At 40.7% G+C, this 288,358-nt stretch overlaps 4 protein-coding genes across 21 annotated transcripts; all 4 read right to left on the reverse strand.

Moving 5' to 3' along the window:
* Window positions 1–41,910: 41,910 nt before the first annotated feature.
* DUSP6 (dual specificity phosphatase 6) lies at window positions 41,911–45,130 on the reverse strand. 2 transcript variants are annotated; one of them, XM_075725501.1, is made up of 3 exons: window positions 44,728–45,130; window positions 43,641–44,078; window positions 41,911–42,218 (listed from the first exon to the last, which is right to left on the reverse strand). In XM_075725501.1, the coding sequence occupies exons 1-3, from the start codon at window positions 45,128–45,130 to the stop codon at window positions 41,911–41,913; spliced, it is 1,149 nt and encodes a 382-aa protein (XP_075581616.1). The 2 variants fall into 2 exon arrangements, with proteins under 2 accessions (XP_075581616.1, XP_075581617.1); XM_075725502.1 differs by lacking the exon at window positions 43,641–44,078.
* A 38,370-nt stretch (window positions 45,131–83,500) lies between these two features.
* On the reverse strand, window positions 83,501–141,950 carry POC1B (POC1 centriolar protein B). 2 transcript variants are annotated; one of them, XM_075727987.1, is made up of 13 exons: window positions 141,921–141,950; window positions 141,540–141,624; window positions 131,679–131,850; window positions 130,712–130,891; window positions 129,297–129,404; window positions 128,264–128,379; window positions 127,757–127,890; window positions 126,924–126,992; window positions 121,861–122,013; window positions 111,883–111,976; window positions 108,965–108,971; window positions 84,821–84,989; window positions 83,501–83,607 (listed from the first exon to the last, which is right to left on the reverse strand). In XM_075727987.1, the coding sequence occupies exons 1-13, from the start codon at window positions 141,933–141,935 to the stop codon at window positions 83,503–83,505; spliced, it is 1,407 nt and encodes a 468-aa protein (XP_075584102.1). In that variant the 5' UTR covers window positions 141,936–141,950; the 3' UTR covers window positions 83,501–83,502. The 2 variants fall into 2 exon arrangements, with proteins under 2 accessions (XP_075584102.1, XP_075584101.1); XM_075727986.1 differs by lacking the exon at window positions 108,965–108,971 and having other exon boundaries at window positions 84,821–85,003; window positions 111,890–111,976.
* Window positions 139,286–141,037, reverse strand: GALNT4 (polypeptide N-acetylgalactosaminyltransferase 4). The gene has a single exon (XM_009488936.2). The coding sequence runs from the start codon at window positions 141,035–141,037 to the stop codon at window positions 139,286–139,288; it is 1,752 nt and encodes a 583-aa protein (XP_009487211.2).
* Window positions 141,951–163,684: 21,734 nt separating the features above from the next.
* On the reverse strand, window positions 163,685–198,220 carry ATP2B1 (ATPase plasma membrane Ca2+ transporting 1). Of its 16 annotated transcripts, none has more exons than XM_075727125.1 (21): window positions 197,917–198,220; window positions 192,793–192,990; window positions 191,665–191,919; window positions 191,459–191,584; window positions 190,947–191,090; window positions 187,397–187,435; window positions 185,637–185,798; window positions 184,682–184,896; window positions 183,251–183,493; window positions 180,624–180,865; window positions 177,569–177,806; window positions 176,454–176,633; window positions 176,283–176,370; window positions 175,879–175,985; window positions 173,619–173,810; window positions 173,204–173,417; window positions 172,862–173,073; window positions 170,869–170,976; window positions 168,799–168,981; window positions 168,376–168,462; window positions 163,685–164,100 (listed from the first exon to the last, which is right to left on the reverse strand). In XM_075727125.1, exons 1-21 carry the CDS (start codon window positions 198,119–198,121, stop codon window positions 163,789–163,791), a joined length of 3,750 nt encoding a protein of 1,249 aa, XP_075583240.1. In that variant the 5' UTR covers window positions 198,122–198,220; the 3' UTR covers window positions 163,685–163,788. The 16 variants fall into 16 exon arrangements, with proteins under 16 accessions (XP_075583240.1, XP_075583233.1, XP_075583254.1 ...); XM_075727118.1 differs by having other exon boundaries at window positions 168,349–168,462; XM_075727162.1 differs by having other exon boundaries at window positions 164,075–164,100; window positions 168,309–168,462.
* Between the last annotated feature and the right edge of the window lie 90,138 nt (window positions 198,221–288,358).

Below are 288,358 nucleotides of genomic sequence, written 5' to 3' on the forward strand. Positions count from 1 at the left end.
TGGTGGACACTGAGCCCAGCAGGGGAGTGGGAGTGAGCCCTGCATTTTTGGGCTGTGCCCTGAACTTCTCAGCGAGAAGGAGCTATGCCCAGAGCTCCATCCAAGCTGTATTCAGTGCTGTGCCCCAGCTGGACAGCCATGACATGGTTCTGCTCAAAATTCTCTTGGGGGCAAGTGGCAGCCCATGTTGAGAGGAAAGCAAAAAATTCACTCTTTGTTTGACAAAAATCTTAACCATTGAGAATTAGGAGGGTGGTTAATCCAGAATTATTCCTGGAGGAACTTGACCCATGGAGTCCTGGGCATGTGTCGGTCACTGCCACCTCACTGGAACATGGGCATCCCCCAGGGATCCTCACTGGGACATGAGCACCCTGTTGTGATGTGGGCTGCTCCTCTTGAGACATAGGCACCCACAGTGTACCTCACAGCCATGACCCAGCCAGGGTGGCTTTGAAGAGCAGTGTCAGAAGCCTGGTGCTCTGAGCCAGTGGGCAATTGCATCAGGCCCTGTGAACTGTGCCCCTTACTCCTAACTCTTAGCATGCCATATTGTGGGGCAGGTGGCCCTTAGATGTGGGCAAGCTTGTTATGTACCCACTTTTCCTTTAAAGGGGTCCTGGGTGCCTGGGAACTTAAATGGGACTTAGACCAGAGCTGCTGCTGCTGGATGGCAGGCCTGCAATCCCCCAGTGCTTGGTGTCACCTCCACCATAGGCTGCTTCCTCTGAGGCTTGAGTGAGTTTGTGCTGGTTTTGGCTGAGGTAGAGTTAGTTTTCTTCACAGTAGCTAGCATGGGACTATGTTTTGGATTTGTGCTGCAGTGTTGATAACACAGGGATATTTTCTGTGTTATTGCTGAGCAGTGCTTACACAGAGTCAAGATCTTTTCTGCTCCTCACATCACCCCACCAGCAAGAAGGCTGGGGGTGCACAAGAAGTTGGGAGGGGACACAGCTGGGACAGCTGACCCCAACTCACCAAAGCGATATTCCGCATATGATGTCATGCTCAGCATATAAAGCCGGGGAAAGAAGAAAGAAGGGGGGAAGTTCAGAGTGATGGTGTTTTGTCTTCCCAAGCAACCGTTATGCATGATGGAGCCCTGCTTTCCTGGAGATGGCTGAACACCTGTCTGTCGATGGGAAGTACTGAATGAATTCCTTATTTTGCTTGCATGTGCGGCTTTTGCTTTACCTATTAAACTGTCTTTATCTCAACCCAGGAGTTTTCTCACTTTTACTCTTCTGATTCTGTCCCCCACCCCACCAGGGAGAAGTGAGCAAACATCTGTGTGGTGCTTAGTTGCTGGCTGGGATTAAACCATGAAAAATGTGTACTCTGAGCTTAAGTTATGGTTAATTTGTTAAAATGACCTGATCTGCAGAGGATTTCTGATACTAGTTTTATAAAAAGACCCAATCTGCAGAGGGTCCAGGTTAAAACAAAGTTTTGATTGTAACAACAACTTTTTGTGTCATTGTTCTACTGAAGATCCCTAATAAATCTGCCTGTTCCCATAGTGCTGGGTGACAGAATTAATTGGTGTAGTCAGGAAGATCCTTGGGTTAGAATGATGACTGATTTCCCTGATAAATGGTATCTATTGCAAAAGGGGTTTATGGAAAATTGATGGCAAGATCCTAAGTGGGATAAGGAGTGACTAAAGGCAATAAGCCATGATCTGAAAGCTGTATGGAATTAATTCAATAACTGGAAGGATATGTGCAAAATAAAGAAAGACAGAGGGAAGGAAGGGATATGCTGGCTGTTAGCTGCAATATGGAAATTTGAGAAATAATGGGCTGAGAAGTTAAAAGACAAAATTAGAAAGTGGAAGAGTGAATTTTCAACAAAAGATTAAGAATTAAAACTAAATTAAGCTGGCAGTGAGTCTGGGAAAAGGGCACATCTTGAAAAAACAGTTAATGCCACAGGGTATAGAGAAAGCAAGAAAACACTGTGAAACGCTATTACAAGATAGCAATCTAGACCCCATAAAAGTCTGCACAGCTATGTATGATAGCAAATGGAATGGAGACGTTTGGACTAGGCCAGATGGGTCTGATGAGGAAGTAAGTAAAGTGACTGTACCAACACGGCCCCTGATTAAACAAGAAATCACTACTGATGACCCACTTGGAGATGAACTGCAGAGATGGGATACCACTAAAGTTCATGGTTTTAATACAGGTTACCTGTGAAAAATTCAGATAACGTGTCAAGAACAACCTGGAGAATCAATAGTTGAATGGTTGTACCAACTTTGGTATGACAGGGCAGACAGAACATCTGTTTGCAAGAGAGGTAGAAGATTTAGACCTAGACCCTGGCATTTTCCTCACCCTCTGAGGAGGTGCCGCTCAGACCTTATGGGCTCTGTCTATTAGGTGTGCAAGAGGGGTCCATTATCAAGACTGGGGTGAGGAATCCATGTTCTCTTGGAGGGCCCAGATGAATCGCAAGGAGTGTTGTACAAGCTACTTCTGTAACATTGCATTGAGCCAAAACCCAAGATGATGAACCTAGTTCTTGGGACATTCCTGCTACATCCCCTGATTTGAGATCTGTTGGGAAGGGGGCCATGGGGACAGGAAAATTAGGTTTTATGCAGATAACATCACAGGCTATCTGTGGAAATCTCCTTTCTACAAGTGCTCCAAAAGACCATTTTGCAAATGCAAGAACTAAGCCCTGACAATTAAGGCCCTGAATGGCATCAGGTCTTAACCATTTTGGCCTGACCCGGAAGTTGAATGAGTGCTCCATGAGACCAATGGACTAATCCAATCAAACAAAACGAGACTGTTAGTGGATTTACCAAACAAACTGTGAGCGAGTGAGCCACGCGAAATGAGTGGTGGCACACCTGTCTAGATCAGGGTACACTCGCAACTTACTTCATGTTTATAAATGACAGGATGAGAGGAAAAGGCCTCAAGTTGCATCAGGGGAGGTTTAGATAGGATACTAGGAAAAATTTCTTCACCAAAAGGGTTGTCAAGCATTGGAACAGGCTGCCCAGAGAAGTGGTTGAGTCCTCATCCCTAAAGGTATTTAAAAGACATGTAGACGTGGCACCTAGGGACACTGTTTAGTGGTGGACTTGGCAATGTTAGGTTAATGGTTGGACTCGATGATCTTAAGGGTCTTTTCCAACCTAAATGATTCTATGATTCTATGGATAAAAGTACAGAAGAGTCTTTGGGTCAAATTCTGGTTTTAATTGCATCTGTGTAAAACTATTACAAGTTCTGCCTGCAAGCTAGCTGAATCAGAAGGTCGTGTTTGGCCTGTGGGAAAGGGAATTTAGAGCCATCATCCCCCTGGAAGATTACTGTGAAGCCTGCTACAAGTTCTGTTGGTGCTTTTGCAGTCCCCAAGGGACTGCATTTTTTCTGGAGTCTGATAAAGACTTGGCTCCTATCACCGTTTTAATGAGCAGTCCTTTCCTGTATGTAATGACTCTTGGAGCAGCTAGAATAGAAACTTTGTTTGTTAACCACACTGAACAGCTTTATGAATGAACACAGCAAGAAGGAGCTGTGGTACCACTTCTATTCTGCTGTTTCTCAAAACAGCATTGCCCTTTACAAAGGGGGAAGGTTGGAGGCAAAATGTGAGGTACAGATCAGGTTTGCAAGTTGACACAGTATCTGGGATTGTTCAAAGATGAGGTTTTCTTTCAGATGCCTCTAGATAAGGAATTATCTTGTTTACTTTCATCATGCCAGATGTCACCAAAGTAATTTTGATGTTCAGTGGCTAACATGAAAGATTTATGATGTAAAGCTGTGCCAATAAAACATTTGAAGAGCACAAGGGCCGCTTCAAAAATAGATACGGATCAATAGCAGCAGAGTTCATTAAGATGACAATTTCTTTATTATGTTAGGAAAAGACATGATAGTTTCATTAGTAATAAAAGGACGACTTCCTAAGAGTTTAAAGCTTACTGTATTAGTATTTATATTACTTGTAAGGAATTGATATTTAGGCCTTTTTCTTGGCTTTATCCTAGTTGCTAGGTAACAGAGATGCCTGTGACATGCTAATCTTTAAGGATTGAGATGTAAGAAAATTATATCCAACAAAGATATGTGTGAATGATTGCTCTTTTTTCAACCCCACTCTAGAGAAGCTGGGAGAACACACTTTTAACAGTTCTCAGAAGAACTCTGTTGAGGTTACGGAGACCTCTGCTTGCTCCCCTCCGATGAAGTTTTAACATCACATAACTGGAAGAATAAAGTTCTTTTCCCTGAAAGTGACTGAAACCAGCACAAAGGCAAATGACCACCCCGTTTGCTCCTCTGTGGTGGGTGCTGGGCTCCTGGCATCCTGCCGTTCTCCCAGCCGCCTTTCCAACCCCAAGCGCCTTGTCCCACCTGTCCCCAGTGATTCCCACAGGCTTGGTCCTGCCACCCGCTTGACCCAGGGAGCAGAAGAGATCACCACGGTCAGGCAGCACTGCTGCAATTTTGCTCCCTGATATCCAGCTGCCAGAGTTCAACTTTGAGATTCACGGGTGAGGCAGGCTGCAGTGGGTTTTTCTTTTTCCCCCATGCTCTGGTGGGCTGTCAGTCACTTGTCAAAGCAGACGAAACAGTGGCAGAAGCAGGTTTTAATGTCATCAAGCACAAGTCATTAACCTTAACTAGACAAGAGGAACAGCCTTCAGGCATCCATTGTTATCTCTAAAGGAGACTGAGGAAATGAAAATGTGACGTGTCTCTGTGGGGTCTGTAGATCTCCAAGTTCATTTCTTTTAGTGCCTTAGGAAAGGAAAACAAAGATGGATTTCAGCTTTTAGTGCTTTGCTACTAAGATTAATGGTTTGTAGCACTCATAACAACTATATTATTCTTGTAACAATAAGAATTATTATCTAATGGTTTTTGCATTGTGCTCCCCTTGTGCTCACAGCTTTGGTGTATCTGTCACAGGCCTGCTTGGTTGGAACAAGGATAATGAATAGTTTACTTGACAAATTCCAACTTTCTACTGGCAAAGAGCAAATGTCTTTCTCAGGTGAAGGGATCAGCACAGTATTTTGAGGGCTAGCTCTTCATCTGTTGATTGCTGGGACCTCATTCTGCCCCTTGTTCATGTTGTTTACAAAGGTTTCCACAAAGAAAGGTAAACTGACTTCAGCAGACATTTCACCACTTAACTTGCAAAGAGACAACAGGAAAGGCACCAGACTAAGGCAGTTTCTGAACAGTTTCTTGAAAATACTGAAATGTGAACTCCATTGTGTCCTTGTAATTGGTTACAGAAGTCATGCATGTAACTTTTGTTCCACAGACATAGTGGTGTAACTCTAAGAATTATGCTACAGTTACCAAGATATTTCTAATTCAAAAAGAATTAAAAGAATTTGATTGTTATTTTTTAGAACATCCTGTATGTGAGGATCCATACCCATTTACAAGTAAACAAAAGAAATGGGGCAGGCGGGACTGAAGCCAGATCTTTTATATTTGTATTTATATAATATTTGCAGAGATCCTTAGCTAAATACCTAGAGGATGTAACTCATAAAGTGCCAAGGCACATTAAGTCGGGTATTGCAATGCCTGTGCTGTGTTTTACATGCCTGGTTCCCAGAGGGAAATCCCAAACCCAGAGTTAGCCATTTACCTCTCCTAAGCAGCTGACATTCATTAAGATAAATCCAAGCTCTGATTAGGCAGTTACATAAATACAACCAATAGAAATTGCACAGAAAAGTGTCTCAACTCACTCCCTTTTCAGAAGCTGAGTTCCCACTTCAGAGCTAACAACAAGCACCTCCAGCCCCTTGGGATCTGGAGCCCACATCTTTTCTCCTACAGCTCCCTTTTCAAGAGCTGGGGGAAAAATTACTCTTTTTGTCTGTCTTCCTGCAAGAGTGTGAGATGAAGATTCTTCATCCTACAGGCTCTTGCCTAGGAAGTGGGAAGCTGGGACATTGGTATCTCCTACTCTGCCACAGCCAAAACCTCACCACTATCCTCAGCTCCTTTTTCTCCTCTACACCCCCAAAAGGTTATCTAAAACATGAAAACAGCTGTGACACTTGTGCATGGCTGGGGCTGTGTCTCCAAGGCTGGATGGTCCAGGTGCCTGGAGAAGAAAGTGGGTTTAGGGCTGCTCCTGCCACGGCTGCTGCAGACAGCCCTGTGGGGACCAAAGGACCTTCAAAGTCACAAAATTCAAGGGTTTTTCCCTATTAGTGTTAACCCAGGTCACTTGACCTCCTGACAGCAGGATGGCAATCTGGGGTTTTAATTAACATCCTCCTACACTATAACTAGTCAGAGGGTAACCACTGAATTTGGCTCTTTGTTTTGCATCTAATAGGTACTACTGGCAGGTTTTGGAGGATTTATTCAAGTTGTCATAAAATCTAAGTACTGCAAGAAATTAGGAATACATCTTTATTGCTTCCAGATCAGGCTAAAAATACACAAAATCTTCCCAGTTTATAAAAAAATTATTGCAGGTTTTTCATTTCTTCCTAGCTTAACATAAAAGGAAACTCAGTATAAAATCTCTTATGTGCATCATTTTATACTGTATCATTAAAAAAGACTGAGCAGATTCTGCTCTATTTGAATTAGACTTCATTTTTATGCATATATTGTCCAAGCAGATAGATGAATAAATATACACAGAGTGAATCACACATGCACAAGCCACTACTTTTTTCTGGTCTTCCTACTGGGACTATTATTTTCTTTTATATAAATCTAGTCCCCCAAAATATACACATTTTCTTTAGGTAATCAGAATGACATGGAGAGAAATCCTGAATGATTTAACAAACCGCATAAAGCCATTCAGTCTGATTCTCCATTATACACTGCAAACGATGTAAAAGGAAGGTGAGTGAAATCATAGCCTGAGTTCTTCACACTTGGCTTGCACAGAATCATTGCTCAAAATGAAAAGTCAAAGACATCGGGCTTTTGGCAGAATGAGGAACGTGGAAAGGATTTTGCCTGTTATGCCCATTATGATATCAGTAAACATATACAATCTCCATGACTGCAGCTGCTGATTGGACAAGAGTTGCAATGAACAAAAAAGAGGTCATTTTGCACTACCTAGGTCTGCAAGAAATTGCCCATTTAAGGGTCTCGTGTTTTTTAAGTACGGAGTAAGAGAAGTTATACTCCTGTAACATGTTTCAAGAGGTGACTTATGCACTACATTTCTCTTGTTTCAATGATGATTTCCTATTTAGATCTGCAATATATTTGAGTAATACAGCCACTGTAGTCCTTTAAATTTATAAATATGTACACTTACCTATGTGCCTGCCCAAATATATAAATATCTCTGTCTATCTATCTAGAAGTATCTATCTGTGCATAGATAGATAGCCACAGCATTTACAGGTTGGCATGTACACATGTATCTATCACCAGGCAGGCCTGAACCACACACATCATCTCAAACATTCAGAGTAAACATCAGAAACCTTGTAGCCTGGAATCTATGGGAACACTCATCATTTCAAGCTTACCATGACACCAAAGCTTACTTTTTATTTGAAATTATTTATTTTTATCACAAAATATTTGCCACTTTTTAACAATAGACATGACACAGTTGCTTTATTGTTATTAATAATTATTCATACTACCTGGTGCCAATACACACAGCGATACTAACCACAGATTGGCCTGCTTACACCTTACTTTCATCTTGCAAGAGACTGGTCACTTCTTACCCTAATGAAGCTGTTATACAATTCTGTATTTCTCACAGATTTATAGAAGCCCAGTAGTACTAGCTGATGGCATCATCCTAAGGGCCTGCTGAACCAACTTAATCAAACCCTCATTCACAGTAGTTATTATTAAAAATGCAGTAATTCATCATCTTTTTTTAATAATTAGGAAACCTTCTGCACCCTTTTTCCTGGGTCTAAATTTTGTTTTCCAGTTTTGCACTTTCGTGAGCATTCAATATTTGTCCTCGTTTTTCCTCTAGACCAAAGAAAACAACAATGATAAATTGGATTTAGGGTTTGCTCTTAAAATCTAAACATCTCCTTTTCCTGGGCCTAGGAGGGTCCCAGTGTAGCTTAGGTTGTCACAATGGAGTTACAATGGGGACCTGAGCGAAATAAAGACATTTTATAGAAGGCAGTGATTCTTGAAGCAGCACAGGAGTCGGTTGGTGAGCATCATGCTGACCAACATGCTGAGTGATGTTCATCCCAGAGGAGCTCTCTTAGGCCCAGTTAGTTCCTGCATTGTAGATTAGTGGATCATAGCAGAAATGGTAGGTGATGCACTCCAATCAGTGCCAATAATTTGCCACAACTTGAAAAGACTAGATTCTTTCCTAAATGAATCAGGAAAGGCTTTTGCTGTGACCCAAAATGCTTCTGTGCAACCATAAGCCACCTTTTTCATGACCTGGAAACAGCCTCTATCACAGAGACTTTTCAGAAGATGCGGTCATTCACAATGCACTCTGTACTGTCAAAGGCACCAAATCAGTCCTGAATGACCAACTGCAGGCCAAAACATGAGCTGCACAGTGCCTTGATTGTAACCTAGAAATTTGTGTCAATCACCATGGAGGGTTTTGTTGATTACCACTGAAGAAACCTGTCACCTACTCCACCACACTCAGTCAAGCTGCTCTGTCAGCTCTCAGGTTGCTAGTTCAATTAGGAAAGAAAGGAGGGCAAAAGCAGTTAAACTTTACTCATGTGGCTTCAGCCAGAAGGACTGAAAATATTTTTATTTTGCAGGCACCACTTGTAAGTGCATGCTTTGGCAGCCCTTTGGTTCAGAAGACAGGTCTGTAGCAGAGAGACATCAGATGACTGTGTACTGTTACACCAGGGACTCAGAAGAAACACATAATTCTTATGTACCCGCCCCCAAAAATAAAATCCTCCCCAAAAAGCCCTTTGCAAGCACAGAACTTAGAGCTACAATAGATACCATCACAAGGCAAACTACAACCACCGTTCGGTGCCACAAGAGCAAAGCCAGGTCTGTGACTACCAGATCTCATCTTTACAGACCTCTGTTCTCCTTGTATAACTCTTCTATCCATTGTGTCCCTTCTCTGTTGCCTACCCACTGTCCCCTTTTCCCAGTCTGATTCTTGAGGGTTCTCCACCAATCTCTCTCCTCAATTTCAACTTCAATGCAATTTTCTGTAATTTCTTCATTTCCTCTCTTGGGTCACCTGACAACAGCAGAGACACCAGACTTGTGAATCATTGTGGAGACGTGCGGAGTGCTATATACCTGCTTTGCTAATGTACTTCTTTCTAAAAGCTGGCTGAGATAGTGATACTAATAAGGATTTGAACATCTGAATCATTTGAAGATTAGAAGCTGTGCATAATTCATTGTTCAGCTCTGAAGAAAGATGAAGGGAATTGCAGGGTTATGTCCTGACATGCACATTCACACCCACACATCACACATCTCATCAGTTTAATTTCAGATTTAAGAGATTAAAAGGGCAGTCTTTATTTGAGAGGTGCAAAATTGGCCTCTATGTCTAGTACCTGCACAAGGTATTGCAAAAATTAATGAGTGTAATTGGGATGGAGGAGCTTTTCCTCTAAGAGAATATGCTTGTGTTATTGTTTTTCTATGATTAATGACAAACCTGTCAACTTGACTTCTTAAGCACCTAGTAACAAGAAGTCAGCAGGCATATGTGATACTGGACAAAATAAAATTCTGCGAGGAACCAGAGGATTTTTCATGTTCTTAAGGAGAAAATTATTTTAAACATTCTGGAAAGTACTTTAACCTTTTCCTTTTCATTTGCTTTGACTGATTTTGAGGCTTTCATTCTCCTAATGATGACCAGAGGCAAAAGCAGATGACAGAAGATTCTCATGTCAGGCAGAGCAGGTTCTGCTGATCACAGAAGAGAGACTTAATTAAAGCCCTGTCACTAGAATGGTGTGGTTATTTGTCACACAGGAGAGATTCTTCGACACAGAAATATTTGTACAGCCCGTTGGTGGAAGCTCAGGGACAAACACCCAGCTCCGCATCTGCAGGCAGTTTTCACAGCCAGTGTTGATGTCAGTTCATTGTGAAATTTGAATGCACCAATCACTGAAGTAACAAATTTAAGTCAGACTATTGTTCCCAGCAGAGTGAATTTTCTGGCTTGAAGGGAAATAAATATTATAAATCCAAGATAATCTGATCTTCAAAATATTTTTATAACATGCCTGTGAGGCTTTTAACTCAGGTTATAATTTTTTGATGAAGAATGAGATAGTTCCCACTCTCTGAAGTGTGAATTTTAAATTGATTCTTGAACTTAAGTAATCCTGCAACTACTTTTAACTCTTCTTTGCATTTTAAAAGTTTATTCCCAGTGACATATTTGACACCAATTTTGAATAGCCAGTTCAGAACCTGGAACAGTCAAAAGTTTCTGCCTTTGGAGCGGTAGAATACTACATTTATAAGAATTGCATATTAAGTCTGTGTAATACATTGTTCTAGTTACCATGACTACCTCTAATAAATGTTTGTATACCTCAGCAGTGTCTACATCCAGTTAAAAACCCTTTATTGACATTCACTTCCTGCTGCATTTGGCACAATAAACTGAAGCCAGGAACAATTATGATTTTAAAGGAAACAGATATCGCATGTTCACACTTTCAAACCTGTTTTTTCAAAATCCCAGGTGGTTAGAGTAGCACATACACAATTAGAGCATGCACAATGATTTCACTCATTTATGGAGCAGCCAGTAGGAGGGCTGATGCCTGATTTGTGCACACAAACACATGCTCAGGAGAGCTTTAGTAGCTGGCTTGGTAATGTTAGTTGTGTTAACGTACAGATTCCTATGCAACCTGGAGCACAAAAGGTTTTACAAGTCCTACTTCATGTCTAATTACTTTGCCTGAAAATATCACAGGCAATGGATACCAGTTGAGACTGGACTTTAGGAAAAACTCTACTCTGCCCCTCTGCTCTGCTCTGGTGAGACCTCACCTGGAGCACTGCGTCCAGCTCTGGGGCCCTCAGCACAAGAAGGACATGGACCTGCTGGAGCGGGTCCAGAGGAGGGCCACAAAAATGATCCGAGGGCTGGAGCACCTCTCCTACGAGGCCAGGCTGAGAGAGTTGGGGTTGTTCAGCCTGCAGAAGAGGAGGCTGCGGGGAGACCTTATTGCAGCCTTCCAGTACTTAAAGGGGGCCTATAGGAAGGATGGGGACAATCTTTTTAGCAAGGCCTGTTGTGACAGGACAAGGAGTAATGGATTTAAACTAAAGAAGAATAGATTTAGACTGGGTATAAGGAAGACTTTTTTTTACAATGAGGGTGGTGAAGCACTGGAACGGGTTGCCCAGAGACGCAGTGGAGGCCCCATCCCTGGAAACATTCAAGGTGAGGTTGGACGGGGCTCTGAGCAACCTGATGGAGTTAAAGCTGTCCCTGCTCACTGCAGGGGGTTGGGCTGGATGGCCTCTAAAGGTCCCTTCCAACCCAAAGGATTCTATGATTCTAGGATTCTATGATTCATAAGAAGGGCAGTGCAGCACCAGAGCGAGGCTGCCCAGAGGAATGTGGGATCTCCATCCCTGGAGGTTTTCAGGACTTGGCTAGAAAAAGTCATGGCTGACCTGATCTGGTGGTGGCAACAGACGATCATTTGGTATGGGAGGCAGTACATATTGACCACCAAAGTCTCTTCTAAGCAACATTTTAATGACTTCTGTCTGGTTTTTAAAGTTAAGAGACCCTATTATATGAAGTGGCTGCTGTCAGTTCAATATTCTCATACATTCACATAGCTATATACATGCACACATGATTACACATACAGAAACTGCAAGTAAGTATACAACCTGTACTTTTAAGAACACTAAATATGCATGCATTTTCATTCATACCTCTGCAGACAAGTTCGTTCCAAAACAGGACTTCAAAATATCCACTTGACATATGTGTGTGTATTATTTTTGCTCACTTGTGGTTGTGGCCTCTGTTGGGGTTTGCAAGATGATTCAGAGAAGGAAGGGTTGCAAAACGTAGAGTGCAGCTGTCAGCAGCAGCTCAGGTCCTCCAGGGTGGAGGCATGAGTGTGAACAGCTGCTGCAGACATTTTAGCTGGTTCTTACTCTCCTGCCCAGGAGGAACTGAACATCTGCTTGCTCAGGAGACAGCACAAAGATAAGACAACAGTGTGTCATAATTTCTAGGGGTTTGAGAAGTACTGATGTTATCTGCCTCTTGCAGTGCAAAACTTCTGAGTTTTAAGGTTAGATGCATTGATAGGTTTATTAGCATAGGACTCCAAGCCTCCATAAGGGTAGGCTGGTTTTGACAGCTAGACCAGGCTGTGAGTAAGGCGTGTTCAAAGAGGAGCACCTCTTTGAGCAACCTCAATAAATCTTTGGGTATCTGGAATGCCATGAGAAGGGGGGTACACCTCTGTGGAACAAGGCCAATCTTCCATTAAGTGAATTTTACTGTGCTGGATTGATGTTAATTTGTAGTGCACATTTTGATGGGAAGAAATCATAATTTTAATTGAAGAGTTGGTTTCACTCTGTCTCTCAGGCACTGCAATGCCACTTGCAGAAAAGCTAGCCTTTGGGCCACAATTTCTTGTTCTTTAGTGAAAAGCAAATAATTATTCTAGAAGTTTGATAAAGTCTACTTTAAGAAGCACATACAACAGGCATTTTATCTGCTTTCAGAAATATTTGCTAGCCTCAAAAAACTCTTAGATTGTAGATTTAATCACCTGTGTATAAAGTTTACAGAAAAAGAAACAAATCTTGCAGTTCTGATACGTTTAGCACACTCACTACCCACAAGACTGGTGTCCAATGTGTCTCTTTAAGGATCTGTTTTAGGGTTTCCTTATGTAGAAATCTTCCAGCAGCCAAGTAAGCAGCAGTGGCAATGCAGCATAAAAGTTGTTCAAATGCTAACTAGCATTTACTCTTATGACTGAACTGCAGCACTAGATAGAAAGGTATTGTTACTATATTTTTAAAATTCAAAATTCACTTAATATTAGTGGTGGTGTTCTAAATACTGTTTGCTCCCATCTCTAAATCCTTCTTCACAAATCCTTCTGTTTCTTGTCCTCTATTCTCAGCCAAGATACCCCTTGCAAAAGTGAGCTTGGACTCTTCTGATGCACACCAAATCACACACCTTTTCATTCACCTCTCCCTGATCCCTGATATTTCTGTCTCAGCACAGCTCTTCCTCTTTCCCAGACCTCAGTTTTCCAATACATCGCACCTACCTCAGCTGGTTCTTGGCAGAGGGGGGACAGTGGGAACTGGCAGCTGGCAAGCAGCAGCTCCCAGCAGATGCGCAGCACAGGGAAGGAAGGAAATTCTGCAGCAAATGGTGCAGATGGAGCCTGACCCTATTGTGTTCACTTGGCCCTGCCATTCAATGAACAAATCCTTTCCTCAGCTCTGAGCCGCTCTTTCTGTGGCCACAGCAAACCCAAGGCTAGTCAACAACTCATTACACAACTGGACACTAAGAGTTTGCTTTCTTAAATGTCAGACTTGCCATAGGCTTAGTCTGTCACGAGGAACAATAGCTTCTGCACGTATGAAGTAGTAACCCTTAGAAACAGTAAAATAATGGGAAATTACTAAGAGTTACTTTAACAAGGTGTTAGGTAGGAGGCATTCCAGATGAAAATGTCTGAACATTTTTTTTTTTTTTTTGATAAACACAGCTATCTTATTGCCGCAGATTCCTGGCAAGCAAGGCACACAAGCGTATATTATACATAATATGCAACAAGCTGTGCTAGCAAGCAAAAAAAACCCCAAAAAGTCTGAAATCTATCTTCAAAAAACATCAGAAGACAGCTTTTATATTAAATCGTGTGTTACATGCTCATAAAATTTCCTCTAAGACAATTCATTAAATGATGTTTTTCTATTCAGCCTTAACCTACAACTTCCTGTTTACTTGGAATTTTGGTATGTGGTTTATTTTCAGTCTTGTGTTTGTTTTCTTTTCTTTTATTTTTTTTTCTTTTTCAAATTATTTCAATGACTTGTAAAAGCTGATAGGGAAGTTTGTTCCAGGAACGAAGTTAATGAAGGCAACAGATCTTGATTCCTTACAGAATTAGAAAACTGTGTCCATGGAAACAAAAAGAGAAGTAAAACCTGAGATTCCCCTTTTCTTCTCTGCTGTATGACGTGACAAGAAATAATCGGTGCAGTGATATCTGAGGACAAATATTTTGTTGTAGCAGTTCCAAGGCATGAGGTTCCAGGAAACTAGCATCAGACAAGCTCCAAATGATGACACATACTAAAAGGTAACACCTGCCATTTCCCCAACTACTGTGTCTTGGCATGCAGCTTTGTGACAAGTATCCCTAAGCTATTGTTCTGTGGGATTGTATTGGTTTTGTAACTATTGGTTCTGTATAAAAACAGAAATTAGTTGTGGTACTGACTTGTGGAAATACGTCACAATAGCTCTTCAAACCATGAGTTAATGCATTACTATAACTTTAATGTTGCTAATGTCCCAGACATGGTTTGGGAGGTTATCTCCCTCCCACAGCTACTTATATTTTATTTGTTATTGTAATCTAGAAGGTTACAGCATGTTTTGTGACAATATGTCAGCAAGCCTGATCTGGGGTGGGTTTTTTCTCCAACTATTTCTTTTATCTTCCCAGATTTTTTCATTTTCTATTGACAACTGTGTGCACATATTAGTTCTCTCTCTCAGAAGGATGCTATATTTATAGTATATATTTTTTAAATCTTTGTTTAAAGAAACACCATCTTAACAGCTTAACTTTCCTCTCTTGTTTCCCCGACAGGACTCCCAACAGCCTTTTAATATCTTCCTTACTCTTCATTTAGAAACATTGGCCTCCCATCCTTTTAGTTTCCCAGAGAATACAGACCTGCCTTCCCTACTCTTTTTTAATAGGTTGTTTCTGTATCACTCTTATCTTCTCTGTTGTCACAGATATAAGTTAACTGCCTCTACTTTAATAACTTGTGGCAGCCCTTTCATTTTAAACCTATGAAGGTTTATATCCATTTGGGAAATTTGGAGGAACAATTTAGCAAACATAGTCACAACTATGACACATGAGTCACACTGAGGTAAAATAGACACCACACAAACACACACATGCATACTGGTCATGAAGAGAGCAGTTTGATTTAATTGTAGTGGCCAAAAGCTAAGCCTCATCACCTACTCCAGGTAGGGTTTTGCTCTCAAAACTTTCACTTCTTCCAAACCAGGACTGCAGGGACAAAAGGCCCAAACTTCATTTGACCACTAGCAAGAAACTAAATGCTCAGACTCAGCAAGACTACTACACAGCTAGTGTTTTTCTTTTCACTTTTTCAGCTAGTCAACCCAGTCCAGCTATTTCTTCCTTCCTTCAACTGTCTTGGTACCTCCTATAACAGTAGCCCTGCTCGTTTAAAATGCAGTGCCCGTTTACCCAGCTGTACTCCCTGATTGCCACACCAGTAGTGATCTGAAGCCTGACCCTATCTCAGAATAATCTGACTAACTAGATGAAGTACAAGTCCAGCACAAGGTCAGCACAGGAACATCAGTAAGGTCTTCTCTGGTTTAAAAATCAGTCTTTTCTTATTTATCTGACCAATTGACTAGAACTGAGCCAGAGATACTGAGCTATAGCAAAAGTGATGGCAGTTTTCCATTAAATTATGCTGGGTATCTTGAGCTAACTTAGTTGGAAAAATGCCCTATTACTTTTTCCTAGTCTGAAAAGATCCCTAAAGCTGACTCTACAATTGGCAAGGCTTCAGAAGTATCTCCTAAGTGCACCAAAAAGACCTGTCTACCCCATGGCAGTGATTAATTTTCTTTACATAGATTTCAACATACATCTTCTCCTGAAAGAAACAAATGAGACAGATACTTATGCAGCAGCAAGAACATATCTGGCTAGAAATGCTCCATAATCATACCTTTTTCAACTCTAAGTGACTTAATCTTTTAGATATCTTTGGGATATCTTCTACAGGAAGGTTGCTATCTGTCCTTTAATAGACATTATCCAAACACTTCTTCACACTATTTGAACATATTTCACTTCTAACCTCAGAGGGTCATTGACTTCACTGCAGTATCAGAGATGCCCAGAGTGGCTGCTAAACAACATATCTCCCAAACTGGAAGCAAGAATAGCTATGCTACTGCAATGCTCTCCTTGGACTAATTAGCCCTGATTCAGGGGCACAACACTGTGCTAACAGCTGTGCTGCTGCCAAGGTCTCCAGATAACTCACATGCAGAGCTACCCCATGTACCTGTGCTGTCTAGACTTATCTATAGTGTAGTTTTTTTCACTTGCACTCCACAGAAAACTTTTTAGTCCAGGATTATGAAGTCCTTGGCTTCCCTTTAAAATTCTCTCTGGCAATTCCTCCAATTAGTCATGTGTGACTTCATATTTAATAGCTATAATTAAATCATAATTTATCCTGTGCTTTAACTGTGATCTACATGAACAGCTTTGCTTTCCCTAACAGGATAGTTACTCAAGTCAATAGTTTCCTGGCTATTCCATGGAAGCGACTCACATGGTAAAAGCAAGATTAACTTCTGGAGAGTGCTGAAACATCCAAAGGACGGTTAAAGTATTTGAACTCATTTCTTTGCCTGGGGACAACAACAAGAATTCTTCCTGGTACAAAAGCTTTATTATTTCTCCTAGTGCTTGCTTTTTTCACCTTGCTGCTGGTAACATCTCAATTTCTTTGAGTAATTCTGCTTCCTATGGAAGAAAAAAATATTTCCTGTATCATCTACTTTTCTTTACCTTATATGGTGAGAATTACTGTAATGTTTTAGCAATGTCTTTACAAACAAATTGCCACCTTTTGGAAGTCTGATAGCCTCTTTCAGATGCTTTCTGCTTTTCCTGTAATAAAAATGACTGCTGAGTTATTGATTTCTGTGCAGTCTTGCTTTCTGTTAGTACCACCTGGTTTACAGCCATGCCACCATGTCACTGCTAAAGTGACACTCTGCTTAGGCTGACTGCTGGAAGGAGAGACTGATCCTGCCTCAAGAAGTACAAACAGACCACACACATGGGGTACTGAAGGCCAAACACACTACGAACTCGACTGTGACTACTCAGGAAAGCCTACTCAGAGCAAAGGGAGTGGAGCCATGTCTCAAAGCATACCCAATACCTTGATCCATAGATCATTCTTTCATTATGCTGTTGCGCTTTTTTTCCCCATTTTTCTATCTTTAAGGTACTTCCAGACAAGTTCCAATGTTTCCCTTTATCCTTTGATATTTTGGCCCTGAATCATGATTACAGCAACCTGAAAACCAACTTTCAAATTTATTATTAATAATAATTTTCAGCAAAGGTACCAAGCACATGGAACATGGAGTAAAAACAATAAAAGATGAGTATTCTTGGCCTTTATTCTTGACTTTTTTTTTTTTTAATCTTGCTACCTTTTCAAAATTAATCTCAAAGTACTCATCCTTCTCTCCTCTGGCTTCTGGAAATGCGTCCTCTCCTAATTTTTTTCCCTCCCTGGCCAGTTCTGCTGCTTTTAGAATTCTCTTTCATCTTTATTTCTCCATCCTTGAACAAAATAGTTAACACTATTAAGTTACAGATTTGCTTAGGCATAATTATCCACTGTAATCTTGGTTTACAGGGATACTCTTGATCAAGGTTCGTATTTTAACTTTTCTGCTGACTTCCCTAATATCCCTTTATCTATCTAACCATTTAGCAAAATTCACCATGATGAAAAATTTATCAGTTCAAATGACATTTATTTCCTAGTTTGTCATAAGCTATTTCTTTATTTTGAGACTGCACATCTTTCACTTTTCAGTCTGCCATTTTTCTACATTTTCTTTGCTAGCTATAAAAACATTATCTGGTTGATGTTGTTTCTTTGGCAGGCAAGGAGCAGAACATTAAAGTATAAGAACTGACATACTTTGGTTGATCAAAAGTCTATCTAGCCCAATCTACTGATCTTGATAATGGCTAGCAAAAGGAATAGCAGAAGTGTATGCAATTAGTTTGGTGATCTTCCCCCAAGGCATCCAACCTGCTCCTGACAGTCAGCTTACAGACATCCTGATCCAGAGATTCCATCCAAAATAGTGGGAAGGGCTGTTCTTGCAAGAATTTCTCTGATCCCTTTTTGAACACATGTAAAATTTTGGTTTCCAGAATATCCTGTGGCAATGAGTTCCACTATGTATGTATGTGCTGTGTGAAAACAATTCCTTTTGTGTGTGTGTTTTAAACAAAATCACTTCATTGGGTATGCTCTCATTTCCAAATTGCTACAAATAGTGAATCACAGTTCCAAATTTTCCTTCCCTTCACCATATATGATATTAGAATAGGCCCCAGCTCCTTTTTAAGATCAAATCCTCATTTATTTAATCGTTCTTTATCTGGAAGGAGGTGAATAATCATTTCAAAAAGGCATCCAGGAACACCTTGATCAGACCCACAAAGTATTTGATTTGGGGACCAACGGTCAGGTTCCAAGCACAGCCTCTCAGTTGTAAGACAAGTGGTGGTGCTCTACATCACTCTCCAGACATCTGTGTGGCTCACTTTTGAAGTTAATAAAACATCTTTAAAGTCTGAAAAGTGTGGGGTTGCTTTGCAGCTAGCCCTGTCAGAGGAGACTTACAGCTGTAAGATGTGCATCAGAGTCATTTTGTGAAAATTCGTAAAGGGAGAGAACAGCGCAGCACAGCAAGATCCTTCAGATCCAGCACATCTGGAGCTGAACTGAGCTTTTGGAACATGCGGGTAAGCAGCCAGGCAAGCACCTACTTAATACTCAGCCATCTCTCTGTTACCACATTGCTTAAGAAAAATGTGTAATTAGTCCAGGAAGCAGTTTTACATGATATGTAGGCAAACTGTCTGTGCTACACTTTAACAGCCTCTAGCTATAAATAACATTATTAGGAAAGCACATTGCCTTAGATGGAGAGAACAGAGATAATCACCTTTCTGACTGTCTAGAAATATATTTAGATTTCATGTTTAAAGATTAAAAATAGACTCAACAAATGCATTCAGTTTTAGACATTGGGTTAAGCTTCTTACCCAAATGATACAATTGACACAATAATGCCAACAGTTTATTAAAAAGTTTTAAAACTCATTAAAATGCTGGTCAAAAATCTGAGACCTTAAAAGGCCCTCTAATTAAAAGGTGAAAATTAGGGCTGTGACAGATTAGTTCCAGGAGGTAAAACACAGGTGGCTGAGACAGCTACTCCCCAGCTGTGCCTATGTACCTCCCTCCTGATGGGCACCACTGCCCTGAACCTGGGACGGCTGAACCACCACAGATTTCAGCCTGGGTTTCCACCCAATATTGGGGCTGGTTTATGTAAAATGTCAACCTGCAAATTCTGGCTAATTTTGAGGGGGCCATTCTGCGTGCTATGTCAGGGGTGTTATGGGCTAAAGCCATGTCCCTGCTGTCCCTGTCCCAAGACTAGATGGTGGGGCTACTTGGCATGTCCTGCACTGTCCTCTTCCTGGATCAAATAGAAAAGCAGTGGCTGCAGCCTATCGCTCGCATCTGTCTTGCTCTCATGCCTTCAACTCCTCCTTTGTCTCATGGTGGGAAGAAAGACCCTGAGCTACATGCCTCTGTTTCTGCTTTTGCACCACTGTGCCCATTCCCTGCTTGAAGACCTATGGACATGCTGACCTGTTGAAAAGGCCAAGTGTCCCACCTGGCAGAGCCTAACCTGGAAAGCCTGAGAGCTATTTGCTCAGTAAGGATCTTCCCAGGAAGCTGTGTAACCACACAGCATGCAGCTCCCTATGGGTAGCCACTTTAGCATACCTTCTGACCCAAGAAAGAGGATACAGCTTTGTGGTAAGCTAAATGAGTAAGTTTTCACTTAAACCAGATTAACCCAACTGCCCTGCCCTCTTGCAGTGTGTGGATGTTGATGCCACAGCTTTCACAAGCATTGTTAGGATGCACAGAAGGGTCTGTGTTGGGTGTCTGTGGTGGACAGCATCAGGAACATTAAAGCCCTTTACATTGTTTCAGTTTGGTCCATTGAAGGTCCAAGCAGCCTCAGAAACAGCAGCATTGCTCCGAAGCCTGCCAGCCTGACCTGTGACCAGCTGTAATCAGCAGCAGGTGGTCAGGTGGAATTTCACCAAGCAGATATGCATATCTCTGTGGAAAAAATTAGTTGGCCAGGCTTATCGAACTAGTGAACTACCTACTAAACTAGGCCAGCTAGGTTGGACTTCCACTTTCTGTTTGTAGACATGCAAAATAAATACATGCATACACAGAACCACAACACCTTAGCAAATAATGAGCAGAGGATGTAATTGGCCTGCAGCTCATACAGGATATTCATTCACACAGGATACCTGCTCCAAACACTCCTTGCTATAAATTATGGTTTGGTTGTTTTCTTGACAGAAGGGTAACCCTACACCCAGGCACTCCCCATATGTTCTCAGCAAAGTGGTAAAACCAGCTCTCTGAGTCAGGAGTTACGCATTGTGGGTAAATACACCTGATAACGACCCACAGCCTCCCCAGAGGCCTATGTTCTACAATTGGCATGCATAGTCCTGTGTATGTGCCAAATATGGATGAGATCTCCAATGTGGGATAAATTGTTTTTATAGTTTATGAAGAGTATAAATAAGGTTAAAAAAAACCCTGTATATTTGTCTTCATCATTTGGTTCACCTGAAATCAAATATTTGCACCTTCTGTTGATTATCACATACTTGCCTCTGCTCATTGTCTCTTTACCCAGCCAGAACAACTGGTCCTTGATCTTCATGCCTTTCCAAACTTCATAGTAGCTGGCTCTTATTATGGTTGGTCATCTCACTTATTTCTCGAGAAGGAGAGAATGACCACAAATAGAGATGTGTCTAAACATAGAAACACCAAAGATGTAAAAACCACTTTTATATTAATGGTTATATTACATGTATACAATATTAACTGAGTAGCTGACAATACAAGTGACATCCAAGTTAAAAACAAACAGCTTCATTATAAGCCAGGCAGTAAATAGACAGCTGGCTTCTAAAGGATATTCTACTTCCTGCTGCTTTCCACATATGTAATGTTTATTTTAAATTTCAGTGGGCTTATGCAAACTGGACAGCTCTACAAACTTCTGATTAGATTGTTTAACTTTCTAGTAAATGTGTGGTACAAATCCCTCTTTGTGACAAAACCCAGAAGTCAAATGTATTGCAGACTCTTGCCATAGAGATTTGACTCCTTAATTTGAACTGTTGCAGCTCAAGCTCGTGGTGTGATGGTGAAGAAAGGACCGTCATCCTTGCCTACACACAACATCCAGCCAGTGGATAATATTTGATATGTGCAATTTCTGTTTGTTTGATTCTCAAAACATCCACTTTGTGTTTGCTAAACAGGGAAATTAGAAACTTCTTAATAAGGTCTTTTGTTAGTTAAACCATTTTTTCCCCAGATGATGAGGTTGTTACCACAGACTTCGATCAAACACAGTGCCTCTAAAGCAAGGTGAGTTACTTGGTCTTTTTGCATAAGCATTTCTTATAGAATTTTTTTAGATTAGTTTTAGTTGCTATTAATTCCCATGAATATTCCTGACCTAAAATCCTTCCTCACTAGGGGCATGACCCAGCTCACAGCAAAATAGATGGGAACCTTTCCATTAATTTCAGTGGGAACTAAAGTGATCCCTAAAGATCAATTAGCAGATCATTGTTTAGTTATGTATAAAGCTCTGCTAGGGACGATTTTACAACTATTTTGTAAAGGAGCCATCCAGAAACTGGAAGTTTGTTTCCTGTACTTCATTGCCCCATCGGGTAATGCAGTGCAATGCATTACGAGTGCTAATCTGAGCACCAATATCTAGAAAAATATCTTGTTTATTCACTGACATCAGGGCTCTTGAAAAGAACGCCCCATAAATTCTTAATGATGAGTACCTAAAGTGTCACTGAGACACACTGGATCAGAGCAGTATTCTGAGATCTTTTTAGTAGTGTTTAATTATTACACCTGAAGAGAGTACTGTCCTTCTTTTTGAAAGAAGTATTTTTCTAAAGGTGACATTTACATAGTTCATAAAATAAGGTCTCCCAATTAGAGTAGATGTGGGGAAATCAATGAAGAAAAAAGGTTGCCTCACTGTTTTGTACTGACTCCCAGCTTAGAGAGTTAAAAACAGATTCCATTTCCAGATAATCTATTTTTGTCCAGAAGCAAATTCCAACACTTCTTGTGGTTTTTGTTAAATCAGTAATAGTATCTAAATAGTATTTTGAAGAAATATTAGTTGGAGATGTGGAAAAAAATTAAAAAATTAAATAAAACACAACATGTGGTTACCATGCCAGGCTATCCAGATATCTTTCCATGATAACTGTCTTTCAGGATGAATAAAAAGTGGGTAAGACATTTGAGGAGTGTCACTGGGAAATTATTAATTCAACAGAGAGGTTTACTGCAAATATAGGTGAATAACAAAGAGAAGACAACAGGTAGTGTTGAAAGAGGAACTTCTGGTAGAGGAAGACTGGCAAAGGATTTTCTAAAAGATCAGTCAGGGCCCATCTTGTTCAATGCTGTCATCAGAGAATTTGGCACAGAAACAGAAATGAGCTAATGAAAGCTGGTGACAATTCTTACTTGAAAGTGTTTGTCATCACAGCGAGGAAGCAGGCTATTTTAAAGGAAGAACTGGACAACTTTGAGGTCTAGAGTAACAGAAATGCCACAAAATACAACATTATGATTGCAAAGTCTTTCAATTACTAATAAGAAGATTTTTTTTTTTTTTTCCCAGAACACACTGGTTGGAAATAAATGAGGGAGAAATAACTGAGAGCATCAGTTGCACACAGGGTGATTATGATCCATCAATGTGATCTGACTGTGAAGAAGGCAAGTGTAATCCCCATAAATCCTTTTTCCAGGAGAGATAAGAAATTATTAATATCATTGTACTTGTGAAACCTCCTCTATATATAGTTCTGATTGCTTGTGTTCAAAAAAGATGAATGCAAGCTGAAATAAATACAGTGAACAAAGTAATGACAAGCAACTGAAAGCGCTTAACTTGTCTAGCAAAACAAAAACTGTGAGGTGATATGTTTGCTGCACCTCAGGGGTAAAACAGAGGAGAGAGAAAAAATAGTAGAGCTAGAAGACAGTGTCAGGATGATTAAGGCCAAGTATATACTGGCCATGAGTGAACATAGCCTAGAAATTAGGAAAAAATTTGCGACCATCAGAATGTTATGACCTGGAACAGCTTTTCTTCTGGGTATGGGGCCACACTTTTGCAGTGGAGCTTCATGAGTTTGTAAAGAAAATATAATGTGGCCACCTGAGAGCACAGATTTGCACTTCCATGCTAAAGTTTTATACACATTGATTTCAGTCTTCACTTCACTTAAAATCTCCCAGGGTGTTTTTGATGAGTAGATAGGTGAATCTGGGTCATTCAGGGGCCCATCTGTAGTTTTGCCACCAGCCCTTGAGGCTGATGACCGGTTGCAGCAAGTTCAAGAACAGATTAGCAATCAGACTGTGAGCCAGAGGTAGGATGGATGTAATCTTTGCCAGGATATTTTCCCTTGCTGTGACACCACACAGTATGAAGTGCACTGAAGAGATGGAACAAATTCTTTTTTCGTTCCTTTCCCCTTCACCCCATATTTACCTTCATAAAAGTAGCCCATTACATTGACTGATGCATAAGTATTCCCAAAGCACGGTAATTCATATCCTTGACTTATCCCTAACAGTAATGCTAACAGTTGAACCTAGGATTATTTTCTGTGAACATTAAAAAAGCTTTCCATAGGTAGAAACTATAGTGATAACAGTGTTTCTTCAATAAACAATTCTTGGTATCACTAAGATTTCTGTTCAGATCTATAGTTCTTCTAGGCATCTGTGTGGCTTAATTGTAAAAACAAGAACTGTTACAGGATGTTGGGAGGATTCAGATACCAGCAGTAATTTTTGTATGGTCTACTTTCATTAGCAGTCTTCCCTTTTGCTGAAGGAATGTCATGTGCTAACCTTCACGGTGTTGTGTGAAGTGCTGTTACCTTTCTTTTACACATGGGGACCTGAAAGACTATATGAATCACTGAAAAAAAAGTATAGAAATACTGTGAAGAGATCACAAGAAAGATCTCTCAAGGCCTGGAGTAGCATTCCAGCCACTGAATAACCCTTCTCTTTCACCCTAGAAAACTTCAGCTGAGGTTACTAGGGGTTCCTGCATGTGAAAGGCCAATGAGATTCATGCCTGGAATAGAAAGTGCACAGTGAAGCCACATATATTTCTAGTCTGTGCAGCTGAAATGACAAACAAAAAGCCATCAATACTTCCTACGACATAGAAGAGATGTGGCTACAGAAGGACTCTTGGCACTCAAGCCCGTTAATTTTGGCTCTCTGAATAAAGGGTTGTGCTGTCCTGCAAAAAAAGGCATTCTGTTCCTGTTGTAAAAGGGGCCGTGTAAGAACAGAGACAGGCAAATACACAAGAGAGCTTAAAGAAGGAAACCTCTGATGCACTATGTGTTTCAGATCTTTATCATTGATTTAACTTGTCCGTGGCAAGGAACTGTTGTTTATAGACCTCATGTTCCCCTCTGATGAGTGATATGGGCTGCGTTGATTTATAGAGTGAATGGTCTGACTACGTTTTTGAGTTATCTGCTTTGCCTACTTGCCCTGTAGAAGCCACCAAGAAGTTTTTCCAGTGAGATACTCCCTGTGGCTTCTCAAATTTTGGCTTATATTCTCTGTTGAGGCTTAAGCACCTATTAGAAATGCGGGATAAAGTTATACTCACAGTACTTTACTTTTAGGGACATGAGTCTGTCAGACACCGGAACATCCAATACCGGCTGCTAGAGTTATGCACCTCAGACAGGTAATCTAAACAACCCACTTACTGAGGCAGTAATTTAGAGTTAGTCAATAAGAAACACCAATATTTGGGTTGTGTTTGAAATCACTTTTTCTCTGAGAGTTAAGGTCTCTCAGGGACACCTGTAAGGAAAGATCTCTCAATATCTTTGAGGTCCAAATCCCCAGATTCTTACCCCTGTACAGGGTGAATCTGCACTTTTTCTTTACATGGTATCCCTGGAGAAGGAGCCTACCTATTCTATTATGGCCTAGGGTTGTAGGGTTTTTTTTTTTGCCTGCAGAGGATTAAAGCCACATCTCCCTTGTAAAGTGGGATTACATGGATAGGCAGGTTATTGATTAGCTTGGAACTGAGAAGACTCTTCTATGCCTCTGCTAAAGCCAGGCCAGTAAGAAGCAAAGAGGTAAAGACTGGTGAGAAAGAGAAGGAATGACTCCATGGTCCTGCTAGTCAGCCTGTTGCTTATAGGAGAGCTCTGCAAAATGACTGGTACTAAGGCATTGCAGTCCTGGTCCCTTGCTGAACACTGGCATAACTGACAAAACAGATGCGTCTTCCTGTGAGTTGGGTTTGAAGTCTCTCATGCTGAAAAGGGCTCCAGATCTAGAGAAGAAATATAAGCCATTAAGCAAAAGCTGTACTCCTAAATCCCTAGGTTTTCAAAAGAAAGTGGCCAGCAATGCTTTTCTGAGAGGCTTTATGCTACCAACATATATTAAGGATGCTCTGAGCAAGAGATGTCTCCCAAGGGACTTAGATGATGGAACAGCTACTGCTGGTCTCAGATGAGACCTGCATGTCTATTTGCTCAAAAGAGATCTTTGCGACAAAGCACAGTCATGTAACTCTAGGCACCGTCATATAACTCTAGGCACCAGGAAAATTTCAGGTTAAAGACGTAAGCACATACTGGGGTCAGCAGCTTTTTCTACCAACAAGGTTGTCTATCATGATTTTAGGTTTAGGCTCCTCAGAAACACTTTGTTCCTGTTTTAGGATTAAAATCCTCTGCAGTATATATCCCTTGGTCCAGTCACATGCATTAGCTGTAAAGTCCAAAAGCAAAAATAAGCATGAATTTGCAGCTTTGTCCACACAAAAATACTCATCAAAAGTGCAAATGCAAAAGGTGTCTGGATTCTGTTACTCTGGATATGCACTGTGTCAGATTTTGGACTCTGCTGACTTCAGAGGCATGCAGCTGAGAACAGATCTTCACCGTGTGTGTCCATTAAATGGTTTTGCTTTATATGCATTATCATCAGTTAACTCACCGTAGGTGGCTTAAATATTGAAGATGTAAGTGAAGCAAAAATGGTAAATAATGTGTAACACTGCATGGCTATTTACATAAAGAGCCTCTTGGCTTAATTGTTTGAACTCTGCCCATTGGTACTGGTGATATTGTGGTATCAGTGTCTCCCAGACACTGCAGTGACATTCCTTGTGAATATACCAACCTGGCAAGGAGGCATAAAGAAATCGCATTTAGAGGAACTTCCTTTTCACCCTGGTCACATTACATTTTGAGAAAAACTGGCAGAAACCAGCTTTGAGGAACAGCTTTGCCCTGCTTGGCAGCTGCGTTCTCTGTGCCGGCTGCCGGCGGAGCTCCAAGGTGATCTCACCATCACCTTCTCTTTAGCCTCATTTCCTGAGGAACTTGAGCTTCTTTATTCATGTTGTCTTTCCATTTGTATCTGTTTGTCTGTTATTTGCCTCCTACCCTGGTAGCTTTTAAATCTGACAGCTGCTGACAATCACGTCTGACAAAAAGGAAGAATTTCCGATGGGAGATGAGTTCCTACAAGCCTTGTGAAAATCAACAGGTGGGTAGAGGAAAGCAACTAATGCAAATCAGAGAAAAGAGAAACAGAGAAAAGTTTCAATATGAGCTCCACAAGACCTTCTGGCTGTACAATAACCATGCATGTGTTTGCTTTCTGATCAGCATGCATACAGGCCACAGCATCTGCAGCACTGTGCTACCTCAGCCTGTAGTTAAGGGACATGGGGTGAAATGAGGTGATGAAAAAATAGGAAAATAGAGGAAATAGGTGTAAGTTAGGATTAATGTGAGGATGTGTAGCAGACATGAGGGGACTGGGGAAGTCTTACGGACTTTTGAGAGAAACTGTGATTAACATGGGAAGATCAGATGAAAATCCATAGGAAGTTGGGCTTCCTTGTTCTGCTTCTCATGAAACAGGATACGTGACATATTTACAACCAAACCAGCTCAAAGTGTAGTGGCAAAAATGCAGACCTTCAGAGTACAACCAAGCTACAATTTTGTTAGATACTGTCTTCATTCTAGATTAGGCCAAATTTGACAACAGATGTAGCTGCGCCTGTGCTGTAACCATATGCAGAGTGAAAAGGGACTTGAAACTAAGCTTTCAATAAAGGCCCTTGCTGAGTAGCTTCACTGCTGAAAACTGAGTATCTGAGTTCAAACTAAGGAAACATTGGCTGCATCAACTACTGAATGTGGGTTATTTTCAAGCATAAACGATACCCTTGCCATGGATGAAACAGGCCCCCGTCAAAGATCAACAGACGTCTCCACTGTCACATACTTCAGCTTCCTGTTTGCTGCCAGCATCTGATCCTCTCATCATTTATGCTGCATATATGCTCGCTCACTCCCAGGCTCCCTTCTGAAGCGAAATGACTAGTTTCCTTGGAGAGGAAGCCTGGACGCAGTTGACAGAATAGTTTGCTCCAGGCTCTGCTCCAGGCAGACAAAATGGACTTGGACTGCAGCAAGTTTAACTCCCTCAGCCCATGACAGTTGTCTGATGTTATTCCAATAGGCCTTGTGTCCTCAAATCCCTTATGTGCTGCCACGGCACGCCACAAGCCAGCAATACATACTTTGAATTAGTAAATCACAAATGCTTAATAATAAGCTCTCAGAGCTATACGGGGCCAGAGGAGACCTGGGAGACCTGGGTCAAGGACTATCCCAAATCTGGCCATGCTGCCCTAAAGAGAGTAGTTGCTCCTGAGCAATGTGAATGGGAGTCATCTTGGACAACTTGGGCTGGGGTGAGAGACTACCCTTGGGGCAGCTGCCCTGGTAGCATAGACACGGCTCTGGAGAAGCCAGGGCAGACACTGGAGCTCCCAACAGAAGGACTTTGCTTCCAGGCTTACGTCTGGAATTTGAACTATTCACACCGATAGGTGCCACCCCTCACCATCAGCTTTCACTGGGGAGACTCGGGTGGCCCCTCCAGCCCTTCTCCTCAGAGGCCAGTTAAAGTATTGTCTCAAAATAGATAATGAGGTAATAATTTTATTTTCCTAGTTGCTTAAGAAGAGTGTTAGAAGAGTTAATCCAGGGATCAAAGGTCTTTGTTAGCAGAGAGTCTTTTGAATCCCATGTGTGCTGGTCACAAAAATAACACAGAAAGTGTACAGAACTGAAAATGACAGCCAGGATGGAAACCAAATCAGCCACTACCTTCAAATAGCATTTAGTGTCTTTTAAATGTTTGGGTCAAGTTTGATTTCACTGATTTATGTAATTTGTTGTGGGATTTAGCCAGCTGCTGAATCTTTTCATGCAAGTAAAACTTTCCAAAGGGGCCTTAAACTCCAGTGACGACTACAGTTATTTGTATGTCAACTGCAGCTTCTATTTATAGGATGATGAAAATATCCCCCAATCAGCAACTCTGTAAGAGACAGGCATTTCATAAAAATAGATTATAAAAAACAAACAAAGAAGCAGGCATGTTTTAGGTTAACAAAAACATTGATATTCCAAACTCTGCTCGTAACCCTTATATTTAAGACATTGGTAAATTCAAATAGTAAACCCATTCAGACACAAACACACTGACTTTACATAGGATAAGGAATTTGGGTATTCAGGGAAAAGGAATATTAATATATCCTATGGTGAATGAACACAAAAATAAGTGGAGGTTTTTAATGACTCACATAAAATTAAATTAACCACTTTCTGTGATACCCAGTAGAGCTTGCATGAAGGCACTTACCAGAGGTGTACGTGCTTTTAAAGGGTGTTGATTTAAGACCTGATTTGTTTGAAGGTTGACTTGAAAGAATTTCAAAGGATGTAGCTTAATTAAAAATATTCCAAACTTTGCATTCCTCGCAAAACCTTTTGACCTCTCACGACATTTAATGCTTGAAGGTGAGGAGCTGACTGACTGCTTCTCACTTCACCAAAGGCACTCCTGATCCTTCCCCCCATGCAACAACCATCATTAATTGTTGATAGGTGCTCATTACACCAACCTAAACCAAGCATCTAGAGAAGTGGCAGGTTAGTATGTTGCAGGCACCTACTGCACCGGGGGGACTTTTTCCAGCTGTGCATCAAGCGCAGCTGATCCTTTCAAAGATCCAAAGAACAGAGCACACACGCGAAGGTCTGCGCGTTGTAGCCATTGCAAAGCCTGGCATTCCCACAGACAGAGGAATCAAATGGAGCTACCCATTAACAGGCCAGCGAGGAGTCATTAGAGGGACTCCTCCAACCCCCGCTGCCTCCTGTGACGGATGGCCTGCTGTCACCCCCTCCGAGGGGGCCTCTCACCATGCAGGCTGTTTGCATTCAGTCAACACTTTGCTTTTATAGGCCTGTGGAGCCAAAGATTGCTAGACTTTTGAACCCCAGGCTAACTTCTGTCTGGCTACAGCCTCATTTTCTGGAGCCAAAATCTTTTTTAACAACTACACAATAACAAGTAATTAGGGTAAAGTCTGCTAATCTTCTCCTTTGGGCCTGGAGGTTGTGTATTCAGAATCCATTGGGGTGAAGGTAGAATTACTGCCATCAAAGCCTGAGGTTACTTTGTAAAAGGGGTTGAACTCTAGGTCAAGGAAATGTTAACTGGACAAAGAGAGATCAGGGCAGATAGCGTTAAAATTAAAACTGTCCTACTGAGATAATGCAGAATTGACTGCTTTTGCTCTGGAAACTAGCTGAATGCAAGATGTGAAGGGAAGGCTAGAGCATTTCTTTCAAAAGGTGAAAACATAGTTAGCAATAAAGGATCTATTGACTTACTTTCATTTGGGAATGTATTTTTAGTCTCTTTATTCAGTAAGACAAAGTAAAAGATCTTATTTTTTATGTCATCTTGTATTTGGGCCACCCTGTTTCCTAAAGCTGTTTGATTTACTAAATTAAATAAGCTATTTCTTAAATATCTTCCCTCTCTCTCTCTCTCCCCCCCTCAAAAGCCCCAGTGCAAAATTCATTAGAAATTGAGAGGTTTCTGCTCTTGACTTAAGAGTCCTGAGGACAAATGGGACTTGCTGGGTGGCCGGAAGGATAAACAAGCCCCGACTTACACGTACAGTGGAGGAAACATGCTCCAGAAGAGACTGGTGCCCGTGCAGTGTCCTGTATATAGCACGAGGTTGCTTTTTGTGTCTCTGTTGCTTGCACATAGCATAGGTCAAGGAGAGATTCCAGTTTTTCAAGGGATTAGAGCCCGACCACTGAAAATCTTTAAGCATTCAAAAAAAGATCACAGATTTTGCCTGGAAATCCATCACAGAGCAGGGCAGCCCTCATTCCACAGTGTGGAGTCACTCCAAAATTAATTCTGCTCGCTGCCGTCAAGGATAACAAATACACCGCTACCCCATCGCCAGTATCAAAGCTGACAGCTCCGACAGGATCGGCGGCACTTTGTTCTCTCCTGTCGCTGCGAGCTGGCCTTTGCCTGCTGCTGCCAGTGGATTTTGAGTCCCTATATGGGAGTGGAAGAGTGGAAATGTTGAGGCCTGCTATTTCCCATGCCAGGTCCCGCTGGGCTCTGCCACGGCACCCTGGCTGCCTCCCTCGCTTTTGGGAAATGGATGGAAATGCTTTGGCTGACACAGGCTAGGGGTATCTTTGGAAATCCTCAGTATGTGATGGCAATTAGCACAGCAGTGGAATTACCTGACAGTTCAATTCTCAGGGCAAAGATGTATTTAATGGTGCTGCAATTGCCAGCTGGATTAAGCCAAGCACAGTAAAGCAGATACGGCTTTCTGCTTCCAAGCTGAGCTATCAGAAGGATCCTCTTGTGGGTCCTCTGCAAAGTTGAAGGCTCCCAGAGTAGCTGGTACAGGTACCATCACAGCAGAAATAGTGTTTTGTACAAGACCAATGGTAGCAAAACCAACTCTCAGCTCTGTGGTGGGACACTTGAGTGCACAGGGAAAGACATCTCCAGCCCCACATCTTCCTCCCAAGAAGATGGCATCCTAGAGCTCTCCCCCGGGGCTGTGGACAGAAAGAGACTTTCCAGTCTCTCCAGAAAAAAAGGCAATAGCCAGTCTTCTTTCATTCCCTGTCATTTTGTTGGCATTTCCCAGGGGTTTTAGGAACCCCAGGCTGGCATTACCTTCATGAAAATGTAAACTTTCTCCATACATGAGCTAAATGAAACAGGTCTCATCAGTAATAGCTTTCTTTTGTGATGAGTAGGTTTTGCATATATTTTCTTTTAATTATATCAGGGTAAAATAAATTAGTGGTGATGACTAATCATGGACACAAAGCATTTTTTTTTTCTTTTGAAGCATTCTTCTGACATGGAGATAGAAAAAGACAAGTGCATTTTTATGTTAATTATGGCCATGTGAATTACCCCAGATAGATGGCACAACAACAAAGCTAAAATCCATGAAAGTGAAGGGAGCCTTTTTTTTTTGAAACCTAGCACAGGAGCAGTGTCCATGGTGCAACAGACATTGGGATATGTTTCTTCAAGGTTCATATTAGAAATAACTGCTCTCTGCTGCACTAGCAGCAACACCAAAACTAGTTAACTTTTGCCTGGTTTAAATGCCTCACAGACTGAACTAACCAGTGTAACTGTACCGTGAAGCAATTCTGTATTTATGTGAATATAACAAATTGGTCTTTAGTCAGATACCTCTCAGACTGAAATGCAAACCTGTCTCCTAATTCGAATGCCTCCATCCATACTCTTCTCTGTTTTAACTCTGAAAAATGGCATTTTGCAGCTACTGGTAAAAACTGCCCATCAAAACACCACACAACACTTCTTCAATTAGGAGAGCTTTTGTTTTCAAATATGATTTATAAGCACATTGTGGCTGTTAGAAAAAGGTCTGTTCAAAATGGGAAGAAAAAGTAGACAGAAGATGATGCAGAGTAAAAAACTGGCTGCCTTCTGTGAGGAACTTGTAGTTTCACATGTGGGTGTTTCCCTGTTGGGCAGCTAGCAAGCCAGTTTGGGGTCTTGCAGGCTTGTTTCCTTTAGGAAGGAAATCAAGTGTGCGAGACTGGTGTGCCCTCTGCTACCATCCCATTTTAACTCTTGAAGATTTTTTTCCATGAACCCAACAGAAGCAGACGTCAGGAAGCACCTTCCTTGCCCAGAAACCCCCCAGCCTGTCTTTCCAATTAATTGCATGCTCAGACACTGGGGCCATAGCTGGATTTTATAGCTAAGCCAATCTCAGCTCAAGCTAATGCCAAAAGATTCAGTTCTGTCCGTCCCGCTATTGCCACTGATTGCACCCTCCTACTCCTGGCATTGCACTGCGTCTGATGCTTTTCTGACCTCGTGGTGTGCTACATCAGGGCTGGATCACCAGAAGAAATATTGATAAGTTTTGCAGAGCTTTGCAGACAGTCAAGTGTTTATAACAGCAAAGGAAGAAATAAGAGGACACAACTGAAAACTCAGAAGGACAAAGGGAATAGACTGCCTTTTCAGAGGCATCTGATCATCTGATTGCCTTGCCTAGCATCAGACTGTACCCTGCACCCTGACTGTCTGCTCCATCTCAGTGTGATGACCATGACTGTTTCTCTTATAGTCTCGTGACGTTTTTCTTTTCTGTACAAATAACAGCTTGCCCATCATATTCTTGTTCTTGCATGCACAGACCAAGTATTTTAGTACTGCTCAAGCTTTGTCACGCACTCCTTGCCTTGGGCCATAACCCATGTCTGCTTCCTACCATCTTTGTATAAAAGCGTGTTTATTAAATTTGCTGGTACTGAGTCCAAAAGAAGCAAACCCACTGTCTTTATCCAGGTCTGTGATTACCAACAGATCAAAGACCTGTCTGACAAAAATTGTGACTTCTAGGCAGACACCCAAGATATGAAAACAGCTAGGAACTTCTACTGGGAATGAATCAATCCTCATCATTATCGTAGGTAGAAGACGCAAGGAACAGAATCATCTGACATTCACTTTGGAACAATAAAGGTTCCTTTCCATGTTTCTTGAATAACAGTAACTCACATTTGCAAGAATACATTAGAAAGTCTATTTTTCCTTTTTTCTCCCAAGTAATGGCACTCACACTCACGGCTCTTGGGCCTGATTCATCACTGTGTTACTTCAGCTTTATTTCAGGGACTCCATTTATAGTGCTGCAACAACATGAACTAGGAGTCCTGTCTGTGATGCTCTCAAAAGCAAAAGGGTAGGATGGACTTTTAAGTGGCTCATGACTTAACACTGAGTTGCCTAAGTTCCCTGTTTGATGGTTCTCTGTGGGACCAGCTCCCCAGGGTGTGTGGGCTCTGTACTTCCCAAACAAACTACTTCTTCCTCCCTTATGCTGAGCAGCCAAAACACAAGGGCATTTAGCTTATTAGATAATTCAGAAAATTCTAGTAATGTGAGAAATTGTCCTGCCCAAGAATTTCTAACTTCTTCAATCATTAGTTGATATTATAAATTACTATGCAGCCTGCAGTGTGCAATGTGTTTTCACAGCCAAAAGAATGCCCCAGTGTCTGATTTTGCCAATAGTTAAGCATGTGAATTATTTTACTGACAGGAATAAGCTCATTGAACTCTGCAATAAGACTCAGCAATCCAAGGATGTAGATAAGAACTGTCATTCCGGAATACAGCAACATGCACATTATTTAAGTCAAACTACACACTGTACCTGGCTGTGCAGGACTCAGAAAAAAGGGAAATTTTCTTTTGACCTCAGATAATTATCATATTTATTATTAACATCACAATAACATCCCATAGCTCTAACCAGCTTTCATTAGCCAAGGTACTGTATAAACATACCAGATGATTAAATCCCTGCCAAAGGAAGCCTACATACACTTTGAAGCATAAAAACCAAGAATCCTGTTAATTTTATTCCACCGTAATCGACAGGGTCTTTTAAAACCTTAATACTGTAATAACAAACTGTGGGTTTGAGTGTGATCTCTGCTAGTCTTGTGTAAAGCCATAGGAATGCCATTCATTTAGACCTTAACAGAGAGGTTGAAATATGTATTGCTGGCATGAAGTAAAAACACCATTAGAAGAATATTATTAAGGTTGCAATGTCAAGCACTTTGAAGCTTACAGAAGAACTTGTGCACCTAGCTGCCACCTGAGACACCTCAAAATGTACAAATTTAACTGCCGATGTACCCCAGAAACAGCTACGTTTTCACATCTCTTACCTTTCCAGCAACATCACCAAAGTACCCTGCTTTCTGTCAGCTGATGGGCATTTTTTCCTCTGCCTAACACCAAAACCATTCTTAGATGACTGGCCTCATCCATATTTTGCCCAGGGAAAACAGTATAGCTGTGCAACCAAACTGACCGATTTTGGGGCAGACTTACTGCACAATTCTCTACCTCGCTGACATAACATCACACATCCCCTCCCTCCTCCCAGGGTGCCGTGTCATGGCCGCTCGGTGGGGCTGGCAGCTCAACACCAGGAGCCAGCCCAGCTAAATTTTATTGCTGCTAACTTACAAAGAAAGTCCAAGATGCAGTTGCTTGGCATGTGCATATCACCATCTTCCAACTGCTCAAATCTTGGGCAAAAGGAGCTTTTCAGGGAAACAGTGCCAGGCGCATTCCCGACACACCCTGCCAGATTTCTTGTCCCTTCCTCCAGGCACAGAGCGCCGAAGATGTTTGAGGAAACAGTAACAGATTTTGTTACACAGACAAAAAACAAGGCATTTTCTTCAGAAAAAAGGGCCAAGGCTTTTAGGATGACATTTTCAGAGTGATATTCATTTCTTTTCGTCTTTATAGATCAGCCTGAGGCATTTATATTCGAGTCCAAACAAAGTCTAGCAAAGCTGTAAACATCTGAAAAGTCCTCTTTTAAGAGGAAACATTGGTCCACGTTAATAATAGATATTGTCTACTGTCTGCTCTGACAGTAATTTGCAAATATAAAAAAGCTTTTGTTCATATACCATAGTCTGCAAAATTTCACTTAAAACAAAAAACCTGGGTGAGGGATTGTAGAGGTGTGTGTGAAAGACTAATTCATTGTTCCTGTTTTGTATTTCCAGAAATCAGACACATTTTTTTCTTTATTTATAACAAAAAAAACCTGCACAGGGTCTGAGCGTTACTCAATTCCTAATGCTTAAACTGAATATCAGCTCAACGCTGGGCTTCAGCATGGGCTGAATTTCAGCCCAGATGAGAGGTGCTGCGCTACATTTCTTCACAGAGAGCAGGGTTGGCCTAGAAACCCCTCAAACAAATGAATGTGGTAGAAAAACTGACACAGAAAATGCAATTTAGTTCACTGATACCACAGGATATCCTAATCAATCGAGCAATAGATGAAGTCTCACTGATCCTGATTTTTTTTTTTAATGTGTTAGTAGGTCCCCAGGACAGTAAGATTATCATTTTTTAAAATAAGGAGAGAATTTATCTCTCACTGCATTGAGACATTTTGATTTTCTAGCTCTATGTCTAGTTCAGAATTCTATAATATTACTGTGTGCAGGGAAAAGGATCTACAAAAATCACTGATGTCCCTAATTATCTCTATATAGAGGCAGATAACATCTTCAGGGGGTTCAAGAGCGTTACAATGACCAGTCTGCAGCTTGGAGCCTCCACTGGTAGACTCTGCTGCTATGCTGATTTACATCATTTGAGTGTCCAACCTACCAAATGAACAGCTAATGTGTTTTCACAAATACTGAATACTAGTGCTTCCAGTCTGTTTTTGTAAGGACATCATTTCCCAGCAAAGGGAGATACACCACCTTTAAACTATAAAGAACTTTTGCCCTGAGTAAACCAAGTGTCAGCCATCAATATGTTTTTCAGATGGCTTCACTTGCAGATGGGAATTTATTTCCTACCGAGTCGAGGTCAGCAGGAAAAAAAGATGAAAAAAAAGAGACTTCCGTAATGCCCCAAAACATGGCTCTAACAGAAAAACAGAGAAGTTCATTAAAATAAAACTCTTGGAGTTAAGCAAGGACATTGCCCATTTGTGAGGTGGAAGATCTCAGTAGCAGGACTTTCCAAAACACTTGTGCCTCTGGCAAAATGAGCAAAGTGCTTCACCATGGTCTCCACGTTATGGTAAACAGACCTCCCACGTAGTAACATTTTATGTCGCTGGTATCTGCAGTGCTGGAACAGCCTAGGGATGGGAGAGCGCCAGCATTTCTGCGTGCTTCCTGCATCCTGGGGATCGCAGCTGTGAAGTAGAGCAGGGCGCACTTTCTGTTGCATCTCTCAAATATAGTCCTGAATGCAACTTCTGTCATTAAGAAATATTTCCTAAACAGACTCCATACCCCCACTTTCCATCTGATAATTATCTCCTTGTGTTTGTGGTAAGTCAACATCCTTCATCTTTGCCTTATGAGGAAAAGCTATGGCTGTGAGCACTCCAAAATTCCCTCAGCGCTTGCAGATCCCTACGATAACAAACAACAGAAAGCATCTAACACACTTTTTTCCTTTCCTTACAGAGACAAGCACTTTGCTCAAAAGAGAGCAGCTCCCATCCCAGCTTTCTGTCTGTGCTATCTACTGAGTTACAGCACATGCTTATCTCAAATTCGGCAACAAAGGAAGGAGACACATGATGCAGCACCATCCGTTTGTGGCTGTTGAGGGGAGTGGGAGGAGGGCAGATTTCGTATACCCCAATGTCACCACACATCATGAGAAAACATCAGCGGGCAGCCTTTATTTCCCTTTGTCTATGAGGTGTTTGGAGCAAACTCAGCCACCTTCCTTGAATGCAGCATCTTGCTGGCGTCCCAGGAGTCACTCGTATGCGCTACTGTGTGACGGAGGGGTCTGGACCCATACTTGTGTTCCTGGGGTAACTGAGCAATGCTGAACACGCACACTCAAGGTCTAGGGGGGCACTGAACTGAGCTTAGCAATTTGTTCCACCATCTTCACTCAGGCAAAGCTTTCAGTGATTTATAGCCGTGTGGAGAGAGGGCCTAAGCTGTAGCCTCGTTTAAATGTTCATATGCAATTGTTTTTCCTGGAGCTCTGAATAAAGTGTCATCACGCTTCTCAACAGGGAAAAGTTTTTGGATAAGCTTTTCAGAGAAGCTGAAGAAATGCTCTCCAGACATAACTGTTAAGCCTGGCTTCAGTTTTGCTAGCAGAACCACCATTGGCGGCTACTTTTTCGGTCTCTTCCCGCTTTCCTCACCACTCCCCGCTCCTCAGAAGGGAGTCAGTGCCCTGTGAGGCTGGATGGGCCCCGAGGAAAGGCTGCTTCCTCATGCCTGCCTTCCCTGCTAGCAGCAGCGGAGTGCTGGGCGCTATATAGAGAGGACCCAGGGAAGCCATGCGGAGGCAAATCTACACAGTGACAAGGAATGGAAATGCAGAATAAGGTCATCTGCTAAAAAGTGGCAAGAGGACAGCAGTGGTATTTTCTTACTTCTTCCTCTCATATACACCTTCCCTATAGCTCACTACAACTGACCAAGTCCATGAGACTTACCCTGTTTTCACTGTGAAAACAGAGGAGAAGGGAGGCTTAAGGCTGGGAGAAAGTGGAGTTGATTTCGGAAACCTAAGACAAACAGCAAAAGTAACAGGGAAAAGAGAGAGGGTAAGAAAACAAAAGAAAAGTAAGAAAGGACCATGGATCTTAGGAAAAGGCCTGTGGAAGACCAGAAAGCATGGGGGAAGAGCAGCATTAAAAAAGGGGAAGAAAGAGAAAATTATGGCAACAACAAAAAATAGAAGGAGTTGGAAGACATTTTGAAGGTGGCCATAGAGTCATTTGAAAGGGTGTGAGCGGGAAAGAGGAAATGCAAGAAGGGGAACCAGCGCAATGAGCTACACGATGTTATTGCACAGAAAATGGAAAGCAAAGTGCTAATCTGAAGCCAAACACTGAGGGGAACCTTGGCCTTACCAGAGCAAAGGGGACATGGATGCCATGGGACACAATTTCACCCTTTGTGTTAAAGGCACAGATGGGTTGTGTGAAAAGTTCTGATCACTCCTGAGGGTACAGTTTTCCTTGCTAATATCTCCATAGCTTCTGAAGGAATTCCGTACCTCACACTCCTACATTATAATATGAAGCAGGTTGCAGTTTTTTTAGCTGCAAAGGAGGGATATTCCCCCCCTTTCCCCTATACACATCAGGCCTGTCCCTACAGGCACAAAGGATTTATTCTTCCCTTTACAAATTACTTTACCAGCAAGGAACTGTAATAGCTGCCAACCCTCCCAGAAGGCTGAGACCTCTGCCCTATCCCAGCAAGGGCTGAAATGAGGGAGAGGAGAGAAGCAGCAAGTTATTTTGAAACAAGTGCTGGGGGGGGACTGCAGGAGCAAGCAGAGCCCAGCTTCAGAAAAGCTGGCAAGTGCTCACGTAGCATAAGCCATTCCTTTCACTATGCTGGGGCAGAGTTACCTGGGAACCTGTGTGGGGAGATTGAGCGTTGCTGGTGAGAGCCCTCACCGCTTTTCCCTCCAAACCGTTTGTAATTAAGAGCCAGCCCATGAATCAGTGTGAACACCCCCAGCAAAATCGGAGGTTGAACTAGGTTTTGGTTTGGCTCCAGTTCTGGTTTGGGTTTGCCTGTGACCAAAGCTGTTCTCGCCCAGTCCTGGTTCAAGTTCAGCCAAGGTTTCTGACTAACAGCCCTGGTTCAGCCCTCGCTCAAGGAAAAATCTGGAACAAGTTCTCTTCCCAACTGATGTATGTGTGTGTGTTTGAGCAAAACTGGTCATCTTTGCCTGGTTGTCCCCAAAAATGATGAATTGCAGAAGTACCCATTTGGTGTTAGCCATTCGGTGAAGCAGGAAGGAAGCAGGAAGCCCTTGTGAGCACTAACTTTTCAAAGCAGCTTGCAAAGAAAGCCAATTCCCTCCTCCCCTAGGCTACATAGCTGCACACTGCTCTTTACCTCCTCACCTGAATGGGCACCTAGTCACAATTAACATTTGCAACTCATTCAGCCGGAAATATTTGCCCGGTGCAAACAGCTGAGGCATTCGGCATCAGCCCCTTCTCTGTTGCAAGGCGTATTAAAAAGGGGGAGGGAAGAGAAGCCCTACACTTGCGGGACGGGAGAGGCCCGATTGCACTCAACAGGTTCAGTTCACGCTGTGACCCTGCCCGGCTTCCTGCTATTCAGATGTGTTACTTCCCCTTTGTGGTAATGGCCTGTGGCAGCCGGCCAGAAAACACTATTAATTTCAGAAGTGGCCTGACAACAAACCCACAGCGAAACGAGAGGAAGTGGCAGGGAGGCCATCTGTTGACTTCAGCAGAACAGTAGGGACGCAGCTATGTAGGTTCTACAAGGAAAGCAGATTAATAATCCACAAAGAGGAAACTGGCTAAAATTATCCGCAGACTGTATTAAAAAAAAAAAAAAGAAAGAGAAAGAAAAAAAACAAGGGAGTCACTTGAGCTGCAGCTGGACAGGAAATTGCTAGAGCTGCTTGCAAATCTCCACTTTGAACAGAGTAGCATAGGGAATGCCAAGAGCGGAAACCATTCAAAACTGGATTAGCACAAGCCAAGTTTAACTGCAACCCACTTCTGCTTTCACAGTTTATGCACTCAATCTAGGCCACTACTGCATGAGACACTGACTCACTTTTTTTCCCATGTTTTGTTTGCTTTTCATTTCACACACTTGCAGTTTCTAAAATTACTTGAAATGGGCTCCGGCTGCCAGTTCTGCAGAACCTCAGGCGACAGCCCCAGCTGCAGCATCAGCCCGTCACCGTGGTACTGCACACAGATTTTGGCACCACCCTACCTTGGGCCACTTCTCATCAGGAAGGATGTCAATGAAAATAAGTTGCAGCAGGAAGTTTGCAATGGCTATAATCCCCCTTTTTCCTTCTGCAGAGACAGGACTACTTGAAGGGTCCAAAGAGGATATGAGGTGACTAAGGGTATATAGAGACTTTTCCTCCTTGCCTTCACCTGCTAAGTTGCAACGTGGCTGAACAGCAACAGAAAAATCATTTACAGGCTGCAGACTGTTGATGGATCTCTGTGAAATGAGTTCCTGTCAGACAGATAAGGAGAGCGTGAACCCATCTCCTGGCATCTGTAATAGAGTGGCCAAAACTAGTAAACAAACCCAGAAAACAGCAGCTCTTTACACTAAAAAAAACCCCCACAAAACCAAACCCAACAAAAACCCAACAAAAATCCTTATGGCCCAGGGTCTAGTGCATCCCTGGGGTAGCAAAGAGATGCCAGAATATTTTGCAAATAACCTGAAGGCCTTCAAAAGCATTCCCTTCACCAAAGCAAGACAAGAGTCCAGCACGTGCACTGTTTATTCATTTAGGCACCAGTGGACCAAAGGGGAAATCAAGGCTTATTGTCTTAGGGGCTGTACAAAAGCTATTGATAGCAACAATTACCTTTAAATATAACCATATGTATATGTGCAATTAACCACACCCACACAGAGGGAAAAGGGGGAATAAACCAGCCAGGTTCTCAATAGCCAAAAATAGTTATTTATTTATTAATAATTTAAGGTTTTACATTCTTATAATAAATTCCATCTTAAAACTTTTACACCGTGAATTAGACTCTCCCTTATTGGCAACCATGTGCAGGTTCACTGTGCGTACACACAGGTACAAATGCTCGCACATACTTCCAGTTTTATACAAAAAAAAGAAAAAAAGAAAGACGCAAAATATTGCATTTGAGGTGAAGCTCCCTGAAGAATTTGTACAGAGGTAATGTACTGTTTAGCACATCTGAAAGTTTTAAAAAGTGATCAAAAATCTTTCGCATTCAAAGACAAACCTCCTCCCAGATGATCTATTTACAAAAGGTAAGGCAAAAAATTAATTTAATTTAAAAAAAAATATATATATCATGTGGAAACTACATCAAGAGCGTGAGAAAAAAAAAATCACCACAAGGAAAAGAAAGATATATGAAAGAAGAGACTGTATTTGCTCACAAAACATGATTTGCAAACTTCTCACCATTGCCACTTCTCCCTCATGGAAAGCTTGCTTCAGTTGAACAATAAAATTAAGCATGCTGCAAATATATTCTTTGCAATTAAAAAAAAAAAAGAACAAACAAACAAAGCAGAATTTATGAAGAGAACAAAAACACAGATGTCCCTTGGATTGATTTCTTGAATACATGTGAATTCCAAAAAAATTGCAAATCCAATTAAGGTTAAATATTTACATTGATCAAGTAGAATACTACCGAGCTCCCGGCAAACAAGTACTCCAAATACACTAAGCTGAAATCTCTTTCTTTGGCTCCTCTAAACAAAACAAACAAACAAACAAAAATAACCAGTCTTCACTGAAGACAGAGATGTGTGTCACAGATCCGAAAGCAGAGAGGGAAGCAGGACAGTTCCAGTCTCTAGAGAACACGTGCTCAGCCTGTCCAGCCTTACCCTAACTCCCTGGAAGTCCTCGGACCCAAGCCGCTGTGCAAGCAGGGATGAGCGTGCTGCCCACCTGCTGCCTGGTCACCGCGGTCCTTCCCAAAGAGCTCACCGTGTTCCCTCCCTTCGCAATAGCCGATTCCATACTGTGTAACCTTTCCTAGCCTGCGCTGGCAGCCGCTTTTCGATCGCAGAGGCCAGAAAAAGAGAAAGCTGCGTTTTCCTTATCACTGCCAAAGAGAAACCATTGAGGAGTGATCCCATGAAACAGACAGGAGAAGGGAGGCAGTGGGAGCTCACGTGGACTGCAGGGAATCCACCTGGAAGACGTTCTGGTTGGAAGGGGTGGTGAAGTACAGCTGCTGGTTCGGCACTCGATTGTCACAGGGGCTGCTCAGCCCCAGAGTCCGCTCAAAGTCCAGCAGCTGACCCATGAAGTTGAAGTTGGGTGAAATGTTGGACTTCTTCATCTTGACGATATCGTAGGCATCGTTCATGGACAAGTTGAGCTTCTGCATGAGGTAGGCCACCGTCACTGTGACCGAGCGGCTGATCCCTGCTAAGCAATGCACTAGGACACCACAGTTCTTCCCCCGTGCTTCATCTGTACAGAGACAAAGAGGCGGAGAGGGACACATAAGACCGGGGGTTGGTAACTGATCTCTCAACACAAGTGAGATTAGTACACAAGTAGGAAGAAAGGACGATTCTGATCCCAGTGGCCAGCAGTGCAACGCAAGAGTTAACTTCACTGGCTTAAAACCAGGACAAGAGGAGAATCCACCCCCCTACATATATGCACCCGAGTCCAAGAGCTGAGAAAACCAAGAGTGAGACAAAGGGAGCAGGGTACGCTGCATGACACCGTTTTAAAAGTCAGTTTTAAAAGACACGCTTTTGCCTGGAGATTTGCCTCAAATTCTTCCAGTCCCCTTGCCCCAGCATGGAAATCCCGCAATATGTCACTGAATGCCTTTTATACAGACCAGCAGACTGCAAAGGTCTATTAAATTATTCTCCAACTGTTGTGCAGCTAACAATGGAGGTATTCAGGCATTTTAAAAGAATGAGGGAAGTCACAGGGGACAGCCCATTAGGAGGAACAGGATGTCAACATTGGTTGAAAATGGGTTCCTTTGTAATAGGAAATGCATTACAATGCCTGGAGATTAGTTTCTTTGTGGCTTCCAGCCCACATTTCTTCCTGCTGGGTTCAGATTACCTACACTCTCCACTATTACCGGTATCATTCAACCGGATTACAGCACAGCTTCCCAACAGATAATGCGATGCCCACCCCACCGCACCCCGATGGGGTGATTTGAGTTCTCCCCGAAACGAAGGAGACTGCAAATTTTAACCAGAACTCCTTGAGCCCAAAGGGACGTGTTTCCAAAGCTGACGGATAACGTCTGAGGGCTGGCTAACCGAGGCACCGAGCCCGAGAGGTATATCATTATTACCCCGAGATTTAATTAAAGCTCTGACTATACATTTGCCAGGGATACCGCTTATGAATAACTTGTATTTAAAAGCTAAAGTTAGCTTCCCAGATCATTTCTTTTTATTATACTGCACTTCAGTAACCTCAAGAAGTAAAAAAAAACCAAAACCCAAACCAACAAAAAAAAAAAAAAGGACGAATAAGCCATCAACGCCGGGCTCATTTACCTCCCCCCCCGCCCCCCGCCAGTAAGAGATTTAAAAAGATCCCCCATCCTGCGCACTGCTCAGTCCCCAGCTCTGACACAAACGGCTCTGGGAGGAATCCCACAGCCGGCCACACTAGGTATGCCTTTGCAACCTGCAAACGTCGCTTACAATTCACCGGGGCTCCTCAATAACCCCCCAAACAGTCCCCACCCGCCCCTCAACTGAAGCCGGCTTTAAAACCAGAAAGCGGAGCATCCCCCAGAGACTGCCAGAAACGCTGCTACCGCTTGTTACCCGAAGTCTCCTGAATTCTGCAGATGAAACTGAATTCTGCCGCTTGACATATAGCTGTTAGCAAATAACCGGGTCTCACCTATAAATGAGATGGCCTCAGGAAAGAACTGAGACAGATTTTGGCTCCAGTGGTCAGAGATCGGGATCTGCTTGTACTTGAATTCGCCGGCGTTTTCAAAGAGATTAGGCAGGTTAGGGGTAACATTCAAGATGTATTTAATGCCAAACTCTTCTAAAACGTCCAGGTTAGTGGAGTCCTTGGCACAGCCTAAGTAGAGGTAGGGTAAAATCTCCACCGGGAAGGAAGGCTGGTTGTTGGAGAGAGGGCTGCCATCGGAATCGGTGGCACTATTGGGGTCTCTGTCAATGTCAGATTCAATGTCTGATGAGGAATCGGAGCTGATTCGGAGGCCTCCCAAACCCAGGACTGGCAAAGGAGGAGAGCTGCTGCTACACGAACTGTCTAGGTTAGTTTCGCAGTGCAGGGCGAACTCGGCCTGGAACTTGCTGAAACCACCTGGGGAGAAAAGGAAAGGGGGAGGAAAAAAAAAAAAAATATGCAACCTGATGTAAGACGGCAAGCCGACTGACTTCCCTGGTACAGCCCTGTCCGCACAGGGGCATCTGTTTCCCACCCTCTCGAGCCCCGGGAAAGAGAGAGGGGGGGTGGGGGGGGGGGGGGAAAAGTCCCACTCTCACGCAGGCGGACTAACCTAAAAGAAGGTTTAAGAAAATCGCCCGCTGCGGCGGAGGGCTCAGCACATTCAAGATTAAAGCTCCGTGCCGCTTCGCCCTGCGGGGACCTCTGGAGAGATGGCTCGGCGGCAGTTCCTTCTGCCCCCCCGGCTCCTGCCGGGATCCCCGTTAGCCCTGTCCCCCCCCACGCTGCTACGGCGATCCCAGCCCTCAGGGTGTCTCTTCACAAAGCGAGGACAGGGATGCTGGCGGGGGGAGAGGGCAGGGGGAAGAGCCCCCCGCCCAGGCCGGTGTCCTCCCGGAGCGCCGGTATGCAATGCCCCGGGGACGCTGCGGCAGCCCCCCCCGCCCTTCCCCGGGCAGAGCCGCACCGCCGAGCCGCGGGGCTCGCCTCCCCGTCACCCGCAGCCCCGGGGCCCCAGGCGGGCAGGCAGCGATCTCTCCCCGCAAGCCCGGGCGGCCCTTCTCACCTTCCAGATAAAACGCCTTGCAGCCTTCGTCTTTGAGCCGCTTGAGGAGCAGCCCCAGCACGGACTCGCCGCCCGTGTTCTCGTTCCAGTCGCGGCTGTGCTCGTCGTACAGCACCACCGTGTCGGTGCCGCACCGGCGGGCAAAGCGCTCCCGGTCCTCCTCGCTGCTAGCGACGAGGGAGCGCAGGGGCAGGTTGCCCTTCTGCAGCCGCCGCAGCATGATGCCGGGGATGGCCACGTTGATGGCCGACTCGATGTGGGACGACTCGTACAACTCCTGCGGCCGACAGTCCATCAGCAGCAGCCGCTCGTTGCCCATCTCCAGCTGCTCGTTCAGCCACGCCACGGATTTACTAATCGCCATTTCCGACGCGAAAGGGACGGGTCTGAACGTATCTAGCATGAGGAAGGACGGGGGGAGCGGAGCGTGCTCTGGAAGCGCCCGTCTCTCTCACAGAGGCATGCGGCGGGCTCGGCGGGCGGGCTGCACCCCTCCAACTCCGCACAACTTATCTCCCTCCGCCCCAGGAAAATGAATCACGCAGCCCCCCCGCGCCGCCTCCCCCGCGCCGGGCGGCGGTGGAGTCACGGGGAGGGAGAAGCAGCCTTGGGGCCCCGGCGTGTGTGTGTAAGTGCGAGCGTGTGTGTAAGTGCGTGTGTGCGTGTGTGTGTGTGCCTGCGTGCGCGCAGCCAGCCTGCCCGGTCTCCTCTTTTTTTTTTTTTCTTTTTTTTTTTGTCAATGAATCCCTGAATGAACCTGCCTAATCGCCGCCGCAGCCCGAGCCCTTGGGGCTTTTCCTCCGCCCCGAGTGAATGAAATCCAATTAACGCGCCGCCGAGCGGGGCTGCCCCGCTCAGCGCGGAAACACCGCGGCGGTGCCGGTGCCGCTGCCGGTGCCGCTGCCGGTGCCGGTGCCGCCGCCGCCCCGTCCCCGCCCGCAGCGCCCCGCGGCCGCGGCCCCGCGCAGCCCGGCGGCTCCTCAATGGGTACGGCCGCGGGACGCCTCAATGGGGACATTCTGCGGCGCAGCCAATGGGGGCGCGCGGAAGGGGCTGTTGCCGCGGCGACGGGCCGGCTGGAACAGGTTGCGTTGATGAATCGTTAATGAGTTTGTCATTCACAAAAACGGAAAGGAATTTCCGCTCCGGATAAGCCGAGTGCAAACAAGCGGCAGCCGCGGCGCGGCGGGCGGGGGCGGCGGGGGCAGGTGAGGGGGCGCGGCACCCCCCCCCCCGCCCCCCCCGCCCTCCCCTCCCCGGGCGCTGCCGCCGCCACCAGCCGCGGGGCGGCCGCCGCCGGCGGAACAAAAGGCACCTTTCCTCTCCCTCCATGTTTTCTCTCCCTAAATCCGACGCCCGCGGGGGGCCGGCCGCGTCCCCCCGCTAAATCCCCAGCGCTGATCCCGGCCCGGTTTTTCATTAGGGCGTTCCGGGAATCCCATTTTTAGGGAGGCGGGTGGCCTCTGTCCTCAGCTGATCCCTACGCGGGCGAAGGGTAAACCCCGCGCTAATCTCTCCCTACGCGGCCCGGCTTTATTCGCCGCACGAAGCGCAGCCGGGGAGCCGGCGCCGCCTGGGGAGCAGCCAGCGGGCGCTGCTAAAGCCCGGGGGGGTCACCCCGAAAACGTGACCGGGGAAAGCGGCCCGCCCGGGCGCGGCCGGCCCCTCTAGGTAGCCGGTAATTGAACGGCGCTCGCCCGGCTGCGGCGCGGGGTCGCCGCCAGCGCGGAGCCCGCAGCCACCCCCGGCGGCGCGGGGAGCGCCCGGCCCGGCCCGGCCCCTCGGGGCCCCTCGCACCTGGCGGCCCCCGCACCGGCTCCTCCCGCGGGTGCGGCCCCGCCGCCGCCGCCGCCGTCCAGCGCTTCCCTCCGGCCCCGGCCGGGCGGAAGGGCACTGCGGGCCCCGCCGCACCGGGAGGCGGGGAGGGGGGGGCTGCGGGGCCCGGCGGAGCGGCGCCGGGGTAGCTGGGGCCGGGGGGGGACCGGGCGGAGCGGCGGCGGGGGCGGTGGAGCGGGGCCGCAGGCTGAGCCGGGCGGGGTTGTTCCGAGGTGCGGGTTAGCAAATGGGTGAGTGAAAAGCGAGGAGCGAAAATAAATCGGGAGAAGCCTGGCCTAAATGCTAATCCCGTCGCCAGCATCTGCTTGGGAGTAAAATTGTTCTGAAGAGGCTAATCTCGTTTACGCTGCTATTGTGCTTCAGGGCTCATTATTTTTAACCCCAGCTGAAGGAGGTTCCTTAGGTAGCGAGGGGCCGGAGAGCGTCGACCCTGGGAGCAGATAGTGGCATAGACAGTCCTGTGCGTTCTGCGCAGAAAACATCCGTGATGTTAATTAAAGTTGGCACATCAGTCGCTGCAGTTTCAAGCAAGGCTGACGCCCAGATGGCATTAACGACATCCTCCCCAGCAGCGATTTGGAGAGGATCCCTGCTTGCTACCTTTTTCAAAGGCTTGGAAGTGGGACTGAAGTGTTACACGAACCTCGCCCTGCCCGTAAGCAGGGGGATTTGGCCAGCCTGATGCGCGAGTCGCTGGCCACGCACCACATACCTTGGCCCACTGCTCAGTGGGGGCAAATTATCCAGCCCACCTTGCCCACCATGGTCCTGCCCTCTCTCTTTAAATAGTTTCCAGGTGCTTCACTTGCTGTTCAGCTCTGTGTGTTCAGGGTACGGTGTTTAAATGTTCAGAGCAGTGACGGATCAAAGCGGTAGCCTTTGATTTTTATTTATTTATTTGTTGATATTTCTCCCCCCGCCCCGGCACTATATATAAGTCTTTTGTTTTCACTCATGTCGGGGCTCAGGCAGGACAGCAAATTCTTTGGGGCTGGCACTGTTGGTTACTCTGCATTAGTATGACAAACAACACAGTCCTGGTAAAATGATTAATCAGGTCATAATTTAAGTACTACTGTCGCCCCCCCCCCCCCCTTAAAATTGGCACCATGTTTATTCTTTATCCTTCTCAAGTGTATCAGATCAACTTTTGTTCAGATTTTACAAACTAATATAACCCAAACCTCAACCTTACTAACCATGGATTTCAGGCTTAAGAAATGAAAGTTCTGGAAATGGAAGTTCTGCAAAGCATGAGCAATTGAAATAGAAATTCTCAAATCACCTCAGCTGTAGTTATCTCTTAAGGCACAGTCTAATGCGATGCTTGTCTTACAACCATCTCAAACGTTTATTACTCATTTGTTCTAATAATAAGCTGTATATTCTCTGTTAACCTTCATCCCAACGGGAGCCACAGCCAGAAGAATCCTCAAATGATCAATTGTCACCTAAGGGCTCAACTTAGAAAACAAGCAGAAGGACTCATATTAAACTATCGTGAATGTAACCTGAAAGTTAAAGACAGGGACAATTTCAATATGACATCGTGACAATTCCTAGCAAGCTTGACACAATGATAAATACAATTTGTTCCCTGTAATCTGTGTTGTTATTAATTAACATGGTTCTTTGGCGTTACATTGTACTTTGATTACATTTTTAAAAACGAAGATGCACAGAAAAAACATCAGCACATTGAAGAGTTGGGATTCGAAGAAAACAGAAGCAGCCCCAGATTACTTCCATCAAGCGCTTCCATATTCATATAAGGTAAACTTGCCTCTCTGATGACTAAAATATTTTAGGAAGAAAATATGGTCTGATTATCATCTTCAGGGCATTTTCAGTGACGTTTTATGGCAGTGGTTTAAAATAAAAATCTTAGTCATTCAACATTTTAACTGAAAGCTACATATTATGCAAGCAGTTTATCAAACCCATTAGGATACCTGCCTAGTAGTAATGCAACAATAAATAATGATGGCATTTAAAGAGATTTTTATCATTAGTACTGTCAGATCTGATTGAAAAGTTATGAGCATTAACGTTAAGTATATGAAGGCAATAAAATGTTAGATGAAGTGTGCTCAAGAGAGTTGTATTTCCCAAGTGGAGCTGGGGGCAGAGACTTGTAATGATGATGGCTACAGCCAGCTCACTGCATGGCAGCAGTCTGAGGGTGGCATTTGGCAAGTTGGGAGCCAGGCACGAGATTTTGCACTGCAGCAGAGTTAAGCAAGTAAAGTACAAATGACACCATTTGAATTTGTAATGTCCCTCAGCACGCACCAGCTGAAGAACTCTACAGGAGAATGAAAACTACGTGGCACATTGTTATCTTTCTGTTTGCATGCACGTATGCATTCACTTTTCCTCTCTCTGTCTGAACCACAGTGTCCTGTCAGTCACTGAGGGATGCAGGAGTGGACTCAGTTAACCACACTACCATTTGATGCTTTTGTCAGAGATCTACAAACCAAGCCTCACCAGAAAGTCACTTATCGTTCAACTTCCAGAAGTTTGTACAGTACCTAGACAGTAAGAAGAGACTGTTCCTGTTAACCATGATCCCCTCATTCATACAGTCGCTGGCAGAGTTAGCTTTTAAACCCTGAAATGTTTATTTCTGGATGTTTTTTTTATTATTATTTTGGTTTGGTTTTATATCTCCCTGGCTGCAAATGAAACCTCTTCAGCCCAGCTCAAGGCTTATTCGTCACAAAAAGCCTATTCTGCTGGCTTTGGACCATCAACCTTTTGCTCATTCTTAGCACATTTAGAGGCCTGAAGAGATCTCCATGAGTGCTTATAACCTGAGCTTGTCTTGGCCAGAGATGCAGACACAGAGGACAAGAGCCTCACATGGATGATAGAGATTAGTTCAGTGGTGCTTTGCCCAATTCCTTCGTGTCTCTCCCTGTAATAGAAGCCCTGGCCCTGAATTAGGCAGACAGGCTACCTACAGAGTGTAATGGCAGAGAGAACTACCAAAAAGGCAGGTATCTATGACATTTTGAAACCAGGCCAACGGGGCCACTGTGAGACGCTTCGCAGCCTGGGATACTGAGGCAGCGATGCAGAGGCATCCTCAGGAGGCTAAGTACTGATGAAGTTTCTTCTTGCATTAGACATCAGGGATGGGAAAGTTTTTTCCTTATATAAGTGCTTTCTTCCTCTAAAGATGCAGGTTCATGCCTCTCTCCTACTTGATTTGGAGCAGAATTCTATGAGACGATGGGGCCTAAAATAGGAAAGGTTTTTCTGCTTTTTTGGTCAGACCTTTCCCATGTTGCATCAATCAATATTTACGAGAGCAGGGACTCCAGCCTTGGTTTTCCACATCCCGCTGATGACCTGAATTAAAGTGGCAGAGACACCTTCTGTCTCTGCACTGTTTAAATGTTGGGTGAGTGAAGTACGCTCTGGGACTGCCTGGTGGAGAAGGCCAAGGAGCATGAAACATACTGGTACCAGGATTTTGGTTGAGATGCCAACTCAACTCAACTCAACTCTAGAAATGCAAGAGCTTGGAAAATGTAGCGGAGACAGGTTTCTCCACTGACAGGTCACACTTAGGCATGAATTTTGAGGATCTTGACTGCCAGCTTTGACTGAACCAGCAGATGTCTGTGATTCAGCTAGGTAGTCATTCAGCTCTAGATGTCAGAAGTTACATGTTCACATTTTGGCTAGTTATTTCTCTTAATAATCACTTTCAGGGGGTCTTCAGAGAGGACAAACTGCACTCTGGAGCCACTCAGTTTCCTTCACTGTCTCTAAATGGTGCCTAATGTAACCAGCCCTTACTTTTAGGTGCTTACCTTACAGTTTGTGATTCTCACCTCTAGGCTTACCTGTAAGTCCCTCTCACAGTTCCTGTATTTCAGTAAAAGTGAGAATGAATGGTCTGCCTGTGTTGGTTTGTGTGAATGATCTATTTGAAAATAGAAATACACAAATCATCCCAGCCCAAACTGGCCATAAAGTACAGTGTCTTTGTGCAAAACTAGTTAATGCAGGGTGCCTCAAAGGGAGAACAAAAGTGCCCTATAAAGCATTTTACTTGTTTTATGTAAAGCACAAACAATTTATGGAAATGGCATGTAACTGATTATTCAATGTCCAATTATTCACATCTAAAATAATTCCTGAAGTTGGAGAAATAAACCACCGAATGACTCCATTTAGGAAATCCTTTTGACTCAAGTGCTTTCCTTGAAACAGCAAATAGCTGGATGACCTCAAGCACATATTTAATTGTGCCTTGTAATAAAGTAATGTAATTAGCAATTACTTAGGAATGATGCTTTAAAATACTTAACAGCTACTACAGGCATGCATTTATTCAAGAGGCTTTGTTTTCTTTTGACTTCTTGTAGTATAAACTAAGTTTCCTTCTGAAAGTAGCTCATACCTGAGTTCTCCAAATGGTTTCTCAGGGTGTGCAAAGGGGAGCAGTTTTGTTTGACTGCAGATCACTAATAGCTGTAGGCTTCTTCTTTCTTAGAGGATAAAACTAAGCGTGCAGGAGGACAGTGCAAGGCACGCATTTAGCCAGGCTCACAGTGTATTGGCCAAGCACACAGGCCAGCACTCTAATGGGTTTTTTTCTTCTTTTTTTTTCCTTTTTTTTTTTCCCCCACCAGGTACTGCCATTGGTAGTGGCAGTTTTGGTGGCATTGACCCATGTATCACTTCACAGTGGTTTACATTCTGCTGGCAACAGAAACATAGCACGGGTGGGCAGCACTGTCATAAAAATAATAAACATGAAGAGAACAGAAGGCTATGTGTGTGCATACTTTTCTTATAATTAATTACATGTTATTTTTAAAGCTTTCAAATAAAAAATGGACTGTATAATAGAGGCAAAAAAAAGAAGCAGGCTAAATTTTAAAAGTGTGCTGAGACTGTGATTGCATAAAAATACTGATACACCCTTAAATTTGGTAGCAGAGATTAAATTAATATATTAGCTTACTAGTTGGAATCCAGATTCATATGGTTTTCTTACCTTAGCTGAGGAAAGTAGCAACTCCTATTCAAAAGTCCTGATCCATGGTGCAGGAATATCATGCTATTTGTATAGGGACAGCACTGTGCTTATATTATTTCTTTGCCAATACCAAAGAGTTTAGTAGCGCCCAAAGTGTGTTCTCATGTTTTGCGTGCTGGTGTGTTTCTCTCTGCTGTTGCCTGCTGTTCAGGGACAGCCTGTATCACGCTATACTGGGCACATACATCACACCAGATGAGGCTGCTGAGAAAATGCTATAATCTCTTTAGTGCTGCCCATTTTGATGTGCTTGGAAGGGCTTACTAGGCACTAACATGTGGGCTTACCTGGGGAGGTATTAGCGCTATCGGTAATGTATGTTCCTTCAATAGCACTGTCCCATTTTCATCCCGTTCACTCATTCTACAAGGGAGCAAACCTGACAGCATCAAGCAAGTACAGAAAGCACTGAACTTTCTGTTCCCAATGCTAAAAAATTATTTTCCTCTGCATTTATGAGGTCCCCTGATCCCAAACGTCTTTCTTGTTCTGACCAGGGAATAAAGCCTGCCCCTGGGATGACTGAAGGCTTGTTCTAAACCATGAAAAGAGTAAACAAGGGCTGCATTTGCACAGTGCAGGGTAAATCAGCTGTGCAGAGAGCAGAGCGGGGACAGCAAATTACGTAAGAAAAAGATCCTCATCCTGGGACAGGCATATTCAGGCAAAGAAATGCTGGGCAGCTATCTTATGTTCTAGTTCCAAAGAGAGGCAATTAGGAGTCCAACCCAGGCATGAACAATTCAATTTCCGCTGTCTGTTTTTTATATGTCCACTGGAATGTGTCCTGGGGACCTGAGGGAGCCGAGCACACAGTTTGGCTCCAGGATGTCACAGGGGGAGAGACATGGACAGAGATACGTCCTGGCACCTGCAACTCCCATTTAGCACATCTGCTTCACTTTTCACAGATGTTACCCGCATGAGGACCTCTCCTGGGCCAGGCAGGACCTGCACCAAAAGGGCTAAACCCACTGACAGGGGCAAGTGTCCTTATCGCTGGGGCTGGTGACCTGCTGCTGTCAAACAGAGTTGGGTAAAAGCTTATTGAGGGCGAAGCACCGAACTGATGGGCCGGCCCAGGTGCTAAAATGTCCTACTCTGTGAAAAAACAGAGCTCCACTCACATGCTGAATTTGAGGCACCAGCAGCGTTGCTGGCTTCCAGGGGACAGCACGTGACATAAGTCTTTGTGTCCTGCCATGCGAGGGCCTAGCTTTCTGGTTTAGTTTACTACATTTTGCACCTACCCCCTCTCCCCCCACCCCACCCCCCCAAAAAAAAAAAGGAACATGAGATAAAAAGAAAACTGCCAAACTACAGTGGTCTCAAGGGGTCAGTCACCCCAACTCCTAATTCCCACAGATCAACCTAGTAATTTCTCTTCATCTGGAAGCTCAAGGGACATTAGTCAGTTGGGAGAGGGAAGACAGTAGAAAGAATTTGGTTTAAATAGAACAAATGGGGAAAGGATAATGCCCTAAACATGGAGCAGTACTAAAAATATCCGGGGCAACATTCGGTTGTTCACATTACTAGGAAATTATACATTTAAGGTGTACAGTCCTTTTGGAAAGCATACATCTCAAGGTATAGCCATAAATGGGGATGGTAGTTATTTCTTCATCTTTGATTCAGCATTTAAGAGCTTTGTAATATACAACATACCCTGAAGACTGGGTGTGTACAAGTGTAATCTCTGCAAATGTTGACAAGAGAATTACTGCTGTTAAGTTTATCCCGGCTTTAGTATGCTTAGATATTTATGAGGACTTAATGGTAGAACTGTACCATCCAAATACCAGGTCGTCACTTGGTATGTCAGAGCACAATGGCACGATGATTACAGTACCGTTCATGTTACTCATTTGGTACATTGGTGCCACCAGCATACCGCAAAGGTAAATTATATTAAATTATTACTCTCTCTGAGCAGTTTTGTAGTATAGCTGTAAAGTATAAACCATTTTCACAAACTTTCCTATTCTGGCTAAACTGTGCACTTGAATCTCTGTTCAAGTGTCCACAAGAGGTTGTTGTAGAGATGCCTACACCCCTACACTTTCCAGTGATGTATTCGAGCCTCCCCACTCTTTCTTAGAGGTTTTCTCCAGTAACTTATAAATGTTGGTTTGTTATTTCATTTTTGCTTCCAGTCCCATTTTGCACCGATCTGCTTCATTTCGTGTGGCAGTCCCATCAGATCAGAGAAGTTAAGCATTTCTGGATCATGTCGGAATTTGAATGGGAATAAGACAGAAGTGTGCAGGAAGCCAGGACCAGGATCCAGTGCCCTGCTCCCTTTCCAGTCTGCACCAGGTCAGTGCCTCAGCACAGGGTTAGGATGAGCTGCACGGAGTGGAGCGCTGTCCTGCAGATAAGAAGGTTCATGGCCAGCTGTAATACTTGGATTTGGAAAGGCAAACATTACACAGCATGGAGGTCAAAACTGAGTAGGTTGTAGGTACAGTTGCTTCTGTATCTTGTTTCAGCAAGGAGAATCCGGAAGACTACAGCCAGCCACATCTAATCCCAGCCCTGCCCTTATATGGGGCTCAGGCAGGTTTTCAGAGAGCAGACACCCTCCGCAGTGCTGCCATTCTTGGCTGCTTCCTCCGTGATGGGCGGGCAGGATCCTGAAGATACAGATTATCCTTTTTTCTTTTTTCTTGAGTGAAGTGTAACTTTATTGAATCAGGGAAATCACATTAGAATTACGCTATAGATGATGTATCCTAGATGGTTAGGTCTTTAGATACGTAGAGGAACGCTCAGTGAGTCAGCCCTGCAATTTTTGGTGGAGTAGGTCTATTCCGGCGTGTGGGTGTTCACAGAACAATTACGTAAGTGTCAGGGTAGCGAGGAACTTTTGACATTTCTGGCAGCTTAACTGAGTTCTTTTCAGTCAAAAATATACTAATTGTTGTTCTCTTGCATTAAACACACATCATTGCCTTAACTGGATTTGGGGGACATTTTTTTAAGCATCAGTTGTCAGGGCAAGATATTGGAGCGATTTTATTCTTGAGAAAACAGGAGATTTTTCACAGTTACAGTGAGACGAACATTTGTGGGAACCGTTTTAAATCATTTAAGAGGGTGCGAAAGTTGCTATGCCATATGCCTGGAATTTACTATGGTAAAGCTAATTACTGCCACTGAATGCAAGGGCCCATCAGCATTTTCATCATCACACCCACCCTCAACACCTTTTCTCTTTTTTTTTTTTTTTTTTTTTGAGTTTTAGTTTGCCTGACTTTTTTGCTTATATATTTTGGGGGTTAAAGAATGATAATGCAACCTCCAAACTAACCCTTGAAATGCCTTATGTCCTATATTCAAGGTGAGTAGGTTCAGTAACCCACTGAAGTATGGTAGATTAAATTACAAGGCAACTGCTTTTCGACATGTGTTACGCAGGGAAAGAAGGAGAACTGGTTTGTTTCCCAAGAGCAAGATACCAAAATTAATCAGACTAGGTCAGTGTCCAAATGGTAATTTCAGAGATTTCTCTCTAAAGATTAAATATGGAAGGAACAAAAACTGATAACTGTTTTCTTTCTTATTTGATCCAAGTTGTGCCTTTGGTACCAAAAACCTCCAGTCAAACTAGCCAATGGATTTTTTTTTTTTTTTGTCTGGATAAATATGAAAACTTTCAAATGATCATGACCTTGATATACTGTCTCTTCTTCTACGTGGTACAATTAATGAGCCAGGTCACAACTCTCAATAGCACTGGGCATCCAGATGACATGCCTGAGTGATTGTCTAGCAAAACAGCATTTGTCCATGGCTCTTGGAGAGTCAACAAATGGCTGTAGGATGTTTTTCACCTAAAAAAGTATATTATCTAAAGCCAGTCAGAGAGAAGGGCTCTATTATGTGCTCTGCGAGTTCAGAGGGAGAATTGAACCTACCAGCTGTGTGGCTGCTTGTCCACAGCACGTTGGCTGTGTTAGCAAGTCCTTACCAAGACTGGAAGTATGTAAGATGAGGGCTCTACCAGTGACAGTATGTGGTGAGGAATCACTGGGATAACCTGTGTTCTTTGGGCTCCAACCAATATATTTTTGGCCAAGAATTTTCCTAATTAGTGAGGACAACTTCAGCCTGGATGTTCTGGCTTAATGATATGTACATTATGCCAGCTCAGACTCTGAGCATAAGGGGGTACATTTTATCACTTGTCTCTGAAAATAGCAGACTCAAAGTTTGAATCTGAAGTCACTGCAATCATCTGACTGCTACTTCAAAAACTTAGACAGTTCTGGAGATCTGCAGTGTGAATCTGTGGCCTTATATCACTCGCAGCCTGGTAGACTGAAGGGGTTCATTGTTCTGATGTGTGCAGGAGGAATTGCTTAAATCCAATGAGCAAAAACAAAGGGACTCTCAGTGCCTCATATTTCCTCCCCAGGATTTATGCAAAGTAAATAAAGGAGCCAAGTCTCCTGCATTGAGTGCTCAGGATAAGAGCACTCTTCACTCTAGCCCAGTGCTTTCAACCACCACCCGTGTCGATTCATGTAGTTAGTCAGAGAAAACTGAAGGCAAATAAGCATGAGTTCTTGCATACCAAGAGCTCTCTATGCTCACTGATAAAATTAATCTCTCTTAGATTCAGACACAGACTATTTAAAAACATTTGCTGCTACTCCTTTGAGACTCATTAACAACACATGTGATGCCTCTGCTGCGTCAGGTGGACAAGAACTGTTACATACAGGTAGGGAAAGGTCACCTACCTGCATCATTCAGCTTCAGGGCAAATTCAGAAACCTACAACAGGATATTTCCTTTGAAGGGTTTTGTTAGCTGGACTTTTTTTTTTTTTCTGAAAACCTACAAAAGTAAATATATGAATGCTGCATTATTAATTGGTAAAGCTAAGAGACATATTGCTATGGGAAAATACTGATTACAATCTGCTAATTGTCTGATGCACACCTCTCTGTCTCTATTGAGGAAGTATTGCTTGATTCAATCACTTCGATGCTATTTACCTTATCTGAGTAAGATGATCAGTATTCTCAAGCTAGAGGCTGGACTGGAAACAAATAGAGCAGCAGGTATTCTGGTTTTAGTGGCGAGGCAACCGTAGGTAAACTGACCCAATTCTCTTCATCGATATGTTCCACAACAAATAGCAACTGTAACGTTAAAATAGTAGCAAGAAACAATAGGAAAATTCATAGCCATTAGAATAACAGCAGTCTGTGCTGTGAAAACCATTTTAGGTGTAGTGCCTCACCTCCCTGTGTGTGGTGTTACAGCAGTTTTTCAAGCTAGGTTAGCTGACATAGTAAGGCAAAAGCAGTGCCTGGAATAGGACCCATGATGTTGATTGTCTTTTTGCTCTTATAAGCATAGCCCATATTGATTTTGTAACTGATTCCCTGCAAAAAAATATATTGCATATTACTTTAGAAGGCAAATGAGGCCAAAATTGCAGAGAAATTAACCAAGGGCTTTTTATTCTCAGGGCTTGGAATTGATCAGTCACTCTGATCATCTATTAAGTGGGATTCAGCACGTTGCCTTTAGAAAGAAGGGGAAAATGAACTTCTGACCGTAAAGACAGTAGAAGTAAGATGGGAAAAACATGCCAGAGGGATCAGGTCCAGCTGTGGCGAGGCGAGCTCCAAGCCGGGGTTACAAGTAAGGTAAAGGTTACCCCAGACCCTGCCCTACGCCAGCAGCTGCCCTGTGCCCCTTGTCTCCTTTCCTCCCAAATTCCCACCTGACCTTCATACTCGGGCCTCCAAAAATGGGTGAGCTGCCTCCATTCGCTGTGGGTTGAAGAGCTTGCCTGCGAGCAATTCCTGAGCATCTGAGGCGTGTCCTATGTGCGCTGTCGTGAGGCACACTGATGAAAGGGTTACCTGGGCCAGTGAGGAGGGAACTGAGCGTTTGCTGAGGCTCTTTTTGCCTAAGGCCACCCCTTAGAGCAAGAGCCTGTTTGGGAGCAGCCAGAAGACTTTTTGCTCGCTCAGGGTGGGGTTATGAACTGTGGCTGAGGTCAGGGAGGAAGGAGCAAGGTCTAGACAAAATGGGGCCGCTGAACCTGAGGTAAGAGCCCTCCATGAAACGTGGTCTCTCTATCTCTCAGATAGGCTGCCCACCTAGTCCAGTCTCTGTCTGAGCTCTTCTTACCAGCATGAGGAAAAAACATGTTCTTACATAGAGACTGGTTTCTTTAGCTCTTCATAATCTGCCCAGCAAGGGCATTTGTCGAAACTCAAGGTGCCTGTTTTTGTTTCTGCTGCTGGGTGAGAGGGCACCTCACACTGCTCTGTGGGCATGGTCTAGTTCACTTTTGGAGGAAGTACAAAATGCTTCTTGAGATTTGGCAGGGAGGACTTTGTTCTCTGACCCGTTTCCTTCCCTCAGGTACAAAGAAGGGTTTCTAGGAAGAAATTTGTTTTTGTTTCTTTTTTTTTTTTTTGAAGACATAGCATTTCTAGGAACCTACAGTCAGTATGTACTTGGAAGAGATAAGATGTGTGTATAATTTCAGAGGAATCAAAATGAATTCCTGAGATCTGTATGTCAAAGATTTCCTCTAAGGGTTTTCTTAGCACAAGGTCCATGTTCTTCTGAAATTTCCCATATGTTTTCAGGGCTATATGTGAGCTATATTTGCTATGGAGTGGCCCTTGGACCAGGGTGAATTTTACCTTCCAAGCATCAACTTCAGCTGAAGCAACCCAAAGTTCACATCAAAAATTTTCTTTTTGCCCCGCTGTCAGTGACATTTATGAATGATGGAAAACCATCCATATGGCTAAACAGACTATCTCCACTCCCCCACAAGTAGTGACTTAGAGGATGAAAGTAATATTCATCCTGATCATCTGTTTTGTAACAGGATATTTATCATCTCAAGCTTTCAAGAATGTCATTATTATTGGGGGAGGAGGGGAATGGGCAGTAAGACAGGATCTGTAACAGATTATTGATGCTGGGAAGTGGGTAAGCCGGAGGGAAGGAAACCTGCCTGAACTCCACCAGCCCTGCTATTGCCCAGGAAGAAGGGCTGTGGGCCTGTGATAATACGAAGAGGGGGTGGAGGAAGCATTCTCACTGTGGTCAATTAGGAGTCCAAGGAGACTAAGTGGGGTTTGAAAAATGGTAGGACCCTGAAAGGGGGGATGATGATGAGACATCTAATGCATGTGAAGAGAGGACTGGTTAGGACAGGGACTAGGGACAAAGCTGTAAATCCGTTTCTGCGAGCACAGCCTTGAAAGCTAATCCCATTGCACTGCAGGGAGGCTGGCAGTGGAGGAGACTGAATCTCAGCTCCGGGACTCTGGTCCAGATAAGCAAATGGCACGGTTCTGATTGATGCTGGCCCGGAGTATGGCTCGGTGTTTGTGGCTGCCTAAAACCAACCTAATTTAAACTCTGTTTCTGAACTAAGGAGCATGAAAATTTCAAAGCTTTTTGCTTCCAGTCAGGACTTCCAGGGCTGGTATTAATAGCTTTGGTGAACTGTACTCCATTGATTTAAAGCACCTGTGCTTCTGAAAGTCAGGATTTTATCAATTTTTTATCACTTACACAGGAAGCAGTGCTGGGCTTAATGCTATTTATCCAGCTGGACATATTGACTTTGACTTAGGAGATCAAAGCGTTTGGGTTAGGGATTGTGTAACATCTTCCTATAAGAACTGTCAGGGGTAAATTTACCAAAGCCTGAAACTTTGATTGATGATCATTTTGCATGAGTGTTCAGCATCAGGAAGCACACAATAGACCCTTTCTCTCAATGGAGCTGCAGGCCATGGCACCTTTAAACATACATATTTTGAAACACGTTTCATCACCTCCTGGAACATAACAGTACACAAAACCCTGGAGGTACACTTGAAAGTGAGCTTTCCCTGGCCTCCAAGGAGGTAACCCAAGACTCTTTAAGATGCAGCTTGCTGTAGTGCCAAGTGGGAGCCAGTAAGGAGAATAAGTTATTTGTTTTCTGTTTTTTGGTTTTTTTCTTTTGCCATTGTAATAACAGCATTTCCTAACAGGTAAGAAGCTGGAAAGTGCTAGCTCAGGAGCTCAGAAATTCGCTCCTCTGCTCCAGTGAGTCCTCCTTGCAGCACAAGACCTTCCTCTGAGGCTAGATAAAAGAGACTTGACTTCTTGTCCCAGCTTATGGTGAGACATATCACCTTCTGTGAACTGACTTCCCCCATCTATTTATGTGAAGGGTACTAAATATGCTTGTTAAACACTTTGGCATCTTATATCACCAATTATTGAGGGTTTATTCACATCCTCTAATTTTTAAAAGGTAGGACCCTGGCCCCCTTCACTAGGGTAATGAGGAGAGACTCCACAGAGTAGAGCTCAGCAGGGGATCCTAATTTAGGGGCACTAGCTGCCCCCCAACAGAGAATACCTTCTACCAGTGGCTATAAAGGGAGTCATGGAGAGTAATCTGCTGCTGCTGTCTCAAACGAAGCTGTGTAAAGTATCTGTCCCAGCCTCAGTGGAATTAAAACAATAGCGGTCCCCTCATCACAGGAGGTGTTGTCAGCATGGATGTACTTTTTGGATAGTTGCCCTTGCTGCAGTAGTAAGGGGCATGTACAGCATTAAAACAGATGAAATATGACAGATGGTTGTCTGAGTTTTTCTCTCAACATAAAATCAAACCCCAACAAGTTATGTAGCATTATACTGGCCCTATTACTGTCCATCCATGGGTTTGAAAGCCATGCAGAGCTTTGATCTGCTCTGAAAATTATTGCCATTGTACAAGACAGTATTACTCTTCTTTTTTTGGCTAGGTGCTGAGAGTACAGACTATGCCCAAAAGATGGGCCAGCACTACTTTGGTCAGTCCCATCTTTGTAGCTGTGCCCTGCGGGTCTGCCCTCGGGGCTGAGTGTGGCTGCAGGGAGCTGTGCTGGCCAGCACTTACCCAAGACGTGGGCGTCTATGGCCATCCTGCTTCTACCCAGAGCAGCAAGGGCATTTTGAGTGGTGGTAAAGGGGCTTGTCGCCGCTGCCGCCGTTTTGTCTGCTGGTCATAGCCTTTGTCCTGAGTGTGCCACCGCCTGTGCACAGCTGGCCTCTGTTACTGCAGCGGGCAGAGGTCTCCTGTCCTGCAGAAGGGCAGCAGTTTGAAAATGTTCTGGGGGCTTTTCCTTTCTTTTCCTTTCCTTTTTTTTTATCTACAAACAAACAAACAAAACCTAAATATTTGGAGTGCAGATTGCATGGCTCAAGGACTCAGGATGATTAAAAGCAGGAGCCATACAGAGACATCCAGAAATTATTGTTTTTAACAAGACAGGAACTTTGTCTGAAAACAGGATGACCTGCTGCAAAAGACGCCAACAAATCCCCGTAGAGCTTTAGAAAAAACAAGCAGGCGCCTGAGTGTGCTTTAAAAAAAAAAAAATCCTGCCCTGTAATAAAAAGAGACGTAAGGGTAAACAGGAAAAGAGCACTCCACACTGAGAGCAGCCCGGAGGAGGAGAGGCTGGGAAGAGCGCTGATTTGAAAACCTGATATGGAAACGGAAGGGAAAGATTTCTTAATATTCCCTGGGACAAACTCCCTGTGAAAACACAGCCTCAATGCAGCTTTGAGTGGCAGTTGCCTATTAGTTCCCATGTGCCTTTGTACCAGTAGTATGGAGGCTTTGGGAGAGTAGCACAGGCTCTGCGGGTTTTGTTGGCTGGCTTCAGTGGCTGTGAAGAAGTGTTGTTTCAGACTTGCATGAAATACAGGCTTAATAGACATTTCTACTGTATAACTGTTTTTCCCGATGAAGAAGTTACTGCAGTTCTGCACACCTGTGCAGCAGTTATACTGAAGTATTGGCTCACTCTCCCAATTTTAGTGTGACTCTCATGACATATGTTGTGTTTTCTGTTAAGCCCTAGCTCCTCAAGTCTTGTAATTTCATGACAGTCTTGGTTTTCATGTATCTGGAACAAGTCTTTCTACCCTTCATGCCTAAGAAAGAAAATCTTGAAATCATAAAGGCAGCTTACCATAATGCATAGACCAGAAACCCTATCATTGCTGTTTTCTGATGGTGAATTATAAAATCAAATACTATTTTGAGGAATTAGGATATTGTTATTTAGGCTTGATCATACTGACAACTTCTGCTTGTTGGCAGAATTTGCAGCGTCAAATACTAAGCAGATTTCCCATTGCAACCTGTGTATCATCAGTGAGATACCCATAGCAATAAACGTGATGGGAAGTGTATGCAGCATCAGGCCCAGGGACAGAAAATTCCTTTACAGCAGGTTTCTCCTCAGTCCTGCTCCCAAGTCAAACACTTCCTCAGAAGTGAAATAACAACTTATTGCAGCTTGTGTTTGTATGTGGCCAGAAATGGATTCAGCAGGCTGTAAAATCCACTGACAGTAAAAGATTCATGCTCTCAAATACAGGGCCTGGCCTATACCAAAAGGCAGATGCGTGGCTTGGGTTAGTGTCAGTGGTTTGGCTTCATGTTGGGGCTTTCGGCACGGAGGTTGCTCCTCCCTGGGCACCAGACAGCTCTATGCAGTCAGCTCGCCATGGCAGTGATGCTCCTGCACTCACTGAAAGAGCACAGCTTTTCTGTTTTGGTGGGTCCTGCGGAAAACGCTGTAGTTGAGGCAAACATCTATGGCCTTACAGGCACTGATGGGAGTTACAGAGAGGCTTTTGGATCATCTCCCCTGGATGCAGCCCTAAATCTCTGGTGATGCACATCTAGTGCCCCAGTGCTCCTCTGGCTCCCTGTGGGTGTTTACCAGCCATGGCCTGGGAGTGCCTTGTGTCCCTCCATACCAGGCTGCCTTCCAGAGAGGCTCCAGCCTTTCTGGGTCGGAGAAAGAATCATAGAATCATTTAGGTTAGAGAAGAACTTCAAGATTGAGTCCAACTGTAAACTTAACACTGCCACGTCCACCACTAAACCATGTGCCTAGGCACAACATCTGCACGTCTTTTAAATACCTCCAGGGATGGGGACTCAACCACTTCCCTGGGCAGCCTGTTCCAATGCTTGACAACCCTTTCCATGAAGAAATTTTTCCTAGTATCCAATCTAAACCTCCCCTAGTGCAACTTGAAACCATTTCCTCTTGTCCTATCACTAGTTACTTGGGAGAAGAGACCTCCTTTCAGGTAGTTGTAGAGAGTGGTAAGGTCTCCCCTCAGCCTCCTTTTCTCCAGACTAAATAAGCCCAGTTGCCTCAGCTGCTCCTTACAGGACTTGTTCTCTAGACTCTCCACCAGCTTTGTTGTTCTTTGAACATGCCAGCACCTCAATGTCCTTCTTGTAGTGAGAGGCCCAAAACTGAACACAGTATTTGAGGTGCAAAGAGCTCACACCTGTTTGTGAGCTCTTCAGATAATGGAAAAGACGTTAGTCTCCAACCTCTTCTGGGTATTGCTTTAAGGTTGACAAAGAACAGCTTCTTCTCACCCAGGGGGAGGAGGGGCACTGAGAGCGCTGCAGGCGCAGGGCTGCTCTGGAGCTGGGCATCTCAGACTGGGGGCCCAGCTCTGCAGCTGGTCACAGGGGCAATGGCTACCCCTGCATGCCTTTTTGGCCCCTGCATCTGATGCAAAATGCTTCCCGCTGAGGAGCTGCTTAGTTTTGATTTACTGTCAGTTCACTTGCACTGTTTCGTTTTACACCTGTTTTATCAGATAGCCCAGTCCCTTGGGCATGGGTTTTTATTCATTCACTTTTTTATGACGTAACAGACATGGGTTTTTTTTCTTTGCTTTAATATAAATGAAAGGTGATTTGCTACTATTAATGTATGTGACTGACCATAGATCAAATACTTATCCATGGCCTGCAGCATCCTTCAGCACTGCAGTACTTGAGATTAAATATTACTTAGTAGACACTCTGACCAGAGAAATTTCCAATTTCTGAGAAATGAAATTAAAACTGAATTGATTTTTTATCTCATCAAGATAGATAGAAATATCAGTTGTTTAGTCCACCGGTTACCTAATTATCTGATCCTCACATGCACACTTACAGGAACGCAAACAGCTATAGAAGCACGCTTTGGTTTGCCTCTATAACTTCCAAACTCACTATGAACATGAAACACAAGGCCTACTTGCAGGGTGTAGATAAGCATGTCTGTGAAAGGATCTTGAGAATTTTATTCTTACAAGATGTTCTTGTCCTCCTCAGACAAGCAAAGACATGATATCATTTATATTGGTCTAAGAAAAATTAATTGTAAGTAGACATGTCAAGGTGGTGACAGCTTGATTTAAAAAAAGATTGTAAAATAAGTGTGAAAGATACTTAAGTACATCATTGGGGGAAAAAAAAAAAAGTTAATTCCTTCTCCATAAGCAAGAGATGCTTTAAACTCTGCTTTAAAATGAATACAAATTGGGCAAGATGTCCCAGGTCCCAAATTCATCTCACAAATTATCAAAGGAGCACAGCAGAAGCAGCATCACTGGAGATCTAACATGAAAAAAATGTTTCATTTATGTTAAAAAATGGTGAGTTCAGGGTGGCTGCTAAGATTTCTGCAAATATTTTTTTTTTTCTCATAGCTCTGTCTTAAGTAGGAGGTAGTGGCTTCTTTTGTCAGTTTTGATTGGAAAGGTGGATCTTATGAGCCTTTTTTTTTTTTTCATTTGAGGACATTTTAACTCCTGTGAATGAATTGTTCACCTCAGCCACTTGGAAGGGAGTCATGGAGGACTGATGCCATTAGTGCAGGATAACTTTTAGGCCATTCACTCTTTAATGGCTATGAAGTAATTGGCTATTTTGGTTCTGCCCGGCGGGGTCTCCGGCTTGGCCAAGTATTGGTCCCTCAGCGGCAGCCATGCCTGCGCCCTGCAAATGCCTGGAAGCACAGCCCTTCTTCACTGACAAAACAGGCCATTCAAACCAGCTCTTTTGCTGCAAAAAGCTCACTGTTTTGGGTCATGAAAACACAGCCTCTTCACAATACCGCCCTCTCTCCAGGGGGATTTGCAGGGGTCGGCCAGGCAGCGCAAGGGTCGCGCTGGGCACGGAGAGGTGCAGCCCGACACTGGTGTCCCCGGCAGGAGACAGTCATGGCCACCGCTGGCCCCCCAGCTGGCTGCGGGGAGCTGTCTCCTGGAGAGATGACAGCAGGGAAGAAAGCAAAGGGGAGGCAGGCTGCAATTACGGTCTGGGAAAAGTAGCTATTTAAGCAACAGGCCAAGGCTGGCAGGGACCTCTGGAGACCATCCAGTCCAAGCCCCCTGCTCAGAGCAGGGTCTGCCAGAACAGGTTGCCCAGGGCCAGATTCTACACCTCTAGCTGTCAGCGGTGCAGAAGCAAGGCTGGAGTTTGAAGCCTTGAAGCCAGAAGTTTGGCATAGCACAGCGTGTACCAAACTCGTGCTGAGAAGCTCTGAGTTACAAGGGATGATGCTCTGAAAAGATCATTTCAATGAAGCTCTTTTTCTTTGTATTCTAACTAGTCACAGATTTTTTTTTTTTTCCTCGCTCCAGATATTATTTTGCATCATTCTTGCCATATGGAAGAAAGGAAAGATGCTGTTCCGATCTACTGCCATAAAAATATGAAATGTTGTTTGTTTGATCTTCAGAGTAGATTAGAACTGGGAATTTCCGCTTTGGGGGGATTTTTGACATGTTGAAATTGGTTTGTCCTTTCAATCTGGACAAGCTGCAGTAGTGTCAAGTTTTCCTCCAAATTAGAAATCCCCCTCCCCAAATGGATTTGTAAAATATGTAAATGTTTTATTAATCTTTATAAACAGTGCTGCAAAGCAAGATGTTCATTGATAACTTCCTTTTATTATTTTAGATAATTTGATTTTAAAATTATTCCATGGCTGTTCTGGGACTCAGCTCATAGTTTGCCATCTAGATTCTCAAAATATTCCTTGAGGAAGGACTCTCAGAGATGGCCAGCACCAGCATCACTGCTCCCTCTGAAGTGATCATTGAATTCTGGGAACAGAACATGACAAAAACACGAGTGCTTTTGGCAAGCCCAACATAAAAGCATGCTATTTAGCCCAAGGAGTTAAAAAAGAAATACTGTGAAGATGGGAGCTGCGGGGAATGGGTAAGCATCTCTCCAGTGATACATGTCATCTATGATCAGGTATACCTGAGCTGCGAGACATGATGGTGGAGCAGTCAGTGAAGGGGTTACTATGGTAAGTCTGTTTTCCTAACATTATAAAATGACATATAGATTTCCTTTACAGGAGGTTGGCTACTCCTGGTAATGGAAATAATACAGACAACACAGGTATAACCGCTCCTAATTCTCACAGAGGGTTCAGGTATTGCCGTGTTACCTTCCCAGCACTCTGGCTTCTGGAGAGACGCGTTGGCTGTGGTAGCAGCGAGCCAGTGCTCCCCGGGCAGGTTCTCCACTCGAGCTAATAAATCCTCCGGGAGCTGGGCTGGTAGCGCGGAGCGTGGCGCACTGGCATTTCAGTGGCTTGAAGAAAAGCTGGCCTGGGTGTAGGGTTCATCCTCCAACAGAGCCGCACTGGAGACAGCCTGGGTCTCTCTGCCCCACGTCCCAGCCAATTTTCCATGTCGGCAGGTGGTGCAGACAGCTCTGCGTAGAGCTGACGGGTTTGGGCTTAGCCCCGTGGGGACACAGACATCCTATTTCTTGCCTCATCTGGCTCTAGAAGCAGTACAGGCATGTCTGCGTGGTGCTTCCCCTGAGCCAGTAATTTCATCTGGTTTAAGCTATCGTCCCAATGGCATTTTTTGTCCCCAGACACCTCAGCAGCCCAGACACTGGGATAGACACAGGCTCAGGGAGACCAGCTGGCATCATTATACCTCTGTAAGAATTAGGCAAGTTTGTTACTCTTACAAGGGCATTTACAGTACAGGGGAGACTGGACTTTGCATCACTGAGTTTAATAGGCTGTGGCCTCGGCTGTGCCAGGGGATGGCTTCTTACCCCTTCCCATCTTCATTTCCTAATCAGACGTAAGCAATGCAATGCTGAAAGATGCAAAGCAAAATGTAAAATGATTTATTAGGGTAGATTATACCAGTGCTCAAAAACAAGGCAGCAAAAAGAAAAACAACAAACAATTAACATAAGACTGTATCCACGTGCATTTTGGCTAAGTACTTACAATAGCACAGAACCAGTTTCAGAGGCATTTGACATACAAAGTGCACCTTATGGCCTTTCCTGGTATGAAATTCAGAAGATTTTCAAAGTTTTTTGGCACTGCAGACGGCAAGTTACTGTTGACTAGACGAAGTGATGCCACAAGTGGGAAGTGATAGATGAAGAGACAACGACAGCTCTCAGGGCGCAGACGGATGCATCTCCACTGCAGCGCAGGGACAGATGTATCTCGTTCAGTCCAAAATTACTTGCAACTTGTTATTGTCCAGTGTCACTGCTGAGTGAAATAAAGCTGAGCTGATTACTAATAGAGCCTCCAGTCCTTTTCCCGTAGTCTGAATCTATACATCGTAGATCCAGGTTAAATCATATGTATTAGGAGTGACCATAAAATAGCTACAGAGCTCAGAAGTGCAGATGACTGGGGAATCATGTGTTAATGAGATAAAAAATGTATTTTTCCTTCCAAATGCAAACGGACTATTTAAAGAGGAGAATTTTCCTTGGGGGAAAGACCATTTCTGAGGGCTTTTTTTAATTGTTTTTCAGCATCATTCTAGCCCAGCCAAATAAGCCAAGCTAGCAGAAACAGGGCAGTATCACCATGAGTGATGCGTGAGCAGCTGGGGAAGGGGAGGAAGACCATCAGGGATGAGTAGCTGGGGGAGGTACCTGGAGGCTTTGGCAGGGTGTTGAGATATCTCCTGAAGAAAACCAAAGTCTGAAGTTGAGAGCTGTTCCATGAGAGGGAGGAGAAGATGGGGTGGATTCTCTTTCCCCAAAATTATCCCATCAGAAAATGCCAGGCCTTCTCATGGTCCACTGATTCCCTTGCCAAGCAGCTGTGTCCTGCAGCTGATGGATAATCCTGGACAGGGAACAGCCAGTCAGGGAAGGCATTTCATGAGTGGGGTATATACGAGGCAGTACTTCACCTCCAGGCTTCAGTGGAGGAAAGGGAGCAGAGATAATGTCCCGATGGGTAGTAGCAGGCATAGATGTGATGTTCTTTCATCATGTTTGTTTACTGTGTGGCAGCTGTACTGAACACGCTCATTTATATTGCATTGCATGGTGTGTGAGTGCTCAGCAAGCAGAGGCAGGTATCTGAAAACAAGGTGTTAATAAAGGCTACAGATGAAGAGCACAGTGAACTAAACCTGACCACAAATAGGCTTTAGTATTGCATTGCAGGACAGTAACTCCCACACTAAAGTAAAGAAGGGGTTTGAATGTGTGGGCTGCTGGCTCCATGCACCCTGGCAAGGACCACCATGTTGATGTTTATAAACCATCCCAGAAGGTGTCTGAGAATAGCACAGGGGCTCAGAAAGGGCAGACCGGTTCTCCAACAATGCATTGCAGTTGAATTTAGGGGGTGAGGCAACTGAGCTGGGCTTGGGCCAACCAGCAGCAGTCCAAACCCAGCCAGCCATGCTGGGCTACACACCTGTGTGGACCTCGCTTGAGCAAAGTAATCCACTGGGGCTGTCACAGCTTGGGCAGCCTTTTCTGGTGGGACTTTCATGAAGAGAGTAGAAGAAAAATGAGCTGGACAAGCAGGGCAAGCAAGAAGGAGAGATTTCATGCTCCTCTGTAAAGTACCCAAACTATAGCAAAGTGTCTGGAAACATGTTTGCTGAGAGCAAACCACTGCATGTGAAACGCTATTCTATGATAGGGAATTGAAGAAAAGAAGATTGGTGACTTTGCAGATGAATGACCAAAGTGCCGACATGAGAAAATGAGCTCTTGGTTTGCCGTAAAGGTGTGTGTTAAGCTTTCAAGTGTTGAGCAACAGGAATGTCAAACCTCTTTCGGTTTGGTGGCAAGAGGCAGCCGAGAAGGAGGGGTACTTGTCTGAATTAAAAATCAACTTTTGCTAGACTGGTGTTCCTGGCAGGTTACACCTGCTTCCCACCCCGTGCCTTGCTGCCACTCTGTCTGGAGCAACGTGCTTTTAACAATAGCTGGTGGCTGGAAGGTACAGCGTGTGCTACACTGCTCATTTCCCCTTCCTCCCAGCCTGATTGTTATTGCAGCGGTCAGGAGCAAGAAGGGCTCTTTAACACCGTTAAGCTGTGAGAAACTGAGTCTGTGATAGTGAGGGTCTGACTTCATGCAGTACGAAGTTGAAGAAAAATATTTGAAGAGAGAAGATGCCTTCCTGTAAGTACTTTGTACTGTAAAGCATATGTATATACACACACACTCGCATGCACATGCATCCGGGAGGAGGTGTGTGTCCATGGGGGGAAATCCTGCCTGCACCAAAGTCAATGACAAAAATTCTCACTGACCTTGGCAGGGCAGGGCTTCAGTGACCGTCTGTGCATGCAGTGGGATGTTGTGCAAGCGTTCAGGCCACTGTGAGCACATTTACTTAGGGCTGGGGATGGCAGCCTGAGCCATGCTAGCAATGCACTGAAATACAGCTGGGGAGTGAGGGCTCGTCCTCAAGCCAAGCCCCACGTGCCATCACCGTGTTGTCGCGTCTTTCTGCATCACGTCTGAGCTGGAGCAGCTTTGTCTGCCTGTGAGTAACGAGAACGCTCCCAGGCAGTGACCTTGCCTACCTCAAGGGACTGGCGGAGGTCTTTGGTTGCTTGTTTGGTTTTGGCTTGGGGACTTTTTCTCTGTTTGTTCGATTCCTTGTTTGTTTTTTTTTAACATTTGTTTGGATTAGTCTAAAAATTGGTGAACTGCCTTAATTTACTCTGCTCTCAAAATAGGTAGGATAGTTTTCAAGGGTCAGTTAGAAGGGCCAGCTGGCCCTTGGATAACCCTAATCTTATATTCAGTGATTTCATCCAGCTTATTTTACCCTTGGCGCTGCATTTGGTGAGGCAGAAGTTCAAGGAACCTATTTCTACAACTGACTTTAGTGGTTACTGTCTTGAAAACTACTATTTTAAGGTTGATTATAATTCTGTTCCAGTGATTTTTTTCAAATGTTTTGAATTTGTGCAGTTCTAAGCATCTTTCAGTGATAATACAGATGGAAATTTAAGATTCTAGCAAAATGAATATAAATCTTGGTTTCCTTTGGTACCTTTTGGAGATCCATTAAAAGTAATTTAGGAACCTGAGGTTTAAAGACCTGCTCTAGTATGTTTAGCTATAATGTGCCAAAACTTAAGTGGCTATTTTCAGATCAATCCCTGCATGCAGTGGGCCAGCCACCTGATTTTATTAACGTAAAATGCATATTGTATTTATGGATTCCTCCTGTTCATAACTATCATTTTGTAATAGCTGGATTCTCATTTTTTCTGTCCTTCTCCAGCACCACAAGCATCACAAACCAGCATCACCACGTGTGACAGGCACTTACCTGCCACCTTCACCTGACTGTACACCTCCCAGCAGGGACTTCTCTGTGGGGCACAGAATTAGGTGACTCCCAAAATCGGAGCTGTGATGCCTGCAGGAAAGCACTATGTGTGTATGCCGGGGACCAGATTTGGGGCAGTATGCCAAGTTGTTTTGAGAATTTGGCCCTAACTGTAATTACCATAGCTGATGGCTGCCCATTTCTGAAAATCTGCTGCATTGTTACGGGTGCTGAACATTTGGAAAATCTGGTGATAAAGACCATCCTGTCAGTGGAGTGCTGCCTGAGTTCCAGGGAGACGTGAAGGACAGCGGAACAGGGGCCAGAGCTGCTAGTAAAGGAAAGCAGGAATGTGTTCAGAGTAATAGACAGTGTCTGTTCAAGATTCCAATTACCTAGCAAAACCAAACCAAAGCAGGAGTATTACTAGCAAATGTCAAGCAAACCTATTTCTGTGTAACAAGTATAAAACGCTAAAACTCCTCCAGAACAGTCTGAATTACCTTTGCGAAAGACTAGCATGTCCTCAGCTCCTGCAGAAGAGGTCTGAACTAAGATCCTGAATCCAGAGCCTTCCAGTTGCTCTGGGCAAATGCATCCTCACTTCCATGCAGAGCCATGGCCCCTTGGCCATGCTCTGTGTTTCACTGGAAGAGCTGCTAATACTGCAAGCTGCTGAAGAAGAAAAACTGCTGAAGTGCTTTAGAGCTCTGAGAGCTGGGTGGGTGAAACTCATTAAAATTTAATGGAATTTTTTTCATTCATTTTAAAGATGTGTGTGAACTACTTCCAGAATGTTATTATCATCTGTAATTTTTTTTTCAGTGAATCTTTACACCGACTGTTTACATATTCTTTGCACTCTCACTTTCGCCCACCCTGTACATGGAAACCCGTACAGGATAACACATAAGCAATTGTGGTAACCGCTGTATAAAGAGGTAAAGCACAGTCATTGCCACAGTACCTACAAACCAGATTCTATCAAATTTACCTTCAAACAGGGATCTCAGCTGCCCCTGAAAGTATCTGGATGACCCCTGCATGTGTTAGCAATATGCTGCAATGACATACATGTGTTCCCACGTGGCCTATCCCCGCACTGACGGCACAGGTTTCTTTGTTCAGAATCACATTATGCATGTGTTTGTTATTCATGTTTCTGCCTCCCCAACTTTCCTTTGATGTAAATTTAATACAACTTTTTTCATCATTATTTGAAACAGAAACTCTGGGACAAAAGGAGCATCAAATCTAGGATATTCTGAATAACATTAGGCAATGTTTTCTACTTTTTCTGCAAGTCTAAGCCATAATAAAAAATGCATACTACTCAGAAGAAAAATAAAAGTCTCAACTTTTATTCAGGAGCTACAGACTTGGAGTTAAGGTCAGGCTGGGATGCCGTGGCACTGAGCTGACTGAAGTCTACTGCAGAGGGTTTGTGTCAGGGGACGCAGGAGGAGATCCAGATTGGCTTCAGCTGTGCTAGAGACATTTTATTTTAAACGGGCATTAGCTTCTAAGTCCCCTGTAAGCCCTATACTGTGTCATATACAGTTTTGGAAAATGAGTGGAAAGATGCTTATGTGAAGGCTGGGAAAGATACCTGATCTTAAGCTTTACATTCCTCTTTAAATGATTCTGAGCCACACCTTCACCTGTTATTGGCTTGCACAGTGTATGAAGATAACGCTGCTCTGTGCTTAACCTTTAAACAAATTTTCTGTGATTACTGGCCCTGGTTCCCAAAGTGACTGTGAGAAATGAACAGGGCAGATGGGAGCAGGCTTTCCCAGTGGATGATACAGAACATTTCTGTAATGATTTAAAGCCATGTTAAACAATAGCTTGTTCACATTCAAATGCAGAGCATCCCAAGATGCTGCATAAGGCAGGGGAGAGAACTGAAATTACTTTTGCAGAGATGCTAGGCATAATTAAAGGCTTATGTCTGAATCTTACAGCTAACAAACTGCTGTACAACAAGGGAAACAGCTCCCTAAGTAGCTTTTTACAAAACACTAAATATACTATCATAACAATAAAACCTAACTATCCATCTGCCGGTGAACTATGTGCATGTGGTACTGTGGACATCATGTCCCCTCTCTCCCCTTGAATCCATCCCTTTCTGCTGCTGGAAAATAGCAAAGGTCCTCCAAGGAGCAGCTGAAAAGTTTAATAAAAGTAAGTCGGAGCTGCTTAATCTGCTTTTGCAATCTGGCTGCACTTTTTCTGAAAATCATGATTGTTCCTTTGGCAAAGTTCAGGGCGAAGTGAGAGCTGTTAGCATGGCCCCAAAGAGGGGGGAGAAAAAGGCCGCTTGCTGTCTCCCCTTTTGACATGACAAATAAAGGCAAATGCGTGAAGGTATTAGAGCCCCACTGCAGAGCAGGAAGAGGAAAACAAATGGCACCACACCATATGCCCGTAATCCCAATTAAAATGCATTCAAATTCATTTCTCTCCTCCTCAGCTTCCCTTTTCCACCCCAGTGAACAAGCATGTTTGACAACAGAGTGTGGGAATTTCTAGTTCACTGAGCAGGTTTCCTTTCTCTTTGCCCCTGCATCTACCTGAGGCTGCTGCTCCAAACCCTCGCCGTACATCCCAAAGCAAGCCCTGTCTACCCTTGCCATACAGCCAGGAGTTGCACACCATGCCCGGGACTCCAGGAGAAAGCAAACTGGGAAGCAGCAGACACAGCTTGAGGTAAAGCATTCTTAGTGGCAGTGCTGGGCTTTGTAGGAAATCAAACCTTTTAGCCTTAGCTCGCCACCTTTCCCAGGCATGGAGCTTCCCGTGCTTGACGAATGCACACGGGGAAGCATCTAGCAGGCAAGTGGGACATCCTGCCTTCAACAGGCATGGAGTGGCAGGCACGGCAGCCAAGTTGATACCTACTCAGTGCCACCGGCAAGAAGGGAGCAGGGGAAAAATGCCACAGGGTTCTTAGGAGGCTGAAAAATGCCTTGGAGTCAGCAGGATCATGAAGACATGAAAGGAAGGCAGCACGGACTGTTCATTAGAGGCTGAACGGATCGAGAGAGGGAGAGGATGTTCGTGTGGCAAATCAATCTGCAAGCATCAAATTGATTTTAAAAAATGCAAAAGGATGCATTCACCATTATAAAATCGAATAGGAAGAGCAACAAATAAACATGGTCTGTAGCTCATAAAACCACGGTTAGATAGGTAGCAGAACCCTTTTCTTAGGCAGGATACCAAGCAACCTCATCTGCAGCTTTTCACATTTCTACTTTTCGCAATTCTGATGCAGAACTAATTATTTCCCTCTAAAGGCCCTTCCCTCTCCTCTTCATCTTCCTATTGACATGAAAGCTATTGACTGGACCTATAATCACAGCGTTGCTTTTTGCTATTTGTCTCTTGCTTCAAACTCTGTTCCTTCCTCCCTTGTAGCATCTCTTAGATCTCAGCCAAGAATTCAAACACTTCCTTATACCTTCGCAGTCTCCAGGTTTTGGGTTTTACATCCCCCTCCTTGCCAGCCTTTTCACATCTCCATCCCACTGCTTCCTACACAGAGTACAGCTGCCAGGTTGATGATACAGATGCAGAGATAAAATTCAATTCTCAAGAGCTGCCTTAGTAAAATGATTTTAACATACAGTTCCAGATAGTTTTCTCTCTATGTATTTTCTTTATGCTTTTAGGTTAACCACATCAACCGTTGCCTCCTGAGCAGGTGAAGCAACTGAGCTAGTCTCTGTCCCACTGTATATGCTTTTCGTCTGGCCTGGGTCATTCTCTCCGATGGCTTTCAGTGAACTGCCTGCCCGTGTCCTCAGAAGGAATGTCTCCTACACCAGTTCACTCCTATCAGCTGTCCATATGCTTTCCGATGCCAGAAGGTCTCCAGGAAAGGTCCAAAGGGGGGCTCACATAGTATCTCATTCTTCAAAAAGGCTGAAAATTTCTAGAACATTTCATCCTGGAAAGGATACCTAGCATGGAAAATTTCATTCAAATGTTGGGAAATTTGTGGGAATGGCCTCTTACAAAAAGAAATGCAGGAAATGAGGGCTATTAGTGGCACTCCTAGTCTGTGGTTGAAATAATTATAGGAGCTCTTGCCCACCATTTTCCTAAGCAGGAGTAAGGCCTCCCAAATGAGCTAAGTGACTCTGTATGTCAAGCCATACTAGTGCTGTATGAACTGTAATATTTACTTTAAAATCCTCTTGCAGACAATGTACTGATTCAAACTTGATCCCATAGCTGCTGCAAACAATGTCATTATTATACAGCTCATTATCCCATGACAGCTGGCAGAAATGAGCTTGGTAATTCACATGCAACTTTGAAAATGTGCCTGCACTTCTGTGTTACCCACCAGGACTTCTTAATGGCCACTTGGACAGGCAGCTACCAAACAGCGTCCGTACCGGCGCTTCAGGCTGATCAAAAGAAACTAGTGAGCAACACGAGGCAGATTCCTCCCAGCATATGCTGAGGTTATGCCTGTGGTCATTTTTTGCTGTGTGACTGTGGAGACCATGGTATCTCTGTTGTGTGAGGTAACCCACAAGAGAAATCTGCAGGGAGGCACAACATTTTGAGGTTGCCTCACACTATTCAGGGTTTGGCAGACCCATTGTTTATACAACATTAATACCAAATTGATGCTTTTGGGAAACTCCACCCATGAGTGATCCAGAAAACTTCCTGATATGCCCAACAAGACTTCAGCCAAGTGCACTAATTGTAGGCTGCAAAATATTTTTTCAGAGGAAAAGGACGGGAGAGAAGAGAGGGTGAAAGCAGAGAGAGGAAGAGATAAGCAAAGAACTGATGGGCTACAGTAGGACAGACAATATAGGCAGGACAAAGTATTAATGCAGAAGGAGGCAGAGATTGTGGGTATGTTTGGGAAGACCGTTCAACCTGGTTATCAGAGGCTGTACTTAAGCAGAATGGGGTTCATGTTTGTCCTCTCCCTATCTCTGTCTCTGCCTGCATTCAGCTTCTGCTGGTGTTGCCTCTTCCACTCACACCCCTAAAACTTAAAGCCTCTTCTTGGAGGTTTCAGCATCTGGCAGGTCTTACGGCATCGCCTAAAAAATTACACTGGGGCACATCCCTTTCTTTCCCCATTCTTTCTATAGCCCCTGGCCGTGATGTGACAGCAATATAGTCTGATCCTGTTGGTTGCGCTAGCCTCTTGAACAATCCACTTTCAGATGTAATGGGTTCTTGACTGAGAAAATATCATTAAGACTGAGAGGTCTGGAAAAAATGAGATAGTACTCTAAATGCTTAAAATTATGGATCCTGCTGTTTGGTAACACCAAGACCAAATTAATTCCAGAATTTAAATCACCAGATCTTCTCGATGTTGGTCAAATGCTTCTTCTCAGTCAGATGCTTTTCAAAGCCAAGTTAACCAAGTATACAGACACAATTAACATACTGAGGAAACTCATGGGTTGAAGGAAAAAAAAAACACAGGAGATTGCAAAAGGTTGAGAGTCTGGAGTACAAAGGCAGATAAAGTTGACTGCCTACAGTGTGAGCCCTGAAGTGAAAGAGAAGTGTGCCCCCAGGATCCCGGGCACATGCCTGCACAAGGTCCTGCCTTCAGATAACCTCTCATTAAAGAGAAAAAAAGAAACAACCGGCACCCACTGGGTGATTAAGACTGAAGTGCAGAGAAACATCTCTGGCTCCAAGTGAAGATGGAGCAGATAAACCAGGGAGCAGCAGCCAAAGCACAAGCAGCCAGCCACCAAGGTGCCTTTCTAGAGTATATCTCTGTGCTTAATGTCCCAAGAAACCACCTCATGTCCACAATTCCAGCAGCCATGAGTGCCCAGAAGACACTAGAAAAGTTGATGCAGCCTCCGTACCGGAAACTGGCCTGGGAGAAGTGAGTGAAGGAGACGGTGCTGAAGGGCACTGCTACTTCAGAGGGACCACAATGCAATTAGGCATTTTAGAAAAGAGAGAGGAAGAGACAATATTGGCAGTGGAAAGTCTCTTGAAAATGCTTAGAAATAAAGCTCAATGTGGTACGAAAAATGTTTCACTTCCAGGGCAGTTTCACCTGAGCAGCTTCTCTGGAAGGGAGGAAAGCTGCTCTGGGTCTCCCACATAACAAACCAAGAGACTGGGCTGTGCGATGTCCTCGTCATCAAAATACCTAGTTCTGAACAATGAGAAAAAGCCAGGCGGAGCCAATGCATATTTCTCCCAAGACCTTTTCCCTCTAATTTAAAAAAACAAAAATATCAAAAAAAGAAGTCAGGAAGAATCACAGGTTCAGTCCAGAGCCATCCCAGAGACGTGGAGCCTGGAGAGCTGCCAGGCGAGCTGGCAGGAAATCAGGCAGGCTTGTGATGGAAACCTGCCTGTGTTTCATCGGAAGTTCATCCAAACAGAGACGCTTCTGCGAAACATTTTGCTTACGACAAATCGGCATTCTCTGACAAAAACCTGTGCTGTTGGAAACCTCCCAGCCAGTGTTTCTTATGGCATAATCATTCCTTAAATTAAAAAAAAAAGAAACGGGGTGTGTCATAGCTAACATTAACGGGCTACATGATGTATAGTTTTGTAAGTGACTCCTTATATGGGGCAAATCTTGAAAATGAGACCTCAGGCATTTCAGTTTGGTTTTGTTTTCACAATGAGTGCTGAAGGCTCAGCTTTGTTACCCTACAGCTTACACAAATGTAAAAGGAATGGTGAGATGCTTGGTGAGGATAGAGCAGTTTTATTGTATCCATCATTTTTTCGCTCTGAACAGCATTTTTCAAATATTAGATTGTTAGTATTGTATTCCTCCCTGTTCCTCCCAAATCCATTATACAGAAAAATACAGATAATTCCCTCCCAATACTCAGATTATGTAATCGGGGCATAACTCTCTCACTTTGAAATGACTAACTTGATCATTTAGAGAAAAGAGAGAAATGTGAAAAACACATACACAACTTGGAATAGCTGAATAGCTTTCTTTTAAAAGAAAAAAAGACAAAATGAGGGATATTTCTTCTTTTATGGTTTTGAATGATTACTGGAAGCCTCTCTCATTCTCGCATCTCTTCCAAAGGAGTACCCAAAAGGCCACAAGCTAAGGCCTGCATACAAATTGGGGACTTAGTCCTGCATGCTCTTCATTTACCTGAGCTCCAGAGCCAAAAGTGGGAGGCTGTAATTCAGATAGCTGTGAAATAAATAGCAAAGTACCCATTTAAACTAACCAGAAGCTCAAGTTATAATGGCTGTATTTGTTTTGCATGTACCTTTGAAAGAAAACAGCCATCAGCTGCTATTCAAATTGTCTGTCTTTGCCCCCCAGTTATGCGAATACAGTGCACAAGATTAAGACATTTTCAGCATGTAACTTCAATCATGTGAGAAGTCCCGCTGATTTCAGCCAGCGACTTCCTATTGAGTCAGCAAAGTACTTAAGCCTGCGTGTGATTTGGAGATGACTAATCTCCCTGGCCGCGTCTCCGCTGGCGGGTAGGTGCATTGGGCAGGATGTCCTGCGGCCCCGGCCCCCGGCATACGCCCTGGCTGCATCCTGGCTCCGAGCTGGGACAAGATCGGTGTGACCACAAGCTCCTGCATACTGCGCTTTTGTTTGGAAAGAAGTCCCTGTGCCCGGAGCCGGCAAGAAGTGCGGTGTACTTTGTCTGCAGCCGGGGTGATTGAGGGGATGACTGGAGGGGCATCTGCTCTGCTGCATGGCCAAAAGCCCAGCTTCATGCTTAGCGTTGCCCACATGCTGAAACTCTTTGGTAATGGAGTGGTACTATATCAGCCCTGGCTCGAACGAGGCTGTCACAACTTCTGTAATGAACCTCTCACAATCTTTCAATAATGTGGCTATTTATAGGCTAGGTCTATACTGAATAGATTGCAGAAGCTGCACAAAAGCTCACAGTGGTTTAGCAATGAAGCTGTAGACAGGCACCAGTGCAGACCGAAACCACTCAGTGTGGTTACACACAATTAAATATAATAATCTGCTATGCTTTGCCTGATTACGCTCACTGCTTAACTGAAAAGTTAATGGCATCTTACTACATTTATAAAATTTTCCTAGAAGTGAAAGCTGCTCTTGTGAAGTACGAGAATTTTCAGGTCTTACAGATTAAGAACTAAGCTTTGCTTTTACCCGCAACGTCAATTTTTAGGCATAGCATGACTTAATTTTAACAGAATACCCTCAGTAATCAGTGCAAAACTTGGACAGTCAGAAACGATCAGCCAACTGTCTCACCTTTCTCTTTCAAGTTGCTCTTTTTAGGCTCTAGCAAATGTCCTGGGTCTTGTGCTCCCAGCATGTATCATAGTGTGAAGATAATAACAAAAAGAAGAATTAAAAAATGTTTGACAAGTGCTCTCATGAGGAAGAATCGCTGCTGGGAGCGTTCTGTCCTTCTCGCCACCCAAGCGCATTGCATCTTAAACGTTTCTTTTTGAGATGTGCGAGATGAAGGTAGCATGAAGCAGCAGGACCCTTTGCATATGGCTCACCTGAATCTTTCTTAGAAGAAATCAGAGTAAGGACTTTACTGCTTTGACCTTCCCAGACTTCTGTCTCTATGACACTTGTTCATAAAGTCCAAATAAACAGCAGACTGATGCTAACATGCTTTGCTTATGAATCTTATAAATCTTCTTCTGAGTCTTATGAGATAACTGACATTCGATACAGGTGTTGGAGTAAGTGCTGTAAGCCTTTGGCTTCCATCACTGTGGCCAGAAAAGGCTTCAGTGACACCCTATAGCACAGAGACTGGCAGTTCCTGCTACCTTCTCTTTGTACTAACGTTTTATTACTCTAAAAGGAGCAGGGATTTCCTCTGGGGATTAGAAAAAAAACTTGAGACCGAAGTACTATTTCATTACAATACAAAGCAGAAAAGGATGAAAAAGATAGCTAATGGTTGCCTTTTCTTCTTCTCTTCTGGCAATTGCTTCCTCTTTAGCAGCTTTGAAGAGAAGTTGGGTCCCTCTGTTTTATCCTGGTCTGTAAGGGCACAGGCCATAAGGGGACTTACAGACCTAACTGCTAGTCCCAGTTGCAGAATCCTTGATTTAGATGGCACTGAGACCCTCAGCATTTCTTCTCAGCCCACTCCTGCCTCTGCAAGTGCACCGAGTCCGATGCCCAGGTCCGTGCTACAGGCATGGGAAAATGATGTGACCCCAGTTGCCAGCAGACTCAGTACCCCAGCTAATGCCAAAGCTCCCAGGGGATTCTTGAACTAGATGTTGCTGCGCTGGTCTAGACTGTTGCTGCTTCCCAGACAGCCAAATTTTACATTCAGTCCTCCTCAGGTGAGACAGAGTGACTTTTGAAGGGCGAGGTTAGGTTCGGCACATGGATCCAAACCGAAGTCCCTGCTCCACTGGACTCATACCAGTAGCCTAGAAATTCCCAGAGACCCTTGGAATCAAACTATTAAACTATCAGACAGCAGCTCTTCTGACCCTAACACACCCAGATGCTTTTTTTCTACTTAAATTTTGCTGTTGAAGACAGGGAAAATGAAGCAAGGCAAGGTGAAGACCTTAATCTGATTGCTCAGCTTTGTGGCAGGAAACGTGTTAGTGAAAATAAATGATTTTTCTGCTTTAAGTTGCATTTACAAATACACTGGTGGTACCTTGTCTAGAACTGCTGACTCTCTTACAAAAGAAGTATTTTGGAAGGGATGACACATTTTGTTTCGTATAAGGTTCCTTGCTACTCACCAGTAAAATTCTTCAATACCAATAAATAATGAAAGACCTTATTTTCATATTGTTAAGATGTTTAAGTGTAAGTACAATACTAAGTTATAAACATGTTCTGCAACAGGTCATAAATGCAGCTTATTGCTCACTGACTAGTTTAGAAACTATTTTTTTTCTGCTGGATTTAACTTTCTGGTGAAATTGGTGAGGAGTGTATTCAGCACATCCTGTTAGCTGAGTCAATTGAAATTGCACCTGTTCTTGGATGCAAGTCATAACAAATGCAACCCATACATATTGTAAAGAAAAGGACTTGTATGCACTTTTTCCAATTAACATCTGCCTTTTGGCAAGTCATTAACCTATTTTCTCACAAAGAAACGGCTTCAATTGTATTATGCATCCGAAGCGTGCAAAAGTCCCTGAGGGGGCACTCTGACAAAAACATACTGTTCCTGGATCCAATGTGAACATACATATTCATTAATTGTTTGGGGCAAAGAGTACAGAATTTCTGATTTTTACAAGTCTTACAAGGTAAACAGGTTACATAAAGCTATGTCCTTGGAAATACATTTGCAAACCTCTATGTTCAGATCAAAAGAAAAAGTGCCTTAAGGTCCAACATTGCAACATTTAGCCATTTGGTGTCTCCCCCCACAGTGATAATTAGGAACCTCTAAATGTGCTCCCAAAGGAAGCACGTATTGCCATCCGAAATGAAAAACTGAGAAAAATACCTTTATTGCCTCAACGTTATGCTTGTTGTAATGCCCAAGATAAAAATTCCATTAAAATTCCACTAAGCTTTGACAGAATTACAAATAAAATTTAAGACACAGGAGTAACTGACAGCATTTCTTTCAATTTGGAAGAGTGTTTTGGTTTCAAAATGTCTGCAGAAGCATGTACAATGAGTTGCTGAGCCACTGCATAACACTTTGACGCTTCAGGAATTTGAAGTTGGGTTCCTCCAGAGACAGTCACCCAGCGATGCTGGCAGGAGAGGTTATTCCTGCTTGCCACTTTCTCTCTCTCCCCTACAAACCTTGAGGATCTACTGCATGTCATTCAGACACGGGTGTTATTTTTTTTAATAAGTAATTGAGCCATTTTTGCAGTAGCTGGCCTGGATGCTGGAAGCAGTCTTTTTCCAACAGGGTAGCCTATTTACATTTACTATCAGAGGGATAACTTAGCTTGAGGAAAGCTGGACTGCATCAGGTACGTGGTTCAGCTTGTTTAGAACAAGTATGGGTTTTCAGTACTTCACTACAGTCTGCAATACAGATACACTTTTCATAATCATTTAAAGACCCATGCAATTATTTTTTCACATGGTGCAGAAGCACAACTAAGGCTAAACAGCAGTCATTTTCCTCTAGCTCTACAAGATAATTCAAATTAGTCAAGTCGCTGGTTATTTGCCAGAGCACAATCCCTAGAGTAAATGCTTCTGAGAGTTTAACCAGTCTCTTCAGGTGCTTTGAAAGGAAGTTTTCCTATTCCATAGCTTTATTTGAAATTATATGGATCAAGAGAAAGAGATAACTAGTCCACATGGATGTTCCTTTAAAAGAAACATCACGTTGTGGTTGTGTTTTAGGAGAGCCATCGCAGCTTGAAGAAAAAACATCCATCCTGTTCTCAAACAACCATCTCTAGTTATACAGAAATCCCAAGTGTCATGCCTGTTGAATTTCAATATCAAGAGACCACCTGACAGAATGATAAGAACATATCTTAATTTGGAAATTTTATGTTAGTTCACCAGATTCACAAACAGGAGAGCAATAAACTGGATTAAGTAGTAAATGCTCCAGATAATAGGTACTGAAAAGGAAGCAGGATTAGTGATCGGAGCTAAGGCAGGAAGGAAAATTTCAGCAGAGATTTTATTGAAAAAATACAGAGGTAAAAAAAATTACCAAGTCTTGTTGGTAAATAATCTTGAAAAGCTTAATAATAAAAAAAAAATCTACAGATTTACAGCATATATATATAGTCCATTCAGAGAAAACAAGAAACAAGCAAAGGATTTTAATAGCTACATGGTTTTGTGTCTTCTAATGGAGCCAAGAAAAGGCAAAGACCACAAGAGTATTTGCAAATGCATAAAGCAAAGTATATCTGACCTAAAAGACAGTATTTACATAACTATGTGTTATATAGCATTGTAAACAATTGCGTAATCAAAGGTCAGGCTGTTTACATTGGAATATGTAAGGCTATCCTTTCACAAAAAATCTGTGGCTAGGATGTTGCATAGAAATAGTTGCATCTAAAATTTTTTTATAAGAAGAGACTGCTTCTTCGCGATAAACAGTACTACTTAAGACTGAGCTGAAAATATGTAGTATGTAGTATATGTTTAGCTATCTGAAGGTATTTAGTATGAGAGAAAATGAAAAGTTATAAAAGAAAAATTGCTTTGGCTCGAACCGCAATAGCAGATGCACAGTGAGCTTCTGTACTTAAGCTGAACTCTGTTGATGTTAATGAGGTTCAGCCTGGGAAGAGGGCTTTATCTATATACAGTCAGTTGCAGAACTGGATTAAAATGCTTCCCCAATTTCAAGTGTCCTATTTTTCAACATAAAAAATGTGAAGTTGCAGAAATGAATGACTACTTAGTTTTGATTGTGGACTTACAACAGGTGTTTTGCAATTGCCATTTAAAAAAAAAATAGGTAGACATAAAGAAGCATAGATGTTATCTATTAAAAAACAAGACCTATGATCATCTTTCTAAAAATTGCATTTTTTATTAAAAAAAAACCAAAATCATCATGCGTTGCAAAGTCTTCCCTCATTTATGGCTTCATTCATAACATATTGACTGATGGTGGACATTCATAGCATGCAAAGCTTGAGCACCTGTGGAAGTCCTTGGATGATGAGAATCTTTTTTATTTATGATATACATTTCACATAATTTTGTGTTTGGTTCAAATATATTCTTCAGAAGTATGAAGCTGATTTTTATTTTTCTAAATATGAAAAATGAATTTTGATGGGGATGAGATAAGCACAAGTGCTCAACTGCATCAGTCTTGCAGCTGAATTCACACAGGTGCAATTATAGTTTCAAAGTTTAAGTGACTTCATTTTCATATTTGTAACCAAAAGTTTTTACACTAGATCTTCTTGCAATCATCACTAAAATGTTTAGAAGATATAGAGTAAGTGTTGCTACTTTTTGGTAAAATATTGAAGAGTATGTAAGGGACAAAGAAAACCTCTGGCATTTTTGGAGCTAGGGCTAATTAGGTCTTATTTAATTTAGGTGCGTGAGTAATGTTGCCTTAGCACAAAGAGCATTATTTTAACAATCCTTACCTGAGTTAAAAAACCTGCATAGTGCATTTCCATAATAATTGCTATTCATCTAAAAATATGTAGTTTGCTGCTTAGTTGTATTCAAAGATCTTATTAGGTTGAAATAAGAGTCCCATAACATTCAATGGGAATGATTTTAGAAAATATTAGTTTTGGCTGGGCTACACTTTATTAAATAAAAACCAGAATACCTGCTTGCTACCAATGTTTAAAATGTGTTGTATATTTTTTTTCTTCAGTTTTTATTACATGGACTTGTTAGAAAAGGAGGATTTTTTTTTGCTTATAGCAAAATCCAATGAAGTAACATTTATTATTTCCTTGTGAATATATGAAACATTAATCAATACAGTTCATTTTCATCTTTTATTCTTCCTGTCTTCCCTGAAGTAACATTTTTTGCTGATTTTCTAAGCATTCTTTCAATTTATCTTCAGTCAAAGTGAGTCGTTGTTCCAGGATTGATATAGTCTGTATGAAGAGGACAGTAATTTCAATTTGTTTTTATGTTACTCACACGGTATTATAAAAGTGTGCAACATAGTAACAGAAGAAAAATCATTTTAGCTCAACAGGAAAAAATATCCTAAGATGGCTTTTCCTTAGCTATTCCACTATTTACAACTGTATTCAAAAATAATGGCTTTGTATCTATGCAGACTGTCTAAAGGTTTAACATTGTTTTCACAAAATATTTTCTCTGAGAAATATATATGTGCATATATAAATTACTCTGAAATACTATGTTAAAGTTGCATCCATATTTCAATAGAAAAAGAGCCATCACTGGTGACCCCAAATAGTGTCTTCCAAAAACCTAAAAGAAACTTCTAAGGCATCCCCCAAAAAAGGAAGTGAGAAAAAAAATATACTATTAAAACCATTCTTCAAGAGATTACCTTAATCAGAAAAGGTAGGTTACTGGACACAGGCTGGCAGTTTCTTTCTAATCTAAGTTACTACACAAATCATTTTCAACTGATGACTCCATACTTCCCAAAACTTATTTATTGAGTTAACATATATATTGCAAAAGAACGCAGAAAAAAACCCCTTAGCCACTCCCTTTTGATTTGGTTTAATGTTAATATATTACAGACTAGAGTAGTATCTTAAAACATAGATTGGCTAAATCTGGATTACTAAAAAGTATTGAGCACTTGCAAACTAGTGACTCAGAGTCACTGACTGAGACTAGTATTTGTGTAGTTTCACTGACACTAGGAATTATTCCAGTGCTTAGATTCCTGCCTAAGCCAACACCTTGAACACTAAGTTTGAAAAGGGATTTACTGGTACATTGCCAATTTACTTTGTTCATCCCCTGCTAATACATAACTGTTCAAGCTGGAATCCGACAATGTCTGCTAAACAACTGGCTTCTGGCAAATCTATGCTAGATCTCACTATGGAAAAATAGTGACTCTTTTCCTCCAGACTTAAAAATACAACAATAATCTTTATGTAGCAAGAAGCTTTCACTTTAGCAAACACAATACATGCGATCAATATTTGCTGAAAGGAAAAAACCAAAATAGTCACTTGACTATACAACTATTTAGAATAACCCCATAGACTTTAATATTCTGATTTGTGAACATGGTTCCTGGGTGGGTTTTTTTTTTTGCCCATTGACAGCGTTATCATTTTCTACTGCAAGTGTTATCTGTTATTGCATACTTACTAGAGTTAAAACATCCAGCTGCTCCACAATGTGCTCCAAAGCATTACCCAGGGAGGGGGAGATGCCTGTTTGCTTGTCCACATTAGGCACAGCTGATTCGCTCTCATTCTCTGACTTGCTTTTTGAACTTGTTGCCAAGACTGAAGCAGGGGGACACTGCAGATCTTCACTGCTGACATCATCCTTGAATACAGAAACACCATTTGAAGATTCAGTTGCCATTGTCTTCATTTAATGGGAACCATACAAGAAGATAGGCAGAAAAATCTGGCTTTAAATTTTTTTAAAAAAATCTATTTACACATATATGCACACACACAAGGGCCTTCAGATTTGCTTCTTGTACCAGGCCCAATTCATAATACTTCATTCTGACCTAAGAGAGAATTTCACCTGTGATGGATGAGGCAATAAGAGAAATCTCACCAGGCTTTAGGTACATGTTTCAGGTACATATGATTGAGGAACTACATACTGTACTACTGGAGCTTGGATTAAAACTCGAATAAATACTATTGCTGACTGGAGTTTTCTTCAAAAAGATAGCTCTAGTTCACAAAGGAATTCATTCACAGCAGTCATATGGATGAAAAATCCTTATGTGACTAGATGATCACAAGGGTTCCTTCCAAATTCATAGTATGAAATCTTTGTTTAACATGAATTAACCTCTTCTTTCAGAATAAATAAAAGAAAAAAGTAGTTTTTAGTTGTTTATACAGTGGCATTACTTTTTGAGAAAGTGATTCTTTCAGAAAATGGGAGGAGGAATCAACAGAAAAGACCCACACAATGCAAAGTTAAGAGAGAAATAGCTTTGATGTACAAATATTGCTCCAGGGTAAGTGAGAGAGCAGGATCTTCCCAATCCTCAGTTTGTTTGTGCCTTGAAGTTCTTAATGGCACTTTTGAGCAGCAAAAGGTTAAATCATCACTAATTCATTAGAAGGTCCTTCATAACAACTTCACCTGTTTTATTAATCACTTTTTGAGGTTTCCTTGAAGACTTCTTATACCTTCAGATAATTTTAGTTTATTTTTACACTAAAATAAACTGAGGTAGTCAAGTTTTATTATCTCTAATTATATTTGCAATATCCACAACATTTACAAAATAAAACTTTTAAATGGTTACAATTTAACTGTTTCACTGAAATTTATCAACAGCTGATGAAAATATCCATTAGCTATGCAAAGGGGAAATTTTAGTCTTATCTGATATATTTAAAATACACAATATTTACAATGTACCCAAAATATACGTGTTGTAAAGCTGAACAGATTTTCAAAAGAAAGAGTCTTAAAATCATTGTCAGCCATTAAAAAAAAATTCCCGTAGGTCTATAAAATAATCTTGTAGAATGTAAATTGCTAGGCAGAGTTAGTGGCAAACCTCTACAAGATTACCTGGGCATGTTTATGAGTTTCTGTCAAGAAAGATTAATGTGTAGTTGACCTTGCCTTTGAATCAGGTAGGATCAGAGAGTGATGGATGAAATACTACTACTACAATAATGTCATGGTTTTAAATATCAGTAATACTAAATCATATCAATATTATCAGGAGCTTATACTGCTGCATTATCCACAATACTATTCCTGTGTCTTCAGTGCCATCCTGCACAGTCCTGATGAACTAATGTGCTCTGTTCTCTGGACTCACTGTTGCTGATTCTCCAAAATCTTTTCTGTCCTAAGTGCTGGGGCTGTGCTACCTACATCAGTGAGAGAGAACTAAGCAAGAGACAAGTTGTGTCCACTGTCTGTCTGGAAGGCCTTTTCTTTTTACTGGCAAAGCACAAGAGCAGACCAAAAATGCCACACACATGGAGTCAGTAGAAGACCATGGGTCTAGTGAGGGGGATGGCTGAAAGCAGATTCTGGTGGGGTAAGAGGGTTGCGTATCTTAGGAAAAGGAGGACAAAGAAGAAAGTCTCACTACCCTCTCTGGGTTAAAAGCTCCATTGTGCAGTTAAGTTCTGCAAGGACAGGTCCCAGCCCCCAGGCCAAGAACCCATGAAATGCAGAGCATGGGGTTGATAGAGGTAGGGGGAGATACCTATGCATATACTTCAGACCTTAACTTACAACGCTACAAAACCACATGGAACCCTTCTCAAGGTTTGATAGTACCATGGTATTTGGTGATATGTCACTTTCATTGATTTCATTATGATGAAAGAAACAGATAAATGAACTAGAAGATACCTCCAGTTCCCTTTCAGCCCTCTTTTCTGTGCTTGGTGACTGATTTATGGAAATGAACTAAGCATGTCAACTAATAAAGGTCTGATGCAACTAATACTGAAATCCATCAGTGATTTGTATTGATACTGGGTTGTGTCAAAAAATAAAAGTGTGCCAGGCATCAAACTACAGATTTCAAACATTAAACATTCAAGGCTGTTCTATAGAATGTCCTAATGGTTACAACATTTGCATAGGACTACAGAGAACTGGCTAAGGCTATTTAAAATCATGGCTCATAGCTCAATGCTTTGTTAGCCAGGCTGTTGCCTTTTAAAGGCATGAAACTCTGGAAGAAAGGGTACTCTCTCCAGCCATGCTGTTTGAGTTTTGCCACTGGTCAACAGAAAGCAGCTTTAGTCCAGTGGTTAGGATGCTCAGTCAGGAGCAGGTAAGTCCTGTTCCCATGAGAGGCTTTATATTTTATATATAAGGGGATAAAATGAATAAAAAATCCAAAGGAGAAAGGATTTGAACCCAGAACTTCCCCACTCCTAACTAGATGCTTTAATTACATCTTTCTCTCCAGTACTATCAATTTCTTTCTCCATATGAAAAATCTTGTGATGTCATCTTCAAATTATTCTAAAGTATTGTACATTGTGAAGGAGTCACTTGTTAGCACAAAATGAGACAGAATGCAAATGGTTTGATTTTTGGACAAGGTAGGCAGAAAACAAATTTCCCATTTCATTTTACTTTGCTTTAGCTCCTTTCTTTAAAGTGTTAGAAGTCCTCAAAGGACAATGTTCCAAATATCTCAGAATATCCTGGCTCACAATGTATCCCATGTACTTTTAGAAGAGCATGAAGTATATAGGATTATTGCATCTTAAGACTGTCCATATCTTCCCTTTGCAGATTTCATTATATGAGATACCATTAATTTAATCCTAGAAGAGCTCAGATTCACTCTGTTATTTCTGACTTACTAAGTTATAGCTGAGGTCCTTGGGAAACAGGATTAATGGAAGATTTTTGGCACGCTTACTAAATCACAAGATGGAGATAGTCTCAAATGCTGATTAACACAGAAAAGATTAAGCTCAATTTGGCATTCAAACGTTAAAGAAAAAATATTGCCATACCTTAAAGAATTCCTGCCTTACAACCAATCATACTATGAAGAACATCCTTGTGTTTAACTACAACAGGAGAGTCTGTTGGAATAGATTTCTGGGTGAGATTTCTATAGAAAGATAGTGACATTACAGAAACCTTGCTTCTGTCTGTAAATCTTGACTGCTTTCCCAGAAGCTTCCAAACCTCAACCAGAATTAGCTAAATTTGACAGAGAGGTAGAGGGCTCACTGATTAAGTTGCAACAACTTTCAGGAAAATTGGAGGCAGGGTAGAGATGGGACGTGTTGCAGGAAAGACAGGTAGAACCCAAGCATTATATATTCTGCATGGCAGCAGTAAACCTGCCCGGTTATCACATGCCTTATGAAATGCAGGCAGTTGATGAGGGAAGTTGAAAGTGTCAGTGAAAACAGCCAATTGGTGCAGCAACAATTTGTAAAGCTTGTGCAATTATTCTTTGTAGACACCTGTATGTGTCCTCTGAAAATTTTGGCACCTTTTGCTGATTTTAATCAAACTTAATGAAGAGGTAGGGGTCTCAGAAGTAATTCAGTTCCTGAAAGCTTCAGGAAACCATTTGCCAGAGATTCCCACCTGAGGTTAATGCAGCTCTACAAGTTCACATGCCTTAGCTCCGAAGGGGAATAAGGATGTGAGTTCCAGAAGTACAAGAAGGACCCAGGCTGGAATCTGTGTCTTCCCAGACACCAATATCAATAAGCTCATTGGAAATAAACCTAGCATGGTTTGTCTAATGTTAACAAAGCTACTTGTAGTAATGTTTTGAGAAGTACATTCATTTTCTTGCCTTAAATAACACAGCCAAAGCAGATGTAACTGTAAACTTCAACTGATGCTCTCTGACTTTGCTTAAAGGCATACTGCTTTGCAAGTTCAGTGTCCTACGGATAATCTATTAATTCTCAAGTACTTAAAAATAATAAAAAATAGTTTTGACATACAATGGCACTCAAAAATTTGCTGTCTGTGATTTGGAGTATTAGGATTTAAAATTAATTGACAAGTTGTTCTAAAAACAGTTCTAGTCTGAAGTTGGTGTTTCTCAGTTTCTTTCAAACAAGCCTGCTGTACTTCAGACTGAAAGTAGAGATTTCAGTTTAAGCTCCCACAAAGTGATTACAAATTTTGTTATTAAAGCCAACCTAAATAGGTTCTTCTAACCCGAGGAGGAAAGCTGTCAATTCAGGCAAACAGAGCAAATGCTAAGCTACTAAAAATCCACCAAACATTTTCTTCTTACAGGAAAATTGATCCAAAATTCAATGTATCAGACAAATAGGCTGTGAAAAATGCTTTGTAGCTCAGTAAATTGCCACCAACATTGCCAAGCCAGAGTACTGGAAAAGTGTTCTTGTAATTTAGTGGGTTAAGCAGAAAATTGAGATTCTTCTGTTATATACTCAAAACGTATAGGGACAATACAACACGAAAGTGCTTATATAAGAAAGGCAAAGGCCTTGATGTTTATCAAATCTGAAAGGATCAAATACAGATAAGCAAATAATTGAACTTTCAAAATTAGTAAGAGAAATGAAATGAGACCGTTTCAAATTTTCAACTTAGATAAGTTGTGCCAAAATGGTTGTTATTTTCATCATATTCCGGAAATTTGTAGAGATTTTTAAATGTTGTCAGACATCAAGTATGGTGCTATATCCTTGAGATGCCTTCTTTATATTTTAACCCTTCCTAGTATCTAAATTTACAATCTCTTCCAGCTCAGTGAAGGGTCCAAAACTGCTGAAATCTAATGCAACTCTCAAATGCCAAAGCCTTGTTATAAAGGACTGACAATACTCTCAGTAGATATACTTTACTTTTGGATACCGATCAGTTCATGTCCACCACTTTCATTCAGCATAATGTTTTGTAAAAAAGTTCTTTTTAAAGAAACTCTTTCTAACCAACAGCCTATTTTACATAAAGTGTTTCAAGAACTAGATGTTCCCTTTCCTTCAAATTAGCCCCCTTAGTATTTTAAATACTACCAATTCATAAACAATTCTGTATGTTGCCAGCAGTGTAGTAAAAATGCCTTATAATTCAAAAAACCAAACTATTCTGAACGACTTCAGAGCTATAGCTTATTTTGAGAGAATAAATTTGAATAAGGCAATCAATTTCAAATTGTTACTTCTGAGCAAATCTAAAAAGAAAATTAAAATGTGTACAGTGTTTCCATTCACAGCCCGTTAGTAATAAAATGGACTCACATTTGGGCAACTTCGTGCAAGTTACAAATAAGGAGGAGAAGGAACAGATTTAATTAATCAATAGGAAGTTATTACCATGACATTACCAAGCAGATGTTCAGTAGAAAATTAAATTTAGCTTATAAATGATGTCACAAACAGCAAACCATAATTGCTCATCTTTGTTTTCTGTCAAGCAAAATAGCCAAAACTCTGTGTGTGGTACTTAATTTGTGAAAAATCCTTATACATAACCTTATCACCTCTGCCTATTTCTAAATGTTTTCCCAAGAACATTCACAGATCTGATAGAAACAAGGACTGCATCCCAGTCTCCCTTCACTTCATGATGTATAAGAATGGAATCTGAGAAAAATGCATCCATATATAAAGATGCCTGAGCAATTTTATTTATAGAGAAAAAAAATTCCCTCAAGGAAAAAAATATGAAAAAATACAAGTCTCTGTCACTCAACTGAAAATCATTAGTCTTCAATCTCCTAAGAGCTTCGAATTCAGAAGATATAGACAACAGCTTCCAAATGAATATTTTAATGATCTTATAATTAAGATGGGCTTATATGAAAAAGTGACATTGGTAAGCTTCCCAATGAATCACAAAAATTGGCACGGTCTGCTTTTTAAAAATAATCCTTAAATTTTGAACACATGGTACATTTGCCTACTAATACTAAAACATTTCTGATACTGAGATTAAAACAACTACAAACAATTAGTCATAAGTAGGGCATTAAGCTCAAACAGACCAAAGAGCAAAGGCATAACAGAGTAGTCTCCCACCTTACCAGACCTTGATTTCCTGTGTTTTTTGGTTATCTGAAACCGTGGGAACTTTCTTAGCAGATGTAACAGTACTATCATTATCACTGCTTTTTCCTCCATCATGTGAGTCTACCCTTGAACGAAAATGGTTCACTGTAGATAGGCTAAATTGAATCGTTCGGGAGATGTTTTTTTCTCCGTTTTTTTCCCCGTAGGCCGTAATTATTCACAGATCACTTCTATTGTTTTGAAATTATTTTTTTCAGTCAGTAAGTGATCCACATAAAACAGAGTGCTCTGATCTATTAGGCTAACACTTAGTATGTTAAATCACAATCTGTTTTATCAGTTTCTACTGCAGAAAACTTCTCTGTAGTTTCAGCTGATTACAGCACTCTTCATTTCCTTTCCTCTCTCACGCACATGAATCAGCGCAGCAAAAACCTGCCATGTGCCAAACTGCAGCTTTCTGCCCCTTGCTATCTGATGAGGTAGTTCTGGTATAATTTATCTGCAAACTTTAATCGAAGTTTTGCATTCAAGCAGTAAATTACAGATAAACTATGCAGTGCATCTAAAACAAAGTCCTACCAAGCTTTTCTAGCTTGAGTAGACCTCTTTCAGAGCAACTTGTAACACAGAATTTCACACTTAATTCAAAGTCTTTCATGGCTTCTTACACATCTCAGTCTTCTCTAGCTCTTAAAAGAATGTCCAAGCTAATAGCAAATATTGAAAGCATTTAATGTAAGTGCCCCTCATCCAATCAGACAAGGAAATATTCGGTCTCCTCCTCTCTGGCACAGGTATCATCACTGAAGGTAGCACATCCTTCAGTTTAGAACTTGACCACAAGCAGTGGTATCAGGATACTGATACAAACTCACAGCTGACAAATGAAGCCAGACTATCAGACTGTATTCCTTAGCAAAACAGGCATTTTCACCTAAAATGGAATAGCACTTTTTTCAGTCTTGAAAACAACAAATTCAGCCTGAAGCTAACTGAATTTATAGAAGTCACAAGGGCAGTACAGTACAATGAAAACTAGTTGCTAACCTGTTCTTTTGTTTGTTTGTTTTTTAAAACTATCAGTACAAAATTAACTGAAATCCTGATGCACTTACAGCTATGGTCTGATTAATCAGATTTATTTATTTCTATCAGGATTACAGCTATGTTAAATTTAGCATTGCTGTAAGACCATGAAATAATAAACTCTCTTGTTCACAGGCACATCTCAAGATATCCTGAATAGATAGTTTTATGTAAATAAGTTATATCATACTTTACAAGTGTTCTTTCACACACATAATGACAAACTGGCTACGTGGTTTTGTTACGTCAGCTTTTTCTCAGACTGCTGCTGATGGTCTGAGGAAACACTGTAAAACAGTGCACATTCAACGCACTGAGTATTTTGCAATTCCACGTGTACAGAATCTAGTACAGAACAAAAAATTCTTTCCATATTCCATTCAAGACAAGAGAACACAGAAAAAGAACAAAAAATAAGCTTTGTTTTCTCCAAGAAATGTAAGAATTAATTACATTTCCCCCATAAAAAACTCAGAGAAGCCCACAAACATTTGAGTGCATCCAGTTAGGAACAAATAATAGTTCTAAAATATTTTTATAAATTCTTAGATCATCAGTAATACCTAAGCTTTACTTAAAAAAAACAGATAAAAAATTTTAGTTTGCTCATTGATGTTAATTTCTAACATTAATAGTTCCCTGCACAGATTCTGATTCAGTAAAGGGATCCACAAAAACTGAATGGCTATGCTCTGTTTCCACTGGATTTAGATAAACCTAACCCTTAAAATGAAATACAGTACCTAAATACAGTAGCTATACAGCTGGTCAAGGAAGAAAAAAACCCACAGCTCCCTCAAACATGTTCTAATCAAACCACTACATTTTAAGCATTTTAAGCATTAAGAGAAAACTGAGGATTTCCCTCCACAAAACAAGCAATACTGCGGAAAAGTTAAAAAAAAACCAAACCAAACTCATGAACATCCCACACAAACTAGACAGAAATCATTAGAGGTTCAATTTCCAAAGGTGGGAATTTCCCTGCCAGGAAGTCAATTCTAAATATAACAGTTCAGGAAGACCATATTGAAACACTTTCATAAATTATAAGAGCACTTGCACCACAAGCACTAAAAATAGCAATATGTACCTTACAGAATAAAGGTAAAGGAAGGTAATAAATGATCTTCAATATGTATTCATCTTCAGCAAGAAGCTTTGCAAAGCCGAGGACAGATTACATGAAACCATAGAAACATTCCCACTATTCACAATTACAAAATAAAGTTGCCAATTTTAGTTTAGGCAAATTACTTTGGACTGCATGCGTGCACATCTGAGAGAACATCTTATAACTAAAATCAATGCTAAAGTTTCAAGTGATGACTTCTTTTTACCCACATAGAGTCCTAATAAAAATTGTATTACATACTCTGCTTGAACTTCTTATCCATACTAGGCAGGGGAAAGCTGAAGGAGGGCAGGAGGAATACTTGTAACAGAAACTGGAAACATAATGAAATAGATACTAGAAATGAAATAATGACAGCAAATGAACAACCCTATATGGACAAGACCTCCTTTCTAATACTATAAATAGAATATTCTGCTATATTTGATACTACAAATGCTAATGAATAAAAACAGAAGTCAAAAAACCTAAGACTTTCCTAGCATGTGGGCAAACTCCCTATACTCCAAGTAGCAGATTGTGAAGGTTCATAGAGGGCATCAAATACATGGAGGGAGGGAGGCAGGGTTACCTCAGTGTGAGTGAGAGCACAGCATCCTCACCGTGAACACATGTACTTGGAGAAATGACAGCCGTTCTTCTGGATTGCCTGTTCATGACTTCTTTCTGTGCTCTTCCCTCTACTTAAGAAACTGACCGAAAGTCTCTGCTTCAGACCAATAGCTAGCTAAATAAGTCTAACTGAACTTCACAAAGAAACAATAGCTGCTAACAGTATGATTTATTGTGCAGAGTCTTAAAATATATATAAGGGCTAGCACTTCATCTATCTCATTCAAATGGCTGGCAAAGTCACCTAGTATATTCACTGGTATTGTTCAAAATGAATTTACAATGAAAAGAGATCGTTTGGCAAACCCAAGGGAATTTCTCATTCTTGGAGACATGTTTACTCCCAGGAAAACCCGTTACAAAGCCATTTTTCTTAAGTTTAATTTTTCAAACTAAATCATGTACTTTACAGTATGTAATTGATTTCTCTTAGATAAGTGTCTCTTAACCTGTTGAGGCAAAACTAATCTTGATCAAGTTACAGTGTATGTCATTGAGTAGTGCTAAAGGAACGCAATTCTGTCTTAAACTCCACCTTCCAATAAGAACGAACAAACAATTACTGAAGACAAAATCCTGAAAAGACAGACTCTGCCAGGACAAGGAGAAGGATTGAAGTACGTGAGTAACCTCCTCCTAAACCGTGCAGAAAGCTGAGAAGAGCTGCAGTCCCTGTGCTTCAGGCTCCACAGACCAGGGGTCTGGTGCTTCACAAGGGCAGGAGGCTGCTGCACAGAAGAACCAGTGTAGAGCTGTCTATGCTGCAGAGCCTCCTGTCATGCACATACGCATCCTACATTAGCAGAGCCCCCTGCTGTAGAAGGAGCACAGAAGATCTTTCTGCCAGCCCATACATAAGGATATACTCACACATAACTACATACAACCTTCTTTCAAAGTTAGAGGCAAAGCCAACAGAAGCTCCTTTCTGTTGGCACAGCTGCACCTGTACCAATGGTTTTTGTCAGGACATCAGTGCTACGGGATGATTTTTTTTTTCTTTTGGTACTTCATACCAACATAACTTGTGTCAACAAAACTTTGTTGCATAGACAAACTTAGCTTGCCTCCTGTTAGGGGATGCTAGGAGGTGCAGGGTCTCCACATGAAGATTTCAGAAGCAAATCTTCTCTTGTTAGCTGAGATCTGGCAGCTTTGACTTCCCTTCAGAGCAGGGGCAACAACAGGAGGGTATATCACTTGGACCAGGTGGCTGTTGACAACACTATTGGGTTTTTACTTCTACTTCTATGGAGAAAAGAGTCTCTACCAATTCAAATTATTTACAAGAAAATATCAAAGAGTAAAAAGCATTAGAAACTAAGTTAGCAATTCAGCATAGTAGAGTCCAAAGTTAAATCCAACAGGGCCAGCACAATTGCTTCAAGACTTTGCCAAAAAGCCAGATGCTACTACTCGGGGGGGGGGCATGCCAAATATTTCACAGCTTGGAACTGAAATCCCCTGCCTATAGCCAGGAAAAAAATATTTTACTATGTAATAGAGGAACACTGTTCCTCAGCATTTGACCAAGGCTTTTGTTAACAAAATCTTACACCTATAATGGATGATGAAGAAAGGTTTGACAAGGTCATCAAATTCTTTAACAACAGTGTCACAGAAAACTCGCATAAGGATAAAATGAAGCTTCAAAATTTTCCTTGAAAAGTCAAATTTATGTGCTTTTGTTAGGTTTCATTTAATACCTTAATAAAAAGACGCAAAAGTCTACACTGAGCTATTTCAGTCCTCAGCATTAGTAATACACTGAAGGTTTGGACAAGCTGTCCAGTTTGAAATGAAAACAATACTCAGTGCTGCTGAGCTTCGTTTAGAGGTAGGATTTTCAAAAATTGCTTTAGCAGCACTAACATAACTTTGTACTTAAGTCAGTTGAGTTTTACAATTTACTGTGATAGGAATCAAATTAGGAAACTGCAGAAACAGAGAAATTTGAGAATTGCATACAAATATCCAAGAAATGTTAACTTTGGAGTGGTCTGACATGCCTGTTATACTCCTGAAAAATCATTTCTTTTAATTAGTGTTCTATTACAAACTTCTGTCAAAATACATGCATTGTTCAGCACCAATTAAAATGCTAAATGTGTTGGCACATAAGATTGGTAGGTAGATAGGTTCTGTTTGGCTGTATTAAAAAAGGAATTCAACAATGATAAAAATTACAGTTAAAGCATTAACGTTGCCAATAATAGCTTTATTTTGAAATGCTTCAGAATTTTCTCCCACTGTTGGGCTGTGACAGTTGGAACTTTGAGGAAACCAAAATAAACACCTTACTGATTTAAGAATATGTTCTGCAGTTCTGCCAGTTCATTAAAATCAGAATTCAGTTAAAAAAAAAAAATCTCTGTGATAAGCCGAGAGAGTGGGTTTCATTGCTCAAGCAATTCATTAGTTACCAGGCTTTAAAGATTTATCTTCTCCCTGTTTGACACTTGGTATTTTTATTTTAGCCAATTTCTTCCTACCTAAAGTGACAAAAATTAACAAACCATTGGAGGTGACTAACTGTCAGCATGGGATAAATGGCAACACCACTCTGAATTTGGGTGGTTGTGGCAGGGGGAATGGTAGGGATGGTGGCCAACTCAGTGAGTTACAATTCCAAGAACATTTGTTATTCTTAAATTTCACAGGAACATACTACTAGAAGAGGTCTTAATCACTGAATCTGGTCCTCAGGTATGAGAAGGAGTTTGCATCTATACCATTCTCATTGAGCAATCTCTTATTTTGGAACGGATATCATGTCCCATGGTAAATTTCTTTTATGACTATTCATTTATTTATTTTAATTTAAAAAAGCATAAATATGGACAAAACTTAGTTTATACAGATTATGTTCTAGCCAAGTAAAAGCGTAAAACCTTCCCACTTCTGTCCCAACAGATGCTCTTAATATCACAAAGGTCACATCCACAATCCTGTTGACTTTTGTTAAAATAAGTATGGATAAATAAATAAAAAAAGTAGTTAGCTAAAATTTAGGGGTTTGTTCTCCACTTCTGCAAACAACACTGGGAGAAAGCCCCCTTTTTCCTTAGTTCTTTGTGTGAGAACATCTTACAGATTAAGACCCTGATCCGTATTATTAGTGACGTGACGTGGCTGGCTACTTTGCAGTCAGCCAACCCAAAAGAAGGGAGGGGAGGGGGGGAATCTAGTACAAACTCCTACCTCTCTCAGCAGCAAAACGCTACGAGGCCAACAACTTGAGGAAGGTCTGCATCGTGATTCTTATAAGATTCCTTTGCCACCAAGCTGCAGAGAGGCAGTTGGTGAACACAGCAGAAGGGAAGCAGCCTGGTCTAGTATCCATGACAATTCACATCTTTGTGTTCCAGATCCAATCACTGCCACACCTTATTAGTCTTTCTTGGTACAAAAGCAAACTCCACTTATAGTTTCTGTTCTCTGTAGTGATGCTTATATGACCAGAAAAGCTGAGGTACTACAAGCAGATAGACACACAACTCACAAGAAACAAGAGCAGTGCTTACTCCTTCGTTCAGCAAGGTATAGCATCTTTTGCACAGAAAGAGGTTCTGAAGAACAGGCTTACTGTGGATTGGCACATCTCTCCATTTAATGTATATAAGCAGAAAATAATAATGTAATTTATGATTTTTCAAAAAATAGCATAACATCACATAGGGCAGTAAAAAAACTACATACACAAAGAAATTGCTCCTTAGAATATAAGGATATATAAAAAAGGCTATATATATACACATAGTTTTATATATGTATTTTATATATATAATATTTTTCTATGTGTGTTTATATATACATGGAAATATTCTCTCTATATATGCATACACACACTTATATGAAACACCTTAAAAACTCTTATTACCTTAGAATAGAAATAAACTACAACTCTGTCCCCTATACATGCAAAGCTTTAAAACTGTGTATATATACATTGGGAAAATAAATGGAAAACACTAAATAAAGGGTTTACCATTTGAAGATAAATATTAAATTACACTGGTCACAGTGTATTATTTTATTCATATATCAACCCAGGTTTGAATTAATTTGTTAAACACCCATGCAATTCTTCTGCACACATTCCATATTTAATTATGTTTGCTGTTAGATTACTAGTACTTGTGGTGTGTTTGGGGTTTTTTGTTTGTTTTGAACAGCCAAACTTAAAACATTGATTAACATTAGTATTCTCTATGTGTTCAAAATGGGAAAAAATATGACAACACAATTATATATAATAAGTCATTGTTTAACTTACCTTCCTACTGCTCTAGTGTACAAAAAGTGTCTTGAAATTATATTTGTATTAGTGACATCCAGATCAGAACCATCACAGTCTAAAACAGTATTCAATATCAATTGTCTTTATATAAGTCTACACAATTCAGTATATTCTTGTATGAATGCTATATCAAAGTCCCGACAAAAAAAAAATTAATCTACATCATCAACTGTTTATTTTTGTTGTAAAGGAACATCCTTTTAATGTGACTAATCACATTGGCAGCCAAAACAGGAGCGTCAGTATGTTCCACAAGTAGGACTGAAAGCCACAGTCCACGTACAACTTGGGCTGACGCACAAGGGTAGAACTTGCTTGCATCACTATATCTCAATAAACTGCTCTGAAAATCTGGTCCTCTGGTTAGGTTAGTTTAGACCAGGACAAAGAAAAACTGGAAACTTTTATTCTATTCTTGCTTGCCATTTCTTTGGCATTGAGGTCTGATGCTTTACTGAGCAGCAGAACAGAAATTTTGTTAAGAATCCCCATGGCTTCAAATTAAAGACCTTTTGCTTTGTAATGATGACTAAGTTGCAGTCTCTCTACAACTTTTCTGTTTTTTTCTAAAAACTCCCTTATTTGTACTAATGCTGTGATCTTTTAAAACTTCTGAAAGGAAGATTACTTTAGTATTTTATTATCACCAGCAGCAGCCTGGTGATAGCAAGAATTTATGGAACTGTGTGTCCATGCAAGGTACAAGAGGATATACGATTATCCCATACTCTAATGAAAACACGTCACTGGCACTCCTTATCATCTATGTCCCTGCATCTTAAGGAAAATAATTTCTAATCATAATAATGAACAACATTAACACAAATCTTTTCTAGACATGAATCAAGTTAAGGGTGTAACACATATATAAGATACTCCTAAGAACAGCAGCTCAGATTCTGAAATGTGCTTGGGTTTCCTTGTGCTCATGGTCACATGGCACTTCCTTTGAAAGTAAACCACATTTCTCTAAATAGTTTGGTTGTACAGGTTAGAGTTGGATTCGGGATATAACTGAATTGAAATAAAAACATATAAATAATATTTAAATACCTCACTAAATTAGCATTAATGAAAAAGTGCATTGAATACTATCCATTGGGGTATAGAAAAGAAATACAAACCCAACTATGTTAAAAGGCATGCAAAACAGAATATCATACTGTTACATCCCCTTTATTAATTTAATTTGATTAAGGCTGACTGTGTGCTTGCAACTGCATAGAAGAGCTAAACAACATGTAATCAATTGTACAGTATCAGTTATGACAGGTAGTGGTCTAGTCAAGATGTAGACATGCCACACTCAGTGGGATATGGAAGAAGGCATAACCCTACTGTGTACCACACTCCATACTTGATGTTAAAATGACAATAAAAACAAAAGCAGTTGGCACTATAATCCCAGATCAACAGCTGGCATTCCAGTCCTAAATGCCAAATTCCTGTTGGGGATTTAGAGCCTTCACAGACAAAATATACTGTTGCTTTTTACAACTGTAAAAGGCAGAATAGTACAAATGACCATAGATTAGAAGTGATGAAACACAGCTGATCAGGATAATTGAAGGCATCAGCAAAAACTCTACAGCCACTAGAATTAGGAGCAAAAAAAATGTCGTTTTAGCCCACTTTCCTAAGGAAACAATGCTGAGACTACCATTTCCATCTGCTTGTCCCCACACCTCACTTTTAAGTTTTGAACTTGTTGCAGATTTAAAAGGGTCTGACAGATATCCTAGATGGAGCTGATTTCATATAAGTTTCCCAAGAATAGATTGCCAGCTAAAGGAGAAAAATCAGTAAGTACTCCCACGGGGAGAAAGGCTCTGGCATAAGTTTACACATTATTGGAGACCAGAGAATGCATATGAGAGAAACAGAACTTATAATTACCTCAAAGCAAGGGAAAAAGCTTCAAATAAAACCTTACAGTCAGCTATGAGACACAGATTTGTAGGAAGCCGGGCTACATAATTTCTTTCACTCAAGGATTATTTGTACTTTACAAATATCAGGAACAAAATAAGTCCTAGCAATGGCATACTTATTAGCTAGAGGTGTTAAAAGAGTGACGCAGAAATTTTTTACAGTGGTTAATGAAGTATTTTTATCTTCCATTTCGGAAGATAATAAATGCTATAATTGTATTTTTGGCAAAATACTTTCTATTCCAACCGTAACAAAAAAGACTGTTAAACAATTTACACTCTATGTAAATGTTTTTAAATCCTGGGTTACATAGTTTAAACTCAACGGTTTTGAAATAACTTAACAAGTAAGGTAATGATGTTGATTTTTAATATATCCTAGAATAATGGAGAAATACCAGGGTAGTGAGAAAGCTGACATTCCATCAGTAGTTAGAAAGAATAAACAGGATAACTCTGTGGTCACAGGTCACAGTCAGCTTGAGAAATGAGTCAGGGAAAAACACTGAAAAGTTGATTTAGGACATTTATAGCAAAGATTTAAGGCGTAACGTCTAGCAAATCAATACAGTTTGAGAAAGAAATGGTCTGTCAAACTGAAGACCTCTCCAGTGAAGTATTTAGTCAAACTGTTCCTGATAAAAGTACTTTTTTTAAAAAAAAAAATCCATAATATACACACTACAATTTTAGTTAACACATTTTAGGTTGTAATGCAGTATGAAGTTAATTATCTAACCAGTGTTTCTTCAAAAACAGGTAAATCAGAAGGTTACTACAGAATTATGCTGGTTTTGGTGGTTCCACTGAAACCTGTTCTTGTTTCAGTCCCATGCAAAATGTACCAGTGATCTGGAAAGTGAAGTTTACAGATGACACAAAAAAGCATAGTGGAAGCTACTGAAATGGTCAGTGGCAATCTGACTTCATTCAGCTGTCTAAATGCAACCTTATGTACACATGTAAGATCTTAGAGATGAAGACACTCTAGAATAATACACTATAGAAAGCAGAAGCGTTGAAAAGAATTACACAATGACATAATATATAACTGAGTGAAATGATAAAACTTTGATGTGATAAGGTTCTTGAGTCAAGAATTACAGTAACTTCTTACATGTAGTTATAACTAGCTGAAAGTACAGAGCAAGAGGTAGTATTGTACTGTTACACTACACTGGCAAAAACTGGCAAGTATGGGCACAGAATTCCTGTCCTAAGAGATATGTAAGAAATGAGGAAACACCTATAAGAACAAATCATGGCTTCAAAGAGTAATCTTTTCAATGAGAAACATTTGATACTGGTTTATCTAAGAATAGGTTAAGGATAAAGTAAATTATTCTCTTAAATCTCTGTGTCAAGATAGGGGTCGTCCTCTACAATAACAAATACAATAAAATACAATAACCTCTACAATACAATACAAATACAATAACTGCAATAGTCAGCTCAGAGTTCATAGAATCATAGAATGCTTGGGGTTGGAAGGGACCTTTAGAGATCATCTAGCCCAACCACCATGGCTGATGTCCTGAGCAGGGAGATCTTTAACTAGGATCAGGTTGCTCAGAGCCCCGTCCAACCTCACCTTGAATGTTTCTAGGGATGGGGCCTCCACCACCTCTCTGGGCAACCTGTTCCAGTGCTTCACCACCCTCATTGTAAAAAAATGTCTTCCTTATACCCAGTCTAAATCTATTCTTCTTTAGTATAAATCCATTATTCCTTGTCCTGTCACAACAGGCCTTGCTAAAAAGATTCTCCCCATCCTTCCTGTAGCCCCCCTTTCAGTACTGAAAGGCCGCAATAAGGTGTCCCAGCAGCCTCCTCTTCTCCAGGCTGAACAATCCCAACTCTCAGCCTGGCCTCGTAGGAGAGGTGCTCCAGCCCTCGGATCATTTTGGTGGTCCTCCTCTGGACCCACTCCAACAGCTCCATGTCCTTCTTGTGCTGAGGGCTCCAGAGCTGGACGCAGTACTCCAGGTGAGGTCTCACCAGAGCAGAGTAGAGGGGCATTGCAATGCCTATGCTTCAGGTATCTGATGTGCAGTGTGGAACTGACATCTTGGCACTCAGGAAGTAGTACATCCTCCACACAGTTAGAACACGCCAGAGGACAGCATCTACCCATCCTTCCCTCCCTCCCTAGCACCAAGCCAAGCTGGTACAACCAGAGTACCATACAGTGAGGGGATACCAAAAGGAAAAAAAAAGGTACAGCTTTTCAGAACAGTGATGCCATGTATCATGTATCTCCACTTATTGTGTCAGCCACACAGCTCCTACATTTTTTTTTTCCAAATAGTGTTTATTGCAAAATAAGGGCCACGGAATCCAGTGTTTCTCTTCCAGAAGAGCACCCTAGAGAATATATATCTCATTTTTTGTTCAAGGTTCTGCCACACAGTTGCAAGCATGCTGTGCTAAACTTGTATTAGTTGTATTAGTATTGTAGTATTTAAGAACAAAGGGTAATTCAAGGGCAGTATTTTAGCTTTAGCATCTTGTTTTCTGACATGCTTGATCTGTAGCTCAGCTTTATTAGCCTACTTAAGATAAATAAAACCTTGCAACCTTCTCTAGGAGAGTCACTCACTAAGAACTAATCTAACATTCCCTTGTTTCTCAGTCCCACAAAATGTGTGATCTCAGAATTATTAAAGTCCCGTGAATACCACAAAGTTCAAAACTTAACTTGTGCTACTGCATGAGAAAAAAATTAAAACAGGTGTTTACACAGTAACAGAGCTACTGAATGCTAACTTCATTAACTTCCATTAAGCTAAATGACTCGCAAATGGCATTTAGATCAGTAGTAAATCATCATCTAGGTCAGCAGGAAGCTCATTACAGACTGACAATCCAAGTGACAGAAACACTTTTCTACAAGTGCTATAGTAGTAATTTCCTGTGTGAAAGGCTTGCTGCTGTTCCTGCATTCCTCAGGGGACGCTTCTTCTCAGAGGATGTTACTCTTCCCCAGGAAGAGGAAGGAACCAGTTGTTATTGGATGTGTGGGCTGATAGCTGTCGGGCATTTTCTGCATGCCGCAGAATCAGCTGTGAGAACTGTGAATACAGCTTAGATTCCCAGCCGAAGCGGGGGGAAAACACTGCTTGGGCAGACAAGGTCAGAGTGTACATGTACAGTAACTCAGGAAGTTGAAACAGAAATAATACCTGGAACTTCCATCCCTCTAGTTCCCAGAAATGTGCTGATTTGCTAAAGGAACAATATACAGACGTGGGTCAACTTGAAAAGCATTCCTGAAGCGTTGCACTCTTGCCATGAGCAAGACCCTATACAAAGTAAAATATTGCCTGTTCTAAGTCATCTACAGCAAGCCAGTTATCTTACAAAACAGTACCAATAGTCCAGCAATAGCATCTGTTAATACTGTCGCTATGGGCAAAGGCAACATAATAAAGGCAATATTCCTTGTGAGGAAATGAAATATTGAAGCTTAATCTTTTATATGGCAGGGGTTGTAGATATTTTTCCTGTTAGGTCCCTTTCCTGAGCTTCCTGTCCTACAGTAACTCAAGCCCCCTCGTTGTGCTGTGACACTCTTACAGGGCAGGTCCCCAGTAGCTAGTCTCTGTCTATTCCAGTATCAGTGAATTCAGTGTCACATCCCACTGGCTTTTTCTTTAGTGGCAGCACTAACATGTTTCCTTATTTTAGTAACTGCTTATTTCCAAACTTGATTAAAAAACCCCCAGCAACTATTTGATTCAAAAATTATTAGGAAGATAGGACAGAGACAGACAAATAAACAGTACAATCTCATAAGGTACATTTCCTCAGGAAAGCAGGCTAAAAATAGTATGGGAAATATATTCTTGCACTCTCTAGTGCCCAAATTCAGAATTCTGTCTCCAATGAAAACTTGACTTTCTCTCAAGCTCCAGTTCACTCAAGGAATATAATGAAGCCTATTAAGGAACATCAAGACATGTATTATTACCTAATTATGTAGCGGCACAACACATTTCCTGTTCTCTCTCTGTAAACCAGCGGTTACATGCTGTGTTAGAATAGCATCACTGCAAAATGCAAGGGCCATTTGGATCATATTCTTCTTTTATTACAAATGTTGACTTCACCTTCATGTATCTGATCCTTAAGCGTTATTTGATGCTAGTGGTACCAAAGCATATTGCTTTTAAGATGAAGCACACAAATCTTTTTAAACATGCCTACGCCTCTACAGAGGCTCAAAATGCAAGTTTAGAAATTCACTGTTCAATATGCCCAGTGCTTCATCCTTTTGGCACTTGTGACAGAAGCTGAGCCATTTTGTTCATATACACCATACGTTCTTTGGAAGGCCCCTAGAAGAGGCTGTCTCTACTGCCTCATGGTTGTTCCAGATGGATTAGGTGTAACCTTTGGGAAGAATGGGAGACTTTCCTTCCCTGAGAGCACCTGAACATGTTTAGCTGCAGAGCTGTGGGGAGAAGGCAGTCTATCCTCTTCACCCAGCCCCACACGCTGTACCTGCATAGCATGCAAAGGGTAGAAGGGTCTGTCTGGAGTGTGCTGTAAGCCAAGATGAAACTAAAAATTGCTTGTCTAAGAGCGAGATTGGACAGGATTCATTTGCAAAGACACAAGAGTGGAGTTTACAAATTCTTATTTTTATTCTGCCACACTGAACACTTCCAAGTTCCTCTATCTACAGCATTTATTCTATGTTTTTATAAGACCTAGCATCAGAGATTCAGAGCCTGTTTGAGAGTTTTTGGTTTGCTCATCCATGGAAAAGGCACAGACAGTTTTACCTCAAAACTTTGGAGAAACATGATCTCTTCACATTATTCCCTAATTTCATTCCATGTTTGTGATTTGGATCATGTTCAGATCATGGATTTGGCAGTTCATTCAAATATGCATTTACTGGTAATCAGAAGAATGGCAGTATATGAAAAAAATCCATAGCTATTCAGGGAGCAGCCTTTCTTATTTCTCTGTCTGGGAGCAAGGACCGGAGCAAGGAAGGTTAGGTGATGGGAGACGCTGGGAAATGTCAATTTTCATCAAAGCCCTTCTGCTGGTGGGATCACTCCTCAATGCAGAGCTCAGGCTAATTGGCAACTGAGTTTTAGACAAGGAACGCAAGCAGGACATTTTTCTCTTTCGTAGAGGACAATGATTCCAGTCTTCCTTTCAAAGGGATAGTGCCAGAACTTCCCTTTTGTAGAGAAAAAAAATGTATGAATATCATGCAATGATCAGAGTTTAAGTGAAAGGCTAAATGTCTGAGGTCCCAAGAAAACTTGATATCCATGAACTACAGAAAGCTGTTGTGCTTTCAGATGAACTATAACAAGTAGTAAGGGCAACCACTGTGCACAGTGAAGTGCCATATGAGTTTTGCTCTACTGGCTGAGGTGCTGGAGCATGTTCAGAGAAAGGCAACAAAGCTGGTGAAGCCTTATGAGGAGCAGCTGAGGGAACTGGGGTGGTTTAGTCTGGAGAAGAGGAGGCTGAGGGGAGACCTTATCGCTCTCTACAACTACCTGAAAGGAGGTTGTAGTGAGGTGGGTGTTGGTCTCTTCTCCCAAGTAGATAACAATAGAACAAGAGGAAGTGGGCTCAGGCTGTGCCAGGGGAGGTTTAGATTGGATATTAGAAAAAATTTCTTCATGGAAAGGGTAGTCAAGCATTGGAACAGGCTGCCCAGAGAGGTGGTGGAGTCACCATCCCTGGAAGAGTTCAAAAAACATGTAGATGTGGCACTTGGGGACATGGTTTAGTGGGCATGGTGGTGTTGGGTTGATGATGGGAATAATGATCTTAGAGGTCCTTTCCAATCTTAATGATTCCTAGCTTTTACTTTCATTTTAAATGATCCAGCCACCAAGCCAGGAGGCATGGGATTGCTACTCTACCCTTAATTGGTTTAGTGGTGGACTTGGTAATGTTAGGTTAATGGTTGGACTGGATGATCTTAAATGTCTTTTCCAACCTAAACGATTCTATGATTCTATGAATTGGACGTGGGCCCCAGAGGAGAAGACCTATGTATAAAATTCCTACTCTTTCCTTTCTTCCTTTCCCCCTCCTCTTAACCTCACTGAAGACAGTTGGTGTTTATTTCCATGTAAGGCTGGAACCAGGAAAGGATGTAAATCGGAATAAATTTGAAGTTGCATGGTAAGGAAAATATACAGTGTTTTTAGCTTTTAAAATAAAATTTCTTTTGTCATCCTCTTCTACAGGATTCTGGAGTTGTGTTAAGCCATGCAAGGAAGAGACATTACTCCAAGATGTTTTCAAAATAAGCTCCTGTGACAAGGAATAGTTGTGTAAACCTTCATGTACACAGATATGGAAGAATAGATGAAAGTTTTGCACTCATAATTGCTGTCTTTGCAAAATATATGGGGTGTTTTTTAGGATTTTGTTGTTGTTGTTGTTGTAGTACTCGAAATAAAGGCAGAAAAATATTGTGTCAAAAATACCTAAACCCTGAAATACATACTGGGGAAGCAATGCGTATAGGATAAATTGAGAGTACAGATACTTCTACTTTTTGCATTGAGACACCTACTACAAATGCAGTACAGATAAATTAACAACGTCTTACCTTGAGGAATAAAAGTTGCACATGCTCTTACTTGTTTTCACGTATTTTACAAGTCAGGGGGGAGTGGGGGTGGGGAAGAATTTATTTGATCACTTTCCATTTTAAAACATAGTATGTTCCTTTTGCTCCAAACAGGAACAATCCTTATCTTTCCCCTACCAATAATGAATCCAGTCTTAACTTTGTAGAAATCGTACTGTAAATGAACAATAAACATGTCTTGTTTTCAGCGTTAACCAGCACTGGAAGAGAAAGAACAGCAAACATCTCCCAGCCAGCGCAGACATTCTGACTTCCAGATTACAGTACATTGCTTTGCTTCCTCCAAATCCTGTTTACATGAGCAAGGTCAGGGGATGGAACATTAGAGAGCCTCTACAGTGATTTCCTGCTGCTGTCAGTAAAAACTACCGAGACATCATCAACTTTCCCTTGTTCCAAACAGCTTATCAGGGACCAAAGGTTACCAATGTATTGCCTTACAGACTTGAAAAACCCAACCTCCCTCAAAACTAAAAGTAAAATCAGAGGATGAAACAGGAGGAAATAGTCCCAAAGGGAAACAAGGCTTCCAATTTTTCCTTTTCAATAGTTCAGAAAACAAAGGCAATATTAAGCTGCTTGACACACAGAGAAGAAGGGGTGGGAGAGAGACAGTAATGTGTTCAGAGTCTTAAATGAGATAGAAAGGAGAAAGAAACACCACCCCCAGCTGCTAAACCTTGACCCCAATTTAGTGAATATTTTCTGAGTGTAGAAGGCTAGAACACACCTCATTTTTAATAACTGCAACATATGAAGGCTCTTACCATTGGAAAAGTCAGGGCATTACGCAAATACCAGTTAGTTAAGCATATATAGCTTGTTTTTATAGTGGTTTCAGCAATATGCAGGAGATCTGAATAAATGAATCATCAAATTCAAAGCTATTTTCCTGACAATAATAATACACAGACAGGAATTGTTAGTGTTTTTGTAATTACAGTTCAAAAGAAAGCAGCTCCATACTGAAGATTACACTGAAGTTTTTCCACCAACACAATGACCACATCCCCTTCACTAGGTTAACAAAGTTGCATCAATGTGAATCTCAGATGAAAACAGGTTTTTCACCATGTTCAAAAAAGAACCGGCCTTACAGCTTTAAGTTAGAACACAAACTGAAAAGATAAGGTGTTTAGAGCTCAGAGAATTTAATAATTTAGGTGTTTTCTAGCAAAATCCCTACAAGAACATTCATACCTGCACATCTTGGCTTAATCTTTGAAGTGAGAAAATAAAAGTAAATTTAAAAACCCCACATAAGTAGGCATTTTAAGTGTGGAAGTTGTTACGGATTGTTGGCTTTGATGAAGCAACAAATTAAAATTCCTTGAAAAGAGGAGGAGGAGTGGGAGGAAGAGATAACACCAGTATTTCCTCATACAGATAAAGCTCAAAATATAAATGGATTGCTAAGAAAATATCTGAACACATATTTTAAATTCACAATAAAGAATCAAGAGTGTTCAATTTTTAAATTTTTGTTTTTCAAATCTTCTCCAGGCAGACTGTTGTCAGGAATAGATGACAGTGATACTTGGCTGCACCTTAATTATCTGGAGTTTTGTGTCCTGTTTTGGGCTTCTCAGTACAAGACAGACATTGGCATCCTGGAGCAAGTCCAGTGGAGGGCATGCAAGATGGTGAGGGGGCTGGAACATGATATACAAGAAAAGACAAAGAACCAGGTTTGTTCAGCCTTAAGGAAGGATACAGGAAGATCTTACTGCCATTTCAAATATCTAATGGGTGGATAGAGAGAAGACAGAGCCAGACACTTATTAGAGGATCATTGTGATAGAATTAGAGGCAACAGACATGTTGGAACATAGGAAATTCTAGCTACTATCATGAAAAAAAAAAAACCAAACCCAACCATATTTTCACCAGTCAAACACTAGAGCAAGCTGCCCACAGACGTGGTAGAATCTCCATTCTTACACATATTAACAAATAAACTGGACAAGACCTTTAGGAACCTGATCCCAGTTGGCCTTGCTTTAAGGTGGAGGTTAGATGAAATGACTCCAGACATCCCCCTCTCAACCTATACTGCTCTATCATTTTTGTTAAAGAATCTTTAGAGAAGGGAAGAAAAGGAATACCTTTTTGCTCTGCCACAAGTCATCTTAGGGGCAGTAATAGCGTATTTCCTATGACCAGTAGGGCAGGACACAGTTCCAATAGCTGAAGAAGAGATTCTCAACAGGGAGAACACTTTCTCCTATCTCCTGGAGTAGCTTGAGATCTATGGGAGTTTGCCCACTTACAGTTAGGAATTTTAATAGTCATTCAACAAAACATTATGAGGTTTTGTAGACTTCCAATCTCCCTGAAGATATTTCAGGGAGCTTTAGGGAACTCATCACATTTCCTACAAAAGCGTCAATGTTGTTATTTGTCCCAGAGAAGCCGGTCTTTAAATACTTGAGACAGTAATCCAAGAAAGGCTGTATCTCTCTCCTTCAGTAGAAAAATTAAATATATTGATTAGCTACTTCCAGTGGTCCAGGGACTTGCCAAGGTGTTTTGTAGGGCCCTGCTGTGTTGTATGCATGATAGATAAGGACATTGAACAAGAACCCTTAAAGATGTGTAAGTGCAGAGTGCATTTTTCTCTCTACACATATCTGAAGGGCAGAAGAACTGCTTAAGGTAGAGCAAAACACTTCAAAAAGAATAAGTAGGTTTAGACAGGACATTTGTAAATCAACCTGGCAACCTGATCAAAGATGTTTAGTCATTTGAACAGCATTCTTCCAGTAGAAGTAGGACCAAAAAGCCATAAGCAGCTTTAAGATGAGTCTTGAGAAGTTTGCAGAAAAAAAATAAGACGCAAGCGTACAGTGATATTGTCCTTGATAACCACTAGAAAAAGAGCAACCCAGGGGGGCTGGAATCAGGGAGAGGGATGGGAGAGGAGGATGAATTAGACTTGAGGTTGGTAACCTCAAGTTAGAGGGGGATTTAAAAAAAAGAAAAAAGAAAAAATACATAAATAATGCACAAACACAGTATAATTCAAGTGAGGACAAACAGTATCAAGAAGTAGTCTGGCAGTGAAGGTGGGATGGGAAGAAATTCAGCATCTACCCTTCCCCCTTTGATTTTTATGAAGAATACACGAATCCCCTAGAGACAGGACGTCTATACATTAGGGAAATTGAGCCAGCTTCAGATGAAAAAGTTCGAGACACTGAGATCCAGAACCCTTTTGGAACAAGACACAAAGAGACTGGATGACTGGTCCGATTAAGAAACAGGTGATAATTCCACAACCAACAGAAGCTGGTAAATGCAGCAGACAGACACTGAACAGGATGATGACACTAAAAGATGAGTTGACATTAGAAAGTAGGGAGGACCAGATAGGTTGGCAAAGTTGGGGAAAGGGTTACTATGGGGGAGGAAGGATGCTAGTGGCAGAGAAAACATGCAAATGGTTTCTGGATTTGTGTGAATAGTGGTGTGTTACACAGAGCAGTTGTCCTTAAGGCTGTAGTCCGAGTAACAATAAATGTTGCTAGATGGAAAAAAGATGCAGATGGTGAATGCCAAGATGCAGAAAGGTGAGAATCAATGGTGAACAGGAGATTAAGGTCATGGAAAAAAAAAAAAAAGTAGTGATTACTGACATAGTCAAAAGACATGAATTTTGAAGCAACATTTTTGTAATGAAGAAGACTGTAAAGCCAGCCAGCCAGCAATCAAAAGGATGCTGTCTCGTGGGTCAACTTATTCCTACTATGAGTTCTGTGCATGAAGTTTTATAAACTACTCTCATATCAAAAGAATTAACAAAGGAGATTAAATAATTGGCAGATTTGTAGGTTTGTAACAAAGAATTACAGTGTAACCATACATTTGAATTCTGTGATCAGTATTAAGATCAGGAAGTAATGAACACAGAGTATTTTAAAGTGATAGGTAGCCAATAAATTATATCCATCACAATCCACTATCTGTGAAGCCTGCTAAAGAGATTTCTGTAAGTCTGCAAATTACTTTTGATAGAAGTTATCCTAAAGGACCATATTTCCGTTGTGAAAACATAACATAACAACTGCTAAACTTTAAAATATATGAAATTATGATCTCTCAAATAAAAATTATATGATTATTTGCTTTGAAGAAAAGGTTTCTCTTGGACATCAAGTTCTGTATCATGATCTTCAATAAATGATCTTAAAGAATTTTATGAAGTACTTTCACAACATACCTTTCCTTAAAGCATTCGTGACAAAATAGAACAGCAGAAACCACGCCTGCCGCCTATTGATATGTATTAACCCTTCAGCCACACAAACTCTTGTCATGGTAACTAAAATTGCTCAAGATACCATTTATGCCTTCACAGGAACAGATTCAGAGCTAAAAGAGAAATTCTCATTTTAACCTAATTCTAGAACAGTATGTCTTTTAGATTTCATACCAGGAGAGCATATTTCTCCTCCTACGAAACTACCGTTAAAACATTGCCTTCCTTTCCTCCCACATGCCATACCAATGTCATATGAAACGCTAACACTAGAAGGATCTGATCCTATGATTCTGTCTTAAAATGTGTTACATTTTTTTTCTCCCACAGAACTACTAGATGCCTTAAAAGGACAAAAATTAAAACATCACTTTTGGAATTTTATCAATGAGGAAAATACTTTTTAGGTTTCCCATTATTTGTGGATAAAGACAGAGTTACGAAAAGTGTTTGAGAATAAGCCCAAATTTTAACAGTAATATTTAGATATAATTAGCATGGGCGTATAATTAGAATTTCTGCTTAGTATATGGGTAAAGTTATTAGTATAATATGAAAGCTTAGCTATTACACCATCTTCTGGCTAGCCTTGGGAACTGTGAAAGAAAGCTTAAGCTGAGAAGTTAGGATATTGAACTCTGAGCAGTCGACAATTGTTAAAAAATATATTTCATTCATCTAGACAGAAAGAGCACATTTCTGATAACTTGTGAGTTTAAGCTATACCCTTTTTTCTTTTCCCTTTTCTCTACCCTCTCAGAAGGCAACTTACCGGAGTACTGAAAGATGAAGAGGAATTAATCTCTATGACAGGTGGGTCAAGTGTTTGTGTATTAGTCACATCAAAGGTAGGGTTGACCTGTTGAAAATTAATTATATTATTATTATTTCAGCACCAGTAGAGAAAGGGAAAAAGGACTGAAATAAAAAGGACCACTTGCTACATTAAGGCACCACTATTCACTAAGGAGTGGAAACAGGCTTTAAAATTTGTAAAAGTAAAGGTAGGAGTTACCCTCCAACCATGTAAAATGCAGTCATATAATAGAGAAAGAGAATCCAAATACGCATTTATTACAGAAATATAATTTATACTTCATAAACATCCATCACCCAAAACTAACTCGGGGGATTCCTACCACAAGAGGTAAAAATATTAAGAAGTTCAGTTGTATGACAAATCAATAAAAATTAAGTTACAAATACTAGTTTGAAATGGATTTACTAAGACAGCTAACTCAAAACCTGCCGAAGGCTGAAGCCATGCAATTAACAGAGTGGCCAATGATGCTGCTGATATACTGAACAGTAGGAAGTATTCAAACGACTTCCCAACTCTATAACTGTCACTTGCAGGTGCTTTTGAAAGTTTTTGCATGTGCACAACCACTATAAGGGCTCCTGCAAGTCACCTTTGAGTTTTACTTTCTAGTGTCTTGTGGGTGCAGTTGTAGGCCGTCTTTCCTATTCCTCCTTCCACCAGGAGGACTGTCTGTGGCAGAAGTGGTGTACAGCCCTGGATAACTCCAGACTTGAGAGCTGCCTTTTAGCAATGATTCTCAATTAGCTTGTTACAGTCCAAGGACAGCAGTAGCCCTCCAGTTGTGGAGGTTTCCATATACAACTATGCAGCACTCCATTCTTTATGTTACACTGGTCCCCTTGCCTGCTGTAGTTTACTTAGGGTACATCCTCACTCACAGTCTCATACCGCAGCTTATAAGTCCCACTACCATTCAGTTTGAGCTAGGATCACTGTAGTTAAGCCACTCTGGCTCAGCAATGCATAGGAAGGTGTGCACCAAGCCAGTCCCTAAGCCCAAGTTGCCTTACTGACGTGGGTACATCATTAGCACCAGAGCTGAAAGTGAGCACACACTTAGCAGCCCAGATCGATCAGTTCCCAACGCACACTCAAGTTCCTCAAGTCATCCGTCGCAACCAAACAGACAGACTGTCGACATGCTTGCTTCTTACGTGCCAACTCTGATTGTCAAAATTACTTGAAAAACACTGTTGTGGAAAATGGGTAGGAGGTAACACTGAAATCTGTGATAAGTTAACCAGCCAAACACAAACCATGCTGTTCCTAAAAACACAGGAAAAACCGCTTTATCCTGTGATAATGTCAGAGGCTGATTGATCAAGATATGTCATCACAACATCTGTGATTTTGACATCAATATCACAGTTGGACTACTCATTTGTTGTTGGTTGTAGGAGTTAATCTATAACTTTAGCAATATTTTGCTAATGTCTTTTCCTGGAACTGAAGCATTAACAAAATATAAGAGAATACTAAGTTTGAGAAAGCTGCGGCTTATGGTTTCACCTAAGGATCAGAATATCCTCCCTATAAAAATCTGTGCGCGTATTTTCCCTACCATTGTATTATCTACGTGTATTACAGCCTAACAGAAAGGGTAGTCAAACATTGGAACAGGCTGCCCAGAGAGGTGGTGGAGTCACCATCCCTGGAAGTGTTCAAAAAACGGGTAGATGTGGCACTTCGGGACATGGTTTAGTCTAGTCTACCCTTGACTTGTTTAGTGTGGACTTGGTAGTGTAGGTTAATGGTTGGACTGGATGATCTTAAAGGTCTTTTCCAACCTAAACGATTCTATGATTCTATGTTTGCCCTCTCAGCGTGATGTATGGAAATACTATTCTTATTATTTTACGAACTGACAAAATTCACAGAAAGACTAGATGACTTTCAAATCACCAAGAAGTCTGGTGTAGTAAAGAGAAATTAACTTTCCTCTTTTCAACTTTTTATCAGTAATCCAACAGCGGCCTTATCAGAGACAGCATTAATTCCAACCATCTTACTTGAAAGTGGAAAAAAATAAAGAAAAAACCCCAAACTCACACCTGCCTACTGACAGGGTTATATTTTCATTGCTGAAAGTATACTAGATACAAGGGTCATTTTATTTTGCCTTTTCAAGGAGAATGAGCCTACCATTTCACCTGAAGACTGTCAAAACTCTGGTTCAGCCAGAGCTGCTCACTCAACAACAGCTTCAGTGCTATTTCCACAAGCAAAAATCCCCAATGCTAGGGTCCATACATTGGTATATAGACTTTTAGGTCAGAGATCCATTTGTTAAGTAGCTAGAATGAGATCTTAAAACTGGAATCAGTAGACAGGGAAGGCAGGCAATAGGATCTTGTACAGCCTGAAGCCTTTTCATTCAGTTCATCTGGATTTCCATAACTTACATGCAGAAATTTAGGTTAAAACTAATAGAAGTAACATCTTCCTTGGTAAATGCCAGGGAGGGGGGCAGAGGAAGAAGATGTACAAAGTTTACTAACAAGCTAGAAGGTAAAAAGACACTCAAATGTAGATGTTACCTGATTATTCAAGCTGAAAGTGATCCTTATACTCTGCAGCACTTACAAATCAGAGATGACAAGCCTTCCTTAAGGAGAGATCTTAATTCTGGTTTTAAGCTAGTTCACCTTCCTGACTAACAGTGCTTAGCTCTTTCTTGGATTCAGTTTCAACAAGCCATCCTTCATCCACAAGCTTTTTTTTGTAGGTGTTCTGTCTTTTAATTCAGATTATAGTTGCATCAGTTGAGAATGAGCTACCCAGAGACAATCAGGAAAACCCATCCTGCTACAGGGCCATCAGAGCTGATAACTTAAAATTCTCCCTCAATTTGTAGATATTACGATCAACTCTTGCTTTCTTCCAATTTTGTCAAAGGGAAGGAGGAAAGAAAGGGAATGTCATCTATCTGGACTTCTGTAAAGCCTTCGACACGGTCCCCACAACATCCTTCTCTCTAAATTGCGGAGATACAAATTTGACTGTTCGGTGGATAAGGAATTGGTTGGATGGTCACATCCAGAGGGTAGTGGTCAATGGCTCAATGTCCAAATGGAGACCGGTGACAAGTGGTGTCCCTCAGGAGTCTGTACTGGGACTGGTGCTCTTTAACATCTTCATCAGTGACATAGACAGTGGGATTGAGCGCACCCTCAGCAAGTTTGCAGATGACACCAATCTGAGTGGTGTGGTTGACACACCAGAAGGACAAGATGTCATCCAGACGGACGTGGACAAGCTGGAGAGGTGCGTTGTGCAAACCTCATGAGGTTCAACAAGGCCAAGTCCAAGGTCCTGCACCTGGGATGGGGCAATCCCCAATATCAGTACAGGCTGGGGGATGAAGGCATTGAGAGCAGCCCTGCGCAGAAGGACTTGGGGGTACTGGTGGGTGAAAAGCTGGACATGAGCCGGCAATGTGTGCTTGCAGCCCAGAAAGCCAACCGTATCCTGGGCTGCGTCAAAAGAAGTGCGGCCAGCAGGTCGAGGGAGGTGATTCTGCCCCTCTGCTCTGCTCTGGTGAGACCTCACCTGGAGTACTGCGTCCAGCTCTGGAGCCCTCAGCACAAGAAGGACATGGACCTGCTGGAGTGGGTCCAGAGGAGGGCCACAAAAATGATCCGAGGGCTGGAGCACCTCTCCTGTGAGGACAGGCTGAGAGAGTTGGGGTTGTTCAGCCTGGAGAAGAGGAGGCTGCGGGGAGACCTTATTGCGGCCTTTCAGTACTGAAAGGGGGCCTATAGGAAGGATGAGGACAATCTTTTTAGCAAGGCCTGTTGTGACAAGGACAAGGAGTAATGGTTTTAAACTAAAGGAGGGTAGGTTTAGACTGGATATAAAGAAGGCATTTTTTTTACAATGAGGGTGGTGAAGCACTGGAACAGGTTGCCCAGAGAGGTAGTGGAGACCTCATCCCTAGAAACATTCAAGGTGAGGTTGGACAGGGCTCTGAGCAACCTGATGGAGTTAAAGCTGTCCCTGCTCACTGCAGGGGTTTGGGCAGATGACCTCTAAGGGTCCCTTCCAACCCAAACCATTCTATGATTCTATGAAAAAGGAGAAAGCAAGCCAGGTAACATGGTCTAAGTAAAAACTTTCCATTTATGTGAAAGTTCTACCATTTTAACTGGACTTGTCCTTTAGTTTCTCCTCTACAGAAACATGATTAATGAAAGTGTCCTCTGCATATACTATTGCTTACCACTTTATCAGAGTTGAGATGAGGAAGAGGAGAACTGCATATTTTACTTTTTTCCCCCTTTATACATACCCTGTCTATTTAGATTAAACAGAAAACTGTCCTAAAGAACTTACATTTGTTTAGTGCCCAGCATAACCAGGCTCATTTACTTCTGACCTTCAGTCAGTCCTGTAATAAATATAATTAACATATTATCTGAGTGTCAATCATACTATGGGCAGCTAAGCCTAAAGTCTTTTCCTGACTTGCATCATTTGGGTACTGAAGAGAAGAAAGGACAATGCACCTGCAGGACTCTGCAGAAGAGGGACAGCAGGTGCTTATCACCTATGAATATTCTAACATAGGGGAGTTACTCTAGTATTATTACTAATAGCTCTCGAAACGTCTTATTTGAGATAACATCTTGTTATATACATCAGAGATATTGTAGAAGGTATTAAATGCTTTTCTTGATACAGGGTTGCTAAATAAATACGTGGTATGATTAAGTTAAGAAAACATGCTCTTTATGTGGAAGTGTCATATCCTGGAGGTGGAATGAGTCTCCTCTGCATATAGTTCTGCTTACTGCTTTATCAGAGGTAAGGGGAGGATGAGGGCATTGCAAACACTGACTAGGGGTGCAGGAACTGTCATAGGCCATTTTAAAAGATATATATAGATATATAGAATTGTTAAGCAACAAGCCAGAAATAGCAAAGTGTCTAAAGAAAAGAGAAAAAAAAATATTCATCTTTAATATTGCACTAAAAATTAATGAGGTAATGGAATGAAGCTAATTGTAAAAGTTTCAAATGACTTGAGGTTTTCTGTCAAGGTGATGTCATCAGCTGTCAACCTCACTAAACATATTTGGAAAAATTTAACTTTAAAAAACAAGAAAGAAAAACTAGAACACTAAAAAGCAAGGTCGAGAGAACTGTCATGTATTAATGGTTTTCAAAAACACTCTTCCAAAGTTTTCCTTTAGTTACCTGGTAAATTGATATATATGTATTTTCATTGTCTTCCTTCCAATACGATGATACAATTTTGATCCCCAGCACAATAAAATATATTTGAAGGAAGGTTTCTACAGATCCTTTAATGTGAGGAATTACAGATTTCTAAAGACTGGAGTGAAACCAAAATATATTATTTAAAGAAAGGGAGAGGCAGGAATTGGGATCACTGCTTAGGACAGAGAGCTAGGGGAAGAACAAAAGAAGCAGGCTGAATTAAAGTATGTGATTGTCAGCCATATGCTTTAAGTAAATGATTATGCCCCTACAGATATCCCTCTGTTGATTTGAATAAAGCACATCCACACTCAACCCACCCCCCCTTCACTTAATTTTTAGTTTTTTGATATAACACCAATGTCTTATGAAATGCATTATAAAAATAAATAAAATTAAAAGAGGAAGTTTTAAATGACTCAAAGTATTTCCGAGGGAATTGATGTAGCTAGCTGTGAAATAGTCTCTCCAAACATACCGAAAGAAATTTAGCTTTCAATTTGATTAAACACAGTTCTTTGTGCTAGACTGGAGCCCTCAAGCCAAGCAAGCCATATATTCTTATTTCTACTGCCACCTAGCGTATATTTGGATTTCCTTCATCTAAGAAAATATTTACAACTGAAATTACACTGAAAATTTTAAGATGAAACTAAATTAACGGTAGCTTTTCATGATTTATCTCAGCTAAATATAGACATACTGCTAGACAGCTCTATTTGAGCTAGTCACCCAGGATTAACTCTATGGTCAATGGAAAAAAAGTAGGCACCTTCAGAGAACAAGTCACTTACATTTCCAAACTGTCTGAATAATTGTAATGATTATAAGCTTTAAACCTCTACTTGAATATTCAAGAATCACATTGATCAGTTGGAGAACTGTAGTAAAGATTTATAAGTCAAGAACATGAAATTCAACACTGCATTAAAATTCAGGGTACTGCTGGTCTGAAGAGGAGGAGACACAAGTAAGGAATTTCTTGTAAAAGTTAATTATGCTTCAAAAAGTAGGCAGGGAGAGAGAAAAAACTAGAGAACGTATCTTATTACTGGCTCTGTGTATAGCTTTGAAGAATCAATAAGGAAAAGTTCTGAGAAAAGGTGAAAGTACACTCAAGCTTCACATTTCAGTCACTATCCTGAAGGCAAAATACCAGGTGATACGTGCAATTCTTAATGCCCTTGTGCAAGCTGTTTTGTTCAAAACAGCATTTCCAGCTGGTTATGTGTGAAAACACTACAACTGTCTCTCTGATGGGTGAATAAATTCTGAGCAAAGCCAGCTCCTTTTTGTGTGTACTATTTTCCCAGAAACAAGTTCTGGAATAGCAGGGACCTTGCCATATCAAGGTAAGCAGGGACAGAGAAGCAACAACTATCCAAAAGGAGTAAGAAACCTGGAGAGGCATGAACCATTATGAATTAAAAAAGCATAGACAGAATTACTTCCCTCTTGACTTCTACCTGTACATCTGTTGAACTTTTTGTGTTATACCACTTTGAATTTTATCCTAAGGCAATCCATTTTCATTCCTGCTATAGAGGTGACTAAACTTAACCAGCTCAGCATAACTCAGGGCAATGTATTATAACACATCTCAAGTGTCTAAATGACATTGTAGTAGCTTGTAGCAAACCTTAAAAGGTCATCTATACTTTTAAATATCCTGTATTTGAATTGCCTCCTCTGCCTGCCTGTAACTCTTGCATATGTTACCAAGTCTCTTAAAATACTGTTACTTGGTTAAGATTAATCATCTTCCCCTGTTCCTCATGAAAAAGAAAATATACAGAAAGCAAGCAGTTCTGCATTTTATCTGAGGTGCGGATGGGATAGTAGGAAAAACTGTGTCATTACAATCGCTGCGCTGTAGTGGAATAGGTCACCCAGAGAGACTGAGGAATCTCCATTCCTCTTCAAAGCTTCCTAACTAGACAGAGCTATGGCTGACTTGATGTACCATCAGCAACAGGACTAGATGACCTCCAAAAGCTCCCTCTGACCTGTCTGTGATTCAATTCCTCCTTTCCCTGGTATATTAGAAACATGATGAGCCACAGAAAGATGAGGGTGGTGTTGCAGTGGAACTGCTTAGTGTTAAAATTCTCTCTATTGCCTGTTGCTTAGAAAGAGGTTGGGATTTTTTTTTTTTTAAAAGTATGTTTGTTTTAACTGAAGAGGGACAAAAATCTTTTTCTTCTTTATTTCTCCAGAGTAGAGCATAGCACAGTGGGGCTAGAAATGCTGCTTTTTTTCAGGTACAGGAGGAAATATTTAAGAAGATGGAATGGAACAGTGAAAAATTTCAAGCATAGTTAGTGCCATTAAAGCATATTACTGCTGGTAGTAACCTGATACTAGTTTTGTCTGGATAAATTATGTCTCTGTCCAGATGGTGAGGTCCATTCTTTCTCACCACAACCAAAAACCCGTAATTTTTGTTGAGACAGACAAGAGGGGCAGTAAAAAAAGGGAAAAGACGTATTGAGCAACAGAACTTGATAACTTCATTAACTGTCTAAATAACTGTCTAAACTATTATATTATTACATTAATTCTGAAAATAAGCTGTAAAAGAGATCCTTATTATTATTATATTATTTAATTTACAAATATAAAAATATAGTACGTTACAGTAATATCAGTTTTGTTGAAACTATACGACACTGTTCTGTCTCAAACAGTATAGCATACTTCATGTCTATTTATGAGCAAGATATTCTACAGACAAAGTGATGTTAATAGAAAACTAAACACAGCAACCTTATTCTTAAAATCCTGAAATGAGGACAGAAAATATACCACAAGAGTCCAAAACTTTGCTACCACCAATGATAAAGCCATAGAGCCCTTTCACTACTACGGAGCAGCTAACCCAGAAGCCTATAAGCTGCTACAAATGTTACAACCATGAAGAAATGCAGACATCAGGTTAAATGAAATCTGTCAAAGCTAACTGATAAATAATTTCTTGACATTCAACTATCAAATTTCCTTTATGTGCCCTTTCAGTATTGGTAATGAGGTGCTTCCAAGCCTTAGTTTAACTTTAGCTTGAGCTCATTAATGCTTTTCCAGAGCTTCTCAATCACCTGGGACCAGGGACAAAAAAAACCCCAATAAAAACCAAACCAAACCAAAAAAAAAAAATCTGGAAAATTGCTTTAGAGAATATTCATATCTTTGCCAGGCATCTGAGCAGCAGCGGTCTGGAAAAGCTGACCTGAAAAGAAAGCAACTGAACCCTCCAGCTATAAAGCTACTGTATTTAACACGTGTTATAACTGGATGCAATTTGAATGGGTCTTGAAGCAAACTGTTGATGCAGCAAGAGTGGTTTATATCTGCTGGCAAATGCTGTGATTGAGTTTGTTCCAGCACTGACCACCTACACTGAAGGCTGCTACCAGTAAACTTAATTTCATTCATTGACGTTACAATGAATATGAGAGTCTGGCACAGAAGTTTGTTTATGAAGCCTGTCATACATGCAGTTGTCCTGCTTTTGTTCTGACCAAAATGCTAAGCATCAGAAAGCTTCACATACAACTTGACAACAGAACTAGACACGTAAGAATACTTAGTAATGGATTCTGTCAGGGTTCTCCTCCTCCACCAAAATATTTTCAATCTTTACACTGCTCATGTTGCATATATTCATATTGCATACACACACACGCACAAAAAAAGAAAAGCTCAATATCCTCAAATCTCAATGCTTTAAAAGTCTCAGCAGGAAACAAATGCCATGGCAGCAGTATCTGCATTTTATATGAACAAAAACAGGTAACGGTAAATTTCTATAGTACTCTATTAGTATGTGACAGCAACCAAAAAGTTCCTAGATTTATATCAGATACAGCTCTTGAACACTAGAGGCACCTGGAGAATATCAAAGAAGAAATAAAAGTATAGGTAATCACCATGCTAGCCAGATCTACCAAGGACAGTCACAAACATGCCCCTGGGTTTTTAGCACAAAATAATGGTCTTGTCTAAGTCATAGTACTGTTTACCTATTTAGCATAGCTTTCAGACAACCTGGCAAACACAGGATTTTTCAAATACTGACACAGAATATTTGACATTTCACTTTGGTTCCCTAATTCCCAATACTTCCAAAGGGTTGCTGGTAGAAGGTTTGATAGTAAAGCAGCTGAAGAATTACATTAGCAGGAAATCAGACTACTTAGTGACATAATACGTACTACTAGCCTAGAAAGGCTTTCTAAACTTTTAGATAGATATCAAGATCTTCTCACAATACCTAAAGGTCTTGGAAAGAGGGATAACTTGTGACAATGAAGTATTTGCCTTTCAGTAATAATGCCTCCTTGTCCTGCTTGTAATGATGTATTTTGAGTAGTACCCTAAAGCTCACTGAAGATTCAGATATCTTCTGCAACAGTTGCCATGTTACTTCAGAAACCAGATTATCACCTATGTTTTGTTTCAATCAGGTGTAGAGTACCGACTTACACAAGAAGCATGAAGGGAATTCACCAGGATAAATATGACACCATCAGCTAGTCTAATAACCTTAATGTGGATTCCTAAGTAATGGTTGCTTCCAAAGTATTATGCATAACAACAAGAAGTTCTCTGGTATACATAGAACACATTTAACTATAAATGCTAGACAGATAGTATTTACAAAAGCTTCTGCTTTCGTATATTAGAGTACTTATTGCACTCACCTCAACTGACTGAAGTTTTTCATCATGGAGATGAGGTGACCTTGGGTAAATATCAAGAAGATGAGGCGGATCATCAATATGTGTTCTTCTAATATGGTGTTTAAGGACTTCTTTATAATCAAATGAATCAAAGTTGGTTTTCCATAGTAACACCTGTAAGAAGCCATCATATCAGTAACTACTTGAAACCTATTCAGTGGCCAAAACATAACTATTCAGTGAAGTCTGTTATTACTAAAAGATCAGGACGTCAGAATGAGCCTGCTGTCATCACATAGTCTGTTCTCTACTCCAACACAGGCACTTCCCCAGACTATCTTGTACTTCAGGTCTAGTAGCTGTGGTTCAATGAATTTAGAAAACAAAACAAAACACCACCAAAAAAAAAAAAACCCCAAACCACCTCTAAAAGATGTCTCAGTCATAAAACAAAGCAAACTTTTGTCCCACTGGACTGTACTAAGTTATTTTTCTGACAAATCAACAGGTCATATACTATCAAATTTCTGTCCCCTATAAAGGCTTGCACATCAAATGAGAATGTTTGAGGGGATAAGAGAAATGACAGAGTTCCACAGAACTCTAAAGCAGCTGGTTCCAGTGTTTTAGCAACAGGAATGTGTTTTCTGAACCTTGTCCAATTACCAAGGTAGAAACAACATACAACAGTCACACCACCACCAAATGCAGAAATAAGGTAGTAGAATGCAGAGGTAAGATAGCAGAAGGCAGTCTATCAAGCCTTATGGATAGACCAGGAAACCAAATCATAACGCGCAATGTTGCTCTCTTGTGTCACAAAACAATTGTATACCTAAGTTATTTAATTAAATTTACCACAGGTTTACATGATTTGTGTTATCTTTGTTACTTTAAGCACTAAGGAAAAAAAGAAAATAAAAAAGGAAGTTCTTAACACTTAGAAGATGGCAGTTTCCAAAAGTCCAATGTTGATTTTTATAGTTGCTCCCTAAATTAGAGGAAACAAAGATGGGACCATGATCTGACTTAAAATCACTTGCCTGTCCAGCCAAAAATATTTTTGGCAACCATTAGAAGTATTATTCAGAAATTAATAAACTATACTTTTTTATATATATACACATATATAAACTTATATATATTATATAAACAGCACAAATCACAGCTTTGTTCACAGAAATTCCAAGGAGACTAAATCATATTTTTAATATATTCCTAAGTAGTTGCATTGTTACACATTCATTTCAGGTTCAACATCTTTCATGACTCTGTTCAGTGGAAGACCCTAAAAATGCACTGAGAGACGCAGTGCACCAATAAAGATGGACCCAAACTAACCCAGACATTAGTAACAGTGAAAGTGGGATGCATGGATCTTGGTACAAACTATATAAACCTGCCTCAGAACCTGGCACTTGCAGGACAGTTAGGTGTTAGATTAATTGATTCACAGCAGTTCACTGTGCTATAAGAGGAAGGTACAGCTTTCTCTCCCTCTTCTTCTCAGTTGTGTAGTTCCACTACCTCCACCACCCAATCCAGCATAAAGTTATTCTCATTTTTTATGTGACTTTTCCCCATTTTTTCAGGCTAATTTTCTGCTGGTTTAGCAATTCGAACTGGCTCAGCACTGACTGTAAACAAGGGTATAGGCAGGAGGGAGCAGAAGTAGGACCTGCCAGCAGAAGGTTTCAAATGAATACACCCTACATTTACAATAAACCAACTTAATTCTATCACAGTGAGTTGAGAAGAAGTCCCACAACTATTCTCCTGGCAGACCTGGAAGAGGGCAAAAAGGGATGTTTGTGGAGTACCTGTGTGTATGCACCAACTGAAAATGCATGCTGAGGAATAAAGTCCTTATGTTTATCTATAGATAAATATATATACATAGGCAGTTACCACACAATGGTTAGAATCATAGAATGCTTTGGGTTCGAAGGGACCTTTAGAGGTCAACTAGCCCAACCCCCCTGCAGTGAGCAGGGACAGCTTTAACTCCATCAGGTTGCTCAGAGCCCTGTCCAACCTCACCTTGAATGTTGCCAGGAATAGGGCTTCTACCACCTCTCTGGGCAACCTGTTCCAATGCTTCACCACCCTCATTGTAAAAAACTTCTTTCTAATGTCTAGTCTAAATCTATTCTTCTTTAGTTTAAATCCATTATTCCTTGTCCTGTCACAACAGGCCTTGCTAAAAAGATTGTCCTCATCTTTTCTGTAGGCCCCCTTTAAGTATTGGAAGGTCGCAATAAGGTCTCCTCGCAGCCTTCTCTTCTCCAGGCTGAACAATCCCAACTCTTTCAGCCTGGCCTCATAGGAGAGGCATTCCAGCCCTCGGATCATTTTGGTGGCCCTCTTCTGGACTCGCTCCAGCAGGTCCATGTCCTTCTTGTGCTGAGGGCCCCAGAGCTGGACGCAGCACTCCAGGTGAGGTCTCACCAGAGCAGAGCAGAGGGGCAGAATCACCTCCCTCGACCTGCTGGCCACGCTGCTTTTGATGCAGCCCAGGATATGGTTGGCTTTCTGGGCTGCAAGCGCACATTGCCGGCTCATGTCCAGCTTTTCATCCACCAGTACCCCCAAGTCCTTCTCTGCAGGGCTGCTCTCAATCTCTTCATCCCCCAACCTGTACTGATATCGGGGGTTGCCCTGTCCCAGGTGCAGGACCTTGGACTTGGCCTTGTTGGACCTCATGAGGTTCCCACAGGCCCACCTCTCCAGCTTGTCCAGCTCCCTCTGGTGTGTCAGCCACACCACTCAGCTTGGTGTCATCTGCAAACTTGCTGAGGGTGCACTCGATCCCACTGTCTATGTCATTGATGAAGATGTTAAATAGCACTGGTCCCAGTACGGACCCCTGAGGGACCCCACTTGTCACCGGTCTCCATGTGGACATCAAGCCATTGACCACAACCCTCTGGATGTGACCATCCAGCCAATTCCTTATCCATCGAACAGTCCACCCATCAAACCCATATCTCTCCAATTTAGAGAGAAGGATGTTGTGGGGGACTGTGTCAAATGCTTTACAGAAATCCAAGTAGATGACATCCATTGCTTTTCCCTTGTCCACTGATGCAGTCACTCCTTCATAGAAAGCGAATAGTTTGGTCAGGCAGGACTTGCCCTTGGTGAATCCGTGCTGTAGTAGCACTACACATTTTAAAACTTACAATACAAAAGTGAAAATTACAGCAAAATAAGCAGCCCTCTCCCACCAGAACATTCACAAGAAAAAGGGAAAAACTTCAACAGATAAAAATGTGCCTTTCTGTAAGGTAAATAAAACCAAGATTCATTACTAAACCTACTATGACTACTTTTTTAATTCAACATTTACCTAAGAAAGCACTCCGTAATGAAACTGGATCTTCCTTCTCATGCATTCAGCATGAAACCACTATATCAAACTGCTGAGAAACTTGAGTCATCTTATAGATTTTGCACTATAATACCTACTCAATCCATGATCCTATGTGCCACCAGATCTACAGCATGGAGTCAGAGCAGGAGAAAGGCAATAACATGACTGCACTGAACATGCATGTCATTCAGGGCACCCCAAATTCAAAGGAACTTTACAATAAGACAGGCATTCCCAAGGTATGCTGGCATTTATTTGGGAGGTTGAGTTAGGCTTAATGCTGTAGGCCCTTTCCAGCATCATAGCTTCTCAGATGAATCTTCTGTCACGTGACCTAGTTTAATACATGCACTTCACTTCCTCTCAAGTTAAGTATAATATACCAATCATCATAAAACTCACAATAAAGTACTCATGAAAATTAAGGTCAACAATTCAGGATTACTTGGGAATCAAAGTTTCATTTTGGAGCTGAAAAATTCTCATAAAAAAATTTTAGTATGAAAAGGAAAAGGTTAGACTAGTGGCTCAAGGAATAAATATCTTTTCCCCATCCTTGTTTTTTTTTTTTTTCCTTGTAAAATTAATATTGGAAGTTTGCTAACATTTTCACTTTTCCAATAACTGCAAGTCTTGGCACTGCTTCTTACTAACACCTTGTGATACAAAGCAATTTTAATATTTTTTCTTTGAGGGCTTTCAAGTCATTCTAGAAAGTGTGCTACCTGAAGCATCAAGTGAAAACCAGAAACAGACTGTATTCTTTCTAATGATACTGAAGTTTTTAATTGAAAGTATTTATTATTTTCCAAGACTGTCTCTGTTACTAGCTGAGACATATTTTTAACTCCACAAAACAGAATATAAACATGATTTATGGCAAATTCAAAAGATCTGCATTTCTACAGCATAGCTTTCTGTGTCTACATTGACCTTTTAGCTTTTTATAACAGGAAACAATGAAAAAAGACAACTAATATTATGGAGCATTTCAGACTGTGAAACTTTAAAGCTTGGGCTACAAAAGTTCTTTCTTTTTAGAGAATGTAAAGACCTGATAGAGATGATGCCAAGCCTGATAGTATTTTTGTAATTATGAGATTTATCACAGCAGATGAAGATTAATTGTATGATTTGCTGTTTAATTTAAAATAACTTTTTTTGTTTTCAAAGCTCAAACAATTCTTTCCTGTACGAAAACCAGTTCTTTGCTGTTTCACCAATGTAAATTAGGAAAGCTAACACAAGGATTTTTTTCCCCAATTCTAGCCAAAGTTTTCCCAGTAGTACAACTTAATTCTTACAATTGGAGAGCAGTGACTTTAAAAGAAGTGAAAACCTAATGGAGTGTGTAGGCATCAGTACTAGTTGCAACACAACTACTTCGTTGACGCTGAATTGCAACCCTGAAAATATTCCTATTTAAAAATCATTCCTTTATTTTAATACGTAAACCAGAAGTGGCTAGTATTGTGGTCTTCTCCTCATCATAACATCCAATTGAAAGTAGTTAAGATCAAGTTTTTAAATTATGTATTTATTTTTCTCCTCAAATTTAACTTTAGGCTATATAGAGTCTATGTAACACACTACTAGACAGAATGCATGCCAGCATACTGTAATTAGCATGCTACTGTGACATACTATATTTAACTCGCATCCACTGTAACAAACATTAAAACATTTAATTTAAAAAGACAATACCACAAACCTGAGCATCTGCTCCACCTGAGGCAAATTTTTCACCACCTTTTGAAAAAGCCACAGAAAGTACAGGTCCCTGAAAGAAAAAAAATTAGCATACAGTAAAATGATGCTATTACTGTAATTGTGGCATTTAAACGCAAAGAAAAAGAAAAACACACTTATGCCGTTATCAAATATAAACAGACTTTTTCAATTTTAATAAAATAAGGAACAATTTAACTGTAGTGAAATTTTTGCAAAACAACTTGATTGAAAAGTTAATATTGCTGCATTACAATTGCTATGATCAATACTAGGAAAATAGTGGCATTTTCCTCAGATTTTATGCTTTAAATCTGCAATGAAAAATTATCAAATATATATTCGATTACTCAAGACAATGTGTTTGAGTGATTTATAACAAAAAGTAGGTTTTGTTTTGCATTAAGAGGAAACAGAAAAAATGTCTGCCATTCTTCACAAAAGTTATCTTCCACAAGCTTCCCCTTCCTTAGAAAGCTCTGTTTTTCAATAGACAAAAAGACTAATGTGCCTTAGTCAATCAAATTGATTTTGACAATCAAGAGAATGAATTATTAATTAATTCAGACCATGGTCTATTACTTAACATTAAACATGCATACAGTATTGACAGATTAACTGCATGGTCATAGGTGAAATTGATGCATTTCCTTATGCACTTGTGACAAGGTGTATTAATACAACACTTTGCTGTCCACTAAGGTTTATCTGCAAGTTGCAAGATACAAGACACAATGGCATAAATGTTACTTTCCCTTTGAAAAGATACTGAATAATGTGTTAAAGTCTCCATTTAAACAGGATTATTGTGTATACCTTGTGTCCATGAAGAGTGTAAATAAGTCTTCCTTCTAAGAGGTCCAAAATCTTAAGGGTACCATCAGTAGAAGCAGTGATGAGGTAGTTACCAGAAGGATGGAATGATACACAGTTAACCCCTGCTCTGTGAACTAATTTACAGAAGACAATATTCAAAGACTGTAGATATCTACTAACAGGAAATGTACACTTTATTACTTCGCTCTTTTCTACTCCCCAAAGAACCACCTACTTCATTTAAGGGAAGAACAACCAAAGCAGACTCTCCAAAGTATTTGCTTAGTTCTGTTCTAAAAATTAAGAGAAGCATTGCAAAGGAATAATCAGGATTCAGATTGGATTTTTAGGGTTGCTAGACTACAAAAAAATTACTTACAAAATGCCAACATGACCTGTTTGTCCACTTCCCCCAGTAAGGAATGAAATCATATAATCTAAATAAATCACATTTTGTTGCAAAGAGCTCCATTCTAAAGAAAATACAACCAACTACATTGTTTTTACCTTTGTAATGCTGCAGTAGCTTGTTCATTCGAATATCCCACAGTTTCACCACATGATTGGAACCTGCAGAAGCTATACACGTACCACTTGGGTTGAAATCCACAAAATTTGCAAATCTAAATATAATTAATGCAAATAGATTGATTATGTGTTTCCATAGAAATTTTTGGGTGTGTGTATATGTGTGTGTGTGTATATATATATATATATATATAAAAAAATCCCACAATATTAACACCAAGTTGACATAAACTTGTGTGGAATCCACATGTACAGAAACTCAAATAAAGTATTTCAAGCAACTGAAGTAAGTATAAGAAAACAAGATGTGCATAATAAATCAGACTGTATAATCTGGCTTTTGTTAAAAAGACAGTATAATTGTCCCGACTCAAACCTTCACTGATTGTGCCAGAGTACAATGTTCCTAGAAGAAAGTGCAGCAGAGTTTGTAAGCAGCAAGTAAAATAATTTTGTCTAAGAAAAGAATATCTAGCTATAACAATCTTTTAGCTTGGAAAAAGGATAGAGATGGCAGCTATGAAATTAGCAAACCACATACACAAGATTAATATTGCATTGCATTTTTTAATTAAAACTCTGGTTCCAAGATGTTTAAGAAAACTGCAGATAAGTAAAAGCAAGTATTTTCTAAACCTAAATAAGGCAGATCATTGAAGCTAACAGAATACTGTTTTCATCAACAACTAGACAATTCTTAAAATTCTCTTCTTGTTGAAGCATCCAACATCAAATAGCATTATTGAAATGGAGCAAAAACATGAAAGCATTAAAAAATCCAAGAATCTGACTTCTCTCTGGCTTATTTCTTGACTGTTGGAAAACAGGTGGATAAATGCAGCCAGTTAACCTCTTTAGAAAAATATGAAATGAATTATTTCAGTTTACATGGGTGGTAGAAGTTTGATCTATTTTCAGATATAACATATATAGACGTCAATACCACAAAACACGAATTTAATCTCATTAAAATTACACATTTATATTTCTCCTTTTTTCTAGTAACACTTACCCTCCATAATCTAAGAAGCTATCAATACAAGTTTTATTTCTCGTATCCCAGATCTTAACAGATTTATCCTCACTGCAAGATGCTATTAGCCTTCCATCAGGTGAAAATCTGGAACATGCAAGTGTATACATTACTAAACAACTGATACTACCTAGATTAGCATTAAAGACATATGTAGCAAAACACCAGAACCAAGAAAGCCTGTTTGGAATTAAAATGTGTAACATTCAAAGGACATTTGAATTTCTCATATTACTCATAGATTAATAAAACCGAAAAGAAAAGCTTCTCCCCTCAGTCCTCCCCACTCCATTTCACAATCAGCTACAAGTAAAAACAGAGCCATAAGCAAGAGAAAGAGGAGGGGAGTTGGGGGAAGGTAACAGCAGCCTAAGGTGGTCACTTCAGATGCCAAAGAGATTATTATAGAAAACTATAGGCAAAAAGAGAAAGATGACACAGTAGAATCTTGCATTCAATTTTAACCTACATACATATTCTCCTGTGAGTTCTCTCTAGACTTACAAACTCAGCAAAACATTCATGGAATCATAGAATCATGATTATTCCTAGACTAGCAGACTTGGTTTTTTAAACAAGAAAATAGATTTGTCTATAATTTCACCAATCATTATTATTTCTCATATTGAGTAACTGCACAAGGACATTAGAACACTGTACAAGAACTTTCACATACGATTTCCTAGAGCTTTTATTTTTCTTTTCAATGATCAGATACTTTGGAACTTTGCACGGCTCTACACTTCACCAGAGTTAAATTTCTTTCTCAAGAGGTTTAAATCAGGCCTCTCTCAGCTATAGATTTTCCATTAATATGAAAGAAAAAAAATTATCAAAGAATCTTTTCTTGTCTTTGAAAAGCTGCCCTGCCTTTAAATAGAGTGTGAATCTTAACTTGCAATACAAAGGCCATTTCTTTTACCTTTTCCAATTATGTAAGCTTAACTCATTTTGACTCATGACCATTCTTTTATGCCACTTCTGTTCCAAGAATAGTTGAGAAAGCCCGTACCATGCATAATAAATCTAGAAACAAGTGAATGCTGTGAAATAAGTTAATACAGCACAAAAACATACAGGACTGTGGAAACAGACAGGATACTGACTGAAAATAAATACAGATGACCTTATTTGTCCTTTAAAGTAAAAGAATTAACACCTAGCAACAGATTTAACATGCACAAATATTAACACAGAGCAAGCTTTCAGACTTCAACTAGGAGATATATATAAAACCTGTGTGTGTGTAAGACTGATTTATTAAAATTGTATTATTAGTGATAGATCATCATTTATCATTCACAGATTTTTCTTCTCTTAGTTCTGCCCCAAGAAATAAAAACCCTTTGTTAGGAGTTCTGCTTCTTTACAAAGAGAATAAAAACAACACTTACTTGGCATAGCGAACCCAATGAGTGTGTTGGAATAGGGAAAACAAGAGGTGCTGACGGCGAACACTCCATATTTTTATTGATTTATCATTGGAGGCTGAAACTAGAAAGTGGCCATCATGCGAGAAGCTCACGCTACGAACAGATGCTGTATGACCTTTCAGTACTGATGATTCTCCATGACTGGGGAAAAAAAAAAAAAAACAACCCAAAACACCAAAACAAAACACAATTATATTAAACTGAAAGAGTTTAAAACCCCATAAAACTCAAAGTTAACATATTTGGAAACTTATCCAGATGAAAAAGCAATGTATACAGGCTAAATCTTAGTGTTGACAATATTTTTTGCCTTATTTTTATATTAAATATTAGAATAACAGACTTTAAAGTAATTGTATTTAATATGACCAATTTTAGAAAACATTGCAATTAACTGGCAGCATTAGCCTCCATACTGTATTTGAAAAAGAATTTATTATATTTTTGGTATAGTAATCTACAAAATGCTTAAGAGTTAAAGTAACATCAGTCTTTCTAAGATCAGTCTGAATAGCTCATAATCACTACAACTTGAGAACAGTCTAAAAAGACAAGTCAATTCAATTTTTTTTTTTTTTAGAAATGCTGTTTTTTGTTTCCTTTGTCAGTTGTTGCCCCAAAATGAAGTGCAGCCATGTAACCCTTATTAAAAGAAATGCAACATTGAAGCCAGAGAAATACCACCAAACATAGTCCTACATATGTGAAATTATGACCTCTGAATTGCTATATTTTTCTTCGGAAACTGCAGAATATTCAGTAAAGAACAAAGTAACACAGTGAAGTTGCTTGTGCTCCCAGTTTCTGTTTCTGTCAAAGCCAAGTCAGGGATGCGGGAAGGAAAGAGAAACTTTTCTTGGGTAAAGACTCCAAATTTCACATTGCCCGTTAATGAAACACATAGCCAGTATCGCCCAGTTATACTCACATGCAAGGAATCCATAGTCTGACAGTACGATCTTGAGAAGCTGAAGCAAGTAGCTGCCCATCTGGTGAGAACTGTACGCTGGTCACCGCTTCCGCATGGCCTACAAATTTGTAAGCTCTGCATGGTGTCTTCAGCTTCCACACCATAAGAAACCTATCCAGAGAGGAGGTAGCTGGCAAGAAATAGAAGATATTATGAGTCCACTCATTGTTATTAGAAAAATCAGAGCTAATGACTATGGATTTGGATTCACCAGTGAACTTACTGGGTATTAGGGGGAGGGAGCAGTTATTGGGTTTTAATGGATACTTGGCCTGAGCGGAAGCCTGGCAGCCAGCAATGCCAACACCAGGCTTTTGGAAGGACATCAGAAGACTGGGAGGAGTAACTCATAGTTTTTTACAGGTAGCTCTCCCATATATTAAGCAAACTGGCTTACAAGTACTTTAAAGATATGGAACAACAAATCCAAAGCCAAACATCATGCACATGTCATTAAGCATGAATCCAGATTTGGTGTTACTAAATAGTAAGAACAAGAGACAAATTCTTCAGTGATCTCACTTTGATCTCCAAGATAGAATTTGTTTCAAGCATCAAGTGTTCAACTCTGAAAAGACAGGCCAATTTAAACTCAAGATATCATTTCTAACACTTCAGATATCTACACTAAAGTGAATATCCAAATATGAGAATTCTGTAATCCTATTTAAGTACCAACTTTTTAATGCTAACATTTGTCTAGTTCAAAACACAATGTGAAGTTGTCAGCCGGATAATAGAAAAAGATGAATTTTTTTTTTTTCCAGTCATTTTACAGGTGGACCATACTGTTGATGTTTGAGAAGGCAGACATAGCTTTTACCAGAGCTTGAACATTTTCAGGAAACTATAAGCAGCAAAAGCAATGAGCACTTGAATTAAACTGATAAGTGTGATATTCCTACACCCCTATTATTTTCATCTCTGCTAAGTGCTAGCATGCAGGTCATAAATAAAAACAAGGGATTCACACTCCCACCCCTCAATTATAAAATTCCTACCCCTAGTACAGAAAGGGAAGGAGAGGAAGAACAGGGACCTCTTGGAAGTTGAAGAGGACATGAAAAGGATGGCTCTTCCCTTCCCAAACTCTTTCAGGCACCAACATAGCACAGAGGAGTCTGTTTGTTAGCATGTGTATCAAGGCAAGCATCAAACAAAATATTAGACATTAAACTCTCCTTAGGGATTTGGCACAGAGATACTATTTTTACTCCCAAAAGACTGGCTTCTGGTAAAAGATGTGGGACCGGACTATCCCTCTGCCCATATCAATGGGCCTAACTTTGACACAGAAATACCAGATACTTTCCCCCTGTGGTGGTACAGCCCCCTGGGGCACTTTGAGATCCCAGGAGAAGCCCTATTGCGCTGTTATCTTGGTCATAAGTGCAATGACCGGGGTGTCAGACACTCCGTGTCCACACCTGGGCTACCTGCTGCCTGAATTGTATACCAGAATGACTCAGCCTGAATTGTGGCCAGAATGTAAAACACTGACCAAAGCCAATCACCCTGAGATCCTATAAATAGCGATCCAAAAGGGAGATCTTTTGAGCTCTCCAGGACTGCAGCGGGCTGTGTGACCCAGTACCTCCCCGTGAGCTGGGACGCCTCTCAGGGTAGATTTCATGAAGACTCACAGGCCTGAGTTTGCAAGGTTCACCTACTGTCCATTGATGAATGCTGGCACATAAAACTGAGTAATTCATGTAACTCACAAAAAGGCAAATTTTAATCACAGGTTAACCTCGGGGCAGCGGGGTGCATGCACATGCAATTTGACTCAGAATTGTTTGTCTGTCTGTGTGTGAGTGCGCAATTTGATTTAAAGCTGTTTGTCTGTCGGTCTGTCTGTGTGTGATTTGACTTAAACCCCATCTGTGTGTGCAACCCTGCTGTAAGTTTCGGGTGACCTTTGCCATTCTCAAATCTTTAACTAAATCGCTATTTTGATTGTAACAAATTCCACTGAATCTCGCTGTTAAATTAGCCGATGCTTAAGTACTGTTAAGAATTATACAACCTAGTTTTGTGATCTCAAAAATACTAGTATATCCTAAATTGCTGCTAAACCAAAGCTGTGTAAAAAATAATACTCGCGACACCCCCCTTCAACTTTTCAGAACTCTGTTTTACAGCAGGCTCTTTCTAATTGTACTTGAACGATTTCTTTTTTCCCTTTGATTCAGAAAAATGTGACCTAGAGTGGCATAAAACGGAAAGGAAAAAGTGAAATGTGAGCCAGAACAGGATTCGAAGGCATCATGTTGGAAACATTGGACAGACAAGATGGATGGTTTCTAAAACAAATAATGCACGAACTGCCAATTACTTGTGAAACACCAAGGGGTGCCTTATGAACTGCATGAAGGCCATGTAATACCAGCCCTCTTCACTTTCAGTTCTAAAAACCGAAGGAAATATTTTGAAAGATGACAATACAAGAAATTCAAAGCCTGGTTTGTTGTAGCTTGCTCTCTCACAGATGGATTATCCCAAGGTTAATGAGATACAAGCAGTGACCTGAAGTTCTCCTTTCTCTGGGACATCCACAAGCATCTTCCTTGCTCTCCCTCTGGACTCCTTGTTGTCTACTACGCTCACACAGCATCCTCTCTCCATCCTGAGGTAGGTTTCTGTCTTGAAGCCACCCACTCATTACCATGACACTCAAAGGCGATTATTGTTTCTGATACTGCAGTTCCAGCCCAGCTGACACCACCCCAGGGGTGGTAAAGGGCAGAGGTTCAGGACAGGCACGGGAAAGGGAAAGTAACCGAGAGATCCATTGCAGAATTATTTTCCTAAGGCACACAGGCTGATGTGAGCCTATACCTGAACAGTATGTGAGAGGCATAAACTCAGAAAAGGAAACTCTAAGCCACAACTCTGAATCTACATTCAACTTTGGCCCCTATGCTGCCAAGGAAACCATCTTTACCATTAACAAGGCTCAGCCAAGCCTGGCTACTCCCTATTGATTCAGCAGCCAGGCTGAAAACAACTTTGATCCATATGGCTAACACCTAAGCATTTTGCTGTATGGTAAACATTTTATCTTAGCTAACCACAGGCACTAAATACAAGAATTTATAGGGCAACAGTGTTGCCAGCAATAATTTCCATTATCAATACTAATCTTAAAAACAGTTTTATACATGAAGAATCTACTGTATAATTTACCATTATCAAACTTCTCTGTTCTTCTTTTGATTCCATTTTAAGGGATTTTGCCTACTTTATGACAACGCTTCTCCAATTTACTCAAGCACAGTATCTTAAGAACTGCTTTTTTATCCTTTTATGCATTTTCTCCCCTCAAGTTCATGTTGTCTATGCATTTAAGTGTTCAAAAGGAGGAGAGCAAGGACCTTCCAGGACAGATTACACATGGGGTCCTATAGCAATGCAGACCAGACCCAGTTGTTATGTTCTGTCAGCACTTGCTAAGTACACCAGTATGACAGTCTGACTTTCAATTAGCAGGCCACCAGTAAATAGTCTTCAAGAGAGCTCCAAGGCTAATTTAAAGTATTAGAACTGAAACAAAAGGAACACAGAAGGTCCAGAACAATTTTTTAAGATGGACCATACCACAAACAGGTCTGTTGCACATGCCTCTCAGAGGAAACATGACATAACCAGAACCATGTTTAGAGGTGAAAGACAAAATTTGTCCTTGCTGTAGTAATGGAAATATTTGATCAACTGCAAAATATAGCTAGAAAGAAGAAAGCTGAAAATTCATACTGAGCTGACTCCAATATGCAACTTAATCCAGTTTATAACCTCAGTGCCTTTTTTAAATTTTTGTTTGTTTGTTTGTTTTAAACTTCAGTGCTTTCTGTACACACCCAAGTATAGCTGACGCATCTCTAGGTAATTTACTTTTCTGGTGATGAGTCATAACAGAATTTAACACCAAAGAATAAAGACTTGGCCTTACAAAAAGGCCAAGTTTACACACTGCTTTGCTGAGGTTCTCTAAACGGATATCTGGGCTTCCCATATGCCACAAAGAAAATTTTATGGTATTTGCAATGAAACCAAGTTCAATTTATAAGTTGTGAATATTGATGGTATACATTTTCATATATACACATGTATATATGAAGACACAAGTTGCCACAATATGGAATTACCATTACACTCCCATTTCCCACAATACCACAGTAATAGCTATAGGAAAGTTGTTCAAAAGATCAGAAAAGACATACACAGCCAGGCTGTAACACCTCGATGTACCCCTTGGTCACCCTTTTTTCCCCACAAATACCAAATATAATTAACTTGCCCAGTGCAAGAATTACAGGTCAGCTGGAGTACAGGGCTGTGCACATGACATGTGTGTGAATATTCGGACACTACCAAACACCAAAAACCGGCACACTTTACAGGAACCCTACAAATCTCAGTGCAAGAAAGTGCAACATCACAATATAAACATATGTAGCAGTGATTCACAAGACTTCCTACTTGGAGGAAAATAATTCTTAATTAAACCTCTGTGAAGGGAGCTGATCTGGGATGCTAAGCACAGTGGATAAGTTATGAGCAACTTTTAGTAGCTCCCATGAAGTTTGAGTTCATCATGGTTTTTACTGTATACTGTACGTGCTTACACAAGTGGAAGAGAACTGAAAAGAGTCAGCACACTAGCCAACATTTAATTATAATTCCGGATTTTATTTTTTTCAAAAGAAACCCCAAGGCCCTCCCACATTTATTCAGTGTTAAGTTTACATTCAGTTTAAGTCACTCAAAATCAGTAGTTTAAAATATATACAAGTGTTCCCCAAACTTTCAAAGTCTCACAGAATAGAAAATCTTTCAGATTTTCCAGAAATCTGTACACACTGAAAAACAACTGTATTGGATTATTTCTGCAGAATTGCTGCAACTCAATTCAAAACTAGTGGAACTTGAAATAGTAAGTTTGTTTTTTTTTTTCTTTTCTTTCTTTATCCTTCTCTAGCCACCCCCTAACCTTGTTTATTCCCATTGGGAACAAATTTAATTTTATTTATTGTTTTATTTTAGGGCCAAGTTATTTACTTTTGCTTTTTTTTTTCCTTTTATTTTTTAAATAACCACAAAAATAGAATGGGAGGTGGCGGGGAGAAGGAAGAAGAGTTCAGATACAGAGAATAACTTTTCAAACTTTAAGAGGCAGATTCACTTAGACTTATTGCTTAAATACATAAGGACCACTTTGAATGTCAGTTTTAACATGAAGGTAGTTCTTTATATGAAATGTAGTTTTTGCCAAGTCCTAAAAAAGTTAATTGTATAAGAGTTGCATAGTCTATATTCACTCCATTTAATTACTTTCATCTGAGGAAACATGCATTGCACGTACAACTAACTTATGCTCTGCCATGTAGGACAACTCAGGCCTTTTTCCTGTCATTTCTATTGAATGTAACAGTTACAGCAAGCTTTTCACAAAAGCACATACTTTGTATAATTTATTGCCCCAGTGCATAATGACTGGTTGCCTTTTAAAATTTGATAAATGGTTTATAACTTGTAGGTCCACAAAGAATTCCTTGCTGCAGAGTGGAATGGAATTTTTCAGGAATGTCTCCCTTATATAGTAAAGAAGTTCCCTTTAAAAAAAAAAAAAAAAAAAAAAAAAGAAAAAGAAAAAAAAAATCAAATTGCAAGTAACCTCCTAAAAATAAGTTCAAGACTTAAACCAACCCATGCCACACAGTGGCAAGCAATTTTAGCATGATTCAACACTACATCCACAGCTCCAAATTTTCTTCTTCTGCTCCCCTTCTCTCTTAGCCTGCTTCCACCCAGACTTCTCAACTCTTTAAACCCACTAAGATTCAAGAATACATCTTAATTCACTCTTGCTTTATTTTTGGCAAATCTTCACTTATTTCAGGTCTCACTTGCTCCCTTTTAAACCTTCTACCTACTAACACCTGCAGCAAATGCACACCTATTACATTCCTCAAGTATCCAGATTCTTATTGCTCACTATCTCAAGTTCCTACCTACCAGCCCCATGTCAAGAATTACTATGCTGTGGCTACTGAAGAACGTTTATCACTTCAGCGGAAGTGATCAAAAAAAGTGATCAAAAAAGCTGGAATGCCTGAAACGTTAAGTGTTCAACTTAAATCATATAAAGCTAAAAACACAGATACTAACAGAAGATTTTTTTTCCAAGTACACAATATATCTATTACTTCTACTGTCTATAATCACACTCAAAACAGATTAGTGACATGATTCAAGAATCAATATTATTCAAAACTCAGCACAACAGGATACAGAAAACATTCTAAATAAGTTGTTCTGTGAACCACCTAACCAACAAACTTTGTTTCCTCCAAGCTACCCTTCACCTTTTCAACACCCTTCACTTCAGGAACTCCAGCTTCCCAACCTCTACCCCAGGTCTCCTGTGGTACTGTTGTGACTAGAAAGAGGCAGCATATGCTGCATTATTTCAAAATTATACCTAGGGCTGACGTATGCCAGCAGTTGCCAAAATACATGATGCAAAATAAAACAGCCCAAGTTTTCCTCTGTGTCTTTTTCCTCTACCCCGCTGACAGACCAAAAATAAAAAAAAGAAAAAAGGACATACGGTATAGTCACATAAGCTATGTGTCCCTAGGATGCCCTGCTTAACATGCAAAAACTTACACAGAGGCAACGTAAATATTAAATATATAGCTAAGAAAGCGGCGTTGCTAATGCAATTCTGTGCTTTCTTTCCTTCTCCATTACCTTTAAACAGAATTCTTACTTGTAGCCATCCCTATTTCTTCCCATTTGTGGTACCACCAGCATGTCCTTGGTTCCACTGCTACCACACTCTTCTCTGAACACATGAGAGCTCCTTACTCACCCTCATGAGGTAAGTTTTCCAGAATAGACAGAAGACTGCAAAACAGTACCAAAGCCCATCTACTAAAAAAAACACTTCCTTTTCTTCAATGTAACACAGCTAGCTGTCATCCTGAAACCCTTAAGAACATGTAAATTCCAAGAAAACTGCAGAATACGATAAGGCTTAAGATTCAACTTTCCACATCAATGTGAATTCAATCACATGCTACTGTAGCATTACTTAGGGTGTTAGATACATATGTTATAATGTATCTGCAACATAGGTCAGTTAATTCCTCTGCAAGAACCTTAACTTTTATTTCTGTAAGTAAAGATTCTTTACTTACATGTAACATTATCTTGCAGGTTTAACATTTATTATCTTCTTTTTAAAGAAAAACAAAAAAAATCCCTCCTCAGTCTACACAAAACCCTTTGTTTTACCATAATCAAGACAGACCAAAGTAAGAAAATAACAGATCAAATTTTTACAAAAATAAAAGGCATTAGATCTATATTCAATGCTTTAGAAACTAAACCCCAGTATTTACTTTTGCCTTCCATACAGTTCACCACAGCAGATATAGTTTCTACACCACTACAGACGCATCTGAAGATATTCCAAGGTACACAATCAAACATCACTATCTGCTCACGCACGTAAAAACCTTGGAGACCTCAGTCCATTCATTTCGTAGTACCAGCAGTGATTATTTCTCAAATTTCCACATCTGATTTTTATCTGCAGCATCACAAGTTCTCATTTGCACATCAGCACGCCCCTCAGTTGTACGATAAGCAGTAAGGCACTTTGCCGAATGAGGATGATAAATAGTCCCATCTTCTTTGAAATGCCATATAATTGTTTCTGGGATAGGAGATCCGTCTTGGGGGCAGCTCCTCATACCTATGAAATCTTCATGCTCAGGGACTTCAGCACACAGCTCAGTCACAGAGTTAAATCTAATCTCCTTATTTGATGTGTATTCAAAAAATTGATTGCCTCCCTGACCATGACATCCAAAGAGAGAAACGTGAGCCCCCGTAGGATGATGTTCTGGTAAGGCGTAGTCGAGGCATTCCGAAGCTATTCCTACACTGCGGATAGCACCGTGCCAGCCAGGACGATCTTCTGGTACATGCAACTCAGCAAATATGTTTTTTAAATACCAGTTAAAACTCTTGCATTTCAAACGCTCTCTTAGTATCTTTCTTTCAGAAAGATCTCCATAGTTTTCTTTTCTTGCTGAAGGGTTTCTGTTGTAAAAATGCTCTTTGTACTCATCCATCCACACCTCAGCAGCACGTGCCGTGTTCTGAAGGAAATTTGGTCTAGCATAGGGCGCACGCTTTGGAAACACATGGCCTACATGGGAGCACGGATGAATTTCCAACATACCTCCACACTGCCAAACCCTAAACGATAATTCTAAGTTCTCCCCTCCCCAAACATCCATTCCTGTATCGTAGGTACCCAGGTACTCAAAATACTTCTTGCTGACAGCAAACAAGCCACCAGCCATAGTTGGGGATCTGATTGGGTCTGTTTCAGATCTGCGCCTAAGACGTTCGTGTTTAGGCACCGAGTGCCACTGGAATGTCAGCCGCCAGTCAAACCCCCCAATCATGGGCTCTGCCGTTTGCATGTAGTATTCAAATGTTTTCCAGTCAATGGTGTCAATGACAGGACAAACAATAACAGTCTCATTCTCAGCAATCCTCTCGAGCAGTGGTTCCAGCCAGCCAGAAACACATTCACAGTGACAGTCTAGAAATGTGAGGACATCACCAGTAGCAAAGGTAGCGCCAATTAAGCGTGCACGAACCAATCCTTCTCGTTTGTTGGTTCTTATCAAACGAACTCTTTTCAGACTGCTTATGTATCTTTCAAGTTCAGCCTTCAAATACACTTTATCACTTAAATCATCCACCAGTATAATTTCCTTTAGAAGCACTGAAGGTGATGTTTCAAGAACACTATGTATTGTCCGCAGCAACGTCGACCAGGCTTCGTTGTAAAAAGCGATTATAACAGATGTCGTGGGCAATCCTCTGTAGTTGTAAGATTTAGCTTTACAGCCACTCAGTCGATTATCTTCAATGTGCCGGTGGAGAGAGATTTTATCACTCAAATAAATATTAATTGCATACTTCTCAATCAGCTCTTCTTCCTGTTTCTTTTCCTCAGGACTCAGCTGCAGGCGAGAGGGCTTACCCCATTCTCCCGGGGCATAAGGGTCAGGCGGGGATTTGTCATAAACTGGACGAGCCAAATCCACAGCTGCTTCTGCTCTGTCAGAAAAGCGCCTCTCCCATTTCCCTTTGGTGATGCTCTCCCCGGCGAGGGAGGCACCGAAGGAAGAAACAGACAGCTCGACCACAAAGTAAGCGATCATCAAGAAACCGAGAAACACGCAGCTTTTGCGGACCCACGTCCATCTTCTCGCCAGACGGATCCTCATCGTAGGCGACTGAAAGCAGCCCCTAGCAGAGAGGAGCTCCGTGAACTACCGCCGGCTTCCCCCCACGCCCCCAGGACGAAGGGGGCTGCAGGCACTCGAGCTTCGGGCTCGGGCCGCCGGCCGAGTTTGCAGCCAGTCCCTCCGCGGCGGGCCCAGGCGTTTCCAGGGGCCCGCGGGGGGAGCGGGGCAGCAGCGGAGGCACGGAGCAGCCCCCCCGCGCCCCTCCGGGCTCGGCGCTCCCCTCGCTTACTTCCTCCTCCTCCTCCTCTCTCGCCGCGGGACAAACCCCTCCTCCCGCCTTGTGGTTTGCTCAAAAAGTTGTCGCTTAAGGAAGGGGCAGAGACTCCTCGGCCCGCCCGGCCGGCGCGGCAGCCCGCCCCGCCTCCGCTCCCGGAGCTGCGCCCGGACGCCCGGCCAGCTGACAGGGAGGGAGAGAGGGAGCCAGCCGCCCCGCCCGGAAAGCAAACGGCGCCCGGCCCCGCCGCCGGTCCCCCGCACTCACCCAGCCCCGCGGCGTCCGCGTTGAAGGCGACGCCCGTCACCGCCGCTCTGTGGCCTCGGAAAGGCCGGATCAGGACGGGGTCCTCCTGGGGAGAGGGTGCGCACCGTCAGGCTCCGGGTCGGGGCGGCCCCCCCGCCCACCCCCCCCCCAGGAGCCGTTAGCGTCCCGCACGCGGCGGAACCACGGCGGCGAGCGGGCCCTGCACCCTGAGCGCTGCCACCGGCGGGCGCGGCGGCCGCACCGGCTGTAACCGCGCAGCCCGCGGCGCCGGGCGACACCCGCCGGCCGCGGTGCCCGCTTACAAGCCGGCAGCCTCAGCTCGCCTGCCCGCCGGAGCGCCGCCCTGGCTGCCCGGGGCCAGGGCCGGAGCCGAGCCCTTACCAGCGCGGAGGCCATGGGCGGAGCGGGGAGCCGCGGCAACGGCAGCTGCCGGAGCGGCACGGCCGCCCGTCAAACCCCCCGCGCTCCAGGCGCGGCCGGCCGAGCCCCGAATTCATCCGCGGCGCCAAGCCCGCGCCTTTCGATCCGCCCATTCGCCGGCCGGCCTGCGGGGGGGCGGGGCCGCCGGGCCGCCTATCGGTCGTGTAGGTGCTCGACTCCCTCTTAAAGGCACAGAGCCGCGGCGCCCCTCGCGTTGCCTGGGTGCCGCGCGAGCGTTCGCTTGCCTGGCCCTGAGGGCCTTTTCTTTCAGGTTAGCTGAAAGCAAACGTGAAGAAGCAAAATCTTCAAAGCTGGTAGAAGATCTGGCCTGCGTTCCCTCCATTTTGTGACTTACAGATCGATGCAGGATGGCTGTGCGTAACACCTGAGACTGATTTTGTACTAAGCCACCTCAGGTAGTTTGGCCTCTTCGTCTTTTTTCCAGTTGTTTCTTAGCCTGTTGATACTTTCTAGATTTCCAAGTCAGCGCTCGTGTTTGTATTGTACAGAGTTGTCTTTAAACAGTCCTTTAATGCTCTAAAAAAGTACAACTACCTTTTTTTTTTTTAAAAAAAAAAACAAACCAACCACTGAAACGTTGGTGTTAGTAGTGCTGTGAATGTTTATGCAGCTTCGTGGTAAGCTAGATAAGGGAACCAATCTCACTGAAAAGCTACTGCTCCAATAGCCATGCTGGTAAAAAGAGCATTGACATCAATTAACAAAAGGGAGGGCTGTGATAAAACTGTCATTTGATATGCAGGTGTTTGTGAAGAAGTAACTTACACTGCAGTTACCCTTTTTGTTTAAATCCAGTCTGCATTTTACAGGGTTTCATCTGACATTAAACTCTTACATCTACAGAATCGGGTCAGTAATTAGGCCAACATGTAAGATTTGTCAGTTATAGCACATTCCCAAATCAATTCTGTTTAACTGTGAAATGCACATTTAAAATAATAATTTTAAAAGTGCTGAAAGCAGCAGGATTACCACAACAAGTATGTAAGAAGGTTTCCATGAAAATCTGCTAGCTGCTCCTTACATTGATGTTAAGCAGGCTGATAATTTGCATTTACAGCTTCAGAATATAAATGAAGTTTAAAAAAAAAAAGAAGTGGTGGGACAGGACACATTAACTTGCACCTAACTAAAGCTACAGTTTTATGTGAGTATTTGTTCTTGGTTTGGTTTGGGTTTTTTTTCCTACACAGTTCACTCACCCATCCCGTTGTGTTAGCTCCCATGATTTAGTTACCACAAAATAAAATGTAGCATTAAAAAAAAGTTGGTAATGATAAGACTTAAATGCCACACATTCTACCACGTTGCAGGAACAGTGAGTTAACTAGTTAAACTTAAATTCACTTGGCCTCTTCACCACTGTTGAAGTCTTCCAGCCCTTTCCCAACTGTTTTCCCAAGTATCCTCTTTCTCCTGGGGTTTATCAGCTGTGAATGATGCCTCTCAGCAGGGAGACAGCCAAGCTACATTTAGATCCTGTCCCTCTGGGAAGCAGGTTTAGTACCAAACTTTAAGTGATCTTAAGTTATTCCACGTTCTCCTTTCCTTTCGTTTTCGCTTGAATGAGAGAAACTACCCTCTCTGCTGCTGTAATTGTGTATTATGGTATCTCAGTATTTCTGGTACCTTGTGTTCTCAGGTTCACATGTGTTCTGGAAGCCGCTTAAAACCCAGTGGACAGAAGCACATGTTATTGTATTTACAAGCTGAGCTAAATGACAGTTCCCAGTCATACTGAATCTTTTTCCTTTTCCCTTCTTCACAGCTGCTACATTTCCAGCAGCTGAGTACCCTTCACTTATTTTGGGGTGCTAGCAATAAACTGGAATCTGTACCCGCCCACAAAATTCCTGAATTTTGTGCCAGGTGATAGGCATAAAGCAAAGGAGGGACTGCAATTACTGAGAGAAAGAGGGTGGCATCCCTCTTTATGCGAATTTCTGGAAGACTGTTTCTCAAATTGTAGGGCTTACAAATTTAGTTTGTTCCTTGCTGCTTCTCTTCACCTGAGAGTGTTTTGAAGACTCCCAAATGCTTGTAGGAAACAAAGTATTCCCTTGCTGCAGACATATAATTAGCTATAATGACTGCAGTTATAAAGCTGGCAGGTAGTAGTTTTTATGCTGATTATTTTTTCTTATTAGCATCCATAGATTTTATTTTCAGAATGATTTTAAGATTATTGTGACTCCTAATAATTTAATACAACTATGAGTTGGCATTGTCTTTTTAAGGTTGAGAATAACTGTTCTGTGATATACAAGTGCAATCTACTGTATTAAGTTGTTGTGCGCTGTGATGACAATGATAAATGGTGCATCAGAAAATATCTTCCAAGCGTCACGTTTCAGTAGGCTGTTGTTTCAGCAGCTGTGAAGTTTTTTTCTCGGGTGCTGAGTTAAGGTAGTATATGTCCAAACAGAAATCGTGTATACGGAGCAACACTTCGAGATTGTAACTCAAGGTTCATGCAGGCTGCGTAGTCGCTGTAGGAAAGGACCTTGTAAAAGTACGTGTAGAATTCAAGGACACATAGACAAACTTGGCACCCTTTGTGCATGTATGTTGCAATGCACACATAAATTACACTGATCACATATGATTTCATAATAATTGAGGTAATACAATGCATGTGCACAAGGGGCAGATGTAATATACTAGCCCACATAAAATTCTGTCATATCTAAAATGAGGACATTTAACTTAATATTACTTTAAAATAAATCTGAGAACCCCAACTTTACTTACGTGGGATCATATTGGGAGCAGCTGTGTTAGCAGCAGAGCTGTCCAGACCCCCAGAGAGGCCTCTGGCCCTCAGGCTGTTGGCAGACAGGGGACACAAGCAGGCGGTGGTGCGCCGTGGGCGCTAGAGGGGACTGTGAGATACGTTTTGTCTGCATGGTGTCGGTTATTCATCCACCTACATGCAGGAGAAGAATGTAGTCTCAGGGCACAAAGATTTAATTATAGGCTGTCGTGGAGTTGTAGAACCATTATACCTTATGCCCCCAGCATCTTTCCAACCTCTGATCCTACCTTCTTTTTCCTGTACATCAAAATGGTTATGAAAATAAATATTAAGCCTGTAAATTAGCTTGTGGAGTACGGTTGGTTTTTTGGTTTTGTTGAAATTTTCTTACCAAAATCCCACTAAAGTCTGTTTGCCAACAGCAGCAAGAAAACAGAAAAGAAAAGGATATCAAGTAGGTACATACGGATTTGAAATGCAAGGATGATTTGGAATACATATGATGTTACTTTTAGTCTAAGAAACATCCTGGAGTCCTGAGGGAATAGGCAGTTTGTAGCTGCTAAGCCATTCTCCATCATATCTGAAAAGTCATGGCAGTCAGGCGAAGTCCCCAGTGACTGGAGAAAATGGAATATCACACCCAGACCCTGGGAACTACTGAGCAGTCAGCCTCAGCTCTGTGCCTGGTAAGATCATGGAGCAGATCCTCCTGGAAATTATGTTGAAGCATATGGAAGACGCTTCAGTAACGAGTGGGGTCCCTCAAGGGTCTGTTTTGGGGCCAATACTATTTATTCTTCATTAATGACATAGTGGGATTGAGTGCACCTTCAGCAAGTCTGTGGGTGACACCAAGCTGAGTGGTGCAGTTGACATGCCTGAGGGACAGGATGCCATCCAGGGGACCTTGACAGGTTTGAGAAGTGGGCCCGTGCAAACCTCATGAAATTCAGTAAGGCCAAGTGCAAGGTCCTGCACCTGGCTTGGGGGCAATTGCCAGTACCGATACAGACTAGAGGATGAACAAACTGAGAGCAGCCCTGTGGAGAAGGACTTGGGAATACTGGTGGATGAAAAGCTGGACATGAGCCGGCAACGTGCGCTTGCAGCCCAGAAAGCCAACCGAATCCTGGGCTGCATCAAAAGCAGCGTGGCCAGCAGGTCGAGGGAGGTGATTCTGCCCCTCCACTCCGCTCTCATGACCCCACCTGGAGTACTGCGTCCAGCTCTGGAGTCCCCCAGTACGAGAAAGACAGGGACCTGTTGGAGCGGGTCCAGAGGAGGGCCACAGAAATGATCAGAGGGCAGTTGTAGCTGATACATATTTGAGATTTTTCCTTGTTTAGTGTATAGGTTGTATTTGTACTGAAGGATAAATAAGAGAACTTAAAGTGCCTGAAGGGAAACACGTAAAGGAAAACTGCATAATTTAAAATCAGCACTTTAAACGAAATAACTATCTGGATTAGAAGCTGAGTGATGATTACTCTGCCAAAGAACTTGTCTTAAAGTCATTAGAATTTGTATAATTCTAATGTGTGTTATCCAAAGGGGTTTTTCTGTTTGTTCCTTTAATTAGATGCTTTTGTATAAAAGATACATATCTTTCTAATGACTTCAGGGATTAAATTCCCTCATGTTTCTCCCTAAGTACCCAAACAGCACAGTAAATATACTAACATAGTAATATGCAGCTGAAGGGTACTACATGCAGCACTGCTGCTTGTAAACCTCTCCTAGTGTTACCTTCAATGTCCGATTATAACTCATACTCTCTATAATGTATGTGCGTTATTTGAATCTGAGAATGTTTGCAGCCACTGATTGTTTTCTGATAATGGGACTGGTTTGACTATGGAATTTTCTGGGATAATCCTATTATGGTGTTTTATAGCAGTGACTACCTGGCTGGATACCCACATGAAATTCCAAAGTTAAAGAACATCTTTCTCTTTCTTTTTTTTTTTTTGGTAATATTTTAATGGATGATCAATACCAGTAATGTTTGCTGTGTTGCCAGTAACATGGGTATGTTGTTAAATATATTTCTATTTCAATGCGCTTGCATCTAGCTTTTCTAAAAATAAGTAAAGCAGTTGTTTGCTAAATAGATATATGGTATGATGGCTCTTTGCCATTGTATACAATGCCTGAGAAACTCGCATTGCAAAATTCAATGTGTCGGAGTCAAGTTACTTTAGCAAACTGTTTGGTAATTTGTGTTTAAAATCGAGACTTATTCATGTGTCTTACCAGGTTCATGAAGGTTAGAACAAATTTGGAAGAATTTAGTCCAATGTAGCAAAGGTTAGAACAAATTTATTAATGCTTCAGCAGATGCTGTATAGAATGGTGTTTCTAGAATATCTTCCATTTAGTATTGCTTAAGAACAGCATCGTCTAGTATAATGTGGATATTAACTGCAAGAGTGAGTCAATGAAAACTGATGAACAGTGAACTGTTGTATGGAGATACCTAGCTTGGTGAAGTACCTGTTTAGGTATGTATCATAAGCAACACTTCACCTAAAGAATCTGGTCAGGTGAATGAACTAGGAACTGGAATAAACAGGACCAAGAGAAACTAAAATAAGAAATTTAACTAGAAAAATAAGCTCTTGATATTGGAGCTCACTTAATTTTAGAAAAAAATGTAGCTTTTATTGAAGTCCAAACTCTGTGAAACCAAATTCTGGCTTAGCTGAAAAATTTATGAATGAAAGGTGGCAGTAAACCTATTTGCTGGGTGTTAATGAGGAACTTGGTATTTGCACATAGCAGAATTCATATTAGTAGGTATTTTATAAGTTCATGTGGTTTGTTTTAAACCAGACTACATTAAAACTGAGGTGAGGTTTTCAACTATTGAACTGAAGATATATAGACTATAAGTCATGATAAAACCTTAATACATCATGCTTGACTCAGCTTTTCAAAAGGAAAACTACTATATGCATTAGCTTTAAACAGAAAATGTAGAGAAGCACCTGTTTTTACCACCTTCACTTACAATTGATCAGTGTATTTCAGGAACCCAAAAAGCTGTTAGAAGCACTCAGAAAAATACAGAAATTTTCCTTGGTACATAGATAGGCAAACAGGGTATGAGATAGAAACATGAACTGAAGGCTGTGTAATAATACAGAGTATATCAGTGAGGTTGGGTAGTTGATGATACACCAGTGAAGACCAAAGGCAAGTATGTGTTTTTTTTCTGTGCTTGAAGGAACAGAGCAGAAAGGGATGCGTAGGTGTTACTGTGAGGCTTTGGGGAACTAGTGGGATTGAATGAAAAATTACAAGATGAGCATATTATAGTAAAAATAATCAGGTACATTAATGTGCTTTTTATTCATAGATTGTGAAGTATTCTAGTTCTATTAGTTGTTCTACGGGTAGGAAGTTGCTTGCTTTCACATTTCTGTAGAAGCATACACGATGGTGAAGGCTATTGGAAGACTGCTGTTGAAAGTGTGCAGTCCAAAGAAACTAATTTTATGGGGGATTATAGTAAAATCAGAAACAGAATTAATGTCTGACTCCCAATTCTGATTTCAGGGCTCCAAGAAATTACTAGTGTGCCTCCAGAAAATACTTACACCCCAAAATTATGTAGAAATAAAATTGAGTTGTCAGAGTTGGTTTTTAAGTAAGGCCAGTTGCTAAAATTACCTATAAATGAGCATAACACAGTCCCACTTGGCTAATGACATTTTCTGTTCAATAGTTCTGATATTATTCCAGATTTGGCCAATGTTTTGTGTCATGTCTTGTTCAGATCCCATTTCTTATTGTACTTTATGTTACGTTAAGACAGAAGTAGTCTCTTCTGTCATCTTAGCGGGTTAAATTCACACCAGTAGTATTGTATTTGAGTATGTAGCTTTTTTTTCCCACTAGCTATTTGTTGGGGATTTTTTTTGTGGTATCATAGTCAGATGGAAGAACAAGGGAATGGTTGTTTCTGTGTTTCTTGCATTGCCTTGGATATGGCGGTTTACAGCAAGAGGTGTATAGGTATGTAGGCAGTACCTGGATTCACAGTGTGGTTTAGGCCTGAGTCAGAACTCAAGGGGTTTTTAAATACCTCTTGCTTATGCTGATAAATCCTAAATTTGGTTTAAGTGTCTCCTAGCTCAGGCCGAAGCTTAATGGGCAGTCCAGTATCAGTAAGGTGTGTCAAGGTTTGTGCACTGAGAGCATGTCTAAATACGCTAGTTTAAGACTAGCTCATTTCAGGTGCTTTTAAAATCAAGTTACTGTGTTAATTTTGAATTTTCTTGCATCCCTGTACTATATTTATACTTAGTTGTAGTACCAAAACAGACATAAATAAATCTAGTGGTTAGCTGCTGCCTAAAGGGGCATTATCACTCCTTTTCATATTGGCATTAGTGGTCATCTGACCTAGGAGTGAAGTGGTTTAGAAAGCTAAACCAACATGAATAGCAGTGTGGTGGTTGCTTATTCATTGTTGTTTTAGTGTTCTGTCAGTTTAGTGCATTGAATTCGTTCTTCTCAGGATCAGATCAATGGTAACTGGCACACATTAAGTGGCTGGAGCTTGCTGCTGCGTGTGGGACTGCTCCTTTTGGCAATATTTAGCCAATAGATTGTCTTAGAGAAGTTGTCAAACTACACCCTTGGACAAGTTATTTTCCTAGTTTCATCAGCATACAGCTCCTACCTCATGCTCAACCAATAACAACAACCATCATGATTCTTATGCTAATTTTTTTTTTCTGCTGCTGATGGGAGGGGAAAATGGAAATTACCTTACTTTCCATCTTTCATAAGCTTGCTTCTCTGCACTTTCCCAAGGAGGACTAGGGGAAAACACACACAAACATATCAAATATGAGTGAACAGTGAAGGTGCAACAGAAAAACTAAAGCAAGTTCTTGAAACCAATGACCGGAACTGCCAGGTACAAAGTACAAAAAATGATAACAAATGTTATTACAGAAACAAGTGAGAAAAACCAATATGCCACTATTATTGGAAAATAAGGAACCAATGGTGCCTGAACACCTTCAGCTACAAGCGGAGAAAGGGAGTACGTAGCTGTTAAAAAGTCACAAGAGGAGGTCAGCAGGCCAGTTGATCTTCTGGGTCCTCCACTATGACTTCCAGTTTAACAAATCTGTTTATAGTGGCAAAGGAGGGGGAACACGGTATCGAGAGAGATGGAGAAGGAAGCAGAAGAGTGCAGTCAGTGGAGCAGGGATGGTCTTCAACTGCACAGCCTGGTGCACATACCACATTTTATCTGTGGCATTAGTTTCTTCTGCTAAATGCTTGCTGAAGGCCAGGGTGACCCATCAGAGACTTCAGTTGCTTAGCACAGGGCTGTGCTATATGCATTTGTTTAGCAATGTCATAATGCTAGTCCCTCAGCTCCACACCACCCATGCATCCTCTAAAAAGGATCTTTGACTCCGTATCTCATGACTGGTCCAGAGATGACTTGGGCACTGAATTAGAAACATCATTGCTCTCTCCTCTGCTGCCCCTTTGTGGCATGTATCTAAGGACTGAACCACCAGTTTATTTTACCAGGGCTGAACTAGATTTTTGTTAGTACACTTAAAAGAACTAGGAGAACTTGATTCCACCCTTCCCTTAGGTTAATTTCCAGAGGGACAAGGGTAAGGCAAGGTGTTTCTGACCAGCTGTGGCAGCTGCTTCAGATCAGGATTGTTACAGGGAAGACTGGCTCACATGAGAGAGAGAGAGAACCTTACAGATTACATATTTGCCACTTCATAGGCAACCCTGAATCCTGATTTGATACCATTCATGACTGCTACACCAGAGCAGGGTAGGGACTTCTTTGTCTGGAGAGGGAAAGCCTGCATCTGTACTTTTTTTTTGTTGTTGTTTTGCTGTTGCAGCACTGGCTGCTTGGGCAGGAAGAGCTTTCCAGCATGACAGTTGGCAAACCCACAACATGACAAAGTACCACAGATGCTTCCTGCTGCTACCATTTAGATTTTCTCTTGAATATTACTTGTGTGGCTGGTGCACACAGAAAGATGAAGGGGATACTAGTAGTTTCAGACTCTCAAAAGTTTTATTATTAAATAAACTGTTCTGTTTGCGTCGAGTATAAGAGCTGCCACAATAAATGAGACAGCTAGACACTGGTCTGATTCAAAGAATAAGTGGTGTAGTTACCTCTTGTCAAATGCTGCTTATGAAATGATAAAAATCTAACCAATGGACCCTATTCCACTGATGAGGCATGCAACTATAGTGGGTGATTTTGGGGGTAGAAAGTCCAAACTGGAAATATCTTCCCCACTCCACGCCTTCTTTTTCTAAAGTCCCTTTCCTCTCCTGCAGAAAGGCTGTATACATGCCTAGCTGGATATGCGTCAGTTTGCTTTAAGACTTCGTGCAGGGGCGCTAATATTATGAAATTTTATGCTTATCAACATAATAGCTGATTTTGTTTCAGAGAGTGATGACTTTTGAATGGCTGAACAACCCATGTACTGTACAGTAGAGAAACAGAAGGTGGCATCTGCTTAATATCACAAAATGAAGCAGTGAAGAATGCCCCTAATTTTCTTGTTAAAACAAGTTTGTGAGAACACCACTCGGGCTCCCTGTAACATTCTATTGCATCACAAAACGTTACTTGTTGTTATAATTTTGCACACTTCTAATCGCAAGGCTGCTGCCTATGGACACACTACCCAGAATCTCCATCACAATGCAGTTGGCATTCTGCAGGGTGTTGTACAGTGGTAGGTAGCATACAGGTACTACGGAGCCTGGCCCCAGCTGTGGGGAGGGTCAGTAGGGCCTCACAGCAGACAAGATACACAGCACATCAGTATCACTGTAATCCCTGAGCGCTGCAGAAAAGAAAACAGAAGTCAAAGCACATTCCCTTTCAAAGTTAGAAGGCGTATCTGGGCACTGCAGCTTTTGCAGATGCAGTGGCAGGAATTGCACAGGAAGCGTGCTCTGATGGATTCTGCTCGTTCACAACTAACCCAGGCAGTTTTCCTTCAGTATGCTGTGAGGCTGCAACCTAACGAGTATTTTCACACCACACAATCTCTCCGACGGAGACAAAATATTAAATTCATGCTAAAATGATCACAAGGCAGCCTGTTACATATGATAGCACCTAACTTACTCTGTGCACTGCTTGCATTTTTTTTTCCCTAATTTTTACTTAGACACTGTTTGCTGGCTACTTTCACTCTAGTTTAAGAGAATTCAGCCTTAACTAGACTGAACAAACACAGCCTGCTGGTAGTATAAACAGCTTGTTCTTGCACCCATAGAACAGACAGGGTGTGCTTTGAATTTCCCAGTTGTTGTCAGAAAAAGGTCCTACATGCTTGCTACAAGAGCTGCTGCCTTCAAGATCACTCCTGCTGCAAGGAAGTTTTCCTGCCATAGTATTGAACATGATCATGAAACTTACTTCTTCATGAAAAGCATATGAACGCTTGCAGATAGGCACATTTTACTGTGACATACCACTTAATTATGTTACCCACGTTTAATTTTGGTATTTTAAATAAAAAGCACTAGATTTTCTTACATCAGTTTACTTAGAACACTCGGTATTCTAGACTTTTTACATTCCCTCCAACCTATCATCACTTAGGCAAAATCATACAATGATCCATAGTGGTTGTAAATTTCAGTATTCACATTCATGGCACAGGTCATAGTAGGTTCTCCTCCAAATCAAAACAAGAAGTAAAGATGACTGAAATGTTCAAGCAAAAGTATGACCAGAGAGAGGACATAGTTTGTAGCACCGCTGACATTAATGCCTTGAGCTGGAGGAGCCTGCTTTAAGATACATGCTTTTCAACTTGTATATTCATTCTTTTTGCTCCTCTCACTCCTATCCCATTATCCTGCTTTGCTTCCCTTGAATCTTTCAGCAACTTCCTCGCTGCTCATGCTTTTCTTTCCACTCCCCCATTTCAACTCCCACTTAACTTCCTTCATCCACAGTATTTTAGCTGTCGCCGCCTCCACCTTTAGTTAGTGGGGTGCGAGGAGCCACAGAGGGGAGCACCTTTCTGCTTGAGTTTTGCTGTTCAGGGAACAGCCCGTGCAGCCGATAGCATCCAACAAGCATAAGCTTACAGCAGCAGTTTACCCTCAAGCAGTTCCGGTGTGGCTCACCACACTGTCACAGAAGCTGTTGAAATGGCACAACTGAGGGGACGCTGCAGGAAGAGAGGAGCGGAGCAGAGGAGGTAACCCCAGCCAGCATCATGGACTATGGTCCTGCTGCGTGGAAGGCTTAGTTGCAACCCAATTGCATCCCCCTGCAACCAGGCAGAGCAGTTGGCTCAGAACAGGTAGCATTTTCAGAGAATTTTGCTGAACAAGGGGCAAGGCTGATATTTAACAGGTTGCAACTTGTCCATGCTTTCCACTGGGATAGCAAAAGAGATCCGCAGCACCAGGAGATCCTCCTTGACAAGCGTGAAAGTTTGTTCAAAAGCTTGGAGGTGGTAGAGTATCAGCAGCAACAAGCATTAACAAAAAAACAACACTTCCCCCTTGAATTCCGTTCTTTGAAATGGCTAAGCCCCTTTATTTCATAACATTACTCTTCCCCCCGCCAAGAGCAAACCTCTTGAGCTGTATAATTTTATTAGGGTGGTTAGTGGTTAAATGTATTTCTCCACGAAGTTTCCTCAAAGGCCTGATTTCTAAGTTACAGTACAACCATCAAGCCTTGCAAGACCGAAACAAGGCAAGAAAGCCACAGGAGCGCTAGTCTTGTTATTTGGCAATATCCCAGACGTAGTCAGTTTGGAAATAACTGTCTACGGCTTAACTGTTGAACTTGGATTGATTCTAAGTGCAACGTTTCAAACTGGGTTTATGATAGCATGCAGGAGCGTGTTTCAGCATTTCAGTCTTTTCGACAATGATTGTCAGCGATCAAGCACGACTTCAGAAAACAAACACTGAAGGGTCTATTGGTTATGCTGATTGCCTTCGGGGACAGTAATGAAGAAAGCGGATGTAAAGTGGTATTCTCAAGTGGTATTTTATCAGCTCGCACTCCTCATCCAGTGATCAAAAAGCCTGTAGCACTGCTTCATTCAAACATATAAAATGCTGATTGTGTTGATTGGTATCAAGCTGACACATGATCATTTAGTTGATATTCAGACTTGGACCGTTTGTGGCCCTTCTTCAAAAGAATGAATTCAGTGAGATTTAAAGCTGTAATAATTGCATTCAAGTATTGACATGCCTGCGGAATGGCTAGGGACCCTTGCTATCCCAAGCTCTTTAAAAATGGCAGTTCAGAATACTTTTAACCTCTTGCTGTAGAGTTTAGTATATCTTCTATTGAAACATTAATGCCTTTGAAATGAAACATGCTGCAATATACTGGCCCTACAGCAGAAAATTCAAATTATTTCTGCGCCTTTAAGGTAGAGCCCCAGAATGCAGCATATTAAGATTTAGTGGTGTAGGCACTCCCCCACATCTTCTAAACATACTTATTTTAAATATATTTTAGTTTCAGAAGCAATGTGTTATTTATAACAAAAAAAAAGGCTATGACAACTGTTTTGCAGAAATCCAGCTATTTTTTCAATAGTTAGAATGTCAAATTTCTATTTGAATCATCTCACATTACATTAACATTTGGTCAGCCAGCCAGCTAGTTTTACTATACAGCTTATACATGGAATATTTAACAGAAGCTTTTTCCTATTACATCTTTTTTAAGACCGGAATGGCAGTTTTGTAATGTCAGGCTTCCTACATTAACATTTAACGTTTTATATGCAATTATCTGAGAACCAGTAAAAGAAGACTCCAAATCTGATATAATACTAAGTTCTCCAAGTGTAACAAAGTATTTCTGTAACTCAAGGCAAAAGAGGGAGCATTTGTGTGTAACAGCAGAACTGATACTGCATTTAATTTAATTTCACTGATACTTTGCTCAATTAGATAAAAGCCTGTAACACCACCACTCTATGAACTGAGGTAAGGAGAAAAGTCAGCTTCTCAATTCCATTTAAATTATAGGCGTCTATGATTGAAAAAATGTTTTTCAGTGCTCTTTATTCTTGATCAGTTAGAACAATAATATAGATTCATTAACTTTATATGCCTGTAAGAGAACTTTCTTTTTCAGAAACTGATCTTAAACACAAACAGGAAAAAAACCCACTGTAGCTTTGAGAAAAAGGAGCAGGTTCTCGCAAGAGAGTCCTAAGTAGAGAGCAGGGCAGTGAAACCATACAAATCTGCCAATAAGTCAGCTTTTCATTTTCTTTAGAAATAGCTAAAATTTTTATTCTTTATACACCTGAAAGATTTGCAAGAGCCAGAGTGAGAAATCCTCTTCTTCCTTGATGAGCAGCTGCTTTCCACAGGTCTGCAGCAGAACTTTCTGGAGATCACGTTACAATCTGTGGGCTTTCCTATGAATTACAGACTGTTACTTTGAAGTGGCTAGGCATGCCTGGCTTGTACTATAAAACACAAATATTAGAAGGCATAAGCAAAGTTTAATACATACCCATTGACGACAGTTTAAAAATAGGATAACAGGATAATTCAGGTTGGAAGGGGCCTTGGGAAGTCACCTAATGCAAAACTCCTGCTCAAAGCAGCAGAATTTCATGAAGTTTCATTCAGATTATTTCATGAAACATCACTCCTTTAATGCCTGCAAAGACTGTGAATTTTCCTCACTAGTTATTTTCTGCTGAATAGTCCCCCATCTCCACAAAAGAGTAACTGAATAAGCTGTTATTTTGAACATTTGAATACTGTACAGTATCCCTCTTGACAGCTTAGAATATCTTCCCAGACAGCTGTCTGCAGAACTGCATTGCACTATGATGGGATAAGCTCAGGAAGCAGGAGAAGGAGCAGGGATTAGAAGCCACACAAAATCTATGCATTTCAGCACTGAACAGTAACAGCTAAGCTCTGTGTTATTTCTCCTGCAGGTTTCTCTCCTAACAGGAGATGAGAAAAGCTTGAGTCCAGTTTAAGCTTCACCAACCTTCACTAAGATTCACAGGGAGTTTAAAAAAAAAAAAAAAAGCCAAGGTATCTGAAGCTTCCTACAAGGAGCTTTTCATTCATGACCAGTAATTTAATTCCCGACTATCTCTGAAATTTAAAAATAGCACCACTGAAGTCTTCAAGATTAGATGTTAGCTTATGTTCAGCTCACTAGAGAACTGTAAAAATACTTAAGTAACATTATTTGCACGAAGCTTCATGGTACTTACGTTAGCCATAGGACAAACTTTTAATTCTTTTTATTCCATTTTCAACTTGTAAGGTGATCTGAGAAAGAGCTGCTAGAAGAAAGAAGAGAAAAATGCATGCTTCTATTTCCTAAAAGATGCCTCTACAAAGGAATGGGAACTGCAAGTTTTCTTTGATGCACATATGCTATCCCCTTTCTTCTGTACCTAATGGCCCCATCTTTCCAAAAAAGATCAAAGTCACTGGTGACATTTTAGAAAACCTGAGTCCCTCTCTTGCAAGAAGTCCTCTGGGATACCTAACAGGTCAGCAACCGTGGGATATCATCTTGCATGCAGTAACTTAAAGCCTGAAAGTTGTAGCATTTCAGATAAAAGCCAAGCAAGGTAGAGTTGCTTATACTTAATCATATCATTTTGGAAGTACTTTTTAAATGGTAGCATCTTTCAGTGCTGTCATCTAGAGCAACTCATAGGAGAGGTCCTTTGACAAGACATATGGAAAGAACTAGCTTTGAAAAATATATTTTTTAAGATAGAGGGACAGCTTGTTTCCCTGTTAGGAAAACAGCAGTATGAGTTTCATTTCAAAGTTTCGAAGCCCAAAAGAGCTATCACCAGAACTGCTTAGCTGGTTACTTAGCAAATCAGGATTCCAGAAGGCCCATTGTGTCTTTACAGAACATAGCTAAAGTTGATGCCATTTTAAGACATTAACTTTTGACTTTCCCAGTCAGTCATCATTCAAAAAGGTTTACCATAGCAGAAGTGATCCAAGCTCCGCTATCACAGTAAATGTTACAGCAGGCAAATATCAGCAAGCCCATTGGTCAGGTCAGTTTAAGAAAAGCAAAAGAGAAGTGTCAGTTCCTTTCTTGCTTTGGCTCAGGTTTGATCACTCCAGTGATGGATTTCTTTGTTGAATTCTATCTATGTGTACAAATAATATCCATGAGGCTAATGGGGAAACCCTGTAGAATTACACCTCCTGCTCAAGAGTTTCAGGGTCACAGAATGGCTGAGGTTGGCAGGAACCTCTGAAGATCACCTAGTTCAACCCCCTGCTCAAAGCAGGATCAGCTACAGCAGGTTGCTCAGGGCTGTGGCTAGCTGGGTTTTGAGCGTCTCCAAGGATGGAGACTCCATAACCTCCCTGGGAAACCTGGTCCAGCATTTGACCACCAGCACAGTAAAAAAAGTGTTTTCTTGTGTTCAGGCAGAATTTCACATGTTGTGACCTGTGCCTGTTGCCTCTTGTCCTGTCAGTAAGCACCACTGAGAAGGGTCTGGCTCCCTCCTTTGATTCCACCCATCACACATGCACAATTGTGGCAAATTAGACCTCTATACAGCTGAAGAGCTTAATGCTTGTTTTTGGGGTTGGGCAGTGGGGAGGAATAGGGGCTGTTAAGCAGGTGTTTGCTACCTGCGGCCAAGGGATCTGTGCAGCACAGCACAGCCTGCGCCTGCCCATGTTAATTGTGTTGTGGATCGATCAGCTCTCCATGTACATGGGTCTGAAGGTCAGGATCACTACACTTGTTCAAGTAAGCAGATGTTTTATTATATAGCTACCTTACATTGCCTTTGCATGTATTTTCCCTATTAAGTCCTCACAGGCCTTTTATGCATATTTTCAAAGCCCTGCCCTTAGGACTTTTCACTAGAAGTGGATCTTCAAGATATACCTGACAGAAGTCTACTGTAAGGCATAACACTTTTGAAGTTCCCTGCCCAAGGCTTAAATTTAAAAGTGTTCTCCTAATTCTCAGCACCTGTACATCTGCACACATGACCAAAGTCCCGCTATGTGTAGAGCTGAATCCTTGTCTGTATACCAAGGTGCTTTCATACAAGCAGGCACAGAGGTATGAACAAACATCAAGGGCTCAGCGAGGTAAGGGGCTTTTATGAACTACCTGGGAGAAACATTTGGTCTTGAATATTCATTCTCTACTGCTCATTCTTATGTTCATTCACTGTTCATGGTTAGTTCAAACCCTAATTCTTCAAGCCTTCACACCAATTAAAAAGTGGAAGGAGCACATGAAGGACCCTTCACTGGAAACACCAACAGCCACATTGCACAGCAGTTTTCCAGTCTGTTTACTGATTGTCAGTGAGATCTTGAAGTAGAAGGCAGAATAGAAGATCATAAGGCAGGGTAGATGGATGATGAAGGATACAAATCCACAATTGCACCTCTTACTCCATCTGTCCTTCACTGATTCCCTATGATAGTCCTTGGCAGACTGGAAGGGGGAAGAGGAGAAAGGGAGAAGACACCAAGTTTTAGGTCATGTCCATACTACTGCTAGATTTATTAGAACAGAGACTAGTGGATTTGTTAAAAGGAGAAAAAGCTAGGAATGACTCATCTTTTTGCAAATTAAAATACGATAGGAAGTACCTTTTGCAGGGTATTTTTTTATTTAAAAACACTAGTTTAATGGAGTGCTTTTTGGATGATGGTCCTCAATGAATTAGACTGTTACACTGATCAGAAAATTAATGACAAATACCTGGCAAGCGAGTAAAGACATACCTTCCCATCTTTAAAGGCAGTGTTCTCAGAAAGCAAATCCTATTGCTTCCTACCAAAAGATCAATTCCAAGAGCTCCCTATTTCATGTAGTCTATGCCTGACCCATGTATTCTTTGACAGGTCCTGTGTCAGGAGTTTTGCAGGTTCTCTCCTAAAATATATAGCACAAAACACTATGCAGTAGCTGCCAGCAGAGTATTCAAATTAAGCTCTGTATTTCCCCACAAACATCAGCCAAGTAGTGGCTTACCTTCAGGAGATCTTACCTTCAGGAGACCTAGCTTAGGTCATAACTGAAAATGCTTCAGAGCAACCAACTTGTGGAAGAGGGAAGATGTCAAGTTAAATCCTGTATTTGTAAAAATGAAATTGTCAAAGATAACAGATGTATCTTCTAAGGTTTATTTGTAGAGGTGTTTTTGTTTTTTCATTGTAGTACCTTAAATCAGAAGTTTTGGGAGGCTATTCACACAAAGTTTAGAAGCATTTGAACTGTACGCTCCAATTCTCTACAGGAGCCTCTGAAAGCTTTTAAGCAGGAAAAGCTGTTCACTTTGTGCCTTGGCAATTGTCATAGAGCAACGCCATGATTGTGCCTTTGCTAAGGAGGAAACCATAAAAAGTTTTCTGTATGATTGTACTTACGGTCTTCCAGCATACTTCAGCTTCATGCCCTGTAAGAGAGGCAGCCTAGGAAAGCAGATGAAGATGTTCAGAATACTGTTAGATACTACTAGTTTTGCAATGAATCAAAGGGATACAGAACGCATACTTGCATTTCAGTGAGCAACTGCTGCTTCATAGTTGGATTGACACTTGTCACTACACCAGAATTTGAAATGCCAGGTGATGTTCCAGTATTCCAGAAGGTACACTTCCATCAACCAAAAGCTATTAATTCCCAAAAATTCCCTTGATAGTCATTTTTCCAAACTTGAATTCCCACCGTCTTCCAGCAGGGGCAAGCCAAGGAACCCTTTTCAGCCTAACAATTTTATAGATTTTTAGAAAACTAGAATATGTCAGGTGTACGTAACAGTAGTAAAGAGTTACAGAGGAATTCACTAAATCCTGAGGATCAGATATGGCTGAAGCAAGCTACTGCCCATCTTCTGCAATGCTAGGCATCCTTATCTATCTTTTAAAGGAATACACCCAGAACATTAACAAGATCTGAAGCGGTAGTGAAGTCGTATGTGGACACAGAACAAAGTCCTCTGCCTGCTCCATACAGGGCAGGAGAAACCTGTTTGCTTCTTTGCAGCTGTTCATGTTTTGGACTTAAACTGTGTCAATCTTCTCCTTTTAAATATAATCTCCTATTAATGCTGCTGAGTTACTATGAAAGCATAAGAGCCACAACCAATTTCTTTCCCCTACTGAGGAACACTCCCTGCTTTGTCAGATTTGCAGTGTAAGCACCAACTCTAGCTTTATGCTTTGTAACTAGAACAGTGCTGCCACTGTCTAGTGAGCTACCTTTTTCATGCTGTCTTCTTTCACCTGTTTAAGCCCATCCCATAGTTTTCTAAGCAAATCCTCATCCTAGACCTCACTTTGAACAAAAAGGACAAGTAGTACCTGTAGGAGGCTTTTGGCTTAGGCACCATGTAAGTCATATCTCCTTGATGGATGCTGCAGTCTCTTGAAGAAGGTGGTTAGGTAGTTCTGTATACAGCCCAGGGGAGAAGATAAGCAGGAACAGCTCTAAGGCTCTTGATTGTGGCCCAGAATTTCTCATGACACGGCCCTGAATAAGCAGGCCAGTTCAGTCTGGAGATGCTGGACCCTCCAATGCTGGCCAGACTCATCCAACAAAGTTAAGGTATTTCAGTGAGGGCTTGAAATCTGTAAGATCAGAAGATATGCACTGCTTGGGGAGAGGGTGGAGGTGGAAAAAAGCAGGAGCTCTTTAGAACCAAGTATTTGCATCAGAAAAGCAGTACGAACATTAAGACATTCTACTTTAATTTATGCAAGGCTTAGTATGATCTGGATTCTTCTAGGGCTCTGCAGAGGCTGACACTACTGGCAGTAGTAACTGAACTTATCAGGCCTTTGGGATAACTTCCCAATACAGTCAGCCATACAAGAATTATATTTCCATGAATATCACATTTGCTTACTTTGAAACACATTGGAAAACTTCCTGTTATTCCAAGAAAGTCTCTTGAGTGTTAGCTCATATTTTTTGACTGCTTACACTTGCTACAGACCCCTGCATTTACCCATTGGTTTGGCATTAAGGCATTTGTTTCCATTATTCTCTCCAGACTACTCCATGATGCAGCATTTTCCTCTTCCTGTTAAGACCAATACAGACAAAAATGAGTCCTCTTATGTAACAATTTTCACTCCTCCCTCAAAACCAAGATTAGGTGTCCTAACATTTGTCTTATACACAAGTATAGTAGACATCCTAACCAGGATACTGAATTTAAGCCACTTCAAACAGTAGTCTGCAACTGCATTTATGTTAAAAACTACTATTGTTTGATTATAATACCATGTACATCATGACCTCTTGAAAGGGAGCGAGCTTAAAGTTGGAGCAAGAGGTATTTTATAGAATTGGCGTGCATTTCAGATTTAAATCAGTACTGTACTGACATTCAAGAATTTCAGTCCCCATACAGACTGAGATGAACAGCACTTTTATTTATTTCAGTTACAAGAAAGACAAGTAAACCTTACAACCAGAAAGGCAACGAAGGCCTCATGAGCTTAGTGATAACCATTTCATAATGTAGGCAACATGTTATGATTTCTTGAGATCACAAAGAAAGCATACCCCCCTTTTAAACAACTTTTCCTTATTTCTGTAAGGAAATTTCCTGTAAGAGCAGCACACTGATGTTAACAGAATCAAGAGGGAACACCGATGTACATTCACCCACCCACCCCCCCTCAAAAGGCTTAAGTGTAGACTTTATTCCAAAAAAGATAAAATGCAGTCATTCACGATCACAGCTAGAAGAGAGGGAAAAATTAAAGTCTGTTTTCAAATGAAGTCAAACTATGATGCGTTGATGAAGTCAAATGAAGATACTTTCTCACATGGCAGCATATTTCATGGGTAAAGAAATTCTCCTCATTTTAAGCCAGTGCTTATCTGACTTTTGTAGTAGGGACAAAACAGCTTACATAAAAACTGATCCCCCCACCAAGCACTCCAGATAAGAACTACGACGTAAGGGAAGTGCTAGAAACATGTGGGAGAAATTTTTATACAAAGTGTCAAGTGCAAGCCCCCTTGCCTAGAATTCAGTGTATTTACTTAAGTACAATAGAAAAGACTGAATTCAGGAGTGGTTGACAGTGGGATACAGTGCTACAGGTTGAACATTAGCCACTAAAAGATGAACCCAAGCATGCATGTATCCCACCACAAGGGAAAGATACGCTTGAGCTTCCTAACCTGCTCATTTCTGCAGTTTGCTCTAGTATTATCTCCTCCCTCATTACCAGCTTAATTCCTGCGCTCCCTTGAAGTTACCCCTTTAAGAATCTCCAAAATTCTGGATTATTTGGCAAAAAAATTCACTTGCTATTTTAAAGAACACAGAGCTGGAAAAAGAAAGGAGAAAAAAAAAAAAAGAGTTTACTACTCATCTCTTCAGCTGGTCTTCTAAGCAGTATTGGACCTAGAAAACATGAGGAAGTACCAGGTCAAGTATGGTTCCATCATCCTTCGCTGTTTGAACAATACAGTTGAGGCAGACCACAACTTCAGTCAACAGCCAGCAGGTCAGTTTTGGTGCAAAAGATATTAATCAGCTGAAAAATGTATTTTCACCTGTGCTATATGCCAGTTCTCAATTTCCCCTCACTTTAGTGCTCAGGGATACATTAATTACACAGTACTCACAGTAACTCTCGGAATTTCAGGCAGACCTATTCATTCCCAAGGAGTATCCTTTTGGCTCAGGTGAAGACTTTTGAGTACCTTAGCTTACATTCATTCTGGAAGCAGCCACCATGATTCCATTTACCCAAAGTACTATTTTTAGTGGGGCTGTTACCATCTTGAAATTGCAGTTTAAAGTTAACCAGTAATATAAAAGAGTACTTTTTAGTGTTTCCAGTGAAGGAGCTGAGAAAAAAAAATCTGTAAGAAACCATTGCTGCAATTTTATTTTAACAAAAGGGCAGATTTATTCATGTTTACAAACAAGTTTCAAAAACAAAAAGGAGAACATGTATGCTACCCACTAACAACCTTTCAAAATGCCAACAGCCCTCATGCTGCATGAAGGATTCTATAGATTAGAAAAAAATCACAGTTCCACTCACAGTTCACCAAGACAGCACTAAACTAACATGTTTAGACAAAAACAAAGGACTAAGATTCTGATGTATTTTGATTTAATCCATTTTGCCCGAGATAACAGAAATATTTCAAGCAAGTTCCATCACATATTGATGTCCTGCATTAAACAATCCTACTAAGTTCTGAACAAAAGTTATTCCGTAAGTTTCTCAAAATTTTTAAAAATTAAACAGTTGTTTCAAAACCATTAAGTAGTAAATGTATTTAAGAAACTAATTAGGACAGAGGCCATAACTTCATTAGAACACCACTGCTCATGTTTTTACAAAGCATTAGTGTTATCTATTTGGCTATTAGTATTAGCAATTTATCTACAATATTTAACAAGGTAAATTGCAGGCAAAATTTAGTACAGTTTCAATAGAAACACCCTTTTCCTGAAAATACAGCAGTATTTGAAGGACTAGTTTTTTTGTTGGTTTTTTTTTTTTTTCTCTGCATCATTTCTAAGGAAGCTTCCCATCTATGAACAGGAACAAAAAAAGTATCTACAAACCTTGTAAACAGATCTGTATCATTTATAAACATAAATAAACCAAATTATTAACAGCCAACAGCAGAAATTAAAGTATCAATTCAATGATCCAGGGCCTCCTTGCCCTTCCCAGCCTTCCCCTCAGAAAAGGATCATGATAAACTAAAGCTCTGCTAACACACTGTTCAGGACCATTCTTAAGTACAACGGATGATCCACAGGTCACTTATGCCGAGTTACTGTTTATCTGTCAGAGTTCATTATTACTCCCACCCCCAGAAAAGCACCCTCCAGTCTGGCAGAAAGCTTTTTTTTAAAAAAATAAATCTACATTCGTACAAGTGTGTCTTCTGTTGAAGTCCAAGACAAGAATATCATCTTGTCCATCGTAATGTGTGAAGAGACCCAGTTTCAATTTCTTTACAATGCAGCTAGTGTGTTAACATTCAGCTTACAATCAGAGTGATGTTTCCAAACTATGTAGCGGGCTCCCTGGGGATGAAGAGGTAGCAGACTTGTTCATGTCTGTTGTAAGGTGAATTCCACTGTCAACCGCATTGTTATTTTTATTGGGAGAGGGTGGGGGAGTAGAGTTGCGTTTTGTTGGAGCATCATCTTCAGCATCAGTATCATCAATAAGAGGAATATGAGGCTCAGAGTCTTCTATTCTAAACTCAGGATGCGTCATAAAATTGTGAATTGAACTTCGTGTCTCAGGTTTCTCTAGCCCCTCATACAAGGAGCTACGAAATGCATTCACCACTCGGATCTGTAAACAAAGAAAAAAAGGTTATTAAAATGCTGCAGATTTACTGGTAATGGCATGGTTCTTATGAGTTTGAATCCACAAACAGCTAGACATGAGTGAATCAAATTTGTATGTGATGCAGTGGAACTTGCAATAAACTGTAAAAAATGAAGAGCATTTCAGTAGAGCACTGCCAGTCTACACAGTAGGAATAAAGATTGTAAAAGTACTGCAAAAAGCTGAAGGGCCTAAAAATTCAGACATGGCACTAGAATTGTTCAATTATTTAACATGGGCTAAGCATTTTTCAGAAGTGAGGCCAACATTTATTTACTTATTCACAAATTAAATAAATCTCAGTGAGCGTTTTATTGAATACTTGGAGGAGGTGGGAAGGGGGGGAAGGAGGGGAGAGGCTGAAAATAAGTTAGAAGATAAAAGGGTTACTAATTCTCATGCTAGGAATTGTCAACTGACTATGAAAAAGCCAAGCAAGTGTAAGCCAATGTCACAATGACTGGACATTTACAAAGAGTCATGCAAAAAAGGATACCACTGTAACAGCTGTAAATATTCGAGTATATACCCATTTACCACACTAGACAAAGTTCCTTACTGAATAGTGCTTTGGAAACTTAAGACCAGAACTAGGAAATTGAATACTGTACTGCACAATTAAGTAGCCACAACAGGTTGTAACTTTGAAGAGACTATTCAAGTAGCACAAAGTATGAGAAAAGCGGGAGATCAGCCTTTGCTTCAGTCTTCAATTTACATTGAATTCATGGACACAATTCCCAGGCTGAGTATTATTTCAAGTCCTTTCATTGTTTAACTAACATTTTTCAAATCAGAAAGCTAAGTTTACAGAATTCATAAACAAACATTTCAGAGTGAAATTAGATAGAATAAAGTACAGCTTCATTTTGCAAATTGTGCATGTCCAGGTTGACTTGAATTTAAGCTTTCCAAGTTGTAATTTGAATGATGAAACCTCCTGCCTGCACACCCCTTCTCCTCCCATGCCCCACACTTTTCCCTGACCAATTACAGGAATTCAGGATTCATTCTTGAACTGATAAAACAAATCAGGTTAGGCAGAAGTCAGTGACCCCTTTGTCCAACACTTTGGTCAAGATAGTTTCCCCCTTCCGTTAGCTCCCTATTTAATTCTCAACATCTCTACTCTGAGTAAGTCTCCAGCAAAGCACAGTTTCAATCCCAAAGCTCCTCTGTTGTATAGTAAGCAGCAGAGCAACTCTGTAGTAAACAAGAACTTACTGTTACAAACACTAAGTCCAATTTTATTGCAACACTTTATTGTTGCATTTTAGCACATCCAAGACGTCTTGTCTCAAGCTGAGAAATACGTCATGACTAGTGCTTCCGTAGAGTTCCTTGATAGTAAAAATAAAGTGACTTCCAGGTGAAGGAATGAAGCTGGAAGGTCAAGCAGATCAAGAGCACAGACTTCAAAACAGCTAAGATACACCAAACAACCTCACTGTAAACACAGAGAAGGGCTCCCCAAAAGCAATGCATTATCAAATTTGTTACCACAAATCACTGCACATGATAAAGTCTTAGGTCCTGACTGTGTTCTTTGACCTCCAGAAATAGTGTTGTTCCCCCACCCTTATCCCCTCAGAGCACTTGCATGAAGAGTTTTACTCAAAAGCTATCATGTCCCCATTTTTATACTACAGGTACACGGCTGAGCCTCATTAACCATGGAAACCAAGAGGGGGGCACGCACGCAAGGGGAAGGACGTGACTACCTATAAAGCGAGAACAGGGAAAAGCGTGAATGTGCTTGAGAAGTAAAAGATTACAACAGCAGCTAGTACTTCACTGTTCATCACATGAAAAAATTGAGCACACCGTTAAGGAGTTGGCATGTTACATGAGCATTAAACAAGTCCAGCAAGCTGCATGAACTGTCGTGGCACTTACCAAGAAAATCAGCAGTGACAGTGCCAGACTGAAAGTTTGCAATGCCTTTATTTGGCATGTTGCATCCCACTGTGCCACTGATTTATGTGGCAAAATGAAATATGACTGCCTCGTGGGACTGGTTTTTCATTGCTTACAGATGGTACTTTAGAACATAAGCAGTAATGGAAAACAATTTTTGGCTTAACAGGACAGCTGTAATTATCATAGGAATATAAGCACACCCACAATAAAGACCTGATTCCCATGCAGAATGCATACCATAGAGGCTTGATTCCCATGCAGAATGCATACTAAACAAGTGGTCTAGACAATCCTATGAACCCAGGACCCTCAAAGATTCCAGCCATGAAGGCAGAAATCAGACTATCAGCATTTTTAGTTATACTTAAAAAGGGAAAAATCTAGTGTTTTGAAGGCTTTATTTTCAACTATTCAAGATAATTACACAAGAGAGGTAACTATAAATAAATTGCATAAGTGAGGAGCAAACAAGACAATTTGTTATGTATCATTTATACTGTCATCAGGCCTTCCTCATGTTAGTACCAGAATAGCAAGAAATGCAGTAAGCACTCCAAATCCTCCTAGCCAGATGGCTGCTTAAAAGTTGCAATCTCACTTCATAGGAACAGCTGAACTATTTTCCACCAAATAGCTCCAAAAGAGAGACACAATGAAACAACACATCTACTTTCCATTAACACATATTAGTTATCAAAAGTTGTTCTCCTTAAGGGTGTAGCAGAGGGCTGTACTACTTAGTGAGGATAAAAACTAGTCCTCTGCTATTGTAGCTCCATATCTGCATTGGTCATTTGATGTAATGAGATGCTGCAGTGCCCATTAGACTCTGCTCAAATGGCAGCATGGCATGAAGTTGCTCTCTAGAGAATTCTGAATGTCTAATTAATGTTCTTGAGTGTAGTTAGGGATACAGGTTACCAATTAGCATTTTAACTAGGAGATGCAATCCTGTGCATCCTTACTGTTAAATCTACTTTTCATTTAATGTTCTTGAGGCATGCGAATTTGTGAGCTGAACGTCTCAATACTACTGCAAGGTAGGGAAATTCCTGTCTCACCAATGGAGAACAAGTACAGAGGTAAATACTTGTGCAAGCTCACACAGGAGTTCTGGGCAAGCCAAAAAAAAAAAAAAATCAGAAGAGAACATTTAATTTAAGACAGCTCCTGAAATTAAGGGTCTTCATCCATCTGGCAATCTGAAAGTTTAAAAAGCACCGGGGGGAAAGACGCCCTCTCACAGTTATTTCAAAACCTAATTACTTAAACAGTCTCTAGGAAGTTAGAGAAGGAAGTTAAACATGTAATATATAATTAAGATGGAAAACTCTTTCAACAATAGATGTTAGCTATCAGTATTCAACTACAACTGTTATGCATCCTCAGGCTCCAGAGTTTAAGCCTACATACATGAGTAATTAAATCTCTAGCCTCTACAGAGAGGAAGGCTGAAACTGAAATGCCACTTAGAGCACAATATAAAGAGGGCAGAATTAAAGGTGAGACAAACTTTACTTTCACTGATGGCTTACGAACTGCTGCCAGAAGAACCTAGAGAGGAAAAAAACCCTTCAGATTTGAGTGAAAGTTTCACCATTCAATGCTTAAACCTTTTTTTCCTTTTTACATTAGCTAATTAAATGTTTCTTCTGACTTGTATGCATTTTAGAAGCCTTGTGTCGCCACCTGAATCCTGATGTTGAGAAAGTCGCGTTATTCAGTAAAAAAGGTCCAACAAAAGCAGAGATTCAGAAGTTCCTTATAGGCTATAAAGAAAATGCATTTAGTGCTCCGTGTTCTAACTACATTCATATTTTTAACATACCATTTGCTTTACCATCAGCTTGTTTACCTTAAGTATCATTTGTGCTGCAGTGCAAGACATCTATTTTTTTTTGACCTGGGTCCATGATTATACGGTTAATTCACTTATTCAATGTAAGTCACCCTAAGAGGCATATACTCGAAAATTTACAACAGTTGTCCCATTTTATCTTAAACATCCCTCTGTACATGAATGGATGAAGGCACAGGATGTGCAGGCTCACAGCTTTCACATTAAAGTCTTTTGTTGAAACTGTTCCACCTGTTCTCAGCCCTCTAAGAAAAAAAAGTCTTGAGGACTCCAATTGTGGAAGAGCTCTATAAAAGCCTGAACGATGATTTTAAGTACTAAGGAGAAAATGAGAAACGTTAGGTACGTGAATTAGGAAATGTTAATTTCATGCACTTTAGGAACACACACTCACACCCCACAGTAGTAGAAGCAGTAGTAGAGGAAAACACTACATGTGTAGGGGTAGAAATATTTGTTACATCATGGTGCTGGCTGGCGATGGAGGGTTGCCGCCTTAGAGCCCCCTGAATGGTACTTCCACTCTGGAAAGCATTCACTACATCCATCTGCAAGGAATCAGAGATTGTGACAGCTTGCTCAGCAAGAGAGAGAGAGAGAGAGAGAGAGAAAGAACAAGAAAAAGGACCATCCCATCTATAACACACAAAAAGTAAAGAAAAAAGGCACTTTTTTTTTTTTTAATAGAGCAGATACACAGGCAAGAGTTGAATTTAGAGCTGAAGAAAACAGAGGACCCTGAGAGATTACACATCCATCCATACCCCCTTTTGACAGTCTCAGTCACACCAGTTAGAACTGCCACCTTAGTCAAAGAACTGGAGAGGGAGAGGAGAGATTGCCCTCATAACACCCACTGCATCCTACCTTTTTCAAGACCATACCTGAGTTTGTATCCTGTTTAGGCCCCTAAACCACAAGATCTGACCACGACGTAATTCTCTCTCAGCATGATCGATCTCCTCTACATCTTCCGCGAGTTCTTCTTCAGGTATCTCTTCCTTTTGTGTTCCATGACCCGCTTCTTTAAGGAATTTCAGACGGCTGGTTGGAATTGTTGAAATCAACTAACAGTGAATGAAAAATATAAATCAGGATTCTTCTTTTTAAAAAAAAAAAGTGTAATACCAGACTTAAGGCTTAACATATTATCCTGCATACAAGTAGCAAAGTTGAAAAAACAAATTAGGTAAGTGGAATGAGTGCATCAATCTAGAGTGATCACTCCAGCTGAATAGCTGCAAAGCTGTGAATATCCTTACCACCTCAATTGAGGTGTGAAATTAAACTTGGACTACAAACGTAGAAAACAAAATATCCTTGCTAGGGACAAAGAAATCCACTTTAACTTGACTTGACTGTGCCAGGAAGGAGCAGTTCATAAGCTACAAGAGCCATTAATTCTGTAGATTGTGCTTGTATCTGGAGCTTTCAGAGCTCTATCAGTTTGATGAGCATGATGTGTTACTCAAGTGAGAACTACATAATTTAAAGTAGCCACAGTTAATTCATAAACACAGAACAGACATGCATTCGTTTGTGACCTGGAAAGTATCAATCCATTTGCAAGGTGAGTGATGTTTCCAAAACCCTTATCCCAAACTGTTACTTTGCTACTCGGTGTACACTAGTTCATCTATCTTAAACTAAACAAAAGCTACATATGGCTGTTCCAGCTTTCCTTTTCATCCCCACCTTCAGGGCTATTCTGGTGAACTATGTAGTTAAGGGGAGTCATCTTTTGATACGTCACATCTAGCAGATCCAGATCAGTTCCAAGACTGCTTTCCTTGATCATCACAAACCTAGAAGACTATTTCAGCAACTGCAGAGGAAAAAGACTGCTCCAAAAGCAAGATAAACAGCCCTTTATGCTGAAATTGCCACTACGAACGCTCCCAGATCACACTTCAGTTTCTACTATTCTCAGAAAGTCAAAAGCTCTTTGACTTTAATGAGATGCTAGAGCAGCATGAACTGCAGCAGGGAAGCTTTGCCCTTGCAAGACACTTTGGGTCAAAGGTATTTCAAGCCATCTTGATTCTCTTCTAGACTACTTTTAAACCTTAGAGTGATTCTATTTGATTTTTTTAAATAATTCATTTTCCAGAAAACCTTATTAAAAAGCTTATACCACTTTTAGAATATGGGTCTATGTATGTATTTACAACTAAAATTCACCCTACCAAGTTTGTACTGGAAGTGTCCTTTACAAAATGGAAGGAAAGAAACTGTAATGGAAAACTCTTCATGTGGTATGAAAAGTTTAGACAACTATGTCATTATATAATGGAAAACTCTGTAGCTCTAAAGTTTCATGTAAATAAGCTTGCTGCTTACAAGCACTGTTGTGCATGCAATAGTAATGAAACTCTAAGGGGGGGGGGGGGGGGGATAAAAATCAAAATGCAATAGGTGGGGGAACTTTCCCATTATTTCATAATTATGCAAATGAATATTAAGGAGAAAGTTGTTTTGAGTTTTGCTGCATTTCTTGCTACTCCAGGAAGTTTTTAAATCAAGAAAATACTAGCAAGTTTAACAATTCTGATTTTTCAAGAAAACCATTCAACACTAAATTAAATATATTTCAACATTAACATGTTCCTTGCATCTGTATTTCTTACAGAACTTCTTCTAGTACTTACCTGGCTAAAGACACAATTTCATATTGAAAAGGTAACCACAGCTGCTTCTAGTTAAAAGTTACTGAACATACACCAGTCACAGCATCTAGTTATGAAATGTAACTAGTTGACCAAATCAGAGTAATATCCAACTACCAATTTTCTAGCTATTGAACTAGTCAATTTTAATCAATATTTACTGTTAATCTCCATATATTCATATAGTCCACTTGAAAGATCTGAATGCTAAAGATAGTGTATTTGTATTTTCCATGTAAAGTATTCTATTGCAAGTAGATATTTGGCATTTTGAAAAAGCTAGTTTACCTGGCCCCAGAGTAGTGTTCCCATGCCCAGGAAAATGGACCACAGCCATTGTTCAATTGAGAGTTCTGAGCAACTGAAAGGCTTCCCACCAAACTGCACAATAATTATCTGTAAAGAGCAACATCATTAAACAACATGTATCAATAACCTGTTACTAGAAAATTCCCTAATGCTTCAAGAGCACTGCAGACAACTCTGCATTAGAACACAGGATTTCCCATCTTATTAAGCATACACTTCCACTGTCTCAGCAGTTCAAGCAAGTTTCCAAACCCAAGCCATCTTATGCTTTTCAGTATTTCAAGAGCTACCCATTTGTTCTTCAAATGTCACACTCAAAGACCTGTTGACTACTTCACTTTGCTTGCAGTTCTTTCCCTTCATTTCACAATTACAGCATGTATTCAATGCTACAAATTTACAGCGATTATTTATCATATGAAAACCCATCTCAGAACCAAGTTGATTAATAAACTTGTATTAATACAAGTCATAGATCTACAGGACATGAAATATTTCAGAAATAATTCAACAAAATATTACTATATCCCCTCAGTGTTAAATGTCAGACTTCAAGTCATCATGGTGTGACATCAATGTAGTAAGTCTTGCGGGGGCAGGGGCAGAGATCTCAAAACCTAAATGAGCTCCTACTGACCTACCTATTACAAGAAGCTGTACAGGCCCTAATGAGCAAGGTATCCCTCTGCACAGGAATTATACGCATGAAAGTCTGCCCTGGAGAATCAACAATTCAAGTAGCAGGGCAGGCATGAAAATGAAACAGTATTGACCATTAAGTAGGACACCCGGCAGCTGAAAAGCCCAAAAGTATCTTCTTTTATTAGCACAGAATAAAACACTGAGACCACAACTCAGGAGTTACTTATCTGGGAAGGCGTTCAGTCTGCCAAGTTTATAAAGGGAACACAGTTGTAGTCAGGTGTAATTTCTACATATCTGGTTTTGTTGCACAACAGTCTGCTGCATATGCAACCCTAAAAATAGGAGCAGCTTCTGAAGAAGCGTCATCTAAAAAAAAACCTAAGCCTGTGAGAATAAGTGAACTAACTTTATGTGAAGCAGAGGTTCATACATTTGCATTGCTTGAACCACTATGAGTTTGGTCAACTTCATGGAATCGCAAGTCTAAGGAGAAGCTTAAGGTGTAGGTTATATCCTAAGTCTGAAATAACTTAAGTCAAAATGAAAAAGCATTCTTAAAAAAAAGTAGTATACTGATTTGTGGGTTATTTCTTCTGATGAATTAAAAGTTAAGGCCATTTAGAAAGTGAAACTATTTCTTATAAACTATTTTTTTTAGATTCAATTTTGACTTGGTGTTTCTCAAGACCAGTGTGTTAACCCAATCAATTTCAGATAATTTCATTTCATTTGGTAGCAGATACTGAGTAAACTAACTAGCTTTTACAAATCTGCCTCGATGCACCAACAGAAGGTCTGTAGACATCAGTGTTTTTCACCTAAAACAGTAGCACCTATACAGATAACTGTAAAATACATACTGATGCAGATAACTGATTTCTGCATCAGGAAGATAAAAACTGATACTTAAGTTTCTAAAGCTTATTCATGTCCTAGTCTTATTAATGTAACTTTTATATAAATTGTTTAAATGGGCTCTTGTTCAGATGCACAGGCAGACACCATGAGGAAGAGTTCTGACTTGGGGGGCGGAACATATAACTTCTTCACATTTTGTCAAGAGCCTAGAACACTAAGATCAAACTGAACGACTGAAAAATTTAAAAGGTAAATACAAGTACTACTCCATTCCAATTTTACCAAAGAGGTCTTACCTGAAAACCCTGTCAAGCAGCACTTCCAAGTGATTTATAGCATGTTTGACACTGAAGGTTTTTCACATTGCAGAAATGAAATACCTGGCACTGGTTGATTAGCATTTCCAAGGTAAGCAAGTACATCAGTGTACTAAGTGCATTTTCCCCCCACCCTCCAAGAATTTACTTACCTGCACAACAAACGTCCCCAGAACAATAGAACAGAAGATAGCGTTGTTAAAGATTCCTTCAAAAACGTTTCTTTCACCATGAATTTTTCGGGCATTAATTTCATTAAAAAGCTGCATCATCACAAATGTATTAAATACAATAGTATAATGCTCTGAAGGAGGAGCATGCAGAGGTGCATTTCTTCCACTATCGATATCAAAAATTTTCTCACCTGTGTATAAAAGGCATTTATCAGCAACTTAATTGGTGTCTTTACGCACACACTACAACATAAAACAAGTCTTAAGATCACATCTCTGTACAACTTTTAGAATAACTTTGTAAAGCCTCAGTATTCTTACCAGCAAACAGGAGTGTGAAGACCACTACGAGTTGGTAGAAAGCATGACCCAAAATGTTCTTCATCATTGTACGAGAAATCAAAGGTTTGTTTCTACCATAAGGCTTTCGCAACAGAAGAGCTTCAGTGGGTGGTTCTGTTGCCAAGGCAAGAGAAGCTAATGTGTCCATTATAAGATTTACCCACAGCATCTGCACAGCTTTAAGCGGAGAATCCTATAAAGATAGATACATAAACCCTCCAATATAAGTGAACAAACTGCAGCTATTAAAGCCATTTATTATACAACATGGGCATGTTCTGAAGAGCATTACGTTCTTTGGTCTAGTATTTAACTGAAAGTTTGAATTCAAGAGTTAATCAGTCATGACATTTTCAACCTTTATTAGCTGAAAGAATCCACCACCAGTACGTACTTGTGTTATGCATGCTCCTGTAAAAGCAACAATTACTGCTACTACATTGACAGTAAGCTGGAACTGAAGAAATTTGGAGATACTGTCATACACGTTTCGTCCCCACATAACTGCTTTAACAATACTTGTGAAGTTGTCGTCTGTAAGGATAATATCAGAAGCTTCTTTAGCTACGTCTGTTCCAGCAATACCCTGGTAGAAAAAGAAAAACACTATGAAATATAACAGGATGCACTGACTTATGTAATAGAAGCTATTATTATATCCTTCGTCAGCATTCACTTTGATGCACCATATCTGAAGGACTGTTTTAATGTAAGCACCTAAAGTTCTACTGAATCAAGTTCTGCTTGCAAGTTCTACTCAAGCGTGGGAAAATGTAAACAACAACAAAAAAGGTAATGTTGTCTTTAAAAAAAGACCTTAATAAAAATCCTCAAGTTGATGATAAAGACACTGTGCAAGTTCTCCCAAAGAAATGTTAATGAACTCTGTTCAAGGTAAAGGCCACCAGATGGTGCAGTACTACAGTTTAGTCCATGTCCTAACGCGTTTGCTACATGGATTTCAGAAGTAGGGCAATGCATGTGTTAATAGAATCATAGAATCATTTAGGTTGGAAAAGACCTTTAAGATCATCCAGTCCATTACAAAGTAGAATGATACACATTACCAAAAGCCTTTTGCAGAAGAGCATTGGCATTAAACAGCAGAGTATGTAATATGACATTCTTAAGTTTTAAGCACTTGTAGTCTCCTACAGTATCCAAACAGTTAAGCTGAGTTCTGTGTAATACCTACTTCAAGGATATTTATTTTGCTTTCAGCATTTCAAAACCACTAACTCAGTAGCAAATTTAATGATCCTTATCCTTGATACATTATTTTGCCAATGAAATGAGTCACCTGCACAGCTATGTGTACACCTCAAAAGGTACCTTTAAATATCATATAGTAGGTGGTATATTTTAAGTGCTGTTTAGGTAAGCAGTTAGAGAAATTAAGTTTCTTACACAGATGAACATAGGCAGCAACTGCAGGAAACATTTAAGTTCTAGAAGATGAAAATAAATCTGCCCCTGACAGTGCCAACTACAGCAGCTATACAATAGCAGAAAACAGATACTCGTTAAAACAAGACTGTTGCAGTCTACAGAACATTTCATGTGTGGCTATCAAATTTGTAAGTTATGATTTTGAAAAATACTCCTTGAGAATGACATGAAAACTTTTCCTTTTCCCATTTTTTTTCCTTCAAATTAGCACATGGGTCAGTGCATCTGCATGTGGTATAGGAGGAGTGTGGTCGTCTTTTTTTTTTCTCTTTCAAATGCTTAATAATGAGTTTTTAAAGACTAAAGTGAACTACTAGCACCAAATTGTACCTTGTCAGCTTCAGACTGAAGAGGAATCTTGAGGCAAGAGGAAGCTTGAGGAATCTATCTTACAGTGTTTTGAAAGAGACAGAAGAAAGCCAAAGCCCACATGCTTAAGGCATGAGTCTATCTAGTATTAGCACTTAAGGCCAAGACTTGGTTTGGCTACCATTTGAAAGGGTAGCTGACAATTTAAATTGAGAAAGCCAAGTAATCTAAGGAACCACACAGACAAATGTAGATCCTAGATTATCATAAAATGCTGTTACTTCAGTTGCACTAGAGATGTCTCTTAGTATAGCCTCCAAAGCCATTTTAAACATCAACTGGCAGTGTCTCTCATTATAGTCTCCCAGCTCCTGTGCGTCATTTCATGGAAAACAGATGAATAAGCTCATTCCATACTGCATATAAGCTTTACTCAAAGTCAACATAGTATGCTGTTTACCACCTAAACTCATTTTGCCTTATGTTGAACAGATCTCATTTCGGAAGTCTTCAATAATATCAGTAATTCTATTCCTACATTTTGCAACAAGCCTTTGTGTAAAAAGGTTTTGATTTGCAAGTGACTGGGGATCTGCATTTTTCAAGTGTTTTTCAATGGCAAATGCCACAAGGATATTTTCCATCAAATAAAAACATGGTTAAGTTGGAAGACTGAGGGAGGGGGAAAATTAAATGTTAGAGATGACGACTCCATTAACTTAGTTGCATATTAGACTCATGAAACAAGCAAGGTTGTTTAATCGTCAAGTGATTTGATAAGTTATTTTATCAAAATAGGTCTTCAATGTACTGAAGATTTAAAAAAACCAAACAAACCCAAAACAAACCAAAAAAACCCCAAAGAAACACCCCCAAAAAACCTCCCCCAAACATACCATAGCAAATCCAACATCTGCCTTCTTCAGGGCTGGACCATCATTGGTACCATCACCAGTTACTGCTACAACTTGCCTCTGTTCAAAGACAGTGCTGTCAATTATACCTAAAATAAAGTGATATTTTGGTGTTACAGTTCAAAACTGACTACACAGCACAGATTAAACCTGAAAGAGAAGCACAGTTTTTGTCTTCCTCAAAGGCATATTAAAAAAAAAAAAAAAAAATCACAACAGATAGTTCTAGTTGGCTCCATTTCTCAAGCAAGGATGGGTGGTGGGGAATCAGCTGGCAAATGAAGACACCCTCATAGGCATTTCCCACTGCTCAGTACTAGATTTTTTTCTAGAAGCAGAAAAAAATCATCTAGCTTTACGTAGAAACTCACATAGTTTTTACTTACCTTTTACTAGAGTGTGTTTGTCAGTGGGAGAAGATCTTGCAAGAACACGAAGCTTTGGCCAAATTTTATCTATTCGCTCTTGCTCTATCTGCAAAAAGAGCATTGGTTATATTCTACAGTTAGGAGACACAGAATATCTGCTGATCTACTTTACATAGTCAGTATGCTTACCTCTCCTTTTTCATTGCGTATTCTCCTGTTAAAATCTTTGCCCTCTAAACACAGGAAGTCTTCACCAGGATTCAGAATACCACATTTTAATGCAATAGCACGAGCTGTGTTAATGTTATCGCCAGTGACCATACGTACAGTTATGCCTGCACGTTGACACTTTTTTATTGCATCAGGTACCTATAAGCAAAAAAAAACCAAAACAAAACACCCCACAGGCTCAGAGACTGTATGTTAGCTGAATAAATCTAGACATGTGAGTGAAAGGAATGTTTTTGGCTTAATCCAGGATAACTCTTACTTTAAAATCAAGACTGTTGTTATGGAACATTTAAAAACACCAAACAAACAAAAAATCAAGTAGCTTACCGCAATTCTTCTCCTGAAAAACACAGGCAATTCTGGCAAAGGGGCTTTGTTGTTATGTCATGTCCCCTCCCTCCTCCCTTCGTTTTTCAAAAACTGCAGTATTCAAAAATACCACAAAAATCCTCATGACATATTAGGCTGTAGTATTCAAAGGTACTGAATACTGGGGTTTCATTTATGATTATGTGAAATAAACTACAGCTCACACTCCACTACTTCACCTATGACTTTTAGTGTGAAGTCAGGATAGCACAGATCAGACTGGAGTTCAACTTATATGTAGCATAAAAGCTTTCACTGTTCAAAAATACTGCCCTCCTTAGACCTCACCCACAAGCCAGACTCCTTACCACAGTTCTCAGGTGACAAACCCTCCTTTCCATCATTCCCCATAAGCAGCTGTCAACAAGCACAATGGCTAATATTATCCTAAACAATACTCCTAATATTCCAAGTGGTAAAAAAATGATGACAAGTTGTTCCATCTACTGAGACCCTGCACAGTAAGCGCCTTAAGTCATTAGTTTGTACAGAGCTTCAGTAACACAGCATAAGTGACATTAAGAAGTTTTAATCTGCTTTTATAGCTCCATTAACTTTCTCCCCAAGAAATTAGATTTTCATTTATCAACTATGCTTAAGGCATACAATAGCAATTCAGTTCCTTGTACTCGCTGCATGACCACCAACAACATGAATCAAGATCTGTTGTAACACAATCACTGCAGTTTAGTCAGTGACCCTACCTCAGGTCTCACAGGATCTTCAATCCCAACAACCGCAATGCACGTCAGACCAGTAACAATGTCATTTTCATTGTCCCATTCTGGCTCAGGTTCCCCTGCTGGGAAGTCTCTGAATGCCAGGCAGATGGTTCTGAGCCCTTCAGAAGCCATTGGCTCAATTACAGTTTTCACAATATCATCACGGTCCCTAGGTCTAAATACCTTTGGTTCTCCATTAGCACTCAGTATTTTGAAGCACCTGAAAAGGAAGGTTTAAAGAGTTATCAAATTTTAACCATAAGTTCAGCCCACTCAATGGCTTATTAGTCAACTCCAATAAGTTTCCACAAGCTTTGTTTTTGCTAGACACACACACAAAGCAGCCAGTAGCAGCGTCACTAAGGTAATCCTCTCCATATGCACTTAATCTCTTCCCAATTGCAAAACATACTAGGTGTAGAAAGTTAACTGAGCCAGTCATCCTAGGATGAAAATAGTGCCCAATGAATTTAGGACACAAATATTAGTTACCTCCCAGAAGCATCCATTTCTCCACTGTAGGTAAACAGACTACTGTCTGTGCTGGTTGAGTCAGTCAATCCAGTTTCAAGTTCAACAAAATAATCCCACCTTGTTAACAGTTATACAAGTCTCAGAAGTACAATGTGTTTCAGAACATGCACGTGGTGCTTAAACAGCTGTAAGCACTAAACTTACAGCACTAAAAGCAAATTGTGGTACTGTGATGAGCCAATGCTATCCTTAAGAGTAGTAAGGTTTGCCTCCTGCCCCCACCCCCCAATCTAAGTGCAGAGAATTCAGAGAGCATCTGGCATAGAGTTCTTAATGTGAAGTATTAAATGAAGAACAAATACTTAAGTCTGATTTAAATATTTGTAAAAGAGACTAGATTCGACACTATGTACTCTAACATTTCAACACATGCTCTTTTAGTTATGTTCCTTCATACCAAAGATGCCACTGCTTTCATAGACAGCATACATACTTTACCAATATTGATGCCATGAACATAACACTACCAAATATTTTGAACAATAAATTTAGTCTTGTTCATCTGCATCTTTAGCAAAGTTTTGCCATAAAGCAACGCCATAAGCATTTGTTCTACAAATTAGTACTAATGTGGCACTGAAAAAAAGATAAGAATTTATGACCTTTTTAAAAATATCAAGTTCACACCTGGAAGATCTGCTAAAATTACTACGATTATATTTAAGTATTTAGTCCAAGGGTTTAGGGAATTCCCAGGTGCAATATGTATAAAAAAAGTTTCCACCTCAGCCAGGAAATGAAAACAAAGCAGTCCCTTAAAGCTTCATAGTATTAATCATAACTGAAATTTGATGTCTATCCGAATTTCCTGATTTTGGTTTTCTGTTCAAATGTCAGCAACCACTAAGGATATCTTGTGTTAGCTGCAATCACAGGGCTTGTGATAAATTCAAAGCATTCCAAGACAATTAAATAGAAGCCAATAAGCTTTATGTAAAGATTTATTTGAAATGCACTTCAAGTATTTGACTTGATGGTAAGGAAAGAAGAAGAAGCTGCTCTGCTTGAAAAAGTTTGCTGCATTTCTTCTACACTTATTAGCGACTCATTTGTGTCATAAATATTCATGTTAAAGCTTTCAGTGATCAAGAAGAGTCATACATGTGAGCACAATTGACAAACCAGGTTACAAGCCCCGAGATTAATTTCTGGCACTGCATAGGTAAGTGGGTAAAGAAAGTGGCTTATGATCCTAAGGCTTTTTGCTAGTCCATACATACTCTGAAATAGTTTTGGAATTACAGCTATTCCAGTAGTAGCCAAATCAGTCTAGGTTTTCTTATTCTTTGCCCAATGTCCTTACTATTTATTTTCTTATCTCAGTTATGAAGCCAAGTGGACCACATGAGTCTGGGCTGAATGAGTTTTAGCAATTTCTACAGTTCAGTTGCTCAATGAGATAATAAGGTACAAAATACTTCTGCAGGTAGAAGGAATGCAAATATAGGCATACTTATTCACTGATGAGACTTGGCTTAAAATCTAGCTATGAAAAAAATTCACATGTAAATCTAAGTTCCATATCAAAAGGAACAAGAGTCCTTTAAAGATTGACCTTTTGTTGTCAGCACTAAATTGAGGAGAAGGAACATTTCATCTTTTTTCTTTACTGCATTAGTACTTTCCTAGATAATGATTTGGGGGGCTAGTAGCAAGCAAAAAGGTAAGCTGAACTGATGAACATAATCTATGCACTCCTCAGACTAGAAATAGTCTGACATCAGAACCAAAGCCAGACTGGCTACAGCTGCTGTTCCTAAAGAACATGATGCATACATGCTTGACTTCTCTCCTCAGAGAGTTAGGAGTTACCATGGTCTTCTTCACATCTAAAGGTTTATGCCAGTGGTGACTAATCTCTCACTAATAGTCTAATCTCATTCTAATAAATCCTCTATAGATGGGCAGATGCATAAGGAAGCAATTTGCTTTGTCACATTAAAAAACCTCAAGTTTCTCTATTGGCCAAGTTCAACCTCCTGGTAAAATGATCAACTTGGACACCAACTTGCACAGTCTTTTGAAGCTGAAAGTAATCTTAAAAGTAATCACTTTTCAAAGGCACAAGTCCTTTCTGGAATTTAGGCATATCAGCTGTTCGGACTTTACTGGAAGATGGGTGAGCATTTTGAACAACCACACCTGAAACTATAATAGGTTAACTAGAGAATAGGTCAATTCATAGACACTTTCCTGTATCAGAGCAGAGTTCACAAGTTAAAATTAATCACGACCAGCTCTTTTTTTTGGGGGGTAGGGTGTGAGAATTGTAGTAACAGAAGTGCTAATTGTCCATCTTACTGTAGAAAGTCAAACAACTGAGGGAGAGAAGCAGGGAAGCTGGCTGCAGTCACAAGGATATAAGACTGCTGCACTTGTTTGTGAATAGGGTGACAAATATTTCTCAGGCTACGGCACAATGTTGTTTAGCACTTCAGTCTCCTCACCTATCACAACATTTAGCCAAATTTAAGTGCTGAAGTACAATAGTAGTTGCTCTTACTTTTTAAGAACTATCTCAGAGGCACCTTTACTGAATATCCGGAAACTGCCATCGGAGTTTTTTAACACAGTACTCATAGATTTTCTAACAGAATTGAAGGTGTACACTTTGTACAAATCCTCTTCTGGTATCTCATTTCTTACATCCTGATAATCACGTTTTAAATCCAAGAGCAATCCCAGCAAGGCACATTCAGTTTTATTTCCAACATGACGTGGTAGGCCACCTTCTTTTTCAGGAGGCTGCAAGAACAACAAGAACCTTTGCTGATTAGAAGGTTAACTTATGAACCACTGAAGTACAGCATTTAGAAAACAAGGAAGCTAAGGCCAAGCTTATCTCTGGGATGGCGGTTTCACTTTTGCAACTATTACTCTATAAACTCCTATGAGTCGTGAGCCAAAGTCATACTGCTGGCTTTCATAAGTAACTTCTGTACCTGTTTAGGGTTTTTAAGTCCCTTTCTCAGACTCAAAAATCACCCATTAAGTTTGTATCAAATCCCAACAAGACCCTCCTAAAAGGCATTTTCCATTGCTTGACATATCTATCTGATCAACTGAGTGTAATCCCTGAAATAATTATTTTGCATTTTAAAAGTACAGATAAGTTTAAGTAAACTGATTTAAGCAAGCTAAATGGCATTATTTCTGCTAAATTAAAGTATCCTCTCCTGTAATAACTCTTCCTCAATGACTTAGACTATGATCACATCACCTGTTAGCCTTCTACTGGATAAACTAAGTCTTTAAGTTTCTTAAGTCTCACTACAAATTCTGTTTTCCAGGCCTATTTAATTGGAAAGAGTTCAGAAACAAGTTTCCAACCCTTTAATACCAGACAAGTTTCTTATCTCAGCAATGTGGACTATGCACGTACTAGCGCTATAAGTAAAGGAGTATTTCTCTCAAGATATTTCTGAGCTTATATAGCTATAACATTGCAGTGTAGTTAGTAGCATAAAAAGGCAGAAGCACTTACTCAGCCTGACATGCCCCAAAGAGCTAGAGCGGAACTATATTAATCATAAGTCAGTGATCCATTTTCATTGTTCAGAGCTGCAAGATCTTGGACTTGCTCACACTTTCAAAATGTTCACTTTAATGTGTACTTTAAGATGTCCAGTTCTGGGCTCCCCAGTACAAGACACATGAACATCCAGCCATGGGCTGCAAAGATGATAAAGGGACTGGGGCGCCTGACATATGAGGAGAGGCTGAGAGAGCTGGGACTGTTCAGCCAGGAGAAGAGAAGGCTCTGGGGAAGAAACTTATCAGTGTTTATTAAAAGACTGAACAGGGCAGGCAGGTAGAGCAATGGTAAAGACTGCCAAGCCAGACTTCTTAGTGGTACCCAGTAAGAGCACAACAGGCAATGGGTACAAACTGGAACTCTGAAATTCCATTTGAACATAAGGAAACACCTTTTTACTCTAAGGGTGATCAAGTACTTGATCAGGTTGCCCAGAAGTTGCAGACTCCCCATCCTTTGAGATTCTCAAAGCCTGGCTGGACATAGGCCTGAGCAGTGTGAGCTGGCTGGCCCTGCTTTGAGCAGGGGAATTGAGCCAGATGATCTCAAGAGGTCCCTTTCAACCTTCTGTAATTTTGTATAACAGACTAACTCTGACTGCATTGGATAAAATTTGATTAAAACTGTAGTAGTAAGGGACCTGCTCAGTTTACCTGCAGCTAATTCCCACCCACCCCACCCCCCCATAAAAAGGTCTTTAGAAAATAGACTGTGAAACTCCTCACAAGCTATAACTCATTAGTAGTATTTCAGTCTTGTTTCAGAGAAATCGGTGCTGATGATCTTGATGTGCTGCCTCAAGTATGGCTATTGAGGAAATTCTTGCAGAGGTACCATCTTTATTGGCTGAAAAGTAGCTTTTGGACTGGGTTTTTACTGCTATTCCTGTACAAAGCATTCATAGTGGAGGCTTCTACTAAATCTTGAAGTGCTAATTTATTTATTTTTTTAAAGCTAAATCCTAATTATTGTTTTTGTTGCCTTAAGGAATATAAGTTATGCAACATGTTGGAATAACTACAGCAGGGAAGTTATGTTCAGAGTTGCAGAAAATGATGCACACAAAAGTGCTAAAATAGTCCAGTATTTATAATGTGTAACAGTCCATTATTCTTTTTAATTCAAAATATTTTGGAAGTCTCAAACAAGGTACGAGCAAAGATGTTATACAATAGTATCTGGAATAAACCCCCGTCAAAATCCTCATCTGTACTTGCATTTTCTCATTACATTCTAGCTAATGTTACGCTACTTTTACATGTTTACTTTGAAGTAGCACTCAAATCAAGCCAAGATGCTCTTCAAGTAAGGTAAACAGCCCCCCCATATAAAACAAATTTAGACACAACTGTGAATTTAAAGGAAGTTATCTTCCTGAGATTGTGTCTTTGAATTATCAGTTCTAACTGAAACAAGCTATTTTTGAAATTTAGTCTCAAATGAACTGTTGAGTAATTTACAGCAGGTACAAAACACCTTACACTGCATTTTGCCACACACTTACACTTAACTGCCTACCATATGGCCACCAGACAATTTGCATCTTTTGAGGAAGTTGTTTAGTTACCTTGATTAGAATGAAGAACTCCACTTACCAGTATTTTGGAAGTATAAGCACAATTAACAGAAATTCCTGTCACAAGGTAAGCCATAGTTTTCTCTGGAATAGTTTCTGGTTCTGGAATTTTTTTATAATGTTTTTCATTGATGTAGGCTTGGACCACTGTCATTCTGTTCATGGTCAATGTTCCCGTTTTATCTGAGCAAATAGCTGTTGCATTGCCCATTGTTTCACATGCATCCAGATGTCTCACCAAGTTATTATCTTTCATCATTTTCTAAGGAAATAAAATAAGTCAACAGCTAGCCATGACCATTACTTCACATTTCAGAAATTCTCATTTAGGGTGTGCAGTCTTACACAGCAGTTTCAGAAGACACTCAGCCTTTAAGTTATCTGGCATCTTACAAAGGAAGAATTTGTAGCTGCCACATTCTGTAAGGATTCCTTTAAGTCTATCATGTCACAGTAAACTTCATTTTGAACAAGGTTCATAAATACAGTCTTAATCTCCTATACCTGCATGCCACACTGACTACTCATACTAGTCAGACTGTTACGAGCAAATAGTTTATGATGCTACTTAGAAATAGAGGAGAGGTACAGACTGAGCTTTACTAGATACAACATTAGAAAAAGTCTTTCTGCTTACAAGAAAGATCAAGTAAGCTATGTTACAGACTCATCCGAACACCAGATGATAGACGTTTCAAAGACACTAGAGTCAGACTTAAAATCAAATACAAACTGGGAGCCTAATGTTTCAGCTATGCTAGTGAGGATTACACAAATTTCATAGGTCAAACATCATTTTAAATTCTCTACTTAACAGGTTTGGATAGTATTTTAACCTTTAAGAGGCAGAGTAACTTCAAATGATACACTACTAACTAGTAGTGGCCTTAGTATTGTAAGTTACTAAGTTTTAGAACGCAGCCTAAACGGCCATTGTCTTTACAATTAGATATTCAGATCAATAACCAGTCCAAGCATGCTGAAGTGATAAGAAAATTAAGAGAACAAAGAGCATGAGTTAAAAACCATGCTGTATAGTAAATAGAAAGCTCTATGTTCTACAATATTCAGTCCTCAAGGAGAATCAATCTGGAATCTTTTGTACTAGCTGCTTAACACATCAGTTAGGTAGAAGTTCAGGTTTACAGAAGAGTTTGGTATTTACAAACTCTAACACATCTATTTTTTTTTTAAGTGCTACAATGTTACGAGCTAAACCCATTCATCTTTAGTCGGTGACAACAGACTGTCATTGGTCACTGTTCATGTTAGTGCATATTCAGAGCTCAAGAAAAATACTGGGGTGGCTTTCTTATGCAGTTCAGGGAAACAAGAACAGTTTCTTCCCAATCTGTTACATATATATGATGCAGCATATCTCAGCTGAGGTTTTACAACTGATGAATACACCCACCCACCTTTGAGATCTGTTCCCTATCTATCCACTTACCTTAACAGAGTAAGCTAGAGATATAGTGACTGCAAGTGGAAGACCTTCTGGTACCGCCACCACCAAGACTGTAACTCCAATAATGAAGAACTTCACAAAATACTGAATATAAATTGGTGTACATTCAGCAAGCCAAGGTCTCTTCTGAACCCAGAAGGTATCAATTACAAAATATAACACAAGGATAATGACTGTGATTGCAGACATCAATAAACCTTGTTAAAAAGAGAATAAACAGTTTTCAGAAATTATTGGCAATACAGACTGTGGATAAACCAAGTGCAAATACTTCTGCCTTTACAGAAGTTAGTTTATAGTTAAGATTTTAAACACACAAGCCAGGAAACATTGATGTAGTTCTCAAAGGTCTTCCAACTTCCAATGCAAGTATTTCCTCATGCATTTCACCTAGAAACTTCTAAAATATTTCCTTTTTTCTTCCCATTTAATTGAAAAGTGTAGATCTAATTATGAACAGGAGAGACCAATACGTAAGGTCAATTGACTAAGCAGAATAAGAACTGAAATAATCCGGTAGGCCTTCAACAATTGTACTGCTGACTTATTCAGTAGAGAAAGCTGCTGCCAGTCTGTACCTTGCTTCCTGCTGAAGGTGGGATTAAATATGGCAGGTAAGCACAATGTTCAATGAACTGGGAGTAACTGGGAAGACGAATCAGAACTGCTGTTAGCAAGCTGTGCAGCACACTCAAGACACCACAGGAAAACAGTGAAGGAAAATGGACGTGGCTCAAATAAAGCAATAGAACTCGCTGAAGTGTCAGCTCTTTATAGGAAGATGCTTCAGTGTGTGGACTGTTCCAAAGTAGCAGGATAGAAAAATATATGCATGAAGTAGATGAGCATTACTTAAGTTATCCCCTCACAAACTATGCACATTCCAGCTTTATTCAAACTGTGACATCAACATAAGGAGGGTACAGATACATCATACCTGCTTTGCCAATCTGAACTGCGAGCTTTGTAAGTTTGCCTTGGAGAACAGACTTTTCTTTCTTTGGCAAATTTGCTCTCTTCTTGTCTTTCTCATCTCCATCCCCACCATCTTCACTCTTCAGTGGTTGCATTTCCATGGCTGCACCATCCTGAGCTTTAGCTAGAAGTTAAAAATAAAATTGAGCCATTCAGGAGTCCCCAGAATCAATGATACTTAAAAAGCTTAGTAACACCAGGCTCCACTAAACACCAGTACCGTGTAGTACCTTGTATCCAGAGATGACATACTGCACATGAATGTTTAAACAAGTGTATTGGGCGTAGGTGCTGGCTGCAGTGGAGCCACAGTGGAACAGATATCCACACTGCAGCCCATGGAGGACCCCATGCCGCAGCAGGCAGATGTGCCCTGAAGGAGGCTGCAGCCTGTGAAGGACACGTGCCAGAGCAGGCTGCTGGCAGGAGCTGTGGTCCATGGAAGACCCACGCTTGTGCAGTCTGTTCCTGAAGCGCTGTGCCCTGGGGGAAGGACCCACACTGGAGAAGTTCATGAAGGACTGAATCCCGTGGGAGGGGCCCCATGATGGAGTAGGGGAAGAGTGTGAGAAGGAAAAAGCAGCAGAGACAAGCATTATGAACTGACCAAAAAAAACCATTCTGCATCCCCCTGCGCTCCTCAGAGGGAGGAGGTAGAGGAGTCAGGAGTGAAGCTGAGCCTAGAAGGGGGGGTGGGGAATCACAGAATCATAGTTTAGGTTGGAAAAGACCTTTAAGATCATCCAGTCCAACCATTAACCTACACTACCAAGTCTACTCTAAACCAATCAAGGGTAGACTAGACTAAACCATGTCCCCAAGTGCCACATCTACCCGTTTTTTGAACACTTCCAGGGATGGGGACTCCACCACCTCTCTGGGCAACCTCTTCCAATGCTTGACAACCCTTTCCATAAAGATATTTTTCCTAATTTCCAACCTAAACCTCCCCTGGCGCAGCTTAAGCCCATTTCCTCTCGTCCTATCGCTAACTACTTGGGAGAAGAGCCCAACACCCACCTCACTACAACCTCCTTTCAGGGAGTTGTAGAGAGCCATAAGGTCTCCCCTCAGCCTCCTCTTCTCTAAGCTAAACAACCCCAGTTCCCTCAGCCGCTCCTCATAAGGCCTGTGCTCCAGACCCTTCACCAGCCTTGTTGCCCTTCTCTGAACACGCTCCAGCACCTCAATGTCTTTCTTGTATTGAGGGGCCCAAAACTGGACACAGTATTCCAGGTGCGGCCTCACCAGGGAAGGTGTTTTTAGTTGTTTTTGTTTCTCACCATCCTCCTCTATTTTTAATTGGCAATAAATTAATCTTCCCCAAGTTGACTCTGTTTTGCCTGTGAAGATAACTGGTAAGTGATCTCCCTGTCCTTATCTCAACCCACAAGCTTTTCATTCTATTTTCTGCCCTGTCCTGCTTAGGAGGGGGAATGAGAGAGAAGCTAGGTGGGCATCTGTCAGCCAGCCAAGGTTAACTCACCTCAACAAGAAAGCTTGAAAATCATTGGTAAAGTTTACTTTTGCAGTATCTAGCTATGTTAAGACTACCAAGTTCATTTAAGCATTTGTTTTGCACAGATTCACTTATACCATCTTTAGCATAAGCACTTCAGATCTAAGTATTCAATATGCATTTTCATGGGAAAGTATGTATTTGCTACATACACTCTCAAAAAATAAGGACTTGCTAGAAAGGATCAGAGAACCTGCATTTACCTTTGTTACGGTTTTCAACAGCTCCATCTTGCTTTTTACCTGTTGGAAAGGGGAACAAGTTGTGTTTTAAATTGGTTGTGCAGAGTTCATTTCAGTGTTTACATTTATACATAACACATACATTACCATATGCTGAAACAAGCAACTGCATTTTTTAAAAAAGTGTAGAACAAACTGGAGACAGAGGGCTGACATAACTGAGGCTTTAAAAGTATAAGTCAACTCACAGAAACAACCCGCATCAGTTTTTTGGACTTTTCTTTTCCCATACAAGACTGCTGCAGTGTTATGCTACCATAGTTAAGTTTGCACAAATTACTGATACAGGCATTTATTACTTGTGAGGAAAGCTTCTTAAAGGCTTGCCTAAACATTTTTCTAGGAAAGAAATTTGTGACATTGAAGTGATTCTGGTGGCCTCAGTCTTGCTCTCTGTTCTTCCAACACTTGGCAACTGTATCTGATTATTACTGTAAATGAACTGTAGGATCTCACTTCCAGAATCAGTGCTTTTGTACATGTCCTGGTTTCAGCTGGGACAGAGTTAATTTTCTTCCTAATAGCTGGCATAGTGCTGTGTTTTGGATTTACGATGAGAATAATGCTGATAACACACTCATGTTTTAGTTGTTGCTAGGTAGTGCTTACACTGGTCAAGGACTTTTCAGCTTCCCATGCTCTGCCAGGTGCACAAGAAGCTGGGAGGGGGCACAGCCAGGACAGCTGACCCAAACTGACCAAAGGGCTATTCCATACCATATGACATCATGCTCAATATAAACTGGGGGGAGATGGCCGGCGGGCAGTGATCCCAGCTCAGGAACTGGCTGGGCATTGGTCAGCGGGTGGTGAGCAATTGCATTGTGCATCACTTCTTTTGTATATTCTTTTATCATTATTATTATTATTACTTTCTCTTCCTTTTCTGTCCTATTAAATTGCCTTTATCTCAACCCACAGGTTTTACTCCCTCCCTCCCCCCCCCCCCATTCTCTCCCCCATCCCACCAGAGCAGGGGAGGGTGAGCGAGCAGCTGTGTGGTGCTTAGTTGCCAACTGGGGTTAAACCACAACAGTACACCACTGCAGAAGCTGCTGTAGTATAAAATACTTATAAATCCACACCAAAGCTTAATGGAGGTACAGTGCTGGATTACTGGATCTATTCTAACCCTATTTACGCAAGCATGACTATAATCTGTTGGCAACATACCAATATTACACCACTAAAAGAATAGTTCAAGTTCATAATAAAATATCGCTCCTACCTCTTTTCAGAAATTTAGTTCAACAAGAGATCATAAAGAAGGACAGTGAAATAATGAAAGAAATTAATGAGTGAAACATTAAAGGTAACTAGAAGACCAACACATTATGTGTAGCTTATTGGGGCCGGGGGGCACACTAACTTTTTTTGTTTGAGTTTTCAGATAAAAAGGTTTAGATGCTACCTTGGCAAGTGATAAACTTTTCTCCTAAGTAGAGAAAGCAAGGGTTATATTACTATTTGCAATAACCTGAAATGAAAGCACAAAATTGAGGAACTTAGAACAAACCCCAGAATTTTTCAGTCTCACTGATAATTCATTAAGTCTTTGGACTTAGGTTATGTAGACTGAAATGTATGAGAGTACTCAGGTAGAAGAAAATCAAATTATCAAGTAGCCTGTCTGGCATGACATTTAACACCTCCACTACATTATTATTGTAGACACAGTCTGGTTTCTATATATAAGATTCCCCCCAGGCATCCTCAGAACACCTGAGGAGAGAAAAAAAAACCCACCATGTTCACCTTTTCCAGAAGTTGACGCTTCAGACTTTTTAAGAACTCATCATTGTCTCCTAATTTAGTATTTGTTCTTTCCTAGTTCTCCTTTCTCTCTTACAAGAGCAAAGTTCTACGTTTGAGTTACTTCTAACTCCTTGCACATACATTTGCTTTCACTCCAAACCAAACCATACACAGCTAACTAAAAATAGCCACTTTAATCTCCTTAACATTCACAGAGATGCTAATTTAGTTTAACCTGAGTTTTACCAAGGAGAATCTTATCAGGCACCTAACTTAAGGGAGAGAGGAAGTTGTCTACCTTGGGAGACAAAAAACCCACAAGTATTCAAAGCCCTAGGATACACCAAAACACTACTTGTCAAAAAGACTTCTGCTCATAGAATAATAGACACTGGCAGAATATGAATAAAAACTATAATCTTCTCCATATCTCCTGGAGCAGCTGGTACTGTTGCTTGCTTCCTCCTCCTTCCTCTGTAAAGGAAAGAGCAAAGGTTGGAAACTGTTCCACACTAATCCCTGGAAGCATTGCAAGTCAACTTTTACTCTTCAGTACCATGCTTGAGCTTGAAACTAATTTTGAACTTTCAATTCTTGTAACAATTCTTGTAACTTACTTCTGAAGAAGCTTACTACTTTAAGTTTCATGAAGGGTCAGAACTGTAAAGTGGATTAGGACAAGATGACAAAAAGAACAGTTCAATCCTAATTCCTACACAGAGCACACATTTCAACAATTGCTTCTTTAGTTTGAAGGCACTGAGATTCCTAAGCACATTTCTGTATGGCTTTCCATTACTGTTTCAGATTCCTCTGATGAAAGAGTATATCTTTCTGCCAAGAATCCTCAGACTCAGTCCCATGCAGTAGACCTCACAACAGTTTCTACAAAAATTTTTACCGTGGTGAAGCTCACTCCTGATCATGCCTTGTAAGAGCTAGTATCAAAACATTACTGGTTAAAATTTCTAAGCTTTGATTCTCAGGATAAAGGCTATGGCTTAGAAAAGTGACCTTAGCATTCCAGCTACTGAGCAAGTCCTTCAGAATAAGGAAGATAGCCCATTTCACACTTCACAGAAGGGCTCCAAAATGCTCTGTGTTACAAGACCCTCATCCCTCCAAAAATAAAGTTTACAGAAAAGTGCCACTAGGGATTTGCCTCATGTATATAGCTGAATATTCCAAGTTTCAGCTCTGGACGAAAAGGAGTGGCAGAACAAGCTGTCTGATCACTTTTATCAAAATCAGTCTTGTATACGTTTAAGATATCCAGAAACTCAGCAATATCAATGATAAAAGCTTTTCCCCTTGAAGTGTCATAGAAGAAATCCCTATACAGGACATTTTCTATCTGTCAAAAGCAGAACTAGATATTTATTAGGTTGAGTTATTGGTAATAACCTGTTTGCCATAAACATATATTTGCTATTAGACATTAATGTACTTTGGAATTACACAAGATGGCATTTTAACAATTTATACATGGTATGGCTGGTTAGGAGTTGTAAACTTTCCAACCTCTAATTGATCAATGAGATCTCAAGTTTAAATTAAAAATCCACGTGATGAGTTAGTAGTAGTGGTGTACTCTCAGGTCACTGGACCTGAGATTTTTTTTTCCTGTGAAACCTACTGAAAGTATGAGTTTTAAAAAAAAAGATTTCTGGCTCCAGATGACTAGAACATGTTTTTATTCAGTAACATTCAGGATCTCACCCCTTCCTCCCCAGGGATTTAAGATTATTATGCCTACTTTTCTTGTCCTTCTTCTCTTTTTCCTTCTCCTTCTCCTCTTCATCTCCTCCAGCCCCAAGTAAGGTAAAGATAATCCCAGTCTGAGAGTTCACACCTACAGCAGTAACTACCATTCTTCCAGAGCCTTCCATCACATGTGTACCTGAAAGATTGAATCAGATTCTCCACTGAGACTTGAGCAGTTATATGGCAGAGCACAAAGGAAATGAGTTCTCAAACTTCACGTTGACGAAACTGTAAGATGTGTATATATAACACTGTGCTCCCCTAGAGCTTTAATTGCCAAAACCATCTGGAAAGTAAAACCATAAGCAACTACACAAAATGTTTGTCAGTTTTAAGTCTTCTGACTTTAACCAAGCGTTGTACTAGCTGCACTGGTTTTGGATACTTTTAGGAGTCAGCCTAGATAAGGTCCAGTTTGCCAGATTTTAACCACAAATATTTTAAATAACCAGTTTACCCCCAGAAACAAACAACTTTCTTCAAGAACTGTCAAATGTTACGCACCTGACAGCAGCATAGGATCTCTGTCCAGAGATTTCTTAACATGATCAGATTCTCCAGTCAGTGAGCTTTCATCAATTTTGAGGTCATTTCCTTGAATGAGTACACCATCAGCTGGTAAAAGATCACCTACGAGAGATCACTAGGTATGTTAACTGCAGTTACTTTTTTAAAAATAAAAGAAAGTTCAACTTCAAAAATATGTTTACCATATTTCACTTGTGCAATATCTCCAACGATTATGTCAGCTACTGGTATTTGGATGACTTGGCCACCTCTGATGACTGTGAATTTCTGTTCTTGTTCAATACGGCTCTGCAGTCCCCGAAATTGTTTCTCTTTACTCCAGTCATTGAAAGCTGTTACTAATACCACACAAACTACAGATAGGAGGATTGCTGCTCCTTCAATCCAACCTGCTTCAGATTCCTCCTCTTCTTCACCAATATTTACTGATCCACATACTGTAGAAAACAGGTTTTAGATTTAAGAAAGTTCACATAGATAGTTATTTCAACAACAGAAAAGTTTTGCCAAACAGAAGAAACTACTAATAGTTGCTAAACATTTTCCATGCTAGCCTTTACAATTTTACATTTATTTTCAGTAAGGGTAACATACGAAGAAAGCTAAAGAATCTGAAAGCTAGAGCAGCTCAAGGAAGTTAAACCACCTAGAATTTACTTCCCTGTTTATCTGAACATGAGATAAGTGGGTATAGAAAGATATTTGTCCTTATTATCTTGTTAAATGATGGCGTAAGAATGCCAGACTAGACAATTCATTAACCACCTTCTGCTTTCTCAACACTTCCCACTTTACCTTTACTTTTACAAGCCAGATATCATTGCAAGAATTCAGTTCAATGAAGGCCAGATCCCTTCATCTTCCATTTAGAAGTATAAATATAGCTTCATTTCTTAAATTAGAACATTACCAGTGTCATATTGCAAATCAAGGAAAATTTAAGACTTGCTGACTTCCCAAAGAAAGCACATGACCGCAAATTATAAATTGCTTAAATATTTGAGGCAAAGCTAAAAAAACCCACTTGCACAGAAACATGACTGGATCTAAGACAAGTCCTTGTTGCTGCTGCTTGCACTTTACCTTTAACATTATTTTGGTCAGAATGATACCAGATCATGACCAGTCAAATCTCATGTTGCCCTTTTAAGGCAAGCGAGAGTTCTAGTAGTGTTGTCTCAATAAGGAACAATAAGCTGCTTTTCCGTTGACTTACTGTCTCCCATCAGATTTACAGTATAGGCATGTTGGACCAAGCAAGTCAGTACTGTAATACAGGTAGATACCTACTTTTTAAAAAGTTTACTTACATGATTCATTTCCTCCTGGAGGCTGGTAAAAAGAAAGGCCCAAGGATACTACGGCTGCAATTTCTAATATAATTAGTGTAACATCCTGTAGTGCTTCCCATACTAACTGAAGAAATGTTTTTGGCTTTTTAGGAGGTATAAAGTTCTTCCCAAAAACTGCTTCTCTCCTTTCTATATCTGCTGGATTTCCACTTAAACCTATTTAATAATAAGACAAAGTTAGTGACACTTATTTGCACTTCACCCTCACAGTAGAAGTGATTGAGGGTTTCCCATTCATGCAGTCAAATCCCACTCCATATTTCAGTAGCAATACTGAAAAGCCATATCTCAAATACAATTACATAAGTATTATCCTTAAATCAGAGTCACTATAGAAAGCCAGATATATTTTATAATTCACACTTTGCCAATATAAAGTAAGCTGATGGTCTACCTACTTGCACTTAATATGACATAACAACAGAGTAACAGTAACAGACAAACCTTTGTACAAAGTAAACAAGTTTGCAAGACAAGATCATTAGTAGAGTTACTGCTATCAAGACTGAGTAGCACCATGCAGCTTTAGCATGACCACAGCCTGTGAAGCCAGTCCTGGTTCCCACTATAGGGATTCTGTATTCAGAGATAACATCCTAGGATCCTACAACTAATGTAACATTTATAATGAAATATTTAATATAATTAATAATATAAACTACTATAAATATTATATTTGTGTATTATTTAATTATGATATAAAATACTGTAAAAACCTGGTGAAGCTCTCCAGGCATCATGTGGAGAGAGGCAGCCACTTGATGCTGCTTCCGCCTGGACAGCAGTTGTTTGCTCTTCTGAAGCTTCACTTTCTTTCTACCTCCTCTCACAGAGAGAGCTCTGTTTAGCACTGTGCAGGGACTGTCACCTCAGTTTTGTACCTATCTTCTTTCTTATATGGCATTTTTCTTTCAGAGTCCTCTTCTCTGTCTCAACTCTTATACCATCCTTAAGGGGCACTAGCAGGCAAGAGTGAGGGGCCTTCATTAAAAGGCACTGCATGCTTCAAGAGTTAGCCAAGTCCTTAAAAATAAAGGAACACCAAGTATGTTCAGTGCAAGGTCATGCACTCAGGGTCTTCCACAAGTACACCTCCTGTTTACTCCTTCAACATTTTCCAGCTGCAACCCGCCATTCAGTATTTAAGCCACTAGCTCATTTTTCAAAGCAAAATTGGCCAAACGTCCAGCCATGTTCAGAGCAAAGGTCTGGATACTTCAACCATATTGCCCCCAAGGTTATGATCTGCACCTGCTTGAAGACAACGATTTTCCTAGTAGCAGTTTTTTTAGTAGTTAACCCAACTGCTCTAGTGATAAAGGCACTGCAAACACACTAGGTAATCAATAAAAACAGCGACCACTGCAACTGGCTTTCATAATAAGTGGGGTATTTAACACCTAACAGACATTTCCTAGAACCAACACATGATATTTCAAGACACTTTGCAAAGACTACTGAACCGCAAAGCTCAGTTTTAAATGCTAACAACTGCTAGTAATCATGTAACTGAAAAGCAAAATCTTACGTGCAGATCTTTTGAAAAAGTGAAACAAATTAAACATACTCGTAGTGTATACAATAAATTAGATTTATTCTAATACTCTTAGATTCACCTTGAATTCACACTGTTGGAGATTTAATACAAAGGAACAATTTTACTGGTTAGCCATAACACCATATTTCTTGAAGTTAAAGCTTTGAGGTGCTTACTTTCACTCTCAACAGCACTGCAAGACCATTTTGAAAAATCAAGCTATATGAGAGGATCTAGAAAAACTCAGGACAGCTCGGCCATTCCAAAAGGCTAGACCACAATCCTATTTTGCAACAGATATTATTTCCCTCTTCCTTTTAGCATGGCAGAATTTGGAAAAGTATTTACATAATGTCAGTGGTACCACTTTCCTCCTCCCTTCACAGGGTACCAAGATGCAGAACCTCAGAAGTATATAGCAATTGTCTTTGAAGAATGAAAAGTGTTTTTCAACAAGGCTATATAAAGTCAAGCTACTCTCAGAACCACTTAGTGAAGATGAGTAAACAAGCCTAGCAAAGACAAAAAGCATTTTTAGTATTTGCCATAATATACCATGCACCATTACTGAACTTGCTACATTTACCACACAGCTGGCAACTTTGTAGTTCATAATCTACAGTCCTGAGGTCAAAACTACTGCCATGATATTGTTCATTATCGATCTTAACTAGGGTAATTTATGTTATTTGGGGTTAAGTTTGAAAAATATTAGGCATGGGACTAGTTAAAGCTTCATATACAAATTTTATTAGAAGTTTAGAAGTAGAAGTTACTAGACAATCAAAATTATGTAGACTTGTGGAAATACCAATGGTGGTCCATCTCTTCAGAATATAGGAAGAACTTTTGCTACTACAGATATGTCAAACATTCATTTATTCACATTTGTATACATCTGTACACATGTAAAGAACATAATAAACATTAAATACTAAGCAGTAAAGTCTGCTCAGTGTCTTCTTTTAGTAATACTGGTAAAGGACAGTTCCCATTTCTCATTTCAAATCAGGTAGGTCTGATCCACATTTCATCTGAAAACAGACATTGCCTTACATTGTCAACAGCTTCAAAGCACGAAATTATACAAGCTGAACTCATCCACTGTGTAGCATTTTGGAACTACCTGTACTCTTGCTGTGAAGCCACTGGTAATTACTCAAGTCAGCATTTCATATCATAAAGAAAGCTTCTGAATAGGAAGAAGTGTCATAGGGCCTTGCAGGAGTACACACGAGATTTTAGAGTGCTAGAACTAGGGTAACATGTAGCAGTTTTCTGCATAGATCTTACCTAGATTTTCTCCATTATAAATGTCTCCATTTCTATACTTACAACTTGAATTTGACAAAAGAGACCTACTTCTACTTTTATAAGAGCTCTCCAGTACTACCTCCGAGAAATTTATAGCAGCTGACCTGACAGAGAGGCTGGTTCTCTAAAGGTTCATATAGTGATTTAGAGCCAAAATGACATCTTGGTAGAGGACACTGCTCGAACTCATCTTACTTAACGTTTTTCGAGATAATTATCATGTTCTACTGTTGAGGCCTTGCTGTGTTTACGAGCTGCTCTCACACTCCCAAAAAAAGACTTTTATCAAGTTAGTGATTGTATTTAACTGACTGCAGAACTACTGTCAAATCTTTTTGAAAGGGAAAGGCCTTGATCACACAGTCCTCAGTACAGCAGAACCAATCTGCAGGAAAGGGCATCTAACCCTTTCTAGTTTTAGTATGCTGACACTCATCATTCCAATGTGTTAACCTGCCTGTTACATTAAGGCACATGACGCGAATCCTGCAGTATAGCAGGTATTTGGTGCTTAGTGCATCATGGCCATCTACAATCGTACACCCACTTAGCTTGGAGTAGTAGTAGGCCTTAAACCTTGCAGATTGCTGTAAAACAGGATTCAACTCAGTTCAGTTCCTGATTGTAGGAAACTACAGCCCTTTTCCCTGAGAATGGAGACTGCCTTTCCATACTACACAACAGGGTAACAAGAGACTGCTGCTGCTATCTAAGAGGTGTTGTACGCAGCAGTGCTTCACATGCATGCACTAAACTTTACAACTCCGTTGATGAAGAGGAATAGAAGTTTGCACTCCTCACGTTTTACTAATTTCTTTTTCAGCCTAAAATTGGTCTACTGTCATTCACTAGCAGGTCAGGCATGAGAGCTGGCTACTTTCAGTTTGGTATGAGGAACCCAGTTCACGTACTGAAATAATTTCAGGAGTCTGGACATCAAGAGTCTGGCTTCAAAAGCAGATCAAGCCAAAACATGCTAAATGCAAATGTACCCAGAGATACCTTATGGCATTTGTAGGCTGTTCTTGATCCAAGGAGACAAACCTTTCCATAGCATTTCTGAAGAACAGAAAGCAACAGCTCTCCAGGATTAAGACAGCAGGTACTTTACTGCTACCAACATGACACCACATTGGTTAAAAAGCTATGTGAGCACTTAAATGCTGAGACACCACAGTTTGCCAAAATCTTGATTTTGGTACTTCTCAATCACTTACCAACAGCAGGATTTCACATTAAGTGTGAGTTAATGTTAGATAAAAATATGTAAACACATTTGTACAGGATACTACAGTTTAGATATCTTAAGTGATATGACTTGCATCTTTATTTCACAAATTAAAGCTTATAGCTTTCATTTACATTGGAAGAGAGTAGTAAGAGAGGGCCAGATCTTAAGGAAAACTTCTGGAAAGCTCTCAGGAAGTAGACTTGATACATTTATTTCCTTCTTCACATTTGTATGGTCCATCTTGGAGTAATAACTCTATAGAGCAAAAGCATCAGGTAGCCACACTTCACAGAACGCCATCAAGTCCAGCATGGCAAAGACTTCTTTAAAGATGCTTATTTCTAGAGAATAAGATTGTGTGATCACTTTGCAAACCTTCTACTAATATAGTGACACTACCTCTTAGTGCCTAAAGCTGTATTGATAGCTTTTTTTTTTTTTTATAAGATAAGTCAAATTAAATCTACAGAAACACTATAGATTTAAAAACTAGATCCTGGTATTAAGAATTCAGTGTAGTACAAATAGAAAACAGATGTCACCAGTTTTAAAAATTGTTGCATTAGGGAATACAACAACTAGCCAGCAACACAGAAGCGTTAATAAGCCTTCCATTAGACTATTAAAACCTTGTGTTCTATGACAGCATGATCTGAATTGTGAACTATAGGTCATATGAGCTATCCACAAAACTTATACTTTCACCAGAAGTTAAACATTGCTATGTTGCATTGCTATTTCATATGTGGATGCCTACGTCAATGAACTTTATTCCAAAGTGCAATTCACCACTAATCCAACACCTCACATGCAGTTAGATCAATTGAAAAAACTCTTGCTTACTTATTACCATTGAATACCTCTCTAAAAGTAAGAAGCAATACTTTATTACAGTAACTGAAGTACTTTCATAAACTTTGTTATATTAAAAAAGAAGTAGTTTGCTTGACTAAAGTTTTTGCTAAATGGAGTTTCCTCAATAGTGTTAAAACTGACTTACCTTCATTTGGGGAAGTTTTCAATTTTGTACAGATGCCATGTACATCTCCATAGCATTCCTGTATTTTATGCAGTGCATCTGTAGCTCGAAGTTCCATAAGAGAACGGAGCTCTGCAAGAGTAACTCCAAAATCTCCATGATTAGCTTCTTTTACAGCATTTTTGACGCCACTATATGCAACCGAGTTGTTTGCCATATCACCCATGATGCTTGCAGTCTTTAGCGTAGACAGTTTCCAGTAAGGAACAAGATTTCAACTTAAAATATTTCCAAAAGGAAAACAAATCCTCTGGGTATGAAGACAGTCAAGGAGAGCAGACACATCACCCAAGTAAGAGACCCCGTCTGGAGAGATATCTTTGAAGTTGTCCCATGGCGCGTTCTGTTCCCCAAGCCAAATGGCATGTACAATCTAGGGAAAGAATAAATATACATTCAGTCACATAACAGCTATACTGAAATATACTGTAAGACAACCCTACTCTTCACATTGAAGTTACAGAACAAGTTTCTGCTTAAGGACATTTTCTTCATATTTCGTATAATATTTTTAGTTAGCATTCAGCTGGCAAGAGTGATGAGGCATAAAATGGATGTTTTCCATCCCAAAATAACCTTGCATTGTTATACTTTCTTAAATCACTAACTTCTTAGAACAGCTGTTGCCTTTAAGTCTTGCATTTTGCTTGGTATATCCATATGGATCATCATCAAGAGGAAACCTTTAAAAACACCTGGAAGTAAATCTGTTTCCAGGGAAATGGGAGTTTGGAGCATCCACCACTGATGTCACATGGGGTAAGAACATGCTCTAGTTAAAAATCCTGACTTTTCACCGAAGCTTTTACCTCAGAGTTTGGGATGAGCAAGCTTTTGTGTGTTCCCATGAATTCATTCGTGCAAACCTCAAGGAAAACAGTTTCAACGCTAAGTTAGCCCACGCGTGAAGTACTTTTGTAGCGTAAGTGGGAGTATATCTTCAGGCAGACCTAGGTCTTAATGCATTTTCATGTCCAAACAGTTTTAGCCCCCTTCCAGCCCATTTCATCACAACTCAAGCCTCCCACAGGATCTGCATTTAATTATTTGAATGGAGGGGAAAATTGCACAATACCACCTTCCGCATAGGGAGGCTAAGAGCAGCTCTTCCGTCTGATATCAGAGCACTGTAGCTGAGAAATTAACATCTACCCACAGCATTCTTAACCTGCACAGGCACTCTATGTTTAATTCCCACTCAGCTGACACATCTTGGATGTACCCATGTATCTGCACAACAGTACAGTGAACGCACAAACACTTCATGTCTATATAAAGATTTGCTGTGTGCAGAAGACAGAAGTCTGATCATGCAAGTCAGCTTTATCGACATAATGGGGCACGGTGAGCACAAGTAACAATATATTCCCCCATGAAACACTATGGCTGCCAGGCTCAGATGAACAATAACTTGGACACTTCCAGGTCAACAAGAGCCTCAGGTGTCATATGCCTAGCAAAGGCAAACAGTTACCACTGACTGCATTGCTTTACGAAGGCAAAGAGTCAAATAGCAAAGAAAAGATTTCTGGCTATTGCCCTGCCACGTTAGAGGACTGTTCGGCTGTCTTGTGTTGAGGTCCAGGCACCTAATTACCAGAAATGTAAGGTCTTGGTTCCAGAAAAGTCTCAGTTCTCTGCTTTGGAAACAGTCAGCTTCAGCTATAGTCAATCTACCATTTTAAGCACCATGCCACAGTACTGCATTCGCACTGAAGACAACCACCGATGCTGAAAGACCCTGAAGTGATGTCACTCGACCACAACTGACAGTCCCATCTCCAGCAAAACTACTTACATCACTAGGAGATTCTGAGAAAAGCACTGGCTATGGCTGTTTTCTGGAGAGCAACAAAAGCATAAAGCAATCAATATTCGTATGCAAAAAACTTCAACATCCTATAACATCAATAAGGTACCTAATTTAAAAATTCATTTTAAATCTTCATTGTTTTCTCTATTACTTGTAAAAAAGTATTACAACAGTTGAAGGCTCCATGACGATGGTGTTAACCTGCATGCTAGGATGCAGTTTTGACTAACACACATTCTTCAGCTTACTATGACAGGTTCTGCTAGAGTATCCTGTAAGTGAAGAATTTCAGGCAAATCACATATAAAAGAGTGCTCTTTAAAGCCACACTGCATCTTTATCTAATGCCCAAAAACTGGATGCTCTTGGCCAGCTAGTAGCCTAGGAGGACTTATCAACTGGCATCTGATCACAAGCTATGACAGTATAACAAGAAGCAGATCAGGCAAGTAAGTTTGTATAGCTATGGAGAAGATGTTGCAGCTGCTAATTAGGCAAAAATAGACCAAGCAGAATGCTCCAGAACTAATTACATCAAACTTGATTCAATTTTAATTAAGAATAGCTCTGTTCAAGCCTCTAGCAGGAGCCCTGCACTTTGAGGCCCAAATACACCCAAATCCAAGTACAGACACAAGGTTAGGAAAAGCTACAGCTCTAGTCACTGCTCACTTGCCATTGAAAAGCTTTCAGACTGAATACTGGGCCAGGGCAAGACTTGCTTTCACGTGCAAATAATCTTAAGAGCAATAACATTGCTTAATCATAGCTCATACTGTGCTTTGCACTCTGGTTCTTATCATCTCTATGCATCTAGATTAATTTTTGTTAAGACATAATAGTCCAGTGATTAGCTATTACTAACAGTTTATACTGAAAGGGGTTCGCAGATGTTCTGAAGTACCTCAGTAGTGTCCTTATATACCAACGGACCCTTAGGGTTCACAGACAAGTTCAATAAGCTTACATTTACACTACAAAAGCAGTGAGGTTCTGCAGAGTGTTAAAGACTATTTAGCACATCCATGTTAGGAAATAGCTCTGGAAAATTGAGAGGAACATTGTGAAGATTCTTCAAATGCTGAATACTGAGCAAGAGCAGTTTTGCTCCAAATCATAAAAACTTGGTTAAACATTAGCAATTGTTACATTAAATCAGACCAGAAAGAATCTGCTCCAGTAGCCCATTTTCACCAGGCATTTCAATGGACAGTACAACAGCCTGTCAGCACACGAGTACAGAATGGACTCAACACAGTTTCTTTGCTGATTCCTACAGAAAAATCTTACTACAAATTTCTTTAAGAAATATCCTTAATACAGTTTGATGTCAAACCTTGCAACACTGAATCGCTTCCTGTTACAGCAAGTTCCAACAGTCCACTTTTGTAACAGTGGCAATGCATAATGCAACTATCAACAGTGAAATTCAACTATCATAAAAGAAAGCATATTTTTAAGCTACATAGATTGTCTTATAATATTTAGCTCTTCAACTAGCAGAATATTTTGTTTTGACCAGTGTGCCAGTTCTCAACTCAATTCTTGCAGCAGCCATTTGAGTAGCATGAGCTCTAAAGCTTTAATAGTTAAAAGCAACTCACCTCAAACTTCCAATCTGCTAATATCTCAAATGTGAAATTCAAGAAACAGTTATCATAACTAAAAGTCACTTATACACATTACTGAAGCTCCAGCTTATTTAAAGTTTAATTCAGTTGAAGTTATGTTAGCGTCCAGCTTAAACAAGCTGCACCCAAGGTGATTAAGAGAAGTCTGTCTTTCATTAGGCACATCAACTTTTGGATAATGCTTTATTTACGTATCACTGAGACTAGGAGCAACTTTAAAGCTATTGTCTGTCACACTCAAGTGACTAAAAGTCCTGTACTGCAGAGGCACCTTACAGCAGCAGCACAAACTCTCATAGGCAGGATTCAGATACTTGTGCAAATCTCTCTGAAAAGACGCTGCTGTTCTATGACTGTAATAGCGTCACTGACATATCACGTCATCGTGGCTGCCTGTGAGGCGTACTGTATCTTAAATTCCTTACCCAAAGCAAATTGGTATTTATTGCTAAGTGAGCATGCTTTGTCACCAAAGACAATAACAATAATTCAAAACCATAACCCATGAAACAAAAGTTAGATAATTTCACCAGTAGCAAAAGTTTGACACCCTCACAAGCCTCTGTAGTTGGACTGGAAAAAGGACAAGCTCTAAACAGTCTACATGTTGAAATGGTTACCAAAGCTTGAAGAGACTATAGATTACAACTCTATTTAGTGCCACCAGAACATACTGTGTTGACCAAGCTAGAAGAAGCTGTAACATGTTTCTTGAAGTGTTCTTGTAACAACACTTAAAATACAAACCCATGTTAATCCCCACCCCACCCCACCCCAGCCCAAAAAGCAGCTACTATTGAGGCAGCCCTGAACATTAAGCATGCTTCGAAAAGGACTGGAGAAATAGTCCTTCTTAGGTGAAAGTATTTAGTAATTAGTAATTTAGTATTTAGTAATTCCCCCTATTTGGAAGAAAGCTATAATATGTGTTCTACATTAATTAAATTTAAGGATATCTCGAAGTGATAATTTGCAGTGGCCATGCACTGACAATCAAATGTGAACAGCAGTACTTAAGTGTGGCATAATTACTATTGCCCAGATGCACAGGACCTAGCATACCTTGGACCCCTATCCAAGCTTTTCCTGTTATTGAATTTGCATTTCATACTTGCTTCACCAAACTACAGGAAATGCATTTTAATATTAAGAAAATTAAATCTTAAAACACTTAAGCAAACTCACACCTCAAGAGTCAGAGCTCCAGCAATTATACATCCTGTGTCATTCAATTTAATTTATACATCTGCTTGAACCCTATACATTCAGATATTAAGCATTAGCTGGTACTAGCATTTGACCTTCAACAACATACTAAAGCTGGTTGCTGTAATATAGGAAAAGGCTTGCAAAGTGATTATCTCAGGAAAGCTTTTGTTTAATCTAATTAGTTCAATGAAGACTGGGCAGATCTACAAACCAAGAGGTTGCAGCGATAAAAACTGTCCCCACCCGTTTCAGTTGTCATGCCGTTTTAATCTGTTTCAAAAAAACCCCAGCTTTTAAGATACTGAAAAAATATAATATGCCTTTGCATACTTTAGTTTGAAACTCACAGCGCTGGCTATATTCCACAGCCTCAAGCCATCATGTGACATTTTTCCTTAGGGGGAAAAAAAAAAAGTTGTCTGTAGTATTATAATGGAACGTAACTGTAACTGAGAAACTGATCTAGAAATCACACTGAAAAAGTCCACAGCATTCTGCTCTGGAGGGTCACTTTTCTTACTTTAAGAGACAGACCCTCATACCTACTTGAAAGGCTACAGAAACCCACCAGCTCTTTCACAAGAAATAAGAATGAATGCTAATAAAACAGAAAGTTCATACAGAACAGTATACATTTATAGATCCCTATACTGTATATTTAAATGTGCCTAACTGAACAACCAGGAGCTAAATCATTTCAGTGGCATGCTGTTGTTTCAGTGCAAGCCTGGCTTACCAACAGACAATTACAAGTAGGTTGAACAGCTAAGAAAGAGGGAGAGGGCACAATCGTGGAAGACGCTCCACAACAGAAGGTTTTTAATACTGCACCTTCAGCCTTAAATGTACCCAACAGCATTGTAATTACAAGTTTCCCTTATTACAACTCCTGTGTTATAAATAGTAAATTCAAAGGTCATGAGTTTTGCTGAGTTTTCAAAGAGAACTTCAACTTCATTCTGAAGCTTAATCTCTTGGGAGGCAGACGTACTCGCCTAACTGAAATAAAAACTGGCTGCTGTTCCTAGACTCTGCAGTGGATGTAAATGCTGGTATTCACCACACTGAATCTAAAGGATTGCTGGTGCCTACCATGATTGCCACTTTTGTAGTAGCAGCTTCATCCAATGGTAATTTCTTTAAGACCCCAAATAATTTCTTATTGAAGTGATGGCTAACAAGTTAGGACTTCAGTAGTCTGAGGTCAATTCAGTAGTACAAGTTAACAATGTTCACGCCAAGGATTCCCACACCATTTCCTTCCTATTTTAGTAGCAGCAAGGGAGAATTGTAACAGTCTTGAAGGTGAGTTATTAGGCAATTAATAACAACAAATTTGGATATATATCAAGCAGCTGAGAAGCTTTCCTTTGAATTACTGGTTATGCACAGCATGAAGAACATGACCTCTTACAAAGCAGCTCACTCCACAGCCTCTGCAAGGAGCCCGGCAAACGATCAGACATTGTCTTATACCATGAACCAGCCACGCAGGCCCGTACTCCTCCGCCTTTCCCAAGCCGTGGCCTTTCCACGCTCACAAAGCAAGTCAACTCTGACTGAAATGACAGCTAGATTAAGAAACAGGATTAGGAGGTGCTGTATAGAATAGTCCGAGTAGAAAAACTATTTATCAAAAGCTTAAACTAATCATTAGCTTTCCAAATTTAAGATATTTTAACCTGAGGATGAGAGAACTAAATAGATACAAGAGACTGATCCAACAAGTAGCGCTTCAGAAAAATAACTATGAACACTTTCAAGGAACATCAGACTTTGAGACATACTGGAAAGCCCAAGAGAGTAAAACCAATGCGATCATCATTACAGAAAGCGTCAGGTGTCCCACATATTTAAAATATTAGGCCTTCATGCCCTCCTGTTTCATATTACAATGCTGAGCTGTCCACAAGAAGCCAAACACTTCAAGACACAAACCCATGCAGAAGAGTTGAGTTTTTAACTACTTAAAACACTTTTCCAGAAGTGGGAGTTACTCATTCCAGATATCCATTAACAGAATACTGTCCTGAAGGGTCTCCTACAGTCCACAGGTCTGACCAGCACTCAGAAAGCTTCTCCCTTCTCCACCCACAGGCCCTCAAGTTTCCTTTCAGTACTTCCTTTTACTAGGCTCATCTACTTTTCCCTCTGCAATGACATCGTAAAATAAAAAGGCTAAATTTGACAGGACTGTTTATAATACCAGGTAATTCCAAACTAAGACTATAATCCCAGAGAAAAAAGTTTTAACCTCTAGATATGACTCTGTCCCATTTGGCATTATTTCTAGCATGTTCAGGTACCTAAGATGCATTTATTGTGTGCATCAGCTTCCTCAGATAACTTGAGATGAGTGGAGCTGCCATAATTTGGACTAAGGCAGCTGATGGCTGAAGGCAAACCTCGGATATCACAAGGTTCCACCTACTGGTGTTTAAAATGCAAGGAAAAAAAAAAAAAAAGAGTTTGCCTAATGCCCATCAGTCTTTTCCTTCACTTCAGATCCATTGGGTCCTAAATAGATGACTGAGGATTTAAAGTCTCTTAATCCTGCACAGTTCAGGCTTTTATCCTGCTCATTCAGGATAATTCTGCTGTAAAGTAAGTTCTATTAACAGGTCTGTCATATTAATAACTTAATATATAACCCTAAAAGTAGATTTTTTTGGGGGGGTGCAGTAAAGTCATCCACTGACAAATATTCTCATTAATAAGTTCAGGAACAACTTACTACACTTTTCTCATCAATATTTATCAAAATAGTACTGGCAAAAGTTACAATACAAAAAGCTGAACTTTTTCAAAAAGAGATGGTAGCATGACATCCTACTTGTTAAAATTATGTATTATTAGACTACAACAGAGTTTGCTTGCATTCCCAGTCACAAAACCAGTCAGGCATGTGTTAAATGAGGCATACGACATTGTTATATGCAGCCAGGTTTCAAGTAAAGGGAAAGTGAGATAGTACCAAATTTCATCCAACAGAGCTGGAATTGGACTCCTGGATTTTAGTCACTTGTTGCATTTAAAGCTTAGTGCATGCCTGTAAGCAATGCATCCAGCTGGTCAGTTCTGACAACAATTATGACGGAGCAAAGCAGCAGCTGACTTCCTCATAACAGTTATTCCCACAGGTATATTACTTGTCTTGAGAAATCTTTACCTTTTTTCGCAAAGCCTCTCACTTTTGCTGCTTTTGCTAACTTAACCCTGCTTCCGATCCGTTTGAGCTAAACAGACATTTCAGATGTTACCTCTATTTTTACCTCTATCTTTCAATTCCCACAAAACTATATACGCATACCACTGTAATTGCTTTAGTTGGTTTGAACAACGGTTTTCTTCCCTTCCCATGTCATTAGACAGTAAGTAGCACTAGCGGAAATACTCCAAGTCCATTTCAGGAGTTCTTAACATCAGAAACCTTGTTTCAGAACATGCTGCACCCATTTAAATTAAAACACGTTCAAGTTCAAATGCATGTAACACTTCAGCTAGAACCAGACATTTACCGTCTCATCCCGATTTGAACACTCCCCCTTTTTTCTTCAAGAATGTACTCTTTCATATCAATATCCATTTAAGCAGAGCGGTGTGCTTTTGACTGTAACCATTCTTCCTGGCATCAGAGGTGCCAAAAGCTCATGAGAGCTAGGAGCCTTCAGGCAAAGGGCAAAAGTCCATCCCTACCTGATTCTTTTTGTATTCAGGAAATCTCAAGATAAATTTAAAATTAGTCTTAAAACTACTAGGAAATATTTATGCCTCATGAGATGAAGCCTAACTTTTCCATAAAGTCACTCTGCATATGACTGACTCCTTTCTACTAGGGCTGTAAAATTAGCTTACTAGGGCAAGTTTTAAGGGGATTTTTTGCTACCTTGGTCTAGCTTACTGCTATGTAGAAACAGAACTATGAAATATTCTATATGCTCATTGCACTGTAAACACATTCTATATAAATAGTAATATTTAGGTGGTAAATCATCCATGTATGATCCTCCAAATCATCCCTGCCAAGCAACGGTTTGGAACATTAAAAAAAACCCACAACAATAAACCCCCCAGCTCTGGTCACCCATCTCTGTGAACACACACTATAATGCTAAGTGGATATCTGTTTTGCTCTTGTGGCCAAAGTTTAAGCAGCTTCCCTCTCATCCCATAACATGCCAGCTTAAGAGCCTTCATCTACAAATTTTTCAAAAGCCTTTTGGAAATACAAGAACACAGTTTATCCTTATTCTCAAACCCTTAAAAAAGGGCCTTACTTCTTGAAAAACACGTAACTTGAAAGCTATGCTAGCTTCCCTTGCATGCTATATTAATCCCTGCATGCCAGACAATACACCAAGTAAACTGGCTAAAGAGTCATTCTGAGACAACCCCTTTCAAAAACTTCAATTATGTTTGCCATCCATTCTTAAGGAGCCAAAGTTTTTCTAATTCAAATATCATAACTAGTCTACACTTGAGTAGCTCTTTCAGAATTACTGAAATTACTGCACATATTTGCTGTTCCTGCTGGTGGGGGGAAGAGGGGGCTCAGGGTTTTTTGTTGGCTTTTTGTGTGTGCGTGTGGGGGGAGGTTTTTTTAACCTTGATACTTGAATTTGAAAATCCACTGTATGGCTTTGCAAGAAACGTAGGTGTGGAATCTCTTGCAAACTTCTTCATTATGACTATACTGAGCATCCCTTTAGCTCTTTTTGACAAATTTTGAGAGCTTAGCTAGCTAATCCATTATAGTGGGCTTCCTCTTTCCAGTACAATGTAAGAAGTATCTTCAGTAAACTGAGCCTCATAGTATCATCTGATATGTTTTACCATTTAGTGAGGCTTTATCCTTCGGCCACATCTCCAGTTTCAAAAACTGGTCCTTCCTCATGATTATACATTTTGATCTTTCTCAAGCCTGACACCCACTTAAAGGCTCAATGTGCCCGCACTGTCCTGCTCTTTTAGCTACTCCTTTTAAAGAACTTCCTCATTTGTGCAGGGTTGGTGCTGGTTTGGATTGTTTTGGGTTTTTTTCATACATTTAAACATTACTGCAATATAGCTATTGGTACTTGCCCACAGAATGATGTTGAATTAAACACTGCGTAATCAGTACGAGTTACATGATAATCCCAGTCCACCATTCAATATAAGGTAATAAATTCTTCTCTTGGCAGTTTGTTTCTTTAACATAGACAGGGAGTGTGTAAGCACAAAGCTGAGATTCCGGTCGTACCACTTCATAAGGTCTAACAATGCAAGCAGCAAGTCTGTCACATTCTCAGGTGACCAAAGGTATGGCTGTGCTACAGCTATGCAAGACTTCCACCCACAGAGGTCCTGAAGCAATTCTCATTATTCGATGCTAAAATCACCACAACTTATACCTGCCACCCTTACCCTTTTGCATTAGGAAAAGCCATCTACATTAATTGGCAGCTGCGCTAATGAAGTAATAAGACTATGTGAAAGCCTGCTGTCACAAGTCACACAGGCAACCCAGGGCTCAGAATGGCAACTTCCTGTGTGCCTTTTTACTCTTCTTTCACAGCACCTCAGTCACCCAGACACAGCACTTCGTTTTGGGTCCTGCTCTAAGTCGGTCTCTCATGGGACACACAGCACTCCGACCAGTTTTAGCACCTTCCTTTACTAATGCTTTTTTCACTGCTCTTGCCTTCTCCCTGCACTTGCATGATCTTTAAGAACAGACAATTTTTTGACAGCAATATGATCTGCCCCTCCGGATCCGAGGCGACAGAAAGCACCACACACGTTCCCAAGCCTCCACCCTCCTGTGATCGTAGCCATGCATTTATCTCCCGTATAGTCTAAGAGTGGGCTACTTGCAGCAGCCTGGTGCAGAAAGCAGTCATCCAAAAAGCACTTCCACCACCCCAGCCACAAAATAAAGCCAAAACATTTAAATACCAAGGTTTCTACTGGCTGAACAAGTTACCACAGCAGATGCCCCAGAAGTTTTTCCATAAGATGGCAGAATAGCTGATTTATTTGTAGAAGTCATAAAGACAATGTGATATGCCAACTTAAGTGATACACATTCAGCTAATGCTGGGAGCACCTTCATCATGGAACTATGTTGCTGCCACCTTTAAGATAACATTAATCTCCATTCAAGGAAAGGTTCATCTTCCCTCTGTTATTTCAGGTGAAGTGACATGCTACTAAACAAATCACATGATACATCACTTTACTGCCAAGGCCAGACACTGTTTGAATTGAATAGCAAATTTACCAGACCATCAAACAGATTTAGTAAACTTAATTTTGCTGGGCTATTTAATAATTGCTGTACAAACTGGCTATGCACAATTAACAATTGCTCCTTGATTTCTAAAGTCTTCAGGTGTTAGGATCTGTACTGTGCATAACTCTCGGTTTCTGAGGGTACAAAGACAGCAGTTGCATGATTAATTCATTAGAAAAAAAGTGACTGGGGAAAAGAATGCAAAAGAAGCCATGCTCCATGATAATATTTAAAAGTCCTATTCCACCCAGTAAAGGAAATTCCTCACCCAGTTTCCCGTAAACCAAAGGTCTTAACTCTTCACTAGTATCAGTAGATCCTAACGCAATTTGTAGATGGTTGTGCTTCCAGTCTAAACAGCAAGCATTCAAATTAGGAGGTGAACTAGATGTTTGTTTAGCTCTGGCACAATGCTTATTCCTCTAGGCAGCGAAAGGCCATGCCTTGAAAAACTTCATAGCAACCAGCTGGACCTATTCAGTGCTGAGGATTGCATATTTGTTTCCCACACTCCTCGGCCCAATCAAAGTACAAGGCTATCAGAAATAACGTGGTAAACCAGCAGGCACGCAGGTGCCTAGAGCATAACTACCATAGGTATACATAGCAAGATGTCAGTCTCCTGCTAAGGCAGCTCTGAATTCTCAGCAGTAATTCCTAGTGGCTAGTTCAATAAGGCTAATATTGCTCCTTCCAAAAGATGGCATCTGAATTGGGAGCCTACTGACATTAGTTCAGCTGCAGCTGACCCTCAGGGCCAAGAGTCTACCCATCCATGAAGACTACAGATCATTATTCTGACTCAGCTAAGTCAGACCTATTTTGTTCCTTCTACATAAAGCTACTTCCCACAAGTGTTTGTTTATTTTACAGTGGTGCACAGTAATGTTCTGCAACTTCTGCAATCAGGTTGTTTTTAGCAATAGCATACAGTATCTCTGAAGAAAGGGAATTGAGAAGGGCAGTATCAGCTCCTCCGCTCAAGTGACAAACTTCAAGCAACCTGCTAAACTGTTGAATTTGTGCATGCTAGACTAATTCCAACTGGCCACTGCTGAAGGCACAAACTCTTTTAAGAGCCAAGATTTGTATGTCCAGCTCATGGTTTCCAACAAACTTCTTCAAAGGGCCATTGCAATTACACATAGCGCACCTCAGCTCAGCGTGAGTTTCTTTCCCCATACAGCCAAGTAGGGGCTCGCAGACCAGGCCTGATAAGTCAGAAGCTAATTACATTTTTAATCTAACCTCTGCAGCTCACAAGTTTCCTTTACTGCAGCAAACATGTAAAGCAGAGTAGAGAAGCCAAGTGCTTCCTCTAGCCTGAGGTTAGCAAGACTCAGGGAAATTACTACTTCCCCATCAGAGGGAAGCGACAGAGAAGAGTATCAGAGTATCATGAAACATGAGTGACGCAGTACTGAGAAACAAAAGATAACATGAATTACCAAAACTCCCACAGTTAGGGACTCAGAGGTAATTTCGGAAGATGCACAGAAGTCTCCCCACTCTCCCTCCCAGGGCTCCACTAAGTTTCCTAAGCAGCCTCCCGTATCCTTGTCTTCCTCCCAGGATACCATCACCTGGTTTCTCAGGACCTTCAACAGATGCTTTAGCTTGAATAACACATAGCAGTCTGTCTCCTTTTCTAATGGAGAAGGGAAAGTAGACTGCTAGGAAGCAGCTGTGCTAGGACTGTTCTCCAAAAACCTGCTTATTATTTCAGTCCTGTTAAGAGTAAGTTATTTTAATTAGTTTGTCAAGGGAAGTACAGAAGAAGCCATCTGAAAACCTTTATAGTTAAGGAACACTTTAGTAGCATTTCCAAAAACCTACCCGAGGTAGACAAGATTTAGAAAAAAACAGTGCAAGCATGAAGTCTGCTAGCCTTCACAGTAACAAGTTTCAGACTTTGTAAGTTCTCTCTAGGCAGGCTAGAAAAGACTGGTAAGGAAGAACTGAAACTTCTTACTGAGGCGGCCTACACATTGACAAACAACCATACGCCTCATTTCAAAGTTATGTTATGACTTTGGCTCATTTAATGTATAAGCATATTCAAGTCTGTACATCATGTCAAGCAGGTTGAAAGCCAAGTTTTACCATGGTCTCTAATCTATGTTAGATTCTACTTAGTTTGATTCTACTTCCAATATTTTACAACATTGCTTTCTGTTTCCCCCCTTTCCTGGAGGAAAAGGATGCTTTAAAACAGACACAAATTTATGCCAGCAGAATCCTGAATAACCTTCATATGTTTAATATTCAGAGGTATAGCAGCACAGCTTATAAATAGTGCTTCCAGTTCACCTTCAGAACAAACATGCATTTACACTGAACATTTATGTGTAGTTTTGCATTTTGCACTTGTAGACTCAATACTGGAAGCTAGTAGCTTTCTCTAGACTATTAATAGCAAGTTGATTCTTGGTGTGCTACACTCCTGCTACAAGAGTTAGACTTCTGCACATGTATCCATTCCTACTGAAATCTTTCCCTCTAACCAAAATAGCATGAAATTGAGGCAATAGTTGAGGTTTTGGGTTTGGTTTTTTTTTTGGCGGGGGGGGGGAAGTATCTTTTTTTTTAGTATTTGAACACAGTTTAGAGCAGTTATCTATCTAAAGGAACTTGGCAGTGTGATCAAACAGTATATGGTCAGAACCCAGAATCAAACCAAGTGTAAAGGAACAGTTTTAGGCAGTTACACAGCTGCCTGTGAAAACCAGTCTAGTTTGAGGCACGATGCTTTATGCACATAATTGACTAAAAACTTTGAGACAGCTTTCTTCCTTAAAACTCAAAAAGTAGGCACTTACTAAAATATTACCTTGTTGTTGAGCAATTATTATTAAAATAAGCCATTAGCTGTCAAAAAGTATTTTTCACTGAGCAAATATTTTCAAGTATTTAAACAATCGCCTCCCAGCAAAATTGCTCAAAGAAAGCCTAGACCAAGCTATTTTAAGCTACTTCATTATTTTAAGCTATTTTAAGATTAGGAATCTCCAACTCCTTAACTTGGAGGTTTCTAAAATACACTAGGCTTTCCTAGAAAATGGAAGCATTTCCCTGTGCACTGAGAATCCTCAGTTGTTCTTGCTTGACAAGATTAGGGTTCCAGGTGGGCATTGCTAAGCTAAATTTAATGGCTATATTATGCAGGTCCACAAGTTTGGTTTATTTGTCAACTAATGTGAACATTATTCAAATACAACTTTGGACATTAAAACAAAAATCATTGAGCATGGCAGTAAAACTCTAAATTCTGATCATAAGTGGGGGATATCCAAGTCATAGGGCTGCACTTCAAGGCCTTAATCCACAATAGTATGCCCAAAGGGAAAAACTGGAAGAGTAGGATATTTGGTTGGAGGAACACACTCGCTGTGAAAGGAAGACTTGTTCTACCCTTTGTGTGAACGCCTGGGCAACTGCCTGTTTCTATACAGCCAAGAAGTCCCTTCTCAGTACAGCAATGCCTAAAGACATCTGCAGACAGCCACAGGTATACCTAAAGAGAAATCTAACAGGAGGAACCACAGAGTGTTTGGCTGCACTGAATTCTTAGATTGGGTTTGCACAGTGGTCTTACTGTTCCAAAATATTTGACAGTCATGAATTATACAAACGAATGTCTGGACAAAAGACTGTACTTTCCAGGAAATGCACCTTGAGTCCATGAAAAGCCAGAAAACATCCTCAGACTTAGCAACCAGAAGCCAGGCTCTCCACATCACAAGGCTCAGGGGTTCTTGTTCAGAGATAACCTGAAATACCAAATGCTAAAAGGGCAATTTGGCTTGTTATTCCACTTATCCAGTTTCAGACCAGTTACTGACCAGTATAGCAGCATAGGCTATTCTCTCAGTCCTCTGTAACTGTTAAACCATCCCTAAATTCCAGAGAGCAGAAATAACTAGAATAGTAGTATAACAGAGTAATAGTATCAGAAAACAAGAAAACAGAATGAGCTGCATTGGCATGTAAAGACATCTGTTGACTTCCAAGAGCATTTGTTTTGATTATGGACATAACACTTATCTATAGCAAGACCTCATTCAAGGACTGAACTTCTTCCATTCTGTCTGAGAATTTTTATATCGATATCTCTTCACATAGGAAGAAAACAGTAGTCTTGGAATAAGCAAATAAATGTACAGAGCACTGTAATTTATGGAATGATACAAGATCTCTTCCCCCATGGGAGGCTTCCCAATATCATACCTCTTTATGTACATAGAGCACACAATGCCTATAAAAATAGGGCTCAGATGTATGACTAGATATACAAGTATTTGGTATCTTAATTTGGATAGCCCCATCCAATCGTTGATACACAAAAACAGACCAGACTACAATTACAAAGGTATATACAACACCAGTGTTTACCATTTATAGCAGGAGATAGCATCTGAGACACCTGATTAGCTTTCAGTAACTATTTGTTGACCCATTTTTCAGGAAAATCCCTCTTCTGTTCATTGAACCATTCTTAACTCAGAATTTCACACAGGCATATTTATAAGAGGTGCTACTCAACTATTTAAGCTCATGAAAGCTATTTTTGCAGAGCCAGCAGAGGGAGTACAGACATCGTTTTACTTATCAGCTGTGGAATAGATACTCACCTTGTAAGTAAGTACTAAAAGAGCTGCACCTGCAAACCTAATGCAGTTAGTTTAAAGCATGCCAAGAATTTCCTCAGGCTTTCACAGACATGTATGTCAATGGCCAGTAGGTTGGTGGCTTTTTTCTGATCCCTAACCAGCAGTCATATCTCAAAGTCTGGTATCTGACAAAAATGGCAGGATCAGCTCTGACACTACTACCAAGTACCACAAGCCTGATGCTTCACATGTCAAAAAAACCCCCCACCCAAAAAACTAAACAAACCAAAAACACTATATAGCTACGGTTCAAGCTAGTCAACAGTTTTTATTCCTACAGATTCTGCTGTTTCTCAATTTCAGAAAAACTAAATGCTTTTGGTTGTTCGTTTCTTAAAAAGCAGTTTCACCTGGATTTCAGAAAGTTGAGAAACTCAGAGTTCAAGATGACCCACTAGCAAAGGAGCCAGGAAGGTACGGCGCGGTGTTGGACTGGAAGGTAACAAACAGCTAACCTTTCTGCTGGTGTTTGCAGAGGCACGCATCTACTGGCAAATCTGGTTTTACACATCCTCTGAGGCAAGAGCTCTGCTGCTTTATTTAGCATTTCCATTGATCAGCCTGCTTTGGAGTTGGCAATTACGACTGGACTGAATGCTGTTGACACAGCAGACGCCGTGGAAACAGTTTGAAAGAGGAACAGGCTTTAAGCAGACAGATTGATAGCTTTTTGCCATCTTGTGGAGGCGAACACTAAGCTCCAGGCCAACATAAGACAACATACCTTCCTGGCAAAAAGTCCACAAACAGACACTCCTTGATTGTTTACACTACCAAATTTTGACAAGTTTGGTTTTGGTTTTTGGTTGGGTTTTGTTGGTTTTTTTGGGTTTTTTTTTTTTTTTAAATAAAGTTGTTGGTAAGAGTCTAAGCTAAGACAAAATACTATTCTTGCCAATCCTAAACATTTATCAAATTATTTTATTGGGTGGCTATTTCTAACTTTCACTATTTAAAAGTTTGTATATGAAAAGCTCACACAAATGTGATGAGCTCCTTAGTCTCAAAATTTCCTCTAGAAGAGCAGCAAAACACTCTCCTCCCCATAAATAAGATAAATTTCAGTCCTCTTAAACTTCACATGAACTTTAAAAAGCTTTGACAGCTTGAATCGTTATATTTTGATTACTACCTACCCAAGAAGAAGAATGTGCCTGTAGCTACGGAATTTAGCATTCGCTTTTTTCAAGTTTTGAAAATAGAAGAACCACCCTTTGCCAAGTTAGATGGCTGCTTCTGCTCCCTACAGGAAAGTGGCATTCACTTCCCAGCTTCATTTTCCCATAGTAGATTCACTAAATGAATAAGTCAAAGCGGGTCAAACTGGTTCCCATCTTACAGACCTTACAGTTAAATATCATATAGCTTCACCTCAGCATGGGTGAAGACCACCCCGCAGTTCTTCTTTCAAAATTCAGGGCACCAGCACCCTTTCCTCTCTGCGTGCCATACCTGGCTGGTTCCTGGGACTCCAGCCAGGCTGTTCAGTACGCTTTATGTAGGGCAACCATGGCAGGAAAAGCCTTGCATCACACACACAGTGATGCCCAAATATCAGGATCTGTCCCAACGACTATGATCATCCTGCCCTTCCCCAAATAATTGCTGTCTCTCATGACAACAGTGAAGTTTCTGCAGATACATAAGCAGCTGATCCAGACAGGTAAAATGTTGTTTTCAGGCAGACTGGTTACCTAACCAGACTCACCACACAGATAATCCACCACCAGTGCCAACTCAAAACAGGGCACAGAACTACACTGAACCTCCCTGAGTCAAGCCAATGTGAAACCACACTTGCAGGAAAGGTGCATTTTTCAAAAGACATGACTGACTTTATGACTATGAAGTCACAAACAGGTGGTATAAGCAAGGTGAATGCCAAAAATTCACATAGCAATTCATTGGTTGAGTACGATACCACAAATCTAATTCATCCTGCAACTGGAGTCTCATTAAGCTCCAAAATAATTTAGTATCCATAATAATAATTTGGTATCTTAGCTTTTTGTTCCTTTCAAGTCCTCCCTTTTCTAGTTTAAAAAAAACGCTGTCTCACTGACAGTTGAATGTACTTCACCTCAAGCTTCTGTATTAGTCGTAAAAGAATGGGAACTTCTCAATAACATATATTTATGTTTATAATACCCTTTACATTAGGCTTCTAATCAGCAAGTTAAAACATGTGATCCGTTTATACAGAATAGGTAGGGTGGGGGAAAGCACTGAAAAGCCCCTTGAAACATGAGTATGTTTGGAGCACTTTTCTTCTTGGATAAGTTTCTACAACAAATTCCACAGAACTTTACAGTTTAAAATTACTATGGTTGCCTTTAAGGATCTACAGACATTTGCTGTTATCTCAGTTTTTAACCTGAAAAGCCTACGACCATACATTTAGTATACAGATGAACAACTAATGATTCTAGTATTAATTACTCCCCCAAGATACAATACTTCAATAATTAGTAACAGACAGCATGCAGCAGATACAAGACCTTTTTCAGAAGCCAATGCTGAAGTTGTGCTCTTCCCCATCCCCTTCTCCTCTCACCACCTGGAGGTCCAATCTGAAGTTTTGAAGCCTGTTTGCATTCCACGGGTTAAAAGTTTACATCTTTCCCATCATATGCAAGATTCACCTGACCAAAAGGTAACACCTATATCTAAGATAGGCACTTTAGGCTTCCCCCCCGCCTCAAAAAATGGGAAATGGATAAATTGTAACTTCTCTGCCGAAAGATTAAATTCAGCCACCTAGGACCCAATCTAAAACAGTCATATGAATCTCATCTTAGACGTGCTTGTGTCTCTTCAACAACAGAAGAGGCCTACAGTGCCTAGTTTCAGTTTTTAAGATGTTTATGTAAGTGGCCAGGATTGCACTGCTGAAGTTAAGCACAGTTGGCTGGGCTCAACTCGCATATCAAGTAGCTGTATTACTATGTCAGAGCAGGCACACACAAGAAGGATGATGTGGTTTCACAGTTAGTTTAGGAATATCCGAGCCTACACTACTGCCAGAAGGTACCACACTCACCTGACCACAAGGTCAGGGGACAGCCCTAGATGAGAAACTGTGACAAGCAAGACAGCGGCAATGCCAGCAGTCCCTCCTGAAGGTCACATGGGTAACTGGGACTGTCCCCTCGAGCACAGCACAGGCCTCGCTGGCTCAAGTCAATCACGGGAGCTCTTCTCCTCACCCCCATGTTCATCCTGGGAAAAAGAACAGCCTGGCTGCACCTTCACTGTGAGGCTCCACTGAAGACCATCACCAGGGTCCCTCCTTAGCCTTCTCCTTTCCAGGTCAAGCAAAACAACCTCACTCAGCCTCTCCCCACATACCACGGGGACAGCCCCCAATGAGCTGAGTGACCCTCTGCCGGCCTCCCTGTCAGGAGAGGTGCAAAACACGACACTGTTTTGGATAGAATCATAGAATCGTTTAGGTTGCAAAAGACCTTTAAGATCATCCAGTCCAACCATTAACCTACACTACCAAGTCCACTCTAAACCAATCAAGGGTAGACTAGACTAAACCATGTCCCCAAGTGCCACATCTACCCATTTTTTGAACACTTCCAGGGATGGGGACTCCACCACCTCTCTGGGCAGCCTGTTCCAATGCTTGACCACCCTTTCCATAAAGATATTTTTCCTAATTTCCAACCTAAACCTCCCCTGGCGCAGCTTGAGCCCATTTCCTCTTGTCCTATCGCTAACTACTTGGGAGAAGAGACCAACACTCACCTCACTACAACCTCCTTTCAGGTAGTTGTAGAGAGCCATAAGGTCTCCCCTCAGCCTCCTCTTCTCTAAGCTAAACAGTCCCAGTCCCCTCAGCTGCTCCTCATAAGGCCTGTTCTCTAGACCTTTCACCAGCCTTGTTGCCCTTCTCTGAACACGATGTGGCTTCACGAGCATGATGGAAGGCAATAACCCACTGGCCTTGCTCTTGCTCGTGCAGCCCAGCATGGGTTAGCCCCTGCCAGCACAGGAGCACCCTGCTGCTGACTCAGGCTCACCCACCCAGCAGGGTGGCCAAGACCTTTCCTGCAGATCACCTCCTCCTCCAGCCCCACTGCAGGGCAACAGGCACCAGGCAGCCCCAGCTTTCCTCTTCACCCTCACGCCCAGACACGTAGACCACCCAGCAGCCCTACCACCACAATCCAGCACCGGACACACGTTGCCATTTCCAGCTACTGCCAACCGTCGCAGCGAAAAGGAAAGCCCTTCAGTGGTATTTTTACTTTGCCTCCTGAGCATGGAGGGGCCTTTGGCAACTCCCATCAGGAGCTTGAAACAGGCCTGTTTTATGATCACTGCCTCGAAGTAACATGTATTTACTTTGTCCAGTTCAAAGTATTTTGCCTGTGGTTATAAATATAGCTTTATTCTCCACATTTATTTCTCTAGCTTTAGATTTGACAGTAGAATGAGAACATAAAACTTTGAGCCTACGGAAATTCAGCATTTCAGTTTTGGAATAGTCCACTTACAAAAATGTCACTAGACTATCTTCCCAGAAAATACAAAGTAATCTCAAGTATACACCCCTCGTATTTTCCTATCTGGTAAACTGACTTCCTGTGCTTTTGAAGTAGCTTAAGTTCACACCCCAGCTTTAGGGTGTCAGACTTTGCATAACAAAGACAACCTTTTCTGAGTGGTTTTGGTAAGGCAGTTTAAGATGGTGCTGTCCAGTGCCCAGCAACACCAGCATCAACAAGGAAAAAAGAAAGCCACATGTGAATTGGTCACTCACAAGCAGACTGACTTTGCAGTGCTAGGTCAATGGTTGGACTTGATGATATTAAAGGTCTTTTCTATGACATCCTTAGTATGTACCACTGCTTTCTATGCTGATATTTCATTTTTGAAAGTGTGTGTTTGTACTAAAGCTTTTTCAAAATGTTCCTGTAACCTGGTATGCACCACGAATGGCTGTCTCCATCTGAAGGATAGCTCCATTACAAGTGCCTCCACTAACAGACACCAACTAACATGCAAAAAAAAAACCAAAAAAACACCAATGAAAAGGCAAGAGACTCTGCTTTTCTCATATTCTAGATAATTTAGTGCTTTATTACCAAATCCCTTTTAACTTGCTTTAGAAATACAGCTCCAGTTTAGAAACAAACCCCTAGTCACCACAGCCAGATCCACCTATTACCAAAACACATGTCTAAAATCAGGCTTTGTGACGATGTTAAGACATTTCACTATGCAAAAGCAAGCTCATTGCAGAATGTGAAAATCGCTGTCACTGTTAGCTACATGGATTTCAGAGCTGAATTAGGTGAACACAAGCTGAAGTGATTTGAGTTGTTAATAAAGCAGAAGTAAAGCAGGTGTGCTAGCAATGGTAGAGCACCTTCCCTACCCCCCCCTAGCTGTCAGTCTCCAGCTTCTCAACTATGTATATTTGAAAGCTATCTGGCACGGATCCTGCCAGCCAGTTTAAATCATTTCATATTTCACACAACCTCACCAAAGTGAGGCTGCTAGACACTGCTCTAATTTAAGTATTGATTTGCATTGTATTCCACAGGCTTCATGAAGTTTTGCACCAGCTCCATTCCCGAATGACGAAAAATTGGCAGACCCAAGTGACGTGAAGAGATTTAAAGTGCAGTATCAACAGTGAAAGCAGTAGCACCTAGATAGGTGAAAAAACTCCTGCTCAATACGCATATTAAGATCCTGCTTTAGTCTCAATCTAAATAGCCAGGGGAGTTTCAGAAACATCCTTTTCTTGGATAATTTAAGGGCTAACCACACCTGTCATCTTATCTTACCTGCCACTCCTCAGTCTTATCTAAGTAAGAAACCTCAGAAAGGAAGTCCAGACACACAATACGATAAGCAGTTTTTCATTTCCTCCACTGCAGTATCAGAAACCACCTAGGCATATAGCTAATGTGTTGTAATATTCTTTAATATTTTGCTTAGTGCAAAGATCTTTATGGATAGATCCAAATAACCTTCTCTAGAAGGCTGTTAGTTGAAGGCTGGCACTCAAACTACTTTCCAATCTACTGTCAGAACAATAACTTCAAGTTCTTCTACATGAAAAGGTTAATACTCTCTAGGGAATGGTTTCACCTGATGACCGCTCAAGAAGGAACGTTCCCACACCACCGATCTGAAGCTTCATGCTGCTACCCTTGTGCACGCCTCGCCTCTTGCCTTGGAGAGCCTAGTCTGTGCACGAGGGTTAGGTAACACAAATCATCTACTGGGGCAGTGAGTCAAAGCAGCAGAGATGGTACAAAGGAGGAGGGAGTATTGAGCAAGAAAGGGTGGAAATTAGAGCAGCTATTGGGCCTCCTCAGCCACCCCATGAAACTTTCGGTCACAGCTAAATAGGTAAGCACAAATGAGGCTGTCTCACTGTCCTCGCAGTCTCTTGGATTACGCTGATCAACACAACAGCTTCAGAAGGCCATGATAAGAGTGTGCCATAACTTTGGAATAATAAAAAAGCAATCAAACATCTTATATTAACAGAAGCAACTAGCAAGTCTTTTGATCAGGACTGAAAAGATTCCCACCTCTTGAAACACCTACCATGCAAACCAAAATGTTTTCCACAGTGGCCATCCTCATTATAATATTCTACAAGTATTCCTAAAAAAAGTTTGCAGCAGCTACAAGACTTCTTTACTGCCAGTGGCTAAGCTCCTTATTTCAATAAAGAGCATAGCACTATGGCTATTTCTTTCTACAGTGGAAAAACTCCATCAAACACAGCTTATGTCTCTTCTTCCTCCTCCTTTCCCCATACAGAGGTATCAGTTGGTTTTGATTTGTTTTAAATCCAGATAGGTATTCTGATCTGATTCGCAGATGACATTGATTTTATTTTTTCTTTTTTTTTTTTAGAAAGAAATCCGTTATCATTTAAGACCCAAGATGTCTTGATTTCATTAGAAATGCAGTAGTTCAGGAAGCTAAAATACACACCGCAAGCAACAACATCCTTGTATTTGCATAGACACAGAAGCAATCTTGAAAGAGCCACATGGACAAGCCGCCAGTCACTTGCTGAATAACAAGTGCAAAAAAGGTTGCGTGATCTCTGTGTAAGGGCGCATCTGTAACACTCCAGCGAAAAGAGCACTTGATTTTTCTTCCACTGATGCATGTATTGTAAAGGTGATTAAGATCACCTTGGATTTAAAAAAAAAAAAAATCTTAAAATGAATATCAAAGTTGGAGTTTCAATGAAGACGTAAGACAAGCAGAAAAAGAGCACACAACTGTGAACCTTGGGTTGAGTCCCAGGAAGTTAGGTATTTGCTTAAATCAAGAACAGCCAAATCATCTTTTCTGCCTTGAGATGGGTTTGTCTCTATCACCTATGCAGAGTACGGTACATCCCAGGCCTCCTCGTCGTAGACCAGACACTGTACACCAAGTGGTCAGAACCCAGTAGTGTTGTATTCCCTGCTGCCACCTTATCTTTCTGTGAATATAAGGGCACGAGTAAGGGTAGCAGATTACAAGTGATAGGCTCCGCAGAAGTGTGTTTTAAGAACATGGTGTTTCCTGTGCTCACTGGGAATTAAGGCAGCATCCAGCTCGTAAGCGATATGAAAAAAACTGAGACATGGTGAACTTCAGTGGTCTGCATAAGTGGGAGGCCATGCAGGAACTTGCCGAGCTTTCTCCTTCTCCAAAGCAGTATCAGAAAATAGCCAGCACTAGCGCAAGACACTGGTCATGTTTTAAGTGGCAAAACCAGCCAGACTTAGTGGCCAGCACCAAAGTTTATCAGCTCTGCCATCCTCAGGATGTATCCATGCACTCCTTAACTGCACAGTATGCTTGCCAACAGCAGTAAGGGGAGGGCATACTCTCTTCTTCAGTCCATTCTCCTCCAAAGGCAGGGCAGACGTTCTTTGTCTGTCTTGTAACATGCTGTTACATCTTACCTCTTACTGGACAAAAAGAATTTGGATTTATTTTCAGAGCTATTTCTGGCCTTTTTTTTTTTTTTTTTAAACACCTCCTACGTTTTCTTTACATTTCTTCTCCCACCAGACCTTCGAAATACCAACTGAGAAAGCCTCATGCCTACTTTGCAATTCACCAAAATTAAACTAATAACACCTCCTGCTGTCATCTGTCAGTTAGAATAAGATTTATAAGTGGCAGCAGAAATCACTTTCATAATGTTTACTGGAATATGAATAGCCGGAACAGGCAGATTGCTCAAATTTACTGTTCATATCAAGTGAAACCTGTCATGAAAACTAGTAACTCATTTTTCTAAACTGCATTTGAAAGCCTGCTGATTTAGAAATAAAAGACAAACCGGACAACACTATGTACTTGTGTTCAAATTACATTCGTTGTGAAAAGATGCAGCTCTTCCAAGGTGGGTTAGTCTAATTTTTTGCCTGTTGATTTCATTGTACATAGTACCACCCAGAAATCCTCCTTCTATACTGCTTATTATCATCATCGCTTCCATCTTCTGTATGCAACCGCCCTGTTTCAGAGGTGCTGAACACATTTTTAGTTTTTACATGGGGATACAACTGTTTGGGGGGCTTCGCAAACAAAAAATCCAAACAAAAACCAAATACAAAACACAATTATTTTGTATCACTCTGCTGTGCAATTAGTGAGCATGGTCTTTTCTGCTATTTGAAGCCAAAGCTAGGGGAAAACTAACATTAGTGACAGTTATTTAAAAGTGAAGAAATCCAAATCTAAAGAAAAGCCATTTTGAGCTAGGTTAGTAATCCTTAATGCTTGTAAGAAATACCCATCCTCTACATAAATCATTGTAGGTTCACTTCTTTTTCAAACAGGCAACAGTATCACCTCATGTCTGTTGCCCTCCTTGTTCTTCAATCAGCTAACTTTGTAAGGAGAAATAAAAAATGATGCCTTCAAGAGAAAATTCAACAGGTTTGAATAACAAAAAATAAATCTACTTGAGACTGTTGCACACACTATAGCAAGCCAGTAGGCAGAGCTTATCTTAGCTTTTTTTAGACACAATACTGCAACCCTTAGATTTTATCTATTTTTTAATTAAAATACTCTACAGAGAAAGATCATTATCTCCTGAACAGCAGCTTTTAACAAGTTTTATTATTATTATTATTCATCTTAAGACAAGCTGAGAATACTAAAGAGTACAAATTTAAGAATATTATTGCAATTTTATTGATCCTTTCGGAGGAAGGTAAGCATGCATTTCTGTAACAAGATCTGCTATAGATTCAAGTAGTCTTCCTTATTTCTCAAAAGATATTTACATTTAAATGCCCTAGGCTAATCATGGCTGTTCATTATTCTGCATTAGATTAAATTTTGCTAACTGAAAGCTGACTTTAACTCCGAGCAAAATACACGTCCTTGTTGCACTAGTGTTATTTTCCCCTTTAAAAGCAGAAGAGAACATATATTAAAATAAAGAGTTCAAACACTGAAAGACATCACTGAGGTCACATTTCAGCAGTAAAGAATGCTTGGTGCCATTAATATTTAGTCTACCTTAATGGAAGAAATTTGAGTTAGAAGATACTTTAGGTTATCTTGTCCAGCCTTATGTCAAGGGAGACTTGCTTGCTATGGCATGTTATTGATTGCTTTGCCAAGTCCATTTTGAACGTGTCAGTTAATATTGAGTTCCCAGCTCTAAAATCTTAAAACGTTGGCAAAGTTAATTCTTCCAAAGCATCTGTTTTTGAGGTGGCTTCAGCAGATCCAACCTATGCTTCTTCCTTCTTAATATCTTCATCTTATGACTGTCTCCAGTTTATCACATTATTCTTTTCCAAATAAACTCAAGCAGTTAAAAAAAAAAAAAAACAAACCTACTACACCTTCATGACTGTGAGCTGCAGGATATTTGCATGCCTCTCAGCTTCCTGTTAAGCTTCCACAACATGGTTCAGAGGTTCTCAATTTTAACAGCTGACAGCAGTTCTCTATTATTGTGGTCCATGAAAGAGTCACTTTCTAAATGAAATTCTAACGTTAGACTGCAGAGAGTTTTAATTGGTAGGATCACTCACAGATTATTAGCTGATTGTATATTACACGAATGGGGATCCTTTGCTTCTATCATTATCTGTATGTAATGCAACTTTGCAAGAAACCAATACAGTTTACCCAATGCTAATGTGACACTAGTCTGCTTTCTGCTTTAAGTTCCCAAACACGTCTGCTTAATATGCAGTGGCGAGTCACTGTATGTGTGTATACACAGTGTGCAGCCACAATTCCCTTTAAAATTAGTTTTTACTTGTATCATTTTAGTTATCTGCATCATAAGTAGCATTTTTTCTTCGAATGAAGTAGCAGTGTTGCAATTCAGCACCGAGATAGCAACACTGAATGGGAAAACTGCAAGTGCCCGTACACAGCACAGGATGCCCTTTTTCTTCAGCTCAGACAACCTGGGTGAGTTACCATAATGAACAGAAAGAGCAGCAATACACCAAATGACCCAACGGTGCTGTTCCAGACCAAAAATTTCACATTGAAGTGTACGAGGTTTTTTTCCTCACTGAATTCAGTGACCACTTTTTCCACTGACACCGAGAGAGTTTCCATTCATTATGCCATAAGTATTAAAGTCTTAGTACATTGGAAGCTATTCCTGCCAAAAGAGCCAATAGTTTAAAGATACACAAGTTTACTTCTGTTGGAATTCACAATTTGTGGTGTTTGGAACAAGTCCTTGAAAACCTCCAACAAACAGGAAGAAAAAAAAAAAAAAAGGCACCGGCCATAGCTACAGTTACCACCTTCTGAATACACTGTATGATGAACCAAGGAGTTTGCCGCTTATGTAGCCAGGATCTTTTTCAAGCACCTAAAACCACTATTTCAACTCAAATTCATTAGGACCGATGAGTATCTTAAAGATGCAGGAGCTTTTGGACAGGCAGTGGTTTTCCAAAAGCATGCTCTATTTCTCCCCCCAGCAAGTCAAGACTGCCAATCGCTAATGATGCAAGACATGTTTCACAGGTACATTTGGCTTGGCGCTTCACTTCCAAGAAGGGACATGATTTGAATATTCACCTACTTAGTCACCCCTCAAACACTGTTAAGCCAGATATCAGTACAAACACATGCTCAGAATGACGGTTTAAGACAAGGCATAAGGTATTATCACCAGTTCCTTTTGAACAGACATTGAGAAGAAAGCCTCAGCACCTGAAGTTACAAACTTGAGGATGCTGCATGGGTTAGATATTTAAGGATTTCTGCAACAGGGATCTTCAAATGACAAGAAAAAAGCCCCTGAAATCTTGTTACTCTGCATCTTTCTTTCCCCCCTTTCCCTTCTCATGCAGTTTAGCAAGTGAAACGTAAAAAACCATTTAAATACTAGTAAGGATTTACATCGAGCGTGGAACATGCATAGCACCGCACAGGCTCCTATTACAGCTGTGCAAATAGCTTGCCCCTCAGGCTGAAAAACCTGGGACAGACTCACCCACAGCTCCCGACTTCCACCCGCTCCTCCGGGGTCGGGCTGACACCCCCGCCCAGGCACCGCTGGGCGCCGCGCTCACAGCCCCGGCTCCCCAAAACCACGCGGCCGCCTCCACCCGCCAGCTTCCCATCAGACCTTCCTCCCGAAATCCCAAAGCTTTCCGACCTCAGCCTTCTCCGACAGCCCCAGGGGCTCGGCGGGGAGCGCGGGCGGGCGGCGGCGCGGACACCCCCCCCCCCCCCGCCGCCCCGCTCCGCTCCGCCGTGAGCGGCGAGCGCTCCCTCCCGCGCCCGGCGGCAGCCGGCCACCCCCGGCGAGGGCTCCAGCCCGCTCCCAAACTCACGTGGTGCCACATCCAAAGGTTACGAGCACCGCCGGGACGAGGAGGGCACCGCCGTCAGCCGCGGAGCGGCCCCGCACGGCTCCACGCTCACCCGCGGAGCGATGTCCCAGCGGGCTTCCCGCTCCCGCCTCCCGAAGGGGCGCCGCATCCCTTCCCCGCCCGCCCCGGCCGATGAGCAGCCCGGCCAGGCACCGATAAATCAAACCAGCCCGCCCGCTCCGACCGAGAGCGGCGTACGACCCAGCCGCGGCCAAAAACACCGCCCCGGGGGCGCGGCGGGCGGGCGGGCGAGGGAGGGAGGGAGGAGGCGGCGGCGGAGGCTGCGCGGGTGCCGGGCTCCCGGCCCCCGGGGGGCGGCGGAGAGGCGCCCGGGATGTCGGTGTCGTGCGGCCGCAGCGGGCTAATCCCGGCTACTTAACCCGGCGGGCGGCGGGGGCTGAGCACCGCTGTAATCCGCGGCGTGTGCGCGCCCGCCCGGGGCTGCGGCGTGCCGGCCCTGCCCGGCCGCGGGGTCCGCGGCGGCGGCTGCGCTCCCGCGGAGGCTCAGCTCCGCATCCGCTGCCCTCAAGGTCACGCCGCGCCCCGGCTGCACGGCGGCGGCCAGGTGCGCGCTCCGCTTACCTGCGGGGGAAACCGGCGAAAGCCTGGCGGCGCGGCACCCGGCCCCGCCGCCGCGCACGCCCCGCTGCACCAGCCGCGCCGCGCCGCCGCCTCCCCGGCAGCGCCCGGCCACGGCCCGCAGCCCCGCGGCGGGAGCGGAGCAACGCTGCACCTGCCGCCGCGCCGCTGCCCGCCCCGGCCGGCCGCGGGGAGAGCCGCCCGGAGCCGCCGCCGCCGCCGCCGCGCTTACCTCGGCGCCGCGGGGCCGACCCCGCCGCCGCCCAGCCGGGGGCCGGGACCAGGCGCCCGTGAACCTGCCGCCGCCGCCCGCTCGCCGAGCGCACAAGGTCCCCGCGCTCCCCGCCCTGCCCACGGCCGGCCGGCCCCGCCGCGCCGCCCCCGCCCTGCGGCCGCGGGGGGAGGGAGGGAGGAGGGCGGGAGAGGGGGCGGGGGGGGAAGCGGCGACCGAATTGGGGAGGGAAGGAGGGAGGGAGGGGGCACCGGCGCGGGGAGAGCCGGGGGAGGAGGAGGAGGAGGAGGAAGAAGGGGGGCGCGGACCGCCCGCCCCGCCCCCGTCGCCTCACCGGCAGGAACCAGCGATTCGCCCTCTTCGCGGGCGCTCCCGCCGCCGCCGCCGCCGCCGCCGCTCGCCGGGGCCCGCCCGCCTCCGTCCCCCAGCACGCACCGGGCAGCGCCGCCGAGCTCCAGCGCCGCAGAGCCGCCGCTACAGGAGCCGGGCGCCACCGGGCAGGGCGGGGCGGAGCGCCGCGATCCGCCCGCCCCCCTCCTCCGCCCGCCGCGGTCACTCACTTGTCCGCTCCCACCGCCCCCTCCCGGCGCCGCCGCCGCTCCCCGCCGCCCCCCTCACCGCCTGCGGGGCGCCGGCCACGTGACGGGGCCCCTCGCGCGGCCGGGGAAGGGGGGTCCCGACGTGCGGCGTCTTCAATGGGGGAGGAGGAGGAGGGGCCCCGGTAGGCTGGGCGCCGGCGGGGGCGGGGCCCCGCGCCTCTCCCCGCCCCCCCGCCGCCGCCACTGGCGGGCGGGAGGCTGACGCGCTTGTTTCCATGACGTCGGTGGGCGGGGCCTCGGCGTTTGATGGAGCCCGGCGGGCTTCGGGGGTCGGTGACTTTGCCACGAGCGGCTCCCGCGGGGCGGGGCGGCGCGGCGTGTGCCCCGTGTGTGTGTGTGTGTGTGTGTGTGTGTGTGTGCGTGTGTGTGTGTGTGTGTCCGTCCGTCCGTCCCGCCCGTGGGTCGCGGGCCGCCGCCAGCGGGGCCGGGCACTGCCTCGGGGGGGCGGGGATCCCCCGGCGGCGGGAGAGGCCGCGGTCCCGCGAGGGAGGGGCGGGCGGGAGCCGGTCGGCGGGGCCGGGGCGCGCGTCGGTTGCCGCGGTGGGCGGGGGCCGGGGCCGCCCCCGGGGGCGGTGGCGGCGGCGCGAGGGGAGGCGGGGCCGCCCCCAGGGCCCGCCGGGGCGCGCGGGGCGCGGTCCTCCCCTGCCCCAGGGGGCGCGGTCCTCCCCTGCCCCAGGGGGCGCGGGGACGCCGTGCCCTGCCCGCCGGGGCCCGGGGCGGCGTCGCCTCACGGCCTCCCCCGCTCCCGGGGGCAGCCGGGCGGTGCCGAGCGGCGGGCCGGTGCCGGGGGGAGCCGCGGGGGCCTCACCGGCGCGTCGGCGGCTCCTCGGCAGCGGGCGCGGGGAGCGCGGCGGAGCCTGGGCGAGGCTGTGCCGCGGCTGCGGGGATGGGTCGGGCGCCCCGGGGCGCGGCGGGAGGCGTCGGGTCCCCGCGTTGCGCGGGGCCGCCCAGGTCCGGAGCGGCGGGAGGGAGCGTGTCGCTCGCTGCCGGCGATGGGGAGCGGGGAGCCCCCGGGTCCAGCCTGCCGTCAGGCGCGCCCGCCTCTCGGGGAGCCCTGGCAGCTCCCGCAGGAGGACGGGGAAGGTGCGTGGGCCGCAGGTGTTCGGCAGCTCCCTGTCTCCCGCCGAAGGCTCTTCGGTTGGAGAAAGAAACAGAAATGGGGTTATGAACGATTGAGCCCGAGCGAGTTGTCCGGGGAGACGCTGGAAGTGAATAACAGGGCTGGGAATGAAACTGGGAATAACGAGACCCCGATTTCAGCTCTCCGCTTCCAATGCAGTAGATCAACCCTCCCCCCCCCCCCCCCCCCCCATGAAAAATCCCCATTCATAAACCATACGTAATTCTATCACCCCTTTGTGTGGTTTTTCGAGCCTTGTTTTGACATCCTACCCGCCCCTCTGGCGGGCATCTCGCTGGAATGACTGGCCAGCTGTGCCACAGGCTGTCAGGTTCTTTGAGCCTGCCATAAATACCCTGCTTCGCCTTTGTTACCGTTCAAATCCCACTGCTGCCACAGCCAGCGCTGCAAAAGAAACGAAACGGAGAAGCTCATGTAATCCCTACTGTTGCAGACCCGAGATGGTGCAGAGCCTAGAGGGTTAAAGCAACAGGATGAAGTCAGCACAAAACAGCCCACAAGGACTGGCAAATAAATAAATCATCCTAACTACGTTATTATCATGGCTTGCCTGAGCTTCATTGTTTCTTTCTTTCTTACCTGAATGCCTGTTACATTTTTCTCCTTGTTCAAGAGAGGCAATCAAAAGAGATTGTGAGCAGTAAATGGCTCCTGCCCATTTTGGATGTTGCTAAAAATACTGCCTTACCTCTCCATATCTAGAGGTCAATTGAAAAATCAAAATACTGAGGTAAGCAATCCTGCAGACTGCTCTATTGAGGAGATTTCCTGCATTTCTTCCCAGGAGGAGAATATAAAACTATCTGAACGCATATAAAACAAATTCTCTTGCATTCTGTCTGCAGTTCAGCACCCTCCTCTGCACTGATCGCTGTAGCTCAGTGAGGCTTCCCCAGGCACTTGGAAATTGCATTTCTCGATACAGCTTTATAAGACTGGCAGATGTATTCTGCACAGTTCTGTCATATCCCCTAGCTCTCAGGCAGACAAAATTAGCTTTTGGTACAGCTAAGAAGGAGATGATGTGTTTAACGCATTGCAGTTTGGGTACATGTCTGTACCTGCTTCCTTTTGTCTTGAGGGAAGGTAGGTGCTTCAGTTCTTTGTCTATGAAATGGGAATAATATCCTATTTTCTTCACAGGAAGGAAGCAAAGGTGGGAGGGGTACATACCAACATTAATTTTTTGAGATACTGTTATTGTAGAATTCTCTAAATGGATACATTTTTCAAGGCACAAAATAGTTATTATTTAATGTTCCTCTTGCACTGGTATATGAGGATAGCATAAAAACATGCAACACGTTGACTGAAAGTAAGAAGAAATGTCTTCTAGCTCTACAGAATCTTCTCCCTGAGGATTTCAAAATGTTTTCCAAATTAATCCTCGAGCTAAAACACTCTTCGTGATTTTTATGAGAAAATAGGCACTCCTCCTATTTCTAAAGGTTAGAACATGTAATTGACTAACAGAAAACATTCCATGTAATGTAGGTCACCAAAGCAAGCAAAACCAAGATGCACAAAGGAATATTTCTGGAGGTCTTTCGTTTAACTTTTGAGGAAACATTACCATTTCAGGAAAATGCAGCATGGTTTGCAGACAATTTGGAAAGGCCAGGCTTGACAAATCAGTGACAATAGCTCAACTCATTCCGTGACCAACACTCTAATGACAGAAGTACCAGGCATTTTAACAGAGGCAGAAAATGTGTCACAGAGAATTTAAGTGGGTTGCCTGAATCTCATCTACTTACTGTGAGACTTTTAACATAAAGAGTATGAATTGCAGTATTTGAATCATTACAATACTTGGTCAAAAATGAGTAAGGCAGACAAGGTCTGAGTGACCACCTCACCATCCCGTATGAACTAGGGGCGTTTTGGCAAAATCGCGTGATGGGCTTGACCCAAGAAGAGAAAGCAGAAACCAGACTTTTCATAATTTGTGCATAGTTCTGAACTTTATTTCATATTTTTACTGGTTTCTTGACTATCCTGCTAGTGCTGATCCTGTTCAAACTCAGTCAATGAATTAAACTTGATGAAACTGGAGGTCACGGAGAAAGCGTGAGAAGTTGGGAGAACATTTGCGTGTGAGCCTGGAGGGATGAATGTCCAAAGCTTCCACGGGGCTTGCAGAGCCAAACATTTTCCATACTAGCTACACTTCTCCCAGTCGGCTTTCTCAGCCCAGTACTACTATTTGACCACTCTCTGCAGACCACCCTGAAGATTCCTGTTTACTGTGCTCCTGGCTGGGGCCCTCACCCGATTCCTGCTGGGCCATAGAGGCTCCTGCATCTTGTGATGGTTCCAGTATCCTGCATCCTAACAGATCAGTCTGTTGCCTAAAAGATCAGGCAGCCATCTAGATAAGCAAACAATTGACCTCTCATCTTGTAGGCATCACAATGACCAAATTTCTCTATCATCCACCCATGCAGCCCAGCAATGACCTTGTGAAACAAAACAGTATCATGCAATTCATCCTGAAATCAACCACCCCTCCCTTAGGGAAGAGGCCTATCTGTAAACATTTGCATTTTTATCAGCTCAAAATTCTTTCCCTTGTCTGTTCAGGAGCTCAGGATTTGTGCATAATGTATTTCCTGTTGTGAATGCATATGATAATCTAAAATACTTGAATTCTTCTCGCTCTTTTCCATTTCCCTCAAAACATTTTTGTTGGTTTTTTTTTTCTTCTAGTTTTATGTTCTTTTACTGTGTTCCTGCAGGATCAGGAGGGAGAAAGATAAACAAAGGAAACAAACTTTTGAATATATATTATATTTGAAATATATCAGAAAAAATACCACTGGATGTCATACGTTAACTGTTTCTTCTTTACATTGTTCTTTTCAGGTGCCACCACAGCACAGCAGCATTACAGCCCCAGACCAGATGAAAGAGTAGAAAGATGTTTCATGAACAAAGTTGCACTGTCTACGTGCAAAGAAAAAAAAAAAAACAAAGCATAAAATCCTGGAATTGATGGAGAATCTGACCCATTAAAGGACTTGGATAGGCATGAGAGAGGAGAAGGAAAAAAGAGAGCAGGGTAGGATAACCAAGTATGGATGTGATGAGATGCTATGACCATGGCTGCCTCTGAGAAAGGGAGAAATGACTGGTGTCACACACCACGTGTGCTATTACGCTGCAAATAGCGTACCAGTTAGAGCTCCAAAATACATTCAGCGAGCACCCAGCTACCTCCACTGCAGTGGCTTTTCCTACAGAGCACTTCCCCAATTTGGAGCTGATACTTTCTCCTCCATGGCTGAACCCTTGCCGCTTCATTGTTGAATTCCTAAAGGATGGCCAAATTCTCAAGCAAGGCTGTCCTGGAAGCAATTCAGTCCATTTCTCTAGGAGGGTTTCTTAAAAATAACATTGCTGTTGCCTGTCTCCCTGAAGCTGCTATTAGCCATCATCTCTCTGTGTCTGTCCTTGGTATGGATATGTATGGTCAGGGAGCTTACCTATCGCCCCAAGTCTCAAAATGTGGGGGTACCCATTATAATTACCAAGGTACAAATGTGCTTTTGCAGGGTTCATGGTATGTACAATTCCACACTGAAATAAAAAGTGTCATTTCATTTGATTTATGCTACCGTGGGTACTTGTAGGTGTGTTGCTTTTTAAGGCTTCTCTGCTGAATGTGTCTGATGAAGTTGTGGTCTTATCTTTGAGATCCTCTCATCAGCTGATGTTAGGTTGTGAAGCTTCATTGATTTCACTGTTTTTGTGGGCCTGTTCCAGTTCATGCTGACTAAATATCTGGTTCATAAATTGTAATGTTGTGATCTGCTCCTCTGTGATCAAGTGACATGGGTTTTGTTTATTTTTCCTCCCCTCCCCAAGATAAGAATCAACATGGGTAACCAAGCTATCTCTCTCTGAGGCTAACATCAACATCACTGACCGGTCTGAGTCACGCTCCTGACTCACAAAAATTAGTTTTAGGAAGAGTAAATGCAGCCCCTCTTCTCTCTCATCAGTGCTGGGTAATTGTCTCGAGGAGAACAATAAATTGTCTCTCAGCAATGCTACTTCAAAGTCCTTTGGATAGGAAAATAGATAATTCAGTTAAGTCTTAGGTTCCTTCAGCAAACATTAGCATTTCTGCCCCTTGGCGATTGTTCAAGATGGTTTTGAAACATTTAAGAGTCATTAGAGCTAATAGCTCCGATTCTACATTTCCTTCAAGAAGGAGTAGCAGAAAAAAATGCATTACCTTATTCCCACTACCTTAATCAAGAATTAATCATTCAAATGATAAACAATGACTGGAACATACTTGAATAAATTATTTGTTTTCTTTGTTGATCAGATGCAGCTCTAAATCATCTTGGCTGTTTTTAAGATACTAAGAAAAATATCCCACCTACCTAAAATTGCATTTAAAAATATTAATAATGACATATTTCACATGCATAATTTCAAACTCTGGGCTCAGCCTTGCAAGCCTTATTCAGGAACAATCGTTTCCAGATTACAACTAGCAGATCCGCAGATTACCAAGATCAAAATTTGGATATCTATGAAAAGGTGTGGCTATAAAATATCTAGTATCAAAGCCTTAAAATAAATCACTCTTCACAGTAGTATAAATTATAGTTAAAGTATTACATAAGATGTTTATACTTGTGTATATATAAAATCAAGTATGCTTAGAGTGCTTTAGCACTCTATGGGCAGTCAAAAGAGGAAAGTCTTGACTAGGGCGTTGTCTCTATTATTAGGTAATAGTATAACTATAAATATTAAGGTGACTAGGAACAAACTTTAAAAAATAATTTAGAATGTTGCTTGTTAGCTCGTAAAAATGAGGAAAATTAACTGAGTTCTTGTGACATCAACTATATTTCTATTATGTACTAGTAGAAAAGATCAATAGGATTTTCCTCTCCCTAAGTTCCCTTTTGTCAATTGAATAACATGGCAGCCTTGTATTGAACCACCAGAGTTTAAATATATCATGTTATGGGCACATCTAGTAATAGGACTGCTGCAGGTTATTTTCAGGCTACAACATGTTATGCAGCAGTAAAGGCAGTTTGGTTTAGGACAGCAGTGGATTAAAAGATATAAAAATATTTTGTCCATGACAGCAGTCCAAACATTGACAGTTTTGTTATCTTCAGTTCTGACTGGATTCAGTGAGAGCTGCATATGCTTAATAATTACTAAAACTGACACCTATGTTACTAAAAATACCTTGGACTACTAAAAGGGATTTGAAAATGAATCCCCATAAAAGGCTTTTAGATCTATTTAATTTTAGATTTACAGTAAATCTTAAATTTGTTTATCTTTTGTGTTTCACTCAGCTTGATGTTAAAAACAACCAGGTCTGTTTCAGTGTTCCAGCCAGTTCTCAGTGCCTTTCATGTTCAAGCCCCCAAGCCCTAGCAGGGGCTTTTGGACTGCAAGCCATGCACCGAAAACGGTCCACCAGGATACCAGAAAGGGCCCACAGCTGGTCTGTGGGACTATGGTTAGGAGTAAATGTATGAGATGTCCTTGACAGCATATGTCATGTTTTTTAAAAATGTTAAGGACTGATGATAATCCACCAGTCCAAAGCATCTGAGAACCACTATTCCAGCACATTTGCGCAGTTTTTGGCTGTATACATTGAAAACACATATTCAGTTACTGTTAATGAATCAGTCGCTACAGGAATACTTGCTCTACAGGTCGCTGCAGAAGGACTTGTAATGGCACTGGAGTGTGGGAGGTTTAAATCAAGCCCAGCTATAATCACCTCTCCCCATCTAGTGCTCTGGACTAAAAATACTAGAGGGGAGACTTTTGTTTTATAAAGAAGATGACCCAAGTGTTCATATTTCTCTGCTGTACACAGGGAAAATGAAGAGGTGAACCAATCAAGGATTCAGTCACATCATAGTGCAGTTTCAGAAACAGGCAAGGTAGGCATTTGGGATCTTCCAGAGATCTTTCTTTAGGACTTGCCCAACCCTGCTCCAAAGTGCTGAACCACACTCTTCCACTCGCTTTGTTCCTTTGCATAGATCCCTTTGCCTCTTTTCCTTTTATGCATTCTCTCCTTCGCTTTTCCTTCAGGTTAGCTTTTTTCCCCAAGTAACACCTTTCCCAAGTAACTTCCTGCCAAACAAACCCAACCAACCCAAAACCCAAGAACATCCCATGGAACTAATTAATCAGATGATGAATTTGCAGTTTGTGCTGTTGGTGGGTGGTATTCCTCCTCTTCTCAGTAGGATGGGATTCATTTGTCCTCATATGGGCATCTAAAAGGGGCACATGTAGACCTGTACTAGTAACCCTAGGCTCCTTTTATAGTCAATGGTGAGAAGCTGCAGCCTCCAGAAGGCAATATATGTCATTCTAAGTTTAACGTATAGGATAATTCTCCAGTTGTATATATATCTCCTTTAATTCTGGAGGCAAACAAGGGTGAGTAGTTTAAATTTAAACGTCTAATTCTTAGAAGGTTAACAGTGGGTATGTGAGATGAACTTCTCTTTCAGACTGCATGATTTTCTGGACTCTCTTCATCTACCAGCCATTACTTTTAAGTGGCTACTGAACTGGAGAATGTATGCCAAGAAGCCAAAAGTAGAAAAATACACTAGGAGAACCAGGTCTTAAAACTATACTTTGCCAGTGATTTTTAATGAACGCAAATTGTTTAATTAGTGCAACTTTTGCTAACAGCTTCTAGTAGTTAAAGCATGGAAACTTGAATCGAGGGGAATAATCTCTGTGAAGTAAATGACATGAACTTAGGTAACGACATGAGTGAAGTCTGTCTGAGGCCAGTGGAGCTATCTGTGAGGAAAGGGATAGTGGTGTGCAGAAGGCTTGCAGGACACAGCTCCCGGCTTGAATTCCACTGAGCTGGTGGGTCATGGTCCTGACAGAGGCAGTTTAGACTAAACTCCCTTGAGACTGTACACTTTGTTGCTAGACCAGGCAACCATGGGAAGAAAATGAGTGTGGGTCCCATACTGGAGTTTCTTAAGAATGAGATTTGAGATGCAGTGTCAAATTGCCACCACTATCACAGCCTATTTTGAAAATGACACTAAACTGGAGTGGCACTGCAACTTAAGCTTTGATCTTTCTAGGCACTATATGTTTGCCTGCCTCCTGCCTTTAGGTGGTTCTGTGGAAGTCCATGATGCTCTGCCAAAGTGCAGGGAAATGTTAGCACTTAGAAAAGTGTCAAGAATCCCCCTCAAAAATATAGTGTTGGTGTGTATAAATAAATATAAAAATATACATATACTTAAAGAGAACTTGCTTTAGAAGGAAACTGTAATCTATAAATATGTCCAGCTAAAACTTTAAACCAGTATTACATTTAGCACAAATAATAAAAAATTAAAAATTACAAACCAACAGTAAAATGTCCACAAATTCTGTTGGCATTAGAAAATCCAGCTTGTTACCTAAACCAAAATTGTTCCTTTCCTTATTACTGATCTTTTCCTTATGCATATCCCCTTCCATTTTAATTTTGCTGAGAAGACAAGCAAAAATATCCATTTTAGAAAAAAGTTAGGAGGTCTGATAGTTTTCTGTGGGAACCATACAAAATTCTGTTCTTTTTTTAAAAAGGAACCAGAACTCTTGTGGTAAACAGTGGATGTTAACCATGGGAAATGAAACTAGAAAGAGTTAATTAAGACCTCGAAAGCCAGAAAACCGGTAGTGTTGTACAGATAAATTTTTTCCCCCCCGATCTTTTCCTCTTTTCTAAATTAGATAAAAAACCTACATGAAACATTAAATTGGTAGACAACTAAAGGTAAGATAAGGTACCTCTGTTAAACCCATAATGCCAGGAAATTCAGAGAAGCTACAACTTTACTCTTATCCCATGCTACAGTACTTTTGGTGTGTGGCGTTTCTCATTGCTGACATAATAATGAGATAGGTAAGAACATGGATAATTTTTTGCCTTCCCTCAAAATTTTTTGTTCTGAGGTTGAGGGGTAGGGTTTTTTAATAGCTTACAACGACGTTTCTATTTTCTCCTTCAATGTGTTCTGCATATTGGAATGTATTCTTATTTTATTTTTGGTTTTATAGTTGACAAAAGTAAATAAAATTATGTGAGAGAAAGCAATTAATATAATATATATTTCATACTTGTATTAGATGAGGTTTTTTTATTGTTCTGTTGCAAGCTCCAAACAGAAAGATGTATGTAGATTAAGTTAAACTTGTGCATGCCTTTGCAGGTTTAGGACATAAACTGCCTAAAGGAACTCATGAAAATATATTGCTTGCTTTGTATCAGGGAGTTTCTGTATGTCTCTCAGTATTGTCATTGTATTCCATCTGCACTATTAAAAAGCATTTGCCAGAAGTCCAGTCTGTTCCTTTGAAAATTTAAACATGTGCACTTATTTTCCATTGTTATAAGAATAAGGAATGGGTTTTTTTTTCTCAATATATTTCAACTTTATTGCACTGTTGAAATACAGCAAAGAAATATCTGATCTGAAGCCTCATAGTGTGTGTCATTTTCAGCAGGTTTACAAGGATCAGCAAGTATTTTTAAAACGCAAATCACCGGGCAGGTCCAATTTATTTGGTTGTTCAACTTTTCCCAGCTTTTACCTGTGGCCCACTGTGTGGAAAGGATGAATGTTCACCTCTTTCAAGAAGTGGTAGGAGGGAGGGAGGAAGGAAGAAAATGAATCAATGAAGTCCTGGTTCCACACAGCCCTACTCAGCTACCACTTTGTGTAAGTTGACCTATTACAGTAGAAAGACATTTATTAGTTCTTCGGAGCCAGGAGAAATCAGAGGGGTAATGGATCTTAAGCACGAGCCTCTGAGTCATTGTATCTTAGATACTTATTCACGGACTGGTGCAATCTAGCCATCTCCTATTTTTCAGGGCTGTCTTTAGAGGTACTCTATCAGTCTACAGGAATTAAAAACTAACTGAGCACAAAAATACAAATAATTAATCATATAAAATGCATTCGCCTGTATTCCAATTCCTTTAATCTGTATTTTGAACCATCGGTGAACTAAGAGGTGTAATAAATCCAAATTTATCTAAATTCTGTTTCAAAGATTATTTTTTTTTTTAGTGTTTAAGACAGATATTGCATTTTTGTATCATAATCTGTATAAACATCAATGGCATGGTCTGTTTCCGCTTGGCTTTAGTCACATGTGTTTTTTTCTGTTTTATTTTGTTTTTAAACATGACTCATGAGGTTTCTCTATGCTTCTTATACAATGCTTCTTCCTTCCTGATAATGCCTATTTGTTCTCTATTTTTGGCTTGCTTTTCCATTTTTATATCTAAATTATGTACATTTAGCTGATGACTGGAGGATCTGTTTAATTAATACAACCATTACAGAATAGTTATCATATTTTGCTATATATTAAATGTCTTTGGAGAAATAGTTTTTAGTATTTGGTGCTTTCATTTTATTCTTCTACAGTGTTCCTATACTATGATGCATTCTATGCATTAATTATGAGTTATCTGATTACAAAGCCAAAAATAAGTTTAAAATATAGTCAGGTATCCCTGAAGAAGGAGCGGCTTCACGTTATCAAAATCAAATGCAAGGAGTAAAGGGTGATATTTGTGTAAACTGCGGAAGACATATCAAAGGTTCATGAGAATCCAGATGAGCTAAAATAATGTTCGTGTACATTGATAAGACATTATGCTAACTTTTTATTGTGGTTAAAAAGGGAACACCCTTCTAACGGACTATTGATGCAACAGCTTTTAGAAAAACTAATTAACGAAATGCTAGATTGTACCAGTTCAGTAGCTAAATAAATAAAGCAGTATTCACCCAGAATGAGCATGGCAGAGTCAAGTTTCTGACAGTCTAAAGAACAGCTGGGGGAAAGATATCCACATTTTATTCTTGTCTTCCCTGATATTTGCTTTTGTCCATAGTTAATAGTTATCCTAACAATAGGTTTAATATTGCTTCGAGAAACAGATGATATAGTGAAAGAAAATATGTATCAGCAGTGTATAAGATCAGTTTGTTCTCTAAATTTTAAAATTCTCATTTCCTTAATAAAGTTTACAATCCTTATTTTTAAAGATAAAATCTAATCTACAAAGAGAGATTTGTTATCCTTTGGTACACTTTAAGTTTCATATATTGTTCACTCATTAAATTTCATTTTACAAGATAATAACAGGGATATATTTTTGTGAATATGGTTTAATATAATTGCTACTTCCTATTTAATGATAGTATTACCTTGCAATTAAACAATTTGCTTTACCCATACAAAAGGTTTCCATGATATATCCTTTCCTTTTTTGTCCACTGAATTGCTGCCAATTCTTAAGTGAAACTATTTGCCTTTTCATCACACTCTTTTATCCTCTTATGTAGTGCACACTTAAGTGTTCTCCTGAACTCTGGATGTTTGATGTCAGGCTTGCAAGGTTCAAAACATTTGATTTGTTGAGTGATGTCCTTTGGAAATGGAAAACACAGAAGAAAAAACAGTGTGGCCTCTGAAGACTTGAATGGGATATAATTTGTCTTTCATAGCCAGTATAAACCTATGAGGGCTATGTCTCTGCAGGATAATAATGAGACACTTTAAAGGAGAAGAATTCAAGTTTCTATTTTTGATGGATGGTTGTCTTTGTTTAATCGTACCCGACTTATAAGTTATGTGGTCTTTTACCACTAAGTTACGTAGTCTGTCACTACTAAGTTATGTAGTTGTTCAAGGGTTCTGTCTGTAGTACAGTGTCTACTCATCAAATCTGTAATCAGGCACCACTTGTATAAAGGTCTGAAGTGCTGTCGTGTGACCGAGCTTTTACATCAGCATTACAGTCTATCTGACAGAGACCGCTGCATATTTTGGATATGTTTTTCAGGGACGCTCTCTCCTGGTTTGTTGTTGTTGGAGCTGCTTTACCCATGAAACACCTTTCACATAGCAGCTTGGGAATTCTTTGAGCGTATTGCCCTTAGAAGAGGGGGACTCGCACACAGTGTAATGACATCCATCAGCTCTTCTTCAGAAAAAAAACCCTGTAGTGTAGGAAACACAGCCTTGAAGTGCTTTCAGGATATTCTTTACTAAAAATTATCTGCCGGATTGTTTATGCTATGGGGAAACTGGTGGTAGGGAAAAATAAGGCCAGAATTAACAAAGCATAAAGCCCAAAATCTTAGAAATGTAAATCCAGTATCTATCTATCTGAGACATATGAGGGGAACAAACCACATTCTGCTTCAGCCTTACCTCTTCTGAAAATGTCCTCTGCTAAAGGTGAGAAGGAAAACATGCCTGTATGTCTGTTTGACCATACCATTTGGTTTACTTATAAATTCATCACTTTTTTACTTGTACCTATTCGTATTTGTAGTTCTTCACTAGCTGACGAGCAGCAACCAACACACATACGTGACAGCACAGCTTGCCTACTCCAGCTTGAAAACCTGACTAATGGCTAAGCCAGGTTCCTAACTAAGTTTTTCTGCCTTTTGTTAACTTTTTACATCAAATACTGCATATTGCATCCAGATTTTGATAATGTAAGGCACCGCTTCAGCCAAATGGCCTCTATGAGTAAGCAGAAACATTTTTTATTTTCTAGGGCAATTAATTAGACATCCACACTGTCACTCCCACACTTAAATTAATCTCCATATGTTCAGTTATCATAGGAAAAAAAATAAGTGAAAGAAGAAGCTGAAGGGAAAACTCATAGCCACATCTCTGCAATGTTTTTTCAGACACCTAAATTTCTGTCAGCATGTTGGGAATTCATAACCTCATTATTACATACTTAACTAATCAGCACACTTCATAATTTCCGCACAAACAATGGCCCTGCCACTTTTCATCATACATTTAAAATAGAGAAAGAAAAAAAGAAGCCTCACTCATGGGGCTTTAGTACTTTCATTACACGCAGTTTAGGACAGTTACTATTTACCTGTGAAATACTACTTCTGATTTAAATAGCACTTCTTAAGTTATTTGTTTTGTGATATATTGTCTTCAGTTCATTTAATTTCTTGTTTCATTTCCTTGCTAATTTGAAAAAAAAGGATGCATACTTTCTCTATCATTTTTCTGAATTGCCAAAGTTCTAATAGGTCTTGTTGGAAACCCTTTTAGATCACTTTTTAAATTAAGTGTCTTGTGTGATGGGTGGTCTCAGGTAAAAAAAAGAAATATGGAAAGCACAGCTGAACTAGTGAAGCACTTTAACACAGGAAATGTTAAGATCTTGCAGCTAGTGAAATGTAGTGAATTGATTGTAACATATAACTAGACATTAAAAGAATTGTTCTTCTGTGTAAAGGCAAATAAAACAGGAGTTTAGTGAGAAAATTTCCATGGAAACAATAGTTCAATGACAATGAAAAATATTTCTCACCACAATGTGCTAAACATAACTTCACAAATAACTTTATAAAATTGGACAATTTTTTATTGATAGCATGGCAGGCAAAACCATTGTATTTTTCATTTGGAGGATAATATGGCTCATTCCAACTTCTGCTCCCTAATTCTTGAATAGGATAACTTTGCATTTGCCAACCTGCTTTTGAAAGCCTATTCTGAAGTTACGTATTCTTATTCATCCAGATATAGGGATTACAAAGCAAAGTGGGCTGCATTGTTTTCTCGCTTGCTTGCCACTTCCCAAATTCTTCTGCATTGTTGCTATTTCACAGCAATACTAAGATCAGTTCCCTGGGAAAAGAGCAAGCAGCTTGGATCTGCACATTCTTCTCTATTGCAAGAAAGCTGTGTCTTGTTTTACCTTTCCTACAATTTTTAAAGAAAGAAAGGTTGATTAGCAGTTCCTCTACAAGGTACAATAGAACAGTTAAATTGGATAAGCAGTCCTCCTTTGTGAGAACTGTCACTGTGCCATATATGCTGCTGCTTCTATCATTGGGCTTATGAAATTCCCTTTGGGATCTCAGTTTTATGTTAGTATCTCCAATAGTCATGTATGTCCTTGAGGTTTTTTTCTGCATTTGGTTTTCAAGTACAAATACATAAGCAGGTATCTGTGATGATTTGTGTATTTAGCTGTACATAGTTGATTGATACTGGTTAACCTTGTAAGATATACACAAGTCGGCTGCAGACTGCAACTCTGTTTTGTCTGTAATGGTTGCATGGTCATACTTTGTTTTCCCACAGTGTTCCACTTCTTTAGTGAACTAAAATTTCAGTGGAATTATCTGTATAGCTTGGTTTGTTTAGCTAACTGAAACATCATAGTCATAGAGGAAGGAGTTAGTTTCTATGAAATGAAACAGAACTGTACAGCTCACTTGGTCAACAGATTTGTCCAGCAGGGTTTTGTGGTCATCTGATGGATCTTGTCTGACAGGCAGACCAGAAGGTTTAGAACAGAAGGAGCTAAAGTAAATACCTATACTTTTTCATTTTTTACAGCCTACTTAAGGAGAAACTGTCCGCAAGAGCAGTCTGAAGAAAAAGGAAATATTCCTGTCTTCTTGCTGACTGCTGGACCCTCAGGGCTTTCAAGATGAATAGGCTTAGAAGTTCTGTATTTAGATCTGCTACTTATAAAGCAACCTCTCACTATCTTTGTTTTCTCCTTTGAGTAAATGAAACTGCATGCTTGAAAAAGTCATGCAGAAGTGCAGTTGCTCATAATTATTGTGTTTTTTTCCTGAGAAAAGCTATGTCTAAATTATGGTGGTAGTTGGAGCTGTGTCCTATGTAGACATAGCAAGATTGTGGGTTTGGCTTTTAGGAGAAATGTTAGATGGTCAGTCTATATTCTCAAATTGAAAACTAGCACTTGGATTCTGTCCAGATGGTGGAGGTCTCAACATGGGAGTCAGTAACTGAATCTCCTCGGTTGTATGAGAATGTCCAGAACTGGGTGCTTTATTAGGTGTTACAATGGTGAACAATACAGGTTATGTTCTGGGGATATCTTCTCTGCTAAGGACCTGCTCTTCTATGTTGCTTTGTGAACCACTCCCAAGAAGTATGTCAGCAGCTTAAGTGCCTTAAGAAATGACTTACAGAAAGTTAGCAAAACTATCCCAATTCAAATATGTAAACATTTAAACATGGACAAAGCCTTTAGGGGGTCAAGGCCAATACACCAAGACTGCATAGCCTCCTCCAGTCATACAATGATAAAGAAAATCTAATGCTCTTTTGAATATGAAATATCATTAAAAAAAAAAGCACGATATGTAAAATAGTAGAATCATAGAATTGTTTAGGTTGGAAAAGACCTTTAAGATCATCCAGTCCAGCCATTAACCTAACACTACCAAGTCCACACTAAACCAATTAAGGGTAGACTAAACCATGTCCCAATGTGCCATGTCTACCTGTTTTCTGAACACTTCCGGGGATGGTGACTCCACCACCTCTCTGGGCAGATGGTTCCAATGCTTGACAACCCTTTCTGTGAAGAAATTTTTCCTAATATCCAATCTAAACCTCCCCTGGCGCAGCTTGAGCACATTTCCTCTCGTCCTATCACTGACTACTTGGGAGAAGAGACCAACACCCACCTCACTACTACCTCCTTTCAGGTAGCTGTAGAGAGCGATAAGGTCTCCCCTCAGCCTCCTCTTCTCCAGACTAAATAACCCCAGTTCCCTCAGCCGCTCCACATAAGGCCTGTGCTCCAGACCCTTCACCAGCTTTGTTGCCCTTCTCTGGACACGCTCCAGCACCTCAATGTCTTTCTTGTATTGAGGGGCCCAAAACTGGACACAGTATTCCAGGTGTGGCCTCACCAGTGCCGAGTACAGGGGGACAATCACCTCCCTGCTCCTGCTGGCCACACTATTCCTGATACAAGCCAGGATGCTGTTGGCCTTCTTGGCCACCTGGGCACACTGCTGGCTCATGTTCAGCCAGCTGTCTACCAACACCCCCAGGTCCTTTTCAGCCAGGCAGCTTTCCAGCCACTCTTCCCCAAGCCTGTAGCATTGCATGGGGTTGTTGTGCCTGAAATGCAGGACCCGGCACTTGGCCTTGTTAAACCTCATACAGTTGGCCACGGCCCGTCGATCCAGCCTGTCCAGGTCCCTCTGCAGGGCCATCCTACCCTCCAGCAGATCGACACTCCCACCCAGTTTGGTGTCATCTGCAAACTTACTGAGGGTGCACTCAATCCCCTCATCTAGATAATTGATAAAGATATTAAACAAGGGTGGCCCCAAAACAGAGCCCTGGGAAACACTGCTGGTGACCAGCTGCCAACTGGACTTAACTCCATTCACCACTACTCTCTGGGCTTGGCCACCCAACCAGTTTTTTGCCCAGTGAAGACTACACTCATCCAAGCCATGAGCTGCCAGCTTCCCAAGGAGAATGCTATGGGAAAATGTACATACAGTGACAGAATGACAGCTTTGTCACACTGATAAAATGAATGCTAATGACATAATGATTTCTTCAATGTTTTGTCTGTCTGTGTAGTAGGACTTCTTTACTTTTAGATCAGTGCAGCTTAAAGTTGAGTATCTGTGACATAATTATGTACTGGTGGGAAAGAAAAAGCCTAAAATTTGGATTCTGAAGAAGAAAGTTGAGACAGAACTCCCAAATGAAGGTTTGACTGAAAGAACAGATTGGAGGGGGAGGACATACTCCTTATTTACAACTCTGAGGCAGAATGAACACAATAGCTGACATCACTGAATAAGGCCAGTACAGAAGTGCAAAGTAAACGAAACCTGACTTAAATGGAATTTCCCAGTTAGGTAAGGACAGCATGAAGCCTTGTTGGCCATTTTGCACAGGGTTTTATGACTGACAAAATGGATAGAACCAGCACTCATCCACCTTGACTGTCAAAAATGCCTTTAGTCTATTAGTAGCCTTTGCTGGAAGAGTAAATTGCTTTTAAAACTAGTCTTAATATGCAGGTTTTGTCATGCAAACATGTTTTAATTAGGCACCGCTGCACTGATTGAGTGACTGTTTAATTTCTTTGTGCTTAGAAATTTTGTGGCAATCTCATTAGTGATCATGCTTAAAAATACTTGCTTTGATTAGACAGTCCTCTCTGCACAGTGGATTTAATAAATACCCTGAGCTTCAGCATTTGCAGTCAGAACTCCTTTTAAGTGGATTTTGGAGTATCAGATTGAACATACCCTCCTGCCTGTGATCCAGAGCAGTCACCCATGTGAAAGGTTTTCAGCCTCTATTCACTTGTGCTCTTGGCTTCGCTGGCAGTGTAGGTCTTGCGCAGTCGATTTAAGATGACTGTCAATAAGCAGTTTTCTTTGCTACCTGTTACAGATACTGGTAACAGCTTATGCAGGATATGTAGACCGTAACTTGAAAACCTTCAACTTAAGAAACTGTTACATTACCTTGTATGACATATTAAACAGTATCTTAATATGTATGACATATTAAACAGTGTGACAGACTTGAAATGGGCTTGTAGTAATGAACATCTTATGCAATAATTATTTTAACTAGATCCCTTTCTTTGCATTACCTGAGCCTAGATCCAGAAAAGCATATATCTATATGTGCCTTCACTGATAGTCATTTGACGCTGGTATTGACCTCCACCCAAGACCTAGTAGCCATTTACATTGCATATACCTAAGCTTTACTCTAGCAGAGTTTAGTTTGATCCTGGAAGATCTGAACATCCTCCCCAGGGGCTCACCCTGCTCCTGTTGATTTGGAAAGTGAATGCATGCCAAAGCGCTATTTATAGGCTGCAAATGTAGGTAATTAATTCCAAAATGTGGAACTTCAAACTTGGCATTGCCTGATGCCTATGTTGAGAAGGGTCTGTTTCTACCAGGATTGTTCCCTAAGTGGGTGTAGGTCTGACCTGAGGATGCTCAGAGGCACTGACAAACTCACAGGGCTGAAAGAGTCATTGAAATGCACAAATTAGGCATCAGCTTCCAAAGCGTGGATATTCAGCTAACCCACTCTGTGTATTCAGAGAACACAAGCTGGATAAAACCACCCCAAACCCCGACTGTGATGCTGGAAGAACCGCCTTTAACTGCTAACCTGCTGGCTAAATCTCTCACCTGGTAGATGGGGCACACGAGTCTGGTTTCCTTCTGTAGGGGATTTCAACCTGCCACTTCCTGGTGAAAGTCTGAAGATCAACTGGTAGGATATTCTGGGCTGAGCTCTTGCAGCCTCTTCTAATGAAAGATGAAAAAAAAAAAATCATTGTGTGGAAATACAGTGTTCACCTAGTTGAGGCCACATCCAGGGGACCAGCAGCTCCAGTGGGTACTTGAACATCTGTTGTGACCCTCAGGCTGATAAGGAGAGCTCCTTCTCCTTGGGCTGCTTCAGTTCTTCAACTCATCCATTCTTCTCACAAATGGTGTGAGGATTTCGTAATCCTATGTTTCCCAGAAGTGGAACTGACTTTCTTCTGTTCTTGTAACGAGGGGAGGAAAATGTTTCTTTTTTTTTTTTTTTTTTTGGTAAAGTATTTTTATTTTATATTTTTTATATTTTAAAATATTTTTATATAAAAATAATTTTTATATTTTAAAATATTTTATATTTTTTCTATTTTTCTATTTTTATAAAGTATTCTAGTCTATAACTACTATTTGGGATAGGTTGGTTGTTTCCATGCTGTTGATGTAAATAGGTTGTCAGTTGTTTCATTCAAAACCAAAATAGAGCTGAAAGGCGACACAGTCTAATCTAAAGGAAAGGACTGCAGGCTCTGTTAACTCTTCTCCAACCTGGCAGCAGATGTTGCTTGAGGGAGATAGGTCAAACATTGCTAGAGATCTGACCCTCATCGGCACAGGAAAATGCTGCAAACCCATCCTAGTGCTGCTAACAGCTGGTTTGCTCCTCAGGTGCTGGCAGCGTTTAGAGCCTTGGGGTAAACAAAGCTGCCAGCATTTTCAACATTGTTATCTATTCAGAGCAGGCCTAATCAACACTGCTTAAAGTGTTAGAGGCTGGCTGTGCTCTGTTTATGCTATGGCTCCCAACTTTACTGGCAGTAGGGGAGACAAATCAGTTAAGATTTTAGGTGGTACCATCTTTTAGAGGCTTATCATTCATTTTTTACTAAAGCCTGCTCCCAGAGTGTAGAGTGTCCACTCTGCTTCCACTGGGTTGGCCGCACTCTGCAAGCTGCCTTTGCAGCCTGGAGGTGTAGTAACACATTTTAGCTACTCCCTAAGAGCTGGGATGGTGGTGAGAAGTACAGGATGTTATGCAGGAATGCAAGAAGTGTCATGTGGTGGGCCCTGAAGAAAACCTGTTCGTAATCTTTGTCCAGGCAGGGAGCTATTTGAGAATTGCCATCAATTGTCATCAATGATGTAACACAAATCTTCTGTTATATCAGAACAAAACCTGATTATGTTTTAATTTCTTTTTTTTTTTTTCAATTAAAAGGTAGTAAATAAACCTTTTTTCCTAACCTTAAGCTAGATAATGAACCAGACTGCATCAATATAGTCCTTTGGACTTCAGTTGGATCAGAACACACTTTCACAGTATTAAACTGTAGATGACTCTATTAAAATTTTTATTTGTGTTCAGTAGGTCAAATTCTTAGCTTCTGTGACATAAATCAGATTCTGATCTTGTGAATGCTCACATATGGTCCTTTGCACTGTAAATCACGTTTTGCATGTTTTTCAATATACATTGTACTGCAAAGTAGAAAACATCGTTTTGGAAGTCAGAGATCGGAAAAAGAGGTTGATATAATGCACAACTGGAAAACTTCACAGAGCCTTTTATTGTGACTTACGTGACATAAAAATATATCTGAACATAGGGTGATAAGGACAGAAAGCTTGATGAAAGCCCTTGGCTATCTTGGTGACACCCTTAATGTGCTCTTTGCTATGTTTGCTTTGGTTTTGTCCTGCCTTTACTGAATATTTACTATTTTTTAAATGTTCATGTATTTATCAATGTTATTTTAAGCTTTAGTTTCCTCTAAGTTATTTGTATGTATTTCAAACTATATTTTGTCAGAATTATCAGAGTGTAAACTTTAAAGGCTTGATTGGACTTCATTCTTGCTTTTTAAGTGAGTTTCTTGGGGAGACTCTCAACTCATTTCAACTGTTATTTCTCTTTCAAGTTTTAGGATAACTTTCCTAAAAATGGAGATTCAGTCTACGCAGAAATTATTTGTCACTGACCTTTTGTGTTGCTACTCTGCCAAGTTCAAAGTACTGTAGATTTGTCTTTTTAAATTTTTTTTTCTTCAAGTTTTGTTTGTTGCTAAGTTCTCACCACCGTATATGGTGTCATTGTTTCAATTATTCTATGTATTTTTGTGTTCTGACTAGATTTAATGGAATGATTGAAAACAGAAAAGTTCTAAGCATGCTTTGTGGGATACTAAAGCAGTATTTCATTTCTGGCAACATATTGTAGATTTATCTCAGCTGTGCTATAAAAATACTTAATATGGGTAGGAGGAAGGAAGAGGAGAAAGAGGCAAATCTTGCTCTCCCTTACATGGTTGTAGAAGACAGACAAGGGTGTGGAAGGAGCAAATAATCTTTTACAGTCTGTGTAAAGATTTTGGTAAGACCACAGGGTAGCTGCTGTCAATTTGCCCATGCTGAAATAAACTTGTTGGAGAACAATGGAGAAGAAGTCAGAAAAAAGGTCACTAGCTGGTTGGGATGAATGAATATTGTACCTGTCAAAAACATGCACCAGTTGACTTCCCTTCCTCCCTTATTGACACAGCAGCATGTCTCAGGAAGGTGCTGTGAGTAGCAGAATGCTTCCACAAGAAACCCTCAGCACCCCAGAAGGTTGAATAACTGGTTTGTTCTTCCGTCCTTTGAAAAAACAAACAAACAAAAAAGCAATTAAACATGGTTCCAAGCATGAAGATCTTCCAAAGGTCAGCTTTGGACAACACAAAGCATGAAAAAGGTTCAGGAAGAGGAAGGCATGAACAAAAACTGGGTAGGTTAGTAAAGGTGCAGTGAGGTAGTGGGTTTTAAATAGGGCTTGAAAGCAAAGGAAGATGCTTGGCTGACAATGAGTGGGAGGCTTCCAAACATAGGAAGCAACATTAAAGAATGTAAAAGTTGAAAGAGGCAGAAGGATAAAAGAAATGAAGAAAGAAGCCAAAGCTGAGTGTAGCAATACAAAGGGTCACTTGAAGTTTTCCAGTTCTATTAGACTTTTTATTTATTTTTTCCCCCAACAGAATCTCCATCTCTTCAGTTAGATAATTTTTTAGTGTCTTTCTCTTCTGTCCTTTTGGAATGAGTTACGCACTAAACATTAATTTCAACATATTTGTGTTTAAAGTCACTGAGCAGCACCAGTTTTACTCCCTCTTTTCCCTATTCAGATAGTGGAAGAGAACTGAAAAGCACCTTTTTCCATCTGTTTGTGAAGCCGAAATGAACAAGATTGAGATCTGAGACTTGTTACTCAGCACCTGAATAGCAACTCCTTTTTAGCTGGAAAAAAATACATTGATCTGAGACTTGGCTTGGCAGGTTTTACATTTTCATTAAATATTAATACTTAAACATCATCTTTGTTTACACTGCATGCTGCTTCCTCTAGGTTTTAAACAAGGTGAGTTTTTTGTGGATAGTGTTGAGGTCAGAAATTCATAACAAGTTTACTTATTGATCTGTGATAAGAGTTTATCGGTATGTATTGAACAATATGGATATACTCAGGTATTGTGAATGATGCTTAAAAGAAATGGTTGTTGTGATATCAGGTTTCTGACTCCACTCATCTTAGAGAATCCTTTCCATTAAATCTGTCATAGTCTAATAAATAATCTGCATAAATGTTGTGTTAGGTTTGGTCAATGCAGTAGGGTGTGAACAGTAAAATTTAAGGACATCAACATTTGAAATTGATTTAATCTGCCATCTTGTTCCAGTTGTTTGTATTGGATTTGCTTTCAAGTGAAACATATTCTGGTGATTTAGATGAAAAAAATTGCTTGTGTGTATAGTCCTTTAGTTTGATTTTCCTGTTTTCAATAAATTATTATCTTTTATTTTGTATTTGTCTCAGGGTTTAGGGAGAGGCAGAAGGAAGGCTGAGAAGAAACAATTTAAAGCTGTTTAGAAGTAAAATTTTGAGATATTGTTAACATAAACAAGGCCCTGCTTGTGTGTTTAGGTTCCCAGATCAGGGTCAGATCCTTCCTTGAGGTCATTACAACAGGGTAAGTTGGCTGCTGTTGGCTATTGCTGCCTTGTGGATGGATGTGCAGGGGTTGCACAACTGTACAACCAATAAGTCACTTGTAACATGACTAGAAACAGATTTTGCTCGGGGTAGGGTGGAAAGGGGAAGGGCTGCCTCCATCTACTTCCTCATGTGTCTTCCAATAAAATCAGCACTTTTTCACTTGTCAGTTATATCAGTACCCTGTGAGTTCATGGGTGGGAATGGAAAGTTCAGAATATCTGCAAAGTCAGCGATTAAAGAGGCAGTGGATGTGGCATGGTGATAAAGTTTGCATGTTGCTACATCAGCCTAGATTTAAGTGGTTCTGACTGCCACACAGAGCAGGTGAGAGCATAGAGCTGTACCACAAACGCCTACTACAAGGGTAATGTAAGATGACACCAAAAAGCATGTTAGAATGCATAGGCATAGGGTAACTCCGTCTTACATCTTCCCATAGCCACCCGCTCAGAGCTCATCTTGCTTCCACTCCTTGTGTTCAGTAATTTTGGCTTACCCTAGTGTCAACTGCAGCACCAGAGACACCTATGCTATATTACTGTCATATTGCATATAATTACCTCTTATCTATGAAAGATCCTGGCAGATATAATCTACTTCCTAAAAGGAAGCGGGTTGAATCTCATGCAGCCTTGAGTTGCTGAGAAACATCCTGATTATACGACTATAGCCTCCCTGCCATCCTCCTTTTGGACAGCACTTGGGTTGCTGAGTCCATCGTCCCCTTTCTGCAGTCTGCTGGACTGTATCCACCGGTCTTCCCCCTCATGCTGGTGTTGATGACCCTCAAAACAAATGTAAAACAAACTCACTCGAGGGCAAAACCAAGTGTGTCCAAGATAGAGAGCTCTGAGCTGCAGATACATATTGAGCAAGCCTGATGGACTATTAGAATAATTTATCAAAGACGACAGTGGACTCTGTTCAACCCTCACAGACTGATTTTCTCTTTCATAGAGATACTGTAGTTCAATCAGAAGTTATGGGCTTCGTGCAGAAATTAGTTGGATTAAAATTGATGACCTAGATTATCACTGTGAATATGTTTGTTTTGCAAGCAAAGTCCATGCAATAATCTGCTTATATGTAGCTGCAAAGAACAGGTAGGCTTCAACACCATGTAAAGAAAATAAATCTAAGCATAGATGCAAACTGGAAAAACATCCCTGAAGTCAGTAGAGCTATTCTGATGTAAACTGGCACAGGTTAACAATATATCACAAGCAAGTCATGAATACTGTTTTGAAAAAAAAAAGAAGGCATATGGAATATTAATATCTTGAACAAAGAGTAAAGGTGAGTTACTATCACCAGCTCATTTTGTTTATCATAGTAATGACTGGCTATGGAGGGAGGCAATTATTTCATAATTTTCCATGGGTAAGTTTTTCGATTATATCTTTTATGCCCAGACATAACAATCGAAGATGCTATGAGGAGTTGTAAAACTGTTTCTGAAAGTGCACACCACTGGCAGGCTGAGGTTGGAGGTAAATGGGTGCCCCTGCTGCTGTGCAGGGCTGAGCTGTGCCGGCCACTGTGCCAGGAGGTGCGCAGGGATGCCCTGCTGTCAGGGGGTTCCTCCTACCTGAAGCTCCAGATTGTGCCTTAGGACCCATCACCAGCACCAAATCTGTTAATCAGTGCTAAGAGGAGCCTGACTTTTGAATGCCAATAGTGTCAGTCAGCAGATCTGAGAAAAGCAAGTGAAAGGAAGAGGACGGGCTGAGTGAAGCCTAGATCTTCCGTACCAGGAAAAATGGGCAATAAATGAATTAACCTTCACAAGAGGCACAGAAATCTGGGCATCCCCCCCAAAGAGGGAATTGATTGTTGAGTCAGTCTTTCCCTGGACTAAAAAACTAATACAGCTAATGTCCTGAAGACCACCACCATCCCTTCCACTCGTTGGTGTGAGTCTGAGAGGGGGAGAGGGAAAGGCAGGGCGAGAGCTGGAGTATCATGCATGGAGCTGACAGATCTGGCTCATCCAATTGTGCCTGGTTTGTTTGTGTGTTAGCCTTCAGCTCTGGGTGCACTAATTAGGTCTTTTTTTTGGTCATTTTTTTTTTCATTTTGTTTAGCACTTCTGGGAGATCTCTTGCATCTGTTTCTTAAGTTGAATATTTCATGGTGAGCTAATCCTCTCTGACTGCGTGTAACATGCAGACTCAGCAGCTCAGATTTTCTTCTTCTCATGCTTTCCTGAAATGTCAGACAGCAGCATTCATATCTGTGCAATGATAGGGCAGGAATCAGCCTGAAAAGAGAGTTTCGGTATTGATGCAGTTCTAGTTTCTTTTCAGATGTGTGGAAAAAAAATGACTTTTTATTTTTGGTCAGTTTTAATAGTGAATTAAACCATTTTTGTATATGTGCATGTAAATTATGCCACCCTGACAACAGCAAGGTATGGAAATTAATGCAGAAAGCCAGCTTGACCACTATGCTTCAACAATACAAAAGTGGTTGACTAAGCTGGATTTACACTGCTTCATATTGCCAAATAAAATAAAGACAGGTTTGGTAAAAACAAATACAGCAGAGAATAATTCAAAAGTTGTAACCAGAAGACATTTTCCTGTATTATCTTATTAATTATTTGCATATTTCCCTGCTCTCAGAAATGCATCCTAAACCATGTATAGTGATGGCAATGGGAATTTTGATTACTGTGTGCATTGCTGAAGAGATCATATAATTTTGTTTAGACTTGAGAGAAAGGAGTGGTCAGAAAAAAATGCCAGTCAAGCGATCACAAAAAATATATTTACAGCAGTTACATTTGACTGGCAAAAACTCTGTCTAATTAATCTATACGTGGGGGAAACACACCTCTTTTCTGGCATGATTTACATGTCATAATAAAAACTATGAAGATAGAAATGAAACTTGATCTAATACAGAGTTGTGGGTTTGAGTGGCCTCCTAAAATTCAATATGGCTTTGTCTACAACAGTATACAATAAGTCATATTTAAGCTAGTATAATTTCTTGATTGTAATGAGATCTGTGATCTCTACCATCAGACCCGTCCATGGGTTATGGCCCCTCCAGGACAGAATGGAGGAAGGGAGAGGAAACTGAGTATATACATGTGAGGAACACCATGAAAATAAGACCACACTGCATGCTCACAATAAAAAAAAAAAAAAAAAAATCAAGTTACTAAGAATCCAAGAACTTTAATGGTTTCTGTAATCTTCAGTGCTGGTGCTAGAGAAAATAGAGAAAACATGCACTGACTGAGAATTCATTTTGCAGATGTGTGGACTCTTTTCTGCAGAATGCTGTTTGATCAGTTTTGACCACACCTTTCCTGTCTTCTAAAAAAAGCTAAAAATATAAATGAGGACTTGTGGTTAGAAACTGGCAACACTTACTTGGTTGCATGGTTACAGGCTGTAAGCGTATAATATCTATTAGGGTAAATGGATTTATGTTATTGTCAGCTCGAAATGCTTTGTGAGGTTGTTTCTAGGTGCAGTCCCAGAAGCTGTTGTGTAGATCAAGAGAGACTTAAACAACAGTCAGTGTTTTGATGAACAACTCCTGAGTTTGGTCTAAAAGGAAAAGGAACTACTGAAATAATAGGTTAAGTTCTATATGTTGAAAATTAGAATGATGTTTACATCTCACTGTAATTTCATTGGGGGATTAATGGGATTTGGCTCTGCATTTTTGAGGGGGAAAAAGGCGATGGAAGATGTCTTACAATAACAATTGCAGGATGTCCTGGTTTCGGCTGGGATAGAGTTAATTTTCTTCCTAGCAGCAGGCATAGTGCTGTGTTTTGGATTTAGTAGGAGAAGAATGTTGATAACACACTGATGTTTTAGTTGTTGCTAAGTACTGCTTATGCTAGTCAAGGACTTTTCAGCTTCCCATGCTCTGCCAGGTGCACAAGAAGGTGGGAGGGGGCACAGCCAGGATAGTTGATCCAAACTGACCAAAGGGCTATTCCATACCATATGATGTCATGCTCAGTATATAAGCTGGGGGGGGGTTGGCCGGGGAGCAGCGATTGCTGCTGGGGAACTGGCTGGGTATCGGTCGGTGGGTGGTGAGCAATTGCATTGTGCATCACTTGCTTTGTATATTGTTATTATTATCATTATTATATTGTTATTATTATCATTACTATTTTACTTTATTTCAATTATTAAACTGTTCTTATCTCAACCCAGGAATGTTTCTTACTCTTATTCCTCCAATTCTCTCCCCCATCCCATCGGGGTAGGGGGAGTGAGTGAGCAGCTGCGTGGTGCTTAGTTGCTGGCTGGGGTTAAACCACGACACAGGATATAAACTGCACAGAACTTTCCCTGAATATTGTAAGTATCTTGGAGCTTGTTTACAGGGAAGAGTTATGACATCTTTAGAGCATACCTGCACTTTAGGCTAACCTGGTTTGGGTGTGTTTAACATTCCAGTATGCATGATACAGCTGCTTCCACTTACAAGCATTTAATAACCTGAAAATAAAGTACCTTCAAAAAAATGGGCACAAAGAGCAATATCATAAGTAGAAGCTTGGCTCTTGAAATGCAGTGTAGGCTTAGGTCTCTATACTAAAACATGCAATCTCTAAAACAGAATAAAATAAAATAAAATTAAAAAAATAGGAATAGACCTGAATGACCTGAAGAAAGTCCTAAAATTATCGAGGAACCTAAATTTTCTGGCAAAAGTCCCTTGCAGGCAGTTTGGTGGTTAAGACAATATCCTGTGAGGGGGAAGGGGCTACTCAGCTTCAGCTCCCTTCTTGGTATATTGCAGGAGTAAATAGTAATGTAAAATTCAGAAATTCCTGGAAACAGATGATATAGTAATCCTTCAAACAATGTGCTGTTGATTTAGAAACAAATGGGGCAGGACCTGAAGTGGAAGTGAGGCAACAGGACAAAATGTCACACTGTTGTGGAAATCCTAATAGTATTCACAGATTGTTCTTACCCCCATTGCAGTCACTGATAACTCTGTTGGTTGTTCTCAGAAGGCTGAGTAGAAGTGATCTGGGTGTGTAAGCACTGAGCCTGTCTAGCAGAACTTTACTTCTACACTGGCTTTGATTTATGAGGGTTTGGGCTGCACAAAGCCTCACTAGATCCTCAAAATTTGCTTGCTAGCAGGGAAAATATTGACTTGTTACACAGTTGTCATGACATCTTCAGCTGTACAGCTACCAGACTTGGGATGAAGGCATCTATTCAACCTGTCTGTAGAGAGACAGTAATAACATGGCACTCTTCTAGAACTATCGTCTCATTCTTATCAGGGACAAGCACAGTAAATGGAGGATAAAAATTCTCTCAGACCATCCAAAAAGGGCATTTTTACAGCAGAGTGTTATACCATGCAAACTGGCATAACACTAATTGACTGAAATGGAAATAGACTGATTTATACAGGAGGTGTCATTTGAAAAGGAAAATCTTGCAGGAATCTGTACTGCTCCTAAAATTCTTGGGGAAAAAAAAAAAAATTGAAAGCAGGCCAATGGAAAAAAAAAAAAAAACAAACCCAAAACCAACCCTACAACATTTTAAGATTATTACATTAATTTTACAAAGTATCAATATATGTGCTGCTAAAATGTGTTGTAAAAGATGGGCTAATGACAAAATGATATATTAGATGATGGAATTAAAACCAGGTGCTTGCTACATTAAGGACACTTGATATTTCATCATCATCTATACATTTATCAGCATTGTGACTGAGATGGCATGTAATTTGCTTCTGAAAGTATTCTCCTGCAGTCCTTGGGTCTTCAGAAGCCATTAAAGCAAATTAGCAACAGAAGTCTAGAGATCAAAGACAGACTGCCAAATAGCTGGGCATGGATTTTCAAACCCATAGGTGTAGTAATACTAGATAAAAATCTTAATGTGTCCCTGCAGTTGTAGTCCATGGCAAGCATCAGGTCTGGCAATGATTACATTGTAATTACAATCTTTTTCCTTGAAAAATCTATGCCTTTAATAGATACTACACATTAAAGTTCAGTAAAAGGATATATTTTCTTTTAAAAAAAAGTGTCAAAAGAGTTTTGTTTTTTTTTTTAATTTTATTAAAGGCAATCCAGCTATTACTGATACTCCTAGCAGAAAATGGGCAGAGTTTAGGAAAGCCTGTCTACTGAATCCCACTCTGGTATATAAAAGCATGCAGGCTTCATGTCTGTAGAGTCTGCAGTATTAAAGACAGGAGAAACATTTGGCAGACAGGAGTTATCTGAAAGGGAGGTTACAGACTACATAATGCTGGTAAAGTAAGCTCACACTGTTTATGTCCACACCATATGTCCTATATATAAACAAAGTAGTTCAATACTTGTCTCATTCTTACCCAACATTCTCTTCCTCTTATTCTTATCTTCACTTCCTTGTTTATTTTTGCTGTTAACATCAACAGCATTATCTATGGACTAGACAGGCATAAGCACTGGAGTTTCATATAAAGTAGTAATTCCCATTACTGGCCTCTTTTTTTTTTTTTTTTTTTTTTTCAGTGGTCAGCATCTTGAACTATTCTGAAGTCTCTACAACCCTTAAACATGTGAACATAAGTTCCTCAAGCCCAATTAGTAGCCGATTTCATTGGAATGATGCTGAAAGGGAATCTGACCATTCATGCCTAAAGAATGAGTCCAGAGGAACAAAGTATTGTGATAGGTTATCACTGGACTGGGTTGACAGTGAGTGATTATATGTTAAGTGGTCAACAGTGGAGGCCAACAAAACCATTCTCCAACTGAAACTGTAACCACAGTGGGAAGATGGACACTGGTTTGACCAAATCATTTTTTTTTAATTGCTTCTAGCTTGGCTGATGATACCTGCCAAAGCAATAGTGAAATCATGTTACTATCCTCTTCCTTTCCCATGTCTAAGAACAGTTGATTATATTTACTAGCTTCACCCTGTCTTATATCAGCTATTTAAGATATGCAAGCAGAAACTGTTTCCTATTACCTTCGTGTAATCCCATGGACTTCAGCTGGCACTACTAATGCTGATGAGAGGCAATACTGGAAGTACCAGAATGATGGAAACCTGTGCCTTTAAATGTGTACATGCACATACATACAATTTGCATATACATTCTGGCATATATGAGAAGATGTATCAGGCTGACAGATGAAAAAGTATGTAGCAACATCAAACCATTAAGGGTTGAGCATGAGCCAGTGGTGTGCCTTGGCTGCAAGGAGAGTTTGGACTATAGACTTCCTGAGATCCCTTCCAACCAGAATTATTCTGTGGTTTTGTGATTCTATGATTCTACATGGATGAACATATTTGCTATCTTGAACTTTACATTCGGCTGTGTTTAAGCAAAAGAAAAATGGAAGACTATTTTGCTATTATTTGTGCTACAGCTGTGATTGTAAAGCTAAGATGTCAAGATATGAATGAAAAAACCATGCATTTCAGTTAAATTTAATTTTGGAAAACCTTTTCCTTACAAACCAGATCTCAATTCTTGAGAATTTCTTGAGAGTACAGCAAATGTGATATGGCAGACTTACTGTATTTACATAGAAGACTTTATATCAGACCAGGCTTATTACATAAGCCTGCACAGAGAACTTTACATATTACATGTGATGTGTTGAATTTCCTGATATTTGTTGCTGTTTGGGAACCACGTAAAACTAGAGAGCCAAAGGCTGGTATCCTGTAAAACAGCTTTGCCTTGTCTAGTTTTTCTCCTTGAAGAATGAAAAAATGGTCACATGCCATGTTTTGCCTCACTCCAGGTACATTAAATGATGTTCAAAACCTATATTTTTAACTTTTTATAAGCATTTCATGTTTCTTATATTTAAAATAGAACAGTGTCAATAAACAATAGGATAATATAAATAAGGGTGGGAAGCAGCAAAGTTACTGTTGTCTTTACCAGACATGAACATTTGAGGTTTTTGGATTTTTTTTAATTTCTCTGGAGTTGCTCTGGAATTCCCTGTTCATAACAGCAGAATTAGACCCATTTGTATGTGTAATTTTGAATAAAGCAAGACGCAGTGAAAAGTGCTATTCTGGAATTGAGGAATGCATAGAAGATATTAAATTTTGCTTAATTTTCATTTGCTCAAAGTAAAATCCCTCTTCTATGGCAAGGGAGGAAACTGATTCAAATACCGCTTATATCAGATCCTTCCAAACAAGTGAAAATATAAGAACTCTTTTTCTTAATAACAGTGAATGAGTTGGACCAGATGAGAGAAAACCTGGTTCTACCCAGGCAACATTTTGCACTCTGAAATGATGGAGTCCAGTGTTTTCCAAGGACAAGCACAAGCTTTAGTACTGCCCATAATTTAGCTAGTGATTTCAGAAGAGTGGTAGTGTGTTTAACAGTGCTATAATTCATAGCAGTTATTGAAGTAAAGGTGGCAGAACAGCCTCCTGATCAAAACATGTCCCTGGAAGTGTTTAGCCCCATTAGAGTTTGGTATGTTATCTAACGCAGGTTAATGAGCACTTTTTTACTTTCTGGAATCTTGACATGCCTGGGTATCCTAGGTCTGCCTGGACTGTGCCGGACTTGGATGTGAAATGAGGATGGTAGATGCAGTTTGTACACCTCCTTCATGGCTCCCAGCTTCCAGAGGTACCTGAGAACCATTCGGACTGCCGTCTGTGACCACTTCAATCACAGGTCACTCTGGCAACAGAATACGTAAGATGCACAAGTGTTCTCAATGCACCCATTTTCTCAGAAAAAGATCTAGGCCTAAAGACTTGTACTTAGAGATTTTTTTTCTCAGAGGAAATTTCTCTCTAATCAAACATCTGTATTTATGTGCTGTTTGCACTACTAAACAGTTAAGGATGGCGTTCAGTGCTCAAGGTTGCGCAATGAATCTGTGGCAGAGGGAGTTAGCTCAGATCTCTTGGGCCTCAGTCTATTCTGAATTTAGGTGTGAAGCCATTGTACTCATAGGTTGTGAATTCTCTTATTCTACAATATAAACAGTTGCGCTTAAAATGCCCCACTGAAAACAACCATCTTTAACGAAATCTGCTGTTCTAATAGAAAAGGCTTTCATTCCTTTTCTTTTTTTTTTTTTTTTTTTTTAATATACATAGACTGATTCTGCAATAGAAATTTCCCTGCTGATCAAACCATATTCTATTTTAGAGAAGGGCTATCTTCTTGTACTAATCATTCATGTACTTTCATTTGTGATAGCCCTATCATCAAAACATTGCTTGCAATTTATTCTAGCTCTGGGTGAGAATCATATTTGTTTATGGTTAGTATTATAATAGTACATGCACTCCAAACAGAATTGGTGTCTTATTCTATGTAGGCACAAACACATAGAAAAGATTGTTCTGCCTGTGAAGAGTTTTCACGATTAACTAGATGTCTCGTTATTACAGACACACGATATCTGTATTTCAACTAAGACAGGGCTTTAAATTCTACTGCCATCTAAGATAGGTAATAGGTTAATGCTAGCTTAAACATACATTTTTACAGTGCAGTAGAGGTGCTCTGCTAATATATGTCATGTCATTCAACACCCAAAATACCTGATGTGATCTTTCTTTTCTTTCCCAATTTGAAGAATGGCTGCAACACAAACTGAAAAGAACTGTAATACAATTACATTTGTTACAACAGTTCATGGCTTCTGTCTTAGAAATGAACAAAGTAATTATGGAGAACTACGCAAAAGAATTTCACCATGTCCTTTTAAATATGCTTTCACTGCAATATAAGTTCAAAGTTACAATTTCATGTGCAAATTGGTTGATTAGATTAACCACTCATGCAAACAACCCTTTGGACAAAATAAAACTTGCCATTTAGAGGCTTTTTTGTATATATGCACTTTTTCACAACAGGAGAGCTATTGTTGTCTTGATTTTGTTACTGAAAACTTCCCTTGAAATTCAAATTAAAGATAACGTGCAACAGAATAGTAGTGTGTTTAAAGACCACTGCAAGTAGAAGAAATTATTAGAATGAACCTGGAGATCACTTTGATATCCAGGGGTGGGGGGGGGAACTGGGCAGGGGGGGCTTTGTTTATGTGGAATTATACACATTGAAGATGTACTCCCAATGTGACAGTGTAGCTAAAAGCACTGGTGTAGCTCTTATACTCTGTCACCTCTGTGCTTGTGAAAGAAACCTCTACTGGAATAGCGTGTCCATTTCATGTGTCCAGAGCTCAAAAGAAGTATTGAAAACTGAGAATGGGTGAAAGGAAGAGTTATTGGGCCTAAGAGAAATGTGATAACTAAGCAGTCTTCAGCAGACACACTGTCTGCATTTGAAGTAAAACATGTTCAATCTTGAATTAAGGAACGTGGGGGTTTTTTTGTTTTTTTTTTTTTTTTTCCCCCGAAAAGGTAGTTAGATATCAGAGTCATTTACCAAGGTGGATTCTTCATCAGAAATGCTTAAATACAACATAGTTGTTTGGTTGTTTGGTTTTGTTGGGGTTTTTGGGTGGGTTTTTTTTTTTTAAACACATGCTGTAGTTCAAACAGGAACAATTTGGGAAAAGTCCTGTAGCCTAGTGGAGATCAGAAATATCAGTCATCACACTTAGCTGACTGATGTGCTATTGCTAGTCTGCATACCTTCTAATTATACTGAGGAGAATTGTGGGTGCAGAGAGGGATGTTAATCCTATTCCTAACTCTATCTCAGCTCACAGGGGTGATGAAACTAAAGAATAAGTGAGAAAAAACATCAAACACTAATTACTATTACTATAAAAGCAATGGCAAGTGTAAATAATTCATCATGGGTCTGAATGACATTGGATGTTTTTTCTTAGAAATGTAATTCTTGAAAACCAATGACTGGGATTTTCAACTTTTCTTAAAACAGAAAAAAAAAATCTTCCTAACCTTCTTGCAAAGAGAAACTTGAAAACAAGCTACAGTTTCACCCTAAAGGCTCACAGAGTGAGAGATAAAAGCATGCGAATATATAATTAAAAAATAAAACATCATGATTTGTGGAGAGAGAAGCGATTCATAAATTTAACATGTTTGAGGTTGGCAGTACTGTCACTAACGCACTTGAGTAATACACTGATCCAGGTACTCTAGGCACTATGTCCTGTGCTTCACCTTTGGAGAATGTGGAAAACAGCAGATGCGATCCGGTTCAGATCATATGAGAAGGACATTGCTGTGGCTCAACGAAGTAGTGTTTATTCCTGATATCACTTAAGATTCCTGTTTTCTTTTTAATGCCTGTGAAAGGCATTCAACTGCCAACTACCGAAAAAGGCAAGAGGTTCTAAACCATGTTGAGGCTACAAGTAGCTGATAACAGCAGGAGGCAAATGATGGATGCTAACAGAAGTGATAGATTCCTTCAGGCACTGCCTGCTTCATTCCACCAGCTCCTGCCCTTCTTAATACTGTTGATTTCACCCAGGGCTTGCAAAAAACTCACATACAGCATTCATTAAGTCTGACTGGGTCCAAAATTTTTCATTGCCTGTTTTCTTCTTGTGCTTCAACCTGGACTCTTAAGCTAATGCAATGGCTTCCTAAGGATATTTAGTAATTTAGCAAGAAGCCAGCTGTTAGGAATGTGGGCTCCTCAGATGAGTTAGGGACCTAAGGGGTCTATGTGTGCTTATTAATAATCAAGATGAACTAATGATGAGACCTGAACTACAAGTACTTTATTTGGTCCTTTGCTATTGTTGTTAGAGAAAATATTCCTTACCTTAGTCGAGGTGACAATGCACTGAATTTTGATGCGGTATGACTCTTAGTAATAAACTTAGATGATGATGTTTCTTTTTTTTCTTTCTCTTTATTATCTTCAGATATTAAATAAGACATTTAAAAATCTAAAAAAGACATTTCAAATATTGTTTTAGGAAGGTATACAGATTTAATTTAGTTTTAGTTTTCTGAGTTGTTAATTTCTGAATGTTTTTCTGAATGTTTTGGAGTTATTCACGTGCTTGCTTTTTGGAGTAGACTTTTTTTTCGATTCTTGGCTGTAAATACTATCTTGGTATATTCAGCTAGTTGCTCAGAGCTAACAAAGTCTGAGTAATTTAAACAAATATTTTGTACCATTATTTATATAAATGTTTTTATTGTAAAAATAATCATTATTTAGTAATTGCAAACCAGTTTATACTCCAACTGCAAATGTGTGATCCCTAAAAAGAAGACTGGTTGGCAGATAGGTGATATCTTGGGACCTGCAAATTGACAATATAAAAATGAGTTAGTCAAAGTGAGCTAATCAACTTCTGTGTAAGGTACAGTACAATATTGTTAAAATATGTTAAATCTTAAAGTAGCTCCTTAGTCAACCAAGGTTGTGAAACAGCTGGGAGGACAGAAGCAGTGGACTTACACAGAGCAGCAATTATATATATTCCAGCTTGCTCAAAGGTCAGGTCCCTGGCCTCATGTCCAATCACACTAGGTTCTCAAGCAGTGCAAGGCAATGAGGAATCTGCTCTTAGTACAACCAAACCCCTGTTGTTAGAGACTCCTAGTCCCTTCCCCTTACAGCCACACAATGTTAAATGAGGAATACACAGCTTTTACAGCACTCATTCCCATGATTCTGCCTAAAAGAACTATTTTAATTGGAGATTTGTGTCGTGAGGAAAGCTGAGCCACAGACTTATGGACGCATCTCGTTCTGGACTGGTAGAGTGGTCCTCCTGGATATGCTGTAGCCAAAAGCCTATGGAGCCTTGGGCAACCTGAATTATTCCAGAGACGTTAATTCCAAGGTGGTCCCAGATTAAGGAAGAAAAAAACAGAGATTTAAGAGTCCATTCCTGTGTAAACCATGATCACATACAGCTCAAAGTTCTTCAGCAATGTGCAAAAATCTGAGTTCTGGACATCCAAACTTGGACAGTTCTTCCATGTGAAGGCAAGATGCCAGAGGAGAGCTTTGGAGAGGTCAGTGTACCTTCTTTTTTAATGCAAGGGGTGTTAAAAAGTGTCAGTTCTGCCAGTGTCTGGTTCTGCCTGGAAAAGATGCCACTAACCATCCTGCTCCTAATTGATGGTTTGCCCACCCTTTCATGGTTGCAGCCACAGCTGACCAGCATATTCTGACTTTTCCTTCTCAGCAGCAGTTGCAGACCTGGCTTTCTAGGTCTTAAATAGTCATTTACTGTCCCTAGCTCTACTACCATGTACACCTGACTCTTTTACCTGTATCTATAACTTGCCCTGACTGTAGTGCCATTGAATGTCAAGTCTGGACCCTTCTAATTCTCTAAGTATTTCTAGCACAGTTGAGAAAGCAGTCAGGATCCCCCCCCCCCCCCAGCCCCCGATGCCTTATTCAATTGCTATTGCTTTTCCAGCTTTTTCCTGGTGAGGTTCTTAATTTTATGAAAGCAGAAATTGCATGCTTTTGGTACTAACTGACCTTGATACCATCTAGACTAATGTCGCTTCATGCCTCCATTTCTATGGTTTTCTCCACATAATTGAAGTTGAAGGTCTGTGCTTATTACTGCTGTCAAACAAAGATCACCCCTTCCTCTATTCATGTTGTAAATGTTAGCCTAATGACTTCACAGGAGAGAGAGAATTTAGGTAGCTGTGTGGGAAGAATTGGTTCAGAGTGAGAAATCTCAGTATGTTGGAGACAAAAAGGATTCCTCATATGCTATCCTGCATAGGAGTCTTTTTTAAAGATGTCTCCCAAGGCAGAGACAAAAAGCACTCCTCATATCCTACCCTGCATAGGATTCTTTTTTAAAGATGTCTCCCAAGGCAGGACCTCACTTCATCACACATATTGTTCCCAGGAATATATGATTGACTTACCCATATACTTATGCTCTGACTGCAACAAACTTGTTAAAGGACTATGAGAAACTCCCTTGTTTAACTTCGTATGTTAACATGAAATATGGCATAAAGGCAGCTTTTTTCTGTGTAGAAGACACTTGAGCTTCTATCCAGAAATGTCAGTTTGGTTTTGAAATATGTATTTCTTTCCTGTACTGGTGTCTTAGGTGCTGGATTTTGAATTCAACCTGGCAGAATTGTTTGTAAATGTACGTACGTGCGAATGAAGATATTCATATGCTTCTGTGTAGTGGTAGAATTATAAGCCTTGATACAAAGGAGACTGAAGGATTTCAGTGTACTTAAGTAATTATTGGAATGTATAATTCAGAATTTAAATTTCCAATACTAGCCTATTTTTTAAAATTAAGTCCATTGTGCCATTATTGGTCAGTCACCTATATGAAGCTAAAGTATTAAAGAAGCAACAAGACTTTAAAAATGGAAGAGTGATGCTGTTTATAGTTTTGAGGTGACTAATTTCAGATCCTTAAATAGACCTGTTTTTTTGAGAGTAGATCTTCATCACTTTATGGAAAACTAACATCTGTAAAACTTCTCAGTGTGGCTATCAAGAAAGACACTGAGCTATCTCAAAGCATCAGTTTCTGCTTGATTAGAATAAGTGCCCAGAAAATTACTGCAAAGAAGACTATGTAACAATCTTGTTCATGTAACGTTGTATGTTGTAGTAACAACAAATATTTCTAAAGCATGTTATTTACATTCTGCTTTTTTACAGTCTTTTTACTTGATTTTTTTGCAAAATTTTGTATTGATTCTAATCTGTCAACTAGATTTAAATGACTTTGTTCTTATACCTTTGTTAGAAAGTATATCAACATTCACAAAGAGGTAAAGGTGTATCTAGACCAAAATATTTGCAGAACACTGGAGGGGGTTAATTATCCCACCACACTGAACTGAGTTGACTGAGGTTAAGTAAATGGAAAAATTCTACATCTGGAATGCTTAAAGAAGCAGAAATTTAAACTCCTGGGTCTATTTGCATTTGACCCATGCTTAGAATTTGCCACTGTAATTGAACATGTGATAACCATGAAGTGTGCTAACTGAATTTAGTGCGTTGGTGCTATAATAAGTACTGTTCTGTTTCATGGCCAAATTCTCTTCATCAACAGAACATTTTAAAAGTTTCAACTGCAAAATTATAACAACTTTCATGTTGGAAAAATTTTAGTGAGATGCTGGTTATAGACAGCTTCATATTCCTGGCAAGTAAGTAAAGCAGTTTGAAATATTTTTACATGAAAAATTTTCCTCTTGGAAAATGTGGTTTTGCTGAAATAAGAACTTTCTGTGGGAAAATGTCAATTTCAATGCATATTTTTTATTTTACAATTGAGGTAATCAAAACAAAGTCCCCCACATTTCAAGGTGACAGTTTGAAACAAAGATACTTTTCAGTTCCAAATAATTATTTGAATTTTTTTTAAAAAAGAAACACATCAAGTTACACAGGAACTTTTGTTCCAATCACAGGTGTGGTAGTTTTTCACTTTGACAATTTTATTTTGAAACTGCTCCTACTTTTTTTGATACTCCAATTTTTCATTCTGCTTTGAAGTAGAAACTAATTTCCCATGGAACAAAATTTTGTTTCCCAACCAGGTCTACAAGAGACCAATCAGTGAAGGTTTTCAATAGGAATAAGGGAGAAATACTTTATGAATATATGTATGTCAGTTACAGTTACCTGTCTGATCTCTCAAGCTGTTTTCAAACAGCTCAGGAGAAAACGATGTCTTTATCAGATGTAGAGCTCCTCAGAGTACCTTTATAAGCAATATTACACATGTGAAGCTGTTTTAAATTTTCTTCTTGTGTGTGGGTTACACACACAAGTACCATCTTCTTGTGAATCATTTCAGAAACCTTCCCCAGATCTGTCACTGAAGTCCATAAAAACGGGGGACAATTTTTCCATGTGAGAAGGATGTAAAGACCTCACCAGCACTTTATGGTCCCAAAAGGACATCATCCTGCAAGACCAGTGCCCTTCTGTCTAATTGCTTTTTCTTATCTCATCAAATTATATGTGTTAGCACATGTAGTCAAGGAACTAACAATCTCAAAAGTTGTATCTGAGGAATCACTTCTCTTTGATTTCCACGCCACTCAGTAAATAGCTTCTTTTGTTCACCACAAGACCTTCACAACCACCCTCTCTGTCATCTTCTATGAACAATGATCTACTCAACAAATACTATGTAAACCATGCCTAAAGAACATTGCAGGTGACCAGTTAAACTATTATTATAAGTAGAGACGATCGAGTGTTCTGTAAGAAATAAAGTATTCTCTAAACATAGCTTTTACTTTGCCTGATTGTTGTTATCTAGACTTCACTGTCTGGTTCCCAGAAATACAGGATTATTTTTCACTTCAGTTTTAGTCTCTCTGTTCTCATGTTTTGAGAATCTAGATATACTGAACAATGTATCTCTAAAAATAATACATCCATCTCGCATATTTTGGGAAGATTAGCCAGAAAAACTTGGGAATTCCACTAATTATATTATTGTTTATGATTTTGACAGTGGTGGTAGCAGATCAGCGCCATTGTGTCTAGGAAATAACATCTAACAAATATATCTTCCAGCAGCACAGAAGTGATGCTAGGAACAGTATCAACAAGCCTGGAATATGCCCGGTGAGGTGGAGTGCTGGGTGTTATTGAAGAAGGAAATAAATCTGTCTTTGTTTCTGGAGGCCATATAGTTAAAAAGAAGTATAACGCCATAAACAGCTTGTTTCAGAACAAGAATTTTCATTGTAGAAGATATGTGGTATTTTCCTCATTCTTTCCTGATTCATTCTGAGGATAGACTTTACAGTATCATCTAAAAAGACTGCTCTTAGGCATAAATAACAAGGAACTGCTTCCTTAATCATATCATAAAAGTCAACAGTTTGATTAGCCAACATGTGTTTAACAGAATGAATCAGAGAGCAAGACGGTTCCTTGCAGATAGAACATGCTCTTAAGAAAGGACTTTGGGAACAGCTTGTGGGACTAAGATTAAATGTCTTATACACACATACATGTCCATGCATCTTGGATATATCTCAAGCTTCAGGATGTAATCACTGGAAAACAGTCAGCTTTCCCAAAGTGTTGTAAGATGGAAGTAGATAAACCCAGTTTCCTGATGGGCAAGGGAAGGAAGCCTTGCATAAGCCTCACAGTTTACAGTGTACAGTTGGGCAATGATTAGTGTAGCTGGCTGTCAGCCATAACATTTATACCTGGACCCAACCTTCCACAGAGTTCATGGATGTTTTGTTTCAGTCCCATCACAATTGATGACAGTCATGTTTTTCAATTTGTTGTCTCAGACTGGGATGGTCAAAAGACTGCTTCAGCAGACATCTTTAAGAAACATGGGATCTGCAGGAAATGAGATACACGACACACTTCTTTCTGAGACCTTACTATTAAACCATATATCTGCTATGATTCTGTGAGCAGTTTTATGTTACTGCTGGCATACAAAAAGTGATGAGCCTCTTATACCATTGGAACTCTTGGATCTGCCCCAATTCATCAGCACTGCTTGAGGAGGGGAGGAAACTGAAGCTCAGGTTTTACTTTGCTTGGATGCTCTCTTCCATGGTTTTCAAGAGGTGCCAAAGTTCAAAGGGGAGAATTTATCTAATTTTCTTTTTCTGTAAATCTTAGAAAGAAACTATCTGTATGAAGTAAACCTCATCTATCAGATAGGAGCTCTAAAGACAGTACATAGTTGACATTTCTTTTTCTATCACAGAGGTGACACTGTTCAACAAGCAGTTAAACCCTTTTGGGAAGAAAAAAATATAGTTCCCTGCCATAATGCAGTAGGTTATTATCCAATTAAAAATGGTCTGATAAAAACACTTTTTAACATTTGTCACATTTTTTGCCTGTTTGTGATCCAGCCAAAGAATTTCTATCATTTTCTGAATGCAACCAAGATGTAACTAACTGTTGCCATACCAATAACTAGGAAGAAAAAGAACCTCCTCCACATGGACTACCCACACAGATCTGATGGGCACAGTTTGTGAAATGCCTTGGGTATAAAATGGTGTGGTGACTGATGGTATGCACATGGCTGCTGCGGTTGGGTCTGGCCTTAGACTTACACGCTCTGTGTGTGTATGTGCATATGGTATAAGTGTGAATCACTGAGGCATTGTATCTGCTAATGTTCCCAATCACATCTCCCATTTAAGTCGCTGGCTACTCTTTTTTGCCTCAGTCTGTCAAACTGCACTGTGTCAGAGGAGCTGTGGGCCTGAGTCTGGTTGTAGTTCTCTAACAGCACAACTCACATAATCCTCACAGCAGAAAAATAAATGAGATTTTCCTTTTTTTTTTTTTTTTTCCTCTAACTTGAGGACAGTTTTGCCTACATGTAATCTTGAGTTCTTTTATGTCTATGTGTTCAGTGATACACATTCACTGACACTAAATGTTGAGACATTCACATGTAAAGTGAAAAAGGGTTTATACACTGCAACTTACACATATTTTCACTTTTAATATGTTTACTAAATTTCCTTTTAAAGCAGCATTTCTTTTCCCCTTCTTTTCTATGTCTTCTTGCCTGTTAGATTGTATCTTGGAATAGCATTGAACTATTTCTGGATGATTGCAGTGGGCTTAGCACATCATGAAAACTAATACATATACATTTTAAAAAGGATAAGAGTCTGAAGAAGTGTCTGAGCTACTTATTTCTCATTTATGTTATAAAACAGTAAATAAAACAATAAATAAATCTCTGTAGTCCATATAAAATGCTAAGTAGAAAAGAGAGAACAGAATATATAGTTCCTTAAATCTTTAGACTCTCAAAGATACTGAATTTACTACTCAGTTATTGTTGTCTTGTAATGTCAATGTTGTGATATGACCTACTGTCATGAATAAATATAGTTGTTGAACCCCCAACACTGAAAAAATTAGGCCAGTTCAAGTCAAAACAAATTTTGCATAAGAAGAGAGGATTTCTACAAAATGAAAAATGAAATCCCATGCTGCTTCATTTCCACATCAGTGAAAAAAAAAAAAAAGCTTAATCTGAAAAAAAATATCATTTGGTTGTGGGCTATTTAAGACTTTTAACCCTTCCTTCCTTATTTTAATCTACTATGAGCATTTTTTTAATTTTGAAAGTATAGAAAGCAAAGATTTTGGCCTTTCCAAAATGAAAATTGTAAAAATGTTTTGACATTAAAAAAATTCCCTTGATTTTTTCAGCTAACATTTTTCATCAGACCCTACCAACACTTGTAGATAGCTTCTGCCATGTGTGCCTCTTCCCCTCACTGAAAATGCCATTAAAAATGATAGCAACTTCACTGATCATCAAAAGTATGTACCCCCCTTTTAACAATGGAGTCATACTTTTATATACACTTAAGTGTCTACAAGGTTTCATAAACCATGTTCCAATGCAATATATGCAATCATTTTAAATGTGTCTAATATACTTTTTATTGAATTCAAGTTTTTATCACGCAAAAATCTGTCTTCTCACTTAAGACTACAGGGTTTTTTATGCAGTGCTTTGTTAATAACAGGACTGTTTTCACTTATGTTTGCTAATGAAAATGTCTTCTAAGATACTTGATAAAAATCAGAAATTTAGGCTGGATCTGCTTCTTTACATTCCTGTCTCTTGGCTCCTCATTTCCTACTTCAGTTCAGTTTTGGGCCCCTCACTACAAGACAGACATTGAGGTGCTGGAGCGTGTCCAAAGAAGGGCAATGAAGCTGGTGAAGGGTCTGGAGCACAGGTCTTATGAGGAGCGGATGAAGGAACTGGGCTTGTTTAGCCTGGAGAAAAGGAAGCTCAGGGGAGACCTCATCAGTCTCTACAACTATGTGAAAGGAGGTTGTAGTGAGGTGTGTGTTGGTCTCTTTTCCCAAGTAACTAGTGACAAAACAAGAGGAAATGGCCTCAGATTGCACCAGGGGAGGTTTAGATTGGTTACTAGGAAAAATTTCTTCATGGAAAGGGTTGTCAAACATTGGAACAGGCTGCCCAGGGAGGTGATTGAGTCCCCATCCCTGGAGGTATTTAAAAGATGTGCAGATGTCATGCCTAGGCACATGGTTTAGTGGTGGTCTTGGCCGTGCTCGGTTAAGGGACTTAGACTTGATGATCTTAAAGGTCTTTTCCAACTTAAACTATTCTATGATTCTATGATTCTACTTGCTGTGTTTCCCTCTGTGAGAATACAAACTTATTTGTTGCTCAAATAGCTTTAACATGGGACAGATTCTGGTCTATCTTTGCAAGACGCACACCATCTCCTATATTTGTTCAATGTCTTCTTTAGCACTTCTTGCAAAAGGATAGACAGGTACTTTGTTAGAGATTTACATGTGGATGTCTGAAGAATACAAGATATAGCGTATGGCAGTATGAGTAATTAGTGGTTTCTAAGTCACAGAATCGTGGAATCATGGAATCATAGAATAGTTTGGGTTGGAAGGGACCTTTAAAGGTCATCTAGTCCAACTCCCCTACAGTGAGCAGGGACATCACTAGATCAGGTTGCTCAGAGTCCCGTCCAACCTGACCTTGAATGTTTCCAGGGATGGGGCATATACCACCTCTCTGGGCAACCTGTTCCAGTGCTTCACCACCCTCATTGCAAAAAATGTCTTCCTTATATCTAGTCTGAATCTCCCTTTTTTAGTTTAAAACCATTACCCCTTGTCCTATTGCTACAGGTCCTACTCAAAGTCTGTCCCCATCTTTCTTATAAGCCCCCTTTAAGTATTGAAAGGCCGCAATAAGGTCTCCCCGCAGCCTTCTCTTCTCCAGGCTGAAAAACCCCAACTCTCTCAGCCTGTCCTTGTAGGAGAGGTGCTCCAGCCCTCAGATCATTTTTGTGGCCTTCCTCTGGACCCGCTCCAACAGTTCCATGTCTTTCCTGTACTGAGGGCTCCAGAGCTGGACGCAGTACTCCAGGTGAGGTCTCACCAGCGCGGTGTAGGGAGGCAGAATCACCTCCCTCGACCTGCTGGCCACGCTTCTTTTGATGCAGCCCAGGATACAGAAGCGATCTTCTAATATGACTAAACATCATAGGATTCACCCACTTAGATCCACAGTGGCTCCAGAAACTCATGATGAAGAAAACTGCACAGGGCATCTTATGTCAGATTTGATAAAACTTCAGTTAAAGCATCCATTCAGATAGGTCAGGAGTTTTACTGCTATATCTATCAGACTAGGACATTTTTTCTGAGGTCATGAACTTTGAAGGACTTGTTCCTTGTGGCTGTCAGTAGGTCTGCTCTTCTGGAAAATAAAAGTAGTATTTAGCTAAGGATCCAGCTCTCCCCTGAGACACACACGTGCCATTTCATCCGATTTCCATGGGGCTTATGAAGTTGTACCTGAGGATTAAATGAGCCCTCTAATAATTAATTGTAAGGATTATTAGGTTAACTTTAACCTGTGCTGTTCCAGTTAAAAGTCCCAATGCAGAACCTTTGATAGTAGCAGACCAAGGAGTAGAAAGGCATTAGTCTCCTTTATCACCTGGTATAGTGGTCACAGATACATGCATAGCAACTCTCTGCTGAAGCTAAAGGGGAAAAAATATTAAATCTAATTTCTTTATCTCCTCACTGCTGTGCTTGTAGGAAGGTTGGCTTTGGTTTTCCACAGGAAATTTCAGCTCCAGTGGAGCCAGCATCTTCTTGCATCTCTACAAGACCTTCTAAGTTATGCAGAAATGGATAGTAGGGGCCAAGAGCTAAGGGAAAACCCATCCTACACTATACCAGAGTGAATCGGGATCACTGAATGCACCACCTCTTCTGCTATTTCCTGCACCACAGATGTCTATGTGTGTCTGTTCTCCTAAGGGCGCACACAATTGTACAGATTGGACTACAATCTAATCTTAAAATAACTTTGCACAGTTAATAAAAAATTAATGTCTTTCCAGTTATGATAACAGGACTTTATTGTCAACACACAAGTGTTTTCCTTCAAAAAAGTGAACTTCATAATGGGTTCAGGGTTTCACAAATGATCCCGCAAGTTCCAGTCTTGGTATTGTATAATGTGCTTTAATACTCCTTCACACTGACTTTCTGTTTACTTAATAGAAACCTATTTAGCTTTTGGAACTTTACAGATTTTGGCACACTGAAAGAAACCAACCTGCTTTATTAAATTCATGATTGAAGGAAATCACTGTAAGCCTAATAAGATTTACGTGTTTCCATTCAATGTCAGCAGGGAGTCAGATTAAATCAAGGCTGAAGGTCTCAGCTGCATTCGAACCCTTGATCAAGATACTAATGTTTCAGTTTGAAATGTATGACAAGATGATTAGATGATTTAAATAGCCCTGTGCTTTTTGAGATGGCTGATAATCACTAAAGCAATTATTTTTGCAGTCAAATTATGGATTTCTTATAGTCATATTAATAAAATGTGGTTTGTCAAGTTTTTCAGTAAGGTGGTTTAATGGAAAGAATAATTTATTTTATTACTTTTGTTTAACACAGTTACCTGTTATACAAGTTGTCTATTACTTAAAACACAATACCTGATACTTATGTAAAGTTGTCCTCAAAGCATTTTACAAAAGAGGTCTGTGTGATTATCCTTTTCTATATATATGGAATGCAGTATCTTTAATGTTACAGTTATTGGATACATCCCAGGATTTCAACATCCGTGCTGACCCAGAGTGATTAGGGATTCATTACCTTTTGAAGTCTTGTCCCATAAATAAAGATAAAATACATCTAAAAAGTAGGAGTCATTTAACCTGCATTGAGTGTTTGGAAGAATTTTATTTTACCATCTGAAGATTAAGTAGTGTTAGTTGGTATGCTTTCGTGAGGGATGGTCCAAAGGCTGTCCATGAAGGTCTACAAACTGACTCGTCCTCTTCACTTCTCCTTCCAAGGTGAGACCAATGCTGTACCAATGCTCTTAGTACCTGTTGCTATCCATAGCATTCATGAGGCTTGTAGTCAAGGACGGATGTCTGAAATTTTCAAGACCATCTGCTGGATTTAGAAACATGTCTTCTATCATTTTAATGGAATGAAAAGTATCTTCAGTCTACTCCAATTTATGCAAAATAGGCTTGGATTTTGAGCTACTATCAGCCTGCTGAGAAATCCAGGGATGTGAAGTGAAATCTGGGGAACCTTATTTTCATGAGCCACATGTGTTGAAAAATATTGAAATCAGTCAAACTATGGTTCTGATAAAGCACACACTTTGAAAACCAAGACGATTAATATACCTTTTGCCTCAATGTCTGCAAACCAAAACTGTAATCCCTGACAGTCAGTCTGGGAGCTAAAAACTGTAAATAATGGATCTATTTGTAATTACATCAAAAGATAAACCAAGCATTAAGGAAGATGGTGGATATGGAGGGTTACAAACTCACCTAGACTTTATCCAGACTAAGTTCCATCCTAAACCATGCTTTTCTTCCTGAATAAGCTGAGCGATCTTTGCTGGCTTTGTACATTTGCAACGCTGTGCAGCTTATTCCAAAAATTCATTAGCACTGCTGTAAAATGGATACACAAATCAAAATTGGCTTTGGCAACAAGGTATTTCCTAGTCCTTACTGGGACTAAATGACAACCTGGGACACTGACAGCTGGCAGTAAAGCAGTTTTTAGACATTTTATTATAGTCTGGGCACCTTTTTGAAATTTTAGCCTGTCCCCTATACTGGATTTCACGCACAGGCATCAAGCACTAGTACTAGCAAATGGTCAAGGTCTAACCATGTGGTGCTAGAATTTTTCTGTAGTGAAGGAGGTAATGGGAAACTGCTTCCTGGGTTCTCATCCAGAGTACAGGGAACCTTACCACTCTACCAGGCAAGGTGGATGTGGTGGGTAGGGAAGATCACAGATTGACACTTCACTGGGGTAGATCACTTCACAGGGGAAAGACAGACCCACTAGATTAAGAGGCATCATTGTTGATAATGTCATGGAATTGTCTGAACTGTAATCACACTGCACCTCAATAGCCTGGAAGATAAGTATTTTCCCTTTGCTCTTAGCAAAGTGATAGCTGAGAACTCTCCTTATAAAGTTTTGCGTCACTGAAAGCTATTTTCTCCTTAATGAACACCTAGAAAAAAAGTGATGAGCAAATGGACAAACTGATTCTTCAAAATGCATCACTCAGGACTGTGTAGTCAAGGATCCTCTAATGAAGCAAAATGTTGTGGGCTGATATAAACTGTCAGTCTCATCCTCTATTGCTACTTGCCAGTTTGCTGTGGCTGTATAATACTATCAGTCTACTGTTCTTTGAGAACATTGATATATAGAGATGTTTCCATTGTTTATCCCAATCAGATAAAAGTAATGGCAGTCTTAAATACAAGCCCCCCGGTAATTTCAAACCCTATGGGTACACAGTTTTGTTTGACTAATGTGGGCTGTAAAATTTCAAATAATGCAATGACTGAAGCAAGAAAACACAAATACATTGCATACTAGATGCAGTCGAATGAGTACTGACTGACCAATTGCAGCTGCCTGGCAACAAATTCTATATGGTTTACAAGTCTTAATTGCAGAAGTGTCCTAAAATATGCAAAAAATTCCCTTTATGAAATGCAAGGATACATGAATGATTTGTTATAAATGTAGGAAGCAAGAAACTACATATATATATGTAATTATATATATATAAAAAAAAAAATGTTCAGCATGACTGAAAAAGTGGCAAGGGTAAAGGGACATGTGCCGAAAGGAAACTCTCTCTTTTTTGTGAGTAAATCAATAAGGGAGTATTTTGCAAAGCCATCCAGTGAACTGATTGAGCTTTCCAACATTGCTGTAGGCTACTGACCACAAAACAAAATGCTTATGCATCTATTTTGTTACAGGCCATGAAAAGTCCTGTTTGCCTAGAATCTATTTAATGATGAAGGCCTGGTAAAGGATTTTCACTTCTTCCTGCATGAATTTCCTATTAACACAAATACTTTTTCTCAAGCAGTACTCTTGACTAAGACTCTGCTGAGACTGGCCAAGCTCACACAAGTGAGCTAAGACAACTTCTGAATGGCTGGTGTCAGCAGCGTAGGCAGCTGCAGGATGTGTGACTGACATGGAAGGAGCAGGCTGGCTGCCAAGACCTCTAAGCAGCGATGTGCTTGAGCTATGTGTGAAACACTGATTTCAGTGCTTCATTTTGCGGGGCTGCTCTGACCGGTTTTGTGCTCACGTGTGGAATGTGTCTGCAAGTACCAGACATAAAGGTGAAACAATGTAAGACCAAGAAGTGCATGTGTATCCGTAGCACTGAGCACCCTTAGGTAACCTGAATGGGAAAGTGAAGTAAGAAAAGTGAGAGGAACTCATGTCTGCTGTGATAAAAGTGCCAAATGACTAAGGGCTAGACTATCAGTGTCTGCTGATAGACTGGCAGTGCAGAGGCACAAGGTGGGCTCTGACATAGTAGCCACCATAGCCTTAATGCTAACCTCTCTTTTCCATAAGCATGGGAACCCAGTGACTCCCCTGAATAAAGAGGAACCAGAGTCTGTCAATGACAATCCTATTTCTGTCTCTTCAGATTCATACAGACACTCAGGCTCAGTGGTCAAGAGTTTTTCAGATGCTAACTGCTAATTTACAGAGAGAGAGGAAACTGCTGTGACTGTCAAATAAAAAGAAATGACAGATTCTAATGCTGCCAGGCCTTAGCTTATGTCTGGGACTTGCAAACTACTCAGGGGCACACACAGTCCCACGGCATGTAGCAGAACACATGCTGCGTGCTCCCCTAGCCTCTCTCCTCTGCTATCCGCTCTCAGGGATCATTATTTTACCTTCTGACTCCTTGAGTGTTTGAGACTTTAATCTTTAATGTCTCTACCTCTTGCTTTTTTGTGCGTAGTACCAACAGTAATGGATGAAGCGGGGTTTTTTTAGTAAGTTACCATGTTTGTTTATGCAATATAATATCTGTATGGGACTGCTCTGAATATTTTTTTTCTGCTGTGGAAGAACAAAGATCATTATTTATTGGCACATGTTGTCCCACCAGTGTTAGTGGAATCCATAAATTAATAGTCTTATCCCTAAATTCAGAAAACCTTATTCTTCCTTTGTTTTTATCCTAATGCAGAGTTAAGACACCTTCATACCTGTGCAAAAACCAAGAAGGGAATCCTTGTCTGACAGTGTTCATCTCCTACCAGAGACATTGCTGCATGGCCCATGTTGGGCAGCTATTGCAGGTTAGCATGGGGATGCTTGTACAAGCTCCACTCGTATTGTACCTATAGGTGGCTAGCTGCGCTTTTAGGTTTGCCATCTAATGCTTCTGAAAACATTGCATTTATTCTAGCAATAGTAATTTTGCTGTGCAATAGGCCTGTTATTGCATTTCATCTGTTGGAATAAGCACGCAGGCAGAGAGATGCTGTGGCTCTTCTCTGTGCTAAAAGTAGGGTGGGAGGGTAAGTGGGGGAAGAGAAATTGCTATTGTTTTTAGAATGTTTTAAAAAATTAGGAAAAAAGAGCCATATGCTCAGATAAAAGTTGAAATCTCATTAATTCAAACCAGCTTGACAATGAAGACATTGTAACCCCATCACCTACATCTTTCATACAAAGTGAGCCAATAAAACATCAAGGACAGAAAAAATGCTATACATCTATTTGCTTAATCACTCCTTCCTGTGGCTCTGAACGCAAACTAGACCTGTTAACATTCAAAGCAATTCTTTCCTGTCAAATGTTGTCCGAAGGAGTTCCTGCAGAGAAGCTTTCTTTTTCTACGGAAAGGTTCGGGAGTATTACTGGCTACTTGGATACCAAGCTGAGGCTCCTTAGTGACTGTAAATCAGTCCAATCTTGTTAATGTCAGTAAGGCTATGCTAATTTATGCTTGCTAAAGTACTCAAACCTGCCAACAGGCACCTGGTTAAATACGTATGTTTAACCTGCTGGAGTTGCTCAGAAGCAATTAAAGCAGCAACCACTCGATTAGATGTAGAAGGGTTAAAGTGTCACCCAGTTCAGGTCCTTCTCTCACTTCAGCATCAGGGGCATTAGGGTTCCTGGGAGTGCCTTCCCAACATCCCCCTCCCACTAAAGCCTCTGATGAAATATGAAGGCAGAGGACTATAGATACCAACAACATGCTCTAGGAGCAACTGAAGAAGGAAGCTAAAGGCTTGCTGAGACCTTGTCCTGCTCTGCTTTGTGCTGAATGATGGTATGATCCAAACTTCCCCCACTATTGCCTTTGTAGTCCTTACCTCACTTTTCCCTTCTTGACCTGCCATGTCTCCTTGGTCTCTTTCCTTCGGTTCTTGAACATATTTTTTTTTTGTTTATCATTACCACAAAAAAAAAAAAAAAAGAAAAGAAAAAAACACCTGATGCTTGCTACTGCTGCTAACTCTGCTTACATATTGCACACTTTTCCTCTCCTTTGTATTGTCTGCTTGGACTGTAAACTCTGAGCACTGTTTTTAGCTAAGTGCTGTACAAATAACGGAGACCCAATCTTCATTTGTCCTTAGGCATTACCATAATAAGAAAGGCATTTCAATTTAGTGCAGTATCGTAAAGATGTGCCTGTTCTTAATGAGAGATTGTCTGTCTTTCCTAGCTCCTACCAATACAAACAAAACAAAGTGAGACCAGAATAGTCATTATGAATAATACTTCAGCACAATCCTGCTATTTCATTGCCTTCTGCAGTCTACTGGAAAAGCCACTTTTTTTCCTTACAAAATGTACCTGTTTAACAACAGCTAAAATATTATCATGAAACTGAGCAAAAGGGGTTATTCTAATGTGACAAGTTGTGCCTTTGCAAGACTGATGACACAAATGGTAAAAGAAACATATCAAGCAATTAGATTAATGTTTAAAATAATATACTACATTAAGGAATAGTTAAAAACCATAATCCTGCAAACTTACAAAGTGACTTTCTGGAGACAAGGCAGTTCATTGTTTGGTTTTTTTGTTTTGTTTTATTTCTTTCTTGTTAGCATCCACTTTTCTGACTTTATATGGGACACTACTTCCATACAGTAACAACAAATTTTGTTGGGGTTTTATATGGGTGGTGAGATGTTGGAGAAGATTTTGATTGCTTGATAGCAAAGTTTCTTGTTTATGCCAGCAGTTGCACTGCTGTTCTCCTGACTGCAAATTGTTTGTGGAAAGCTTTGGCCTGGGCAATATCATAAAAAAAACCATTGAGAAATGCTGGCGTAGTCACTTACATGGAAAGGGAATGTAAGTATGGATGATTTTTACACCTGAAATCAATGTAACTCTGCTATCTTCCTTTATTAGATGGAGATATGAGACATCTCACCTAACTGTAAATACCCACACTGTAGACATCTCCTTTGAGTAAGTCCTGCAACTACTTTTATAGTCAATGGAAAGAACTGCCCTATTTTAAACATTTCCTTTCAGATGAGATAGATTACACCCTGTAAGTACCTGTTTCTCCCTCCTGACTCTAAAGGCCATCTAGACTACAAGCTCAGATGGGGATGTTTACAGTATAGATATTTGCATTTGGTCAGCTGAGTCCTTTTCTTGGTGTTGGGTCTGTAAAGAGTAAAGAAAACGTGTCTTCTGAAAGGCTTCACTCAACATGCAGCTGTTGCTCCTTCCGTGCATCCCAGGCTTGAACTAGAGCTGGGTCATGGCTTCTGAGTTTGAGGCAAAGTTGAAAATTGCTGTGAATGGGAAGGATAGTGAGACCAGGGCCTGCAGCACAAGAAGGAACAGGGTAAGGATGGAAAATATAGAGGATTGGGCTTAATGGTCCAACCATGCCACTCCTCTCAGCTGTCGTTGCACCACATGCTCTGACACCTCCCTTGGCTGCAGCAGGCAGCCTGGTCTCCAGCCCTCTGGCATAGGGAAGCGATGCTCTGAGCCTGTGTGTTGGCCTTTCTGACACCTCTGCTGATTGCTGCTTCTGGTGTCTCTGACATGAACTAGTTTTGGCCTGAGAAGAAAAAGAGGTATGCTTCCAGACCAGGCTTTCTCAAGGATAAGTCCTCTTTCCTCATTCATCTGTTCAGCTGCAGTTTTTATTTACCACTTATTTGAAAGACTGTGATAAGTGGTAATTGGTACAAGATAGTACAGGCAGGCGTCTGCCTCCCTTAGTAATGAAGGGGATGAAATATTGTGAAGGAATGTGCTTCTCTTCAGAAACTTAATTCTATTTACAGGCCTTCCTGTCATTTAAAAAACTAATCTCAGGAGGTGGGACATGGCTTGGGGGTTATGCGAACAGTTAATTCCTGACTGCTGCTTGTGAAGAGTAAATCCTTCATGGTTCTCTCTCAAAGATGTCTGAACCTAATACAATGATGAACATTAAGGATTGTATCTTTTTTTTTTTTTTTTTTTGAGGTAGTGGTAGGCCATGTAAAACCAATGCAGGAGATTACTATTTTGTGTGTCTGTGACACAAAAATCACTATGGTAATTTTGGTGGGAATTAAATGATGTGTCAAGTTCACAGAATGGTTTCAGAGGAGATGGAAAGGCCCAAAATATTTTTTTCAATATTTAAAGAAATATATATACCACCTTTCTCGTCTGAAGAGGTTTTTTGTTTTGCAATGAATTTATTTTAAAGATTTTTTTCAAAGAAAAGAGATTCCCCAAACAAAAATGAAAACAACTTATTTAGTTTCTGAACCAGTCTGTACCAAGTCCAAACCAATCTATTTCACCAAACCTAAAAGGCCATTATTCATAAAACTGTATTTAGAAAAACTGGAGACAGATGAGAGAAACACTTTTCCCCCAGGCTCCTTGGAGACCAGTGAAGCTGCTAGTAGCTTACTTTAATGCAGAGCTAGAAAAGGGCTCTGCCTACCCACATAGCGTAGCTGTATTTATCTGAATGTATTCCTATTACTTTGCATTGTATACAATTAATTATTTTGCACCTACGGTGCTCTGTGGTATACCATTACATCACATTAGCCTTGTGTTTGACATCAAACTGATGCAATGTGATACATTAGGAGTTTTATCAGAGCTGTTTTAATTAGGCAAGATATTTTATTCAGTTAGTGAATATTTGCTTTGGGTTGCCTGTAAAAGACCATAAAGTGCAAGCACCTAAATGCTCCCAACTAAATGTCAGATGGGGTATCCTGCACTCTGCTGATTAATTACATAATATTTAGATAATTTAGCTAATCTGTTGAATGCATATTGCATAGTTAATGAAAGATTTCAAAGCTGCAGGCAGACTTAAGGGATGAATCATCATGTACGGTACACAGTCTTCATTACTCGCTGCAGAAATGCAGCATCCATTGGTACTGAGCTTGAACTGGGTGAGGTGCAAATGGCAAGGTTACCCTGCCAAACTTTGCTTCACACAGCAGGGTGAATAGTTATTCTGGCTTCTTCTCAGTGTGGCAGAGACTGATCCCTGAGGTACTGATGAGGAAGGGGACTCATCAGTATTGTTCTCTTCTCTAGAGTGCTGCAGCCCCTATGAATCGGGCTCTCCCCCTGCACTGCTGCTCTGGGTAAAATTTTAAGGAGGTAAAGCAATGGTAATGCTTACCCAAGCAGAAGAAGTTCTGGGAGGTGCTAGAGATTGTGCACATCTGTTTGTGTCTTTTTTTTTTTTTTCTTCCCACATGCCGCGATGTACAACGATTAGCTAACAAAGGTTGAAAAGTCAACATTATCATCACCACCTATTGTCATGGCTTGAGTAGCTCATTCCACTTTCAGGGTGGGTTTTTTCAGCCTATTAGCAGCAATTAAAGGTATCAGTTGACTTCTAAAATGACCATGAAAGGTTTTTTTCCATAACTCCGAGGGCCAGATGTTTATTGAGTTTCTCTGGGATGGTGGAGGAGAAAAGGTTGCTTGTGGGTTGTTTTGTGGGTTTTTTTTTGTTTGTTTGTTTTTGTTTTGTTTGTTTGTTTGTTTGTTTGTTTTCAGGAAAAGATCTGGGAACATGAAATGGAAGCTTCACTGAACTCCAGCTCATTGATGTTCTGCCTCTGGCTCATTAGTTCTGGGCTGGAAGCCTTAGGCCTGTAGCAAAACACTTTGAGGGCTTAGCAGACAAAAAGGTGTAAAGCAAATTAGAAATGGTAAGGAAGAAAGGCAGATGGCCTGAGAAGGCAAAAATGAGATCTATTTAGTTATTATGATTTAGCTGATCAGGCAACTCCTCACTCACAGATTGCCTGTGGAAAGAACGGATGCAGCCAGGAGACTCCAGAGCGACATTCCTCTCCAGATTCTCACATCACTGTTCTGCACCATTATCAGTGCTCAGGAGCATTGGGGGTCATCCTGCCCTCAGCTCCCTTGGTGGGATGAATTGTGAGTACTCTCCCTGTCTGACTGAGTCAGCCAAAGTCAGCTGGGATAGCTAATATTCATCTACTCCTGTTTTTTAAAACTCGCTCTGGCTGAAGCACACTAAGGACCGTTTGTGCTATTCCTCTCTCTGCTAACCCTCTGGGGGGGAGGGGTAGGAACAAACACCTGAGGTGGGAGTCATTGTGTCTTATCTGCTCAAACCACTTTGTGAATGAATATCCATTTGGGGTCTGGGGGGTGTATAGCAAAAAGCAGCATATATCTCCTCCCCTTGTTTAAAAAATTCCTGTATGTGGCCAGGACCTGAGTTTATATCTTATCTGAAAGATAACACCTCCAGGATAGCATTTTGGGAGAGCAATTTAGTACTGAGTCAGAGGGAAGAGAATGAGTCACTGCAGCTCTTAGATTTTTCTTGGAAGTTTCTCACTAAAGCATTGACCCAGCCTGACACTGTTTAGTAGATGACATCAGAGAGACTAGAGTTTATGTTAAATTCAGAGTGGATAAAGGATAGGATCCCAGGAAACCGGTTTGAAAAGAGAGGTTAATTGTTTGTGGGGCAGTTAAAAGGTGCTTAATTGGGGTATGTTCATCATACACTTACTTCAAAGCCACAGTAAACAACTAAAAAAAAAAAAAAATCAGAAGGGAATACTGTCTAACCAGAAATCTTGAGCTGTTAAGTAGTGGATACAGCATGTGTCACATTACAGACTGTTCCTTCCTTTAGCAATGGCACACAAAGTGAACTCATTATAACTGAATTGTATTTGCCTAGAAAAAGCAGAGGTCTTTTTTTTTTTTTCTTTTTTTTTTTTTAAATCTTACTATGCAGCTACCTGATTTTTGCAGTAAAGCTGCCTGCAATCCTGTGAAGGATCCCCTCATCAACAGCAAGACATCAATGGCAGTGCCAGGTTGTCATTGTGGAGTGGTGCTCTGGTGATTATCAGTGAATTGACAATGATTAGTGACTCACTGTTGCTCATTCTTAATCCAGCCCCCTCCACCACTGCTTGTACTGCCTTGTGGGAAGCAAATCTAAGCACATGCACAGGAAGAAGCCTCAGTGTTTTTTGCTGGCAGCCTTCCAGAAGCCTCCTTTGCACTGTAACTGCTTGTCTGCTACCCACGGAGTTTGCCATCCGGCTAAAGATTTTCTTCCAGCTCTATGGGGACTTCAGAGGGTATACATTCTACGTTAATGCTGAATGGTGAAAAAGATAAAAGTTATTTAAGCCAGTGAAACATGAGATGTGCATTTATGTGTTAAAATGTTAGTGTATATGTAAATGAAAAATGGACCTGTTGGCAAGAATGACTGCAGTGAGTCTCCTGAGGAATCTTCCTGTACCGAAAAGATCACCTCCCATTAGAATGCAGCGGCACCTACATCGGCATCCTTAAGAACGGACCCCAAACCAGAAAGGTTTCTTTAAGCTTCTTTGCTGCTGCTGCAGGCTCGAAGCAACATGACATGCAGACAACTGTAGATATGCAAAAGCTGCATATACTGTGCTTGCCCTCAGTGGGCTACTCCAAGGCTGTTCAAAATGAAGACCAGATTGAAGAATGCTGTGTTTCCTGCCTGGCCCATGTGCCTTGGATCACCCCAGTTAGATATAGCAGAACTTAAACAGCCTGTGGGCCAGAAGTTCTCTCACCAGGTATCAAGATCATAAGAGACTGAGATAAGAGGAGAGTAGAAGGGCAGGTCAGAAAACTGAGGGGAGTTCAGCTGCAGAAGCAGGTTTAACAACCTGAGCTGGTGAAGCTGGAAATGAACCTGCCAGTGGAAGTATCTGAGAATCGCTGTGGCTGACTCAGTTCTCTTAAAATTCTGTAAAATCTGTCCCTTTTCTACTAACCCTTCTGCCTCTGTCATACTAACATATCTCCTGCATGAAGCTGGCCAATAGAAACTGAGCTTCCTCTATGATTAAGCAGAAGAAAGCCCAATATATATTCAACAGGCTCTTTAAAAGCTGGAGGGAAGCAATAGGTTGCTATACAAATGTCAGTCTTTCTCGTCTAGCCCACATATTTGGAGCAACAGTTCTCAGAAACCAAGCTGAAGGCAAAAACATGCTCAACAGCTATATGCTCATCAGCATTATTCCTGGAAAGGAAAAACATTTCTGATACTTGAATGAATTTATGAAACAAGGCAAAGTGTTCTACGATCACTTTGAGAAAAAGGGATAGGTCTGTTAGGGTCTCTAGTCTTTGACTTTGCTCTTCATGCCAAACATATTTTGTCACATTTGCTCTCATTGCTTTGAGCTGTTTCTGGCAAACCAAGCAAGTTCTGCTTACTGCAGCGATACATCTTGAACAAACATGAAGTTGTTTATACGTAATGTTTTGATGGATGGAATGAAAGCTGGCATTTCAAGGCACATTTCAAGTGTTTGCATCCAGGGTTCTTGGCACACTGGTGCATCCTGTGAAAAAATGGTTCTGCCTCAATAATATGGAAAACCTTGACTGTATTTAATGGGTGGTAAGGTGGCATCCACACAGCTACCAGGCACTCTGTCCAGGTGTTCAGGTGTGTACTAAACTGGGCAGCATGTCCCCTTACAGTGCAAGGCATTTACAATCTATGTCTGAGGGAGGCCACACTTGCTAGCATGAGAAGCAAATCTGTTATTCTAAACATGAAGGGATACCGCCCAAAATACTTTTGGACATCTCTCTGGTGTCTTTATTTAGGTTTTGACTTTTTGTGGTTTCCATTAGGGTTAAAAGGGATCCCCTTACCGTCTGTCCTTTCTCTCAGTGAAGTCCCTGTCCACATATCTTGTAGGCAAAAGACATGTGGACACTAATTTCTCAAGCCTTCATACTTCTGTTTCAGGAGAGAACTGGACTTTTTTAATTTCTTATGAAATGGGGCATGAGGTAACATGGGACTGGGTTGTGTGACTTGTAGTGTGCCTGGCCTCTTCAGGCTACATGGCATGGAATGTGACTTTGGGGACTATACCCTGTGTATGGTCACCTTTCTGTTCAATGCGTCCTTGGGCGATTGCACAGAACTGTGGCCTTCTGCTTCATGACACCAGCAGCGGGTCAGCAAGCCACAGACCAGGCTGATCAGCAGTGGCACAGAGGGTAGGAGTAGGATGGAGACCTTGTCTTTGTGCTGCATAAATGGGGCAGAGCAGATCATGTTGCTGGGCAGGAGTCAGCTGTGCATTCTATACGGTGTGTGAGACACGATGGGTCTGCCAAAGTCTAACACTGCTTACCATCAGTATCTGCACAGTAAGGTTCTTTGTTAGCTGCTGCACTGACTGAGAAACCTCAGGCTCCTGCTTTTGACATCACTTTCAGGTCACTGTTTCCTCGCACCAGGCTGCACCAACAAGCATCCCAAGGACATGTGCTGCGCCTGTGTTCCTCACACTTGTTAGGGCTGACTCTCCTCCTGCTGCACTTGAAACCAAGGGACAAAACGCCCATTGAAGCTAATGAGGACATGGGTGAGCCCACTTCCCATATGGTGGCTGTTAACCACGTGCTCAAGAAACATCTGATATATTTTTATTCTGATCATGTGTTTGGTATAAAGATTGAGACTTGCTAAGGCTTGTAAATCCTGAGACTGTAGACTGTAAGAAATTCCCAAGTTTTGTATAAATATCCAGCTTTGTTCTTTTGTGAGAGCGCCACATGCCAGCATGAGAGCTCATATGATTTTGGGTGCAACTTAGAGAAGCTATCTGCTTTATAGTGCTCTGCGTCAAACCCTGTACCTCCTGTCAGTACAGTATTTGTTTACAAAAACCTAAAGTAGCAGGTCATTTTGAATTTCTGATGAATAATTGAGAAATATCAAGGCTGACCGTTATAGTTTTTGCATTTCTGTGGCTTTTGTATGACTTCAGCATATCTGCCACCATGGCAGGTTAGTCATTGTGAAGCTGTAATGCTATCACCTTTGTTGTAAAATAAATTTACACTTCTTCTTTGAAACATTAGCAGAAAAACTTTTATACAAGACTTTAGCCGAGAGCGTCACCTTTACAGTTAAAATACCTCCTGTAACAAAGCTGCTATAACATAAAATCTTTGGAATGATATTAGACCCTGATATCTATTCTCCACTGATTAATATCTTGTTAGGTGTTTCATTTCAATTTAAATAGGTCCCTGAACTTCAGGTAAATGACCAAACTTTTAATATGACACTGTAGTGGACAGGATTTATCTGTTATGAAACAAGCTTACTGTTTCATGTCACCTTGACTTTGAGCAAATGTATCATATTATAACTGAAATTGTTCAGAGTACAATGGGGCATAAAAGAAAAATGATTCTGAACAAGGCACAGGCACAAGTTGACTTTCATGCTTCCTAAGGACAGAGGCTCAAGGAAAGTGTGGAACATCATCTTTGTTGGTTTGCTTTTACTCTTCGGAGTTGTTTGAGGAGTCGTCCCAGACTCATGGATTGCATTTGAGTGGTCTGGATGTAAATAGCATATGGCACAGGAAAGATACAAAAACCAAAGATATCTTCCCAAAACTTATTCCTGTTGTGGTAGATTGGTGACAGTGTCACCAAAGCAGAGACCATCTTGTGTTCTCTTACGCTAACAGTAACAGTCAGGATTTTTTTTCTTTTTTTACTCTTTCATAATTGCTATACTTCCTGCATCAATCCTAGTTTGCATATCAATTTGTGAAAAATAAGGGGCTGATAGAGGAAAGGAATAGAACCAAACAACACTTATGTTTTTTATAGGAAACCAAAGTGGATTTAATATAATTTATTCTACTCAGGATAAAAATCAATATCTATCTTGAACAGGTAAGAACCTATCTTGAGCAGACAAAAATCTTCATTTACTTCCACTGCACCCACAGTGATTTCCCACTCTACTGCCTAAAGCTCATTTTTCACAGTTAATAATAAACATCATTGACTAAATGATGACTGCAGTTCCTCTGCTAGAATCACAAGTGATCGCTTATGTTCCAGCCAGTGCCGTTCTTCCTTCAGTGCATTCATTCACAACACACTCTTCATTACCAAAGCCTCTGCTTGATCACCAGCTTCAGCCACAGTCAAACTCACTTAAAGTCAAGCTGTAAACATTTTCCAAATAGTTGTGAAACACCTAATAAACCTGTGTGCTCTCCCTGTGCTCCTGTTAGTCACTGCCTGTTTACCGTAAGGAAAAAAAAAAGCAGGACTTTGGCCTCTAGAATAGAATTTCAGGGGCGATCTCATCCAGAACATCTGAAAAATGTGTCACCTTAAGCCACTAACCAATTTAACCTTTACTGTGTTTCATACTTAACAGGGAAAACAATTCCCTCTGACTGTATCCTAAGGGTACTGGAGAGATACTGATATCACTTACAGTATATTCTGCCAGATAAGGTTTCATTTTCATCTTTGGCATTTAAAGATGTTAAGTCTAACGACACTGTATAAAAATGGTGATCTCTTCTGCGTTAATTTCCAAAATGCTAATTTGGTAATGCAGAAGGTGAGTGGTGGTAAGCTTCTGGAAGTGTCTACTGTTGTCTGTTAGTTTAAAAAATGTTGGCTTGGCTTCTTAATAAATAGGTGGCTGAGTTAACTCTTGGAGTGTTAACCAAAATAGTTGTGAGTAATCTGAGAAAGTCTAAAGGTTGTTTGAAAGACTTGTGGATTATTTTTTCAAAATGGATTGGAACAAACTCTTCATGTGCTGTATGTTAGTCCTCCAAATAATATAAAATGTCTGTAAATCCTGAAACACTGTTTGAAGCATTTCTCGGGGCTGTGATTACAAAGCATCCATTTTAAAAGTTTGTGTTAATCAAGGCTTAGCTATGAGTGAGAGAAAAACACACTTGAATAACTACTCAGTATAACTCCTTAAGCTACATAGCTTGTGTCCTGCTTCTATTTGATTGAAAATATATCTCCTCCTGGATTGTTTTCTATTTTTTTGTAATCTAAAAAATAGTTTACCATAGAGGTGATAAAATTTCCATGGTAAATGCAACAAGAAAATGTTTTGGTTCCAAATTTATTTATTTTCCTGGTGGTGCCAGGCACACACCAGACGTGTAACATAATATAGTGGCATGTGGAGCAGCAGCAGAATGGGAGTCGCTTGAGGAAGCCATGCACTGGTTGTGTAATGCCTTGAACACAGTCCTATGGGGCTGTGCCTACCTGCTTGTATTGAGTCTGCGCACCCGAAATACTGTACGTTATGTTTCTGTCTCAAGTAACTAATTAATGAAGGCTGAAATAATTAATGATGAATGTAACAGAACCACAGTGTAGGTACCGAGGTTAACAAGTTTATCTTACTTCTTGCCATCCATTATCTGTGCATCTCTGATATTAATTGAGTAAACTGTCAAATCAAGAATTGGGTAAGTATAACCGAAAACCTATGGGTCCTGCAATATTCTTTTTAGCTACATTTTTGGCAATGTGAAAAGTGTGGTAAATCATCAGTCTGATTACTGAAGTGAAAGTGTTGCAGGTAACACCAGAAGACCCATACCCTGGGAATGATGGTATTTTTATGACTCCCTATTATTAAGCAGCAATACTGTCTGAAGGACAGCAAAATAATGTTTTTTTAGTTCAGCCTGGATGCTGATGTCATTCTTGTGAAAGTGAATGTGAAAAAATCCAATTGGGAGGCAGACTTCAGCATGACTTCAGCTCCTGCTCAAGTAGTAGTGGAAGATGCTTAGGATACTCCAGGAAACATTTAGCAACTCAATGAACCAGGTTAGGAACTTGGAGGAAAGGGACTCATTCTCATCTCCACTTCTAAAAAATTTAAAGAAAAACAAATCTTTCTTGTTATTAAAAACAAATTTCCCAAGAGCATCTGGACTTTCCAAATGTTTAGCATGTGGATGACTCACCAGCTTTATGCTAAGATACCATGCTGTTATTTCGAAACCAAAATACCAGCTTTGACATTTTTATATGTCGCACAGAGATCCATAGTCCTTCTCATTATTATATATCATTTTATCTTTTAGAAGTCTAAAAGAAGCTTGGGTTAAGCATGATGCTGATTTTGAATCTAGGAAAGTCTTTTACAAAAAGATTTTTCTCTGGCAAACCATTTGGCAGAGGAATTGTATTTTAAAAAGCCTTTACTTTTCTTGTTTGGCCAGACTCTCATATTAAATGAATTGTACTTGTTGCAGAATTTGAAACAGGAAGGAAAAAGTTGTCCTTTTTTCCAGCTAGCTCAGGACTCAGACTGGACCAAAGGCTCTCCTGAGCTAGGCCAGGTAAGATGGTCTGTCCAGGACTCCTCTGCTCACTGGGTCTTGCTAGCAGACAATTCAAAATGTAGCTCTTTCACCGCTTCTTGTCAAAAGGCCTTAACTGCTCAGAAACATCATTTATAAAGGGGATGGGAGGGAGGAGAAGATTTAAAATACCTTTATGTATACGCACATTTCTTTTTTTGAGAATATTTACCAATATGAGTGGTTTAAAGGAGAACTGGGGCTTTGCTTTTTGGTGCTTGTATAAAAAGCAAAGTAAAATGCCCTCCTTAACAACTGCAAGACTTCTTTTTGGCTTCTGTAATTTTAATGCATAAAGAATTATAAGTGCACAAGGAATATATACTTAAATCCTCAGTGTGGTCATGCAAGTTATTACTTGGAATAAAACAAACTATGAGTCTTCTTGAATGGCCAGTACTAGGAAGGAGAAAGTAATCTAAGCCAAGGAAGGACAACTGCATTCCCTAGATGCATCTATTGCTTGTGAAAAACAAATAAAGAATGAACTTGTTATTTTTGTTACAGTGAAGCATGTAGTTTCAGATAAAGAAATGTTTAGTACCCAGAGATTTCCAGATCTTCAGCACAGTGTGCTCTTTTCATTGGTGTAATAAAAAGAGCAGGGCTGAAGTATCTTCTGTCACAGCATCTAGGGATCTTTTGGTTAACTCATC

This window comes from Pelecanus crispus, chromosome 1 (genome assembly GCF_030463565.1).
Source record: "Pelecanus crispus isolate bPelCri1 chromosome 1, bPelCri1.pri, whole genome shotgun sequence".
Taxonomy (NCBI): domain Eukaryota; kingdom Metazoa; phylum Chordata; class Aves; order Pelecaniformes; family Pelecanidae; genus Pelecanus; species Pelecanus crispus.

What these genes read in the sequence shown, in the direction of transcription:
- DUSP6 (XM_075725501.1), bottom strand. Translation starts at nt 45,130, where the DNA reads ATGCTAGATACGTTCAGACCCGTCCCTTTCGCGTCGGAAATGGCGATT. An exon ending in CAAGGCGTTTTATCTGGAAG is followed by an intron (nt 44,079 to 44,727) that starts GTGAGAAGGGCC and finishes TTTTCTCCCCAG; the next exon opens with GTGGTTTCAGCAAGTTCCAG. An exon ending in TGAGGCCATCTCATTTATAG is followed by an intron (nt 42,219 to 43,640) that starts GTGAGACCCGGT and finishes GTCTCTGTACAG; the next exon opens with ATGAAGCACGGGGGAAGAAC.
- GALNT4 (XM_009488936.2), bottom strand. Translation starts at nt 141,037, where the DNA reads ATGAGGATCCGTCTGGCGAGAAGATGGACGTGGGTCCGCAAAAGCTGC.
- ATP2B1 (XM_075727118.1), bottom strand. Translation starts at nt 198,121, where the DNA reads ATGGGTGATATGGCAAACAACTCGGTTGCATATAGTGGCGTCAAAAAT. An exon ending in AGAGAAGAAGGACAAGAAAA is followed by an intron (nt 187,436 to 190,946) that starts GTAGGCATAATA and finishes CCTTTCCAACAG; the next exon opens with GTAAAAAGCAAGATGGAGCT. An exon ending in CTTATACTTCCAAAATACTG is followed by an intron (nt 180,866 to 183,250) that starts GTAAGTGGAGTT and finishes TTGTTCTTGCAG; the next exon opens with CCTCCTGAAAAAGAAGGTGG.
- POC1B (XM_075727986.1), bottom strand. An exon ending in CGCGGACGCCGCGGGGCTGG is followed by an intron (nt 131,851 to 141,539) that starts GTGAGTGCGGGG and finishes ATTTCTTGCCAG; the next exon opens with CTACCTCCTCTCTGGATAGG. An exon ending in CATTGGGTTCGCTATGCCAA is followed by an intron (nt 129,405 to 130,711) that starts GTAAGTGTTGTT and finishes TGCATGTTCCAG; the next exon opens with ATTTTCACCTGATGGAAGGC.